This window comes from Hypanus sabinus, unplaced genomic scaffold, assembly GCF_030144855.1.
Source record: "Hypanus sabinus isolate sHypSab1 unplaced genomic scaffold, sHypSab1.hap1 scaffold_336, whole genome shotgun sequence".
NCBI classification, from domain to species: domain Eukaryota; kingdom Metazoa; phylum Chordata; class Chondrichthyes; order Myliobatiformes; family Dasyatidae; genus Hypanus; species Hypanus sabinus.
In genome coordinates, this window is record NW_026781240.1 from 1 (window position 1) to 261,160 (window position 261,160).

Sequence of the window (261,160 nt, forward strand, 5' to 3'; positions counted from 1 at the left end):
AGCCAAAAGATGGCTGATCTGTGGAATTTGTTGCCACAGAGGTTGGTTGAGGCTGTCATTTGGGTATATTTACGGCAGAGATTAACATATTCATGATTGCTGAGAAGCTTCAGGGTTACAGGAGGAAGGCAGGAATATGGTGTTGGAATAAATCTCAGTCATGGTTGAGTGGTGGAGCAGACTCGATGGATCGAATCCCCTAATTCTGTTCCTGCATCTTATATCTGACCATGACTGAATGATGACTCCTTCCTATCCCGTATCAGGTTCTGTGACATGTCAGGGACAGTTACCGATCTGTTCACTGAGATCATTATATTTGTCTTCAATGTTTAGGTTTCAGTGAAAAGAAGTGTTTTGTTCTCCCTTGTATTAAGTTCACCCCTCCTGTGAATGACCGGGTGCTGTGTCTCTCTGTGGCCGATCTGAGAAGAACCTTGTGCAGGGTCAACCCACGGAAGGCTGCTGGACCAGTCAACATTCCTGGTAGAGTGCTCAGAGGATGTGCAGACCAGCTGGCAGATGTTCTCACTGACATCTTCAACATTTCCCTGAGCAGCGCCACCATTCCAACGTGCTTCAAGGCCGACACCATCGTCCCTGTGCCGAAGAAGTCTTCAGTGTCCTGCCTAAATGACTACCGTCCTGTTGCACTTACATCCATCATCATGAAGTGCTTCGAGAGGCTCGTCATGAGGCATATCAAGACCCTGCTGCCCCTCTCACTGCAGTTTGCGTACCGTCCCAACCGCTCAACAGATGACGCCATTACCACCAACCTCCACCTGGCCCTAACCCACCTGGACAAAAAAAGACACATACGTTCGCATGCTGTTTATAGACTTTAGTTCAGCATTCAACACAATCATCCCTCAGAAACTGATTGGAAAGCTGAGCCTATTGGGCCCGAACACCTCCCTCTGCAACTGGATCCTAGACTTGCTGACTGGGAGACCAGAGTCAGTCCGGATCGGGAGGGCAATCCCCAGGGCTGTGTGCTCAGTCCACTGCTGTTCACTCTGCTGCAACACACAGCTCGAACCATATCATCGTTTGCGGATGACAGCACCGTGGTGGGTCTCATCAGCAAGAACGACGAGTCAGCATACGGAGAGGAGGTGCAGCGGCTAACGGACTGGTGCAGAGCCAACAACCTGTCTCTGAATGTGAACAAAACAAAAGAGATGGTTGTTGACTTCAGGAGGGCATGGAGTGACCACTCCCCACTGCCCCACTGAATATCGACGGCTCCTCGGTAGAGATCGTAAAGAGCGCCAAATTTCTTGGTGTTCACCTGACAGAGAATCTCACCTGGTCCCTCAACACCAGCTCTATAGCAAAGAAAGCCCAGCAGTGTTTCTGCTTTTTGCGAAGGCTGAGTAGAGTCCATCTCTCTCCCCCCCCCCCCCCCCCACATCCTCATCACATTCTACAGGGGTTGTATTGAGAGCATCCTGAGCAGCTGCGTCACTGTCTGGTTCGGAAATTGCACCATCTGGGATCGCAAGACCCTGCAGCGGATAGTGAGGTCAGCTGAGAAGATCATCAGGGTCTCTCTTCCCACCATCACGGACATTTACACTACACGCTGCATCCGCAAAGGAAGCAGCATTATGAAGGACACCATGCACCCGTCACACAATCTCTTCTCCCTCCTGCCATCTGGGAAAAGGCTCCGAAGCACTCGGGCTCTTTCGACCAGACTATGTAACAGTTTCTTCCCCCCAAGCTATCAGACTCCTCAGTACCCGAAGCCTGGACTGACACCTTGCCCTACTGTCCTGTTTATTATTTATTGTAATGCGAGTACTGTTTTTGTGCACTTTATGCTGTCCAGTGTAGGTCTGTAGTCTAGTGTAGCTTTCTCTGTGTTTTTTTTATTACGTAGTTCAGTCTAGTTTTTGTAATTAACACCATGGTCCTGAAAAACTTCGTCTCATTTTTACTATGTACTGTACCAGCAGTTATGGTCGAAATGACATAAAAAGTTGACTTGACTTGACTTGACATGGAGTGGATGTTTCCATTAGACGGAGAGTCTGTGATCTGACAGCACTGTCTTAGAATAAAGATGCTTCCCTTTAAAACTGAGATGAGAAAAATTTCTTCAGCCAAAAGATGGCTGATCTGTGGAATTTGTTGCCACAGAGGTTGGTTTGAGGCTGTCATTTGGGTATATTTATGGCAGAGATTACTATATTCATGATTGCTAAGTAGCTTCAGGGTTACAGGAGGAAGGCAGGAATATGGTGTTGGAATAAATCTCAGTCATGGTTGAGTGGTGGAGCAGACTCGATGGATCGAATCCCCTAATTCTGTTCCTGCATCTTATATCTGACCAAGACTGAACGATGACTCCTTCCTATCCCGTATCAGGTTCTGTGATGTGTCTGGGACAGTTACCGATCTGTTCACTGAGATCATTATATTTGTCTTCAATGTTTAGGTTTCAGTGAAAAGAAGTGTTTTGTTCTCCTTTGTATGGATAACGTGATTCATTATCTTCCATGTTAAAGTTAGACCTGCAGTGAGAGATTTATTGGAAGAAAAACCACGACTGAAGACGAGGGAACAGCAACAAGTGAACCAGCCCGAGGACTGAGAGCATAAACTGGAGAGGACCCATCTGACTCGGAGATTCCAGTGATTCAGTCAGGAGAAAGTTTGGTGAGTCTCATTTACTCAAACACTGGTCCATTAGACTTTACATACCTGTACAAAGGAAGGTAGGGAATAGTTGAGGTGAGACTGAATGTGCCCAGAACTGTCAGTTATATCTATCAGACCCAGTTGCAATCGCTCCAGGTCTGGTAATGTACTGTCAGTGTCCCAGCTCTTTAAAGTCACTCACATTCCCTCAGTGTTTGCTCATTTGAAGAACTTTCATCTTCTGAAGTAGCTTTTGGTCAGTTCTGAGTGTGGAGAGAGAAAGGGGGTTGTTCATATTTACTATCTTGCAAAAAGAAGTAATTGTTTACAATTACTTGCTGCAAACTCACTACCCATACCCTGTACATTCTCAACCAGATTATTGACATAGATGACAAGTAGCAATGGGTGTCACCCTGGGGAGCTCCAGGAGGCACGGGCCTTGACTCCAATAAACAGCCTCCCGTCATCACCATCTGCTTCCCACCATCGAGCTGTTCCCGGACGAGATCCTCCCTTGCTTACAACATAATCTGCCCTAGGACCCATCCTCCCGGGTCAGACTGTGTCTGATAACCCACATCTCCAACCTCCTTCCACCCCGCCAGTAGACCCACAACCTTTCCCACCATTTACTCCGCACCCACACACGTAAACAGATCCACATCACTGACATCCACTCTCACAGGTTGGGGGACCAGAACTATCTGAACCTATACTCCCGGCCCAGACTATGCAGCCGTCTGGCTCAGTCCTGGCCCTTTCCAACTGCACCGACCTTCGATTTACGTAAACCTGTGATCATCGCCACCCAACCAGAAGTACATAGAACAATGTTGTGCTGACCCTCAAACCCTGCCTCCCATATCACCCTCCACCTTAAATTCCTCCATATACCTGTCTAGTATTCTCTTAAATTTCACTAGTGTATCTGCATCCACCACTGACTCAGGCAGTGCATTCCACGCACCAACCACTCTCTGAGTGAAAAACCTTCCTCTAATATCCCCCTTGAAACTCCCACCCCTTACCTAAAAGCCACAACCTCTTTTATTGAGCTGTGGTGCCCCTCGGAAGCCTCTTACTGTCCAGTCTATCTATTCCTCTTAATATCTTGTATACCTCTATGATGTCTCCTTCTATCTTCCTCCTCTCCAGAGAGTAAAGCCCTAGCTCCCTTAATCTCTGATCATACTCCATACTCTCTAAACCAGGCAGCTTTGTCTGTGCATAGAATCTTGACTTCCAACGGACAGAGCACGTCTCTCCCTACGAGATTACACCCCCGACTGGTGGTGACTGTAAATGAAACCTCACACTGGTTATCCTGGAATTCCACCTGCAGTGGCTGGGTACGTGAATACGTACGTTCTGTGCCTTCGAACCCAGACAGAGTGATTGTAGCGTCTGATAGCTGGAATCCCTTTTCCGATACTATTTCCTGATCGAGAGTGGTTGTGGTTGCCCTCATATCAATCATAAACGGAACTGGATTTCCAGCAACTTGCAATATTACATTGGGCTCTTCCTGAGGGTTGGCACTCATGGTTGAAAGGATCTTCTTGTCAGTTTCTAAACGGGTTGTTGTCCCCACCTGCCCCTTGGCCAGTTTTTGCTCCCATTTCTGTTCCTCAGATATAGCCCGTTCGCGTCCTTCCCGCTGAGCATATTCACCTTTAATATTAGTTCCCTTCGGGGTTGATCGGGATTCGGAAGTTGGGTCCTAATGATATGTCAAAGCTCGTCGCATTCGATTTTGGTCATTCCCAGGCCAGTCCATATTATTTGTTTTAATCATGTTGGCTAACTTAGTTGGTAAGCATTGGAGCAGTAGGGCATTGAACAGGGGGGACAGATTCCCATCATTAAAGGCTTGGTCTCCTGCGAAGGTGCCGTAGCAGGCCACAAATCACTCTCAATAGTCTGGTCCAAATTCCCCAGGCTTAGGTTTGCATTCAGGTACATTAGTGATGTTTACAGGTTGCTGGAGAGCCCTTTCCAAGGCTTGAATGATCTGGTTGGTCTGTTCATTCTCATTATGGTTTCCCGCCTGTAACTCCTGATAGGTTTGGTATCTCAATTCTGCCTTCCATTTCTGCCCTTCATCAGCTGAGAGAATCATGCAGGAGAGACCGAATAAATCTTGCAGGGTTGTGTTGAACATTTGTGTAGTACTCTGGACATACTGAACAAACTGTGCTGGTTTTTCTTTTCTATCTGGGGCCTGATTTATGATCATGATCATTTCTTGAGGCTTCCAGGGTGCATACACAGGATTCACCATAAGACAAAGGAGCAGCAGTCGACGATTCAGTACATTGAGTCTGCTCCGCCATTTCAACATGAGCTGATCAATCTCCCCTTGAGTCCCATTCCCCCGCTGTCTCACCATAACCTTTGATGCCCTGACTACTCAGATTCCTATCAATCTCTGCCTTAAATACACCCAATGACTTGACCAGCACTGCTGCCCGTGGCAACAAATTCCATAGATTCACCACCCTCTGGCTAAAAATTTTTTTTTTGCATCTCCGTTCTGAATGGGCGCCCTGCAATCTTCAAGTCACGTCCTCTCGTACTAGACTCGCCCACCATGGGAAACAACTTTGCCACATCCACACTGTCCGTGCCTTTCAACATTCAAAATGTTTCTATGAGGTCCCCCCTCATTCTTCTAAACTCCAAGGAGTACAGTCCAAGAGCAGTCAAACGTTCCTCATATGTTAACCCGCTCATTCCCAGAATCATTCCAGTGAATCTTCTCTGAACACTCTCCAATGTCAGCACATCGTTTCAAAAATAAGGAGCCCAAAACTGCACACAGTATTCCAAGTGATGTCTTACCAGTGCCTTATAGAGCCTCAACATCACATCCCTGCTCTTATACTCTATTCCTCTAGAAATGAATGCCAATGTTGCATTTGCCTTCTTCACCACCGACTCAACCTGGAGGTTAACCTTAAGAGTATCCTGCACGAGGACTCCCAAGTCCCATTGCATTTCAGAACTTTGAATTCTCTCTCCATTTAAATAATAGTCTGCCCGTTTATTTCTTCTACCAAAGTGCATGACCATACACTTTCCGAGATTGTAATTCAATTGCCACTTCTTTGCCCATTCCCCCAATCTATTCAAGTCTCTCTGCAGACTCTCTGTTTCCTCAGCATGATGGGCCCCTCCACCTATCTTTGTATCATCAGCAAACTTAGCCACAAAGCCATCTATTCCATAATCCAAATCATGGATATACAACATAAAAAGAAACGGCCCCAACACGGACCCCTGTGGAATACCACTGGTAACCGGCAGCCAACCAGCATGGGATGCCTTTATAAAACAACACACACAAAATGCTGGTGGAGCCAAGCAGCATCTATAAGGAGAAGCACTGACGACGTTTCGAGCTGAGACCCTTCGTCAGGACTCAATGGGGATGCCTTTATTCCCACTCTCTGTTTCCCGCCAATCAACCAACGCTCTATCCACGTATGTAACTTTACTGTAATTCCATGGACTCTTATCTTGTTTAGCAGCCTCATGTGTGGCACCTTGTCAAAGGCCTTCTGAAAATCCAAATACACAACATCCACTGCATCTCCCTTGTCTAGCCTACTTGTGATTCCCTCAAAAAATTACACTAGGTTTGTAAGGCAGGATTTTCCTTTAAGGAAACCATGCTGAGTTCTGCCTATCTTGTCATATGCCTCCAGGTACTCCGTAACCTCATCCTTGGCAATCGACTCCAGCAACTTCCCAACCACCGATGTCAAGATAACAGGTCTATAATTTCCTTTTTGCTTCCTTGCCCCTTTCTTAAGTAGCAGTGTGACATTTGCAGTCTTCCAGTCCTCCGGAACCATGCCAGAGTCTATTGACTTTTGAAAGATCATTGCCAATGCCTCCGCAATCTCCACCGCTACCTCCATCAAAACACAAGGGTGCATTCCATCTGGTCCAGCAGATTTATCTACCCTTAGACTATTCAGCTTCCTGAGTACTTCCTCTGTCGTAATTGTGACTGTGCATATTTCTCTTCCCTGACATCCTTGAATGTCCGGTATATTTCTGATGTATTCCTCAGTGAAGACTGATGCATAATACTCGTTCAGTTCCTCTGCCATCTCCTTATCTCCCATTACAATTTGCCAACATCATTTTTTATCAGTCCTATATCTATTCACACCTGCCTTTTACTCTTTATATACTTGAGAAGGCTTTTAGTATCATCTTTGATATTATTTGCTAGCTTCCTTTCATTGTTCATTGTTTCCCTCTTAATGACCTGCTTAGTTTCCTTCTGTAAGCTTTTAAAAACTTCACAATCCCCTTTCTTCCCACTAATTTTTGCTTCCTTCTATGCCCTCTGCTTTACTTTAACTTTGGCTTTGACTTCTCTTGTCAGCCACGGTTGCATCCTTTTTCCATTCGAAAATTTCTTCTTCTTTGGAATATATCTGTCCTGCACCTTCCTCACTTCTCACATAACTCCAGCCACTGCTGCTCTGCCGTCCTTCCTGCTAGTGTCCCTTTCCAGTCAACCTTGGCCAGTTCCTCTCTCATGCCACTGTAATTTCCTTTACTCCACTGAAATACCGACACATCGGATTTCAGCTTCTCTTTCGCAAATTTCACAGGAACTCAGTCATGTTGTGATCACAGCCTCTCAAGGGTTCCTTCACTTCCATCTCTCTAATTACCTCTGTTTCATCACGCAATACCCAATCCAATACAGCTGATCCCCGAGTGGGCTCAACAATAAGCTGTTCTAAAAATCAGTCTCGGAGACATTCTACAAATTCTCTCTCTTGAGATCCAGTGCTGACCTGACTTTCCCAATCCTCTCGCATGTTAATATCCCCCAAAATTGGAATTCCTTGGAATGTAGAAGATTGAGGGGAGATTTGATGGAGGCATACCAAAATCATGAGGGTTATAGATGGGGTAAATGCAAGCTGGCTTTTTCCACTGAGATTGGGTGGGACTACAACCAGAGGCCATGGGTTAAGGGTGAAAGGTGAAATGTTAAGGGGAACATGAGGAGAAACTTCTTCCACTGACGGTCTTCCGGGTGTGGAATGAGCTGAAAACCCTGCTGGTCCATGCGAGGTCAGTTTCAACTTCTAAGAGAGTTGTATAGGTACCTGGATGGCAGGGGTACAGGAGCAGACAGTTTAAATAGTTCAACACAAACCAGATGGGCCAAAGGGCCTAATTCTGTGTTGTGCTTTTCTATGACAGTGACAAGAACCTGAAATAATATGATTATTCTTTTAATTCCTTTTAACAGCTGTGCGGACCAACCATTCATCTGGGCAGGAAACGTTTACATGGCTTCAAAACTGTGGCACTTTACATTGACAGTAGATAAAAGAAAATCCCAGCTGCACGTCAACAAAGGGTATTTGTGTGAGAGTGTTCAGTTACTTTGCGGACAGGCACTCTTGCAGCTCAGTGGGAACAGAATAATACCAATGGAGAGAGTCAAACTGAGCCAGGTCACAGATTGGTGACGGCAGAAATGCCCCATTCTTATAGAGACAGGAAGATCATCAGAGAGTTTGATGGTCATTCCAGATAGCTGCACTGTGCCCAGTTAGAAGATGATTTCTCTCTCCAACTTGGGTTGAACCTCACTGTAACAGTGTGATGCCAGATCACACCTTGACAACTCAAGTAATCTCGTCTGAAATATTGTCCTTCACCCATTGATGTACTATAAATCTTTTTCAGGTTAAAAACGACAAGGATATTATCTACGGGGAGGTCGAACACAGCACGCTGGTTTTTTGTCTATGTCCAGATATTTAAGAAGTGGAACAAGGGATTCACTCGATCATCATTCCTACTCAGACTGTGGGGAGTGATTCACTCGATCTTCATTCCTACTCAGACTGTGGGGAGTGATTCACTCGATCATCATTCCTACTCAGACTGTGGGGAGTGATTCACTCGATCATCATTCCTACTCAGACTGTGGAGAGTGATTCACTCCATCATCATTCCTACTCAGACTGTGGGGAGTGATTCACTCGATCATCATTCCTACTCAGACTATGGGGAGTGATTCACTTGATCATCATTCCTACTCAGACTGTGGGGAGTGATTCACTCGATCATCATTCCTACTCAGACTGTAGGGAGTGATTCACTCGATCATCATTCCTACTCAGACTGTGGGGAGTGATTCACTCAATCATTATTCCTATTCGGACTGTGGGGAGTGATTCATCGATCATCTGACTGACTGGCATGCTGTCAATTTACACGGAGGGAATCCATTTATCTGCTCAGATTGTGGGAATGGATTCAGTCGGTCATTTCAACTGAAGGTACATCAGCTGGATCACCATGGGCAAGGCCATTCACCTGTTCTGTGGGTGAGAATGGATTGAGACGGTCTTCCTGCCTGTTGGATACACCAATCACTGCACATTGAATTTGCGGGGAAGGATTCAGTCAGTCATCTGATCTAATGGCTCACCAGCGAGTTCACACTGGGGAGAGGCCGTTCACCTGCTCGGACTGTGGGAAGGGATTCACGTTGTCAGCTCACCTACTGAGACATCAGTCAGTTCACACTGGTGAGAGGCCGTTCTCCTGCTCTGACTGCAGGAAAACATTCACTTCGTCATCTGAACTTAAGGTACATCAACGAGCTCACACTGGGGAGAAGCCGTTCATCTGCTCAGACTGTGGGAAAGGATTCAGTTCATCATCTAACCTTAAAGTGCATCAGCGAGTTCACACTGGGGAGCAACCGTTCACCTGCTCAGACTGTGGGAAAGAATGCACTTCATCATTCCAACTTAAGATACATCAGCGAGTTCACACTGGGGAGAGGCCATTCACCTGCTCAGACTGTGGGAAAGGATTCACTTCGTCATCTAATCTAAAGCTACATCAGCGAGTTCACACTGGGGAGAGGCCGTTCACCTGCTCAGACTGTGGGAAGGGATTCGCGTTGTCATCTCACCTACTGAGACATCAGTTAGTACACACTGGTGAGAGGCCGTTCACCTGCTCAGAATGTGGGAAAAGATTCACTTCGTCATCTCAACTTAAGGTACATCAGCGAGTTCACACTGGTGAGAGGCCGTTCACCTGCTCAGACTGTGGGAAAGGATTCACTCAGTCATCCCACCTACAAGCACATCAGCAAGTTCACACTGGGGAGAGGTCGTTCACCTGCTTAGACTGTGGGAAGGCGTTCACACGGTTTGCTACCCTACAAGCACACCGGTCAGTTCACACTGGGGAGAAGGCATTCACCTGCTCAGACTGTGGGAAAGGATTCACTTCGTCATATAAACTTAAGGTACATCAGCGAGTTCACACTGGGGAGAGGCCATTCATCTGCTCAGACTGTGGAAAAGGATTCACTCAGTCATCCCACCTGCGAGCACACTACTCAGTTCACACCAGGGAGACTCCAGACACCTGCTCGGACTTTGGGAAGAGATTCTCTCAACCAAATCAACCAAATGTGCATCATTGAGTTCACACAGGAGAGACCATTCACTGGATGTGTGTCCCTCACTGTTGCTGAATGCAACTTCGAGAGTGACTGTCGGTGCTGAACTCTGCAATTATTGCTGCTGCTCACCACACCCAGTTCTGCACCCTGGTCACTGGGCATGGGAGGAGTTTCTTCTGCTGCATATTCACCTTTAATGGGACTGGAGTTTAATATTCTGGATATGTGCAAATAAATCAGTTCTATTTTAAACTCTGTCTTTGGTACTTAGTGAATTTATAACACACCTCGTGTACAGTAGAGAGTCAACTCAGGCCGCCTGGACCTTGCCAGAGTTTCAACTACACAACAGTCCTTTTAAATCCTCCCCTGTTCTTCCCCTCTTGCTCTCCCTGTGGGATGGGTTCCAAGCAGTCATCACTCTGTGGGTGAAGAGGTTTCCCTTGAATTCTCTGCAGACTGAAGAAGTCGAGCTGACTGCAGTTCTGTCTCAGGTGTCCTTTGTCCTTCTAATCTCTGGGCTCAGGAAGAATGACATTGGGAGTTAACCTCCTTATTTAGGGCTCATTTCCACATTATGGGTCATTTTCCCTGCTTTTAAAGTGTTGTTAGAGAACACCACTGTCCTCTAAAGACTGAAAGCAGAATGGGAAACCATCTGTTGGATGTTCAACGGAGCAGGGTCAGAAACCAGAGGCAGGTCTGCACAGGGCAGAGTGTGGGGCTCCGGGAAATGGTTGGGGTAAGAACGGATCATGAGAAGGGAATCAGCAGCAGGGAGTGGAAACGAATAACAGAGTAGGGACATGTCGAAGCTGATTGACAGAAAATAATTCGGTTGTCTGACTGATGACACAAGCAATACCTGTTGTGAGGTGCTCCATTGGTCGAGGGAAATGTGGGTGTTGGGAATGGTTATATCTATTGAGGGAATTAGTCCTGCTTGTTTATCCCGTAATATAATTTCTAGATGGTTATTATATAACCATATAACAATTACAGCACGGAAACAGGCCTTCTCAGTCCTTCTAGTCCATGCTGAAAGCTTACTCTCATCTAGTCCCACCAACCTGCACTCAGCCCATAACCCTCCATTCCTTTCCTGTCGATATACCTATACATTTTTTTTTAAATATCGAACCTGCTTCTACCACTTCTACTAGAAGCTCCTCCACACAACTACCACTCTCTGAGTAAAGAAGTTCCCACTCGTGTTACCCCTAAACTTTTTCCCCCTAACTCTCAACTCAAGTCCTCGTGTTTCAATCTCCCCTACTCTCAATGGAAAAAGCCTATCCACATCAAATCCATCTATCCCCATCTAAATTTTAAATACCTCTATTGAGTCCCCCCTCAACCTTCTATACTCCAAAGAATAAAGACCTAACTTGTTCAACCTTTTTCTGTAACTTAGGTGTTGAAACCCAGGTAACATTCTAGTAACTCTTTTCCGTACTCTCTCAATTATATTGAAATCTTTCCTATAATGCGATGAACAGAACTGCACACAATTCATATTTGGCCTGAACAATGCCTTGTATAATTTTAACATTACATCCCAACTCCTATACTCACTGCTCTGATTTGTAAAGGCCAGCATACCAAAAGCTTTCTTCACCACCCTATCCACATGAGATTCCACCTTCAGGGAACAATGCACCATTATTCCTTGATCACTCTGTTCTGTTGCATTCCTCAGTGCCCTACCATTTACCATATATATCCTATTTTGATTAGACCTACCAAAATGTAGCGCCTCACTCTTAACAACATTAACCTCCATCTGCCATCTTTTTGTCCACTCTTCTAACTGGCTTAAATCTCTCTACAAGCTTTGAAAACCTACTTCATTATCCACAACGCCACCCATCTTTGTATCATCTGCTTACTTACTAATCCAATTTACCACCCCATCATCCAGATCATTAATGTATATGACAAACAACACTGGACCCAGTACTGATCACTGAGGCACAACACTAGTCACTGGCCTCTAACCTGACAAACAGTTATCCACCAGTACTCTCTGGCATCTCCCATCCAGCCACTGTTGAATCCATTTTACTACTTCAATATTAATACCTAATGATTGAACCTTCCTAACTTCCTTCCGTGTGGAATCTTGTCAAAGGACTTACTGAAGTCCCTATAGACAACATCCACTGCTTTACCCTCGTCAACTTTCCTAGTAACCACTTCAAAAAGTTCAATGCGGCTTGTCAAACATGATCTTTCATGCACAAATCCATGTTGACTGTTCTTAATCAGACCCTGTCTAATCAGATAATTATATATCATATCTAAGAGTATTTTCCATTAATTTACCCACCACTGACATCAAACTTACAGGCCCATCATTGCTAGGTTTACTCTTAGAACCCTTTTTAAACAATGGAACAACATGAGCAATTCGCCAATCTTCCGGCACCATCTCCGGTTCTAATGACATTTGAAATATTTCCGTTAGAGCTCCTGCTATTTCTACACTAACTTCCCTCAAGGTTCTAGGGAATATCCTATCAGGAACCAGAGACTTGTCCACTTTTATATTCCTTAAAAGCTCCTGTACCTCCTCTTCTTTAATTATCAGAGTTTCCATAACTACCGTACTTGTTTCTCTTACCTTTCACAATTCAATAACCTTCTCCTTAGTGAATACCAATGAAAATCATTTTTCAAAATCTCCCCCATAGCTGTCAACGCTGATTCTCTAAGGGACCAATTCTATCCCTCACTATCGTTTTGCTATTAATATAACTGTAGAAACCCTCTGGATTCATTTTCACCTTACTTGCCAAAGCAGCCTCATATCCTCTTTTAGCTTTTCTAATTTCTTTCTTAAGATTCTTTTTACATTCTTTATATTCCTTGAGCACCTCATTTGCTCCATGCTGCCTATATTATAGATCTCTCTCTTTTTCCGAACCATGTTTACAATATCTCTTGAAAATCATGGCTCTCTCGAACTTCTAACCTTTCAACCTAATAGGAGCATAAAGATTCTGTACCCTTAAAATTTCACCTTTAAATGAACTCCATTTCTTTGTTATATCCTTCCCATAAACTAATTGTCCCAATCCACTCCTAAATCTTTTCGCATCTCATCAAAGTTAGCCTTTCTCCAATCAAAAATCTCAACCCTAGGTCCAGTCCTATCCTTCTCCATAAATATATTGAAACTAATGGTATTGTGATCACTGGACCCGAAGTGCTCCCCAACACATACCTCCGTCACCTGAGCTATCTCATTCCCAGCAGGAGATCCAACACTGCCACTTCTCTAGTTGGTACCTCCATGTATTGCTGCAAAAACCTATCCTGCACACATTTTACAAACTCGAAACCATCCATCCCTTTTACAGTATGGGCTTCCCTGTCTATGTGTGGAAAATTAAAATCAGCCACAATCACAACCTTGTGCTTACTACAAATATCTGCTATCTCCTTACAGATTTGCTCCTCCAATTCTCGCTCCCCATTATGTGGTCTATAATACACCCCTATAAGTGTTACTACACCTTTCCCATTCCTCAATTCCACCCAAGTAGTCTCCCTAGACGGGCCCTCTAATCCGTCCTGTCAAAACACCACTGTAATATTTTCTCGGACAAGCAATACAATGCCTCACCCTCTTGCCCCTCCGATTCTTTCACACCTTAAACAACGAAATCTAGGGATATTTAGTTGCCAATTACACCTGTCTTGCAACCATGTTTCACTAATAGCTACATCATATTTCCATGTCTCAATCCATGCTCTAAGCTAATCCACCTATCTGACAATGCTCGAGCATTAAAATAGATGCATTTAAGAAACTCTCCACCTCTTCCTCTCTGCTTATCCCTAACGGTGCACGCAACTTTATTATCTTTTTGTTTTCTTTCTCCCCTACATCTTCGGTCTGAACCCTCCTACATCAGGGAGGAAGTTCAAATCACCTCTGTGTTAAAAGTCTAACCATCACGGTGACTGAAGGCAGCTGCAGGTTCATGAGGGACTGTTACTGTCAGATTCTGCAGTTCTTGCGGCTGCTCATCGCACCCAGGACTGAACCCTGGTCACTGAGCATTGGAGGAGTCTGTTCTGCTGATGTCAGTCTTAAACTAGACTGGTGTTTAATATTGTGGATCTGTGAAAGTTAAAACAGTTTTGTATAAAATCCCGTGTTTCAGGTACTTACTGTCTCTACCACACTCACAATGTCAACTAGAAAGGCCACTCGGCCCATCTGGTTCCTGCCCATGTTTCTGTTCCATATCCGTATATCAAAATCTACCCCTGCCGTTCCCCTCTCACTCTCCCTGAGGTGACAGGTTGCAACTAGTCACCACTCCGTGGAATAGAAGATTTCCCTCGAATTTCATAGAATCACAGAAATCTATTTTCCTAAGCTCCATGTACCTATCCAAGAGTCCCTTAAGAGACCCTATTGTATCCGCCTCTACCACCGTCGCTGGCAGTGCATTCCACACACACACCACTCTTTGCTTAAAAAACATTGCTCTGATATCTCCTCTGTACCTACTTCCAAGCAGCTTAAACCTATTCCCCCTCGTGTTAGCCATTTTCCTACTGGGAAAAAGCCTCTGGCTATCCACAGGACCAATGCCTCTTATCATCTTATACACCTGAATGATTGTCTCCGGGGTGAATAAGACGATGAGCTCACTGTGGTTGTGACGTTCTCGACCGTCGCCCATCTCTCCCCCTCCCCGTTCCCCCTCCCCTCCCTCTCTCCCTCCCCCCTCCCCTCCCCCTCTCCCTCTCCCGCCCCCTCACCCTTTGTGTTTTACGTCAAAGAACTCAATCAGGCACTAAAAACGCACTCGCAGTAAACGAACCTGCAGTCTCGTAACACAATACACCTCTAAAGTCTGACAGCTGTCTAGCGAGTGAATCTTCGATGGTGCAGAGTCAGAAACCAAAGAGTTGCCAGATTGAGTCAGGCTTTGGGGCTGCAAAGAGAGTTGGGGTCTAGAGTTTACGAGGAGGAGGAATCAGACCAGCTGGATGTGGCTACAAAAGAAAGATTAGAAGCATTTGGAAACTGGTTGATCGAAAAAAAAAGGTGGTTAATTTCTGCAAAATACTGGTGGAAATCAACAGTCAGGCAGCAATTGTGAAGAGGAATAAAAAGACAACGTTTACACCGAGCCCTTTCAGCATGCCTAGCCTGTGTACTCCGCTGCTTAGTTGCTGCTTGAACTGCAGAGTTCCTCCAGCATTTTGTGTGTGTGCGTCTCTGTATTCCAAGCAACTGCAGAATCTCCTGTGTTTTATAACTGCATTTTACTTTGGCATTCGATAGGCATTGATATTGAGTATATTGCTTATGGGAGCCGCTTTCTGCGGTAAAACAGCTGCAGATTTTTCGATGCACACGAAAAAATAAGGTATGGACCTTGAACCGGTACCTGCACAAATCTTTAATGGCACCGTGATTACCCATAGGGCCATGAGTTTAAAATTTCGCCGTCGTTGAGGCACCGATGAAATGCGCAGGCGTCAGGCTGAGGACGTCCCCGAATATCACGCATGCGCACAGTACACTGAAGGCCTTGAAAACGTCGGATGGAGGTAAGAGTGATTCTCCGTGTTTTTCTCTGAAACACCGACTTCAGAACGATTCCTGTGAAATCCGGACATCACAGTCCGCAATCCCGGGACAGTCCTGCCCTCTTCCCTCTCTCTCAGCCTCACGATCCGTACACGGGCCCCGGGGAGCTTCCGGCCGCTGAGTGAATGGGAACCGATGGATCTCTCAGACAGAGCTGAGCTCCAGCTATCTAAATGCAAGGATCAGGAACTCGGAGAAAGGGAACAAAATCTTTTATATCACCAGTTGAGAAATTCGCCTTTGTTCTACCTCCGATCCCTGACAAGAGAAAATCTGCAGAGGCTGGAAATCCAACCAACACACACAAAATGCCGGAGGAACTCAGCATTAGTACTCTTTTCCGTAGATGCTGCCCGGCCTGCTGAGTTCCTCCAGCATTTTGTGTGTGTTGCTTGTTCCACCTCCTTTTGTTCTGGACTTTTCAACCCGTGACGACATGTTTTGTACCATTCTCTCTGGAAGATAATGATATCAAACACCTTTGCCCTGGGCAACAAGTAGCTTTCACCTCACAAATGTGCCAGACTCCAGTGAGACAGAGTACTGTCCTTCCCTTCATATTCATTGGGATTTCATTCACTGAGTTCACCACCGTCAGTCATTGGGGGAGACTTCAGGGGAAATATTTATGTACAATACAGAAACTGGTGATACCTGTGTGTATTGTGGTGATGCAAAAGTTGTTGGAGAGTTTACAAGAGGGAAGAATTGGAGTGATATTTGGAAATCTGACTTTTTAAAGCGTAATTTAGCAAGCAAACCACTTATGGACAAAGTGCAAAAGCACTGGAGAGAAAATCCTTCATTACCCGTTACAGGCCTGTGACATGGTGTGAGAGGGCAGATGAACTGGATCGAGCCTAGAGGAGATCACAGTTCTTACAGACAGTGATTTGCTGGCTGTTAAAATGAATACCTCTCTATATAAAATTCGCAGTGCACATGTCGTCACTGGGTAAAAGAATGCACAGTACAAGATTTCTGTGCACACTGGTGATTACAAATTAGAGGGGACATTGGTGTGGAGAACTCCAGTGTCCCAGACACCCTCACCTACAAGATGTGCACCCAGCTGCACTTTGAGGAGTTGGAGCTGAAAATGGATGAATTTTGGATCATCCAGCAGTTGGAGGGGGTGATAGATATGACATGAAGAGAGGTGAGTTACACCCAAGGTGCAGGAGACAGGAAACTAGGTGAGAGACATGAAGGGAAATGAAGTTAAATAGCCATCGCAGAGTACTCTTGTTGCCATCCCACACAACAGCCAGGTGGGCCGCTTTAGAAACTGTTGGGGATGGAGGGATTACCTGGCAGAGGAAAGTCAAACGGGTGATAGGGGATTCGTTAGTTAGGGGAACAGAACAGAGGGGATAAAAGGTCAGTTTTGATGGTGTCAAAAGGACCTGACAAGTGTGGTTTGGGATAGGCCGTTTTCTGGCAAAGGAGTACTTGGTAAGCGGGAGGCCTTCAGAAGAGACATTTTTGGGAGTGTAGAGTTCGTATGCTGAAAGGTAACTGGTGCAGGGAGCCTTGGTTTTCAAGAGATATTGAGGCCCCCGATATTTTGTTCCTCTAAATGCCTCAGACTGTTGGGTGCTACCAAGACTCATTAATGACAACAGTATCATAATTCCACCCCCGAGCTCATCGGACTTATTTTTAGTCGTCTTCTGTTGGTTTCTAAAAGCTTCCAATAGTTTTTGCTCTTTTGTTTGCCCTCTCTTTGGCTTTTATGTTGGCTTTGGCTTCTCATTTCAAAGCTTTACAAAGCTTCCACTTCTTTGGGATGTATCGATCACTCAGCTCCTGAATTGCTCCCAGAAACTCCAGCCATTGTTGCTCCGTTGTCACTCCTATCTTTCCCTTCCAAGCAAGTTTAGCCAGCTTCTCTGTCACAGAAACATGGAGAAGTTCAGTATGGAAACAGGCTATTTGCCCAATCCATTCAATGCCAAACAAACATTTAAACTGTCTAATGCAACTAACTGCAGCGGGACCATCGCCCACCATACCCCTACCATCCAGGCTCCCATCCAAACTTCTTTTAAATGGTGAAACTGAACTCATATTCACCACTTGTGCTGGCATCTCACTGCACGCTCTCACGACCATTTCAGTAAAGAGCTTTTCCAAATGTTCCTATTAAATTTTCACTTCCCCGCTTACCCATGACCTATGGTTGTCATCGCACCCATCCTCAGTGGAAAAAGCTGCTTACCTGTACCCTATCTATACTGTCATAACGTTGTCTATTCCCAACAAATCCTCAAAGAAATGTATAATATCTTTGTTTATGTTTAGAGCCTTTTTCAGATGTATAGGATGATGAGGGACACTGATCGTGTGGATAGCTAGAGGCTTTTTCCCCAGGGCTGAAATGGCTAACGTGAGGGGGTATAGTTTTAAGGTGCTTGAAAGTTGATACGGAGGGGATGTCAGGGGTAACTTTATTTACACTGAGAGTTGTGGGTGCATGGAACGGATTGCAGGCTACTTGTGTGAGATTGTTTCAGTTACTGTGGGGCCAGGCACCCATGCAGCTCAGTGGGAACAGGGAATAATACCAATGGAGAGAGTCAGACTGAGCCAGGTCACAGATTGGAGATGGCAGAAATGCCCCATTCTTATAGAGACAGGAAGAGCATCAGGGAATTGATGGTCATTCCAGATATCAGCACTGTGCCCAGTTAAAGGTGATTTCTCTCTCCAACTTGGGTTAAACTTCACTGAAACAGTGTGATGCCAGCTCACACCTTGACAACTCAAGGAATCTCATCTGAAATGTTGTCCTACACCCATTGATGGATTTTGTAAATCTTTTTACAGGTTAAAAATGACAAGGAATTTGCCTACGGGAATCTCGAACACAACACGCTAGTTTTGCTGTCTCTGTCCAGATATTTAAGAAGTGGAGCAAGAGATTCACTCGATCATCCTTCCTGCTCAGATTGTGAGAAGGGATTCACTCGATCATCTGACCAACTGGCACGCCCGTTAGTTTACATGGGGGGAGCCCATTCTCCTGCTCAGACAGTGGGAATGGATTCACTTGGTCATCTCAACTGAAGGTACATCAGCAAGTTCCCACTGGGCAAGGCCATTCACCTGTTCTGTGAGTGAGAAGGGATTCAATCGGTCTTCCCACCTGTGGACACACCAGTCAGTTCACACTGGGCAGAGGCTGGTCATCTGAGGAATCTGTGGAGAAGGATTGACTCGGTCATCTGTCCTAATGGCTCACCAGCGAGTTCACACCGGGGAGAGGCCGTTCACCTGCTCAGACTGTGGGAAAGGATTCACTTCCACATATAAGTTACTGAGACACCAGTCAGTTCACACTGGGGAGAGGCCATTCACCTGCTCAGACTGTGGGAAGGGATTCGCTCAGACATCTCAACTGAAGGAACATCAGCAAGTTCACACTGGGGAGAGGCCATTCACCTGCTTGGACTGTGGGAAGGGATTCGCTCAGTCATCTCAACTGAAGGAACATCAGCAAGTTCACACTGGGGAGAGGCCATTCACCTGCTTGGACTGCGGGATGGGATTCATTTCGTCATATAAGTTACTGAAACACCGGTCAGTTCACACCGGAGAGTGGCCGTTCACCTGCTCAGACTGCGGGAAGGGATTCACCGAGTTACCTCAACTTCAGGTACATCAGCGAGTTCACACTGGAGAGTGGCCAATCACCTGCTCGGACTGCGGGATAGGATTCGCTTCGTCATCCCATCTGAAGATACATCAGCGAGTTCACACTGGAGAGAGGCCGTTCACCTGCTCAGACTGTGGGAAGGGTTTCACTTCGTCATCCCATCTGAAGGTACATCAGCGAGTTCACACTGGAGAGAGGCCGTTCACCTGCTCAGACTGTGGGAAGGGATTCATTTCATCATCCCATCTGAAGGTACATCAGCGAGTTCACACTGGGGAGAGGCCATTCACCTGCTCGGACTGTGGGAAAGGATACTCTCAGTTATCTCAACTGAAGGCACACCAGGGAGTTCACACCGGAGAGTGGGCAATCACCTGCTCGGACTGCGGGAAGGGATTTGCTTCGTTATCCCATCTGAAGATACATCAGCGAGTTCATACCGGAAAGTGGCCAATCACCTGCTCAGACTGTGGGAAGGGATTCCCTTCATTATCCCAACTGAAGATACATCAGCGAGTTCACACCGGTGAGAGACCATTCACCTGCTCAGACTGTGGGAAGGGATTCACTCGATCATCCCATCTGCAGATACATCAGCGAGTTCACACTGGTGAGAGGCCGTTCACTTGCTCAGTCTGTGGGAAGGGTTTCACTTCGTCATCCCAACTGAAGGTACATCAGCAAGTTCACACTGGGGAGAGGCCGTTCAATTGCTCAGAGTGTGGGAAGGGATTCACTAAGTCATCCACCTTACTGGTACATCGGCGAGTTCACACTGGGGAGAAGCCGTTCACTTGCTCAGAATGTGGGAAGGGATTCACTCAGTCATCCATCCTAAAGGCACACCAGCGCCTTCACACTGGGTAGAGACCAATCTGCTTGGACTTTGGGAAGAAATTCTCTCAGCCAAAACAACCAGTGTGCATCATTGAGTTCACACTGGGGAGAGGCCGTTCACCTGCTGTGAATGTAGGAAGCGATTCACTCAGTCATCTAATGTTATGTAGGTTCCAGTTGTGCTGGCAGCTTAACAGAGGGGGTTATAGCCCCCAGTCTGGCCAAACTGAAGAATCTCATTTGGGTGGATACTGAGCAATGTGTCCCCTGTGTTATCTGCCCTTGGGGTTCATACTCTCTGTGGACTGTCTCTTTAAAGTGCAAAGAGAACCGAGACTGACCTTGGACACGCTGTTGGATTTCTGCAGAAGTGCTGGGTTGCTATGGTGACCAGCTAATGTTTATGTTCTGTGTGGTTAAGCAAGGTCAGAATGATCCTTTACCAACACAGAACAAGCAAGCGACTTCTTACAGAGAAGTCTATTATCCCCCCCCCCCCATCTTGTGAACTAAATTGAATCTACCACATCATCGTAAGACAATGTCGTTTACCACCTTGGTTTTGGATTTTATATACAGGTGACTCCCGTTTTTCGGATGTTCGCTTTACAACAGCTCACTGTTATGAAAGACCTTCGTTAGTACCTGTTTTTGCTAACCAAAGAGGATTTTCACTTTTATGATAAAGATGATGACTGCTTTATACGTGAGTTTACCCCGAGAAAGACTACCGTGACCGTGAAGCCTTGTGCGGCAGTTGTGTACGCATGCGTGCACGTGCCGATTTTTTTTCTCTCCAAATCAATTTCAGTTCACTATCTTCCCGATTTTCAGTGAAACTACACCGTACATACAATATTTCTACTTTATCATTCCTACTTTTACTATAGGTTAGTGTTATTTTAGGTTTTATGTGCTATTTGGTATGATTTGGTGGGTTTTCTTTGGGTCTGGGAACATCCAAAATCTTTTCCCATTTAGATTAATGGTAATTGCTTCTTCACTTCATGACATTTCGGCTTACAAACGGTTTCATAGGAACACTCTCGCTTTAGATACCGGGGGACACCTGTATTCACACCTATATATGCATAACATTGCTAACCCTTGGATTATCTGGTTTAAGTTCACTATTATTAGTAGTTACCAATAAAATTTTGTTTGTTAACTGCAAAACTAGACTCCAAGTGTGTTTAATTGTTGCTGGTAGTTTTATAGGTTTGCGTCTGTGTGACACCTGAAGTAACAAATTGTACATAATATGTGATTAAACTATTAAGATTTATAATTCTTACTTTGACCAGAGGGTTAGTAAAGAAAACAAAAAAAAAAGAAAAAGGGCCCAGTCTCTCCATTCATGTCTTCTCATCTCTCCCCAGCAAAAGGCCATGAAAATCTCTCTTCCAGACTCACAAGAAAGAACATTTCTCTCATTGGATAGTCCCACACTCCAAAACCCTGTTATCTCTAGTCGTAACCTAAACATTGCTGCTGCAGAGAAACCATTACCTCAGCAGTGAAACATTACAGAGAGGCTGTTACATCAGCAGTGAAACCTTACAGTGTGTTACACTTGTGACACAATACCAGGTTCAAATTGGGGAGATAGTTTCAATGAGCTGCATGCTGGATATTTGTCCTTCACCGTTGCTGAATGCAATTTCGAGAGCGACTATTGGTGCTGAACTCTGCAATTATTGCTGCTGCTCACCACACCCAGTTCTGCACCCTGGTCACTGGGCATGGGAGGTGTTTCTTCTGCTGCACATTCACCTTTAATGGGGCTGGAGTTTAATATTCTGCATCTGTGACAAATAAACCAGTTCTATTATAAACTCTGTCTTTGGTGCTTAGTGAATTTATAACACAACTGGTGTACTCAGGCCTGCTGAACCCGGCCAGTGAATCTGTTCCACATCAGTCCATTTAAATCCTCCCCTGTTGTTTCCCTTGAATTCTCTGCAGACTGAAGAAGTCGAGATGACTGCAGTTCTAATCTCTGGGCTGATGAAGAATGACATTGTTCGTTAACCTCCTTAATCACAACTTATTTCCACATTATGACTCATTTTCCCTGCTTCTAAAGGGTTGTTGAAAACACCACTGTCCTCTAAAGACTTAAATTGGAATGGGAAACCATAAGTAGGATGTTCAAAGGAGCAGGGTCAGAAACCAGAGGCTGGTCTGCACAGGGCAGAGTTTGGGACTCTGGACGATGGTTCTGGTAAGAACGTATGATGAGGAGAAAGGAATCAACAGTGGGGCATGGCAACGAATGACAGAGTAGCAACACTTGGACGTTAATTGGCAGACAAAATAATTTTGTTGTCTGACTGATGAACAATGCCTGTGGTGAGAGGCCCCATTGGTCGAGGCACATGTGTGTGTTGAGAATGGTTATACCTATTGAGGGAGTTATTCTTGCTTGTTTTTCCTGTAATATTATATCTGAATGGTTATTTGAGATGATCCTATCTCTAATAATGTATTGATTATCATATAAATTGTGAGATTATGTCCTTAACTGAATCAGGCTTGAATTTATGGTGCCTTAATGAAGTTACCGTGGTCATTCATCCATTTGTATTTTAAAGCAAGATTTTGGTGAATGACATTTGCCACTTGATTGTACCTGCATAAGTAATCAGACTGAGTTAAACTGCTGCAGGATCCTGGAATGTGTTGGATTGTGTCTGGTGTCTCTTGGCATTTTCTGCATTTAGTGTCTTGTTTGCTTGAATTCCATGTATTTCAGATTTTTTTTCTTTTTCTTAAACACCTTGTCCTGCATTTCTGCAAGGAACCCCGCTGATTCTGGGAAGGGATCTCCAACTCTCAGTCAGGTGCTCGATGCTTCCTTCACACCATCCAGTCTGCTCAGATCATTGGGATGTCTCCCATGGAGGGTCATACTCATTCCACTGGTTAATGTTTTCTTCCAGAGTGATGACTTATTGTTCTGAGTTGGCCTCTCATTAAAGCTTTCTGGTCTGTATTTCTTATCATGATTGCATATACACACATGGAGTGCTGAATATTTTTGATGAAAATATATATTTAGGTTTTATCTGACTGTTGTGTGATTTTGTGTGTTGTGTGTTATTCCTGTTCCTCCTTCTGTCCAAGGTAGTCGTTAATCTAAGTGGGACTTCGTGTAAATAGACTTTTCTAAAGTTGTCTACTCAGGTCTTATTTGTCTTTGTAAATTTTACTGATTGAAATGGGACCAAGATATTTTCATTAAAAAAGTCAATCTCGGTATTGATGCAAGTGTTTATTGCCTTTGTTGTATTTGTTACCTATTGAGCTCTGTTTGGCAGGTTTTTTTGAAGCCATGAACTAAATTTTGTCAAAGGTTTTCTGGATTTTACACTACTTTCTATTGTCTTTGCTTGTTGATATTCCAGATACGTGGGTAACGAGTCATAAAGAAGAGTCTTGGCCAGGAATGTTGATTCCCATCCACAGATGCTGCTTGACATGCTGAGCTCCTCCAGCACTTTATGTGTAGTTCTCTCCATTTCTAGCATCTGCAGGTCCTCTCGTTTCCCAGATACTTATATGTTTCTTGAAATATCGAGCTGGTAGTAGGGCTGTGTGGCTCTTTTGGTAAAATATTAAATAAACTCATCATAACGAGACATTCACCACCCTCGGAATGGAAACAATTCCCCTCATCTCAGTCCCGGGCAGCCCACCCCTGTTTCAGAGACTGGGATCCCTAGTTCAACCGGTAACGAAGTTGTGCATTTCAATGTTCACCTCTCCGTCCTCGATTCTCTAAATGAAAGGGTTATCACATTTGATCTTTCTTCATATGATGACCCCACCACTCCAGGGATCAGTCAGTTGAATCTTCATTGCACTCTCTATAACAAATATTCTCTAACCTCTTTGTTAATCCTCTATGGAATTTCCATATTCTTCAGCCCCGTGTTGCCCCAACCACTCACCACCCACCCCTGTCACTATTTCCGCCTTCCCACCTCCCCCTCACCTGGATCCACCTCTCACTTCCCGGCTCTTGCCCCATCCCCACCCCTCACCTCTTTTCTCTGACTATTTCCCGTCCACACTCAGTCCAGAGGGAGGATCTCGGCCCGAAATGTTGACGGTCCATTTCCCTCCACAGATGCTGCCCGACCCACTGAGCTCCTCCGGCAGTTTGTTCTTTGGTCTGTATAACCCGTGTTAGTATGGGGAGCGGGATTTTACACCATATTCCGGGTACAATCTCGACAAAGCCCAAATAATTGTCACTCTGCCCGGACCATTGGCCCCGCTTGCAGTGCAACAGTCTGCCGGTGTTTGCCTTCAATGTGGTGAATCCCTCTGCTCGGCACCATCGTGGGCTCAGACATTTCCACAGTTGAGCCCCTCCAGTCCCCGCTGGGACAAACATCCTGTCCGCCCCCTCTCTCACCATCTTCATCCCGTCAATAAAATCCTCCCTCCCCGGGGAACAGGCATCAAACCGACTGGCCGAGCGGACTCCTCCTACCTCTCAGCGATACATCAGACTCCGGCCGCAGGAGACGCTTCACAAACGCCCCAACTTCCCTCGGAGGGAAATGGAAATAAATCAGAAAGCGGACATTTACTTTGAGGTTTTCTCCGCTCTGAGGAGGCGTCGGCGCTTGAGCGGGAGACGAACTCGGCGGGGTAACGCCCACTCGGCTTGTCCGCCTCCGCCACTGGTTGTTACCTGTGATTGACATCGCTTCGCACCAATGAGAATAGCGCTGCTCCTGACTCCTCTGTTGACAGTGGTGGGGGAGGGGCTGGTCACGTGATTATTAGCCCAGCCTTTAAACCGATAAAGCTCGAGCACAGCAGCGCGTGGGTGACGTAAGACACCGCGCACGTGAGGGCAGATCCCGGTATGGGGAGTCCATGTGTGAAGTCAGGCGAGTGGGGTTGTCTGACGTCACCGTATTTAAACGAATCAAAATGTGCGTTTCTTATTATTTCGGTGGGACAACAACATTAATCACGGGTTTCATCACTGAATCCAGGGTTGTGGGATGTAAAGTCCCCTGTTATGTGTCCGGCTGTGCCTTGTTGTTGGTGGAGTGGGCAGCGTGGTGTTTGTCTCGATTCGGGTCACAACACCAGTTTTGCCAGCGGGATCCACATACAGTGTATTAGTCAACCGAAAACCCCCCGTCCCTGCAGTCTTTGTCTCCTGGTAAACTCAACACCCTGACAGTGTGGACCATAGATACCCCTTCATCTCAGAGTCAGGGGATCATTCATACAGCTGATCGCTGAGAAAAATTATATTTATTGGTCATTAAAGTTGGCCCAGATTCGTTTGGACGGATTTGATGTGGAGTTCGGGGTGTCACAGTGAAAGGGCCGGACGGCTGAACTCTCTCCGTTGTCCAAACATCCTTCCAGGTGAGGCGACACTTCACCTGTGAATCTTCCGGGGTCGTTCGTTGTGTCCGCTGCTCCCGGTGCGGCCGCCTCGACACTGGTGACACCGGCTCCTCCGCAGTTGTGCGGGGTAGGAGTGTTTTCTTTTTTATCGTGGGTCGATATTATTGTTCCCTTTTGTGCGGAGAGGTGGGTTTTGGGGTTTGATGATTGGGATCCCGTTCTTCTTGATCCGGGGGGGGGGGGTGGGATGGAAGTTTGATTTTTCTCTGTGAACGACTTTCATGCTCTCTCTTTGTTTCGTGGTTCTGTGGAGAAACAAAGCTCAGCGTTATTCATGGATACCTGCTTTAATAATAAACTAACCTTTGAACTATCCACTCCAAGCGGGACTTCCCGGTGTCCAAACATTTTCAATGCGATTTCCATTCTCATTGCTACCCGGCCTGCTGCGTTCGGCCAGCATTTTGTTTGTATTGCTTTGGATTTCCAGAATCTGCAGACTTTGTCGTTTTTTTACCTCTCCGTTGTCCGTCCCGCCTCCGAACACTGGTGGCGCTGTAGGATCTCCAGCCACTGGTGGCGCTGTGCGGGTCTCCGGCTGTCGGCGACGATGTGCAGACCTCCGGCAGCCGGTGGCGCTGTGGAGGAACGCTGCTGAACGCATGCGCGGTGCCGAGTTCTGTTGTTGGCGGTTCTCCGATTCGAGCAGGGGTGAGTAGGGAATGATCCCGGTGTTGTGTAACTCGGGGGCCGGTTGCATTGGGAAAGGTCTGGGCCCGAGCTCTGCCGGACGGCTGGAGGGGGCGTGCAGTGCCAATTTTTTAGGTGCTGGAGCAGTACGGGGGGGGGGGGGTTGGGGTTGGGGTTGGGGTGGGGGCGGTGATTGATAAGTTCGTGGCCTAAGTTAGAAGGCCTGAAGTTATACAGCGTTCGGTATCTGCACGTGTAGTTTAACTCTTTGAGTGATTATGCAGAAAGTTTGAAGTTAATAACTTTTGTGGTATTTCTGTTTGACATAATTGAATATTGCTAAGTTTTGTAAAATTGAATCTTTCCACCTTGGGCCACGAACTTATTAATCACCCTTAGTTTGTGACACCCAATTTGTGTACCTGCTCATTTCATGTACTGGGCAACTTCCTTGCCCCATTCGTGTAATGAGCAGGTACACAAATTGGGTGTGACATATATAGGGCTTCTTGTAACGTCAAGCAATAAACCAGATGAAAGGAATATATGAATTTCAGAGCTCCACAGAAATATAGTTATAGCTAAAACATTAACAAGATTTTAGCCTATCACTAGATTTCAGTGTATAACTGGTACAATTAAAAATAAAATTCTTAATTTAATAATATGACAAAGTATTACACGGTTGCACAACTGATTATCATAGAATATAATTATCAAGCAAGTAAAATAACTTTGTTTGCTTTGAAGACACAGGGTTTTAAGTGAGAAAAATGTACTTTAGGATTAGGGAGTAATCCACGGACCACCACAGATGTAGCCTTACTAATACGACTGAGTCAGAGCAGACGGCCGCAGCACTTAGCAGTGTTCCTCAGAGGTATAAAAATAACAAAAATAAAGCAATTCAGTTTTTATACTTTTAGCCCCTAAATTGGAACCAAGTAATCAAGTATGAAAAAAGAAACTCTGATGAACTATTGCTAAAGCCACGAATATTGCTGAATATTAGTCTCAAAAGCTGTAGGTTGTCAACTCTGCCTCGTACTGTTTCTCTCGCAGAAATGGTTGGACAGGAAGTGTACCTGTGAGTGTCGATACTCACAATATCCTCACATGACATGGTTAGACCGATACAGACACTGTTTAGTCTTTAAATATATAAAAAGTTAAACAAGCTTAAATCTTTATTATTATCACATCTATACGAATAGAAAAGATTGTATTTTGAAAGTCATAAATGTTAAGAGGGGAGGAGAGCAACCATTTGTGAGGTTTGGAAATATATTTTGTCTCATTCATTGCCTCACTAAATTATTCTTCTTCCTTTCAACACAAAGGGAAAAAGAGCCTCTTTCCAGTCAGCTACAGTTGGTGGAGCGAGGCCAAGGGGTTGATCTGCTATTAATGATAATTGAAATGACGTAAAACTAGCTTAAATCCCAGAAATGTCTTGTTTTCCATTTGGCTTGGAAAATAAAACTAAATTTATCCAGGTTTCGAAGAGGATTTTGGATGATTAGCTTGTGTTTTTGATCAAAGTCAGACCGAAGATAAGTGAGCAGTGAATTTTTCTTTCATTGTTTTTAACTTTTAAACTTGGGTTTCCATGTTCATTCCTTGCTGAATATAGCTCCTTCATGGTATCCAATGGTACCCATTGGAAAGAGCGGAAGAATGCTCACATTTGTGTACAGGGATTTCCCAGCTTCCTAGGCCAATGGGTCGAGCGAGGAGGAATTTCACAAATATCTAAATAAAAAGCAGTCACAGCTCCAGGATTTCACCAAAAACGATCAAATATCCTAATGTTATTAGTGGTATTTTTCCCCACCAGCCAACACTTTCCAACACCCGCTTCCGTAAAATTCCCTCTATTTAATATCCGGGGTTGTTAAATTCCGTACTTGCTTATTTTGACTTTTTTCCAGAGGTGTTGGAGCGGCTCTCCGGTGAGCTCTGGTAGCACTGCACCCCTGAATGTATGAGACAGTACAGTGTTAAATGCAAAACCCCGAACAATGTCGATGATCAGAGGGATCTTAGACTCCAAGTTCATCACTCCCTGAAAGAGATTGATCGGGTGGTTAAGAAGCAAATGCAATGGTTGTCTTTATTAGTTGAAGCACTGAGTTCAAAAGTCATGAAGTTGTGCTGCAGCTTTGTAAAACTTGTTAGCCCACATCTGGAGTGTTTCATACAGTTCTGGTCGCCCCCATTCTCGGAAGGATGTTGGGTCTTTGGAGAAGGCGCAGGAAAGTTTTACCAGGACACTGCCTGGATTAGAGGGCATGAGCTATAACGAGAGGCTGGGCAAACTTGTGTTGATTTCTCCAGAGCGGCGCAGGCTGGGGTGAGACTGGATGGACGTTTATAATATTACAAGAGGAATAGATAGAGTGGACAGAGGGTATGTTTTTCCTGAGGGTTGAAATGTCTCATACATTTAAGGTGAGAGGAGATATGAGGGGCAAGATTGTTTATTTCCACAGAATGCTGGGAAGCTGGAGTCTGTGCCTGGGATGTTAGACCCCCCCCCCCCAGTCACGTGATCCCATTTGCCCCTTCCATTTAACCACAGATGTAACGATCTCTTTGTGCATGTTCACAATCTCCAGATGGGCGGTCACTCGTCCTCCAACTTGCCCGAACTCGTCTCGCTTCCTGAGGCTCCTCACATTTGTCCTGGAGCTTTATGGCTGTTGTGTCTTCTCCCGGATTGGGGTGGGTGAGGAAGCAGAACGACCCAGGTTGTAGGGATCTTTGATTTCAGTGCCTGCTTTACCGAGGGACTGGGAAGTTTCGGGGGGGAGGATGGTTTCTGTGATGTGCTGCTCTGTATCCAAAGGTCTCTGCATTTCCTCGCAGTCATGGATGGAGCAGTTACCATGCAAAGCGTGAAGTGTCTGGATGGGAAACTTTCTATGGTGTGTTGATAAAAATCTGGTGAGGGTCAAAGTATATCTGGCAAAGTTCTTGTTATTTTTGCTAATTCTGTCATTTTAGAATCTTTTGTACAATAGTATGTACTATTCATTCAGTACCTATGTGTTGCTGGAGGACCATCAGTGATCGTCCTTGATCCCTTCTCCCACCTGGTTCCATCTGCTCATCTTGTTCAACCTCTGTCCAGTCTCCTCACAACCCCAACCCCACTTCAGTGATATACATCAACCATCTGGGTCATCCTCAGTCCGCCTTGTATCCCACCTCCTCAATGTTATATATCAACAAACTTTCTTCCAACCCTTGTCTTCATTGTGAAGTGTTCTTTTGTACCTTTGGCCTCGCTGATCATTTCCAGAATCAGTTATTGTTAGCTGGAATGCCGGAGGGTCATCAGGTCCCAGTTCTGTTGTGCATTGGTGTGGAGGTGCTAGTTTATGAACAGTGACGGGCTGACACACTGCAGCATTTTACTGGCAGCAAAGAGTACTGGGAGAGTTGGTGCTTGGGCTCTAATCCTGTGATTGGCATTCCAGGCAAATGGAACTGTTGTTGTGTTGGCTTGGACTTTGGTTAGTGCTTCTACAGAAGGGGCTGGATGGATGTCCTTCTTCGAGCAGCTGGACATTGGTTGTGGGGAAATCCCGGATTGCACTACCCAGTGTGAGATGTGGGGACAATGTGTGAGACTCTCAGGGTCGGTGAGTGGCAGATTAAGCTGTGTGACTCTGTGAGGTTGGGTCCTGGGATATCATAGTTTTTCATCCAGGTAAAATGGACCTGGGGATCGAGCTGCTTGGGCTTATGAGGTGTTGAGTGAGTATTTCTGGTCTTGGTTCAGATGTTTGTTTCTGGAGTTCCTTTGGAAGCAATAACTGCCAGTCTGAGGAGAGGATGATTCCCACTTCCATCCTCACAGGGAGAGGCTGTGAGTAAATGAGCTGTTCCGTGTTTACAACTGTAGATATAGACCCTGAGTTTGGTGTTCAAACTGTGTTTGGAAATTCCTCCCCCCCCCCCCCCCCTCACTGTCACACAGTGGAAATCAGGCAGCTGTGCTGGAGATCTACACTAAAAACTGAAAATATTTGAAGTCATTCTGATGAAATGTTATTAATTGAATTGTATTGTAAGCTATTCCTTACCTGCTGAGTGTTTCTGGTATTTATGACAGAAATTAATATATTCATGATTGCTAAGTCCCTTCAGGCTAACAGGAGGAAGACAGGAATATGGTGTTGGAATGAAAATCAGCCATGGCTGAATGGTGGGCAGACCATATGGATCGAATCACCTAATTCTCTTCCTGTGTCTTATGTCTTACCATGACTGAATGACGGCTCCTTCTTATCCCATGTTGTCTGTGTCATGTGAGGGACAATAAAAGATTGTTCACTGAGATCATTATATTTGCCTTCAATGTTTAAATTTCAGTGAGTTTTGTTCCTAGTAACATTAAGCAGAAATGTTTGGTCCTCCTTTTCATTGTGAACGTGCTTCATTATCTTTCACGTTAAAATTAGACCTGCAGTGAGAGATTTATTGGAAGAAAAACCACGATTGAAGTCGAGGGAACAGCAACAAGTGAACCAGCCCGAGGATTGAGAGCACCGACTGGAGAGAACCCATCTGACTTGGAGATTCCAGTGATTCAGTCAGGAGAAAGTTTGGTGAGTCTCATTTACTCAAACACTGGTCCTTTAGACATTACATACCTGTACAAAGGAAGGTAGGAAATAGTTGGGAGTGAGACAGAATGTGCCCAGAAGAACCAGTTATGCCTCTGTCAGACCCAGTTGTGAAGAAGCCCCCCCCCCCAATATTCCCTTTAAACGTTTCACCCTTCACCCTTAACCCATGCCTTCTGTTCTTTTTCTCCCCTAGCCTCAGTGGAAAAAGCCTGTTTGCTTTCACTCCATCTATACCCATCATAATTTTATATACCTCTATCAAGTCTCTGCTCATTCTTCTACTCTCCAAGGAATAAAGTCCAAAACTATTGATCCTTTCTCTGTAACTCATGTCCTCAAGTCCCGGCAACATCCTTGTAAACCTTCTCTGCACTCTTTCAACCTTATTAATATCCTTCCTGTAATTAAGTGACTAAAACTGCACACAATACTCCAAATTCACCCTCACCAATGCCTTACCATAACATTCCAACTCGTATACTCAAAACTTTGATTTATGAAGGCCAATGTACCAAAAGCTTTCTTTACTACCCTATCTACCCGTGACGCCACTTTTAGGGAATTTTGTATCTGTATTCAAAGATCCATCTTTTCTTCTGCACTCCTCAGTGCCCTACCATTTACCTTGTATGTTCTACCTTAGTTTTTCCTTCCAAAGTGCAATACCTCACACTTGCCTGTATTAAACTCCTTCTGCCATTTTTCAGCCCATTCTTCTAGCTGGTCCAGATCCCTCTGCAAGCTTTGAATACCTTCCTCACTGTCCACTACACCTCCAATTTTTGTATCATCAGCAAATTTGCTGATCCAATTTACCAAATTATTATCCAGATCATCGATATAGATGACAAATAACAATGGACCCAGCACTGATCCCTGTGGCACACCACTAGTCACAGGCCTCCACTCAGAGTAGCAATCCTCCACTACCACTCTCTGGCTTCTTCCATTGAGCCAATTTCTAATCCAGTTTACTACCTCTCCATGTATACCTAGCAACTGAATCTTCCTAAATAACCTCCCATGCAGGACCTTGTCAAAGGCCTTACTGAAGTCCATACAGACAACATCCACTGCCTTGCCTTCATCCATTTTCCTGTAACCTCCTTGAAACACTCTTGTTAATCATGCCCTACCATACGCAAAGCCATGTTGACTCACCCTAATAAGTCCCTGTCTATCTAAATACTTGTAGATCCTATCGCTTAGCACCCCTTCCAATAATTTACCCATGACCGACGTCAAAGTTACCCTATAATTTCCTGAATTACTTTTTGAGTCTTTTTTACCCAACAGAACAACATGAGCTATCCATGAATTCTCCAGCACCTCACCCGCAGATAACAACATTTAAATATACCTGCCAGGGCCCCTGCAATTTCAACACTAGTCTCCTTCAAAGTCCGAGGGAATACCCTGTCAGGTCCAAGAGATTTATCTGCTCTGACTTGCCTCTAGATAGCAAGCACCTCCTCTTCTTCTTTCTGTATAGGTTCCATGACCTTAATTCTTGTTTGCCTTACTTCCATTGACTTCATGCCAATTTCCTTAGTAAATACAGGAGCAAAAAAATACATTTAAGATCCCCCCAATTTCTTTTGGTTCCATTCATAGGTGACCACTCTGATCTTCAAGAGGACCAATTTTGCCAGTCTCCGTCGGTGCTGGAGGCCTGTTTCGTCAGGGTGTGGGCAAGGAGCCCTTGGCTCTTTGGCTTGAACCCAGGACAAACCCTGAAGGTGGTATGGGGAGCCACCAGTCCTGTCTGTCGCCAAAAGAAATTTGGAACTTTGGCCAGAAATGCAATGCCGTCTCTTCCTTTATCCTCTCCAATCACCATGACTGGGAATTTCTGTCCCTCGAGGGGTGCAAAATATTAGTTTTCCTCAGTTGAGCACCACGTAGGGTCATAACACAGAGTCACATGAGAGCTGGCCCCTGGCAGAAGGGGTTCAAATGTGGTGGAGTCCAGATAAAGTGCCCACCACTGGGTGGTCAGAGGAAGCTATCAGTTGTTCGCAGTAACAGCATGATATCCTTGTCCGTGCATAGAATCTCGATGTCCAACAGACAGAGCAAGTCTCTCCCTACGAGATTACACCCCCGTCTGGTGGTGACAGTAAATGAAACCTCACACTGCTTCCCCTGGAATTCCACCTGCTGTGGCTGGGTATGTGAATACGTACGTTCCGTGCCTTCGAAACCAGACAGTGATTGTAGCGTCTGATAGCTGGAATCCCTTTTCCGATACTATTTCCTGATCGAGACTGGTTGTGGTTGCCCCATATCAATCATAAACGGAATTGAAATTCCAGCACCTGTCAATATTACACTGGGCTCTTCCTGAGGGATGATACTCAGAGTAGGAGGCATCCTTGCTTGTCCATTTCTAAACGGGTTGTTGTCCCCATCTGTCCCTTGGTAGGTTTTTGATCCCATTTCTGATCCCCAGATGTAGCCTGCTTGCATCCTTCCTGCTGAACATGTTCATTTTAAATATTAGTTCCCTTCGGGGTTGATCGGGATTCAAAAGCCGGGTCCCAATAATATGTCAAAGCTCGTCGCATTCTATTTCAGTCATTGTCAGGCCAGTCCATATTATTTGTTTTAATCCTGTTGGCTAACTTTGTTGGTAAGCATTGGAGCAGTAGGGCATTGAACAGGGGGGACAGATTCCCATCATTAAATGTTTGGTCTCCTGTGAAAGTGCCGTAGCAGGCCACAAATCACTCCCAATAGTCTGGTCCTGATTTCCCCAGGGTTATGTTTGCATCCAGGTACTTTAGTGATGCTACAGGTTGCTGGACAGCCCTTTCCAATGCTTGAATGATCTGGTCTGTCTGTTCATTCTCATTATGGTTTTCCGCCTGTAACTCCTGATAGGTTTGGTATCTCAATTCTGCCTTCCATTTCCGCCCCTCATCAGCTGACAGAATCATGCAGCAGAGACCGAATAAATCTTACGGAGTCGCATTAAACATTTGTGTAGTACTGTGGACACACTGAGCAAACTGTGCTGGATTTTCTTTTCTATCTGGGGCCTGATTCATGATCATTATCGTTTCTTGAGGCTTCCAGGGTGCATACACAGGAATCACCATAAGACAAAGGAGCAGCAGTCGACCATTCAGCCCATCGAGTCTGCTCCTCCATTTCAACATGAGCTGATCCAATCTCCCCTTGAGTCCCATTCCCCCGCCTTCTCAGCATAACCTTTGATGCCCTGACTACTCAGATACCTATCAATCTCTGCCTTAAATACACCCAATGACTTGGCCTGCACTGCCGCTGGTGGCAACAAATTCCACAAATTCACCACCCTCTGGCTGAAAAAATGTTTTCGCATCTCCATTCTGCATGGGCGCCCTGCAATCCTCAGGTCATGTCCTCTCGTACTGGACTCCCCCACCATGGGAAACAACTTTGCCACATCCACTCTGTCCATGTCTTTCAACATTCAAAATATTTCTGTGATGTCCCCCCGCATTCTTCTAAACACCAATGAGTACAGTCCAAGAGTGGTCAAACGTTCCTCATATGTTAACCCTCTCATTCCTGGAATCATTCCAGTGGATCTTCTCTGAACCCTCTCCAATGTCAGCACATCCTTTCTTAAATAAGGAGCCCAAAACTGCACACAAGTGATGTCTTACCAGTGCCTTATAGAGCCTCAACATCACATCCCTGCTCCTATACTCTATATTCCTCTAGAAATGAATGCCAACATTGCATTCGCCATTTTCACCACCAACTCAGTCTGGAGGTTAACCTTAAGGGTATCCTTCACAAGGACTCCCAAGTGCCGTTGCATCTCAGAACTCTGAATTTTCTCCCCATTTAAATAATAGTCTGCCCGTTTATTTCTTCTACCAAAGTGCATGACCATACACTTTCAGACAATGTAATTCAATTGCCACTTCTTTGCCCATTCCCCCAATCTATCCAAGGCTCTCTGCAGATTCTCTGTTTCCTCAGTACTACGAGCCCCTCCACCTATCTTAGTATCATCAACAAACTTAGCCACAAAGCCATCTATTCCATAATCCAAATCGTTGATACACAACGTAAAAAGAAACAGCCCCAACATGGACCCCTGTGGAACACCACTGGTAACCGGCAGCCAACCAGCATGGGATGCCTTTATAAAACAACACACACAAAATGCTGGTGGAACACAGCAGGCCAAGCAGCATCTATAAGGAGAAGCACTGTCCACGTTTTGGGCCGAGACCCTTCGTCAGGACTCAATGGGAATGCCTTTATTTCCACATTCTGTTTCCCGCCAATCAACCAACGCTCTATCCACGTATGTAACTTTCCTGTAATTCCATGGACTCTTATCTTGTTTAGCAGCCTCGTGTGGCACCTTGTCAAAGGCCTTCTGAAAATCCAAATACACAACATCCACTGCATCTCCCCTGTCTAGCCTACTTGTGATTTCCTCAAAAAATTACACTAGGTTTGTCAGGCAGGATTTTCCTTTAAGGAAACCATGCTGAGTTCAGCCTATCTTGTCATATGCCTCTAGGTACTCCATAACCTCATCCTTGACAATCGACTCCAACAACTTCCGAACCACCGCTGTCAAGATAACAGGTCTATAATTTCCTTTTTCTCCCTCGCCCCTTTCTTAAGTAGCAGTGTGACATTTGCAGTCTTCCAGTCCTCCGGAACCATGCCACAGTCTATCGACTTTTGAAAGATCATTGCTAATGCCTCCGCAATCTCCACTGCTACCTCCTACAAAACACGAGGGTGCATTCCATCTGGTCCAGGAGATTTATCTACCCTTAGACTATTCAGCTTCCTGAGTACTTCCTCTGTCGTAATTGTGACTGTGCACATTTCTCTTCCCTGACACCCTTGAATGTCCGGTATATTTCTGATGTCTTCCTCAGTGAAGACTGATGCATAATACTCGTTCAGTTCCTCCGCCATCTCCTTATCTCCCATTACAATTTGCCAGCATCATTTTTTATCAGTCCTATATCTATTCACAAAGCCTTTTACTCTTTATATACTTGAGAAAGCTTTTAGTATCATCTTTGATATTATTTGCTCGCTTCCTTTTATAGTTCATCTTTTCCCTCGAAATGACCTTCTTAGTTTCCTTCTGTAAGCTTTTAAAAACTTCCCAATCCCCTGTCTTCCCACTAATTTTTGCTTCCTTCTATGCCCTCTGCTTTACTTTAACTTTGGCTTTGACTTCTCTTGACAGCCACGGTTGCATCCTTTTTCCATTCGAAAATTTCTTCTTCTTTGGAATATATCTGTCCTGCACCTTCCTCACTTCTCACATGAACTCCAGCCACTGCTGCTCTGCCGTCCTTCCTGCTAGTGTCCCTTTCCAGTCAACCTTGGCCAGTTCCTCTCTCATGCCACTGTAATTTCCTTTACTCCACTGAAATACCGACACATCGGATTTCAGCTTCTCTTTCGCAAATTTCACAGGAACTCAGTCATGTGATCACTGCCTCCTAAGGGTTCCTTCACTTCCATCTCTCTAATTACCTCTGTTTCATCACACAATACCCAATCCAGTACAGCTGATCCCCTAGTAGGCTCAACAACAAGCTGTTCTAAAAAGCCATCTCATAGACATTCTACGAATTCTCTCTCTTGAGATCCAGTGCTGACCTCACTTTCCCAATCCACTCGCAAGTTAATATCCCCCAAAATTGGAATTCCTTGGAATGTAGAAGATTGAGGGGAGATTTGACGGAGGCATACCAAAATCATGAGGGTTATAGATGGGGAAAATGCAAGCTGGCTTTTTCCACTGAGATTGGGTGGGACTACAACCAGAGGCCATGGGTTTAGGGTGAAAGGTGAAATGTTAAGGGGAACATGAGGGGAAACTTCTTCCACTGACGGTCATCGGGGTGTGAAATGAGCAGAAAACCCAGCTGGTCCATGCGAGCTCAGTTTCAACTTCTAAGAGGGTTGTATAGGCACCTGGAGGGCAGGGGTACAGGAACAGACAGTTTAAGTAATTCAACACAAACTAGATGGGCCAAAGGGCCTGATTCTGTGTTGTGCTTTTCTATGATTGTGACAAGAACCTGAAATAATATGATTATTCATTTAATAACTTTTAACAGCTGTGCGGACCAACTATTCATCTGGGCAGGAAACGTTTGCATGGCTTCAAAACTGTGGCACTTCACATTGACAATAGATAAAAGAAAATCCCAGCTGCACGTCAACAAAGGGTATTTGTGTGAGAGTGTTCAGTTACTTTGCGGACAGGCACTCTTGCAGCTCAGTGGGAACAGAGAATAATACCAATGGAGAGAGTCAAACTGAGCCAGGTCACAGATTGGTGACGGCAGAAATGCCCCATTCTTATATACACAGGAAGATCATCAGAGAGTTTGATGGTCATTCCAGATACCTGCACTGTGCCCAGCTGGAAGATGACTTCTCTCTCCAACTTGGGTTGAACCTCACTGTAACAGTGTGATGCCAGATCACACCTTGACACCTCAAGTAATCTCGTCTGACATATTGTCCTTCACCCATTGATGTACTATAAATCTTTTTCAGGTTAAAAACAACAAGGAAATTATCTACGGGGAGGTCAAACACAACACGCTGTTTTGTTGTCTATGTCCAGATATTTAAGAAGTGGAACAAGGGATTCACTCGATCATCATTCCTACTCAGGCTGTGGGGAGTGATTCACTCGATCATTATTCCTATTCAGACTGGGGGAGAGTTTCACTCGATCGTTATTCCTATTCAGGCTGTGGGGAGTGATTCACTCAATCATTATTCCTATTCAGACTGTGGGAGAGATTCATCGATCATCTGACCGACTGACATGCAGTCAATTTACACGGGGGGAATCCATTTATCTGCTCAGTCATCCACCCTAATGGCTCACCAGCGAGTTCACACCGGGGTGCGGCCGTTCACCTGCTCAGACTGTGGAAAGGGATTCACGTTGTCAGCTCACCTACTGAGTCATCAGTCAGTTCACACGGGTGAGAGGCCATTCACCTGCTCTGACTGTGGGAAAGGATTCACTTTGTCATCTAATCTTAAGCTACATCAGCGAGTTCACTCTGGGGAGAGGCCGTTCACCTGCTCAGACTGTGGGAAGGGATTGGCGTTGTCTTCCCACCTACTGAGACATCAGTTAGCACACACTGGTGAGAGGCTGTTCACCTGCTCAGAATGTGGGAAAAGATTCACTTTGTCATCTCAACTTAAGGTACATCAGCGTGTTCACACTGGGGAGAGGCCGTTCACCTGCTCAGACTGTGGGAAAGGATTCACTCAGTCATCCCACCTAGAAGCACATCAGCGAGTTCACACTGGGGAGAGGTCGTTCACCTGCTCAGAGTGTGGGAAGGGATTCGCGTTGTCATCTCACCTACTGAGACATCAGTTAGTACACACTGGTGAGAGGCCGTTCACCTGCTCAGACTGTGGGAAAAGATTCACTTTATCATCTCAACTTAAGGTACATCAGCGAGTTCACACTGGTGAGAGGCCGTTCACCTGCTCGGACTGTGGAAAAGGATTCACTCAGTCATCCCACCTAGAAGCACATCAGCGAGTTCAAACTGGAGAGAGGCCATTCACCTGCTTAGACTGTGGGAAGGCATTCACACAGTTTGCTACCCTACAAGCACACTGGTCAGTTCACACTGGGGAGAGGCCGTTCACCTGCTCAGACTGTGGGAAAGGATTCACTTCATCATATAAACTTAAGGTACATCAGCGAGTTCACACTGGGGAGAAGCCATTCTCCTGCTTAGACTGTGGGAAGGAGATTTGCGTTGTCATCTCACCTACTGAGACATCAGTTAGTACACACTGGTGAGAGGCCGTTCACCTGCTCAGACTGTGGGAAAGGATTCACTTCATCATATAAACTTAAGGTACATCAGCGAGTTCACATGGGGGAGAGGCCGTTCACCTGCTCGGACTGTGGGAAAAGATTCACTTCATCATCTCAACTGGAGATTCATCAGCAAGTTCACACTGGGGAGAGGCCGTTCACCTGCTCAGACTGTGGGAAAGGATTCACTCAGTCATCCCACCTGCGAGCACATCAGCGAGTTCACACTGGTGAGAAGCCATTCACCTGCTCAGACTGTGGGAAAGGATTCACTCAGTCATCCCACCTACAAGCACATCAGCGAGTTCACACTGGAGAGAGGCCGTTCACCTGCTCAGAATGTGGGAAAAGATTCACTTTGTCATCTCAACTTAAGGTACATCAGCGAGTTCACACGGGGGAGAGGCCATTCACCTGCTCAGACTATGGAAAAGGATTCACTCAGTCATCCCACCTGCGAGCACACTACTCAGTTCACACCGGGGAGACTCTGGACACCTGCTCGGACTTTGGGAAGAGATTCTCTCAGTCAAATCAACCAAATGTGCATCATTGAGTTCACACTGGAGAGACCGTTCACTGGATGTGTGTCCATCACCGTTGCTGAATGCAATTTCGAGACTGACTGTCGGTGCTGAACTCTGCAATCATTGCTGCTGCTCACCACACCCAGTTCTGCACCCTGGTCAATGGGCATGGGAGGAGTTTCTTCTGCTGCACATTCACCTTTAATGGGACTGGAGTTTAATATTCTGCATCTGTGACAAATAAATCAGTTCTATTTTAAACTCTGTCTCTGGTACTTAGTGAAATTATAACACACGAAGTGCACAGTAGAGAGTCAACTCAGGCCGCCTGGACTTTGCTGAGATTCAATTCCACGACAGTCCTTTTAAATCATCCCCTGTTATTCACCTCTCAGTCTCCCTGTGGTGATGGGTTCCACTCTGTGGGTGAAGAGGTTTCCCTTGAATTCTCTGTGGACTGAAGAAGTTGAGCTGACTGCAGTTCTGTCTGAGATGTTCTTCGCCCCTCAGATCTCTGGATGAGGAAGAATGACATTGGTAGTTAACCTCAATAATCACGACTCATTTCCATTTTATGGGTCATTTTTCCTACTAACAAAGGATAGTTGAAAACACAAGTGTCGTTTAAAGACTGGAATTAAAATCGGAAGCCATCAGTTGGATGTTCAAAGAATCATGGTCAGAAGCCAGAGGCAGGTCTGCACCGGGTAGAGTTTGTGGCTCTGGAAGATGGTTGGGGTAAGAACGTATTATGAGAAGGGAATCAGCAGCAGGAAGTGGAAACAAATAACAAAATAGGAACATTTTGAAGCTGATTGACAGAAAATAATTGGGTTGTCTGACTGATGACAGAAACAATACCTGTTGTGAGGTGCTCCATTGGTCGAGGGAGATGTGGGTGTTGGGAATGGTTATAACTATTGAGGGAGTTAGTCCTGCTTGTTCATCCTGTAACATAATTTCTGGATGGTTATTATATAACCATATAATAATTACAGCACGGAAACAGGCCATCTCGGCCCTTCTAGTCCGTGCTGAAAGCTTACTCTCACCTAATCCCACTGACCTGCACTCAGCCCATACCCTCCATTCCTTTCCCGTCCATATGCCTATCCATTTTTTAAAAAATATCGAACCTGCTTCTACCACTTCTACTGGAAGCTCTTCCACACAGCTACCACTCTCTGAGTAAAGAAGTTCCCACTTGTGTTACCTCTAAACTTTTGCCCCCTAACTCTCAAATCATGTCCTCTTGTTTGAATCTCCCCGACTCTCAATGGAAAAAGTCTATCCGCATCAACTTCATCTATCTCCGTCATATTTTTAAATACCTCTATCAAGTCCCCACTCAAACTTCTATGCTCCAAAGAATAAAGACCTAACTTGTTCAACTTTTCTCTGTAACTTAGGTGCTGCAACCCACGTATCATTCTGGTAAATTTTCTCTGTACTCTATTATATTGACACCTTTCCTATAATTCGGTGAACAGAACTGTACACAGTACTCTGAATTCGGCTTGAACAATGCCTTGTATATTTTTAACATTACATCCCAACTGCTATACTCAATGCTCTGATTTATAAAGGCCAGCATACCAAAATCTTTCTTCACAACCCTATCCACATGAGATTCCACCTTCAGGGGGACTATTCACCGTCATTCTATTATCTATGCCCCATAGATCACTCTGTTCTACTGCATTCTTCAATGTCTTACTGTTTACTATGTATGTCCTATTTTGATTAGACCTACGAAAATGTTGCACCTCACACATCAGCATTAACCTCCATCTGACATCTTTCTGTCCACTCTTCTAACTGGCTTAATTCTCTCTGCAAGCTTTAAAAACCTGCTTCATTATCCACAACGCCACCTATCTTAGTATCATCTGCATACTTTCTAATCCAATTTACCGCCCCATCATCCAGATCATTAATGTATATAACAAACAACATTAGACCCAGTACAGATCCCAGAGGCACACCACTAGTCACCGGCCTCTAACCGGACAAACAGTTATCCACCATTACTCTCCCATCCAGCCACTGATAAATCCATTTTACTACTTCAAAATTAATACCTAACGATTGAACCTTCCTAACTAACCTTCCATGTGGAATCATGTCAAAGGCCTTACTGAAGTCCATATAGACAACATCCACTGCTTTATCCTTGTCAACTTTCCTAGTAACCACTTCAAAAAGTTCAATATGTTTTATCAAACATGACCTTCCACGCACAAATCCATGTTGACTGTTCCTAAACAGACCCTGTCTAATCAGATAATTATATATACCATATCTAAGAATATTTTCCATTAATTTACCCACCACTGATGTCAAACTTACAGGCCCATCATTGCTAGGTTTACTCTGAGATACCTTTTTAAACAATAGAACAACAATACGCCAATTCTCTGGCACCATCCCCCTTTCAAATGACATTAGGAATATTTTTGTCAGAGTCCCTGCTATTTCTACACTAACTTCCCTCAAGGTTCTAGGAAATATCCTATCAGGACCGGAGACTTGTCCACTTTTATATTCTTTAAAAGCTTTAGTACTTCCTCTTCGTTAATCATCTTAGTTTCCATAACTACCCGACTTGTTTCCCTTACCTTACACAATTCAATATAATTCTCCTAAGTGAATACTGATGAAAATAAAATTTTCAAAACCTCCCCCACTCCTTTTGGCTACACACATAGCTGTCCACTCTGATTCTCTAAGGGACCAATTTTATCCCTCATTATCCTTTTGCTATTAACTTAACTGTAGAAACCCTCTGGATTCATTTTCACCTTACTTGCCAAAGCAGCCTCAGATCCTCATTTAGTTTTTCTAATTTATTTTTACATTTTTACATTCTTTATATTAGATTCTTTTTACATTCTTTATATTCCCCGAGCACCACAATTGCTCCATGCTGCCTATATTTATTATAGATCTCTCTCATTTTCCAAACCAAGTTTCCAATATCCCTTGAAAACCTTGGCCCTCTCGAACTTTTAACCTTTCCTTTCAACCTAATAGGAACATAAAGATTCTGTACCCTCAAAAATTCACCTTTAAATGACCTCCATTTCTCTATTATATCCTTCCCATTAACAAATTGTCCCAATCCACTCCTAAATCTTTTTGCATCTCCTGAAAGTTAGCCTTTCTCCAATCAAAAATCTCAACCCTGGTTCCAGTCCGATCCTTCTCCATAATTATTTTGGAACAAATGGTATTGTGATCACTGGACACTATGTGGTCCCCAACACATACCTCCGTCACCTGAGCTATCTCATTCCCAGCAGGAGATCCAACACTGCCACTTCGCTAGTTGGTATCTCTATGTATTGCTGCAAACAACTATCCTGCACACATTTTACAAACTCAAAACCATGCAGCCGTTTTACAGAATGGGCTTCCCAGTCTATGTGTGGAAAATTAAAATCTGCCACAATCACAACCTTGTGCTTACTACAAATAACTACTATCTCCTTACAAATTTGCTCATCCAATTCTCGCTCCCCATTAGGTGGTCTATAATACACCCCTTTAAGTGTTACTACACCTTTCCCATTCCTTAATTCCACCCAAATAGTCCCCCTGGACGAGCCCTCTAATCTATCCAGTGAAAACACCGCCCTGATATTTTCTTGGACAAGCAATGCAACGCCTTCCCCTCTTGCCCCTCTGATTCTATCACACCTGAAGCAACGTAATCTAGGAATATTTAGTTGCCAATCACACCCCTTCTGCAAACATGTTTCACTAATAGCTACAACATCATATTTCCAGGTATCAATCCTTGCTCTAACCTCATCCACCTTTCTTGCAATGCTCCTAGCATTAAAATAAATGCATTTAAGAAACTCTCCACCTCTTCCTCTCTGCTTATCCCTAACGGTGCACACAACTTTATTATCTTTTTGTTTTCCTTCTCCCCTACATCTTCGGACTGAACCCTCCTACATCAGGGAGGAAGTTCAAATCATATCTGTGTTAAATGTTTAACCATCACAGTAACTGAAGGCAGCTGCAGGTTCACGAGGGACTGTTACTGTCAAATTCTGCAGTTTTTGCGGCTGCTCATCGCACCCAGGACTGAACCCTGGTCACTGAGCATTGGAGGAGTCTGTTCTGCTGATGTTAGCCTTAAACTAAACTGGAGTTTAATATTGTGGATCTGTGAAAGATAAGTCAGTTTTGTATCAAATCCCATGTTTCAGGTACTTACTGTCTCCACTGCACTCACTATGGACGCTACAAAGTCCAGTCGGCCCATCTGGTTCCTGCCCATGTTTCTGTTCCATATCCGGATATCAAAATCTACCCCTGCTGTTCCCCTCTCACACTCCCTGAGGTGTCAGGTTGCAACTAGTCACCACTCCGTGGAATAGGAGATTTCCGTTGAATTTCACAGAATCATAGAAATCTATTTTGCTAAGCTCCATGTACCTATCTCAGAGTCTCTTAAAAGACCCTATTGTATCCGCCTCTACCACCATTGCTGACAGTGCATTCCACACACACACACACACACCACTGTTTGCTTAAAAAAAAACCTTAGCTCTGATATCTCCTCTGTACCTACTTCCAAGCAGTTTAAAACCTATTCCCCCTCGTGTTAGCCGTTTCAGCCTGGGAAAAATCCTCTGGCTATCCACACGACCAATGCCTCTCATCATCTTATACACCCGCATGATTTTCTCCAGTCTGAATAAGACGATGAGCTCACTGTGGTTTTGACATTCCCTCCCCCCTTTCCTCCCCATCTCTCCTCTCCCTCCCCCTCCCTCCTCTACCCCTTCCCCTCTCCCTCCCTCCCTCCCCCTATGTGTTTCGCGTCACTGACCCGCCTCACTCAGGCACTCAACGTGACACTCACAGTAAACGAACCTGCGGTCTCGTAACACAATGCACCTCTGAAGTCTGACAGCAGACTAGCGAGTGAATCTTCGATGGTGCAGAGTCAAAAACCAGAGAGTTGCCAGATTGAGTTAGGCTTTGGGGCTGCAAAGAGAGATGGGGTCTAGAGTTTACGAGGAGGAGGAATCAGACCAGCTGGATGTGGCTACAAAAGAAAGATTAGAAGCATTTGGAAACTGGTTGATCGAAAAAAAAGGTGGTTAATTTCTGCAAAATACTGGTGGAAATCAACAGACAGCAATTGTGAAGAGGAATAAAAAGACAACGTTTACACCGAGCCCTTTCAGCATGCCTAGCCTGCTTAGTTGCTGCTTGAACTGCAGAGTTCCTCCAGCATTTTGTGTGTGTGCGTCTCTGTATTCCAAGCAACTGCAGAATCTCCGGTGTTTTATAACTGCATTTTACTTTGGCATTAGATACGAGTTGATATTGAGTATATTGCTTATGGGAGCCGCTTTCTGCGTTAAAACAGCTGCAGATTTTTCGATACACACGAAAAAAATAAGGTATGGACCTTGAACCGGTAACTGCACAAATATTTAATGGCACCGTGATTACCCATAGGGCCATGAGTTAAAAATTTCGCCGTCGTTGAGGCACCGATGAAATGCGCAGGCGTCAGGTTGAGGACGTCCCCGAGTGTCACGCATGCGCACAGTACACTGAAGGCCTTGGAAATGTCGGATGGAGGTAAGAGTGATTCTCCGTGTTTTTCTCTGAAACACCAACTTCAGAACGATTCCTGTGAAATCCGGACATCACAGTCCGCAATCCCGGGACAGTCCTGTCCTCTTCCCTCTCTCTCAGCCCCACGATCCGTACACGGGCCCCGGGGAGCTCCCGGCTGATGAGGGAATGGGAACCGATGGATCTCTCAGACAGAGCTGAGCTCCAGCTATCTAAATGCAAGGATGAGGAACTCGGAGAAAGGGAACAAAATCTTTTACATCAGCAGTAGAGAAAATCACCTTTGTTCTACCTCCGATCACTGACAGGAGAAAATCTGCAGATGCTGGAAATCCAACCAACACTCACAAAATGCCGGAGGAACTCAGCATTAGTACTCTTTTCCGTAGATGCTGCCCGGCCTGCTGAGTTCCTCCAGCATTTTGTGTGTGTTGCTTGTTCCACCTCCTCTTGTTCTGGACTTTTCAACCCGTGACGACATGTTTTGTACCATTCTCTCTGGAAGATAATGATATCAAACACCTTTGCCCTGGGCAACAAGTAACTTTCACCTCACAAATGTGAAAGACTCCAATGAGACAGACTACTGCCCTTCCCTTCATATTCATTGGCATTGCCATCACTGAGTTCAACGCCATCTGTCACTTGGGGGAGATTTCAGGGGAAATATTTATGTACAATACAGAAACTGGTGATACCTGTGTGTATTGTGGTGATGCAAAAGTTGTTGGAGAGTTTACAAGAGGGAAGAATTGGAGTGATATTTGGAAATCTGACTTTTTAAAGTGTAATTTAGCAAGCAAACCACTTATGGACAAAGTGCAAAAGCACTGGAGAGAAAATCCTTCATTACCCGTTACAGGCCTGTGACATGGTGTGAGAGGGCAGATGAACTGGATCGAGCCTAGAGGAGATCACAGTTCTTACAGACAGTGATTTGCTGGCTGTTAAAATGAATACCTCTCTATATAAAATTCACAGTGCACATGTCGTCACTGGGTAAAAGAATGCACAGTACAAGATTTCTGTGCACACTGGTGATTACAAATTAGAGGGGACATTGGTGTGGAGAACTCCAGTGTCCCTGACACCCTCACCTACAAGATGTGCACCCAGCTGCACTTTGAGGAGTTAGAGCTGAAAATGGATGAATTTTGGATCATCCACCAGTTGGAGGGGGTGATAGATATGACATGAAGAGAGGTGAGTTACACCTAAGGTGCAGGACACAGGAAACTGGTTGAGAGACATGACGGGGAATGAAGTTAAATAGCCATCGCAGAGTACTCTTGTTGCCATCTCACACAACAGCCAGGTGGGCCGCTTTAGAAACTGTTGGGGAGGGAGGGATTACCTGGCAGAGGAAAGTCAAACGGGTGATAGGGGATTCGTTAGTTAGGAGAACAGAACAGAGGGGATGAAAGGTCAGTTTTGATGGTGTCAAAAGGACCTGACAAGTGTGGTTTGGGACAGGCCGTTTTCTGGCAAAGGAGTACTTGGTAAGTGGGAGGCCTTCAGAAGTGACATTTTTGAGAGTGTAGAGTTTGTATGCTGAAAGGTAACTGGTGCAGGGAACCTTGGTTTTCAAGAGATATTGAGGCCCCTGATATTTTGTTCCTCTAAATACCTCAGACTGTTGGGTGCTACCAAGACTCATTAATGACAACAGTATCATAATTCCACCCCCAAGCTCATCGGACTTATTTTTAGTCGTGTTCTGTTGGTTTCTAAAAGCTTCCAATAGTTTTTGCTCTTTTGAATGCCCTCTCTTTGGCTTTTAAGTTGGCTTTGGGTTCTCATTTCAGCCACAGTTGTGTCTTCCTGCCTTTACAATGCTTCCACTTCTTTGGGGTGTATCGATCACTCAGCTCCTGAATTGCTCCCAGAAACTCCAGCCATTGCTGCTCCGTTGTCTCTCCTACCTTTTCCCTTCCAAACAAGTTTGGCCAGCTTCTCTGTCACAGAAACATGGAGAAGTTCAGTACAGAAACAGGCTATTTGCCCAATCCAGTCAATGCCAAACAAACATTTAAACTGTCTAATGCAACTAACTGCACCGGGACCATCGCCCGCCATACCCCAACCGTCCAGGCTCCCATCCAAACTTCTTTTAAATGGTGAAACCGAGCTCATATTCACCACTTGTGCTGGCATCTCACTGCACGCTCTCACGACCATTTCAGTAAAGAGCTTTTCCAAATGTTCCCATTAAATTTTCACTTCCCCACTTACCCATGACCTATGGTTGTCATCGCACCCATCCTCAGTGGAAAAAGCTGCTTACCTGTACCCTATCTATACTGTCATAATGCTGTCTATTCTCAACAAATCCTCAAAGAAATGTATAATATCTTTGTTTATGTTTCGAGCCTTTTTCAGATGTATAGGATGATGAGGGACACTGATCGTGTGGATAGCCAGAGGTTTTTACCCCAGGGCTCAAATGGCTAACGTGAGGGGGTATAGTTTTAAGGTGCTTGAAAGTTGATATGGAGGGGATGTCAGGGGTAACTTTATTTACACAGAGAGTTGTGGGTGCATGGAATGGATTGCAGGCTATTTGCGTGAGAGTGTTTCAGTTACTGTGGGGCCAGGAACCCATGCAGCTCAGTGGGAACACAGAATAAAACCAATGGAGAGAGTCAAACTGAGCCAGGTCACAGATTGGAGATGGCAGAAATGCCCCATTCTTATAGAGACAGGAAGAGCATCGGAGAGTTTGATGGTCATTCCAGATACCAGCACTCTGCCCAGTCAGGAGGTGATTTCTTTCTCCAACTTGGGTTAAAATTCACTGTAACAGTGTGATGCCAGCTCACACCTTGACACTCAAGTAATCTCATTTGAAATGTCCTACACCAATTGATGGATTTTGTAAATCTTTTTACAGGTTAAAAATGGCAAGGAATTTGACTACGGGAATCTCGAACACAACACAGCAGTTTTGCTGTCTCTGTCCAGATATTTAAGAAGTGGAGCGAGGGATTCAATCGACCGTCCTTCCTACTCAGACTGTGGGGAGGGATTCACTCGATCATCTGACCAACTGGCATGACCGTTAGTTTACATGGAGGGGAGCCCATTCATCTTCTCAGACAGTGGGAATGAATTCACTCGGTCATCTCAACTGAAGGTACATCAGCGAGTTCACAATGGGAAGGCCATTCACCTGTCCTGTGAGTGAGAAGGGATTCAGTTGGTCTTCCCGCCTGTGGACACACCAGTCAGTTCACACTGGGCAGAGGCTGGTCAACTGCTGAACTTGTGGGAAAGGATTCACTCGGTCATCTGACCTAATGGCTCACCAGCGAGTTCACACTCGGGAGCGGCTGTTCACCTGCTCGGACTGTGGGAAACGATTCACTCAGTCATCTCAGTTACTGAGACACCAGTCAGTTCACACTGGGGACAGGCCATTCACCTGCTCAGACTGTGGGAAAGGATTCATTTCATCATATCAGTTACTGAGACACCAGTCAGTTCACACCGGAGTGTGGCTGTTCACCTGCTCAGACTGTGGGAAGCGATTCACTGAATTATCTCGACTGAAGATACATCAGCGAGTTCACTCCGGAGAGAGGCCATTCAACTGCTCAGACTGTGGGAAGGGATTCGCTCAGTCATCTCAACTGAAGGTACACCAAAGAATTCACACTGGGGAGAAGCCGTTCACCTGTTCGGACTGTGGCAAGGCATTCACTTCATCAGCTCACTTACTGAGACACCAGTCAGTTCACACTGGGGAGAGGCCATTCACCTGCTCAGACTGTGGGAAAGGATTCACTTCGTCATATAAGTTACTGAAACACCAGTCAGTTCACACTGGAGAGTGGCCATTCACCTGCTCAGACTGTGGGAAGGGATTCTCCGAATTACCTCAACTTAAGGTACATCAGCGAGTTCACACTGGAGAGAGGCCATTCACCTGCTCAGACTGTGGGAAGGGATTTGCTTCGTCATCCCATCTGAAGATACATCAGCGAGTTCACACTGGAGAGAGGCCGTTCACCTGCTCAGACTGTGGGAAAGGATTCACTCAGACATCTCAACTGAAGGCACACCAGGGAGTTCACACCGGAGAGTGGGCAATCACCTGCTCGGACTGTGGGAAGGGATTTACTTGCTCATCCCATCTGAAGGTACATCAGCGAGTTCACACTGGAGAGAAGCCATTCACCTGCTCAGACTGTGGGAAAGGATTCGGTCAGTCATCTCAACTGAAGGCACACCAGGGAGTTCACACCGGAGAGTGGCCAATCACCTGCTCAGACTGTGGGAAGGGATTCACTTCGTCATCCCATCTGAAGATACATCAGCGAGTTCACACTGGAGAGAAGCCGTTCACCTGCTCAGTCTGTGGGAAAGGATTCACTCAGTTATCTCAACTGAAGGCACACCAGGGAGTTCACAGCGGAGAGTGGCCAATCACCTGCTCAGACTGCGGGAAGGGATTCGCTTCGTCATCCCATCTGAAGATACATCAGCGAGTTCACACTGGTGAGAGGCCGTTCACCTGCTCAGACTGTGGGAAGGGATTCATTTCGTCATCCCATCTGAAGATACATCAGCGAGTTCACACTGGTGAGAGTCCCTTCACCTGCTCAGACTGTGGGAAGGGTTTCACTTCGTCATCCCATCTGAAGATACATCAGCGTGTTCACACTGGTGAGAGGCCGTTCACCTGCTCAGACTGTGGGAAAGGATTCACTCAATCATCCATCCTAAAGGCACACCAGCGACTTCACACTGGGTAGAGACTGATCTGCTCAGACTTTGGGAAAAGATTCTCTCAGCCAAATCAACAAGTGTGCATCACTGAGTTCACACTGGGGAGAGGCCATTCACCGGTTGTGAATGTAGGAAGTGATTCACTCAGTCATCTAATCTTATGTAGCTCTCAGTTCTGCTGGCAGCTTAACAGAGGGGGTTATAGCCTGCTCACCCCAGTCTGGCCAAACTGAAGAACTGGGTGGATACTGAGTGATGTGTCCCCTTTCTGTGAACTGTCTCTTTAAAATGCAAAGAGAACCGAGACTGACTTTGGACACGCTGTTGAATTTCTACAGAAGTGCTGGGTTGCTATGGTGACCAGCTAATGTTTATGTTCTGTGTGGTTAAGCAAGGTCAGAATGATCCTCTACCGACACAGAACAAGCAAGCGACTTCTTACAGAGAGAGGGGGCGGAGCTACGTGATGGACAGATGGTGTTCAGCACAACGGTATTTAAACACACGTAACTGCTTTTCTCGCAGGACACGCAGACGCTCAAAGGCTAGTGATGAAAGTTTCTGCTAGTTGGACATTCTTGTACCCACAAGGGTGGGATTTGAGGATCGATAAAGAAGAATCGATCTGTGGCTGTTAGTGCATGTAAGAGCGACCCTGTGGGATCTACCGGTGAGTCTAACCCTTGCCTGGGTTGGGAGACTTTCTCTTGAAGAAGGTGCTCTTGAGTTGGTCACGTCTGGCTAACTTGGAAGATTTGATGGGCATTGGAAAAGGTCGACAACACCTGTTTACTTGGATTACATCTCCCTCTCCCTCTCCCTCTCCTTCCCTCCCTCCCTCCCCCTCCAATCTTATGAACTAAATTGAATCTACCACATCATCGTAAGACTGGCGGTGCAGACTTGAGGGGCCGAATGGTCTACTTCTGCACCTATTTCCTATTGTCTATTGACTATATCGTTTACCACCTAGGTTTTGGATTTTATATACAGGTGGCTCCCGTTTTTCGGACGTTCGCTTTACAACAGCTCACTGTTATGAAAGACCTACGTTAGTACCTGTTTTTTCTAACCAAAGAGGATTTTCGCTTTTACAATAAAGATGATGCCTGCTTTATATGTGAGTTTACCCCGAGAAAGACTACCGTGACCGTGAAGCCTTGTGCGGCAGTTGTGTATGCATGCGTGCAAGTGCCGATTTTTTTTCTCTCCAAATCAATTTCAGTTCACTATCTTCTGGATTTTCAGTGAAACTACACCGTACATACAATATTTCTACTTTATATAGTGTGTATACTTATCATATCATTCCTACTTTTACTATAGGTTAGTGTTATTTTAGGTTTTATGTGCTATTTGGTATGATTTGGTGGGTTATTCTTTGGGCCTGGGAACATCCACAATCTTTTCCCATTTAAATTAATGGTGATTGCTTCTTCGCTTCATGACATTTCGGCTTACAAATGGTTTCATAGGAACGCTCTAGCTTTAGATACAGGGGAAACCTGTATTCACACCTGTATATGCATAACAGTGCTAACCCTTGGATTATCTGGTTTAAGTTCACTATTATTAGTAGTTACCACTAAAATAGTGTTTGTTCACTGCAAAACCCTACTCCCAAGTGTGTTCAATTGTTGCTGGTAGTTTTATAGGTTTGCGTCTGTGTGACACCTGAAGTAACAAATGGTACATAAGATGTGATTACACTATTAAGATTTATAATTCTTACTTTGAATAAAGGGTCAGTAAAGAAAACAAAAAAAAAATGAAAAAGGGCCCACTCTCTCCATTCACGTCTTCTCATCTCTCCCCAGCAAAAGACCATGAAAATCTCTCTTCCAGACTCACAAGAAAGAACATTTCTGTCATTGGATAGCTCTGCACTCCAACCCCTGTTATCTCTAGTCGTAACCTAAACATTGCTGCTGCAGAGAAACCATTACCTCAGCAGTGAAACATTACAGAGAGGCCATTACATCAGCAATGAATCCTTACAGTGTGTTACACTTGTGACACACTACCGGGTTCAAACTGGGGAGAAAGTTTCAATGAGCTGCATGCTGGATATTAGTCCATCACCGTTGCTGAATGCAATTTTGGGAGTGACTGTCGGTGCTGAACTCTGCAATTATTGCTGCTGCTCACCACACCCAGTTCTGCACCCTGGTCACTGGGCATGGGAGGAGTTTCTTCTGCTGCACATTCACCTTTAATGGAACTGCTGTTTAATATTCTGGATCTGAGACAAATAAACCAGTTCTATTTTAAACTCTGTCTTCCACCTACTAAATCTGCCTCAGCTATTCAATCGTTTCTCTCTAATTATGATATCTCTGATATATGGTGTTTCCTTCATCCTACTGAGAGAGATTATTCTTTTTTTTCACATGTTCACCATACCTTTACTAGAATTGACTACTCCTTACTCGACAATCAACTCATTCCATTTGTCTATTCTTGTGATTATCAGAGTATACTGATTTCTGACTAGGCCCCAATTACTCTGTCCTTAAATTTTCCTGGCCTTCCTCAGAGGAATAAACACTGGCGGTTTGATTAGACTTTACTATCGGATGATGATTTTCTAAAATTTATCAGGGATCAGATAACCTTTTATTTTAACACCAATACATCACCTGAAGTGTCATCCCAGATTGTCTGGGATGCCATGAAAGCATATCTGAGGGGTCAAATAATCTCCTATACAGCAATTCTTAATAGAAAGTCCTGTGCAGATCGATTAGACCTCATTAATCAGATTAAAGAGTTGAATCAACTCCATGCGCAAACTAAGAATCTTGAACTATACAAGAAACGTGTAGAACTTCAAACTAAATTTAATCTTCTGTCCACTCAATCTGTCGAACGCCAACTTCTTGAAAGTAAGAGTGGTTTTTATATTCATGGTGACAAATCTGGTAAATTTCTAGCCAATCAGCTGAGGCATTCCAAAGCCAAACAACATATTACAAAGATCCGGAAGGAGAATGGAGACCTTACATCGGATCACTTAGAAATCAATGACGCATTTAAAAAATTCTATTCTCGACTTTATTCCTCTGAATCATTAAATGACAATATCTCTATCGATCATTTTTTTAAATAATCTGAATATTCCTTCACTTTCATCTGATTTTAAAGCCAAACTCAATGCGCCTATATCATTAGAAGAAATATCTACTGCAATTTCTGCACTGTCTTCAGGGAAATCTCCTGGACCTGATGGGTTCCCTGTAGAATTTTATAACTCATTCTCTTCACTTCTCTCCCCTCAGTTACTTTCAGTATTATCTGACTCGTTTAACTACAGCAAATTGCCACCCTCTTTCAATGAGGCTTCTATTATTCTTTTATTTAAAAAGGGTAAAGACACAACAGAGTGTTCCTCGTATAGGCCGATTTCATTGCTTAATGTTGATGTTAAAATCTTGGCCAAAGTTTTGGCATAGATTAGAAACTGTTATTCCCTCTATTGTTTCTGATGATCAAACTGGTTTTATTAAAAACCGTCTTCCTTTTTTTTTAACATTCGGCGTTTATTTAACATTTTATATTCACCTCCAACTGGGATTCCTGAATGTGTTATTTCCCTTGATGCGGAGAAAGCATTTGATCGTATAGAGTGGAACTACCTTTTTGCAGTTTTAGAAAAAATTTGACTTCGGTCAAATTTTATCTCTTGGATCAAATTGCTGTATTTGTGTCCGACTGCCTCTGTTTTAACTAATTCTCAGAAATCCCAGTTATTTAACCTCAAACGTGGCACCCGTCAGGGATGGATGCCCTTTAAGTCCCTTTCTCTTTGATTTGGCTATAGAACCTTTGGCGATAGCTTTTCAAAATTGTCCTGAACTGACCGGGATTTGGAGAGGGGGTGTTGAGCATAAAGTTTCTCTTTATGCTGATGACTTATTACTTTTTCTTTCAAATCCGTCTACATCCTTACCTCCAATGTTTTCACTTCTTGACCAGTTTAGCCAGTTCTCTGGATATAAACTTAATTTACATAAGAGCGAACTTTCCCCAATTAATAAAGAAGCACAAGAATTAACATTTCGTGATCTCCCCTTTAAAGTAGTCCACAATCAATTTACTTATCTTGGGATTATATTCACAAGGAAGTTTAAAGATCTCTTTCATGAAAATTTTGCCAATCTTTCATATACTATTAAACAGAGTCTGTTACATTGGTCACCTCTATCTATGTCTTTGGTAGGTCGTATTAATGTTGTTAAAATGTATGTTCTCCCTAAACTTTTATATTTATTTCAATCAATCCCAATTTTTATTCCTAAATCCTTATTTGATTCCTTAGACTCTGTTATTTTGTCATATCTGTGGAAGAATAAGCGCTCTAGAATTAACAAAGTTTATCTCCAAAAGTCTAAAAAACAAGGTGGCATGGCTTTACCTAACTTTCGTTTATATTATTGGGCAGCCAATATATGTTGTGCTACCTTTTGGTCTTTTTTCCATGGCCAACCCGAGTGCCCTAATCGGGTGGCAATGGAGTTGAGCTCCACTAAAGAATTATCTATCTCTGCACTTCTCGGCACCGTACTCCCTAGTAGTTTGTCCAGATTAATAGTTAATCCTCTTGTCAGACACACTTTGCGTATATGGGCTCAGTATAGGAAACTTTATGGGTTCCATGGTATTTCCTTTTCTACCCCTATCTTACATAATCACCTTTTTTTTAACCTACTACATATGACTCAGCCTTCCATGATTGGTATAGGAAGGGCATTAGACATTTTGAAGATCTTTTTATTGATAATCGCTTTGCCTCTTTTCAAAAGCTCTCTGCTAAGTTTAATCTGCCTAATGCTCATTTTTTTTAGATATCTCCAAATTAGACACTTTATTACTCCTTTAATCCCTAACTTCCCTGAAATGCCTGAGAAAAATGTTATGGACTTATTTCTTTCTATTAATCCACTAGGTAAAGTTTTAATATCATTTATTCGTGATAAATTAGCAGCCCTACGACGTGCCCCTGTGGATAAACTTAAAATGGCATGGGAGGATGATTTAAATACCTCTTTATCCGATGAGACTTTGGACTCGAATCTCAAATCGGTTAACTCAACCTCCCTGTGTGCTCGCCATTGCCTTTTATAGTTTAAGATTGTTCATAGAGCCCATATGTCTAAATCCAAATGATCTCGGTTTTACTCTAACATCAGTCCGCTTTGTGATAAATGCAAAAGGGGCGAGGCCTCTCTCATTCATATGTACTGGCTTTGCCCTAGCTTGGAGAAATTTTGGAAAGATGTCTTCATAACGTTATCGTATATTCAGAATCACCACCTAGAACCTAACCCTTTAATTGCTTTGTTTGGTTTCGGGGGTGAGACAGATTTACGTCTGAGTTTGACTAAGTGTCGAATATTATCTTTTGCCTCTCTCCTGGTTAGGCGTTTCATCTTCCTTAGATGGAGAGATGTGGCCCTGCCCACACACGCTGAGTGTATTCACAGTTTGGGGGTTTGATTGTCCTGATTTATATTCTCTATATTGTGTTGTGGTTGGTCTGGATTTTTTTTTTTTTGTTGCGGGGCTTGGGGAGGACACTAATTTTACATGTCTTCAATTTGGCTGCTTTCTCAATTATCTTTCTTCGTATCATATTATTATTGTATATTTTTGCACTGTATCAATGTTCTTCATTTTGATCCGGGCTTTTTTTTATCTGTAGCTATGTAGAAAATGTATTAAAAAACTAATAAAAAATCTCTGTGTTTGGTACATCGTGAATTTATAACACAACTGGTGTACTCAGGCCTGCTGAACCCGGCCAGTGAATCTGTTCCACATCAGTCCATTTAAATCCTCCCCTGTTGTTTCCCTAAAATCTCTGCAGACTGAAGAAGTCGAGATGACTGCAGTTCTAATCTCAGGGCTGATTAAGAATGACATTGTTCGTTAACCTCCTTAATCACAACTTATTTCCACATTATGACTCATTTTCCCTGCTTTTAAAGGGTTGTTGGAAACACCACTGTCCTCTAAAGACTTAAATTGGAATGGGAACCCATAAGTTGGATGTTCAAAGGAGCAGGGTCAGAAACCAGAGGTGGGTCTGCACAGGGCAGAGTTTGGGACTCTGGGCGATGGATGGGCTAAGAACGTATGATAAGGAAAAAGGATTCAACAGTGGGACGTGGCAATGGATGACAGAGTAGCAACATGTGGAAGCTAATTGGCAGACGAAATAACTTGGTTATTTGACTGACGAAAAATGCCTGTGGTGAGGGGCCCCATTGGTCGAGGCACATGTGTGTGTTGAGAATGGTTATACCTATTGAGGGAGTTATTCCTGCTAGTTTATCCTGTAATATTATATCTGAATGGTTATTTGAGATGATCCTATCTGAAACAGTGTATTGATTATCATATAATTTGTGAGATTATGTCCTTAACTGAATCAGGCTTGAAGTCATTGTGCCTTAATGAAGTTACCGTGGTCATTCATCAGTTTGTGTTTTAAAGCAAGATTTTGGTGAATGATTTTTGCCACTTGATTTTACCTGCATAAGTAATCAGATTGAGTTCAACTACTGCAGGATCCTGGAATGTGTTGGATTGTGTCTGGTTTCTCTTGGCATTTTCTGCATTTAGTGTCTTGTTTGCTTGTATTGCATGTATTTCAGATTTTTTTCTTTGTCTTAAACACCTTGTACTGTATTTCCGCAAGGAACTCCTCTGTTTCTGGGAAGAGGTCTCCAACTCTCAGTCAGGTGCTCGGTGCTTCCTTGTCACCATCGAGTCTTCTCAGATCGTTGGGATATCTCCCGTGGAGGGTCATACTCATTCCATTGGTTCATGTTTTCTTCAAGACTGATGATTCATTTTTCTGAGTTGGCCTCTCATTTAAGTTTTCTGTTCTGTATTTCTTATCACGATTGCATATACACACATGGAGTGCTGAATCCAGTTCATTTTTGATAAAAATATATATACCAAGAAGTTTTATCTGACTGTTGTGTGATTTCTTTTTATTTCATGTGTGTTATTTCTCTTCCTCCTCCTGTCCAAGGTAGTGTTAATCTAAGTGGGTTTGAGTGTAAATGGTCTTTTCTAAAGCTTTCTTAAGTTCTTGTTTATCATTCAAAATTTTACTGATTGAAATGGGACCAAGATATTTTTATTTAAGAAAAATTCAATGTCGGTATTGATGAAAATCTTTATTACCTGTATTGAATTTGTTAATTATTGAGCTCTATTTGGTAGTTTTTTTCAAGCCTTGGTCTAAATTTTCTCAAAGGTTTTCCCTATTCCGCACCACTTTCTATTCTCTTTGCTTGTTGATATTCCAGATACGGGTGTATTAAGAGTCCCGGTGAAGGGTCTTGGCCTGAAATGTTGATTCTCATCCATAGATGCTGCCTGACATGCGGAGCTCCTCCAGCACTTTGAGTGTAGTTCTGTAGATTTCTAGCATCTGCAGGTCCTCTTGTTTCCCAGATACTTATCTTACTTGAAAGAACAAGCCAAGAACAAGCTAGTAGTGGGGTTGTGTGGCTCTGTTGGTGAAATATTAAATAAAATCATTAGAAAGAGGTATTAAAGGGTTGGAAGGTGTAGAATCTGTGGGTAGCATTAAGGAACAGCAAATGTTAAGAAAAACCCTGATGGGAATTGTGCAGAGACTTCCAAACAATAGTAAGAATGAGGTCCACAAATTACAATGGGGAATAGAAAATGTGTGCCATACGGGCGATGTTACCAGAGTCATGGGGGATTGTCATGCAGGTGATTAGGAAAATCAGGATGGTGTTGGTCTCAAGAGGAGGAATTCCTACGAAATGTTTTTTTAGAGCAGCTCGTGGTTGAGCCCGCTGGGGGATCAGATATACTGGATTATTGTAATGAACCGGAAATAATTAGGTCACTAAAGTCCAAAGAACCCTTAGGGGTAAGTGCTCTTAATATGATCAAATTCACCCCGACATTAGAGAAGGAGAAGCTAAAGTCATATGTGGAATACAGAGGATTAGAGAGGCATGAGATTAAAAACTGGTCAAAATTGATTTTAAAAGAACATGGGCAGGGACGAAAAGAGAGCAGCAACGGCTGGAATTTCTGGAAGCAATTTGGAAGGATATATACAGGATATATACAGTGGCATGCAAAAGTTTGGGCACCCCGGTCAAAATTTCTATTCCTGTGAACAGCTAAGCGAGTAAAAGATGACCTGATTACAAAAAGCATAAAGTTAAAGATGACACATTTCTTTAATATTTTAAGCAAGATTACATTTTTAGTTACATCTTTTACAATCTCAAAATAATAAAGAAGGAAAAAGGCCGGAAGCAAAAGCTTGTGTGCCCTGCATTGTCAGTACTGAGTAACACCCCCTTTGGCAAGTATCACAGCTTGTAAACATTTTCTGTAGCCAGCCAAGAGTCTTTCGGTTCTTGTTTGGGTAAATGTCTGGGTTCAGTCAGAAGTAGCAAAGTACTGACTGTGGAAATTACAACTCAGAATATTATTAGAGTCACAGAGAGCAGCAGCACAGAAACAGGCCGCTCGGCCCTTCTAGTCCATGCCGACCTGTTTTTGTTGTTACTGCCCAGTTTCAGCTACCTGCAGCAGAACCTCCATACACCTCCCATCCACGTCCTCACACAAATTCCTTTTTAGTGTCTAAATCAAACCCACTTCCACTGGCAGCTCATTCCACACTCTCACCAACCTCTGAGTGAAGAATTCCCCTTCAGATTCCCCAAAAATAATTCACTTTCACCCTGAACGTATGTCCAATGTCAGGGTGAGAGGGAGGACGGGGCAGAGAGGGAAGACGGTAAGGGGAGGGGGTGGTCAAATGCAGAGAGGAAAACAGAGCAGAGAGATTATACTGAATATCTTTCAGAAATAGTAATTGAACTTGCTGCAAACCTACTCTCCATATCCTGTACATTCTTAACCAAATTATTGATCTAGATGACAATAATGGTTGATGTTCAAAGTAAATGTTATTATCAGAGTACATATATGTCACCACGTACAACCCTGAGATTGTTTTTCCTACTGGAACGCTTAGCAAATCTATAGAATAGTAACAATGAAAGATCAAGTGGAGCATAGAATTCAACAAACTGCAAATGCAAATATAATTAAATCTGAATGAATAATGAGAGCAATGGGGTGTAACCCTAGGGAGCCTCACTAGGCCCGGGCCTCGAGTCCAATAAACAGCCTCCCGCCATCACTCTCTGCTTCCTACCATCAAGACAACTGTGCATCCAGTGAGCCAGCTCTCCCTGGATCCCATGTGGTCTGACTTTCCACAGGAACTTACCATGCTGAACCGTATGAAAGGCCTCACTGATGCCCATATCAGCCCCGATCCTGGGACAGAGGTGTCACCGATCAGAGGGCAAGGATTTAAGCAGAGGATGAAGAGGTTTAGAGGGATCTGAGGAGGAGATTTCTCACTCAGAGGGTAGCTGAAATCTGGAACTCACTGCCCGAGGTGGTGGTGGAGGCAGGTCCCTTCACAACATTTACGAAGTGGATGAGCATTGAAACTGCCGAGATACAGTCGGCTATGAACCAAGTGCTGATAAATGGCACCAGTGTAGACAGTGAGTGGATGGTCAGAACAGGTATGGCCAGCCAAAGGCCTGTTTCCGTGCTGTGTGATCCACCGCTCCGGACATGGTAAATTAACGATGGTGGCACCGCAAGGCATTGATTTCAAAACTCCACACCCCTCTCCAACCTGAAATAAACCAGACTGCACCCCTTTGTCACCACTGGGAGTATCTTTTTCTGTCAAGGTAACATCGAGATTGATCACTTCTGCTAAACAACTGGCAATTGATGAAGTTCCTGTGTCTTCTTCCATTAATGTTGCTGCCTTACAGCAAAACTAACCCTCTCACTGTGTCAGAATCAGTGATTAAATCCGGCCCCAAACACTGTGATTTCACCCCTGCACATTGTACCTTGAACCATCTCACTGTGGGTCTGATGGAGACACAACCCCTGTGATCACATCTCCCCTGCTTCTGGCAATTCAAATACCCTCAGAATGGTTTTCTGATTCAGTCTGAAGGTTATGGTACATTCAGCTCGTCGTCAGACCTGACAAACCATGTCTTCCCACAGCTGGTTCCACCTGTTGGTGTGTCCTCTTTCCTCCACCTCCAGGGAAGCTGCATCTCCACACAAACTCCTCACTTGAGACGACTGTCTGTACCCGTGACACAGGAAATCACATCACTGTCACTCTCCTGATACCGTGTCTGACCTGCTCACCTCCGGGTATCCTCCCTCAACAAGCTTCTTCCTCAGTCACCGTCTGTGAGATTATATAAAAACACAATTACTGTAAAACGATCGATCAGACAGCTCCTGTATCCCTCCACCGCGGACGACGGTTTGCTGATTAAAACTCTCTCTCCTCAGCCCCTTCGCTATTCCCTTTCCCTTTAGAAAACTCCAGATATGCCAGCTGATCCGAATCCACTGTGAGGACATTTATATCTCACAGGAGGATGTAGAAAACCGTGTTGTTCTCTGATACAGAGGTCACTGACAACCCACCGCCATCCCAATCTGCACCAACAGCCCATGACAGTGACAGCTCTTCCAGACACTGGGGCTTTGTAACAAACACAATGTTAACAGCAAGATTAAACAGCGATTCGTTTGAAGAGAGAATTGCTGCTTCCTGAAAGGACACGCGAGCGTCCGATACAACGGAGCAGATCCTCCCCTGTTTACAACTTTATTTGATCCGGGTCACGGAACGTTCGATCATCCCACTTTCTCACAACAGCAACCCCACCCACCCCCGTCCTCGACTATGCACCTTCCATGCACTCACCCCACGGCCAAGTCCACCCACAACCTCTACCCACACACACACACAGGCAGATCCCCTTCACCCCAATCCCCCTCCAAGCCCGGGAACCACAACTAACTGATCCCACAGCCCGGACTCGGGTGCAAAGCTAAAACCGGGGCTGCGGGATCGGGGGAGCCCGGAGCCTCCAGCCGTCCGGCAGAGCTCGTTCCCGACACTTTCCATAGAAACATGGAAAACCGACAGCACAATACAGGCCCTTCGGCCTACCAAGTTGAAATTCCACGCCAACCGGCCCCGATTTCCACAAACCCAAAATCAGACCCTTCTTCAGCACCAGCCGTGGTCGGAGGCGGGAGGGACAACGGAGAGTTAAATCACAAACACGACAAAGTCGTGATGCTGGAAATTCAGAGCAACACAAACAAAATGCTGGCGGAACTCAGCAGGCCGGGCAGCATCTATCAGAGAGAAAAATCACACACCCACCCCACCCCCCGCATAAAAAAACGGCATTGCGATCATCAACCCCCAGACCCACCCCTCCCGCACAAAAGGGAATATTATCATCGATCCCCCGCCCCCATAAAAAAAACCTACCCCGCACAACTGCGGAGGATGCGGTGTCACCAGTGTCGAGGCGGCCGCATCGGGAGCAGCGGACACAATGGGCGACCCCGGAAGATTCACAGGTGAAGTGTCGCCTCACCTGGAAGGATGTTTGGACAACGGAGAGAGTTCGGCCGTCCGGCCCTTTCACTGTGACACCCCGAACTCCACATCAAATCCGTCCAAACGAATCTGGGCGAACTTTAATGACCAATAAATATAATTCCTCTCAGCGATCAGCTGTCTGAGTGATTCCCTGACTCTGAGAGGAAGGGGTATCTATGGTCCACACTGTCAGGGTGTTGAGTTTACCAGGAGACAAAGACTGCAGGGACGAGAGGTTTTCTGTTGACTAATACACTGTGTGTAGACCCCGCTGACAATTCTGGTGTTGTGACCCGAATCGAGACAAACACCACGCTGCCCACTCCACCAACAACACGGCACAGCCGGACACTTAACAGGGGACTTTACATCCCACAACCCTGGATTCAGTGATGAAACCCGTCATTAATGTTGTTGTCCCACCGAAATCATAAGAAACGTCCATTAATGTGCTTTAAATACGAGCGCTCTTCCGCAGGTGACGTCGGACACACCCCACACGCGTCTGACGTCACACACGGGCTCCCCACAGCGGGATCTGCCCTCAGGTGCGCGGTGCCTTACGTCATCCCGCGGAGGGAGGGAGGGGGGGATTTTATTGAAAGGGTGAAGATGGTGTGAGAGGGGGCGGACAGGATGTTTGTCCCGGTGGGGACAGGAGGGGCTCATCTGTGGAAATGTCTGAGCCCAAGGGATTCACCACCTTGGGGGCAAACACCAGCCGACTGTTGCCCTGCAAGCGGGGCTGATGGTCAGGACAAAGTGACAATTATTTGTGCTTTGTTGAGATTGTACCTGGAATATGGTGTAACATCCCGCTCCCCATACTAACACGGGTTATACAGACCAAAGAACAAACTGCCGGAGGAACTCAGTGGGTCGGACAGCATCTGTGGAGGGAAATGGACCGTCAACATTTCGGGCCGAGACCCTCCCTCTGAAGTGAGAGTGGACGGGAAATAGTCAGAGAAAAGAGGTGAGGGGTGGGGATTGGGCAAGAGCTGGGGAGTGAAGGGGGATCCAGGTGAGGGGGGAGGTGGGAAGGTGGAAATAGTGACAGGGGTGGGAGGTGAGGGGTTGGGGCAACACGGGGCTGCAGAGGATGGAAATTAATTCCATAGAGGATTAACAAAGAGGTTAGAGAGTATTTGTTATAGAGAGGGCAATGAAGATTCACCAGACTGATCCCTGCAGTGGTGGGGTCATCATACGAAGAAAGATCAAATGTGATAACCCTTTCATTTAGAGAATCGAGGACTGAGAGGTGAACACATTGAATTGCACAACATCATTACCGGTTGAACCAGGGATCCCAGTCTCTGAAACAGGGATGGACTGTCCGGGACTGAGATGAGGGGAAATGTCTCCACTCCGAGGGTGGTGAATGTCTGTAAATCCTATTGAGAAATATACCTGACATAATCACAATATATACCTGAAATATAATCACTATGTAGTAGCTATTTACTATACAATGTAATCACTCTTGTGTACCGAATATTACTATGTATTATTTTACTAGACACATTTTGCTGTGTATTTTTTACTAGATACCTTGTATTCTCTTAGCTACATACTGTGGCAGTTAAAGAACACCTGTTTCGCATTAGCAACACTAATGAGCAGAAATGTACATATATCCAACAGCATGGCTTCTGAAGAGATAACAGGGAGGATGGTATGAGCAGGAAATGTGAGGGAGGTTAAGGGAGGCTGACTGAGAAACAACCGTGGCCAGGAATGAGGCACAAGATGTGAACTGGAAAGAAATACTGGTGGCGCACCGAGAGCTGGGCAAGAGCGTTTGATTAGTTCATGTATAGATGATATGCAACTAAAAATTGATTGGGTATGGTGATGAAACCGAAATGTAACTGAGATAAGAAATTACTATAAAGAATGCTGTACACCGGAGCTCGGCGGGCTTTCGGTGACAAGATCATTGACTGCCTCAGCCTTTGTTTTCAAATAAAGGTTTAAACTTCTCGAAGAATTGTCTGCGTCTCCTGTTCATATCATGTAACCACAACAATCCCCACCACAGAGAGCGGTGGAGACTCAGTGATCGTCCTCACGTACAAAAGAGGCCGGCAGATGTGTGGAGACCGAAGGGATCGAGGAAATGACGATCGGGCAGAAACATGTGGCTGAGATGGAAGAGCAGCCGCCATCTTGCTGACGGTTAGAGGGGCTGAGTGGCCACATCCTGCTGTTTCTCACTTGATGTTTCAGTGTTCCTGTCCAATGAAGCCAGAGGAATGTAAATAGAAATAAGTGTTTATGAACATAGACTGATTTAAATGAAACCCGCACATTTCCGGGGTGGTTCTGAATTGTGTGTCGGGACGGGATGGGAATCGAAATTATAACTCTGAGAACTCTATGACCTGGGGGTGGCTGAAAAGGGATCGGGGAAGATATGGAGGGAAAAACTAAATACTTGTCTAATGGAAATAATATAGGGAAATAATGAAATATTTTGGGAAATGCGGCGGTGGGTAGGGCAATATGTGAAGGGGGAAGAAACAGTCACCGAGTCACGTGATCCTGTTTCACCGCAGATCGGTGGCATCTGCGGGTTTGATTCCGATGCTCCGCCCAACGCCCGTGACGCAATGAGCACAATGCGCATGCTCACAGTCCCGGGAAAGGCAGTGTTGTTTTTACGTTCTTTGTGAAAGTTGGTTGGCGGTGTGTTCGGGATTGGGAGGGGGTTCTCGCCCCTTTGGACGGGGAGCCGGAGGCGGATTATTCTCTGTGGGGCAACACCAACAATTTTCCTTCGGTGAGTATTGAAGCCGGTTCCGAGCGGGGAGGTCTGACGGTGGATAGTGAGTTAACTTTCCAGAACTCAAGCAAGATAAAGCCTGCAGATGTTGGGAATGGGAGCAAAGCGCACAAAATGCTGGAGGAACTCAGCAGGCCGGGCAGCATCTAGGGGAAGAATACAGTCGGCATTAGCAGCCGAAACCCTTCGGCAGGACTGGAGAATAAAAGGTGGGGGTGGGGAGGGAGAGAGAAACACAAGGTGATCGGTGCAACCTGAAGGGGGAGGGGATGAACTTTCCGGAACTGGCGGCCTCGCCTCGCTTCCTTCACAGAATCTGCCGGGGTCGGTCCGGGTTGTGAGACCTTCACACCGAACCGTCTGAGATGAGCCGCCGCTCAGCCCCTGTTGTTCTGGTCCTGTTAGCAGGATGAAGTAAAACATGTTTCTATCTTGTTACTGACAGAGAATTGTATATTTGCTGTTCTCTGTGTTATCTGAATATACTTGCCTGTGATGCTGCTACAAGTCAGTGTTTCTCTGTACCTGTACCTTCCCGTACTTGTGCACTTGGCAATAGATTCAACAGGACCTGAGAAATCTCAGTGAGATTTGATTAATGATGATCATCTTGGCAGCTCGGTAGGTTGAAGGTATGAGACAGTACACTGTTAAATGCAAAACCCTACACAGTGTCGATGATCAGAGGGATCTTAGACTCCATGGCTCCCTGAAAGAGACTGCACAGATTGATCGGGTGGTTAAGAAGGCAAATGGCATGGTTGTCTTTATTAGTTGAAGCACTGAGTTCAAAAGTCGGGAAGTTGTGTTGCAGCTTTATAAAACTAGTTAGAGCACATCTGGAGTGTTTCATGCGGTTCTGGTCGCCACCATTCTCGGAAGGATGTCGGGGCTTTGGAGAGAGCGCAGAAGAGGTATACCAGGATATTGTCCGGATTAGAGGGCATGAGCTGTAACGGGAGGTTGGACAATCTCATGTTGTTTTCTCTGGATAGATGTTTATATGATTACCAGAGGATTAGAAACAGTGTCTCAGAAGGCAGCGTCCATTGTTAAGGAATTCCAGCATCCAGGGCTGCCCTTTTCTCAATGTTACCATCAGATAGCGAGGTACAGAAGCCTGAAGGCACACACTCAGTGATTCAGAAACAGTTTCTTCCCCTCTGCCATCTGATTGCCAAATGGACATTGAACCCTTGTACACAACCTATGCCTCTCATAATCTTATACATCTCTATCAGGTCACCTCTTATCCTCCATCACTCCAAGAAGAAATGGCCGAGTTCACTCCACCTATTCTCATAAGGCATGCTCCCCAATCCAGGCAACATCCTTGTAAACCTCCTCTGCACTCTTTCGAAGGTTTCCACATTCTTCCTGTAGTAAGGCGACCAGAATTGAGCACAGTTGTGTGTGACCAGGGTCCTGTATGGCTGCAACATTACCTCTTGCTTCTAAACGCATTCCCACGATTAATAAAGATCAATGCAATATACATCGCCTTAAACAGAGAGTCAACCTGCGTCGGAGCTTTGAGTGTCCTATGGACTCGGACCCCAAGATCCCGCGGATCCTCCACACTGCCATGAACCTTACCATTAATGCTATATTCTTCCATCACATTTGACCAAACAAAATGAACAACTTCAAACTTATCCGGGTTGAACTCCAATTGCGACCCCTCAGCCTGGTTTTGCATGCTTTCGGTGCCCGCTGTAAGCTCTAACACTTTCCACACTATCCACAACACCCCCAAGCTTTGTGCCATCAGCAAATTTACTAACATATCCCTTCACTTCCTCATCCAGTTCATTTTATAAAAATCACAATGAGCAATGTTCCCAGATATATGGATACTGTAATTGATTTAGTTATTTATTTTTAGGATTATTTTTCTTCTATATTGTGTATTGCATTGAACTGCTGCTGCAAAGTTAACAAATTTCATGATGCACGCCAGTGATAATAAAACTGAATCTGAGTGGACAGATGATATATTTTTCCTGGGGGTTGAAATGTCTAATACACTTAAGGTGAGAGGAGATGTAAGTGGCAAGTTTGGCTCTTTTCACAGAAGTGGTTGGCAGCTGGACTCTCTGTCTGGGGTAGGAGATCCCACCAGCCACATGATCCCGTTTGCCCCTCCCATTTAACCACAGATGTAACAATCCCTTCGCTCATGCTCACAGACTCCGGGTGGGCGGTGTTTTCCTTTCTGCTCCGTACTGAAGAGGAATGTCTGTGGGATCGGGGAAGGTGTCCTCGCCTCCTGGGTCGGGGAGCCAGAGGTCAGATCACAGTCTGTGGGCCAAAGATATTGCTGTCCCATCGGTGAGTGCTGCGACCGATCCCAAGTGGGGAGATCCAATGTGGGCCGTGAGCCTCGAACTGAGAGCCAATTACTCATTTATTTTCCGATTATCTGGGCTGGTCAAAAATGTGTCCCCTTCACTTAATCTGCATTGAACGATCCAAACCAGGAGCCCAGGCTGTCTATTTCTGCAGAGTTGAAATGGGTGACCCACAGACAGGTCACATACGGCTTTTTCTTGCAGAACTCTCCCACCCTCCAGTTTGTGATGCAAGATCACATGTTGTGTTGGGGAAATCTGATGTTGGCCACTGAGTCCCGTTAACTTTCCCCAAGTCGCCAAGCTTGCTGAGGCTCCTCACATTTGTCCGTGAGCTTTGTGGCTATTGTGAGAAAGGAGAATGTCCCAGGTTGTGTGGATCTTTGATTTCACTGCCTGCTTTACCGAGGGACTGGGAAGTCTAGGGGAAGAGTGGTTTCTGTGATGTGCTGATCTGGATCCAAAAGTCTCTGCAGATCCTCACAGTCAGAGGCAGAGTAGTTACCATAAAAAGCAGGAAGTGTCCGGATGGAAAGCTTGTTGATAAAACTACGGTGAGGATCAAAGTATATCTGGCAATGTTTTTACTGCTTGTTCTAACTTTGTCATTTTGGAATCCTTTATACAGTAGTATGTACCATTAATTCAGTATCTGCATATTGCTGGAGAACCATCAGTGATTGTCCTTGATCTCTTCTCCCATCTGGTTACATCTGCTCATTCCCTGCCCATCTTGTTCAACCTCTGTCCAGTCTCTCTGACCCCAGCTTCAGTGATATGCATCAACTATCTGGGTCAGCCTTGGTCCGCCCTGTATCACACCTTTTCAGTGATATATATCAGCAATCCTTCTAACCATAGTCTTCATTGTGAACTATTCTTTTACACCTTTGACCTCACTGAGTTATTTCCAAAATCACTTTTTGTTAGCTGGAATGCCAGAGGGTCATCAGGTCCCATTTCTGTTGTGCATTGGTGTGGAGGGTCTAGTTTTTGAACTGTGACTGGCTGACACACTTCATCGTATTACAGTCAGCAAAGAGTACTGGGAGAGTTGGTGCTTGGACCCTAGTCCTGTGATGGCTTTGACTTCAATTAGTGCTTCTACAGAAGGGGCTGGATGGTCATCCTTCTGCAATGAAGCAGAAATTTTGAGCAGCTGCACATTGGTTGTGGGGAAATCCCGGACTGCACTACCCAGTGTGAGAACTGTGAGGTTGGGTCCTGGGATATTACAGTTTTTGATCCAGGTAAAATGGAGCCGGGAATCGAGCTGCTTGGGCCAAATGAGATGTTGAGCGAGTACTTCTGTTGTAGGTTCAGATGTTTGTTTCTGGAGTTCCTTTGGAAGCATTGACTGCTAATCTGAGGAGTGGCTGTGAGTACATGGGCTGTTCTGTGTTTACAACAGGAAAAATAGACCTGCGAGTTTGGTGTTCAAACTGTGTTTAGAACTCCCCCCCCCCCCCCCCCCCCCCCCACCCCTGCCTCATCTGTTGGCCACTCGGTGTAAGTCAAGCAGAATCTCAAGTTGCTAGAGATCTGCACTAAAAACTGAAAACGTTTGAAGACATTCTGATGAAACGTTATTAACCTGAATTGTAAAGTTTGTACCTCTCCCCACAGCTGTTCCTTACCTGCTGAGCATTTCTGGTAATTCCAGCTTCTTTTTATTACATTAATCCTGGACTGGTTTATATTTTCCAATATGGACCTGATTTAACCTGGGAATGGAAATGGCTCGTTCTGTGCTGGTACAACAGTGAAGAAAGCACAACTTTCCCTATCAATTAACCTGGTACCAATTTGTCTGTTTTTCCTGGAAATGTGTTCAGTGCAATTGTTGCCAACAAGGTTCACATGAATGCTGAAAAGCCTGGTTACAGTGGACATGGAGAGGATGTTTCCATTAGACAGAGAGTCTGTGATATGAGAGCTTAATCTCAGAATAAAGATGCTTCCCTTTAAAACTGAGAAAAATGTTTTGTCCAACAGATGTCTGATCTGTGGAATTTGTTGCAGCAGAGGTTGGTTGAGGTATATTTATGACAGAGATTAATATATTCCAGATGGCTAAGTAGCTGCAGGGTTACAGGAAGAAGGCAGGAATATTGTGTTGGAATAAAAATTAACCATGGTTGAATGGTGGGGCAGACCAGATTGATTGAATCATCTGCTTCTGTTCCTGACTGAATGATTGCTCCTTATCCCATATCTTTTTGTGACGTGTAAGGGACAATAAAAGCTTGTTTGCTGAGATCATTATATCTGCATTCAACTTTTAACTTGCAGTGAGTTTTGTTCTTAGTAATATTAAGCAGAAATGTTTGGTTCTCCTTTTTATTGTTAATGTGCTTTATTATCCCTCTGGTTAAAGTTCGACCTGCGGTGAGAGGTCTATTGGAAGAAAGACCCCAACTGGAAGCAAACCACGGCTGAAGACGGGAACAGCAACAAGTGAACCAGTGCGAGGACTGAGAGCATCAACTGGAGAGAACGCTCCTGATTCAGAGTTTCCATTGATTCAGTCAGGAGAAAGTTTGGTGAGTCTCATTTAGTCAAACATTGAAGTCATGGTTCAGCATGGTACGATGAATGTGCTGAGCTGTGTATATCACAATGCAAGAAGCATCGTAGGAAAGCCCGATGAGCTCAGGAAAGGGAATTATGATATTGTAGACATTATTGGAACTTGTTTTCACCCAACAGTCTTAGGGATTTAGAGGAACAAATTTGTAGAGAGATTGCAGACCATGCCAAGAAAGAAAAGTTGATTCAGTAAGTGATTTTAACTTTTGATATACAGGCAGTCCCCGGGTTACATATGAGTTCCATTCCTGAGTCCGTCTTTAAGACAGATTTGTACATATGTCGGAACAAGTACATCCGGTATTATTTAGTGTCAGTTAGTCAAATGTTTGTCTTAGTATATAGTATATATTTTACTTTTCTATGTATATAAAACACTTATAAGTATGTATTCCAATAATTAAACTATTGTGTTGCTTAATAATAATTGTAGCTTTCATCAGGGCAGGGACTTTCACATGCTCCATTATTCTCACCTTATCCATTATCGTTTAAAATTGTTACGATAGTTGATCGACAGTAGCCTAAAGCTTTTCCAATGATGGATGGCATTTCACCTCTTTCCAAACGCTTTATTATTCGCACTTTATTTTCAAGTGTGATTGCTTCCTGTCAATGGAACAGAAACACTGCAGGCAGTGGGTGCCAACCTGCGCCTGCTCCAAAGCTCCACTGGGTCCTAAGAACTGCAGTACTAAATTCCACAGGTCCTAAACTGTACCGCACCGAGACAGGTTAAATGGGACAAGTGGGGGCTGTGCTGGGTTTGGGTATTTGATCCTCCATAATATTCTGTGTGGGAATTTAAACTGGAGGTGGCGGTGTTTTATTTACTAGGTCGAGTTGCGAGCTCGACATCAACCCTACATGGAGGATACAGGAGTCACTGGATCGACATCAACCCGGCACGGGAGCAGTCTGTCACTAAAACCAACTCGAGAACCTCCGTTCTCTAGCCCAGTGCTGAGCTGACTGCGCCACCAGCTGACAGGAATGGTGGGAGGGGTTTGTGGGGTCGGTAAATCTTACTAAGAAAAATTTAAGCCCAATACAAAGTTAAACACTCAACACAGTGTCAGTGGCAACGACTTAAAATGGCGGACTGCATTCTCCTTCCTCGGTTCGTAAGTACAAGTTGCTCGTAAGTCGGACATTTGTAACTCAGGGACTACCTGTATTGATTGGGACTCGAATAGTGTAAAAGGGGTAGATGGGGTAGAGTTTCTCAAATGTGCCCTTAATCAGTATGTAAAATTCCTAACGTAGAAGTGTGCAATAAGCTGTTAGGAAATGATCAGGGCTTGTGACAGAAATTAGTGATCATAATGCCATGAAATTCAAAATAAAGATAGAGAAAGAGAGGTCTGGACCACGGGTTGATATTCTAAATTGGAGAAAAGTCAATTTTGATGGTAACAGGAAGGATCTGACAAGTGTGGCTTGGGACAGTCTGTTTCCTGGCAAAGGTGTACTTGGTAAGTGGGAGGCATTGAGAAGTGAAATTTTGAGAGTGTAGAGTTTGTATGTGCCTAAAAACATAAAAGTTGAAACGTAACCAGTGCAGGGAACCTTGATTTTCAGGAAATATTGAGGCCCCGGATATTTTGTTCCTCTAAATGCCTCGGACTGTTGGGTGCTGCCAAGACTCATGAATGACTACAATATCATAATTCCACTTCCTGCGCTCATCTGACTTTTTTTTAGTTGTCTTCTGTTAGGTTCTAAAAGCTTCCAAATAATGTTTGCTCTTTTGTTTTCCCCTCTCTTTGGCTTTTATGTTGTTTTTGGCTTCTCATTTCAGCCACGGTTGTGTCCTCCTGCCTTTCCAATGCTTCCACTTCTTTGGGATGCATCGATGACTCAGCTTCCAAAATGCTCCCAGAAACTCCAGCCATTGCTGCTCCGTTGTCACTCCTACCTTTTCCCTTCCAAACAAGTTTGGCCAGCTTCTCTGACATAGAAACATGGAGAAGTTCAGTACAGAAATAGGCTATTTGGCCCATCTAGTCAATGCTGAAAAAAACATTTAAGCTGTGCAACTACCTGCACCAGGACCATCGCCCTCCATACCCCTACCATCCACACTCCCATCCAAACTTCTTTTAAATGGTGAAACCGAGCTCATATTCACCACTTGTGCTGACATCTCATTCCACCCTCTCACAACCATTTCAGTAAAGAGCTTTTCCAAATGTTCCCATTAAATTTTCACCTTCTCCACTTACCTATGACTTCTGGTTATCATTGTACCCAACCTCAGTGGAAAATCCTCCTTCCATTTACCCTATCTTTACCCTCATAATGTTGTATACTTCTGACAAATACTCAAAGCAATGTATAATTTAATTTTTTATGTTTCGAGCATTTTTAGGTGTATAAGCTGATGAGGGGTATTGATCATGTGGATATCCACAGGTTTATTCCCAGGGCTGAAATCACTAACACGAGGGGACATAGTTTTAAGGTGCTTGGAAATATATACCGAGGGGATGTCAGGGGTAAGTTTTTTTACACAGAGAGTGGTGGGTGCGTGGAATGCACTGCCGGCTATTTGTGTGAGAGTGTTTCAGTTACTGTGGGGGAGGAACCCATGCAGCTCAGTGGGAACAGGGAATAATACCAATCGAGAGAGTCAAACTGAGGCAGGTCACAGATTGGAGATGGCAGAGGTGACCCATTCTTATAGAGACAGGAAGAGCGTCAGAGAGTTTAATGGTCATTCCAGATACCAGCACTGTGCCCAGTTAGAAGGTGATTTCTCTCTCCAAATTGGGTTAAACTTCACTGTAACAGTGTGATGTCAGAACACACCTTGACAACTCAAGTGATCTCAGCTGAAATGTTGTTCTACACCAATTGATGGATTTTGTAAATCTTTTCGCAGGTTAAAAATGACAAGGAATTTGTCTATGGGAATGTCTAACACAACACACATGTTTTGCTGTCTCTTTTGATATTTAAGAAGTGGAGCAAGGGATTCACTCGATTATCCTTCCTGCTCAGACTGTGGCGAGGGATTTACTCGGTCATTTCAATTGAAGGTACATCAGCAAGTTCACACTGGGACAAGGCCATTCACCTGTTCTGTTTGTGAGAAAGGATTCAGTCGTCTTCCCACCTGTGGACACACTAGTCAGATCACACTGGGCAGAAGCTCTTCATCTGCTGAATTTGTGGGGAAAGATTCATTTTGTCATCTAACCTAATGGCTCACCAGCGAGTTCACACCAGAGAGCGGCCATTCACCTGCTCAGACTGTGGGAAGAGATTCACTCGGTCATCCCAACTGAAGGCACATCAGAGAGTTCACACTGGAGAGAGACCATTCACTTGCTCAGACTGTGGGAAGGGATTCACTCAGTCATCCGACCTACTCACACACCAGTCAGTTCACACTGGCGAAAGGCCATTCACCTGCTCAGACTGTGGGAAGGGATTCACTCAGTCGTCCGCCCTAATGGCACACCGACGAGTTCACACTGGGGAGCGGCCGTTCACCTGCTCGAACTGTGGGAAGAGATTCACTCGGTCATCCCAACTGAAGGTACATCAGCGAGTTCACACCGGGGAGAGGCCATTCACTTGCTCAGACTGTGGGAAGGGATTCACTCGGTCATCTAACCTAATGGCACACCAGCAAATTCACACCGGGGAGAGGCCGTTCACCTGTTCAGACTGTGGGAAGGGATTCACCTGCTCATCCCAACTGAAGGTGCATCAGCGAGTTCACACCGGGGAGAGGCCGTTCACCTGCTCAGAATGTGGGAAGAGATTCACTTGGTCATCCCAAATGAAGGTACATCAGAGAGTTCACACTGGAGAGAGGCCGTTCATCTGCTCGGACTGTGGGAAGGGATTCATTTGCTCATCCCAGCTGAAGGTACACCAGTCAGTTCACACTGGGGAGAGGCTGTACACTTGCTCAGTCTGTGGGAAGGGATTCACCCGGTCATCTCAGTTACTGAGACACCAGTCAGTTCACACTGGTGAGTGGCTGTTCACCTGCTCAGACTGTGGGAAGGGATTCACTGAATCATCTCAACTGAAGGTACATCAGAGAGTTCACACTGTAGAGAGGCCATTCACCTGCTCAGACTGTGGGAAGGGATTCACTCGTTCATCCGACCTACTGGCACACCAACGAGTTCACACCGGGGAGCGGCCATTCACCTGCTCAGACTGTGGGAAGGGATTCACTCGGTCATCTGACCTACTGGCACACCAGCGAATTCACACCGGGGAGCGGCCATTCACCTGCTCAGACTGTGGGAAGGGATTCACTCGGTCATCTAAGCTGAAGGTACATCAGCGAATTCACACTGGGTAGAGGCTGATCACCTGCTCAGACTTCGGGAAAAGATTTTCTCAGCCAAATCAACCAAGTGTGCATCATTGAGTTCTTACCGGGGAGTGTCTGTTCACCTGCTGTGAATGTGGTAAGCAATTAACTCAGTAATCAGACACAGACATACTTTATTGTTCCTGAGGGAAATTGGGTTTCGTGACAGTCGCACCAACCAAGAACAGGAAATATAGCAATATGAAACCATAAATAATTAAATAATACTAAGTAAAGTATGCTGTTACGTACCCAGTAACTGGGTTAACAGACCAGCAGAAATGGAAGGATATGTTGGTGTCTGGTGGTTCTTTAACTAAAGGTGTTTATTAGTAAAATAAACCAAAGAGTATCAATAATGCAAATATACATATAAAACAGGTTAGCAATAATAAACAAGCTCTATCAATATCTAGGGGTAAATGAATAGTCATAAGAGAATATAAAGTTCAGTTCAGTTCGTCCATGCTGAGGTAGCTGTTGCTGTGCTGCAATTGGAGAGAGAGAGAGGGGGGCAGAAAGCGACCAAGAGATTGGGCAGCTGCAGCAAGCAAACCTTCTGTTGTCTTCTTATTCCGTTGTACCATTGTGGTCATTCGGTTATGACCCCTCCGTTCTCAGCTAGACTGTTCTTCAGTGGTGGACTCATCACCCTGGCATGACTGGACACACACACAAGTCCCCACCAGCCCTGCCGTCACACTGTGAGCCTTTGTGACCGATCTTCTGATTCGGTCCTCTAAGCCCCCACCTTCCTGTGGGTGCACAACACTCGGTCAGTGTCCACTGGTGTGTTTGAAGAGTGTCTCCCCAGACCCGTCTTTTATCCCCACTGACGGGGTATCAGCCATCCATCAACTCAATATGTCTATGTCCATCAAACTAGGCCACTCCTGTTGTCTCTCCAGGAATGTTAACGAGCAAAGAAGTGTCCCTGCAGCAAAAGGTTTCGTTTACCTGTCCATCAGTGAAGCAGCCATAATACCTAAATCAGTCGTCTCTCTCTTATCTGTAGCAGATATATCTACCTCTGTTCTTCATCTCTCTCTCACTCTCATTAGCTGCATAGTCCTCAAAGGGGAGGGGGGGAAGGGTCAGCTCTGGACCCCATTTCCATCAGGTCTGTTCAGCACACATAACACCCCCACCCTTCAAAGAATCTTCACCGGGTTGAAAATTCACTAGTAAAGCACATTACAGAGTCTAATCTAATACAGAAGTGGTCTTTAACTACAAGGATAACACAGGTATACTTTCAAATTATCACCTGGATAAACAATCAGCAATTACATTGTCATTTCCCTTTACATTTTGTATTTTAATATCAAATTCTTGTAACAACAGACTCCAACTTAATAACCATCTATTTTTATTCTTCATGTTTGTCAAAAATACCAAGGGGTTGTGATCAGTATAAACTATCACTGGTTTCTATGCTGGTCAAATGTAGACCTCAAAATGCTGTAATGCCAGGGTAAGTGACAGTAATTCTTTTTCTACAGTGGAGTTAGTTCTTAGCTTAGGTGTATATCACAAAGAGTGAACCACTACATGTGTGATTATAATGTAGTACATTACAGAAGATTGTGCAAATAGTAATCTCTATTTTACTTCTAAACCTAACTTTCAGTCAACCTACTATGATATCATCTTTAACTTTCACAAGCTTCGTCCAGAAAAATAAAGCTTATCACCGATGTTTTCTAAACTAAGCCCATTTTCTGAACTTCCACACCACTCATTAATTTTAAGCAGGTCATTAATTTTATCTTCAGGATCTTTAATTTGATTAGTTTCCTTGATGACACTAGCAGATGGTCTCTCTGGGCCAAAACAACACTTTAAGTTCTGCCTCTCCAAATCACATACTTGAGCAACATCACCAAGTTGTTTATCCTTAAATTTCAAAACAAACATCTTGTTAACAAACCATTGTTTAGTTAACGGTCCCTTCCCTTTGCACAACAGTCCTGGAACCAAACCCGACTTTACATTTACTTTATTCAAAAGTTGAGTAACACTTTTTCGCTCAGTATCTCCAATAACATCCATCTCACCAGCTTTTATCTCATCACTGACTTTTAATACACATGACTGAGAATCCTCACTCTCTACTGGTGCCAAGGTTAACCCTTTCTTCACTGAACCAAGTGCATCTGACCCAAAAGGATTGCATTCCTTTTTAACCAAATCAGACATTTCAGACCTTTCCTGAGTCTCCACACAAGGTTCAGTAACCTGAACACAGGCCAATGGGACAACTGCCTCTTCTTGGCTTTCAATACCAGTCCCAGTTTCAAATTCCAAGTTCCCCTGATCCTCCCAGTTACTCTCTGGGCAACACCCATCTGGAGTAAACTCAACCTTGCAGGTTAAAACAACCTCGTCTGCTAACCCAGCGGACTCCCTCAAGATAGCGGCATCCTTATTATCTCAGAAAGCCTTCGCATTATTGAGAACACACTTAAATTCTTCAACTACAACCAGCTCTGTCAATCCAGATACATCATCCGTGTCCAACCCTGGACCTTCTAACTGCCACATCTGTTCCTCATCTTGGCTCTGTGCCTCCATAAATTCCTTGCTCACTCCAAAATGTCCACCCAGGGGTATCTTACGGGCCAATTTCAAGATTCTGTTCCTTGACAACACTGACTCTGCTTTGTCTCCCTTACTTTCCTTAGCCCCACTATTCCCGGTTTTACCATCCTCCAACCTCTCCTGGTACGGGGCTGGTGAAAACGTCTCTGCTAAATCAAGGTTGGACTCGGCTAAATCAGGGGTTGTCTTAACAGCTTTCCTCGACATTCTTCTGGTGACTGCACCTGCGGGATTAAATTCAGGAACTATGGGCGGGGGCTCAGTCCTGGCAGGCTTACTCGTGAGCTGAACTGCAGAGAACACATCCCCCCCGGCCAGGTCATTCCCGAGTAAGACATCTACATGGGGTATCGGGAGTGCAGCCCGTACCCCTGTCATGACTGGTCCAGATACCAGGTCACTCTTCAGAAATACTTTATGTAACGGTATGGCCTCAGTTCCTTTTCCAACCCCTTCTATCACGTTCACGTCACCAGTATCTGCCTCACTATTGAATTCCAATGCTCTGCTTAGGATTAAGGACTAAAAAGCCCCAGTGTCTCTCTAGATTCTTACTGGCACTGGGGGTGACCCCTCCCTCACAGGTACCAACCCGGTTGAAAGGGATTTCTCACATCCCTCCTGAACTCGGTTTAGCTCCTCTTTTAACAGCATTTCAACCGGCTTAACACAGCCCGTCGGCGCGGTCGCCTTTCCTTTCCCCGTCTCCTTCTTTGGAGCAAAGCACTTAGATGCTATGTGGACAGATTTCCCACTGTTATAACACACACCGCTAGGAGACCTGCCAGACGGCTTTTCCTCCTTGTCTTTTCCGGTAGACCCCGGCTTAGTCTCAGACTTAGCCGTTAGGCTTTCTCTACCACCCCTACTACTCCTGTGGTAGCACTTATTTGGGGAAAATTTCATTTGATGGGTTAAGGCATATTCATCTGCTAGCTTGGCAGATTCTGATATGGTCTTATTCTTCTTCTCGTTCAGGTATCTCCGGACATTATCCGGAACACAATCTTTTAATTCTTCAATCAGGATCATCTTTCGTAGGCAGTAGAAATACTCCTCAACCCCTTCTGCAGCGCACCAGCGGTCAAAGTACACACACTTGCCGTATGTAACCTCTGTGAACGTCTGATTCCACTGCTTCCTTAAGTCCCTGAACTCTTGTCTATAGGCTTCAGGTACCAGCTCATAGGCCGGAAGGATAGCCAGTTTTGCTTCCTCATAATCCTCTGCAGCCTCCACAGACAATGCTGCATATGCACGTTGAGCCTTCCTTTTAAGTACACTTTGTAACAACACCACCCACTTATCTCTCGGCCACTTCTGGATCACAGCCACTTTTTTCCCTACAGAAAAGTGTTCTAACAACTCTTCCTTGAATATCTGCATCATGAGATAATGTTCAGCCATCTTATGTTGTATCTCTGCCATCGTCGTCCCTTTCTTAACCTCCTTGAATTCCAAGGACTCCACCATTTCCCAAAACTCAGACTTTTTAGCCTTCTTTAAAGCCACTAAGTCTGGACTTAACAGAAACTCGTCAACATCCATTTCTGCTGCCTGTCTTTCTGGTTTCTCACACAACCAGATCAGATAAGGGAAATCTATCACGTTAGCTAAAGGTGTTTATTAGTAAAATAAGCAAAACAGTATCAATAATACAAATACACATATAAAACAAGTTAGCAACAATAAACATAGAAGTGTAGGAATAATAATCAATAATAAGAAACAAGCTCTATCAATGTCTAGGGGTAAGTAGAAACCAGCGCAGGACCAGCCTATTGGCTCAGGGTGTCTGAAACTCTGAGGGAGGAGTTGTAAAGTTTGATGGCCACAGGCAGGAATGACTTCCTATGACGCTCGGTGTTACATCTGTGTGGAATGAATCTCTGGCTGAATGTACTCCTATGCCTAACCAGTACTTTATGGAGTGGATGGGAGACATTGTCCAAGATGGCATGCAACCTGGACAGCATCCTCTTTTCAGACACCACCGTCAGAGAGTCCAGTTCCACCTCCACAACATCACTGGCCTTACGAATGAGTTTGTTGTTTCAGTTGGTGTCTGCTACCCTCAGCCTGCTGCCCCAGCACACAACAGCAAACATGATAGCACTGGGCACCACAGACTCATAGAACATCCTCAGCATCGTCCGGCAGATGTTAAAGGACCTCAGTCTCCTCAGGAAATAGAGACGGCTCTGACCCGTCTTGTAGACAGCCCCAGTGTTCTTTAATCTAACCACATGTAACTCTCGCTTTGGCCCTCAGCTTAATATGGGGGGTGATAGACCCGCAGCCCGGCCAAACTTAAGAAATCTCCTTTTGGTGGATGCTGTGTGTTGTGTCCCCTGTAGTAAATCAGTACCCTGAAATACAAAACAGTACACAATATGTGATTAAATGATTGAGCTTTATAATTATTACTTTGACTATAGGGTTAGTAAAGAAAACAAAAAAAAAGAAAAAGGGCCCAGTCTCTCCATTCACGTCTTCTCATCTCTCCCCAGCAAAAGAGCACAAAATCTCTCTTCCAAACTCACAAGAAAGAACATTTCTCTCATTGGATAGCCTCGCACTCCAAAACCCTGTCATCTCTGGTCATAACCTAAACATTGTTACACTTTTGACACACTACCGGTTTCACACTGGGGAGGAAGTTTCAATAAACTGCATGCTGGATATTTGTCTATCACCGTTGCTGAATGCAATTTTGAGAGTGACTGTTGGTGCTGAACTCTGCAATTATTGCTGCTGCTCACCACACCCAGTTCTGCACCCAGGTCACTGGGCATGGGAGGAGTTTCTTCTGCTGCACATTCACCTTTAATGGGACTGGAGTTTAATATTCTGGACCTGAGACAAATAAATCAGTTCTATTTTAAACTGTCTTGGTGAATTTACAACACACCTGGTGTACAGTAGAGTCAACTCAGGCCAGCTGTACCCAGTGATTCTGTTCCACAACAGTCCTTTTAAATCCTCCCGTTTTCACCCTCTCACCCTCCCTGTGGTGATGGGTTCCTAACAGTCACCACTCTGTGGGTGAAGAGGTTTCCCTTGAATTTTCTACTGACTGAAGAAGTCGAGCTGACTGCAGTTCTATCTGAGATGTTCTTCACCCCTCTAATCTCTGGATGAGGAAGAATGACATTGCGAGTTAAACTCCTAATCACGACTCATTTCCACATTATGGGTCACTTTCCCTGCTTCTAAAGTGTTGTTAGAGAACACCACTGTTCTCTAAAAACTGAAAGCAGAATGGGAAATGATTAGTTGAATGCTCAATGAAGCAGGGTCAGAAACCAGAGGTGAGTCTGCACAGGGCAGAGTTTGGGGGTCTGGATGATATTTGAGGTAAGAACATATGATGAGAAGGGAATCAGCAGCAGGATGAGGCAATGAATGACAGAGTAGCAACATTTGGAAGCTGATTGACAGAGAAAATAATTTGGTTGTCCGATGACACAAACAATACCTGGGGTGCGGTGCTCCACTGGTTGAGGAACACGTGTGTGTTGGGAATGGTTTTATCTGTTGGGGGAGTTGTTCTTGTTTGTTTATCCTGTAATATTATATCCGGATGGTTATTATGGATTGTCCTATCTGAAATAATGTATTGATTATCATCTAATTTGCAAGATTTTGACACTAAAACTGTATCGGGCTTGAATTTATGGTACCTTTATGAAGTGATGGAGGGCATTCATGAGTTTGTATTTTAAAGCAAGATTTTGATGAATGATATTTGCCATTTCTTTGTACCTTTCTAAGTAATCAGATTGAGTTAATCTGCTGCAGGATCCTGGAATGTGTTGGATTGTGTCTGATTTCTCTGGCATTTTCTGCACTAACTTCCTCGTTTGTTAATATTTCATGTATTTTTGATGTTTTCCCCCTTTGGTTTTTGGGGAGAGGTCTCCAACTCTCAGTCAGGTGCTCAAGGCTTCCTCGTCACCATCTAGTCTACTCAGATTGTTGGGATGTCTCGCATGGAGGGTCATACTCATTTCACTGGTTAAAGTTTTCTTCCGGAGTGATGATTTATTGTTCTGAGTTGGCCTATCATTTAAGTTTTCTGGTCTGTATTTCTTATCACGATTGCAAATACACACATGGAGTGCTGAATCCTGTTCATTTTTGATGAAAATATATACTTAAAAGTTTTATCTGTTTTTTCTTGTTTTTTTTATTGAAGTTCATCATCAAATAAACATTTCCAGAAGATGTATTTCAGACATTGTAAATATATATCATATAATCATATATGCCACAAATCCCCACATAGAATTTATCTGAGGTATACCCTTCTATAAGTGTGAAAGAAAAAACAAGCAAAAGGAAAAAAAAACTATGTACAAGTAGGGAGTGATCTTTTTTTATAACATACTCATTGATTTGTGAGAATAAAAGCAGGCCTATGAGGGATTACATAGTTAAACCATTTTTCCCAGTATGAATCAATTTGTTCCAGATTATGATTATCTTCTCCAACTTGTCCATTGTAATTTCCATCCATGCATAAAGTTGGGCTCTCCTGTGATAACCATTTCCTAGTAACAGTCTTTTTACCAGCCGCCTACAATATATTCATTAAATATTTGTCTTTTTTCAACCATTCTTGAGGTATATATCCAAAATATATGGTCTTACTCCCCAAGAGTATTTCACATTTAAAGATGCCGTGTAGGGCATTGTGTATCCCCCTCCAATAGCCTTTGGTAACAGGGCAGTCACAAAAAATATAATAATGATTTGCATTTCAATTTCCACAGTTTCTCCAGCAAACAGCGAGGTTACTATCATAATGGGATTTCTGAGAGGGTGTAATGAAATATCTTATCAAGTTTTTCCATCCGAACTCCCTCCATTTCTGAGAACTGGTACACTTCCATTGATACCTCCATATTATTGTCCATTCTTCCTCAGATATAATTATCCCTCCTTCCTTCTCCCATTTTGTTTTAATGTATGAAGTCAAATATGTTTTAAGATTTGACAAACTCTTATGCATGCTTGAAATAATTCTACTACCGTTATCTGAATTATATGCTTTTCTAAATAGCTCTATCATGCATGTGCTTGCCTTGGATACAATTTTAAGCATCCTATTAACATACTGTTGCATCTATAAATACTGATAAAAATCTTGTTTTTCTAAATGTTTCTCTTTCAGCATTTCAAAGCTGAACAGTGTTCCTTCTTTCATTATGTTGCAAAGAACTGTTATTCCTTTAGCTGTCCAGTCCTTAAATCTAGCATCCAATTTATTTGGTGTAAAATCCGAGTTATATGCACACCATTGAAGAATTGCAGTATCTCCCTCGAGATTATATTCTTTTATAGTAGTTTTTCCATATTAAGAGTCAATTTCACCCATGGATTATCAATATTATTTATGTACCTTTGCAAGTTATTATCAGCCAAAACTGCTTGTATGGGGATGGGAAGTACCCGCTCCTCAATGTTTTTCCATTGAGCGTCATACGATGGGTTGCTCCAGCATATCACAGCTCTCAACTGTGCTGCAAAATTATAACCTCGAAGAGAAGTTAGGCCGCATTCACCCTTTTCCTTTGCCAATTGCAAAGTTTTGAGATGAACTCTAGGCCTTTTACCTTGCCAAATATACCTTGGTAACATCTTGTTCCATTCATTGAATTGATTTTGATTAATCTCTATTGGTAGGGTCTGAAAGAGCTATAACAGTCTGGGCAGTGTATTCATTATAATAGACTCAATCCTTGAACTGAAACTAAAAGAAAGGAATCAGGTTCCATCTTGCTATATATTCCTTAATGTTCTTTTTATATAAAGGCTGATAATTACATTCTGATAATGTTGCCTAATCTTTTGGCATAATGATGCCCAAATATTTGAAAGACTCTGTTTGCCATGCCCAGGGTTATCTACTTTCAATTTCTCTTGCTGGGCTGTAGTAATATGAAAGTAATTGGGTTTTATCTATGTTGATAATGTATCCTGATAATTGACCATATTGTTCAAAGGATTGCATCAATCAGGTAAAGAGTATGTTGGTTGCCCTAGATAGATCAAAATGTCATCCACGTAACAAGCCAATTTATGCTCTGCCCCTTTACTAGTAATTGCCCACTTTGTCTCATGTATTGAGCTAATGGCTCCAGATATAATGCGAAGAGTAGTGCTGACCATGCACAACCCTGTCTTGTGCCCCTTTCTAGGGTAAGACTATTTGATTAAATATCCATTGATTTTAATCCAGCGGTAGGGTTGTCATATAGTGCCTGTATAGTTTTAATAATTGTTATGGAAACCAAATCTATGTAAAACTCTAAAGAAAATTCTAATTAACCGAATCAAATGCTTTTTCAGCGTCCACGCTTATCACTATTGCTTTGATTTTACTTTTTTGTATATATGATCCATAATGTGAAGTATTGTGCAAACACGAGGAAATCTGCAGATGCTGGAAATTCAAACAACACACACACAATGCTGGTGGAACACAGCAGGCCAGGCAGCATCTTTTGGGAGGAGCACTGTCAGCGTCTCTGGCCGAGACCATTCGTCAGAACTAACAGAAAGGAAAGATACTAAGAGATTTGAAAGTAGGTGGGGGAGGGGGAAATGCGAAATGATAGGAGAGGACCGGAGCGGGTGAAGTGAAGCTGAAAGCTGGAAAGGTGATTGGCAAAAGTGATACAGAGCTGGAGAAGGGAAAGGATCATGGGACAGGAGGCCGAGGGAGAAGAAAGGTGGAGGGGAGCACGAGAGGGAGATGGAGAACAAGTGGAGTGATGGGCAACTAAGCATGTCAGGGATGGGGTAAGAAGGGGAGGAGGGGCATTAATGGAAGTTAGAGAAGTCAATATTCATGCCTTTCTTTCTCCCTTATCACTATTGCTTTGATTTTTTTTTGTATATGAATTTGTATACAAGTTCCCTCTCTTCAGCAAGAGTCATTCCTTTGCCGCCTGGCTGGCAGTTTCCGCAGCCACAACCCCCGCATTTTAGCTCGCATTCTGTAACAATACTATCCCACTTCCGATTTCCACACTCCATTTCCATAGCGGTTTTCTAGAACACAGAAGATGACTTCTGCAGTTTTATAAGTTTTGAGGCGAAGGTCTCTTCTGACTTTGTCGTCAAGACTGTCCAGCAGTTGAATCTTTTTCACCTCTCTTGAACCGGTCGGCTCTCGCTGCCTCTGGAGTGCTTCCCAGTCCTTTCTCCACCTGTGAAAATCACGTGTGCTGCCAGTAAACTTGGGAAGGGCCGTCGGTTTCAGTCTGATGGCTGGCGTGGGAAAATTGGAGGAAAAGCCCAATGCCGTCAGTGTTAGTCTTTCAGCATCCTCCTTTCTCCTTGCCTGTATGAAGTGGGCCTTCTTGGAAACCAGCTTGGGGATTTGGAGTTCGAGCCCCTTTAGGCGACTCTGAAGGTGCTTCCGATCCCCTGGCCGGTTCCATCGTTCCCACCTTCTTCACTGTCTTTACCAGTCCTTGCAGATGGTTAAGCATGAAGCCATACGCCTCCTGGTGGCCATCGGGTTGTACAGCAGTGACGTCTTCACATTCATCCTCTGCTGCTTGTAGTACGGTGAGCAACTCAACATTTCCAAAGTTGGTCCAAAGAGTCTCCCGGATTCTGATTTCCTTCAGTTTCAACTCACACTCATTTGCCGTCTTTGCCAGGTCAGCTTTTTGCTGTTCAGTTAACACAGCTACTTTCTATGTGTTCAGCACCGCCTCCCGTTCTGCAGTGAGTCCGGCCTCCGCATCATCATTGGCTTTCATGACTTTCTCGGCTTCTATTGTGAGTTTATTGAAACTCACTCTGAGCTCCTCTTCAGACATGTCTTCATAGGTCCTGGTAATGCTGCTGGCCAAACAAGAAAACAATCTTTTTGATGTCATTCTCTCTAGCTTGAGCTGCTCAACTGATTTCCCAATAGTTTGATCAGCCATGTTTGATTCCATCTGCTGGCTGTTCACAGGTGAGAGTACAACTTTTTAGTGATGCTTTGATGTTGTTTTATCTGAACTTGATTTCCTTCCTTTTTCAGGACTCCAGGTTATTGCTCTTGCTGGTCCAGTTCAAAGCTCCCAGATTTCTGTTTCCTGGTCAAACAGTGCTGTTAAGCAGTATTTTCACTGTCAACCAGTTTTTCACTGTCAAGTCGGAGTTCTTGCTCCATGTGCAGCTTCCCCACTTGAAAGGGACTGAATACGCCTACCCGAAGGTTTTAACCGGATTCCACTCAATGACCTTTTCCTTTCTTTTTCCTTTTTTATTTTTATTTTCGCAAGTGTGGCAGTTGGTAATTATTAGTCAGTAGTCATAAATAATCAGCGGTAAGTCAGTCATTAGTCTAGTCAAGGATAGTCATAAGGCAGTGGTAGTAACATTAGGATTAGGTGAAAAACTGGCTGCCTGTTGGACTTCGGAGACGATTTTGGACCTGCACCTCCGTTTCTCTACTGGACCGTTATGGTTCCAAACTGGGTGAACTCTCTCGAAGGTTCACAAGCTCTTCTTAAGCCTCGCATCGTTTTCAAGAAGTGCCTGCGTGCGATGACCCGATGGCGGAGTTAACCCAAACGCAGTGACAGCAGTGCTCCTTTCCCTGAAACAGTCTCAACAATTATTTAAAGTTCGGCATCTTACCGCGGGTTGTGACGCTACTCCTGGCTGCCGATGTTATGCTGCTCTTGGACTGCCACTGTGACGCTGCGGGGTCCGCCCAAATGTTCTGGGCAGAAACCGCCCTCAGGCAGTAGGTTCCGTCCTCTCTGCCAGTGCAGTCTTGCTCTTCCTTAATACCTTCCTGAAACTCAAGTTTGACTTGACAATGATGCACATTTGGTGGAGGTGGCCGAGAGAATCTCTTCCCAAAGACTGAGCAGGTGAATGGCCTCTACCCATTGTGAACTCGCTGGTGTCTCAGTAGATTAGATGACTGAGTGAATCCTTTGCCACATTCTGAGCAGGTGAACGGCCTCTCCCCAGTGTGAACTCGCTGGTGATTTTGTAGATCAGATAATTGTGTGAATCCCTTCCCACACTTCGAGCAGGTGAATGGCTTCTCCCCAGTGTGAACTCGCAGATGTCTCTGTAGGGTGGATGAACTACTGAATCCCTTGCCACAGTCTGAGCAGGTGAATGGCCTCTCCCCAGTGTGAACGTGTTGGTGACTCTGTAGGTTGGATGACTGAGTGAATCCCTTCTCACAGTCTGAGCAGGTGAACAGCCACACCCCAGTGTGAACTCGCCAATGTACCTTCAGTTCAAATGACCGAGTGAATCCCTTCCCACAGTCTGAGCAGGTGAACGGCCTCTCCCCAGTATGAACTCGCTGATGTACCTTCAGTTGAGATGACGAAGTGAATCTTTTCCCACAGTCTGAGCAGGTGAATGGCTTCTCCCCAGTGTGAACTCGCTGGTGACTCTGTAGGTTGTATAACTGAGTAAATCTCTTCCCACAATCCGAGCAGGTGAATGGCTTCTTCCCAGTGTGAACTGACTGGTGTCTCAGTAGGTGAAATGATTGAGTAAATCCCTTCCCACAGTCTGAGCAGTTGAATGGCCTCTCTCCAGTGTGAACTCGCTGATGTACCTTCAGTACAGATAACTGACTGAATCCCTTCCCACAGTCTGGGCAGGTGAATGGCCTCTCTCTAGTGTGAACACGTTGGTGAACCAGTAGGTGAGATGATCGAGTGAATCCCTTCTCACAGTCTGAGCAGGTGAATGGCCTCTCTCCTGTGTGAACACGTTGGTGTGCCAGGAGGTGAGATGACTGAGTGAATCTCTTCCCACAGTCTGAGCAGGTGAATTGCCTCTCCTGATTGTGAACTGACTGGTGTCTCAGTAGGTGAAATGTCCGAGTGAATCCCTTCCCACAGTCCGAGCAGGTGAACGGTCGCTCCTCAGTGAGAACTCGCTGGTGAGCCATTAGATCAGATAACCGAGTGAATCCTTCCCCACAAATTCAGCAGATGACCAGCCTCTGCCCAGTGTGAACTGACTGGTGTGCCCACAGGTGGGGTGACCGACTGAATCCCTTCCCACAGTCTGAGCAGATGAACGGCCTCTCCCCTGTGTAAAATGACGGACGTGCCAGTTGGTCAGATGACCGAGTGAATCCCTCCGCACAGTCTGAACAGGAAGGATGGCTGATTGAATCCCTTGCTCCTTAAATATCTAGTCAGAGACAGCACAACTGGTGTGTTGTGTTTCAATTCCCATAGACAAATTCCTTGGCGATATTAATCTGTAAAAAGATTTAAAAATCCATCAGTGGGTGAAGGACAACATTTGAGATCACTTGAGTTGACAAGGTGTGATCCGACATCACACTGTTACAGTGAAGTTCAACAAAAGTTGGAGAGCAAAATCACCTAACTGGGCACAGTACTGGTATCTGGAACGACCCTCAAACTCTCTGATGGTCTATAAGAATGGGGCACTTATGCCATCTCCAATCTGTGACTTGGCTCTGTTTGACTCTGTCCATTTGAATTAGTCCCTCTTCCCACTGAGCTGAAAGGGTGTCTGGCCCCACGGTAACTAAACCCTCTCACACAAATAGCCTTTGTTGATGTGCAGCTGGGGTTTTCCTTTATGTAATGTTAATTTAAAATGCCACGTTTCAATGCCATAAAAAATATCTCCTGACCTGGCTGGTGGCATAGTGGCATCAGTGCCAGACTTCGGGACGAAAGGTCCTGAGTTCGAATCCAGCCGGCTCCCCTGCACGCTTTCCATCCGTGCTGGGTTACGAGCTGGTGATCTCTTTGGAAACTCACCCGGCAGAATTTTCCCCTCATGTGGCCCTTAACATTTCACCTTTCACCCTTAACCCATGGCCTCTGGTTGTAGTCTCACCCCATCTCAGTGGTAAAAGCCAGCTTGCTTTTACCCTATCCATAAACCTCTAAATTGTCGTATAACTCCATCAAATCTCCCCTCAATCTTCTACATTCCAAGGAATAATGTCCTGGCCTTTTCAATCTCTCCTTATAACCCAAGTCCTCCAGACCTGACAACATCCTTGTGAACTTTCTCTGAACTCTTTCAAAGTCTTGACATCTTTACTGTAGGTTGCTGACTAAAACTGCACTCAATACTCCAAATTAGGCCTCACCAATGTCTTGTACAAAGTCAACATAACATACCATTCAGTACTTCGGTTTATGAAGGACTATGTGCCAAAATCCTTCTTTCCGTCCCTATCGAACTGTGTCACCAGTTTTAGTGAAATATAGACCTGTATTCCCAGATCCCATTCCTCAACAACACTCCTCCATGTCCGATCAGTCACTGTGTAAGACCCACCCTGGTAGGTCCTACCAACATGCAACAGCTCGCACTTGTCTGCATTGAATTCCATTTTCCATTTCGCAAGCCATATTTCCACCTGGTCCAGTTCGCACTGCAAGCCATGATAGTCTTCTCACAGTCCGCTGAATCCCCAGACTCGGTTTCATCCAAAAATTTGCTGATCCCTAACCATCTTATTATCCAGATTACTGATACAGATGACAAACAACAACAGATCCAGCACTGATCCCTGTGGCTCACTACTAGTCACAGGCCTCCGGTCAGAGAGGCAACCAACTGCTATCACACTCTGGCTTCTCCCAAAGACAGTGTCTCATCCGATTTACTGTCTCATCTTGAATGCTGAATGACTGAACCTTCTTGACTAAACTCCCATCTGAGACTTTGTCAAGTGCCTTGCTAACGTCCATGTAGACAACATCCACTGCCTTGTCTTCACTTTCCTGATAACTTCCTCGAGAGACTCTATAAGACTGGTTAGACATGACCTACCATTCACAAAGCCATGCTGTCTATCCTTAATCAGTGCACACCTATCCAAATACTTATAAATCCGGTTCCTGCACATGTTCTCATAAATTTCCCACTACTGATCTCAAGCTCACAAATGTAACATTTTCTCGTTTCTCCTTAGAGCCCCTCTCAAACAGTGGAACAACATTGTCTGTCCTCCAATCCTCCAGTACCTCACCTGTCGCTAAGGATGATTTAAATATTTGTGCTTGGGCCCCGATAACTTCTGCACTTGTCTTCCGCAGGGTCCCTGTGAACAACTTGTCAGGCCCTGGGGATTGATCCACACTAATTTGCCTCAAGACAGCAAACCCATCCACCTCTGTAATCTGTACAGGATCCATGAAGTTGATGCTGCCTTGCCTCACCTGTGTCCATCTCCTGAGCAAATACAGATGCTAAACTACTATTTAAAGCCTCCCCCATCTATTTTGTCTCCCGTATAGATTACCATTCTGATCGTACAGAGAGGGCATGTTTCTGTTCTGAGCTTCTCCATGTTTCTGTGACAGAGAAGCTGGCCAAACCTGACTGGAAGGGGAATCTGGTAGGAGTGACGACGGAGCAGCAATGGCTGGAGTTTCTGGGAGCAACTCAGGAGGTGCATGGTAGATATATCCCAAAGAACTGGAAGCATTGGAAAGGCAGGAGGACACAACCGTGGCTGAAATGAGAAGCCAAAGCCAATATAAAAGCCAAAGAGAGGGCAAACAAAAGAGCAGAAACTATTGGGAAGCTTTTAGAAACCAAGAGAAGACAACTGAAAAAATTGTCGGATGAGCTCACGGTGTGGAATTATGATATTGCAGCACCCAACAGTCTGAAGCATTGAGAGGAACAAAATACCCAGGGCCTCGATATCTCTTGAAAACCAAGGTTCCCTGCACCAGTTATCTTTCAACTTTTACTTTTGCAGGCACCTACAAACTCTACATCATCAAAATTTCACTTCTGAAGAACTCCCACTCACCAACTAATTATGGTATTTATCATAAATTATCGAATTAGTAAAATTATAAATTAGAAAATTATCATAATTTGCCAGAAAACAGCTTGTCCCAATCCACACTTGGCAGATCTTTTCTGACGCCATCAAAATTGACCTCTCTCCAATTTAGAATCTCAACCCGTGGTCCAGACCTCGCTTTTTCCATATTTACTTTGAATTTCAAGGCATTATGATCACTAATTTCTGTCAACAGCCCCGGATCATTTCCTAATAGCTTATTGCACAAGTAATTGCACATGCAACTTCTACATTGGGAATTCTACATCCCGATTAAGGGCACATTTGACAAACTCTACCCCAACAGTCTTTTTATGGTATGGGAGTCTCAGTCAATAGATGGAAAATTAAAATCACTTAATATATCAAGCTTTGTTTCTTGGCATGGTCTGTGATCACTGGAGAAAGATTTGTTCCTCCATATCCCTCAGACTGTTGGCTGGAACCAAGTCCCAGCAATGGCTACAATATCATAATACATGGTCCATCCATACTGGTTGTGTGGTGAAAAAAACACAACAGTGCTTCTTTCACCTCAGAACATTGAAAAGTTTGAATTGGGGACCTAAATCCTAAGAACTTTTACAGGGTCACAACTGAGAGCATTGTGTCTGGCAGTGTCACTGCCTGGTATGGGGACTGTACTTCCCTCAATTGCACAACTCTGCAAAGAGTGGTGCGGACAGCCCAGCACATCTGTAGATGTGAACTTCCCACTATTCAGGGCTGTAAAGAGGACCTGAAGGGTCATTGGGGATCCCAGTCAGCCCAACCACCAACTGCTCCAGCTGCTACCATCTGGGAAATGGTACCGCAGTATAAAAGCCAGGACCAACAGGCTCTGGGACAGCTTCTTCCACCAAGTCATCAGACTTATTAATTCATGCAGATACAAATGTATTTCTCTGTTATGTTGACTGTCCTGTTGTACATACTGTTAATTATAAATTACTATAAATTGCACATTGCACATTTAGACAGAGACATAATGTAAATATTTCTACAGCTCATGTATATGAAGGATATAAGTATTAAAGTCAATTCAATTCGATTCACCCCCTCCATTATCTGTTCTGTCATTCTGGCTCCCTCCCTGCCTGCAACTTTAAATACCCCACTAGCACTTGCAAGCTTTACTACTAGGAGATTAGTCCCCTTCTAGTTCTGTTCCCCTAACTATCGAATCCCCTATCACACCTTTGACTTACCTCTGCCAGATAATCCCTCCCCCAACAGTTTCGAAAGTGGTCCACCTGTTGTTGTGGGGAATGGCCACAGGAGTATTCTACGATGGCTGTTTAACCTCATTCCCCTTTCTGACTCTCAATCAGTTTCCTGTGTCCTGCACCTCGATGAGGCACACCTCTCTTTCTGTCATTTCTATCAGCCCCTCCCACTCCCGGCTGATCCAGAATTCATCCATTTCAAGTTCCAGCTTCTTAATGTGCAGGGTTACAAGCTGTAGCTGGATGCACATCTTGTAGGTGAGGGTATCAGGGACACTGGAGGTCTCCCCACCTTCCCACCAGTATCTCCTCCAATTTGTAATCACCAGTGTTCACAAAAACCTTGTGCTGTGCAAATTTTTGCCCAGTGACAACAACACGTGCACCCTGAATTTTATATAGAGAGATATTCATTTCTACAGCTAGCAAGTCACTGTCAACAAGCACTTTGATCTCCTCTGGGTTTCACTGACTTCATCCTCACTCTCACACAGCCAATGCAACAGGCCTGTAGCAGTACTGAAGGATTTTCTCGCCAGTGCTTTTGCACACCATATATACATTGGTAGGCAAAAGTTTGGGCACCCCGGTCAAAATTTCTGTTATTCTGACTAGTTAACTGAGTGGAAGATGAACTGATCTCCAAAAGTCATAAAGTTAAAGATGAAACATTCTTTTCAACATATTAAGCAAGCTTAGTGTATTATTTTTGTTTTTACAATTTCAGAGTGGAAAAAAAGGAAAAGAGCACCATGCAAAAGTTTGGGAACCCCAAGAGATTTGAGCTGTCAGATAATTTTTACCGAGGTCTCAGACCTTAATTAGCTTGTTAGGGCTATGGATTGTTCACAATCTTCATCAGAAAAAGCCAGGTGTTGCAAATTTCAAAGCTTTATAAATACCCTGACTCCACAAAACTTGTCCCAACAATCAGCAGCCACGGACTCCTCTAAGCCCCTGCCTAGCACTCTGAAAATTAAAATACATGATGCAGAAGAAGACTATAAGAAGATAGCAAAGCATTTTCAGGTAGCCATTACCTCAGTTCATGATGTCGTTAAGTAATGGCAGTTAACAGGTGCAGTGGAGGTCAAGTTGAGGTCCAGAAGACCGAGAAATCCTTCTGCGAGAACTGCTTGTAGGATTGCTAGAAAGGGAAATCAAAACCCCTGTTTGACTGCAAAAGACCTTCAGTAATATTCAGCAGACTCTGAAGTGGTGGTGCTCTGTTCTATTGTGCAGGGACACCTGTACAAATATGACCTTCATGGAAGAGTCATCAGAAGAAAACCTTTCCTGTGCCCTTGCCACAAAATTCAGCGTCAGAAGTTTGCAAAAGAACATCTAAACAAGCGAAACGATGAAGGGTGTCGGCCTGAAACATCGACAGTGCTTTTCCCTATAGATGCTGGCTGGCCTGCTGCGTTCCACCAGCATTTTGTGTAAACAAGCCTTATGCATTTTGGAAACAAGTCCTGTGGACTGATGAATATAAAAAAAGAACTTTTTGGCCACAATGAGCAGAGGTATGTTTGGAGAAAAAAAAGGTGCAGAATATCATGAAAAGAACACCCCTCTAACTGTTAACCATGGGGATGGGTCGACCATGCTTTGGGTTTGTGTTGCAGCCAGTGGCACGGGGAACGCTTCACTGGTAGAGGGAAAAATTAATTCAATTCAATACCAGCAAGTTCTTGAAGCAAACATCACACCATCTGTAAAAAAGCTGAAGATGAAAAGAGGATGGCTTCTACAACAGGATAATGATCATAAACAGACCTCAAAATCCACAATGGACTCCCTCAGGAAGCGGAAGCTGAAGGTCTTGCCATGGCCATCACAGTCCCCCGACCTAAACATCAACGAAAATCTCTGGATAGACCGCAAAAGAGCAGTGCATGCAAGACGGCCCAAGAATCTCATAGAACTAGAAGCCTTTTGCAAGGAAGAATGGGCAAAAATCCCCAAACAAGAATTGAAGGACTCTTAGCTGGCTGCAGAAAGCCTTTAGAAGCTGTGTTACTTGCCAAAGGGGTTGTTACTAAATACTGACCATGCAGGCTGCCCAAACTTTTGCATATCACTGTATGCAATTTTCTTCCTGAATGGTGCTTCAAAAAGTTGGACTTCCAAATATCACTCTTCTTCCTACTTGCAAATTCTCCAGCAACTTTTGCATCACCACAATGCACACAGGTAACACCAGTTTCTGTATTGTACATAAATATTTCCCCTGAAACCTCCCTCAAGTGACGGACGGTGATGTACTCAGTGACGACAATGCCAATGAATATGAAGGGAAGGGCAGCAGTCTGTCTCACTGGAGTCTGCCACATTTGTGATGTGAAAGCTACTTGTTGCCCAGGGCAAAGGTGTTTGATATCGTTATGTGCCCAGAGAGAATTGGCAGAACATGTTCTCACGGGTAGAAAAGTCCAGAGCAAGAGCAGGCGGAGCAAGCAACACACAATAAATGCTGGAGGAACTCAGCAGGCCGGGCAGCATCTATGGGAAAGAGTACTAATGCTGAGTCCCGCCGGCATTTTGTGTCTGTTGCTTGGATTTAAAGCAGCTGCAGATTTTCTCCTGCTGCGGTTGGAGATAGAGCAAAGGTGATTTTCTTAACAGCTGATAGAAAGATTTTGTTCTCTTTTTCCGAGTTTCTAATCCTTGCATTCAGTTAGCTAGAGCTCAGCTCTGTCTGTAAGATCTATCTGCTCCCGTTCCCTGATTAGCCGGAAGCTCCCCGGGGCCCGTGTACGGATCGTGGGGCTGAGAGAGAGGAAAAAGACCTGCCTGTGCCGAGTTTACGGGCCACAGTTCTCACAGCAATTGTCACTCAATTAGAGTCAGAAAAGCCCTTAACTTGCCGCTCCGCCCGACATTTTTGTATACTGCACGCATGCGTAGTTATCGGAGACGGCAGCAACCCTGCGCCTGCGTATTTGATCGCTGCTTCAAACGACAGCGGAATTTTATTCGCGCGGCTTTATGGGTAACCATGGTGCTATTAAACATTTCTGCAAGCACAGGTTCCATGTCCATATCACAGGTTTTTTTTGTGTGTAGAAAACTCAGCAGCTTTCTTAATGCAGAAAGCGGCTCCCATAAACGATACACTAAATATCAACAGGCATTTTGTGTATCTAATGCCAAAGTGCAATCCTCTTACAAATGCAGATCTGAAACAAAAGTGATTCTGCAGTTGCTGGAAATACAAAGTCGCACGCACACAAAATGCTGAAGGAGCACTGCAGTTCAGGCAGCAACTAAGCAGAGGAGTACACAGTCTGGACATGCTGAAGGGGCTCGGAATAAATGCTGCCCATTTATTCCTCTCCACATTTGCTGATTACCTGCAATGTTTTGTAGAAATTAACCATTTTGTTTTTCAATTGACCAGTTTCCAAATGTTTCTCATCTTTCATTCATAGCCACATCTTGCTAGTCTGGTTCCTCTTCCTCCTCCTGCTCGTAACCTCCAGATCCCATCTCTTTCCGGAGCCCCAGAGCCCTGATTGGAGCTGGAAACTCTTTGGTTTCTGACTCTGCTCCATCGAAGATTCACTCGCCATTCTGCTGTCAGGCTTTAGTGGCGCATTGCAACAACCCGGTTGTCTGAGGCACAGTCCTCTGAAATTAGTGGAAATGACACAAAATTTGAAAAGAGCAGGGAAAAAGGAGTTTAACCATCTTAGTCCAGAGCCCTGGGGAAATACTCAGCGAGCTCATCGTGTTAATTAGCCTGGGGAAATTCATGCAGGTGTATCAGATGATGAGAGGTTTTGATCGTGTGAAAAGTCAGTGGGCTGCACTGCCAGCGATGGTGGTAGAGACGGGTACAATAGAGTCTTTTAAGAGAATCTTAGAGAGGTACATGGAGCTTAGGAAAATAGAGGGTTCTGTGGTAGGGTAATTCTAGGCATTTTCTAGAGTAGGTTACATGGTCAGAACAACATTGTGGGCCGAAGGGTCTGTAATTTGCTGCAGATTTCTCAGATTCTAAGAAATTCAAGGGAAATCTCTTCTCCCACAGAGTGGTGACAAGTTGCAACAGGGAGAGTGAGAGATAAGTTTTAAAATACTGATATGGAACAGAAAACTGGGCAGGGACCAGATAGACTGAGTGGCCTCTCTAGTCTACATTGTACTGAGATCACATTTTATTTACGCGGCTGCGACGAGAGACTTTCTGATTATTATGTCCATCCCGGCATTTGACGGTGGTAAACTCAGAGTCAGCAATGGTATTGTACCTCAGGAGTAGGTGATTAGGCTTTTTCGTTGGAGATGATAAACTGCCGGTAGTGTGTGTCTGGATGAGTGGGTCGTTTTCAGACTGGAAGGAGGTAGCGTTTGGAGTACCCCAGAGATCAGTCCCTGACCACAGTTGTTCACAGTTTAATGTCCTGGCGGAGGCAGCGAGATGTGAGATGCCCCAATCTGCTGGTGAGGCAGAAAGAGTGGAGTTGGGGGAGGGGAGGCTATTCACATGCAATTTCGTAGCTTTGCAATCAGTACAGAGTGCACTATGGGGCTGCAGTGGCGGGTTCCTTTGCTGGGATCCGTGCACAGTCACTGTGGACTGTGACAATTTTGTGAATAAAGCACCATTCTCCAATTTAGAATCCCAAGCTGGGGAACAAGCCTACCGATTGTATATTTAAGTTGTATAATAATAATCTGATAACCAGATAGTATAGCTCTCCACGACCTCTCTATCCAGTCCTTTCAATATTGGAATTCATTTGTAAATTTCCCCAGCGGGCCATCAATACTGTCATCCGATGCATTGACAGTGAACTCGCCGAAAGAAAAGTAAAATTTTCTCACTAGCAACCCTATGGCTTCTAAGCAAAAACGTTACTTTACCTGCTTGATAATTATATTTTATGATAATTAGTGAGCGCAACCATGCAATACTTCGTCATATTATTAAAGTAAGTATTAAATGGCACTGCACCACTGCTCCAGCCGTCCGGCAGAGCTCAGGCCCGGTCCTTTCTCAATGCAACCGGCCTCGATTTACACAATCTCGGGATCAGCCCATAATTATCGCCGCCCGAATGGGAGATGCAGAGGTCTGCACATCGCCGCCGGTGGCCGGAGGTCCATGCAGTGCAAACGGGTTGGCGGGTGGAGGGGGGGGGGATACTCGGATAGAATATAGGGACTGATCCTGGACCCTGAGGGTGGCCTCATCTTGGCACAAGAGGAGGCGATATTTCACACGTCGGAACGGGAATGGGAATGGGAATGGGAATTAACATGTTTGGACACCGGGAAGCCCCGCTCGGAGCGGATAGTTCAAAGGTTAATTTATTAGCAAAGCAGGTATCCTTAAACAACTCTGAATTTTTTACTTCTCCAGAGAGCCACGAAACAAATGTCGTTCACAGTGAAAAATGAAATTTCCACCCCAATCCCCGCATAAAAACTAACGGCATCCCGATCATCAAACCCCAAAACCCACCCCTCCCGTACAAAAGGGAACAATAACATCAACACCCCCGAAAATAAACACTCCTACCCGGCACAACTGCGGAGGAGCCGGTGTCACCAGTGTGGAGGCGGCCGCATCGGGAGCAGCGGACACAACAGGCGACCCCGGAAGATTCACAGGTGAAGTGTCGCCTCACCTGGAAGGATGTTTGGACAACGGAGAGAGTTCGGCCGTCCGGCCCTTTCACTGTGACACCCCGAACTCCACATCAAATCCGTCCAAACGAATTTGGGTGAACTTTAATGACCAATAAATATAATTCCTCTCAGCAATCAGCTGTCTGAATGATCCCCTGACTCTGAGAGGAAGGGATATCTTTGGCCCACACTGTCAGGATGTTGAGTTTACCAGGAGACAAAGACTGCAGGGACGAGAGGTTTTCTGTTGACTAATACACTGTGTGTGGACCCCGCTGGCAATTCTGGTGTTGTGACCCGAATCGAGACAAACACCACGCTGCCCACTCCACCAACAACACGGCACAGCCGGACACATAACAGGGGACTTTACATCCCACAACCCTGGATTCAGTGATGAAACCCGTCATTAATGTTGTTGTTGTCCCACTGAAAAGTCCGTCAATGTGCTTTTGAATGCGAGCGCTCTCCCACAGGTGACATCATACAGCTTCTCACCCCACGCGCCTGACGTCACACACGCGCTGCCGTGCTCGACCTTTATCGGTTTAACAGCTGGGCTAATGATCACGTGACCAGACAATTTCCTCCCCCCCCCCCCCCCCACCGCTGTCAACGCAGGATTCAGGATCTGTGCTATGCCAATTCGTGCGAAGCGATGTCAATCACTGATTATACCCAGTCGCGGAGGCGGACAAGCCGAGTGGGCGTTACCCCTCTGAGTCCGTCTCCCGCTCGAGCGCCGACCGCCTCCTCAGAGCGGAGAAAACCTCAAAGTAAATGTCCGCTCTCTGATTTATTTTCATTTCCCTCCGAGGGAAGTTGGGGCGTTTGTGAAGCGTCTCCTGCGGCCGGAGTCTGATGTATCGCCTCGAAGTAGGAGGAGACCGTTCGGCCCGTCGGTTTGATGCCAGTTCCACGGGGAGAGGGGGGATTTTATTGAAAGGATGAAAATGGTGAGGGAGGGGCGGACAGGATGTTTGTCCTAGTGGGGACAGGAGGGGCTAATCGGTAGAAATGTCTGAGCCCACGGTGGTGTCGAGCAGAGGGATTCACCACATTGGGGGCAAACACCAGCAGACTGTTGAACTGCAAGCGGGGCCGATGGTCCGGGCAAAGTGACAATTATTTGGGATTTGTTGAGATTGTACCTGGAATATGGTGTAAAATCCCGCTCCCCATACTAACACGGGTTATACAGACCGAAGAACAAACTGCCGGAGGAACTCAATGGGTCGGGCAGCATCTGTGGAGGGAAATGGACCGTCAACATTTCGGGCTGAGACCCTCCCTCTGGACTAAGTGTGGACGGGAAATAATCAGAGAGAAGAGGTGAGGGTTGGGGATGGGGCAAGAGCTGGGGAGAGAGAGGTGGATCCAGGTGAGGGGGGAGGTGGGAGGTGGTATTTGCTATAGAGAGTGCAATGAAAATTCACCTGACTGATCCCTAGAGTGGTGTGGTCATCATATGGAGAAATATCAAATGCGATAATCCGTTCATTTGGAGAATCAAGGACTGAGAACGCATTGAAATGCACAGCATCATTGCCGGTTGAACCAGGGATCCCAGTCTCTGAAACAGGAATGGACTATCCAGGACTGAAATGAGGGGAAATGTCTCCATTCCGACGGTGGTAAATGTCTGTAAAACCCCTCCACAGATGGCGGCAAATGTGTGGAGACCGAAGGGATGGAGGAAATGAGGACTGGGCAGAAACATGCGGCTGAGATGGGAGAGCAGACACCATCTTGCTGATGGTTAGAGGGGCTGAATGGCCTCCTGCTGTTTCTCACTTGATGTTTCAGTGTTCCTGTCCAGCAAGGCTCCGGAGGAATGTGAATAGAAATTAGTGTTTATAAACACAGAACTGATTTAAATGAAACGTAAAAGGGATCGGGGAAGATATGGTGTGAAATAATAATCATGTCTCTGGGGTAAATATGGAATAATGTGGGGAATGCAGTGGATGGGTCGGGCAGCGTGTGAGGGGCGAGGAGTAGAGTCACTGGTTCAGGTGGGAAACCCTCCACCCGTCACCTGATTCCGTTTCCCATTCATGTTTTTCTGCAGATCTGCAGCATCTGCGGGTCTCTGCTCTACGTGTCCGTGTAGCTTGACCTTTCACCCGTTCAGACAAGTCAGTGAGATCCGGATCTGTCACGTCCTCTCGTTGTGGGTGGACAATGTATTTTTTTTCTCTGCAATACTTTCTGCATGTTTCATTCCACTGTTTTGAGATGCTGAAGTGCAGCCGATGTTTCTGGGTGTCTGACCCACTTATGTGAGAATTTATATATTCTTCTTTAAAAATCACAATTGTTAAAAAAATATTGTTATGAATTAGGGTCCTACTACTACCGCAGCAACAACAAATTTCATGACACATGCCGGTGCTATTAAACCTGATTCTGATATTGATATGGGAGACCCACCACCGGTCACCTGATCCCAGTTACCGCAGATCGTAATGTGAGATTGAAGCCTTTTCCATATATTTGCATTCCACAGAAATGACAACAGGTCAGTTTCCTTCTGTGGTTCCAGAGCAGAAGCTCAGTCTGTCTAATATTTCCACACAATTAAAATGGGGAATTTGTTTATTATCATCATGTACTGAGCTGCAGTGAGAATCTTGCCTGACGTACCATCCACACAGATGGATACATTTCAAAAGTACATTGAGCTGATATAGGACAAAGCAATAATCACTGTAACAAAGCATTGTGGCTGCAGAGAAAGAGCAGTGCAGATAGACATATGGTGCAGGGTCACGTCGAGTTACATTGTGAGGACGAGTCTATTTTATTATTCATTTGGCTTATAACCACAGACAGGAAGCCATCCTTCAGCCTGGAGTTACGCACTTTAAGGCTTTTGTATCTCTTCCCCGATGGGGGAGCGGGTTTGCAGCAAGAATGTCCAGGTTGTGAGGTACTTTGAGTACATGGCCTGCTTTTCCGAGGGAGGGCAAGTGTAGGAAGAATCCATGGAGGGGAGGCTTGTTTCTCTGATGTTCTCTGCTCTCCAAAGTTCTCTGCAGTTCCTTGCAGTCATGGGCAGAGCAGTAGCCATACGAAGGCGTGAAGTATCGACAAGGAGCTCAGAGACCTCGGCCTTCACCCTGCCTTGTGTAGCTGGATCCTGGACTTCCTGTCAGATCGCCGGCAGGTGGTAAGAGTGGGCTCCATCTCCTCTGTCTCTCTGACCCTCAGCACACATACCCCACAGGGTTGTCTCTTTGACCCCCTCCTTTACTCTCTGTGCACCCATGACTTGTGTTGCCACCCACAGCTCCAATCTGCTATTTAAATTTGCTGTCAGCACTACATTGATTGGCCTAATCTGAAATACTGATAACAATCAATCAAATGCCTTCTGACAAGGCTCGGTCCAAACAAACTTTTCACCCTTCTTCAGGAGATTGGTCAGAGTTCTTACAGAACTTACGATAATATCCATCCATTCCCAGAAACCTTCTGAGAACCTTCTTAGCAGTCAGAATAGGAACTTGAGAAATTGTCTGGACTTTTGCCCGAACAGGAGCCTACTTGCTTTGACCTACAACATAGCCAAGACAGGTCACAGTGTCATGGCCAAATTCACTCTTAGCCAAGTTAACTGTAAGGTTGTCCTAGGAAAGCCTGTCAAATAGCTTTTCTACTGCAGAGATATGCTCTTCCCAAGTGCCACTCCCTGTAACTAACTCATCAATATAGGTATCTGTGTGTTCTAACCCTCGAATTACAAAATCAGTCATTCTCTGGGATGTTCCTGGAGCATGTTTCCTTCCAAAACGCAAAACATTGTATTCATACAACCCAGATGGTGTCACAAATGCAGAAATTTCTCTATGTCTCTCCGTCAATGGAACACACCAATACCCTGTCAACAGATCAATCTTTGTAAGAAATTAGCTTTTCCAGCCTTATCGATGCAATAATCCACTCTAGGGATAGGATAGGCATCTGTTTTTGTTACTGCATTTACCTTTCTATAATCAGTGCAAAATCTAACACTACCATCAGGTTTGTGCACAATAATGCAGGATGACTCCAATCTCATTTTGAAGGCCTGATAATACCATTCTCCAGCACATACTCAATTCCCTGGTCAGCCAAATCACACTTTTCTACGTTCATGCAATATTGGTGTTGTTTAATCAGTTTGCCTTGACCAACATCTACATCATGTACTGCGACCGTGGTTTGATTGGGAACATCGGGAAATAAATCTTTAAACTTCAGAATTAATTCCTTCAGCTGTTGTTGCTTTGGCTGCAGATGAGCCAACTCGTTATCAATGTTTTCTGGAAAAACCGAGTTCATTAGTCTAACTGGGACCATGTTTGGCTTGTGAAAAGTCTCAGACGAGTCAATTGTTTCATTCTCAAAATAAGGCTTTATCAATATTTATGTGTACCAGCTGTGTTAGTTTACTTCGGTCTTGTGTTGTAATAACATAATTCACATCATTAAATTGAGAGACTATTTCATACGGTCTATTGAATTTCACCTGAAATGGACTCATCAACATAAGGCAAGCACCTTATCCCCCACCCGATATTTTCTTTCGCAACCCTGCTTATCAAACTAACATTTCATTTTGTTTTGAGAAATCTTTAAGTTTTGTCTCGCTAGACTACAGGTTTGGTGTAGTTTATTTTTGAACTTCAAAACATAGTCTAACGAGTTAACATGTACATCCCCATCAATCCACTGTTCCTTTAACAAGGTCAAAGGGCACACTGCGACCAAATACAAGTTCAAAAGGAGTAAAGCCCAGCGATTCCTGTACTGACTCTATTTCTGTGGACAAAAGCAAATGTATTCCTTCATCCCAGTCTTTTCCATTTTCAACACAATATGTCTTAATCATTGTTTTGAGGGTAGAATGAAATCTACCTAAAGCCCCTTGTGATTCTGTATGGTATGCAGATGACGCAATTTGGTTTGCTCCCAGTTCAGAAACTACCTGCTGGAATAATCCAGATGTAAAATTACATCCTTGATCAGACTGGATATCTTTAGGCAAATTGAATAATGTGAAAATCTTGGTAAGAGCCTTCGCCACAGTTTTAGCTTTAATATTTCTGAGAGGTATTGCCTCTGGGAATCTGGATGCAGTATACATAATAGATAGCAGATACTGATGGCTAGCTTTAGTCTTTGGTAATGGGCCAACACAATCCACTATAACTTTGGAAAAGGGTTCACCGAATGCAGGTATAGGCCACTGGGGCGAGCTCATTAGGTTTACCCACAACTTGACAAGTGCCTTTTGGAAGCTGTTATTCAGGGTAAACATAACTTTATGAGTTAAAGCAAACTGATCTGCTAATCCAGCAGATTCCTTCATAGTGGCAGCATCATTTCCATCAAAATACGTTTTTATGTCATCAGGGACGCACCTTCTGAATTCTTCAATTAAAACCAACTCTTTCAAGCTGTTAAAATCATCATTCACATGTTCAGATGTGCACCAACGGTCAAAACACACAAATTTCTCATAAGCAAATTCCGTATGTCTGGTTCACAGATTTATTCAAATTTCTAAACTTTTGCCTGTCTGCTTCTGGGACCAACTCATAAGCTTTGAGCACAGCCTGTTTCACTATGTCATAATGTGTGGTGCGTGACCATGTGGTTAAGGTGGTGAACTAGAGATCTGAAAGTCATGAGTTCGAGCCTCAGCCGAGGCAGCGTGTGTGTCCTTGAGCAAAGCACTGAACCACAAACGGCTCCGGCACATTTATAGCCCAGTGGCGATGATTGGGTCAGCATAAATAAGTAAATAATAAGCTGCTTCAGCAACTGTCAAAGCAGAATAGGCTTGCTAGGCCTTTCCCTTAATTAGACTTTGTAAGAGAATCTTCTTTCTGCTTTTCTGCCTCTCCAGCCTGAAACAGCCTTTGCCTTTCCGGAGTCTCCATCTTCTATTTTTCTAACTTGTCCTGGAGCTCAAGTTCACTATGTTTACTTTCAGGAAACTCCAACTCCTCCACTTTAAACACACCTCAGATACATAATGTTCAGCTGTTACCCTCTGCATCTGTGCCCTCCTCATTGTCAATTTCACCTTAGCAAGTATTAACGTTTTAGCAATATGCAACAACTCAATCCTTCTGCTGTCCTCTAATGCCTGAGAGGTTCACACTTCCAGATATCTATCAACATCCATTGCTGCTGATTTTCCACACACAAGTAAATCAAAAGGGATTTCCTGAATGAAATCGATATTAAATCAATCCTTAAATTTGTTCATATCCCAGACGCAGGCCCCATTTTGTTACAAATCATAACGCTTTAGAAACGAACCAGCAGCAACAGACTACTCCCAGTGGCCACACATTTTAATTCCATATCCCATTCCCATTCTGATATGTCTATCCATGGCCTCCTCTACTGTCAAAATTAATCCAAACTAAGTTTGGAGTGATAACACCTTATATACTGGCTGGGTAGCCTCCAAACTGATGGGATGAACATTGACTTCTCTAGCTTCCGTTAATGCCCCTCTTCCTCTTCTTACCCCATCACTGACATATTTAATTGTTTGCCTGTTTTCCATGTCTCTCTGGTGCTTCCCCCCCCCCCCACCTTTCTTTCTCCTGAAGCCTCCTGTCCAATGATCCTTTCCCATCTCCAGCTCTGTATCTCTTTCGCCGATCACCTTTCCAGATAATAGCTTCATCCCACCACCTCCAGTCTTCTCCTATCATTTCGCATTTCACCCTCCCCCCACTACTTTCAAATCTCTTAGTATTTTTATTTTCAGTTAGTCCTGACGAAGGGTCTCAGCCTGAAACGTTGACATTTCTTCTCCTCATTGATACTGCCTGGCCTGCTGTGTTCCACCAGCATGTTGTGTGTGTTGTTTGAATTTCCAGCATCTGCAGATTTCCTCTTGAGTGTTATGTGTATAAATATAACTCCCAAACTATTGAGCTCGGGGGAAACAAGGCATGGAGTCTTGAGATGGGAAAGTATGAAAGTTCAGTTCAACCACAGAATAGGTGATGAGAGAGATATTTGTAATCCAGGATAAATGTTGAGAGAAGGCAATTATGTCGTATTCCACAGGTTCCATGGTGGTAAAACGAGACCAACAGTCACTGTAGATTTTATCTGTCATCCTTCCAAATCCACATACTAATTATCACCCGAAGTGACTTCTCATAATTGGTATTGTCTTAGTGAATTACCACACCACAGCCAGGCAATGGTTAACACTTAAGTGGTCTCCACAGGATACCCCAAATCAGATCCACTTCTATGGATCAAATGAGGTGACAACCACAATTTTGATGTACGGTGAATCAATAATTAGCCCACCCTTGTGGTCAAAGGAAAGTTCCAAACAGTCACCCTTGGCCACTAGTTCCCTGGTTTCGATTCTTCCATTTTCCTTCCTTCGTCTCCGTCTGACTCTGAGTGTCTGTGTCCTCGGTTAAAACTAAACAAGCTGCGAGCGATGTAAACAAGCTGCAAGTCAGACACATTTGCCTTCTTAATCTCTCTCTCTCTTAAAATGACAATCCACAGCAAAAAAACCTAGGAATTCATAACAATTGCCACTCGCCATTGTGAACTGACAGGTGTGCCAGTAGGTGGGATGACTGAGTGAATCCTTTCCCACATTCTCAGCAGGTGAATGGCCTCTCCCTAGTGTGAACTAGCTGGTGTCTCTGTAGGGTAGATGACTGAGTGAATCCCTTCCCACAGACTGAGCAGGTGAACGGCTTCTCCCCAGTGTGAACTCGCTGATGTACCAGTAGGGTAGATGATTCAGTGAATCCTTTCCCACAGACTGAGCAGGTGAATGGCTTCTCTCCAGTGTGAACTCGCTGGTGTCTCTGTAGGGTGGATGAGCGAGTGAATCTCTTCCCACATTCTGAACAGGTGAACGCTTTCTCCCCGGTGTGAACTTGCTGGTGACTCTGTAGGTGAGATAACTGAGTGAATCCCTTCCCACATTCTGAGCAGGTGAAAGGCCTCTCCCCAGTGTGAACTCGCTGGTGTCTCTGTAGGTTAGCTAACCGAGTGAATCCCTTCCCACAGACTGAGCAGATGAACGGCCTCTCCCCAGTGTGAAGTCGCTGATGACTCTGTAGGTGAGATGAATGAGTGAATCTCTTCCCACATTCTGAACAGGTGAACGGCTTCTCCCCAGTGTGAACTCGCTGATGACTCCGTAAATCAGATGACCAAGTGAATCCTTTCCCACAGACTGAGCAGATGAATGGCCTCTCCCCAGTGTGAACTCGCTGATGACTCTGTAGGGTGGAAGAGTCAGCGTATCTCTTCCCACATTCTGAGCAGGTAAACGGCCTCTCCCCAGTGTGAACTCGCTGATGTTTCTGTAGGCTGGATAAATTAGTGAATCTCTTCCCACAGACTGAGCAGGTGAATGGCTTCTCCCCAGTGTGAACTCGCTGATGTCTCTGTAGGCTGGATAAATTAGTGAATCTCTTCCCACAGACTGAGCAGGTGAAAGGCTTCTCCCCAGTGTGAACTTGCTGATGTACCAGTAAGGTAGATGACTGAGTGAATCCTTTCCCACAGACTGAGCAGGTGAATGGCTTCACCCCAGTGTGAACTTGCTGGTGTCTCTGTAGGGTGGATGAGTGAGTGAATCTCTTCCCACATTCTGAGCAGGTGAACGCTTTCTCCCTGGTGTGAACTTGCTGGTGACTCTGTAGGTGAGATAACTGAGTGAATCCCTTCCCACATTCTGAGCAGGAGAATGGCTTCTCCCCAGTGTGAACTCGCTGATGTACCAGTAGGGTAGATGACTGTGTAAATCCTTTCCCACACTCTGAGCAGGTGAATGGCTTCTCCCCAGTGTGAACCCGCTGGTGAGCCATTAGGTCAGATGACTGAGTGAATCCTTTCCCAGAAATTCAGCAGATGACCAGCCTCTGCCCAGTGTGAACTGACTGGTGTGTCCACAGGTAGGATGACCAACTGAACCCCTTCTCACACACAGAACAGGTGAATGGCCTTGTCCAGTGTGAATTTGCTGATGTACCTTCAATTGTGATGACAGAGGGAATCCATTCCCACTGTCTGAGCAGGTGAAAGGCCTTTCTCCTGTGTAAATTCCAGGTGTGTCAGTTGGTCAAATGACCGAGTGAATCCCTCCCCACAGTCTGAGCAGGAAGGGTGGTCAATTGGATCCCTTGCTCCACTTCTTAAATATCTAGACAGAGACAACAAAACTGGTGTGCCGTGTTTGAGCTTCCTGGAGACAAATTCCTTCTCACTTTTAACCTGTAAAAAGATTTTAAAAATCCATCAATGGGTGTAGGACAACATTTCAGATGAGATTACTGGAGTTGCCAAGGTTTCATCTGGTATCACACTGTTACAGTGAGGTTCAACAAAAGTTGGACAGAGAAATCATCTCCTGTCTGGGCAGAGTGCTGGCATCTGGAATGACCATCAATTCCCTGATGCTCTTCCTGTCTCTATAAGAATGGGGCATTTCTGCCGTCTCCTGGCTCAGCTTGACTCTCTCCATTGGTATTATTCCCTGTTCATGCTGAGCTGCATGGGTTCCTGGCCCCACAGTAACTGAAACACTCTCACACAATTAGTTTTTCTTGACTTGCAGCTGGGATCTTCTTTTGTGTATTATTAACTTAAAGTGTTACAGTTTTAACACCACATAAAAAACTCCTGCTGAAATGACTGGTTGGTTCACACAGCTGTCAAAAGGGGTTAGAGTGAACTTTTGTATTATTTCAGGTTCTTGTCACAATCATAGAAAATTTCAACATAGAAACAGGCCCTTTGGGCCATCTAGTTTGTGCTGAACTATTTAATCAGCCCACTCCCACACCTCTACCATCCAGGTACCAACACAAACCTCTTAAATGTTGAAGTCGAGCTCGCATGCACCACTTGTGCTGGCTGCTCATTCCACAGCCAGATGACATCTGTGTGAAGAAGTTTCCCCTCATGTTCCCCTTAACATTTCACCTTTCACCCTTAACCCATGGCCTCTGGTTGTTGTCCCACCCAATCTTCATGGAAAAAGCCTGTTTAAATTAACACTATGTGTGCCTCCATATCACAATCAAATCTCCCCTCAATCTTCTGCATTCCAAGGTATAAAGTCCTGATTTGTTCAATCTTTCCTTATAACCCAAATCCTCCAGACATGGCAACATCCTTGTGAATTTTCTCTGAAATCTCTGAACTTCTTTTACATCTTTCCTGTAGGTAGGTGACCAAAACTGCACACAATACTCCAAATTAGGCCTCACCAATATCTTCTAGAAGTCAACATAACATCCATCTATTGTTATCAGTACTTTGGTTCATGAAGGGCAATGGGCTGCAATCATTTTTTCCATCCCTATCTACCTGTGGTACCGCTCTCAGTGAATTAAGGACTTGTATTCCTAGGCCCCTTTCTTCCACAACACTCCTCCGTGCCTGACCAGTCACTGTGAAAGACCTCCCTTGGTAGGTCATACCAAAGTGCAACAACTCACACTGGTCTGCATTGAGTTTCATTTTCCATTTTTCAAACCATTTTCCCACCTGGTCCAGATCACACTGCAAGCCATGATAGTCTTCTCGCAGTCCGCTAAACCCCCAGTCTTGTTGTCATCCACAAATTTGCTGATCCAGTTAACCACACTATCATCCAGATTACTGATATAGATGACAAACAACAACAGATCCAGCACTGATCCCTGTGGCAACCACTAGTCACAGGCCTCCAGTCAGAGAGGCAACCATCTGGTATCACACTCTGGCTTCTCCCAAAGACAGTGTCTCATCCAATTTACTGTCTCATCTTGAATGCTGAGTGACTGAACCTTCCTGACAAACCTCCCATATGAGACTTTGTCAAGTGCCTTGCTAACGTCCATGTAGACAACATCCACTGCCTTGCCTTCATCCACTTCCCTGATAACTTCCTCGAGAGACTCTATAAGATTGGCGAGAGCCATGCTGTCTATCCTTTATCAGTCCACACCTATCCAAATACTTACAGTATATACCTGGTTCCTGCACCCACATGCCAATAAATTTCCCAGTTCTGATGTCAAGCTCACCAATGTATAAATTCCTAGTTCATTTTTACAGCCTTTCTTGAACAGCAGAACAACATTGTCTGTCCTCCAAACCTCCAGTACCTCACCTGTCACTAAGGATGATTTAAATATCTGTGCTAAGGCCCCGATAATTTCTGCACTTGTCCTCCGCAGGGTCCTAGTGAACAACTTGTCAGGCCCTGGGGATTGATCCACACTAATTTGCCTCAAACCCCTCCACCTCTGTAATCTGTACAGGGTCCATGAAGTTGATGCAGCTTTGCCTCACTTCTATAGACTCTGTGTCCATCTCCTGTGTAAATACGGATGCGAAAAAAAATCTTCCCAAATCTATGTTATCCCTTCATATGGATTACCATTCTGATCTTCCAGAGAATTATTTTTTTTTCCCTTGCAATCTTTTTGCTCTTAACATATCTGCAGATTCCCTTAGGAACCTCCTTCACCTTGTCTGCTGGGGCAAACTCATGCCTTCTTTTATTTTTTTCATAAGTGTTCACTTGAATTTCCTGTATTTCATAAGTACCCCATTTGTTCCTATCTGCCTGTACCTGGTATGCACTTCCTTTTTATTGATCTGGGAGAGGAAAGCCAAAGGGGTGATAGATCTGCATGGTGGGAGGTGGGGGTAAGGAGGGTTAAACTAAAGTTGCAGGGGGAATGGGAGCCTGAATAACAGAACAGAGAGTGGAGAGGTTGTGGAGACAGATGTTGTTCAGGCCTCAGACAAAGTCAGGAATGAAAAAGTTGAGCATGGTGCAGTGAATATGCTGAGCCCTGTATATTTCAATACAAGGAGCAGCGTAGGAAAGGTGGATGTGTTCAGGACATGGATCAACACCTGGAATCAACACTAGGATCTGGCAACTGTGGACCGGGACAGGCTGCTTTATGGCAAAGGTGTGTTTGGTAAATGGGAGGCCTTCAAAGCGAAATTTTGAAAGTAGTAAGCGGGTATGTCAGAATAAAAGGTAAAGGTAGAAACTGTAGGGAAACTCGGATTGCAAGAGATATTGAGACCCTGGTAAAGCACAAAATTGAATTACATAACAGGGATAGGCAGTCAGTTTCTTATGGAGTATAAGAAATGCAAGAGAACACATAAGAAATCAATCAGGATGGCTAAAAGATGGCATGAGGTTGCTGTCACAGAAAAGGTGAAGGATAATCCTCAGGGATTCTAGTGATAGATTAAGAGCAAAAGGATTGCAAGGCACAAAGTTGGTCCTCTGGAAGACCGGAATGGCAATCCACGTGTGGATCCAAAGCAGATGGGGGAGATCTTAAATATTTTTCCATCTCTATTTACTCAGGAGATGGACAAAGGGTCTTTGGGAGTGTGGAAACTCGGCATTAACCATTTCAACCCTGGGGAAAAAACACTCCTCTGGCCACTCACACGCTCAATACCCCTCATCATTTTATACACCAAAAAATGTCTCTAAATATAAACAAGGAAATTATACATTGTTCAATCTACTTTCCACGATTCAGTACATTTACACAGACAGGTGTGTAAAAAGGTCCCAACGAATATCAGGGACAAACAGGCCCAATTCACCATAACCACAAGCTGTTCCTGCTGCTATCATCCAGGAAACGGTACCACAGCAAAAGGACCAACAAGCCCCGGGACATCATCTTCCACCAGGCCATCAGACTGATTAATTCATGCTGATACAATTGCATTTCAATGTTGTATTGACTGTCCTATGTACAAACTATCTATTATAAATCACTATAAATTACACATTGCCCATTTAGATGGAGATGTAAGGTAAATATTTCTACTCCTCATGTTTATAAAGTATGTATCTAATAAAGTCAATTCAATTCACCCTCTCCATTATCTGTTCTGTCACTCTGGCTCCCATTCCCCCTACAACTTATTTTAACCACATTTTATTTAACCCCCTCCCCTGCTCACTACCACTAGCAAGCCTTACCACTAGGATATTCGTCCCCTCTTGTTCTGTTCCTCTAACTGACAAATCCCCTATCAGCCCTTTGACTTTCCTCTGCCAGGTAATTCCCCCCCCCCCAACAGTTTCTAAAGTGCTCTACCTGTTGTTGAGGGGGATGGCCACTAGAGTACTCTGTGATGCCTATTTAACCTCATTCCCCTTCCTGATTCTCACCCAGTTTCCTGTGTCCTGCACCTTGCGAGTAACTCACCTCTCTTCATGTCATATCTATCAACCCCTCCAACTGCTGGATGATCTGGAATTCACCCATTTCAAGTTGCAGCTCATTGAAGTGCTGGGTTACAAGCTGCACATCTTGTAGGTGAGGGCATCAGGGACACTGGAGGTCTCCCCTCTTCCCTCCAATACCCCTCTAATTTGTAGTAATCTCCCCTCTAATTTGTAATAACCAGTGTGCAGATATATCTTGCACTGTGCATTTTTTACCCAGTGACAAGACGTGCACAGTGAATTTTATATAGAGAGGTATTCATTTTAACATCTAGCAAATCACTGTCAATAGGAACTTTGATCTCCTCTGGGTTTGATCGAGTTCATCTGCACTCTCACACAACCTATGTAGCAGGCCTGGAACAGGAAATGGAGGATTTTCTCACCAAAGCTTTTGCACATTGTCCATATGTGGTTTCCTTGCTAAATTACACTTTAAAAAGTCAGATTTCCAAATATCACTCCACTTCTTCCCACTTGCAAATTCTCCAGCAACTTTTCCATCACCAAAATGCAAACAGGCATCACTAGTTTCTGTGTTCTACATATATATTCCCCCTGAACCCTCCCCCAATGACTGACGGTGGTGAACTCAGTGAATGAAATCCCAATGAATATGAAGGGAAGGGCAGTAGTCTGTCTCATTGGAGTCTGGCACATTTGTGATGTGAAAGCTACTTGTTGCCCAGGGCAAAGGTGCTTGATATCATTAAGTACCCAGAGAGAATGGTACAAAACATGTTTTCACCGGTAGAAAAGTCCAGAGCAAGAGGAGGTAGAGGAAGCAACACGCACAAAATACTGGAGGAGTTCAGCAGGCCAGGCAGCATCTACAGAAAAGAGTCCTAATGCCGATTTTCTCAATTGCTGATGTAAAAGATTTTGTTCCCTTTCTCCGAGTTCCTAATCCTTGCATTTAGATAGCTGGAGCTCAGCTCTGTCTGAGAGATCCATCGGTTCCCATTCCCTCATCAGCCGGAAGCTCCCCGGGGCCCGTGTACGGATCGTGGGGCTGAGAGAGAGGGAAGAGAACAGGACTGTCCCGGGATTGCTGGTCACGGTGTCCGAAATTCAGAGGAATTATCTCGAAATCGGTGTTTAAGATAAAAACACGGAGAATCACTCTTACCTGCAACCGACATTTTCAAAGGCTTCTGTGTACTGCGCGCATGCGTGAAACTCAGCCTGACGCCTGCGCATTTCATCAGCGCTTCAGCGCCGACGAAATTCTTAACGCATGGCCCTATGGGTAATCACGGTGCCATTAAAGATTTCTGCAAGCACCGGTTCAATGTCTATATCTCATTTTTTTTTATCTTGGGGATAGAAAAAATCTGCAGCTGTTTTAACGCAGAAAGCGGCTCCCATAACCAATATACTCAATATCAACGTGTATCTAATGCCAAAGTAAAATGCAGATATAAAACACAGTAGTTCCTGCAGTTGCTGGAAATACAGAGACGCACACACACAAAACAATTCAGAGAGCAACTAAGCAGCGGAGTACACAGGCTAGGCATGCGGAAGGGGCTCTGCCAAAACGTTTTCTATGTATTCCTCTCCAAAATTTCTGCCTGATCTGTTGATTTCCACCTGTGTTTTGCTGAAATTAACCACCTTTTTTTTCGATCAACCAGTTTCCAAATGCTTCTAATCTTTCACTTTTAACCACATCGTGCTGGTCTTATTCGTCCTCCTCCTCTGGACCCCATCTCTCTCTGCAGCCCCTGACTCAATCTGGCAAATCTTCGGTTTCTGACTCTACACCATCGAAGATTCACTCGCGAGTCTGCTGTCAGACTTTAGAGGTGCATTGTGTTACGAGACCGCAGGTTCGTTTACTGTGAGTGTCGCTTTAAGTGCCTGAGTGAGGCGGGGCTGTGACGTCAGACACAAGCTGCGGCAGCCTGAGGGAGCGGGAGCGGGAGAGGGAGACAAGCTGTTGCAACTTCAGCGTGTGACTGCTATAGGCTGCAACTCTTCCATGCCCAAAAGGTACGGTTGATCTGATCATCGGCACGCAGTACACAACGGATGTGTGACTGTCACTTCGTATCATCAATATGTGTGGATTTGCTGGAGTACCCGTGGTATCACTTTTGTTGGCCCTTACCTGGAATCGGGGTGTTCTGTGGTAACCACTTGAAGACGATATTCCTGTGACTGTCACCTGGTGATATTTCTAATCTTCGGCGACTGTTATTTCGTTTACCCAGCGTGGAATGTGTGTGGAATTCTTCATAATTGCCTTCTCTCTACATTTTCCTGTGGATTTACAAATCTCTCCTCTCACTCACTTATTCCGTGGATTACTGAACTTTTCCAATTTACCATCTGAAGACTTTAAGCATTGTTTCCCAAGCTTGATAGTTTGGGAGCTATATATACGCATAACACTGTTTATTTCATTTGATCTTTTATATTTGGAGTAGATACTGTTAGGTACCCCGTGACGGGTCAAAGAACCAGCAGAAATATAAAACACTGTGTCGTCTGGTATTGCAGTAAACTAATGCTATTTATTAGTAACTACAGCAATATAAATGCAGATATATCAAACAGGTTATCAATGATTTTATATATATATATGTGTGTGTGTGTGTGTGTGTGTGTGTGTGTGTGTGTGTGTGTGTGTGTGTGTGTGTGTGTGTGTGTGTGTGTGTGTGTGGAAATAGGAAAGCCAAGCTCCTTCACGCCTCGGGGTGAATGGATGCCGTCTTACGGTGATGAGTGAAGTTCGTTTCAGTTCGTGGGATTGAGTCGAGTAGTGATGGAGAGAGAGGGAGAGGTTTGAGTCTTCAGGTAAACTGATGCCGTCGATAGTCCCGTCGTCCTCCGAAATCCTTTGGATGTCACCGACTGTGACACTACAAACGGGACCGTTCTTCTGTGGTGGAGTTATTAACCCAGGCGACGGATGGACACACGAATAACTCCCCACCGGTCACAGCCTTTTCCTGATCGATCTTCCAAAACCCACCTTTTTCTGTGGACACAACAAAGCTCATTCAGAGTCCAAAACCATGTTTCTGGAGGTCTATCAGCGGACCTCCTACTTATCTCACCGTGCTGAGCCCCAGCTGTCCATCAAACAGTTCCTCCCTTCTCTCTCGGTAAGAACACAGAAGCTGACAGAGTCCTTATAAAAGTGGAAACAAGCTTGCAGAGAAACCATAACACCATCTCTCTCTCTCTCTCTCTCTCTCTCTCTCTCTCTCTCTCTCTCTCTCTCTCGCTCTCTCCCCCTCTCTTTCTCGCTCTCTCTCTCCCGCTCTCTCTCTCGCTCTCTCTCTCTCTCTCGCTCTCTCTCTTGCTCTCTCCCCCTCTCTTTCTCGCTCTCTCTCTCTCTCTCTCGCTCTCTCTCTCTCTCTCTCTCTCTCTCTCTCTCTCTCTCTCTCTCTCTCTCTCTCTCATGATTACAATACAACAACCATAACTACATCAGCACTCATGAACTGAACTGTATTTTGTACTTTTCCATGACAATTCATTTACCCCTAGACATCAATAGAGCTTGTTTATTATTGCTTATTATTATTCCTACACTTTTATGTTTATTACTGCTAACTTGTTTTATATGTATATTCGCATTATTGATATGGTTTTGCTTATTTTTATTAATAAACACCTTTAGTTTGGTACCACCAGACTCCACCGGATTCTTCTTTCTCTTCTGTTTAAACACCCAGTTACGGGGTACGTAACAAATTTCCTATCCCATAGAGAGGTGACTAGTTGCAACCTGTCATCTCAGGGAGAGCAAGAGGGGAACGGCAGGGATATATTTTCATATACTGATATGGAACAGAAACATGGGCAGGGTCAAGATGGGCCGAGTGGCCTCTCCAGTGAGACACGGAATTTGATACAGAGGTGATTTATATATCACAGCTCCACAATAGTAAACACCAGTCTAGTTTAAGGCTAACATCAGCAGAACAGACTCCTCCAATGCTCAGTGACCAGGGTTCAGCCCTGGGTGCGATGAGCAGCCGCAAGAACTGCAGAATCTGACAGTAACAGTCCCTCATGAACCTTCAGCTGCCTTCAGTCACCGTGTTGGTTAAACATTTCACACGGAGCTGATTTGAACTTCCTCCCTGATGTGAAGTTGTTGGTGTTGCAGCAGCTGGGATGATTGAGTAAAACACTTTGCTCACTCCGGACAGAAATGTGGCCTCTATTTATTGTGAACTCACCGGAGCATCACAAGGTGGGTTAACTGAACGAGTCTCTTCCCACACACGGAGCAGGTGAACGGCCGCTTCCCAGAGCGAAGCTGTGGATCTCGGTCTTCGGTCTTGACCCGAAACGTTGACTGCTCATTTACACGGATGCTGCCCGACCTGCTGAGTTCCTCCAGCGTCTTGTACGTGTTGCTTTGACCACAGCATCTGCAGTGTACTTTGTGTCCAAGCGCTGGTGAACTGACAGATAGAGCGGACTAAAGTGCTGTTCTGTTCGAGATTCCCATACACAAATCCTTTTAATTTTCTACACTGTTAAATGTTTACAGAGCACGTCAGTGGGTGAAGGACAACATTTCAACTGAAATAATTTTAGTCTCCATGGTGCCTTCTGATTAAAACACTGTCACATCTCAAAACAATTTAGAGGAACAAGATTTCATCTTCTAACCGGCCACATTTCCGGCATCAGGCACAACATCAAACTCTCTGCTTCCCTCTCTGTATCAAAATGGATCATTCCTCCCCTTCATCAGTCTGTGACTTGGCTCAGTTTGTCCGTCTCCTTCGCATTCTGAGCATGCGCCACACACCTACTGAGATCACATTGTATGTACACGGCTGTGACTAGAGACTTTCTGATTATTATGTCCCTCCCGGCATTTGACGGTGGTAAACTCAGAGTCAGCAATGGTATTGAACATCAGGAGTAGGTGATTAGGCTTTTCCGTTGGAGGTCGATAAACTGCCGGTAGTGTGTGTCTGGATGAGTGGGTCGTTTTCAGACTGGAAGGAGGTAGCGTTTGGAGTACCCCAGAGATCAGTCCCTGTCCACAGTTGTTCACAGTTTAACGTCCTGGCAGAGGCAGCGAGATGAGAGATGTCCCAGTCTACTGGTGACGCAGAAAGAGTGGAGTTGGGGGAGGGGAGGGTATTCACATGCAATTTCGTAGCTTTGCAATCAGTACATAGTGCACTGTGGGGCTGCAGTGGCGGGTTCCAATCTGCTAATTAGATTTGCTGACGGCACTACATTGATTGGCCTAATCCCAGATAATAACGAGGCAACCGACAGAGAAGAAGTCATCACCCCGACACAGTGGTGTCAAGAAAACAACCTCTCCCTCATTGTGACAAAAACAAAGGAACTGGTTGTGGATTACAGGAGGAATGCAGACAGGGACCAAATTCAACATTTGCAAGACTGTTGTTGATACAAAATACACATTTTAATATTGATCATGACATAATGTATTTTATATATCGATAATGACATAAAACATATTTATAGATTGTTACTGACAGAGCATCGTATAACTTGTGTTCCGTGTGTTATCTGAAAGTACTTGCCTGTGATGCTGCCACAAGTCAGTGTTTCTCTGTACCTGTACCTTCCCGTACTTGTGCACTTGGCAATAAATTCAACAGGACCTGAGAAATCTCAGTGAGATTTGATTAGTGATGATCATCTTGGCAGCTCGGTAGGTCGAATGTATGAGACAGTACACTGTTAAGTGCAAAACCCTGAACAGTGTCGATGATCAGAGGGATCTTGGACTCCAAGTTCATCGCTCCCTGAAAGAGACTGCACAGATTGACCGGGAGGTTAAGAGGGCAAAGGGCATGGTTGCCTTTATTAGTTGAATCACTGAGTTCAAAAATCGGGAAGTTGTGTTGCGGCTGTTACGAGCCTGCGGTCGGACTGTGACTGTTTCTTTAAGAGCGCCGGCGTGAGGAGGCGGGGCTATGACGTCAGTCACAGGCTGACAGCGCTGACTGTGGACTGAACAATAAGAGAGAGAGAGAGAGAGATCTGCAGACAGGCAGTCGGCCAGTCTAAAGAGAGTGAGAGAGAGACTGGAAAAGCTGATAGATTCAGTTAGTCGCAGCTGAGGCTTGGAACTCTCCTATGCCCACAAGAGTGGGTTGATCATCGGTACACGGAACCACAACGAACGTGTGTGGCTGTCAAATTCGTATAATCCATAGGAGTGGATTGTGGAATATATTGTGTTAACCCTTGCCTGGGTATGTTGTGTCGTAACCCCTGGAAGACGGTATTCCTGTGACAGGTCACTTTCGCTGATAACTCGTCTGTGGGCGGATTCAGCGGATAAGAAATTCGTCGACGGTTATTTTGAAGTAACGGCCTTTTCTCTACGTTTCACCCTGGATTACAAATATCTCTCTCCTATCATTTATTCCGTGGATTACTGAACTTTCCTACTTTACCATCTCAAGATTCTAAGCTTTGTTCCCTCAGACTCGATAGTCTGGGAGTTATATTTACACATATTATTTACATAACTTTATTTCGTTAAGTTACTATATTATGAGTAGATGCTAATAAACAGAGTGCTTTTAACATCAAAACCAGACTCCAGTGTGAACTCTATTGCTGCTGGTTCGTTTCTAAAACGTTACAGTTCGTAACACAGTTTTATAAAACTAGTTAGACCACATCTGGAGTGTTCCATACAGTTCTGGTCGCCCCCATTCTCGGAAGGATGTCGGGGCTTTGGTTAATTACGTGATATTTATCTTCTTATATTAAATCACAATTGTTAAAATCTATTGTTATGAATTAGGTTCTACTGCTACCGCAGAGACAACGAATTTCATGACATATGCCGGTGTTATTAAACCTGATTCTGATATTGATATGGGAGACCCACCACCGGTCACCTGATCCCAGTTACCGCAGATCGTAATGTGAGAGTGAAGCCTTTTCCATATATTTCCATTCCACAGAAATGACAACAATTTTCTGGATGGAATCCACTTACTTTTTCTTTAATAGGTCGTATTCATGCTGTGAAAATGAGGATTTACCTAGATTTTTATATATTTTCCAAAATATACCTATCTTTTTAACTAAAAGAAATTCGATCAAATTGATTCACTTATTTCTTCCTTTATTTGGAACAATAAGAGTCCAAGAATTAATAAGTATCATTTACAAAAATCTGAAAAAGATGGTGGGCTTGCACTTCCTAATTTAACAGTATTATTGGGATGTGAACATTAGACAATCATGTTTTCGTTTAAATTCCAAACTTAAATCTTTACCCGGTTATTAAACAATCCCTACGGATTTGGGTTCAGTTTCGTTTTTAAAAAAAATTAAAACAATTTAAGATGACTAGTTTTTTACATCGAAACTTCTCATTTATACCTTGAACAACTGACCCCCTTTTTCTCCCATGGAAAAATAAAGGGATCCATTCTTTTACAGATTTATTTTGTGATGGTCCATTATGATCTTTGAAGAGTTAATTAACAAATTTTCTCTCGCTCATACACATTTTTTGCAATATGTTCAGTTTAGACATTTTTACAACAATATTTACCTAAGATTCCTTGTTTCCAAGAATCTGATATGTTGGATACCATTTTGAAATTGAATCCCTTTGTGAAAGGTTCAATTGGCTGAATTTATAATTTATTTTTGTTACGAAACGAGAACCTATAACTCAAGATTAAACAAGATTGGGAGAGAGAACTTAATATGACCTTTGTTAATGAAGATTGGCTTCGAGTTTTGAAAAATGTAAATTCCTCTTCTGAATGTGCCAACCATTGTTTAATTCAATTTAAAACTGTTCACCGTTATTATTTAACAAAGGGGAGACGATCTAAAATATTTCCTAGTGTAGACAAATGCTGAGATAGATGTAAAACTGAAGTAGCTACTTTGTCACATATGTTCTGGTCATGTTCTTCATTAAAATCGTTTTGGAAATCTTTTTTTCTACAAGTTCTAAAGCTCTGAAAATTAATTTACAACCAAATAGATTGACTGTTCTATTTGGAATAGCTCCACATCATATTCAGGGTATTTCATCTTCAGATCAACATGTAATTGCATTTGTTACACTACTGACAAGAAGGGCTGTTTTATTAAAATGGAAAGATATTTCTTCCCCTACATTCATTGAATCGTTTTCTCAAGGAATGTTATGTCTTAGTTAGGAAAAAATAGTAGAACATTTGATCCTCGATTCGATTTAGAGAGAAGATGGGGCTCTTTTGCCAAATATTGTCATTTAATTTGAATTATGCTATATGGTTTCCGTCCGATTTTATTTTTTTTATATAAATGTGATATGACGGTTGATGATTCTTTTTAAAAATATTTAGATGATGGTCAAACGTTTTGCTCCGGAGGGTTCATTCCTAATGGATTTCCCCCCTTTTTTTTTGCGGTTACTGGGTTTTTCCCGAGTAAGATGGGATACTTTTTTTCTTTTATTTTTCTATATATATATATTTCCATTCTTATATTTTACGATCAGTTTTTTTCAGCTTTGTTAATTGTACGTTTTGACGTTTTGCATCATTTTATAGCTGTAGAAGATTATGCATCAATAAAAAAGATTCTAAAAATGAAAAATGAAATTGGCAAAACAATCACTAGACATATGGTGCAGAGTCACGTCGAGTTACATTGTGAGGCCGAGTCCATTTTTTCATTCATTTGGCTTATAACCACAGACAGGAAGCCACCCTTCAGCCTGGTGTTACGCGCTTTAAAGCTTTTGTATCTCTCCGCCAATGTGGGAGCGGGTTTGCAGCAAGAATGTCCAGGTTATGAGGTTCTTTGTGTACATGGCCTGTTTTTCCGAGGCAGGGGAAGTGTAGGAAGAGTCCATGGAGAGGAGGCTTGTTTCTCTGATGTTCTCTGCAGTTCCTTGCAGTCATAGGCAGAGCAGTAGCCATACAAAGCCGTGAAGTATCGACAAGAAGCTCAGAGACCTCGGCCTTCACCCTGCCTTGTGTAGCTGGATCCTGGACTTCCTGTCAGATCACCGGCAGGTGGTAAGAGTGGGCTCCATCTCCTCTGTCTCTCTGACCCTCAGCACACTTACCCCACACGGGTGTCTCTTTGCCCCCTCCTTTATTCTCTGTATTCTCATGACATGTCGCCACCCACAGCTCCAATCTGTTAATTAAATTTGCTGACTACACTACACTGACTGGCCTAAACTCAAATAATAACGAGGCAGCCTACAGAGAAGAAGTCATCACCCCGACACAGTGGTGTCAAGAAAACAACCTCTCCCTCATTGTGACAAAAACAAAGGAGCTGGTTGTGGATTACAGGAGGAATGGAGACAGGGACCAAATTCAATATCTCCAAGTCTGTTATTGAGACAAAATGCACATTTTAATATTGATCATGACACAAAGTATTTTATACATTGCTAATGACATAAATCATATTTACAGATTGTTACTGACAGAGAATCGTATAATTTGTGTTCCGTGTGTTAACAGAATGTGTCACGTTCTCCTTCGCGTGTCACGAACGCCGAATTTAACGTCGAGATAAACCACAGTTAATAAGAACCAGATCGCAGCAAGATTAACCATTTACTGTTCACTCTTCACATTAGCATATGGTGAAAACTGTTGATAAAACAATACAAGATTGATACAGTATTTGTTCCTTCCTTAATATCACATTTCAAGTGTAAATACTTGCAAAGGTGACTATAACTACATTACACTAAGGTGCAGTATACAGGGAGAGTTTACCTGCTCCATTGACTATTTTAATACACTTCCATGCAAACTATCCGCGACTCTTTAACTAACGAAAGCATAAACATTATCTACCGTCGTTACTTCTAACAGGATCGGCATTAACATCTTAGTTCAATATATCGATTATCTATTAACTTACAGCGTTGCTCTCACTGTGATTTCTCATGCCTGCAAAACAACTTCTGCTCGGGTCTGACTCGTGGTAAGCCCCCACCCTCGCGTTAATTTCAAACCGGTATTTTCCCACAAGACGCGGCGAAACCGGATGTGACGTCATCGCATGCCGATATATTTTACATGCAATGAATATACTTTGAACACTTCTAATTCTAACTAGAAAACACTATCGAATGAATTACTAAGCGGAAATATTATAAACTAAATAACTGTCGTAAAGACAGCACAGAATGTACTTGCCTGTGATGCCACAAGTTAGTGTTTCTCTGTCCCTGTACCTTCCCGTACTTGTGCAATTGGCAATAAAATCAACAGGACCTGAGAAATCTCAGTGAGATTTGATTAGTGACGATCATCTTGGCAGCTCGGTAGGTCGAATGTGGAGAGACAGTACACTGTTAAATGCAAATCCCTGAACAATGTCGATGATCAGAGGGTTTTTAGACTCGAAGTTCATCGCTCCCTGAAAGAGACTGCACAGATTGATCGGGTGGTTAAGAAGGCAAAAGACATGGTTGTCATTATTAGTTGAAACATTGAGTTCAAAGGTCGTACTGTGACTGTTTCTTTAAGAGCGCCGGCGTGAGGAGGCGGGGCTATGACGTCAGTCACAGGCTGACAGCGCTGACTGTGGACTGAACAAGAGAGAGAGAGAGAGAGAGAGAGAGAGAGACTGGAAAAGCTGATCGCTTCAGTTAGTCGCAGCTGAGGCTTGGAATTCTCCTATGCCCACAAGAGTGGGTTAATCATCTGTACACGGAACCACAACGAATGTCTGTGGCTGTCACTTCGTATAATCCATAGGAGTGGCTTTTGGAATATCTTGTGTTAATCCTTGCCTGGGTATGTTGTGTGGTAACCCCTGGAAGACGGTATTCCTCTGACAGGTCACTTTCGCTGATAACTCGTATGTGGACGGATTCAACGGATAAGAACTTCGTCGACGGTTATTTTGAAGTAACGGCCTTTTCTCTACGTTTCACCCTGGATTACAAATATCTCTCTCCCATCATTTATTCCGTGGATTACTGAACTTTCCTAATTTACCATCTCAAGACTCTAAGCTTTGTTCCCTTACGTTCGAGAGTCTGGTAATTATATTTATACATATATGCACTTAACACTGGTAACTTTCCTTTATTTCGTTGTTACTATATTTGTAAGTCGATACTACTAAAGACAATGGCTTTAACATCAAAACCAGACTCCAGTGTGAACTCTATTGCTGCTGGTTCGTTTCTAAAACGTTACAGCTCATAACACTTTTTTATAGAACTAGTTAGAGCACATCTGGAGTGTGTCATACAGTTCTGGTCGCCCCCATTCTCGGAAGGATGTCGGGGCTTTGGACAGGGCACAGAAGAGCTTTACCAGGACACTGCCTGGATTAGAGGGCATGAGCTATAACGAGAGGCTGGACAAACTTGTGTTGTTTTCTCCAGAGCGGCGCAGGCTGGGGTGAGAGTGGATGGACGTTCATAAGATCACGAGAGGAATAGATAGAGTGGACAGACGATATATTTTTCCTGGGGGTTGAAATGTCTAATACATTTAAGGTGAGAGGAGATGTGAGCGGCAAGTTTGCTTCTTTCCACAGACTAATGAGTAGCTGGAGTCTCTGCCTGGGGGGAGGGGGGGAGGTGTCACCAATCCTGACACGTGATCCCGTTTGCCCCTCCCATTTAACCGCAGATGGGCAACATCTGCGCGTCTGTTACCGAGGCCCCGCCTCCCGATGATGTAACAATCTCTTCGCGCATTTTCACAGTCTCCGGGTGGACGGTGTTATCCTCTCCGCTCAGAGCTGAAGTGGGTCGGCTGTGTGATCGGGAAAGACTTTCGTCTCTTCCGTCGGGATCACTGTTTGGGGGCCGAAGATATCACTTTCCCATCGGTAAGTACTGAGCCGGATCCCGAGCGGGGAGATCCGATGTTGGCCGTGAGCCCCGAACTGAGGGCCAGTTAATCATTTATTTTCCAGTTATCTGGGCTCGTCAGAAATGTGTCGACTCCACTTAATCTGCATTAAACGATCCAAACAGGAGCACAGGCTGTCTGTTTCTGCAGAATTTAAATAGAAGTCCCGCCGACAGGTCACGTGACGCTGTGTGTTGCAGATTCGCCCCGCCCTCCGCGTTGTCACACAAGATCACGTGGTGTGATTTTGGCCACTGAGTCCCATTAATTTCCCGAACACGTCTCGCTTCCAAAGGCTCCTCGCTTTTGTCCTGGAGCTTTATGGCTGTTGTGTCTTCTCCCGGACTGGGGTGGGTGAGAAAGGAGAACGTCCCAGGTTGTGGGAATCTTTTATTTCACTGCCTGCTTTACCGAGGACTGATCTGGATCCAAAAGACTGTGCAGTTCCTCTCAGTCACGGGCGGAGCAGTTACCATGCAAAGCGTGAAGTGTCCGGATGGGAAACTTCCTATGGTGTGTTGATAAAAAGTTGGTGAGGGTCAAAGTATATATGACAAAGTTCTAGTTGTATCTTCTAACTTTGTCATTTTTGAATCTTTCATACAGTAGTATGTATAATTAATTCAGTAGCTGTGGTGTGTTCTGACGTCTCCGGACCGGCTTTTCCGTGTTTACAACAGTAGAAATAGACCCGTGAGTCTGGTGTTCAAACTGTGTGAGCGGACCCCTCACTGTCACCAGTCTGTCACTCGGTGGAAATCAGGCAGAATCTCAAGTTGCACTAAAAACGAAATGTTTGAAGTCATTCTGACGAAACGTCATTAACCTGAATTGTAAAGTTTGTTCCCCTCCTCGCAGCTGTTCCTTACCTGCTGAGTGTTTCTGGTAATTCCACTTTCTTTTTATTACATTTAACCTGGAAATGGAAATGACTCGATCTGTGATAGTAGAACAGTAAAGAAAGCAGAACTTTTCCCTGTCAATTATCCTGGTACCAGTTTGTCTGTTATTGCTGGAAATGTGTTCAGTACAGTTGTTGCTAATGAGGTTCACATGAATAATCTCAGGAATGATCGGCTTTATGTGTGAGGAGCATTTGATGGTTCTGGACCTGTGCTGGATGGAGTTCAGAGGGACAGTGGGGTTTGTGGAGGCGAGCTTTGGTTATGTAAACCTACCGAATGCTGAACAGCCTGGATACAGTGGACATGGAGAGGATGTTTCCATTAGACGGAGAGTCTGTGATCTGACAGCACAATCTCAGAATAAAGATGCTTCCAGTTAAAATTCAGTTGCAAATTTTTTTTTGCCATTAGGTGTCCGAAGTGTGGAATTTGTTGCCACAGAGGTTGGTTGAGGCTGTGATTTGGGTATATTTATGACAGAGATTAATATATTCAAGATTGCTAAATAGCTTCAGGGTGACAGGAGGAAGGTAGGAATATAGTGTGGGAATAAAAATCAGCCGTGTTTGAGTGGTGGATCAGATTAGATGGATCAAATCACCTAATTCTGTTCCTTATGTCTTACCATGACTGAATGATGGCTCCTTCTTATCCCATATTCTTTTGTGTCATGTGAGGGACAATAAAAGATTGTTCACTGAGATCATTATATCTGCCTTCAACGTTTAAATTTCAGTGAGTTTTGTTCCTAGTAACATTAAGCAGAAATGTTTGGTCCTCCTTTGTATTGTTAATGTGCTTCATTATCTTTCATGTTAAAGTTAGACCTGCAGTGAGAGATTTATTGGAAGAAAACCCAGGACTGAAGATGAGGGAACAGCAACAAGTGAACCAGCCCAAGGATTGAGAGCATCGACTGGAGAGAACCCATCTGACTCGGAGATTCCAGTGATTCAGTCAGGAGAAAGTTTGGTGAGTCTCCTTTACTCAAACACTGGTCCTTTAGACATTACATACCTGCACAAGGGAAGGTAGGAGTGAGACTGTATGTGCTCTGAAGAACCATTTATGCCTCTGTCAGACCCGGTTGCAATTAGTCCAGGTCTGGTACTGTTCTTCCAGCAGCCCAGCCCTTTGAAACCAATCCCATTCTGTGGAAGTTGAATCTGGAGAGAGTCTCTCAGAGACTGTATTAGTACAAACTCTTTATTTCAAGTACCTGGGGCTTACTCAGTTAGTCACTCAAACAGGAACAGTCAATGACTGTTCCCACCCAATCCACTAACTGACTAACAATTCCCCTTCACCACAGATATATCCATCCAGATACTCCACACACTAGACAGGCTGGAACCAAAGTTATTTACTACGACAGGCTGGAGCCCCTAAAGACAAATGACAAAATAGTCATAATGGCTTACACACACAGAACAGACTGAAACTGTCCTATCTCTGCGCATGAACACACAAGGTGATGAGTGTCCTGAAAACCTAGCTAGCTACCCTCAAGAAGAAATATGGCTCAGCATGGCTTAGTACATCTGTTGATCATCAGCAGTTTCTTTCAGAAAAACAGGCTGTTATAGTTTAACGAAGTGTTAAACCATACTTCATTATTCCCTCCTTTTTGATCATTAAATGAGCAACAAAACAGTAATTTTTTACAGAGAAAGCAACCAAGTACAGCTTTGACTTCTCAGTGGGAAAAACAGCATACATCAGTAATTATAACAATGATACGTACAACTATTAGGACATAATGCAATATCATGCTCAACATATTACAAACAGGCCTTCGAAGATCACTTTTTCGACCCTTCCGTGAACCCGTGTAAATCCTGCCCTACTCTCTTGATGCTGTCAGTCTCCTTGGCAGTGTGCTGGGAGAGGGATGTAACGTTAGTAGACTCATCAGGGATATAGGTGCAGCATTCTGTGTCAATAATAGCACAAGTTCCCCCTTTCTCAGCGAGGATAAAATCTAAAGTCGTACGATTCTGTACGACTGTTTGCCAGATTGCAATCATTTCAGTGGGTATTTCTGTTACTTGGGCCTGTGTTTCTGTCACAGGGCCCCTGCAGTATTGAGGCCAGGTCCTCAAGTGCTGTAGTCAAATTGATTATCTCTTGTGAATTCCCGGCTACTCCATAGGAGAGAAAAACTATCATTAAAGATCGCTCAGTCTCAGTTATTCCTCTCCGCTGCTGGGCACCTGCAGTTATGGCCAGGAAGCATGTTTCCCAGTGTAGGAAGTTCTGTTTGGTGGGGGCCTGAGATACATCTGTCAAAACACTGTGTCTGTCCGGGCCCCTAGTTCTACCCATTTGGCATAAGTGTGACAGAGACAGGAAAATCTTAACTGGATGCTGGGGTGAGCCCTCTCAAAGACATAAACACAAACACCACTGTTACGCACCCGTAATGGTTTAAATGAACCAGCAGCTATAGACAACACCTGGAGTCCAGTTTTGATGTTAAAAGCACTGTCTTTATTAGTATCTACTTGTATAACAACTTAAGCAAAATAATCTGAAGTTAAAGGTGTTATGAGTACACATATGTGTAAATATAACTCCCAAACCACTGAGCTCAGGGAATACCAAGCTCAAAGTCTTGGGATGGTGAAGCATGAAAGTTCAGTTAAGCCATGGAATAAATGATAAGAGAGAGATTTTTAATCCAAGGTGAATGTCGAGAGAAGGCAACTACGCTGAATTCCACAAATTCCACGGTGGTAAAACAGGATAACAGTCGCTGTAGGTCTTATCCATCGTTGCTCTAAATCCACATACAAAATATCACCAAAATTAGCTTATCACAGGGATAAGTCTTCAAAGGGAATGACCACCCAAGCAAGGGTTAACACACAGGTAGATTCCGCAAGGTACTCCCAATCCAGATCCAACACACAAAGTATTACCGACAGTGATTTCCACAGAATATCCCTTCTCACAAGTGGTTACCACAGAACACACCCGAATTCTGCTAAGGGTTAACAAAAGTGGTAGCCACGAGATACTCCAACAAAATCCCCACTTGGATTATACGAATTATCACCAACAGTGATTTGTCACAGGAGTACCTCTTCAAGTGAATTACCACACCCAGGCAAGGGTTAGCACAAGTGGTCCACACAGGACACTCCCAAACCAACAGATCCACTCCAATGGATCAAACAAAGTGACAATCACACATTCGGTATACAATGGATGAATAATCCTTGCTTCAATGAAACAAACTGGGATGTGTAAACATGCTGTGTGGTCAAGTTCCAGCGTGCGTTCGTGTTCTCTCTCTCTCTCTCTCTCTCTCTCCCTCTCTCCCTCCCTCTCTCCCTCCCTCTCTCCCTCCCTCTCTCCCTCCCTCTCTCCCTCCCTCTCTCCCTCCCTCTCTCCCTCCCTCTCTCCCTCCCTCTCTCCCTCCCTCTCTCCCTCCCTCTCTCCCTCCCTCTCTCCCTCCCTCTCTCCCTCCCTCTCTCCCTCCCTCTCTCCCTCCCTCTCTCCCTCCCTCTCTCCCTCCCTCTCTCCCTCCCTCTCTCCCTCCCTCTCTCCCTCCCTCTCTCCCTCCCTTTCTCCCTCCCTCTCTCCCTCCCTCTCTCCCTCCCTCTCTCCCTCCCTCTCTCCCTCCCTCTCTCCCTCCCTCCCTCCCTCCCTCCCTCCCTCCCTCTCTCCCTCCCTCTCTCCCTCCCTCTCTCCCTCCCTCTCTCCCTCCCTCTCTCCCTCCCTCTCTCCCTCCCTCTCTCCCTCCCTCTCTCCCTCCCTCTCTCCCTCTCCCCCCTCTCTCCCTCTCCCCCCTCTCTCCCTCTCCCCCCTCTCTCCCTCTCCCCCCTCTCTCTCTCTCCCCCCTCTCTCTCTCTCCCCCCTCTCTCTCTCTCCCTGTCTTTCCCCCTCTCCCCAAGAAATCTGCCGGCTGACGTCACTCAGGCACTATCTCTTAAAATGACAATCCACGGCAAGAAACCTAGAGGTTCATCACTCTCCACTATCAACCAATACAATTTCCTTTAGTCCGAGAGAGTCCTTCTACTTAGTTCCTTCAGTAACATCTTTGCAGTCTCTTCAATGTATTGCCCCTTCAGTTTCACAGCCGTCGGAGTGGTCAGTAACACTTCATATGGTCCTCTCCACCGAGGTCCAACTTTCCCTCAGTCCCAGTTCCTGATCAGGATAAATTCCCAGGTTCTATGGTGGGATAGTCACTCCTCTCTGCAAGGTAGTTCTCTTCCTTGTAAGCTTGTCATACCTGTGAATGTAACGCTTGGAAAATTTTGGTTAGTTGGCATATTTATTTCTGCATCTCTTCCAATATCTAATTTTGCTGGTAGGCTTTCTGGGAACAATGGTGCACAAGGTATTGGTCCCCAGGATATCCTCATGGGCCATCCATAAATGTTTTAAACTGGTGACAACCCCGCTTTCCCCTATGGGGTAACCCTAGTGGAATAGGGCTAATGGTCGGACCTTCAACCAAGTGAGTCCAGCCTCCACCGTTAGTTTGGCCAATTTACTCTTCAGAGTGCCATTGGCTCTCTCCACTCTGCCAGCAGCCCGTGGGTGGTGTACACAGTGGAACTGTTGCTTGATCGCTAGTTCGTTACATACCCCTTCGTTTACTTTCACTACAAAGTGTGGGCCATTGGTAATTCAATAAAATCAAATTGTAGACAGAAAAACGTCCACCTGTTAAGGGACTCGTACCTGCTGTGCAGGGTGCAGGCTACCAACCATTCCCTCCTTTCCCAGGGGTGGTAAATCATGTATATAATCAGCCAATATTGGTAAAAACTGTGTAGGAACACAAACCTGTCCCGTTGGGGTAATCCAAAAAGCTAGGTCAGGGTCTTTCTGGCACCCCATCTGGGACCACAGTTTGCGCTCTTCCTCAGAGGCGTCCCCCTGAAAATTATGTACCTCCCACATGTCTGGCAAACCCGTTCTGCTTTAGTCATGGAGGGTTGCTTGACGGGGAACCCGAGGAAGCTACAACTACTGAGGATAGTGCCGCACTTTTCACTGTTTGATCTGCTAGAGCATTGTGTTTAGTGACACAGTCGGACATGCGTGTGTGGGCTGCACATTTCATAATAGCCAAAACTCGAGGTAGCTGTACAGCGGTGTGTAAGTTGTTTACAAAGGTGACATTACTAATGGGGTGGCCAGAGGAAGTCAGGAATCCCCATGTTCCCAGAGAGCCCCGTAGTCATGTACAATCCCAAATGCATAATGGGAGTCTGTGTAAACGTTCCCACTTTCGTCTGTTGCCCCAGCAACAGAGCACGAGTCAGAGCAAACAGCTCAGCCTTCTGCGCGGAGACAGCTGCTTCAAAAGAGGCCTGTTCAATTACTTCACTGTCCGTCACTATTGCATCGTTTCCCTGCTGGATCCACAAAAGAGCTTCCATCCTCATAAAATTGATTCGGGCTAGAGGGGGTATTGTGGAATGGATGGGAGAGTCTGTCCTTTCACTGTGATCCGGACGGGCTAGAGGGGATATTGTGGAATGGATGGGAGAGTCTGTCCTTTCACAGTGATCCAGACGGGCCAGAGTGGGTATTGTGGAATGGATGGGAGAGTCTGTCCTTTCACTGTGATCCGGATGGGCTAGAGGGGGTATTGTGGAATGGATGGGAGAGTCTGTCCTTCTTTCACAGTGATCTGGACAGGGGTTCAGTTGGTGTGACCGACTTCATGGCCTGAATTTGCTCAGAGATGGGGTATAGCATCTTGGGATCGGTCAATATTAAAAGTGTGTCTCACCAGATGTCCCGCCTTCACCTCAGACTCCTTCCAGTATCGGAGTTGGACCGCAGCCAAGTCTTGCCAGTCTCCCTCGGTGCTGGAGGCTTGTTTCAGCAAGGTGTAGGCAATGGACTCTAGGCTCTTTGGCTTGAACCCAGGGCAAACCCTAATGGTGGTATTGGGAACCACCAGTCCTGTCTGTCGCCAAAAGAAATCTGGAACTTTGGCCAGAAATGCAGTACGGTCTCTTCCTTTATCCTCTCCAATCACCGTGACTGGGAATTTCTGTCCCTCGGGGTGCATAATATTGGCTTTCCTCAGTTAAGCACCACGAAGGGTCATAACACAGAGTCACATGAGAGCTGGCCACTGGCAGAAGGGGTTCAAATGTACTGGAGTCCAGATAAAGTGCCCACCACTGGGTGGTCAGAGGAAGCTATCAGTTGTTCACAGTTCCAGCATGATATCCTTGTCCGAGCATAGAATCTCAACTTCCAAAGGACAGAACAAGTCTCTCCCTGCAAGATTAAACCCCCGTCTGGTGGTGACAGTAACTGAAACCTCACGCTGGTTCCCCTGGAATTCCACCTGCAGTGGCTGGGTTCGTGAATACGTACGTTCCGTGCCTCTGAACCCAGACAGAGTGATTGTAGCGTCTGATAGCTGGAATCCCTTTTCCGATACTGTTTCCTGTTTGAGAGTGGTTGTGGTTGCCCCATATCAATCATAAACGGAATTGAAATTCCAGCACCTGTCAATATTACACTGGGCTCTTCCTGAGGGGTGGTACTCACGGTAGGAAGCATCCTTGCTTGTCCATTTCTAAACGAGTTGTTGTCCCCACCTGTCCCTTGGTAGGTTTTTATTCCCATTTCTGATCCCCAGATGTAGCCCGTTTGCATCCTTCTTCCCGCTGAAAATATTCACCTTTAGAATTAGTTCCCTTCGGTGTTGATCGAGGTTCAAAAGTCAGGTCTCAGTAATATGTCAAAGCTCGTCATGTTTGATTTCGGTCATTGTCAAGCCAATCCATATTATTTGTTTTAATGATGTTGGCTAACTCAGTTGGTCAGCATTGGAGCAGTAGGGCATTGAACTGGGGGGACAGATTCCCATCATTAAAGGCTTGGTCTCCTACGAAGGTGCCGCAGCAGGCCACAAATCACTCCCAATAGTCTGGTCCAAATTCCCCAGGCTTAGGATTGCATTCAGGTACTTTAGTGATGTTGACAGGTTGCTGGAGAGCCCTTTCCAAGGCTTGAATGATCTGGTCTGTCCGTTCATTCTCAGTATGGTTTCCCGCCTGTAACTCCTGATAGGTTTGGTATCTCAATTCTGCCTTCCATTTCTGCCCTTTATCAGCTGAGAGAGTCATGCAACAGAGACTGAATAAATCTTGCGGAGTCGCATTAAACATTTGTGTAGTACTCTGGACACACTGAGCAAACTGTGCTGGTTTTTCTTTTCTATCTGGGGCCTGATTCATGATCATTATCATTTCTTGAGGCTTCCAGGGAGCACACACAGGAATCACTGAGGGCTGTCCCTCCTCCAAGTCCTAGGGGGAGCGTTTGCTAATGCTGTTCAGGAGGGTTTAAACTAATGTGGCAGGGGGGTGGGAACAAGTGCAGAGAGACAGAGGGGTGCAAAATGAGACGAGAAGCAAAAAGTTGTAAGGTGAAAAGTAAAAGTGGCAGGCAGGCAAGTCCAGGGCAAAAATCAAAAGGGCCACTTTTCAACATAAGTGTATAAGGGCTAAGAGTGTGGTAAAAACAAGCCTGAAGGCTTTGTGTGTCACTGCAAGGAGCATTTGTAACAAGGTGGATGAATTGAATGTGCAGATAGTTATTAATGTATATGATATAGTTGGGATCACAGAGACATGGCTCCAGGGTGACCAAGGATGGGAGCTCAACATCCAGGGATATTCAATATGCAGGAGCGACAGACAGGAAAGAAAAGGGGGTGAGGTAGTGTTGCTGGTTAGAGAGGAGATTAACGCAATAGAAAGGAAGGACATTAGCCTGGAGGATGTGGAATCGATATGGGTAGAGCTGCATAACACTAAAGGGCATAAAACGCAGGTGGGAGTAGTTTACAGGCCACCTAACAGTACTAGTGAGGTTGCGGATGGCATCAAACAGGAAATTAGAGATGCGTAAAATAAAGGAACAGCAGTTGTAATGGGTGGCTTTAATCTACATATAGATTGGGTGAACTGAATTGGTAAGGGTGTTAAGGAAGAGGATTTCTTGGAATGTGTGCGGAATGGTTTTCTGAACCAACATGTCGAGGAAACAACTAGAGAGCAGGCCATTCTAGATTGGGTATTGAGCAATGAGGAAGGGTTAGTTAGCAATTTTGTCATGCGAGGCCCCTTGGTAAGAGTGACCATAGTATGGTGGAATTCTTCATTAAGATGGAGAGTGACATAGTTAATTCAGAAACAAAGGTTCTGAACTTAAAGAAGGGTAACTTTGAAGGTATGAGACGTGAATTAGCAAAGATAGACTGGCAAATGATACTTAAAGGGTTGATTGTGGATATGCAACGGCAAGCATTTAAAGATTGCATGGATGAACTACAACAAGTGTTCATCCCAGTTTGGCAAAAGAACAAACCAGGGAAGGTAGTACACCCGTGGCTGACAAGGGAAATTAGGGATAGTAAAATAGCCAGAAAAAGTGGCATTCCTGAGAACTGGAAGAAATTCAGAGTCCAGCAGAGGAGGTCAAAGGGCCTAATTAGGAAAGGGAAAAAAGATTATAAAAGAAAGCTGGCAGAGAACATAAAAACTGACTGTAAATCTTTTATAGATATGTGAAAAGTAAAAGATTAGTTAAGACAAATGTAGGTCCCTTACAGTCAGAAACAAGGTGAATTGATCATGGGGAACAAGCACATGGCAGACCAAGTGAATAATTACTTTGGTTCTGTCTTCACTAAGGAGGACATAAATAATCTAATGGAATTAGTACAGGACCGAGATGGAGGAACTGAGGGAAATACATGTTAGTAGGGAAGTAGTGTTAGGTAAATTGAAGGGATTAAAGGCAGATAAATCCCCAGGGCAAGATGGTCTGCATCCCAGTGTGCTTAAGGAAGTAGCCCAAGAAATAGTGAATGCAGTAGTGATAATTTTTCAAAACTCCTTAGATTCTGGATTAGTTCCTGAGGATTGGAGGGTGGCTAATGTAACCCCACTTTTCAAAAAAGCAGGGAGAGAGAAATGGGGGAATTATAGACCGGTTCGCCTGACATCGGTTGTGGGGAAGTGCTAGAGTCGGTTATCAAAGATGTGATAATAGCACATTTGGAAAGAGGTGAAATCATCCGACAAAGTCAGCATGGATTTGTGAAAGGAAAATCATGTCTGATGAATCTTATAGAATTTTTTGAAGAGTAATTAGTAACTAGTAGAGTGGATAGGGGAGAACCAGTGGATGTGGTATATTGGGATTTCAAAAGGCTTTTGACAAGGTCCCACACAGGAGATTAATGTGCAAACTTAAGCACACGGTACTGGGGGTGTGGTATTGATGTGGATAGAGAATTGGTTGGCAAACAGGAAGAAAAGAGTGGGAATAAACAGGACCTTTTCAGATTGGCAGGCAGTCAGCAGTGGGGTACTGCAAGGCTCAGTGCTGGGACCCCAGTTGTTTACAATATATATTACTGATTTAGATGAGGGAATTAAATGCAAGATCTCCAAGATTGCGGATGACACGAAGCTGGGCGGCAGTGTTAGCTGTGAGGAGGATGCAGGGTGACTTGGATAGGTTAGATGAGTGGCCAAATTCAAGGCAGATGCAATTTAACGTGGATAAATGTGACATTATTCCCTTTGGCTACTCCTGCATCTATTTTTTATGTTTCTCTGTGTGGAATATTAAAATCTCCCACAATCACAACCTTGTGCTTACTGCAAGTATCTGCTATCTCCTTACAAATTTGCTCCTCCAATCTCACTCCCGATTAGGTGGTCTATGATACAACCCCACTACACCTTTCCCATTCCTCAATTCCACCGAAAAATGCTCCCTAGATGAGCCCTCTAATCTGTCCTGTCAAAGCACTGCTATAATATTTTCTCAGACAAGCAATGCAACACCTGCCCCTCCAATCCAATCACACCTGAAGCAATGAAATCCAGGAATATTTAGTTGCCCATCACACCACTCCTGCAATCATGTTTCTCTAATAAATACAACATCATATTTCCAGGTATCAATCCATGCTCTAAGCTCATCTACCTTTCTTACAATGCTCCTAGCATTAAAATAGATGCATTTAAGAAACTCTCCACCTCTTCCTCTCTGTTTATCCCTATCTGTGCGAACAACTTTATTATCTCTTTTTTTTCCTTCTCCCCTACATCTTCGGTCTGAGCGCTCCTACATCAGGGAGGAAGTTAAAATCAGCTCCGTGTTAAATGTTTAACCATCATGATGACTGAAGGCAGCTGCAGGTTCCATGAGGGACTGTTACTGTCAGAGTCTGCAGTTCTTGCGGTTGCTCATCACACCCAGGACTGACCCCTGGTCACTGAGCATTGGGGGAGTCTGTTCTGCTGATGTTAGCCTTAAACTAGACTGGTGTTTAATATTGTGGAGCTGTGAATGATAAATCAGTTCGGTATCAAATCCCGTGTCTCAGGTACTTACTGTCTCTACCACAATCACTATGTACACTAGAAAGGCCACTCGGCCCATCTAGTCCCTGCTCATGTTTCTGTTCCATATCAGTATATCAAAATCTACCCCTCCCGTTCCCCTCTCACTCTCCCTGAGATGACAGGTTGCAATTAATCACCACTCCGTGGGATAGGAGGTTTCCCATAAATTTCATCAAAACATAGAATTCGATAACACGTTACAGATACTTTGTCCCACATTGCTGTTCCTACCATTTATCTTACTCTAGAAACTGCTTAGAATTACCCTACCGCATAGCCACCTATTTTCCTAAGCCCCATGTGCCTATCTAAGGGTCTCTTAAAAGACCCAATTGTATCCGCTTCTACCACCGTTGCTGGCAGTGCATTCCGCACACACAGCATTCTTTGCTTAAAAAACTTGGCTCTGACATCTCCTCTGTATGTACTTCCAAGCAGGTTAAACCTATTCCCCCTCGTGTTAGCGGTTTCAGCCCTGGGAGAAAACCTCTGACTAGCCACACGACCAATGCCTTTCATCATCTTATACACCTGCATGAATTTCCTGCATGATTTTCTCCGGGCTGAAAAAGACGATGAGCTCACTGTGGTTTTGACTCCCCTCTCTCTCTCCCCCTCTCTCTCTCCCCCCTCTCTCTCTCCCCGCCCTCCTCCTCTCTCCCCCTCTCTCTCTCCCCCTCTCTCTCTCCCCTCTCTCTCTCCCCCCTCTCTCTCTCCCCCTCTCTCTCTCCCCTCTCTCTCTCCCCCTCTCTCTCCCCCTCTCTCTCTCCCCCCTCTCTCTCCCCCCTCTCTCTCCCCCTCTCTCCCCCCTCTCTCTCTCCCCCCTCTCTCTCCTCCCCTCTCTCTCCCCCCTCTCTCTCCCCCCCTCTCTCTCCCCCCCTCTCTCCCCCCCTCTCTCCCCCCCCTCTCTCCCCCCTCTCTCTCTCCCCCCCTCTCTCCCCCCCCCTCTCCCCCCCCTCTCTCCCCCCCCTCTCTCCCCCCCCTCTCTCCCCCCCCTCTCTCCCCCCCCTCTCTCCCCCCCTCTCTCCCCCCCCTCTCTCCCCCCCTCTCTCCCCCCCCTCTCTCCCCCCCTCTCTCCCCCCCCTCTCTCCCCCCCCTCTCTCCCCCCCCTCTCTCCCCCCCCTCTCTCCCCCCCCTCTCTCCCCCCCCTCTCTCCCCCCCTCTCTCTCCCCCCTCTCTCTCCCCCTCTCTCTCCCCCCTCTCTCTCCCCCCTCTCTCTCCCCCCTCTCTCTCCCCCCTCTCCCTCCCCCCTCTCTCTCCCCCCTCTCCTCCCCCCTCTCTCTCCCCCCTCTCCCTCCCCCCTCTCCCCCCCCTCTCTCCCCCCCTCTCTCCCCCCCTCTCTCCCCCCTCTTCCCCCCTCTCTCCCCCCCCCTCTCTCCCCCCCCTCTCTCCCCCCCTCTCTCCCCCCCTCTCTCCCCCCCCTCTCTCCCCCCCCCTCTCTCCCCCCCCTCTCTCCCCCCCCTCTCTCCCCCCCTCTCTCCCCCCCCTCCCCCCCTCTCTCCCCCCTCTCTCCCCCCCCTCCCTCTCCCCCTCCCCCCCTCTCTCTCTCTCCCCCTCCCCGGTCTCACAATTCAATGCACCTCTAAAGTTCTGACAGCAGACTATCGAGTGAAACTTCGATGGAGCAGAGTCAGAAACCGAAGAGTTGCCAGCCTGAGTCAGGGCTTTTGGGTTCCTGAGAGAGTTGGGGTCTAGAGTTTACGAGGAGAAGTAGGAAACAGACCAGCTGGATGTAGCTACAAAAGAAAGATTAGAAGCATTTGGAAACTGGTTGATCAAAAAAAAAAGGTGGTTAATTTCTGCAACATACTGGTGGAAATCAACAGTCAGGCAGCAATTGTGGAGAGGCATAAAAAGGCAACATTTACACGAGCCCTTTCAGCATGCCTAGGCTGTGGACTCCGCTGCTTAGTTGCTGCTTGAACTACAGAGTTCCTCTAGCATTTTGTGTGTGTGTGTCTCTGTATTCCCAGCAACTGCAGAATCTCCTATGTTTTATATCTGCATTTTACTTTGGCATTAGATACACGTTGATATTGAGTATATTGTTTATGGAGCCGCTTTCCTGCGTTAAAACAGCTGCAGATTTTTCTATACACATGAAAAAATTGAGTTATGGAAAGTGAACCGGTGCTTGCAGAAATCTTTAATAGCCCTGTGATTACCCATAAGGCCATGTGTTAAAAACTTTGCCGGTGCTGAAACGCCGATGAAATGTGCAGGCGTCAGGCTGAGGCCGTCCCCGAGTATCACGCATGCGTGCAGTACACCAGAAGGCCTTGAAAATTGGCGGGTATAGATAACAGCGATTTTCCGTGTTTTTATCTTAAACACCAACTTTGGGATAATTTCTGTGAATTTCGGACACCGTGACCCGCAGTCCCGGACAGTCCTGCTCCTCTCCCCTCTCTCTCAACCCCACGATCCATACACAGGCCCCGGGGAACTTCCGGCTGATGAGGGAATGGGAACCGATGGATCTCTCAGACAGAGCTGAGCTCCAGCTATCTAAATGCAAGGATTAGGAACACGGAGAAAGGGAACAAAATCTTTTACATCAGCAGTTGAGAAAATCACCTTTGTTCTACCTCCAATCACAAACAAGAGAAAATCTGCAGATGCTGGAATTCAAAGCAACACACACAAAATGCCGGCAGAACTCAGCATTAGTACTCTTTTCCGTAGATGCTGCCTGGCCTGCTGAGTTCCTCCAGCATTTTGTGTGTGTTGCTTGTTCTACCTCCTCTTGCTCTGGACTTTTCTACTGGTGAGAACCATTCTCTCTAGGTTCATTATGATCGCAAACACCTTTGGCTTGGGCAACAAGTGGTTTCACATCACAAATATGCCAGACTCCAATGAGACAGACTGCTGCCCTTCCCTTCATATTCATTGGCATTGCCATCCCTCAGTTCACCACTTTCAGTCATTTGGGGGAGGGTTCAGGGGAAATATTTATGTAGAGTCCAGAAACTGGTGATACCTGTGTGCATATGGTGGTGCTAAAGTTGCTGGAGAATTTGCAAGTGGGAAGAAGTGGAGTGATATTTGGAAATCTGACTTTTTAAAGTGTAATTTAGCAAGCAAACCACATATGGACAATATGTAAAAGCTTTGGTGAGAAAATCCTTTGTTACCCATTACAGGCCTGCTACATAGATTGTGTGAAAGTGCAGATGAACTGGATCGAACCCAGAGGAGTTCAAAGTTCCTATCGACTGTGATTTACCAACTGTGAAAATGAATACCTCTCTGTATAAAATTCACTGTGCACATCTTGTCACTGGGTAAAAAATGAACAGTACACGATTCATGTGCACACTGGTTACTACAAATTAGAGGGAATATTGGAGGGAAGGAGGGGAGACTTCCAGTGTCCCTGATGCCCTCACCTACAAGATGTGTATTCAGCTGCAGTTTGTAACCCTGCACTTTAAGGTGTTGGATCTTGAAATGGGTGAATTCCAGATCATCCAGCAGTAGGACGGGGTGAAAGATATGACATGAAGAGAGGTGAGTTCCACCCAAGGTGCAGGACACAGGAAACTGGGTGAGAATCGGGAAGGGGAATGAGATTAAATAGCCATCGTAGAGTACTCCAGTGCCATGCCTGCACAATAACAAGAGGAACTCTTTAGAAACTGTTGGGGGGAGGAAAGTCAAAGGGCTGATAAGTGGCTTTGTTAGGGGAACAGAGCAAGAGGCAATTAATATCTTAGTGGTAAGGCTTACTAGAGCTAGTGGGGGTTGGGGCTGATATGGTTAAAGTAAGTTGTAGGGGGAATGGGAGCCAGAATGACAGAACAGATAGTGGAGATGGTGAATTGAATTGACTTTATTATGTACATCCTTCATATAGATGAGTAGAAATATTTACATTACATTACTGTCTAAATGTGCAATGTGTAATTGAAATTGATTTATAATGTTTAGTTTGTATATAGGACAGTCAAGAAAGCAATTAATCAGTCTGATGGCCTGGTGGAAGATGATGTCCCGGAGCCTGTTGCTGTGGTACCGTTTCCTGGATGGTGGCAGCAAGAACAGTTTGTGGTTGTGGTGAATTTGGTTCCCAATATCCTTTGGGCCCTTTTTATAAAAAAAACCATACCCCTACCATCCAGGCTCCCATCCAAACTCCTTTTAAACGGTGAAACTGAGATCATATTCACCACTTGTGCTGGCATCTCATTCCACACTCTCACAACCATTTCAGTAAAGAGCTTTTCCACATGTTACCATTAAATATTCACCTTCCCCACTTACCCATGACCTCTAGTTGTAGTCCCACCGAACCTCCGTGGAACAAGCTGCTTGCATTTATTTACCCTATCTTCTCCCTCATCATATTGTATACGTCTGACAAATTCTCAAAGCAATGTATAATTTCCGTGTTCATGTTTAGAACTTTTTTAGGTGTATAAGATGATGAGGGGTATTGATCGTCTGGATAGCCAGAGGATTTTTCCCAGGGCTGAAGTGTCTAACACGAGGGAGCAGAGTTTTCAGGTGCTTGGAAATAGATACCGACGGGATGTTGGGGTAAGTTTTCTACACAGAGCCTGGTGGGTGCATGGAATACACTGCCGACTTCACTGTTTCAGTTACTGTGGGGCCAGGCAGCTCAGTGGGAACAAGGAATAATACCAATGGAGAGAGTCAAACTCAGCCAAGGTACAAATTGGAGATGGCAGAAATGCCTGATTCTTATAGAAACGGGAACAGCATCAGGGAATTGATGGTCATTCCAGATACCAGCACTGTGTCCAGTTACAAGATGATTTCTCTCACCAACTTGGGTTGAACCTCACTTTAACAGTGTGATGTCAGATCACACCTTGACAACTCAAGTGATCTCATCTGAAATGTTGTCCTACACACATTGATGGATTTTGTAAATCTTTTTACAGGTTAAAAATGACAAGGAATTTGTCTACGGGAATCCCGAACACAACACACCAGTTTTGCTGTCTCTGTCCAGATACTTAAGAAGAGGAGCAAGCGATTCACTCGATCATCCTTCCTGCTCAGACTGCGGAGAGGGATTCACTCGATCATCTGACCGACTGGCACGCCTGTAATTTCAAACATCTGCTCAGACAGTGGGAATGGATTCAGTCGGTCAACTCAACTGAAGGTACAGCAGCAAGTTCACACAGGGACGAGACCATTCACCTGTTCTGTGTGTGAGAAGGGATTCAGTCAGTCTTCCCACCTGCAGACACACCAGTCAGTTCACCCTGGGCAGAGGCTGGTCATCTGCTGAATTTGTGGGGAAGGATTCACTCGGTCATCTGACCTAATGGCTCACCAGCGAGTTCACACTGGAGAGAGGCCGTTCACCTGCTTGGACTGTGGGAAGGGGTTCACTTGGTCATGCCATCTGAAGCTACATCAGAGAGTTCACACTGGGGAGAGGCCATTTACCTGCTCAGTCTGTGGGAAGAGATTCACTCAGTCATCCAGCCTAATGGCTCACCAGCAAGTTCACACTGGAGAGTGGCCGTTCACCTGCTTGGACTGTGGGAAGGGGTTCACTCAGTCATGCCATCTGAAGGTACATCAGCGAATTCACACTGGGGAGAGGCCGTTCACCTGCTCAGACTGTGGGAAGGGATTCACTCAGTCATCTGAACTGAAGGTACATCAGCGAGTTCACTCTGGTGAGAGGCCATTCACCTGCTCAGACTGTGGGAAAGGATTCACTCAGTCATTTAAGCTCAAAATACATCAGCGAGTTCACACTGGAGAGAAGCCGTTCACCTGCTCAGACTGTGGGAAGGGATTCACTCAGTCTGCCCACCTACGATCACACATGTCAGTTCACACTGGGAAGAGGCCGTTTACCTGTTCATACTGTGGGGAGGGATTCATTTTGTCATCACAGCTGCTGGCACATCAGCGAGTTCACACTGGGGAGAGACCGTTCACCTGCTCAGACTGTGGGAAGGGATTCACACAGTCATACAGCCTACTGGTTCACCAGCGGCTTCACACCGGCGAGCGGCCGTTCACCTGTTCGGACTGTGGGAAGGGATTCACTTGCTTAGCTAAACTGAAGCTACATCAGAGAGTTCACACTGGAGAGAGGCCGTTCACCTGCTCAGACTGTGGGAAGGGATTCATTTGCTCATCTGAACTGAAGGTACATCGGAGAGTTCACACTGGGGAGCGGCCGTTCATCTGCTCAGAATGTGGGAAGGGATTCATTCAATCATCCACTCTGAAAGTACATCAGCGAGTTCACACCAGAGAGAGGCCATTCACCTGCTCAGAGTGTGGGAAGGGATTCATTCAATCATCCACTCTGAAAGTACATCAGCGAGTTCACACCAGAGAGAGGCCATTCACCTGCTCAGAGTGTGGGAAGGGATTCACTCAGTTAGGTAACCTACAAGCACACCAGCGAGTTCACACCGGGGAGAGGCCGTTCACCTGTTCAGACTGTGGGAAGGGATTCACTCAGTCATCCAGCCTACAAGCACACCGGTCAGTTCATACTGGGGAGAAGCTGTTCACCTGCTGAAGCCTGAATTATACCTCTGCATAGACGCTATGCCGTTGTGAGCATTTCTACTTGTGATTTTGTGTGTCTGCATCACTGCCAAAATGCTAGTTGGTGTTGGGGTTCTGTGCTACTGTGTTGAATTGACTTGTGTTGAGTTGCGAACAATGGCGACTGCTGACTACGTCTTGTTGGAGTTGGAGCTAATCAATGTTGCAGAAGTGTTACTTTTTTTGAAATTACTGCAACGCAGAAAAATGAGAAGTTTTTCCATTACCTTTTGCAGTCCATGATGTCCAAAGCAATGTTGGAAATTTCTTTGCACGATTTTGATGCCATTTTCAAGTCTTTATTGTCTGCCAATGAAGAGTCGTGCACATGTACATATTTTCTGACTACCTCACCTAACCTCTCCTTGATGTGGTCCACTGTCCAACTTCGAAGCAAGAGGAAATGCGCAGGAGGAAACTGGCAGCTGCCAAGTGGACCAATCACAGTTCTTGCCATCTGTGTTACCGCGACGTGTAGCTGCATTTTTGAGAAGGTGCGCGTTAGGCTACATTAGGCGAAGGACTCTCATGGAGGCGCTACATGGAGTAGGTTGCATTCTGGCTTTGCACTGTTCATTTTAAATTTCCTTACCACCCCTTTGACATCTTTATCAAAGTGTTTATAACACTTTTATCTGTTTGAATTTGAATTTGATTTGACTGAAATGGCTAACAGAGGAAGAAAGGCATTAGCCGAAGGCAAGGAAACCGGTGATGGAAATGGGAAGAAAGAAGATGTCTTTGAACAGCCTAAAAAGTTTCAACTTACTTTACAGGCTATCTCGAATCTTTTGGATGAAAAACTTGATGAAAGATTTACTACCTTGGAAGTATGGTTAAAGGAGAGCGAAGGTAGGATGGCAACACTTGAAAAGAAGAATGAAAAACAGCAGCGGCAATTTTCAGAGCTTATTAAACCGGGATCATAAATTGAATTCTTTGGAAAAGAAGTGAACTTTGACCACTCATACATTGGAGCAGAATAAAGTCAGGTTTACTGATTTGGAGAGTCAAAGCCACAGACTGAATTTGCGAATAATAGACTCAGTGAGGACGTTGAGAGCCGGGATCTTACTCAGTTTTTTTCTCAATTCTTCATCTCATTTTTCAATCTTTTTTTATTGGTTTCCAAATAAAGAATATACAAATTGGAAGAGGAGTTTAACAAGTAGATAATATAAAAAAATATATAAACAGCAGTAGTAAAAACAGAAAGTATATCATGTCAAAATCAAATGGATAAAATGCTTCCTTGGAATAATCCCAAAAATTGCTGTGTGGATTAGGTTGAACATCTGCATCTATAACTTTAGATAATATTCCAAACACATCCCTCCAAAAATTATTTAAACTTAACTCATGAACAAAACATATGAGTTAGAGTAGCCACTTCTGCATTACACCTGTCACAAATAGGGTTTATATTAGGAAAAATATGCGCCAATTTATCTTTGAACATATGGGCCCTGTGTACTATCTTAAAAATTCTTAATGGAGGTCTTTGGCTCGGAGATATTTCCTTCCCTTCCTGCACTCGACCGTGCACATCGGGTGCTGAAACCAAAACTGTCGAACGGGTTAAAACCACGTCATGTAATTCTTCGATGTCACAATGTGAATAATAAGGAGCTCTTCATTTGGATTGCTCGTCAGAAAGGAGTTACTGAGCATGAGAATCTTAAGTTTCATTTTGTTGAAGATTTTTGTCCTGAGGTATGCAAGAAATATTGCATTTTAAAATGGTGATGTCAGAATTATATCAGAGGAATCTTTGTTCAGCTTTGTTATATCCCTTTCACCTAAGGGTTGCTCTGCCTGATAAATCATTCAAATGCTTTAAATCCGTGAATGAAGCAAAACAATTTCTCGAAGATCTGAGCTTGAACGTAGATGTCTAATGTTTTGAAGATCAACATTTGAGCTTGGATGTCTCTGAAATTTACCATTCCTTTTTGTATGTGTGTATCTGGTTTATTAGTTAACAACCAGCTTCTAGATTTGGACACTTAAGAAATTTGCCCTTGGGTTGATTACATTCGTACTGTGTTTTGACATTCGGATACTTATTATGTTTCCATGTTAAAGTTACTTTATTTTTCCTTCATTGTTTTACTTTTTTATTTTTAATTGTTTGCTTTTGAAAATCATTAAGACTCTGATTTGCTGATTATTTCCTTTTTCTTGAAATATTATTAAGATTGTATTTTGTGTCATTTTTTAAGACCTTTTCTGGTCTGCAATTGGCTGTTTTTCTCTAAGATCTGCTTGACATTCCTCTCGTAATGTTTTGACAATGGGTGGTTTGTTTTTTATTTTTTATTTATTTCCTAAAAATGACAAAAATTTCACTGAATGTGCATCAGACAGACCTATATCTTTTTGAATGTTGAATCTAAAATCCTTTCTCAAATATTAGCAATTAGATTGGTGAAGATATTGCCACAAATTGTCGCCGAGCATCAGACAGGATTTATTAAAAATCATTATACACATTTTAATGTTTGGAGGTTAATGAACATTGTATACACTACTTTATCTAAGACTCCAGAATGTGTTATCTCCCTCGATGCCGAGAAGGCGTTTGATAAATTTGAATGGGAATATTTTAAAATTCTTGAGAGATTTAATTTTAGTCCAAAATTTATATCTTGGATCCAATTGATATAACATATACCTTTGGCTTCTGTTTCACTAATGATCAGAGACCCCCTTTCTTTAGGCTTTTCCAAGGTACTAGACAAGGCTGTCCTTTGAAATCCTTACTATCTGATATTAGCCTGGAGACCTTGGCAATTGCTATTCGTGATTCATCCAATGTATTTGGTGTTACTCATGGGAATGGGATGCGTAAAGTATCACTGTATGCAGATAACCTTTCGCTATATATTTCTAATCCAGAGACATCCATTCCTGCAGTAATAACACAACTTGCTCAGTTTAGTAGTAGTTCTGCTTTTAAACTGAATCTTAATAAAAGTATGCTGTCTCCATTAAAAATGCAAATCTCAATTTATAGACAAGTCACCATTTAGATTGCTTGCTGATTATTTTATTTATTTGGGTGTTAAAATTACTAAGAAGCACAATGATCTATTTAAAGTTAATGTTTACTCTTAATTGATCATGCTAAACAATTGTTTACTAAATGGTCCACATTATCCTTATCCTTGATTGGTTCCATTCATGCTATTAAGATGATTATTTTACCTAAATATCAGTACCTATTTCAGGTGGTATCAATTTTTATCTCTAACTTTTTTATATATTATTGATTCTAAAATTTCTGCATATATATGGCAGAATAGAGATCCCAGGTTATATTAGAAATATTTAAAGAAATCAAAAAAGGTATGTGGCTTGGTTTTGCCGTTTCCTAGATTTTATTATTGGGCAATTAATATTCGATATTTAATGTTTTGGACACAAGAGTTGGATGAACATTGAGCGGGAGTCTCGACAGGAGTTTTCATTGGCTTCTATTTTAGGGGCTGTGCTTCCCTTTGCACTTACCAAATTTAATAAGCAAATGGTAATTCCAATAATTAAGCATACAATAGGAATATGGTTTCAATGTTGGTAATTTTTTTGGACCAAATAAATATATACTGTCAAGTTCTATGACATCCATTTTTTTCTTTCAACCATTTAGAATTGATCAAGCTTTTCTTTGTTTTCATGATTTATTTATGGATGATCTTTTGTGGCTTTTGAACAGTTTTCTAATAAATATAATCTGCCTGGATCACACTTTTTCAGATATTTGCAGATTAGAAACCTTTGAACCTTCCGTTGCGATATCACATCAAATTGAAGTTATGGAAAAAAATAAGTTTAAATCCATATCAGAAGAGTTTAATATCATTTATTTGATTTAATTGTGAAAATACGCTTAGGTACTTCTGATAAAATTAAGAATGAGTGGGAAAGAGAACTTGGGATACCTTTACCTATACAAAAATGGGAGAAAATTCTTGAACTAGAAAATACCTCTTCAGTGTGTGTCAGACATGCCTTCATGCAATTTAAGGTGGTTCATCGGGCTCATATGTCCAAGGATAAGTTTGCTCATTTTTACTGACATATAAATCCTGTCTGTGATAGATGTAATTCCGGGGTAGCTTCCTTGACACATATGTTCTGGTCTTGTCCTCTTCTTAAAAAAAATTGGAAGGATATTTTGAGATATTATCTCAGTAGTTCTGCGTATTGATTTACAGCCACATCCTATTACCACAATTTTTGGAGGACCGGTCCGGTGGTAGACTCCAGTCATTTATCCTCGTCTGCTTGTCATCTAATTGTGTTTGTTACATTAATGGCCATCAGATCTACTTTACTTAAATGGAAAGATTCCAATCTCCCTACTACATTTGAATGGTTTTCCCAAACCAGAGTATGTCTAAACTTGGAAAAAATTAGGAGCGGTACTGTGGATCCTTCGGTTGAATCTGAAGAGACTTTGAGGCCATTTATTCAATAATTTCATATGATGCAAGTTGACCCTTTCTGAATCTTGTGTAATAAGTTTTTGTACTTGTATAGACGAGCGGAGTTAACGCCAAATAATTTCAGCCGTTGTAATATGACAGCCCAATTTTGTCTTTTTTTTAGTTTAGTGTTCTTTCTAGTTTACGTTTTTTTTCCTTATATAATATCTCTTTCATGGTTAGTTGCTATGAGATTGGGAGGCTAAACTATATTTGTCATTTGGAATCTGTGCTTTTACATGATAACCATTATTAATGTAATTCCGATCTCTTTGTATTATTAGATTATTGCTATGCTTATTAAATTTGAAACTTAATAAAACGATTGAAAAAGAAAAGGAAACTGGCTGCTACCAAGTGGACCAATCACAGTTTTTGTCTGCGTAGTTGCATTTTTAGGAATGTGCGCATTAGGCTACGGGATACGATAAAGCCGAGGGTGCAGCGTCGGGTACGCGGCTACCTCGACGGAGAAGAATAATTCAGGCTTCAATGTGTGGGAAGGGATTCACTCGGTCATCTCAACTACAGAGACACCAGTTCACATAGGGTAGAGACTGATCACCTGTGCAGACTTTAGAAGGAGAGTTCCACAGCCAAATCAACCAAAAGTGCATCATTGAGTTCACACTGTGGAGAGGTTGTTCATCTGCTGTGAATAAGGGAAGCTATTCACTCATTCATCTAACCTTACTCAACTTTCGCTTCAGCTGGCAATTTAATATAAGGGGTGATAGCCCTCCCCCCCCCCCCACCCCCAGCCCGGCCAAACTTAAGAAATCTCATTTGGGTGAATGCTGTGTGATGTGTCCCATGTTACAGATCAGTATCCTGAAGTTACAAACGATACACAATATGCAATTAAACGATTCAGCTCTATAATAGTTACTTTGACTATAGGGTTAGTAAAGAAAATGAAAAATAAAGAAAGTGCCCACTCTCTCCGTTCACGTCTTCTCATCTCTCCCCAGCAAAAAACCGTGAAAATCTCTCTTCCAGACTCACAAGAAAGAATATTTTTGTCATTGCATAGCCCCACACTCGAGAACCCTATTTCCTCTAGTCGTACCCTTAACATTGCTTCTACAGGGAAACCATTACCTCAGCAGCGAAACATTGCAGAGAGGCCGTTACTTTAGTAGTGAAACCTTCCAGCACGTTACACTTCCCACATACTGCCGGTTCACAATGGGGAGAAAGTTTCAATGAGCTGCATGCTGGATATTTGTCCATCACCATTGCTGAATGCAATTTTGAGAGTGACTTGGTGCTGAACTCTGCAAGTATTGCTGCTGCTCACCACACCCAGTTCTGCACCCGGGTCGCTGGGCATGGGAGGAGTTTATTCTGCTGCATAGTCACCTTTAATGGGACAAGACCTGTGACAAATAAATCAACTCTATATTAAACACTGTCTCCGGTACTTAGTGAATTTATAACACACCTAGTGTACAGCAGAGAGTCAACTCAGGCCGGCTTGAACTTGTCAGTTCCACAGCAGGTCTTTCAAATCCTCCCCTGTTGTTCACCTCTCACTGTCCCTGTGAATGAGGTCCAAACAGTCACCACTCTGTGGGTGAAGAGGTTTCCCTTGAATTCCCTGCAGACCGAAGAAGTCGAGCTGACTACAGTTCTGTTTGAGATGTTCTTCGCCCCTCAAATCTCTAGTATTCTAAAGCTAAGGTGACAAAACCGTGGCTTATACGAGAAAGCAAAGAAAACATAAAAACCAAAGAGAGGCCATAGACCAAAAATCACTAGTATGTTGGAGGATTGGGAAAATTTTAAAAGCCAACAGAATGCAACTAAATTAATTATGAAGGAAAAGATGGAACACTTAAGTGAGCTAGCCGGTAATATTAAAGAGGATACCAAATGTTTCTTCAGGTAATTCTAGTGTAAAAGAAAGGCGGAAATGGATATCGAACCGCTGAAAAATGATGATGGAGAGGTATTAATGGACTCGGGGTGCACGGTGATGGCAGATGAACTGAATAAGTATTGTACATCACTCTAATCTCTCGAAGACACCGACAGGAATACAGAAGTTCCAGATGTTAGTGGTCAGAATGTGTGAAGTTACGCTACTCGGGAGAAGGTTCTTGGAAACAGAGATGGTCTGAAGGTAAACAGGTCACCTATACAGTATAGTATACACCCCAGAGATCGGAAAGAGGTGGCTGAAGAGATGTGGAGGCATTAGCAATGATTTTTCGAGGGTCGTTAAGGAAATAAAATCCTAAGAATTTATTTTTTGCCTTCACTACTCCCCCTCTCGTAGTTTCACCTATCACCTACCACTTCTTCTACCCTTTTCACCCCCACACTTTTTCCTCTGACGTCTCATCTTTTTTGTTCCCAGTCCTGATGAAGGGTCTCGGCCCGAAACGTCGACTGTTTGCTATTTCCCATATGTGCTGCCTGGCCTCCCAGGTTCCTCCAGCATTTTGTGTATGTGTTGCTTGGATTCCCAGCATCCACAGAACGTTGCAGTTGATACTGATAACAGACAGATAGTTTAGAGCAAAGCTGCAGTCTGTAAAAGGTCTTCGATAGGTTTGGAGAACGGACAACGAATTCGTGGATGAAATGTACGGAAATGTACAGTGTATGCAAATGTACGGGCATGTACAATTGTGGAAGGAATAAATAAATAAATGGGAGAAAATTCAAAAATCAGAAGTGCATAAATACTTGGGAATCCTTGAGCAGGAGTCCTTAAAGGTTTGCTTGCAGATTGAATCGATGAAGGATGACAACTGTAATGTTAGCATATAAGAACAAGGATGTGACACTGTGGCTTTAAAACGCATTGGACAGATTGCACTTCGTGTATTGTGAACAGTTTACAACCTGCGAAAACAGATGTGCTCGTATTGGAGCGGGTCCAGAGAACGTTCACGGGAATGATTCCAGTAACGAATGAGGAGCGATAGATAGCTTTGACCCTGTACTCGCTGGTCTAGAAGACAGAGAGGAGATCTCATTAAAACCTATTAAATATTGAAAGGCCTCGACAGCGTGGCACTGAAGAAGATGCACCCGGTACTGTGTGAGTCTGGGACCAGAGGCCACGGCCTCAACGTATCGGGCATCCACTGACAGCAGAGATGAGGAGGATTTTCTTTAATCCAGGAGTGGTAAATCTTTAGAATTTATTGCCACGGACGGAGTAGAGGCCAAGTCATTGAGTGTATTTTAAATGGATTTTGAAAGATTATGGGGAGAAGGCAGGAGAATGGGGTTGAGAGATAATCAATTGGACACGAAGGAATGGCGGAGCAGACTCGATTGGCTGAGCAGGCCCTGTCTGATATCTCATGGCTCATGGTCTGAAGAAGAGGCCAGTGAGGTTGCATTAGGGATCGGATATTGTTAGGGTATCCACGCCTGGATTATTGTATTCAGTATTAGGAAAGAGGACGCTAAGCTAGAATGAGTGCAGAAAAGATTTACGAGAATGCTGCTGATACTTGAGGCACTGAGTTCTGGAGAGAGGCCGGACAGGTTGGGATTTCGCACCTTGAAGTGCAGGAGATTGAGGTGACCTTATGCAGGTGTTCCAAACTATGAGTGTAGAAATGGGGAATCTCTGTTTTGCTTTATCCCCTCTATCGAAGCTACCGGACCTCCTGACTTCCTCCAACATTTTGTGTCTGTGACTCTGCATCTCCAACATCTGCAGAATCTCATCGGGACAGAGTGCAGAAAGCAGAGACGACATCTGGTCTCTCTAATGTCGAGGAGGGCACACCCGCAAAACTGGAAACAGTAGCTGACCCAAACAAGCACGATGTTGAAAAGTTGCCTCAAATGGAAGGACTGTTTGGGACCCTGACCAGTGGTGAGGAGAGTGGTTAGGGGCATCTCTGGCACTTCATCTACTTGCAGTTGGCGTCCAGCCCCGACACCCCTTCTTATCGTGGTGATTTACCACAATAACAGGACCCCCTGATTTGTGGTGTTACGAACCCCGTAACTGGGTCGCTTACCAGCAAAGATAGAGAGCTCCGTTGAAGTCTGATGGTACTATTTTTAACAGTATTTATTAGAAAAAAAAACACAAAAATAACATCAATACAAACATACAGATAATATACGTCGTCAATACTGAATCTAAAATTGCGGGTATAATAATAATCAATAAGAAATAAGCTCTATCGTTGTCTCGGGGATAATGTATTGTCCGATGGAAATATAAAAGTCACTCAGTTCATTCAGGCTGCAGCCTTTGGTTGGAGTCAAGAGAGAGATTTTTAGAAACTTGCCAGCTTTTCCTTTTCATAAATTCGATCCTTCGAGAGTTCCCTTGGTGTAGCCAGTCGTTTAGCTAAGCCGTTCTTCCGTGGTAAGGTCCCAATCCCAGGCAAGGGAAAGGACGCACGCGAACCCCCCACCGGCTGTCGCTATTAAACGCTGTCACGGGATTTCTAGCGTTTCTCCTGGTGCGTCTGAAGGGGTTGTTCCCCAGAACCTCTTTTATCCCCACTCACGGGGTCTCAGATGTCGATCGGGTTGGGATGATGCAATCCCTCAACCAGACCACTCTGGTCATTCCCTGAGAGCTTCAATGAATAGTACAGTACTCAATACACAATTCCGTCTCCAAGAGACAATGGCCGTTATCCGTGGCTTTGTCTTGCTGAGGCCAGGACACATTCCAAACCGTGTGTATTCTGGACGTCTCTCTCTCATTTCCTGGGTCCCAGACCCGAATTAATAGCGATCTTGCGATTCTCAAAAATAGGGGGCTACTTTGTACCCTTCGGCCCCTCAGAGTTGTGGCACATTCGTAACAGTGGACTCCATTGTCACCAGGTGGCGCTCTGTCGTAATAACGCTGAGAGACAGAAATGTGAAGCTTCAGCCTGCTGAAATGCTTCTTCAAGATTCAGGGTTGTTTAATTCTATTTCCAGCAGACACATGTAAATGAGGTCGAAATAATTATTCCTCCTGTTCAAATGCAACACAGAAACACAACAGTAACAGCATATATCCACGGCTTATATACTGTGCACGGATTGATTGTATGTTCATAAAGTGACGCTCGGCATAGGATGCCTGCATATAAGATGACAGATAGGAAATGATAAAGCAGAGGTGTTTGGTGTTGCGGAAGTGTGGGTTAGTGGGTAGTGATATTTATCAGCTTTACTGCTTGGGAAAAGTAGCTGTCCCGGAGGCTGGTAGTCCTGGTGAGGTCGCTGCGTATCTACCCCCGATGGGAGTGAGACAAATAGTCCATGAGTGGGATGGGTGAAGGTAGATTGTGAAAATTGGATTGGTGCTTGATCTCAAGAGAGGGAATTTGGAAAATACCAATGAGATGCCTTTCAGAACAGCTTGGGATTGTGCAGCTGGCTGGTGGCGTAGTGGCATCAGTGGCGGGAGGTCCTGAGTTCGAATCCAGCCGGCACCCTTGCATGCTCTCCATCCGTGCTGGTTTAAGAGCTGGTGATCTCTTAAAAAATATCTCACCCGGCAGAAGGCAAATACAACAATGGGAAGCCATTGCTGTAACTAGCCTCACACACGATTTCCCAATACGTCAGAGGAAATCGCCCGCTAAATTGAAAATTCCGGATGTGACCTACCTTCCCTTTGCAATTGTGCCCACTGGGGAAAAGTTAATTTTGGAATGAACCAAATTTGATTGGGGAGCTTTTGGTAAAGGGAGCAGGTGAATACAATGATAATAACATGACTGAATTCACCCTTCACTTTGAGAGGGGAAAGGTAAAACAAGATGCATCATTATTAGTGGAGTGAGGGGAACTACAGAGGCACTGGAGAAGAGCTTACCAAAGTTGATTGGAAGGGTACACTGGCAGCGATGATGACAGAATAACAATGGCTGGAGTTGCTCCACTTGACACCCTCAGGGTTGAAGAGAAACACATCATATTCCAACTGCATAGCTCTAACCTGAAGGCATGAATATCGATTTCTCCTTCCAGTAAAAAAAAATCACAGCCCATTGCCTTTCCTTCTACTTACTCCCGAGTAACATAACTTTACACATTCTGACCACTGACATCTGGGACTTCCATACTCATGCCAGTGTCTTCCAAAGAGTACGATACTTAACCAGTTCATCAGCCATCACCTTTCACCCCCACCCCATTATTCCCTCTACAGCATCATTCTCCAGTGGCTTGATATCCATTTCAGTTTCTCTTTTACATTATATGTACCTGAAATTAAAAATGGTATCCTCTTTAATATTACTGGCTAGCTCACCTAAGTATTCCATCTTTTCCTTCTTAATGATATTAGTTGCATTCTGTTCATTTTTAAAACTTCCCAATTCTCTAACTGCCTGGTGATTTTTGTTCTGTGCCCTCTTTCGTCTTTATGTTGTCTTTGGTTTCTCTTAGCAGCTACGGTTTTGTCACCTTACCTTTAGAATACTACTTCCTCTTTGTGATGTGAATATCCCGTCACTTCCAGAAATTCCAGCCATTGCTGCTCTGTTTTCATCCCTGCCCGTGTTCTTTCCAAATCAATTTTGACCAAATTTTCTCTCAGGCCTCTCTAATTATCTTTTTATTCATATCTGACATTAGTTTCTCCTTCTCTAATGTCGGGGTGAATTTGATCATATTAAGATCACTTGTCCCAAAGGGTTCCTTGAACTCAAGTGACCTAATTATTTCCGGTTCTTTACATTACTCAATCCAGAATAGCTGATCCCCAAGTGGGCTCAATCACGAGCTGCTCTAAAAAGCATCTTGTAGGCAATCCAGGAATTCCTCCTCTTGAGACCAACACCATCCTGATTTTCCTAATCACCTGCATGACAATCCCCCATGAACATTGTAACATTGCCCTTTTGGCACTCATTTTCTATCTCTCATTGTAAATTGTGGACCACATGCTGTTTTGGTGTCACTATACAATTCCATTCAAGGATTTTTTTGTACATTTGCTGTTCCTTATTTCTACCCACAGATTTTACACTGCCCAACCCTATGGCCTCCTCTTATCTAATGATTTTATTTAATATTTTACCAACAGAGCCACACAACCCCACTACTGGCTTGTTATTTCACTAAACATATAAATATCTGGGAAACAGGATAACCTGCAGATGCAAGAAATCAAGAGAAATTCACACAAAGCGCTGGAGAAGTTCAGCAGGTCAGGCAGCATTTATGGATGGGAATCAACATTTCCGGCCATGACCCTTCTTTGGGACTCGTGATAACAACGTATCTGGAAAATCAACAAGCAAATACAACAGAAAGTAGTGCAATATTGGGAAAACCTTTGACAAAATTTATTTCAAGGCTTTAAAAAACTGTGGAACAGAGCTCTATGCTCAACAAATACAACAAAGGCAATAAACACTTCCATCAATACCGACATTGACTTTTTTTAATGAAAATATCTTAGTCCCATTTCACTCAGTAAAATTTACAAAGATAAGTAAGAACAGAAATGACAAGTTTAGAAAAGACTACTTACACTCAAACCCACCTAGATTAACACTTCCTTGGACAGAAGGAGGAAGAGGAATAACGCACATGAGAAAAAATAATCACATTAGACCATAAGACAAAGGAGCAGAGTCGGCCATTCAGCCCATCGAGTCTGCTACACAATTTCATCATGAGTGGATCCAATCTGCCCTTCAGTCCCATTCCCCCACCTTCTCACTATCACCTTGGATGCCCTGACTACTCAGATACCTATCAATCTCTGCATTAAACACACCCAATGACTTGGCCGCCACTGCTGCCCGAGGCAACAAATTCCACAGATCCATCACCCTCTGACAAAAAAAAAATTCTCTGATTCTCTGTTCTGAATGGGTGTCCTGCAAACCACAAGTCATGCCCTCTTGTACTAGACTCCGCCTGTCACTCTCGAAATTGCATTCAGCAATGGGGATGCATTCATCCTGCAGCTTATTGAAACTTTCTCCCCAATGTGAACCCGGTCGTGTGTTACAAGGTTAGATTATTGAATGAATCCCTTCCCATATTCACAACAGGTGAATGGCCCCTCCCCAGTGGAACATAATGATGCAGCTTTGGTGGAGACGGTTGAGAGAATCTCTCCCCAAAGTCTGAGCAGACGTGGTGTGAACTCACTGGTGTTCTAATAGATGAGATGATCATGTGAATGCCTTCCCACATTCACAGGTCGACGGCCTTTCCCCAGTGGATCTCACTGGTGTGCCAGCAGATCAGATGACTGAGTGAATCCCTTCTCACCATCTGAGAGGGTGAAATCCCTCTCTGCAGTGTGAACTGACTGGTGTGTCACTAGGTGGGATGATGTGGTGAATCCCTTCCCACAGTCTGAGCAGGTGAATGGCCTCTTCCCAGTGTGAACTCGCTGGTGTGTCTGTAGGTTGGATGACTGAGTGAATGTCTTTCCACAGACTGAGCAGGTGAATAGCTTCTCCCCAGTGTGAACTGACTGGTGTCTCCGTAGGTGAGATGCCTGAGTGAATCCCTTCCCACAGTCTGAGCAGGTGAACAGCCTCTCCCCAGTGTGAACTCGCTGGTGACTCTGTAGGTTGAATGATCGAGTGAATCCTTTCCCACAGTCTGGGCAGGTGAACAGCTTCTCCCCAGTGTGAACTTGCTGGTGTCTCTGTAGGTTAGATGACTGAGTGAATCTCTTCCCACAGACTGAACAGATGAAATCCCTCACTGCAGTGTGAACTGACTGGTGAGTCACCAGGTGAGATGATGTGGTGAATCTCTTCCCACAGTCTGAGCAGGTGAATGGCCGCTCCCCAGTGTGAACTAACTGGTGTGCTTGTAGGCTACCTAACTGTGTGAATCCCTTTCCACAGTCTGAGCAAATGAACGGCTTCTCCCCAGTGTGAACTCGCTGGTGTGTCTGTAGGTTGGATGACTGAGTAAATGTCTTCCCACAGAATGAGCAGGTGAATGGCTTCTCCCCAGTGTGAACTGACTGGTGTCTCTGTAGGTGAGATGCCTGACTGAATCCCTTCCCACAGACTGAGCAAGTGAACAGCCACTCCCCAGTGTGAACTCGCTGGTGACTCTGTAGGTTGAATGATCGAGTGAATCCTTTCCCACAGTCTGAGCAGGTGAACAGCTTCTCCCCAGTGTGAACTTGCTGGTGTCTCTGTAGGTTAGATGACCGAGTGAATGTCTTCCCACAGACTGAGCAGGTGAAATCTCTCACTGCAGTGTGAACTGACTGGTGAATCAGTAGGTGAGATGATGTGGTGAATCCCTTCCCACAGTATGAGCAGGTGAATGGCCTCTCCCCAGTGTGAACTCTCTGATGTACCTTCAGTTCAGATGACTGAGTGAATCCCTTCCCACAGTCCGAACAGGTAAACGGCCGCTCCCCGGGGAGACCTCGCTTGTGAGCCATTAGGACAGATGACCGAGTGAATCCTTACACCACAAATTCAGCAGAGGACCAGCCTCTGCCCAGTGTGAACTGACCGGAGTGTCCACACACAGCACAGGTGAATGGCCTTGCCAGTGTAAACTTGCTGATATACATTCAGTTGAAATGACCGACTGAATCCATTCCCACTGTCTGAGCAGGTGAATGGTTTCCCCCCTGATTAGAATGATGGACATGCCAGTCGTTCAGATGATCGAGTGAATCCCTCCCCACAGTCTGAGCAGAAAGGATGATCGAGTGAATCCCTCCCCACTGTCTGAGCAGGAAGGATGATCGAGTGAATCCCTTGATCCATTTCTTAAATATCTGGACTGAGACAGCAAAACTGTATTCCAGATTTCAGTAGACAAATTTCTTGTCATTTGTAACCTGTAAAAAGATTTTAAAAATCCATCAGTGGGTGTAGAACAGGCATGGGCAAACTGCGGACCGTTAAGCTTTTTAATCCGGCCTGCAGAACTTGATGAAATTATATTAATAACCTTGTTAACGTTTTTTTCCCCACAATTCTGGCGTTTTCCCAATAGATGACGCACTCTATATACATTTGTGGTGACCCATTTCCTGGCACATCCGAACCGGCTCACAATTAGCCAGCGTTCCGGCTAAGGGAGATAGCCTGCGGAGATTTGCGAGCACAGAGCTTTGGAGCCTCTGCGCCACGGGGAGCAGGTTGAGGGAGGCTTAAAAGTGAGGTTGGGGATTTCGAATGAAGTTTTTTTTCTTCGACTGCAGTTACCGACTCCGTGTCGTAATTTTAGCGCTGCATGTAGCACACCGCTACACATTGAGCTTTGTTGAGGTGCAGCGTATTACTCCACATTTGCGCTTTACTCTTTGTTCGGCTCGACCTATTTGTGTGAACAGGCGTTCAGCATCATGAACATCAACAAAGCCAGCCACAGATCCAAGTTAACTGACCAACACCTCAGATCCATCCTGAGAATTGCCACAACAAAACTAAATCCAGACTTTGATGCGCTGGCTGAAAAGGGAGACCAACAACACTGTTCCCACTGAAATTAAAAATAAGTTTCTTCATTGTGTCATGTAAAAAATGCATTTGAAAATATTTTTTTCAATAATCCTTACATGTTACATGTCATTTCTGTTAAGTGATGGACATGAGTAGTGCACAGGTGCACGTACGTTCTCAAAATAAAAAATGCGCTCCAGATCAAATAACGCGCTCCGCATACTGGCGCGCTGTCACTGTTCTGTCTTTGTGCTGGTCGTTGTTGAGTTTTGGCACAGGGGACAGTTGAATAAGAAGGAGCAGGACAAGTAGACCTGCATCTCCTACCGTTTTTGAAATAAAGACAGTCAGGAGGAGAGTGATGATGATAATATCTTGAAGGATAACAGAATTTTCAGTGCTTTAAAATAATAATTTACTATTAAAAAAGGCTGTATTTTATTCATTTAATTTTCAGTGTTTTAAAAGTCATTTCAATAAATAGCTAAATACCATGGGACTTCAAAGACAGATATTTTGTTGTAATGCATTTGTTCATTTTCAATTGAAATTAAAGCACATGTTTTCTACATATTCCATGATATTTTATTTTCTCTTATGAGGTGTATTACCAAAACACTCCATCCATCTGCTCCTGGTCCGGCCCCCCTGTCAAATTTTAGAACCCTTTGTGGCCCACAAGTCAAAAAGTTTGCCCACCCCTGGTGTAGAACAACATTTCTGATGAGATCACTTGAGTTGTGAAGGTGTGAACTGACATCACACTGTTACAGTGAGGTTCAACCCAAGTTGGATGGAGAATTCATCTTCTAACTGGGCACAGTGCTGGTATCTGGAATGAGCATTGAACGCTCTGATTTTCTTCCTGTCTCTATAAGAATGGGGCATTTTTGCCATCTCCAATCTGTGACCTGGCTCAGTTTGACTCTCTCCATTGGTATTATTCCCTGTTCCCACTGAGCTGCATGGGTGCCTGGCCCCACAGTAACTGAAACACTCTCACACAAATAGCCGGCAGTGCATTCCACACACCCACCACTCTCTGTGTAAAAAACTTACCTCTGACATCCCCTCGGTATCTATTTCCAAGCACCTTAAAACTATGTCCTCTCGTGTTAGCCATTTCAGACCTGGGGGAAAAAAAATACTCTGGCTATCCACACGATCAATGCCCCTCATCATCTTATACACCTGAAAATGGCTCGAAACATAAACAAGGAAAGAGTACACTGGTTTGAGGATTTCTTAGAAGTACACAACAGTATGAGGGTATAGATAGGATAAATGCAAGCAGCTTTTTCCACTGAGGTTGTGTGGGATGACAACCAGAGGTCATGGGTAAGTGGGGAAGGTGAAAATTTAATGGGAACATGTGGAAAAGCTCTTCACTGGTCATGACAGTGTGGAATGAGATGAATATAAGTAGTGAAAATCAGCTCAGTTTCACCAGTTAAAGGAAGTTTGGATGGGACCCTGGGTGGTAGGAGTATGGAGGGTGATGGTCCCGGTGCAGGTATTTGCATTAGACCGCTTAAATGTTTTTTGGCATTGTCTAGATGGGCCAAATATCCTGTTTCTGGACTGAACTTCTCCATGTTTCTGTGACAGAGATGCTGGCCAAACTTGTTTGGAAGGGAAAAGGAAGGAGTGACAATGGAGCAGCAATGGCTGGAGATTCTGGAGCAATTCGGGAGCTGAGTGATCGATACATCCCAAAGAAGTGGAAGCATTGGAAAGGCAGGAGGACATATCCGTGACTGAAATGAGAAGCCAAAGCCAACATAAAAGCCAAAGAGTGGGCAAACAAAAGTGCAAAGACTATTGGGGAGCTTTTAGAAACCAACAGCAGACAACTTTAAAAAAAAGCCACATGAGCTCAGGGTGTGGAGTCCTGATATTGTCATCATTAATGGGTCCGGGTAGCACCCAACAGTCTGAGGCATTTGGAGGAACAAAATATCCGGGGCCTCAATATCTCTTGAAAAGCAAGGTTCCCTGCACCTGTAACTTTTCAACTTTTATTTTGGCAGGCACATACAAACCCTACACCCTCAAAATTTTACTTCTGAAGGCCTTCCACTTCCAAGAACTGTGTTGCCAGGAATGAGCCTGTTCCAAACCACACTTGTCAGATGCTTCTGATACCATCAAAATTGACCTTTCTCCAATTTAGAATCTCAACCCATGGTCCAGACCCCTCTTTTTCCATATTTACTTTGAATTTCATGGCATTATGATCACAAATTCTGTCACCAGCCCTGGATCATTTCCTAACAGCTTATTGTACACTTCTATATCAGAAATTCCACATACTGATTAAGGGCACATTTGACAAACTTTACCCCATCTAGTCCTTTTACAGTATGGGAGTCCAGTCTATATATGTAAAGTTAGAATCACTTACTGAATCAACCTTTGTTTATTGGCATGGTCTGCAATCTCTCTACAATGTTGTTCCTCTAAATCCCTCAGATTGTTGGGAGCAACCAAATTCCAATAATGGCTCCAGTATCATAATTCCCTGTCCTGAGCTCATCTGGCTTTCCTATGATGCTTCTTGCATTGTGATAAACACAGCTCAGCACATTCATCACACCATGCTCAACCATTTGATTGCTGACTCTATCTGAGGTCTGAACAACATCTGACTGGTGTCAAGATAACAAACTCTCCCTCACTGTCACAAAAACAAAGGAGCTGATTGTGGATTACAGGAGGAATGGAGACAGGCTAACCCCTGTTGACATCAATCGATCTGGGTTTAAGAAGGTGAACAGCTTTAAATTTGTCAGCATAAACATCACCAAGGATCTCACATCGTCTGTACATACTGGCTGTGTTGTGAAAAGAGCACAGCAGCACCTCTTTCACCTCAGATGGTTGAAGAAGTTGGGGACGGGGACCCAAAATCCTAAGGACGTTCTACAGGGACACAATTGAGAGCATGCTGACTGGCTGCATCACTGCCTGGTATGGGAACTGTGCTTCCATTAATCGCAGGAAACTGCAGAGAGTGGTGCAGACACCCCAGCGCATCTGTAGATGTGAACTTTCCACTATTCAGGACATTTACAGGGACAAGTGTGTCAAAAGGCCCAAAGGATATTGGGGACCAAATTCACCACAACCACAAACTGTTCCTGCTGCTACCATCCAGGAAACAGTACCACAAAAAAAGCACCAACAGGCTCTGGGTCATCATCTTCCACCAGGCCATCAAACTGATTAATTCATGCTGATACAATTGCATTTCAATGTTATACTGACTGTCCTATGTACAAACTATCTATTTTAAGTTACTATTAATTACACATTGCACATTTTGGTGAAGATGTAATGTAAAGATTTCTACTCCTCATGTGCAGCAAGGATGTATCGAATAAAGTCAATTCAATTCAATTCACCCTCTCAACTATCTGTTCTGTCATTCTGGCTCCCATTTCCCCAGCAACTTATTTTAACCACATCACACTCTCCACCCACACTAGCACTAGCAAGCCTTACCACTAGGATTTCAGTCCCCTCCTGTTCTGTTCCCCTAACTAATGAATTCACTATCACCCCTTTGACTTTTCTCTGTCAGGTAATCTACCCTCCCCACCCCAACAGTTTCTAAAGTGTTCCATCTGTTGTTGTGTGGGATAACAACAAGAGTTCTCTGTGATGGCTATTTAACTTTATTCCACTTCCCTGTACAAATGCAAAAGGACATCCTTGCTCATGTACTCAATTCCCCTTGTAATAAAGGCCAACATTCCATTTGCCCTCTTCACTGCCTGTTGCACTTGCTCATTCACCTTCATTGACTGACGAACTAGGACTCCTAGGTCTCTTTGCATTTCTCCCTTACCTAACTCTACACCGTTCAGACAATACTCTGCCCTCTTGTTCCTGCTTCCAAACTGGATAACTTCACATTTATTCACATTGAATGACATCTGCCAAGTATCTGCCCACTCACACAGTCTATCCAAGTCTCCCTGTATTCTCCTAACGTCCTCTTCGCATGTCACACTGCCACCCAGTTTAGTATCATCAGCAAACTTGCTGATATAGTTTTCAATGCCCTCATCTAAATCGTTGACATAAATCGTAAAGAGCTGTGGTCCCAATAGAGAGCCCTGTGGTACCCCACTAGTCACCACCAGCCAGTCCGAGAAACACACATTCACTGCTACTCTTTGCTTTCCATCTGCCAACCAGTTTTCTATCCATGTTGGAACCCTGCCCCCAATGCCATGAGCTCTGATTTTACTCACCAATCTCCTATGTGGCACCTTATCGAATGCCTTCTGAAAATCTAGGTACACAACATCCACTGGCTTACCCTCGTCTAACATCCTTGTTGCACCCTCAAAAAACTCCAACAGATTAGTCAAGCATGATTTGCCCTTGGTAAATCCATGCTGGCTCAGCCTAATCCTATCACTGCCATCAAGATGTGCCACTATTTCGTCCTTAATAATGGAGACAAGCATCTTCCCCACGACTGACGTTAGGCTAACAGGGCGATAGTTCTCCGTTTTCTCCTTTCCTCCCTTCTTGAAAAGTTGGATAACATTAGCCATTCTCCAATCTTCAGGAACTGATCCTGAATCTAAGGAACATTGGAAAATGATTACCAATGCATCCACAATTTCCTGAGCCACCTCTTTTAGAACCCACAGATGCAGACCATCTGGACCCGGGGATTTATTAGCCTTCAGTCCTACCAGTCTACTCATCACAGTTTCTTTCCTAATATCAATCTGTCTCAATTCCTCTGATATCTTATGACCCTGGCCCATGCATACATCTGGGAGATTGCCTGTGTCCTCCCTGGTGAAGATAGATCTAAAGTATGCATTAAATTCTGTTGCTATTTCCCTGTTTCCCATAACAATTTCTCCCAATTCATTCTTCAATACACACAGGTAACACCAGTTTCTATATTGGACATAAATATTTCCCCTGAACCCTCCTGAGGAATTGAGGATATATAAAACAAAACCTATGTAACCTATGTAACCTCTGGCTAAAAGAATAATTGGGACTGAATAGGAATATTTGAACCAAAGTAAACACTGTCTTCAGTGGTTAGCTAAGCCAGGCTCATTGCCAGTTCTCTGTGGCTTGCAGAGAGACACACTGAGAGCTGATAACATTGTATACTGTACCGTTGTTAGTTGATACCATTATACATTCTACCCTCATTTGAGTAAGGGGCAGAGGACTCACTGATAAGGACAGGAATGAACATCTGTTTGTAATTAAGTCAGGGCTTTGCAAAGGGAATAAGGACTGGACAGTACATCCATCCATAATTAAAACATCAATATAACAAACTCTGTTATCTAAGTAATTAAGATTTGCACCAACACACTTGGTGGGCATACCAGTTCAAATAACATCTTGAAATAGTGATGCATGGCGTGTACTATGTATAAATATACGGCTGTAACCTAAGTCAGTCGACTTGTCAGATAGTGGCAGTGTTTACGTGCCTTCCCTTTGACAACTGGGGCTCAAAGTCCTGCAGGAGAATGTGCAATAAACTGTGGTGTCAATAAGAAGCTTGTCTATCGAGTTTTATTCAGATTCAGCTTTAACATTTGGCATCACGAACAGGATCTCTATCTACAGAGCACTGAGCAGATGGGCTGAGTAAGCAGCTGAACCACTCTGGGGACTGTGGGGACTGACCGGGAGCCCAATAGGTATTTTACATTTGTCGCTCACTGTTAGTTCCTTTGGATGTATGGTGCCTTGCCCAAGGCTGATCACATACCTTGACAGGATCGGGAAAAAAATCTGTCGGGAGACTAGTATAAGGTAGGCAAAATAAGTGGGCAGGAGGCAGTATTGGATAAAGTTTATTAAGTGGCCAGGAGACGGTACTGGGTGAACTTTACTAAGTGGGCAGGAAGCAGACATGTCAGGTAAATTCATCAATTGAGCAGGAGGTGCCTGCCGGGTAAATTTATCTGATTGTTAATTGAGCAGGAGGCTTTGTGCCTGATAGATTACTTAGAGATAATCGGTTAATTGCAGTCGATTGATACGAGTGTGCCAGGAGCAGCCCGACACAATTTTGTGTGAGAGTTTTCCAGACAAGGAAAAAGATTTTCAAATGTTTAGTGCAGCACTGAGTAAGAAATTGGGGAACAAAATGTGGCCTCGGACGGAGGGGGGTGGGGGAGCCTGGGTTATTACCTCATGAGAACAAGCAGTAAATCTGATATGGAAAAAGAACTGAGGAAAGAAGTGGAAATCGTTGAAAAGGGAATGAAAGGAAAAGGCAGATGTAAAATGGAACTTTGCCAGCTATGCCACTGATGGCCTACTGGCTTCAGAATTGGACTTTGAGGCGAGAGGTCTTGAGTTCGAATCCAGCCGACTCCCTTGCACACTTTCATCCGCGCTGGGTTAGAGCTGGTGATCTCTTAAACAAAACAACTCACCCAGCAGAAGGCAATGGCAAACTACTGCTGTAACTTGCCTTGTACATGATTTCCCAACACCGCACAGCGGCGTGGAAGGAAATCCTCGGCTAACTGGAAAAAGTTCCGGATGTGACATACGTTTAAAGTGGAACAGTATATTATCAGCAAGCTGGAGGAATAATGGAATGGGATAGAGGTATGTACTGCAGAAGGAATGCCAAAGGTTGGGAGCCGCTAAAAGCGGAGCGTGAATGGGTGGATGTGATTTGTGGCCTGCTACGGCAGTTTCACAGGAGTCCAAGCCTTTAAACTGGAGGGACAAATACCCATTATTAATGACTTACTGCTCCAATGCTTACCAACTAAGTTAGCCAACATTATTAATACAAATAATATGGATTGGCCTGACAATGACCGAAATCGAATGTGACGAGCTTCGACATATTTTTGGGACCTGACTTACGAATCCCGATCAACCCCGAAGGGAACTAATATTCTCCTGTTTGATTCTTACTAAGAGAGAGAGGGGGGCAGAACTATTTGACTATGCAGCATGTTTACACTTGTTCGCAGATTGTGTTTATATAGCTCACAGTTTGTTTTATTTAAGCAAGGATAGTCACGAACACTGTCAGCCGGAGAGAAAGAAAGAAGATGGAAAGTTCGAAACAAAGGGCCTAGTGGCCAAAGGCCACTGTTTGGACTCTCCTGTGCCCACAAGGTGGGTTGATTACTGATCCAGCGTGTACTGAATGTGTGATTGTCACTTTGTTTGATCCATAGGAGTGGATCTGTTGGTTTGGGAGTATCCTGTGAGGACCACTTGTGCTAACCCTTGCCTGGGTGTGGTAATTCACTTGAAGAGGTACCCTTGTGACCAATCACTGTTGGTGATAATTCGTATAATCCAAATGGGGATGTTGTTGGAGTATCTCGCGGCTACCACTTTTGTTAACCCTTAGCCGGATTCGGGTGTGTTATGTGGTAACCACTTGTGAGAAGGGATATTCTGTGGAAATCACTGTCGGTAATACTTTGTGTGTTGGATCTGGATTGGGAGTACCTTGTGGAATCTACCTGTGTGTCAACCCTTGCTTGTGTGGTAGTTCCTTCTGAAGACAGTACGCCTGTGATAAGCTGCTTCTGGTGATAATTTGTATGTAGATTTAGAACGACGACGGATAGAACCTACAGCGACTGTTAACCTGTCATTTATTCCATGGCTGAACTGAACTTTCATAGTTCAGCATCTCAAGACTTTAAGCTTGGTATTCCCTGAGCTCAAAGGTTTGGGAGTTATATTTACACGTATGTGTACTCATAACACTTTTTAACTTTTGATTATTTTGCTTAATTTGTTATATTATAAGTAGATACGAATAAAGAGAGTGGTTTTAACATCAAAACCAGACTCCAGGTGTGGTCTATAGCTGCTGGTTCATTTAAACCAATTGGGTACGTAACAGTGCTGCTCGTGTTTATGTCTTTAAGAGGGCTCACCCCAGCACCCGGGGGCCCCCATGTTAACACCTTTCTGTCTCTCTGTCACACCTATGCCAAGCAGGTAGAACCAGGGGCCTGCTGGGTTTGTGCTGAAATTCCTTGGTATGGTAAAAGTATGATTCAAATGTCAGTAATCCTGCTCAACTAGAGTGAGGAACTATCTGCCTGGGCTTTTTCAAATAACACCCGGGGAAGAGAGTGAGGAACTGTGGTCCACTCTGTGATGACCGTGGCTGTCAGTGTTTTGAGGGATGGTGTCTCAGGGCCCCACCAAACGGAACTTCCTACGCTGGGAAACATGAATCCTGGCCGTATCTGCAGGAGCCCAGCAGCCGAGAGGAATAACTGAGACTGAGCGATTTTTGATGATAGTTTTTCTCTCCTATAGCGTAGCCAGAAATTCATGAGGGATAATCAATTTGGCTATAAGAACTTCAGGAGCTGGCCACAAGGCTGCAGGGGCCCTGTGACAGAAACACAGGCCCAAGTAACAGAAACATCCATTGAAATGATTGCAATCTGGCAAACAGTCGTACAGAATCGTACGACTTTAGATTTTATCCCAGCTGAGAAAGGGGGAACCTGTGCTATTATTGACACAGAATGCTGCACCTGCATCCCTGATGAGTCTACTAACGTTACATCCCTCTACGAGCACACTGCAAAGGAGTGACAGCATCAAGAAAGTAGGGCAGGATTTACACGGGTTCACCAAAGGGTTGAAATGGTGATCTTCAAAGGCCTGTAAGGTAATATGTGGGGCAAAGTCCTAATCCTATGTCCTAAAAGTTGTACATATCATTGTTATAATTACTGATGTATGTTGTTTTTCCCCACTGAGAAGTCAAAGCTGTACTCAGTTGCTTTCTCTGTAAAAAAGTTACTGCTTTGTTGATCATGTAATGATCTAAAGAAGGGAATGATAAAGTATGTAAAAGGGTTAACACTTCGTTAAACTATAACAGCCTGTTTTTCTGAAAGAAACTGCTGATGATCAACAGATGTACTAAGCCATGCTGAGCCATATTTCTTTTTGAGGGTAGCGAGCTACGGTTTCAGGATGCTTATCTCCTTGTGCACTCATGTGTAGAGATAGGACAGCGTCAGTCTGTTCTGTGTGTGTGAGCCATTATGACTATTTTGTAATTTGTCTTTAGGGGCTGTCATAGTAAATAACTTTGGCTCCATCCGGTCTTGTGTGGGGGAGTATCTGGACAGATACATCTAATGTGTAAGGGGAATTGGTGGATAGGGTGGGAGCTTTCACAGTCTGTTCCTGTCTGAGTGACTAACTGAGTAAGCCCCGGGTGCTTGGAACAAAGAGTTTGTACTTTATCCGGATTCGACTTCCACTGAATGGGAGTGGTTTTAAAGGGCTGGGCTGCTGGAAGCACATTACCAGACCGGGACTGATTGCAACTGGGTCTGACAGAAGCATAACTGGTTCTTCTGGGGACATTCAGTCTCACTCCAGCTATTTCCTACCTTCCCTTGTACAGGTACGTAATGTCCAAAGGACGTGTTTATGAGTAAATGAGACTCACCAAACTTTCTCCTGACTGAATCACTGGGAAATCCGAGTCTCTTGATGCAAAGTTGTTCTCTCCAGTTGCTGTTCTCAGTCCTCGGGCCAATTCACTTGTTGCTGTTCCCTAGTCTTCAGCTGTGGTTTGCTTCCAGTGGGGGTTTTTCTTCAAATAAACTTCTCACCGCAGGTCTAACTTTAACCAGAGAGATAATGAAGTATGTTAACATTAAAAAGGAGAACCAAACATTTCTGCTCAATGTTACTAAGAACAAAACTCACTGAAATTTAAATGTTGAATGCAGATATAATGATCTCAGTGAACAATCTTTTATTGTCCCTCACACATCACAAAATGATATGGGATAAGAAGGAGCCATCATTCAGTCAGGAACAGAATTATGTGATTTGATCCATCTAGTCCGCCCTACCATTTACCATGGCTGATTTTTATTCCAACACCATGTTCCTGTCTTCCTCCCGTAATCCTGAGCTACTCACCAATCATGAATATATTAATTTGTGTCATAAATATACAAAATGGCAGCCTCAACCAACCTCTGCGGCTACAAATTCCACAGATCAGACATCTCTTAGCCAAAAAATTCTTCTCATCTCAGTTTTAAAAGGAAGCATCTTCATTCTGAGACAGTGCTGTCAGATCACAGACTCTGCGTCTAATGGAAACATCCTCTCCATGTCCACTGTATCCAGGCTTTTCAGCATTCGGAAGGTTTGCTTAACCATACATCCCCCCACCACCCCCACCGTCCCTCTGAACTCCATTGAGCACAGGTTCAGAACCATCAAATGCTCCTCATACATAACCGATTATTCCTGAGATTATTTTTGTAAACCATGTTAGCAGCAATTGTACTGAACACATTTCCAGGAATAAGAGATAAATTGATACCAGGATAATTTACAGGGTAAGTTGAGATTTCTTTATTTTTCTACTAGCACAGAATGTGCCATTTCCATTTCCAGGTTAATTTCAGGAAATATAAACCATTCCAAGGTAAATGTAATAAAAAGAAACTAGAATTATCAGAAATTCTCAGCAGGTAAGGAACAGCTTTGGGAGAGGAACAAACTTTACAATTCAGGGTAATAATGTTTTGTCAGAATGACTTCAAGCATTTTCAGTTTTTATTGCAGATCTCCAGCAACTTGGGATTCTGCCTGATTTCCACCGAGTGACAGACAGAAGACAGTGAGGGGGGGATTTCGAAGAACAGTTTGAACACCAAACTCAGGGTCTATCTCTACTGTTGTAAACACGGAACAGCCCATTTACTCACAGCCTCTCCCTGTGAGGATGGAATGGGAACATCCTCTCCTCAGACTGACAGTCATTGCTTCCAAAGGAACTCCAGAAACAAACATCTGAACCAAGACCAGAAATACTCACTCAACACCTCACAAGCCCAAGCAGCTCGATCCCTGGGTCCACTTTACCTGGATCAAAAACTGATATCCCAGGACCCAACATCACATGCTCACACAGCTTAATCTGCCACTCACCGACCCTGAGAGTCTCACACTTTGTTCCCACATCTCACACTGGGTAGTTTAATCCAGGATTTCCCCACAACCAATGTCCAGCTGCTCGAAGAAGGACATCCATCCAGCCCCTTCTGTAGAAGCACTAACCAAAGTCAAATCCAAAACACCGACAGTTCCATATGGCTGGAACACTGATCACAGGACTAGAGCCAAACAAAACCCTCCCAGTACTCTTTGCTGACTGTAATATGATGAAGTGTGTCAGGCAGTCACAGTTCACAAAATAGCACTCCCACACCAATGCACAACAGAACTGGTACCTGATGAACCTCTGGTTTTCCAGCTGACAAGAACTGATTCTGGAAATAACTCAGCGAGGCCGAAGGTGTAAAAGAATACCTCACAATGAAGCCAAGAATGATTGCCGATATATATCATTGAAGAGGTGTGATACAGGGTGGACCAAGGTTGACCCAGATGGTTGATGCATGTCACTGAAGTTGGTGGGAGAGAGACTGGACAGAGGTTGAACAAGATGGGCAGGGAATGAGCAGATAGAATGAGGTGGAGAAGAAATCAAGGACGATCAATTATGGTTCTCCAGCAATACACAGATACTAAATTAATAGTACACACTACTGTATAAAGGATCTTAAAATGACAAAGTTAGAACAAACAACAAGAACTTTGCCATATATACTTTGAACCCTCACCAAATTGTTATCAACACACCATAGAAAGTTTCCCATTCAGACACTTCATGCTTTTCATGGTAACTGCTCTGCCCGTGACTGCGAGGAACAGCAGAGACCTTTGGTCCAGATCAGCACTTCACAGAAACCATTCTCACACTAGACTTCCCAGTCCCTCAGGAAAGCAGGTAGTGAAATCAAAGATCCCCACAACCTGGTGCATTCTCCTTCCTCACCCACCAGCCAAAAAGCTCAAAGACAAATGCGAGGAGGCTCAGGAAGTGAGACAAGTTGGGGGAAGTTAACGGGACTCAGTGGCCAACATCAGATTCCCCAACACAACATGGAGGAAGCATCACCTCACATCCGGGGACTCTGACCGCACACCACATGATCTTGAGTCACAAACCAGAGGGCGGGGTAGATCTGTGTTAAACAGCCTCATGTGACCTGTTGGTGGGTCTCCCATTTCAACTCTGTGGAAATAAACTGCCTGGGCTCCTGGTTTGGATCGTTCAATGCAGATTAAGTGACATCTACATATTTTTGAAGAGCCCAGATAATAGGAAAATAAATGAGTAATTGGCCCTCAGTTCAGCACTCACGGCTAACATTGGATCTCCCCACTCGGGATCGGTCTCAATACTCACTGATGGGAAAACGATATCTTCGGCCCGCAGACTGTGATCTGATCCCTGGCTTCCTGACCCAGGAGGGGAGGACCTTTTCCCAATCCCGCAGACGATTCGCTTCAGCACTGAGCAGAAAGGAAAACACCACCCAACCGGAGACAGTGAGCATGCGCGAAGAGTTAGTTACATCTGTGGATAAATGTGAGGGGCAAACAGGATCACGTGACTGGTGGGGTCTCCCCCCCCCCCCCCCCCCCCCAGGCAGAGAGTCCAGCTACCCACCACTTCTGTGGAAAGAGACAAACTTGCCGCTCAGATTTCCTCTCACCTTAAATGTATTAGACATTTCAACCCCCAGGAAAAATATATTATCTGTCCACACAGATTCATAATCAGGTTTATTATCACTGGCGTGTGGTGTAAACTTTGTTAACTTTGCAGCAGCATTTCAATGCAAGACATAATATAGAAGAAAAAGAAAACACAAAATAAAATAATAAGAATTACAGTATATGTATATCTGGGACCATTGCTCATCGTGATTGTTATAAATGACTTGGATGAGGAAGTGAAGCGATGTGTTAGTAAATTTGCTGATGACACAAATGTTGGGGGTGTTGTGGATAGTGTGGAGGGCTGTCAGAGGTCACAGTAGGATACCGAAAGGATGCAAAACTGGGCTGAGAAGTTGCAAATGGATTTCAATCTGGATAAGTTTGATGTTGTTCAATTTATCAGGTCAAACATGATGGCAGAATATAGCATTAATGGTAAGCCTCTTCACAGTGTGGAGGATCAGCGGGATCTTGGGGTCTGAGTCCAGAGGACACTCAAACCTACTATGCAGGTTGACTCTGTGGTTAAGACGACAAACGGTGCATTGACCTTTATTAATCGTGGAATTGAGTTTAGGAGCCGAGAGGTTTTGTTGCAGCTATATAGGACCCTGGTCACACTCCACTGTGCTCACTACAGGAAGAATGTGGAAACCTTAGAAAGGGTGCAGCGGCACGTTACAAGGATGTTGCCTGGATTGGGGAGCATACCATATGAGAATAGGTTGAGTGAACTCGGCCTTTTCTCCTTGGAGCGACAGAGGATGAGAGGTGACCTGATAGAAGTTTATAAGTTTATGAGAGGCATTGATCATGTGGATAGTCAGAGGCTTTTTCCCAGCGCTGAACTGGTTACCACAAGAGGGCACAGGTTTAAGGTGCTGGGGAGTACGTACAGAGGAGATATCAGGGGTGAGTTTTTTTTTTGGTCAGAGATTGGTGGAGAGTGGTGTAATGGGCTGCCGGCAATGTTTATGGAGGTGGGCATAATAGGGTCTTTTCGGAGATTTTTGTATAGGTACCTGGCGGCACTGGAGAAAAACTAACTTAGAAAAATAGAGGGCAATGGGTAACTATAGTAATTTCTAAGGTAGGGACATGTCAGCACGACTTTGTGGGCCAAAGGGCCTGTACTGTTCTGTAGGTTTCAATTATTCTATGAATAAATTAAAAATCATGCAAAAAGCAGAAATATTATATATTTATATTGAGGTCGTGTTCAAGGGTTCAATGTCCATTTGGCTATCAGATGGCAGAGGGGAAGAAACTGTTCCTGTATCACTGAGTGTGTGCCTTCAGGCTTCTGTACCTCTCTCTCTCTCTGATGATAACTTTCAGAAAAGGGCAGCCCTGGGTGCTGGAGTTCGTTAATAATGGACGCTGCCTTTCTGAGACACTGCTTCTAATCCTCTGGTAATCTTATAAACGTCTATTCAGTCTCATCCCAGCCGGCACGTCTCCAGAGAAAACAACTCAAGTTTGTCCAACCTCTCGTTATAGCTCATGCCCTCTATTCCAGGCAGTGTCCTGGTAAACCTCTTCTGCGCCCTCTCCAAAGCCCCGACATGCTTCAGAGAACGAGAGCGACCACAACTGTATGAAACACTCCAGATGTGGCCTAATTAATCTTATAAAGCTGCAACACAACTTCCAGACTTTTGAACACAATGATAAAGAGAACCACACCATTTGCCTTCTTAATCTGTGCAGATCAATCTGTGCGGTCGCTTTCAGGGACTCCAAGATCCCTCTGATCATCAACACTATTCAGGGTTTTGCATTTATCAGTGTACTGTCTCTTTACATTCCACCGACCGAGCTGCGAAGATGATCATCACTAATCAAATCTCACTGAGATTTCTCAGGTCCTGTTGAATTTATTGCCAAGTGCACAAGTACGGGAAGGTACAGGTACAGAGAAACACTGACTTGTAGCAGCATCACAGGCAAGTCTATTCAGATAACACACGGGACACAAATTATACGATTCTCTGTCAGTAACAGTATAGAAATATGTTTACGTCATCCTGCTAATAGGACCCGAACAACAGGGGCTGAGCGGCGGCTCATCTCAGAGACCTTGTGAGACCTTCAAACCGAACCGACCCCGGCAGATTCTGTGAAGGAAGCGAGGCGAGGCCGCCAGTCCGGGAAAGTTCATCCCCTCCCCCTTCAGGTTTCATCGATCACCTTCTGTTTCTCTCTCCCTTCCCCACCCCCACCTTTTATTCTCCAATCCTGCCGAAGGGTTTCGGCCGGTTATGTCGACTGTACTCTTTTCTTAGATGCTGCCCGGCCTGCTGAGTTCCTCCAGCATTTTGTGCGCGTTGCTCGCATTTCCAGCAACTGCAGAATTTCTTTGTTTGAGTTCAGGAAAGTTAACTCACTACCCAACGTCAGAACTCCCCGATCGGAACCGGCTTCAATACTCACCGAAGGAAAATTGTTGGTGTTGCCCCGCAGAGAATAATCCGTCTCCGGCTCCCCGTCCAAGGGGCCGAGAACCCACTCCCCATCCCGATCTCACCACCGACCCGGTTTCACAAAGAACGAAAAAACAGCACTGCCAAGCCCGGGAATGTGAGCATGCGCAATGTGCTAATTGCGTCATCAGGCGGTGGGCGGGGCCTCGGAAACAAACCCGAAGATGCTTCCGATCTGCGGTAAAACGGGATCACGTGACGAGTGGAGGGTCTCTCAAGTCACCCGTTGACTGTTCCTCGCCCTTCACACCCTGCCCTTCCCACCGCCGCATTTCCCACATTATTTTATTATTTCGCTATATTATTTCCAAATTTAAACCAGATACGTATTTAGTTTTTCCCACCATATCTTCCCCGGTCCCGTTCCCTCCAGCCCTAGGTCACAGAGCGCTCAGAGTTAGAGTTTCGATTCCCATCCCAGTCAGAAACTGAACTCAGACCCAAACCGGAAATGTGCAGGTTTCATTTAAATCAGTCTATGTCAGTAAACACTAATTTCTATTCACATTCCTCCGGCCTCACTGAATCATTAAGTGAGAAACAGCAGCAGGAGGCCATTCAGCCCTTCTAACATCAACAAAATGGCGGCTGCTCTCCCTTCTTAGCCACAAACTTCTGCCCGATCCTCTTTTCCTCGATTCCCCTCGGTCTCCACACATCTGCTTTTCTCTGTTTTATGTGAGGACGATCACTGAGTCTTCACCACCCTCTGTGGTGGGGATTTACAAACATTCACCACCCTCAGAGTGGAGACATTTCCCCTCATCTCAGTCCCGTTCAGTCCATCCATGTTTCAGAGACTGGGATCCCTGGTTCAACCGGGAATGATGTTGTGCATTTCAGTGTGTTCACCTCTCAGTCCTCGCTTCTCTAAATGAAAGAGTTAATGCATTTGATCTTTCTTCATATGATGACCCCACCACTCCAGGGATTAGTCTGGTGCATCTTCATTGCACGCTTTATAACAAATACTCTCTAACCTCTTTGTTAATCCTCTGTGGAATTAATTTCCATCTTCTGCAGCACCGTGTTGGTCCAACCACTTACTTCCCACCCTTGTCACTATTTCCACCTTCCACCTCCCCCCTCACCTGGATCCACCTCTCACTCCCCAGCTCTTGCCCCATCCCCACCCCTCTCCTCTTTTCTCTGACTATTTCCCGTCTACTCTCAGTCCAGAGGGAGGGTCTCGGCCCGAAATGTTGACGGTCCATTTCCCTCCACAGATGCTGCCCGACCCACTGAGTTCCTCAGGCAGCGTCTTTGTATCCTGGTAAACTAACAGCCTGACAATGTGGACCATGGATACCCCTTCCTCTAAAAGTCATCGAATCACTCAGACGGCTAATCGCTGACAGGAATTATATTTGTTGGTCATTACATTCCAGCTGGATGGAGTTGATGGAGAGTTCGGCGTGTCCCCGTGAAACAGCCGAACGGCCGAGCTCTCTGCACTGTCCCTCCGGCTCCGGCCAGTGGTGGCGCTGTGGGGACCCCCGGCCAGTGTCTTGAGCAGAGGGAGACGCGCAGGCGCGCTGCCGACACTAAGCCTCGCAACTCCGAGCGGCGGTGGGCCGGGGCCGATGTCGGGTTTGTGTAAATCGGGGGCCGGTAGCAGTGAGAAAGGGCCTGGCCCAAGCTCTGCCGGGTGGCTGTGGGCTCCAGGCACTCCTCAGCCCCGGTTTTAACTTTGCGACCGAGCCCGGGCTGTGGGATCAATTCCTTGTGGTTCTCCAAGGGGTGAAGGGGATCTGTCCGTGTGTGTGGGTAGAGGTTATCAGTGGAGCGTGGGCGTGGGGTTGTAAGCGTGTTGGGTTCTGTTGCGAGAAAGTGGGATGATTGGACATTCCGTGATACAGGGAGGAGGGTACCGAGACAAACTAAGTTGTAAACAAGGGATGATCTGGTGAACTGGATCAGACAGCTTAGCTCGCGTGTCCTTTCAGGAAACAATTCTCTCTTCATATTAATGACTGTCTAAGCTTGCTGTTCACAAGATTATGAGTTACAAGATTGTGTGTTACAGAGCCCCAGAGTCCAGGACAGCTGTCTCCGTCATGGGCTGCGAGTGCAGATTGGGAAGGGGGAGGGTGTGTCAGTGACCCTTGCATCAGGGGACACGGGTTTCTACATCCTCCTGTGAGGTATAAATGTCCTTACATTCCTTAATTCGGATATGCTGGCATATCGGGAGTCTGAAAGGGAAAGGGAATCAGGAAGGGGCTCAGGACAGAGTTTTAACAGAAGAACATGTTCAGGGGTAAAGGGGTACAGGAGCTGTCTAATAGATCATTTTATTTATTTATTTTTTGTTTGTGTGAACTCACAGAAGGTGACTGAGGAAGAAGCTTGTTGACGGAGGATACCCAGAGGCGAGCAGGTCAGGCACAGAATCAGGAATTGAATTGAATTGACTTTGTTTCATACATTCATGAGGAGTATGTCTCCATCTAAATGTGCAAAGTGCAATCATAGTAATTTATAAGAGTTTATAATAATTAAAACAGACAATGTAATATAGAGTACATTCAAGTCAGCGTCAGTTCATCAGTCTGATGGCCTGGTGAAAGAAGCTGTCCCAGAGCCTGTTGGTCCTGGCTTTTATGCTGTTATGATGGTAGCAGCTGGAATAGAGTGACAGAGATGTTATTTCCTTTGTCACGGGTATAGACAGTCGTCTCAAGTGAGGAGTTTGTGTGGAGATGCAGCTTCCCTGGAGGTGGAGGAAAGAGGACACACCAACAGGTGGAACCAGCTGTGGGAAGACATGGTTTGTCAGGTCTGACAATGAGCTGAATGTACCGTAACCTTCAGACTGAATCAGAAAACCATTCTGAGGGTATTTGAAATGTCAGAAGCAGGGGAGATTTGATCACATATGCAGAGGGCAGGGTTTGTGTCTACAGAACCTCAGTGAGATGGATCAAGTGCAGGGTTGATAGCACAGTGTTTGGTGCGGGATTTAATCACTGATTGTGACACTGTGAGAGGGTTAGTTTTGCTGAAAGGCAGCAACATTAATGGAAGACACAGGAACTTCATCAATTGCCAGTTATTTAGCAGAAGTGACCAATCTCAATGCTACCTTGACAGAAACAGATTCTTCCAATGGTGACAAAGGGGTTCAGACTGGATTATTTTAGGTTGGAGAGGGGTGTGGAGTTTTGCAATCAATGCCTTGCGGTGCCACCATCGGTAATTTACCATGTCCGGAGTGGTGGATCAAACAGCACGGAAACAGGCCATTGCCGGCCATACCTATTCTGACCATCCACTCACTGTCTACCCTGGTCCCATTTATCAGCACTTGGTTCACAGCCGACTGTATCTCGGCAGTTTCAATGCTCATCCTCTTCGTAAATGTTGTGAAGGGACCTGCCTCCACCACCACCTCGGGCAGTGAGTTCCAGATTTCAGCTACCCTCTGAGTGAGAAATCTCCTCCTCAGATCCCTCTGAACCACTTCATCCTCTGCTTAAATCCATGCCCTCTGATCGGTGACATCTCTGTCCCAGGATCGTGGCCGATATGGGCATCAGTGAGTTCTTTCATACGGTTCAGCATGGTAAGTTGCTGTCGAAAGTCAGATCACACGGGGTCCAGGGAGAGCTGGTTAACTGGATGCACAGTTGTCTTGATGGTAGGAAGCAGAGAGTGATGGTGGGAGGCTGTTTATTGGACTCGAGGCCCGAGCCCAGTGAGGTTCCCCAGGGTTACACCCCATTGCTCTCATTATTCATTGATATTTAATTATATTTGGATTTGCATAGTTGGTTGAATTCTGTGCTCTACTTGATCTTTCATCGATCATGTTACTATTCTAAAGATTTGCTAAGTATTCTTGTAGGAAAAGATATCTCAGGGTTTTATGTGGTATCTGACTATATAAAAGTTATGTACTCTGATAATAAAATTTACTTTGAACATCAACCATTGCTACTTGTCATCTGGATCAGTAATCTGGTTAAGAATATATAGGATATGGAGAGTAGCTTTGCAGCAAGTTAAAACGATTAATTTTTCTCAAAAAATATTAAGTATAAACACTCCGCTCTGTTTCCCTCTCCACATTCAACCACCCCTCCCTTTACTGTCTTCCCTCTCTGCCCCGTCCACTCTCCCATCCTGACATTTCACATAAGTTCCGTGTGAAAGTGAATTATTTTCAGGGAATCTGAAGGGGAATTCTTCACTTTGGTGAAGAGGTTGGTGAGAGTGTGGAATGAGCTGCCAGTGGAAGTGGAGGATGTGGGTTTGATTTAGACACTAAAGAGGGATTTGGGTGAGGACGTGGGTGGGAGGTGTATGGAGGCTCTGATGCAGGTAGCTGGAAATGGGCAGTAACAACAAAAACAGGTCAGCATTGACTAGAAGGGCTGATAGGCCTGTTTCATTGCTGCTTGGCTCTGTGATTCTAATAATTTTGTGGTTTGTAATTTCCACAGTTAGTACATTGCTACTAATGTCTGAACCCAGAAATTTGCCCAAACAAGAATTGAAAGACTCTTAGCTGGCTACAAAAAGTGTCTGCAAGCTGTGATACTTGCCAAAGGGGGTGCTACTGAAAATGTAGGGCGCCCAAACATTTGCTTCTGGCCCTTTTCCTTTTTTTGTTATTTTGAAACTGTAATAGATTGAAATAAAAATGTAATCTTGCTTAAATATTAAAGAAATGTGTCATCTCTAACTTTACGCCTTTTGGAAATCAGGTCGTCTTTTACTCGCTGATCTATTCACACTAGCAGAACTTTTGACAGGGGGTCAAAAGCAAGGAAAATCATTGGGAAAATCAGATCGCTACTGGAAGAGTGGATTGGGAAAATCAGTTCTGCACTGGATCTCAAGAAAGAGAATTTCTAGAATGTCTACGAGATGGCTTTTTAGAACAGCTTGTTGTTGAGCCCACTAGGGGATCGGCTGTACTGGATTGGGTATTGTGTGATGAAACAGAGGTAATTAGAGAGATGGAAGTGAAGGAACCCTTAGTGATGACAACATGATTGAGTACACTGTGAAATTTGAGAAAGAGAAGCCAAAATCAGATGTGTCAGTATTTCAGTGGAGTAAAGGAAATTACAGTAGCATGAGAGAGGAACTGGCCAAGGTTGACTGGAAAGGGACACTAGCAGGGAGGACGGCAGAGCAGCAACGGCTGGAGTTTATGCGAGAAGTGAGTAAAGTGCAAGACAGATATATTCCAAAGAAAACTAAGTTTTCGAATGGATAAAGGATGTAACCGTGGCTGACAAGAGAAGTCAAAGCCAAAGTAAAAGCAAAGCATAGGGCATACAAGGAAGCAAAACTTAGTGTGAAGACAGAGGATTGGGAAGTTTTTTTAAAAACTTACGAAAGAAAAGTATGGTCATTAATAGAGAAAAGAAGAACTATGAAAGAAAGATAGCAAATAATATCAAAAAGGATACTAAAATCTTTTTCAAGTATATAAGGAGTAAAAACAGGTGAGGTAGATATAGGACCGAAAGAAAATGATGTTGGAGAAATTGTAAATGGAGATAAGGATATGGCGGAGGAACTGAACTGACTCCATGTGTGTATATGCAATTATGATAAGAAATACAGACCTTAAAACTTAAATGACAAGCTGGCTCAGAAAAATAAATCATCACTCTGGAAGCAAACATTAACCAGTGAAATGTGTATGACCCTCCATGGGAGACATCCCAATGAGCTGAGCAGACGAGATGGTGACAAGGAAGCATCGAGCACCTGACTGAGAGTTGGAGACTTCTTCCCAGAAACAGAGGAGTTCCTTGCGGAAATACAGGACGAGGTGGGTAACAAAAGTAAAACAAATCGAAACTTCATGAAATACAAACAAACAAGGCAGTAAGTGCAGAAAAGGCCAAGAGAAACCAGACACAGTCCAACACTTTCTAGGATCCTGCATGAGTTTAACTCAATCTGATTACTTACGCTGGTACAATCAAGTGGAAAATATCATTCACCAAAATCTTGCTTTAAAATACAAACTCATGAATGCCCTCCATCACCTCATGAAAACACCATAAATTTAAGCCTGATCCAGTTTTAGAGCCAAAATCTTGCAAATTATATGATCATCAATACATTATTTCAGATAGGTCAATCCATCTGGTTATAATATTACAGGATAAACAAGCAGGAACAACTCCCCCAATAGATAAAACCATTCCTAACACTCATGTTCCTCAACCAGTGGAACACCTCACCACAGGTAGTGTTTGTGTCGTCAGTCAGATAACCTAATTACTTTCTCTGTCAATCTGCTTCCAAATGTCATTCGTTGACATGCCCTGTTGCTGAATCCCCTCTCCTCATCGTACGTTCTTACCCCGAACATCGTCCAGGGCCCCAAACTCTGCTCTGTGCAGACCTGCCTCTGGTTTCTGACCCAGCTTCGTTGAAAATCCAATTGATGACTTCCCACTCTGCTTTCAGTCTTTAGAGGACAGTGGTGTTCGCTAACAACATTTTAGAAGTGGGGAAAGTGACCCATAATGTGGACATGAGTCGTGATTAAGGAGGTTAACTCCCAATGTCATTCTTCCTCAGCCCAGAGATTAGAGGGGCAAAGAACATCTCAGACAGATGCGCAGTCAGCTCGACTTCTTCAGTCTGCAGGAAATTCAAGGGAAACATATTCACCCACAGAGTGATGACTATTTGGACCTCATCCCAGGGAGAGTGAGAGGTGAACATCAGGGGAGGATTTGAAAGATCTGTTGTGGAACAGAATCACTGGCAGGGTTCAGCCGGCCTGAGTTGACTCTCTACTGTACTCTAGGTGTGTTATAAATTCACTAAGTAACAGAGACAGTGCTTAAGATAGAACTGATTCATTTGTCACAGATCTAGTCCCATTAAAGGTGAATATGCAGCAGAAGAAACTCCTCCCATGCCCAGTGACCAGGGTGCAGAACTGGGTGTGGTGAGCAGCAGCAATAATTGCAGAGTTCAACACTTACAATCACTCTCAAAATAGCATTCAGCAATGGTGATGGACAAATATCCAGCATGAAGCTTATTGAAACTTTCTCCCCTGTGTGAATCCGGTAGTGTGTTGTAAGTGTAACACACTGTAAGGTTTCACTGCTAATGTAATGACCTCTCTGTAATGTTTCACTGCTGAGGTAGTGGTTTCTCTGCAGCAGCAATGTTTAGGATACAAATAGAGATAACAGGGTTTTGGAGTGCTGCGCTATCCAATGACAGAAATGTTCTTTCTTGTGAGTCTGAATGAGAGAATTTCATGGGCTTTTGCTGTGGAGAGATGAGAAGCCACAAATGGGGAGAGTGGGCCCTTTTTTTTACTTTACTAACCCTATAGTCAAAGTAAGAATTATGAATCACATCTTGTGTACTGTTTGTTATTTTGGGGTATTGATTTGTAACAGGGGACGCGGCGCAGCATCCACACACATTTGGCCGAGCTAGGGGGCTATCACCCCCTATATTAAGCTGCTAGCCGGAGTGAGAGTTACATAAGGTTAGATGACTGAGTGAATACATTCCCACATTAACAGGAGGTTAACGGCCTCTCTCCAGTGTGAACTGACTGGTGTGTCAGTAGGCGAGATGACCGAGTGAATCCCTTCCCACAGTCTGAGCAGGTGAATGGCCTCTCACCTGTGTGAATTCGCTCATGTACCTTCAATTGAGATGATTGAGTGAATCCCTTCCCACAGAATATGCAGGTGAACGGCCTCTCCCCAGTGTGAACTGACTGGTGTGCTTGTAGGCCAGCTAACTGTGTGAATCCCTTCCCACAGTCTGAGCAGGTGAATGGCCTCTCCCCAGTGTGTACTCGCTGATGTACCTTCAATTGAGATGACCGAGTGAATCCCTTCCCACAGTCTGAGCAGTTGAATGGCCTCTCCCCAGTGTGAACTAAATGGTGTGCTTGTAGAGTAGCTAACTGTGTGAATCCCTTCCCACAGTCTGAGCAAGTGAACGGCCTCTCCCCAGTGTGAACTCGCTGATGGACCTTCAGTTGAGATGACGAAGTGAATCCCTTCCCACAGTCCAAGCAGGTGAATGGCCTCTCCCCAGTGAGAACTCGCTGATGTACCTTCAGTTGAGATGACCGAGTGAATCCCTTCCCACAGTCTGAGCAGGTGAATGGCCACTCTCCAGTGTGAACTGACTGGTGTGTCAGTAGGCAAGATGATAGAGTGAATCCCTTCCCACAGACTGAGCAGGTGAATGGCCTCTCGCCAGTGTGAACTGAATGGTGTGCTTGCAGGCTAGATAACTGTGTGAATCCCTTACCACAGTCTGAGCAGTTGAACGGCCTCTCGCCAGTGTGAACTGACTGGTGTGCTTGCAGGCCAGATAACTGTGTGAATCCCTTCCCACAGTCTGAGCAGGTGAACGGCCTCTCCCCAGAGTGAACTCGCTGATGTACCTTCAGTTGAGATGACAAAGTGAATCCCTTCCCACAGTTTGAGCAGATGAATGGCCTCTCTCCAGAGTGAACTGACTGATGTACCTTCAGTTGAGATGACCGAATGAACCCCTTCCCACATTCTAAGCAGTTGAACGGCCACTCTCCAGTGTGAACTGACTGGTGTGCTTGCAGGTTAGCTAACTGTGTGAATCCCTTCCCACAGTCTGAGCAGGTGAATGGCCTCTCCCCAGTGTGAACTCGCTGATGTACTTTCAGTTTAGATGATGAATTGAATCCCTTCCCACAGTCTGAGCAAGTGAACGGCCTCTCCCCAGTGTGAACTCGCTGGTGTGCTTGTAGGTTAGCTAACTGTGTGAATCCCTTCCCACAGTCTGAGCAGTTGAACGGCCTCTCCCCAGTGTGAACAGACTGGTGTGCTTGTAGGCCAGCTAATTGTGTGAATCCCTTCCCACAGTCTGAGCAGGTGAATGGCCTCTCTCCAGTGTGAATTCGCTGATGTATCTTCAGTTGGGATGAGTAGGTGAATCCCTTCCCACAGTCTGAGCAGGTGAGCGGCCTCTCCTCAGTGTGAACTCGCTGGTGAGCCATGAAGTCAGATGACCGAGTGAATCCTTCCCCACAAATTCAGCAGATGACCAGCCTCTGCCCAGTGTGAACTGACTGGTGTGTCCACAGGTGGGAAGACGACTGAATCCCTTCTCACTCACAGAACAGGTGAATGGCCTTGTCCAGTGTGAACTTGCTGATGTACATTCAGTTGAGAAGACCCACTGAATCCATTCTCACAGTCTGAGCAAATGAACGGCCTCTCCCCGTGTAAAATTTCCGCTTTGCCAGTCGGTCAGATGACCAAGTGAATCCCTCCCCACAGCCTGAGCAGGAAGGATGATCGAGTGAATCCCTTGCTCCACTTCTTAAATATCTGGACAGAGACAGCAAAATTGGCATGTTGTGTTCGAAATTCCCGTAGATAAATTCCTTGTTTTTAGCCTGTAAAAAGATTTACAAAATCCATCAATGTGTGTGGGGCAACTTTTCATATGAGATCACTTGAGTTGTCACGGTGTGATCTGGCAACACACTCTTACAGTGAAGGTCAACCCAAGTTGGAGAGAGAAATCATCTTCTAACTGGGCACAGTGCTGGTATCTGGAATGACCATCAAACTCTCTGATGCTCTTCCTGTCTCTTTAAGAATGGGGCATCTCTCCCATCTCCAATCTGTGACCTGGCTCAGTTTGACTCTCGCCATTGGTATTGCTCCCTGTTCCTGCTGAGCAGCACGGGCTCCTGGCCCCACTGTAACTGAAATACTCTCACACAAATAGCCTGCAGTGTGTTCCACGCACCCACCACTCTCTGGGTAAAAATCTTACCCCTGACATCCTCTCGGTATCTATTTCTAAGCACCATAAAACTATGCCCCTTCGTGTTAGCCATTTCAGCCCTGGGAATAAACCTCTGCCTATCCACATGATCAATGCCCTTCATCATCCTATACACGTAAAAAAGGCTCTAAACATAAACAAGGACATTATACATAGCTTTGGGAAATTGTCAGAAGTATACACGATTATGAGGGTATAGATAGGGTAAATGCAAGCAGCTTTTTCCACTGAGGTTGGGTGGGATGGCAACCAGAGGTCATGGGTAAGTGGGGAAGGTGAAAATTTAATGGGAACATATGGAAAAGCTCTTTACTGAAATGGTCGTGAGTGTGCAATGACATGTCAGCACGTGGTGAATACGAGCTCGGTTTCACCATTTCAAAGAGGTTTTGATGGAAGCCTGGATGGTAGGTGTATGGAGGGTGATGGTTTCGGTGCAGTTAGTTGCAATAGACAGCTTAAATGTTTTTTTGGCATTGACTAGATGGGCTAAATGGCCTGTTTCCATTTTGAACGTCTCCATTATTCTATGACAGAGAAGCTGGACAAACTTGTTTGGAAGGGAAAAGGTTGGTGTGACAACTGAGCAGCAATGGCTGGAGTTTCTGGGAGCAATTCGGCAGCTGAGTGATCGACATATCCCAAAGAAGTGAAAGCATTGGAAACCAGGAGGACACAACCATAGTTGAATTGAGAAGCTAAAGCCAACATAAAAGCCAAAGAGAGGGCAAACAAAAGAGCAAAATCTATTGGGAAGCTAGAAACCAACAGAAGACAATGAAAATGTTCAGATGAGCTCAGGGCATGGATGATGATTAATGAGTCTTGGTAGCACCCAAAGTCTGAGGCATTTAAAGGAACAAAATATCCGGGGCTTCAATATAGCCAGAAAGCCAAGATTCCCTGCACCAGTTACGTTTCAACTGTTACATTGTTAGGCACATACAAACACCATATCCTCAAAATTGCACTTCTGAAGGCCTCCCACTTACAAAGTACTCCTTTGTCAGTAAACAGCTTGTCCCAATCCACACTTGTCAGATCCTTTCTGATACCATCAAAATTGACCTTTATCCAATAAAGAATCTCAACCCATGGTCCAGACCTCTCTTTTTTCATCTTTATTTTGAATTTCATGGCATTATGATCACTAACTTCTGTCACCAGCCCTGATCATTGCTGAACAGCTTATTGCACACTTCTACATCAGGAATTTTACGTACCAATTAAGGGCACATTTGACAAACTCTACCCCATCTAATCCTTTTACAGTATGTGAGTCCCAGTCAATATATGGAAAGTTAAAATCGCTTACAATCTCAACCTTTGTTTCTTGGCATGGTCCGTGATCGCTCTGCAAATTTGTTCCTCTAAATCCCTCCACCTGTTGGGTGAAACCAAGTCCCTATAATGGCTACAATATCATAATTCCCTGTCCTGAGCTCATCTGGCTTTCCTACAATGCTTCTTGCATTGTGATATACACAGCTCAGCACATTCATCGCACCATACTCAACCATTTGATTGCTGACTCTGTCTGAGGTCTGAACAATATCTGACTGGTATCAAGAAAACAAACTCTCCCTCATTATCACAAAAACAAAGGAGCTGATTGTGGAGGACAGGAGTAGTGGAGACACAGATAAGGGCATCACCCTGGGACTAGAGACCAACCGACAGCTTCTCCAGTTTCTGAATCCCCAGTGGTGGGCACTTAATCTGGACTCCACCGCGTTTGAACCCCTTCCTTCAGCGGCTGACCCTCATGTGACTCTGTGCTATGACCCTATGGGGTGCTCATTGAGGAAAGCCAATATTATGCACCCCTCGAGCGAGAGAAGTTCCCAGTCATGGTGATTGGACAGGATTAAGGAAAAGAGGGCAGCACTTTACTGGCCGAAGTTCCGGATTTCCTTTTGTGACAGACAGGACTGGTGGCTCCCCGTACCATCGTTAGGGTTTGCCCTGGGTTCAAGTCAAAGAGCCCAGAGTTCCTTGCCTTCACCCTGAGGAAACAAGCCTCCAGCAGCGAGGGAGACTGGCAAGACTTGGCCGTGGGCCAACTCCGATACTGGAAGGACTTTGAGGTGAAGACAGGACATCTGGTAAGACTCTCTTTTAATATTGACTGAACCCAAGACATTGCACACAATCTCTGCTCAATTTCAGACAAAATGAAGTTGACTGCACCAACTGCCCCCCATACAGATCACCATGAAAGGAGGACAGACTCTCCCATCCATTCCGCAATACCCCCTCTAGCCTGAGGAAACTTTTTATGAGGATGGAAGCTCTTTTGTGGATCCAGCAGGGAAACGATGCAATAGTGACGGACAGTGAAGTAATTGAACAGGCCTCTTTTGAAGCAGCTGTCTCTGCCCAGAAGGCTGAGCTGTTTGCTCTGACTCGTGCCTGTATCCCAGCAACAGACTAAAGTGGGAACGTTTACACAGACTCCCGTTATGCATTTGGGATTGTACATGACTACGGGGCTCTCTGGGAACATGGGGATTCCTGTCTTCCTCTGGCCACCCCCATTAGTAATGCCACCTTTGTAAACAACTTACACACCGCTCTACAGCTACCTCGAGCTTTGGCTGTTATTAAATGAGCGGCCCACACCTGCATGTCTGACTAGGTCACTAAATGCAATGCTTTAGCGGAAGAGACAGCGAAAAGTGCGGCACAATCCTAGTAGTTGTAGTCTCCTCGGGTTCCCATCAGGCAACCCTCTGTGACTTAAGCAGAACACGTTGCCAGACATGCGGGAGGTACATTCTTTTCATGGGGACATCTCTGAGGAGGAGCGCAAATTGTGGTCCCAGATGGGGTGCCAGAAAGAACCAACCTAGCTTTTTGGATTACTCCAAAGGGACAGGTTTGTGTTCCTATACAGTTTTTACCAATATTGGTCGATCATATACATGATTTGACACACCTGGGAAAGGAGGAAATGGTTGGAAACCTGTACCCTGCACATCGGGTATGACACCCTTGCCAGGTGGATCTTTTTCATGTCTACAAGTGGATTTTATTGAATTGCCTAGAGTACATTGCTATAGATACTGCTTAGTTATTATAGATGTGTTTAGTAGATGCATTGAAGCTATTCCAATTACCAATAATACTGCTATGTCTGTTGTGAAGATATTATTATGGGAAATAATTCCCAAGTAAGGCCTGCCAGAGATGCTCTCTCACAATGGCCCACACTTTGTGGTGAAATTAAACAAAGGGGTACTAAACGAACTAGCTATCAAGCAACAATTCCACTGTGTACACCACACACAGGCTGCTGGCATAGTGGAAAGAGCCAATAGCACTCTGAAGAGTAAAGTGGCCAGACTAACAGTGGAGACTGGACTCACTTGTTTGAAGGTACGACCATTAGCCTGATTCCACATGAGGGTTACCCCACTGGGGAAAACAGGGTTATCACCAGCTGAAATCATTCATGGACGGCCCATGAAGACACCCTGGGGACTAAGACTTTGTGTGCCATTGTTCCCAGAAGTCTACCAGCAAAATTGGATATGCATACCCGAAGGGAAGAGATTGGGAAATATGTATGCCTACTAACCAAACCTTTCCAAGAATTACATTCACAGGTACAACAGGCTTACAAGGAAGAGAACTACCCCACAGAGAGAATGACTATCCCACCACAAAACATGGGAATTTTGTCCTAATCAAGAACTGGGATTGAGGAAAACTCTGACCTCAGTGGAGAGGACCATATCAGGTGTTACTGACCACTCCCACGGCTGTGAAACCGAAGGGGCAATCTCGATGGACACATTGAATGGACTGAAAATGTGTTACAGAAGGAACTGAGTAGAAGGGCTCTCTCGGACTGAAGGAAAATGTATTCGTTGATAGTGGTCTTTGTGTTTTGCCTTATTGCTCAAACAATATTTGTGGCCCCATGTCACCACCTTTCTGTCTCTCTGTCAGACCTCTGCCAAACAGGTAGAACTAGGGGCCTGCTGGGTTTGTGCTGAAATTCCACAGCATGGTAAAACTGAGGTTCCAATGTCAGTAATCCTGCTCAATCAGAGTGAGGAACTCTAAGCCTGGGATTTCTCAAATAACACCCGGGGAAGTGAGGTGAGGAACTGCGGTCCAGTCAGAGATGACAGTGGCTGTCAGTGTTTTGAGGGATGGTATCTCAAGTTCCCATCAAATGGAACTTCCTACATTGGGAAACATGAGTCCTGGTCTTAGTTGCAGCTGCCCAGCAGCAGAGAGAAATAACAGATTGAGTGCTTTTGGATGATCGCTTTTCTCACCTATGGAGTAGCCAGGAATTCACGAGAGACAATCAATTTACCTACAGCTCTTGAGGAGCTGGCCACAACACTGCAGGGGCCCTGACAGAAACACAGTCCCAAGTAACAGAAATATCTACTGAAATGATTGCAATCTGGCAAACAGTCCTACAAAATTGTAAGGCTTTAGACTTTATCCCAGCTGAGAAAGGGGGAACCTGTGCTATTATTGACACAGAATGCTGCACCTATATCCCTGATGAATCTACTAACATTACATCCCTCTCCAAGCACACTGCCAAGGTGATTGATAGCATCTAGATAGAAAGTAGGGCATGATTTACATCGGTTCACTGAAGGATCGAAGTGGTGGTCTTTGAAGGTCTGTTCATTAATACATGGAGCAGGATATTGTATTATGACCTAATAGTTGTCCATATCATTGTTATAAATACTGTTGTACACTGTTTTTTCCCACTGATAAGTCAATGTTGTACTCATTTGCTTTCGCTGCAAAAAAAAATCACTGCTTTGTTGATCATGTAATGATCAAAAGGAGGGAATGATAAAATGTGTAAAAGGGTTAACACTTTGTTAAAAAAATAGCAACCTGTTTTTCTGAAAGAAACTGCTGATAATCAACAGATGTGCTAAGCCATGCTGAGCCATATTTCTTCTTGCAGGTAGCTAGCTAGGGTTTCAGGATGATTATCTCCTTGCACATTCACATCTAGAGATAGGACAGCTTCAGTCTGTTTTGTGTGTGTAAGCCATTATGACTGTTTTGTACTCTGTCTTTAGGGGCTCCAGCTTGTCATGTAGTAAATAACTTTGGCTCCAACATGTCTTGTGTGGAGGGTATCTGGATGGATATATCTGTGGTGTAAGGGGTATTGTTAGTCAGTTAGTGGATTGGGCGGGAACAGTCATCGACTGTGCCTGTTTGAGCGACTAACTGAGTAAGCCCGATGCTTCAAATAGAGTTTGTACTTATACAGTCTCTCAGTGACTTGATCCAGATTCGACTTCCACAGAATGGGAGTAGTTTCAAAGGGCTGGGCTGCTGGAAGCACATCACCAGACCTGGAGTGATTGCAAACGGGTCTGACAGAGGCATAATTGGTACTTCTGGGCATGTTCAGTCTCACTCCAGCTATTTCCAACCTTCCACTGTACAGGTATGTAATGTCTAAAGAACAGTGTTTCAGTAAATGAGACTCACCAAACTTTCTCCTGACTGAACCACTGTCCCACACACGCCACAAAACGATATGGGATAAGAAGGAGCCATCATTCAATCATGGTAAGACATAAGACACAGGAACAGAATTAGATGATTCGATCCATCTGGTCTGCCCACCATTCAACCATGGTTGATTTTTATTTCAACACCATATTCTTGCCTTCCTCCTGTAACCCTGTAGCTACTTAACAATCTTTAGTGTATTAATCTCCCTCATAAATATACCCGAACGGCAGCCTCAACCAAACTGTGCGGCAACAGATTCCACACTTCAGACACCTTTTGGCCGAAAGATTTTTCTCAGCTGAATTTTAACAGGAGGCATTTTTATTCTGAGACGGTGCTGTCAGATTACAGACTCTCCGTCTAATGGAAAGATCCTCTCCATGTACACTGTATCCAGGCTTTTTAGCATTCGGAATGTTTACTTAATCATACATCGCCCTCACAACCCCCCACCGTCCCTCTGAACTCCATCGAGCACAGGTCCGGAGACATCAAATGCTCCTCATAAATGAAGCCGATCGTTCCTGATATTATTCATGTTAACCTTGTTATCAACACTCCACTTGATCCTCCGTCACAAAGCGGAGGGCGGGGCGGATCTGCGGCACGCAGCCTCACGTGACCTGTTGGTTGGTCTTCCATTTCAACTCTGCGGAAATAGACAGCCTGGGCTCCTGGTTTGGATCGTTCAATGCAGATTAAATGAAGTCGACACATTTTTGCCGAGCCCATATAACTGGAAAATAGATGAGTAACTGGCCCTCAGTTCGGGGCTGACGGACAACATCGGACCTCCCTGCTCGGGATCGGTCTCAATACTCACCAATAGGAAAGTGATATCTTCAGCCCGGAGACAGTAATCCAGAGCCCCGGCTCCCCGATATACGAGACGAGAAGCCTTTCTCGATCCCGCAGACTTCAGCACCGAGCGTTAAGGAATACACCGCACACCCGGAGACAGTGAGCATGCGCGAAGTGTGGTACGTCATCAGGAGGGCGGGGCCTCAGAAACGGCTGCGCGATGTTGCCCACCTACGGTTTAATTGGGGGGGGGGGTAAACTGCATCACGTGACCGGTTTTGGTCTCCCACCCCAGAGATCCAGTTACCCGCTACTCTGTGGAAAGAAGCAAACTTGCCGCTCACATCTACTCTCACCTTAAATGTGTTAGACATTTCAACCCCCAGGAGAAATATATCGTCTGTCCACTCTGTCTATTCCTCTCGTAATCTTATAAACGTCCATCCAGTCTCATCCAAGCCTGCGCCGCTCTGGAGAAAACAACACAAGTTTGTCCAACCAGGTCGGGCTGCATCCGTCGAAACGAGCCGTCAACGTTTCGGGCCGAGACCCTTCGTCAGTCCTGAATTCCTCCAGCGTGTGTGTACGTGTTGATTTGACCACAGCATCAGCAGTGTACTTTGTGTTCGTCCAATCTCTCGTTATAGCTAATCCAGGCAGTGTCCTGGTAAAACTCTTCCCCGTCCTCTCCAAAGCCCCGACATCCTTCCGAGAATGGGGGCGACCAGAACTATATGAAACACTCTAGATGTGGTCTAACTAGTTTCATAAAGCTGTGTTACGAACTGTGACGTTTTAGAAACGAACCAGCAGCAACAGATTTCACACTGGAGTCTGCTTTTGATGGTTAAAACACTCTGTTTATTAGTATTTACTTACAACATAGTAACTTAACGAAAGTTAGCAGTGTTAAGTGGATATATGTGTAAATATAATTCCCCAGACTATCGAGCCTGAGGAAACAAAGCTTAGAGTCTTGAGATGGTAAAGAAGGAAAGTTCAGAAATCCACGGAATAAATGATGGGAGAGAGATATTTGTGATCCGGAGTGAAATGTAGAGAAAAGGCGGTTACTTCAAAATAACCGTCGACGAAGTTCTTATCCGTTGAATCCGTCCACATACGAGTTATCAGCGAAAGTGACCTGTCACAGGAATACCGCGTTCCCGGGGTTACCACACAACACACCCAGGCAAGGGTTAACACAAGATATTCCACTATGGATTATACGAAGTGACAGCCACACACATTCGTTGTGGTTCCGTGAACCGATGATCAACCCACTCTTGTGGGCATAGGAGAGTTCCAAGCCTCAGCTGCAACTAACTGAAGCAATCAGCTTTTCCAGTCTCTCTCTCTCTTTAGACTGGCCGACTGCCTGTCTGCAGATCTCTGTCTCTCTCTCTCTCTTACTATTCAGTCCACAATCAGCGCTGTCAGCCTGTGACTGACGTCATAGTCCCGCCTCCTCACGCCGGCGCTCTTAAAGAAACAGTCACAGTACGACCGCAGGCTCGTAACAGCCGCAACACAACTTCCCGACTTTTGAACTCAATGCTTCAACAAATAAAGAAAACCATGCCATTTGCCATCTTAACCACCTGATCAATCTGTGCAGTCTCTTTCAGGGAGCGATGAACTTGGAGTCTAAGATCCCCCTGATCATCACCACTGTTCAGGGTTTTGCATTTAACAGTGTACTGTCGCATACATTCGACCTACCGAGCTGCCAAGATGATCATCACTAATCAAATCTCACTGAGATTTCTCAGGTCCTGTTGAATTTATTGCCAAGTGCACAAGTACGGGAAGGTAGAGGTACAGAGAAACACTGACTTGTGGCAGCATCACAGGCAAGTACTTTCAGATAACACACGGAACACAAATGATATGATTCTCTGTCAGTAACAATCCATAAACATATTTTATGTCATCAACAATATATAAAATACATTGCGTCATGATCACTATTAAAATGTGCATTTTGTGTCAATAACAGACTTGGAAATGTTGAATACGGTCCCTGTCTCCATTCCTCCTGTAATCCACAACCAGTTCCTGTGTTTTTGTCACAATGAGGGAGAGGTTGTTTTCTTGACACCACTGTGTCGGGGTGATGACTTCTTCTCTGCAGGCTGGCTCGTTATTGTTTGCGATTCGGCCGATCAATGGAGTGTCGTCAGCAAATTTAATTAGCAGATTGGAACCCGCCACTGCAGCCCCACAGTGCACTATGTACTGATTGCAAAGCTACGAAATTGCATGTGAATAGCCTCCCCTCCCCCAACTCCACGCTTTCTGCGTCACCAGTAGACTGGGACATCTCACATCTCGCTGCCTCCGCCAGGACATTAAACTGTGAACAACTGTGGTCAGGGACTGATCTCTGGGGTACTCCAAACGCGACCTCCTTCCAGTCTGAAAACGACCCGCTCATCCAGACACACACTACCGGCAGTTTATCAATCTCCAACGAAAAAGCCTAATCACCTACTCCTGAGGGTCAATACCATTGCTGACTCTGAGCTTACCACCGTCAAATGCCGGGAGGGACATAATAATCAGAAAGTCTCTAGTCACAGCCGTGTGAATAAAATGTGATCTCAGTGGGTGTGTGGCGCATGCTCAGAATGCGAAGGAGACAGACAAACTGAGCCAAGTCACAGACTGATGAAGGGGAGGAATGATCCATTTTGATACAAAGAGGGAGGCAGAGAGTTTGATATTGTGCCTGATGCCGGAACTGTGGCCAGTTAGAAGATGAAGTCTTGTCCCCCCAAATTGTTTTGAGTTGTGACAGTGTTTTTCTCAGAAGGCACCATGGAAACTAAATAATCTGAGTGGAAATGTTGTCCTTCACCCACTGACGTGGTTTGTAAAACTTTTAACAGTGTAGAAAATACAAAGGATTTGTGTATGCGAATCACAAACACAACAGCACGTTAGTTCCGCTGTATCTGTCAGTTCAACAGCGCTTGAATGCCGCCTGTTCTTGAATGTGGAGGCGGAGATGCTGGAGAAGACAGCGCCCCATTCGCTACAAGGAGAGCCTGAACACGTGTCCATATCCATGATCTGATTGGATACATCGCCATGACGTCATAGCACTGTGACGTCATTTACTGGCTCTCATTTTGGAAGGGATTCAGTCGGCCATCGCAGATACACCAACAGCTTCGCACTGGGAAGCGGCCGTTCACCTGCTCCGTGTGTGTGAAGAGACTCATTCAGTTAACCCACCTTGTGATGCTCCGGTGAGTTCACAATAAATAGAGGCCACATTTCTGTCCGGAGTGAGCAAAGAGTTTTACTCAATCATCCCAGCTGCAGCAACACCAGCAACTTCACATCAGGGAGGAAGTTCAAATCAGCTCCGTGTTAAATGTTTAACCATCACGGTGACTGAAGGCAGCTGCAGGTTCATGAGGGACTGTTACTGTCAGATTCTGCAGTTATTGCGGCTGCTCATCGCACCCAGGACTGAACCCTGGTCACTGAGCATTGGAGGAGTCCGTTCTGCTGATGTTAGCCTTAAACTAGACTGGTGTTTAATATTGTGGATCTGTGAAAGATAAATCAGTTCTGTATCAAATCTCGTGTCTCGCTTGAGAGGCCACTCAGCCCAGCTGGTCCCTGCCCATGTTTCTGTTCCATATCAGTATATGAAAATCTATCCCTGCCGTTCCCCTCTCACCCTCCCTGAGATGACAGGTTGCAACTAGTCACCACTCCGTGGGATAGGAGATTTCCCTTGAATGTCATAGAATCACAGAAATCTACAACATATTATCGATACTTTGTCCCACAATGTTGTACCGACCATGTAACTTACTCTAGAAATTGCTTAGAATTACCCTACCGCATAGTCATCTATTTTCCTAAGCTCCATGTACCTATCCAAGAGTCTCTTAACAGACCCTTTGTATCCGCCTCTACTACCGTCACTGGCGGTGCATTCCACACACACGCCACTCTTTGTTTAAAAAACTTAGCTCTGTCATGTCCTCTGTACCTACTTCCAAGCAGCTTAAACCTATTCGCCCTCGTGTTAGCCGTTTCTGCCCTGGGAAAAAGCCTCTGGCTATCCGCGGTACCAATGCCTCTCATCATCTTATACACCTGCATGAATTTCCTGCATGATTTTCTCCGGGCTGAACAAGACGACGATGTGGTTGTGACGTTGTTCAGGGCTCCGGACGAAGTTGGTTAAACTCCTTCTTCCCTGCTCTTTTCAATGTTTTGGGCCATTTTCACCAATTTTAAAGGACTATGCCTCAGTCAGCTGGGTTGTTGCAATTGTTACATACCAGCAGCAATAGATCACTAACGGAGTCTGGTTTCGATGTTAAAACAATTATCTTTATTAGTATTGTGACGGGGTCCTGAATTACCCCTATGAACTGTGATTTTGAAAAGAGAGAGGGTGTTGTTCAATACCGAACACCTTGTTGAAGAGAGGGAGGGAGAGAGAGAGAGAGAGCGAGAGAGAGAGAGAGAGAGAGAGAGAGAGAGAGAGAGAGAGAGAGAGAGAGAGAGAGAGAGAGAGAGTGTGAGAGAGCGAGATTGAGAGAGAGAGAGAGAGAGAGAGAGAGAGAGAGAGAGAGAGAGAGACTGCTCGGAGATGGTGTGATGGTTTCTCTGCAAGCTTGTTTACAGTTTTACCAGGACACTGTCAGCTTCTGTGTTCTTACAGAGAGAGAAGGGAGGAACTGTTTGATGGACAGCTGGGGCTCAGCACGGTGAGATAAGTAGGAGGTCCGCTGATAGACCTCCAGACACATGGTTTTGGACACTGAATGAGCTTTGTTGTATCCACAGAAAAAGGTGGGCTTTGGAAGATCGATCAGGAGCATCGATCAGTGGCTCTCGCAGTGTGAAAAGGGTGTAACCGGTGGGGAGTTATTCGTGTGTCCATCCCTCCCCTGGGTTAATAACTCCACCACAGAAGAACGGTCCCGTTTGTAGTGTCACAGTCGGTGACATCCAAAGGATTTCGGAGGACGACGGGACTATCGACGGCGTCAGCTTACCTGAAGACACAAAACTCTCCCTCTCTCTCTCTCCATCACTACTCGACTCAATCCCACGAACTGAAACGAACTTCACTCATCACCGTAAGACGGCATCCATTCACCCCGAGGCGTGAAGAAGCTTGGCTTTCCTATTTCCACACACACACACGCGCACACACACACACACACTCACACTCACACACACACACACACACACACACACACACACACACACACACACACACACACACACACACACACACAATCATTGCTAACCTGGTTGATATATCTGCATTTATATTGTTGTATCGCGTAGTTACTAATAAATAGCATTAGTTTACAGTAATACCAGACTCCACGGTGTTTTCTATTTCTGCTGGTTCTTTGACCCGTCACGGGGTGCGTAACAGTATCTACTTCAAATATAAAAGATTAAATGAAATAAACAGAAGTTAACGGTGTTCTGCGTATATATAGCTCCCAAACTATCAAGCTTGAGAAACAATGCTTAAAGTCTTCAGATGGTAAAGTGGAAAAGTTCAGTAATCCACGGAATAGGTGAGTGAGAGGAGAGTGTGCTGTCTTTACGACAGTTATTTAGTTTATAATATTTTCGCTTAGTAATTCATTCGATAGTGTTTTCTAGTTAGAATTAGAAGTGTTCAAAGTATATTCATTGAATGTAAAATATATCGGCATACGATGACGTCACATCCGGTTTCGCCGAGTCTTGTGGGGAAGTACCGGTTTGGAATTAACGCGAGGGTGGGGGCTCACCACGAGGCACACTTGAGCAGAAGTTGTTTTGCAGGCATGAGAAATCACAGTGAGAGCAACGCTGTAAGTTAATAGATAATCGATATATTGAACTAAGATGTTAATGCCGATCCTGTTAGAAGTAACGACGGTCGATAATGTTTATGCTTTCGTTTGTTAAAGAGTTGCGGATAGTTTGCATGGAAGTGTATTTAAAGTAGTCAATGGAGCAGGTAAACTCTGCCTGTATACTGCACCTTAGTGTAATGTAGTTAGAGTCACCTTTGCAAGTATTTACAATTGAAATGTGATATTAAGGAAGGAACAAATACTGTATCAATCTTGTATTGTTTTAGCAACAGTTTTCACCATATGTTAATGTGAAGAGTGAACAGTAAATGGTTATTCTTACTGCGATCTGGTCTCATTGACTGGTTTATCTCGACGTTGAATTCGGCGTTATTAGTACACGCGAAGGAGAACGTTACAGAGAGATTTATAAATCCACACGAAAATGTAGAGAGAAGGCCATTACGAAGAATTCCACACACATTCCACGCTGGGTAAACGAAATAACAGTCGCCGAAGATTAGAAATATCACCAGGTGACAGTGACAGGAATATCGTCTTCAAGTGGTTACCACAGAACACCCCGATTCCGGGTAAGGGACAACAAAAGTAATACCACAGGATACTCCAGCAAATCCACACATATGGACTATACGAAGTGACAGTCACACATCCGTGGTGCACTGCGTGCCGATGATCAGATCAACACAACCTTTTGGGCATGGAAGAGTTGCAGCCTATAGCAGGCACACGCTGAAGTTCCAACAGCTTGTCTCCCTCTCCTGCTCCCGCTCCCTCAGGCTGCCGCAGCTTGTGTCTGACGTCATAGCCCTCCTCACTCAGGCACTTAAAGCGACACTCACAATAAACGAACCTGCGGTCTCGGAACACAATGCACCTCTAAAGTCTGACAGCAGGCAAGCGAGTGAATCTTCGACGGTGCAGAGTCAGAAGCAAAAGAGTTGCCAGCCTGAATCAGGGGCTCCAGGGAGAAATGGGGTCCAGAGGAGGAGGACGAATAAGACCAGCAGGATGTGGTTAAAAGTGAAAGATTAGAAGCATTTGGAAACTGGTTGATCGAAAAAAAAGGGGGTTAATTTCTACAAAACACAGGTGGAAATCAACAGATCAGGCAGAAATTTTGGAGAGGAATAAATAGAAAACGTTTAGGCAGAGCCCCTTCCGCATGCCTAGCCTGTGTACTCCGCTGCTGAGTTGATCTCTGAATTGTTTTGTGTGTGTGCGTCTCTGTATTTCCAGCAACTGCAGAATCTCCTGTGTTTTATATCTGCATTTTACTTTGGCATTAGATACACGTTGATATTGAGTATATTGCTTATGGGAGCCGCTTTCTGCGTTAAAACAGCTGCAGATTTTTTCTATACCCGATAAAAAAAATGAGATATGGACATTGAACCAGTGCTTGCAGAAATCTTTAATGGCACCGTGATTACCCATAGGGCCATGAGTTAAGAATTTCGTCGGCGCTGAAGCGCCGATGAAATGCGCAGGCGTCAGGCAGAGGCCGTCCCTGAGTTTCACGCATGCGCGCAGTACGCAGAAGCCTTTGAAAATGTCGGCTGCAGGTAAGAGTGATTCTCCGAGTTTTTATCTTAAACACGGATTTTGGGATAATTCCTCTGAATTTCGGACACCGTGACCAGCAACCCCGGGACAGTCATGCCCTCTTCCCTCTCTCTCAGCCCCACGATCCGTACACGGGCCCCGGGGAGCTTCCGGTTGATGAGTGAATGGGAACCGATGGATTCTCAGACAGAGCTGAGCTCCAGCTATCTAAACGCAAGGATTAGGTACTCGGAGAAAGGGAACAAAATCTTTTACATCACCAGTTGAGAAAATCGGCATTAGTACTCTTTTCCATAGATGCTGCCTGGCCTGCTGAACTCCTCCAGTATTTTGTGTGTGTTGCTTCCTCTACCTCCTCTTGCTCTGGACTATTCTACCGGTGAGAATATATTTTGTCCCATTCTCTCTGGGTACGTAATGACATCAAACACCTTTGCCCTGGGCAACAAGTAGCTTTCACATCACAAATGTGCCACTCCAGTGAGACAGACTACTGCCCTTCCCTTCATATACAATGGGATTTCATTCACTGAGTGCACCACTGTCAGTCATTGCGGGAGGATTCAGGGAGAATATTTATGTCGAATACAGAAACTAGTAATGCCTGTTTGCATTTTGGTGATGCAAAAGTTGCTAGAGAATTTGCAAGTGGGAAGAAGTAGAGTGATATTTGGAAATCTGACTTTTTAAAGTGTAATTTAGCAAGGAAACCACATATGGACAATGTGCAAAAGCTTTGGTGAGAAAATCCTCCATTTCCTGTTACATAGGCCTGCTACATAGGTTGTGTGAGAGTGCAGATGAACTCGATCAAACCCAAAGGAGATCAAAGTTCCTATTGACAGTGATTTGCTAGCTGTGAAAATGAATACCTCTCTATAAAAAATTCACTGTGCACACCTTGTCACTGGGTAAAAAATGCACAGTAAAAGATTTATGTGCACACTGGTTATTACAAATCAGAGGGGAGGTTATTACAAATTAGAGGGGTATTGGAGGAAAGGAGGGGAGACCTCCAGTGTCCCTGATGCCCTCACCTACAAGATGTACAGCTTGTAACCCTGCACTTCAATGAGCTGCAATTTGAAATGGGTGAATTCCAGATCGTCCATCAGTTGGAGGGGTTGATAGATATGACACGAAAAGAGGTGAGTTACTCTCAAGGTGCCGGACACAGGAAACTGAGTAAGAATCAGGAAGGGGAATGAGGTTAAATAGGCATCGCAGAGTACTCTTGTGGCCATCCCCCACAACAACAGGTGGACCACTTTAGAAACTGTTGGGGGGGGGGGGAATTACCTGGCAGAGGAAAGTCAAAAGGCTGATAGGGGATTTGTTAGTTAGAGGAACAGAACAAGAGGGGATGAATATCCTAGTGGTAAGGCTTGCTAGTGGTAGTGAGCAGGGGAGGGAGTGATGTGGTTAAAATAATTTGTAGGGGGAAGGGGAGCCAGAATGACAGAACAGATAGTGGAGAGGGTGAATTGAATTGACTTTATTAAATACATACTTCATAAACATGAGGAGTAGAAAGATTTACCTTACATCTCCATCTGAATGTGCAATCTATATATATAGATAGTTTGCACATAGGACAGTCAATATAACATCGAAATGCAATTGTATCAGCATGAATTAATCAGTCTGATGGCCTGGTGGAAGATGATGTCCCGGAGACTGTTGCTGCTTTTGCTGTGGTACAGTTTCCTGGATGGTAGCAGCAGGAACAGTTTGTGGTTGTGGTGAATTGGGCCTGTTTGTCCCCGATATTCTTTGTGCCCTTTTTACACACCTGTCTGTGTAAATGTACTGAATCGTTGAAAGTAGATTGTGCCATGTATAATTTCCTTGTTTATATTTAGAGACATTTTTAGGTGTATAAACTGATGAGGGGTATTGAGCGTGTGGGTGACCAGAGGTTTTTTACCCAGGGTTGAAATGGCTAACACGAAGGGACATAGTTTTAAGGTGCTTAGAAATAGATCTGATGGGATGTCAGGGGTAAGATTTTTACACAGAGAGTGGTGCGTGCGTGGAATGCACTGTCAGCAGCGGTGGTCCAGGCAGATACAATGGGGTCTTTTAACAGCCTCTTAGACAGGTACATGGAGCATAGAAAAACAGCGGGCTGTGTGCGAGGGAAATTCTAGGCAGTTACTAGAGTAGGTCACATGCTCGACACAACATTTGAGGCTGAATGGCCTGGAATATGCTGTAGATTTCTCTCTTCTATTTTGAACAGTGAAATATCTTCCGCTTTAAACTGTACAGGATCCACGATTTAAATGCCGCTTTTCCACACTCCCATAGACCCTTTGTCCATCTCCTGAGTAAACAGAGATGGAAAAATATTTAAGATCTCCCCCATCTGCTTTGTTTCCACTCATGGATTGGCATTCCGGTCTTCCAGAGGACCAACTTTGTGCCTTGCAATCCTTTTGCTCTTAATCTATCACTAGAAATCCCTAGAGTTTCTGTCTTTACCTTTTATTCTGACACACACATACCCACTTTGTACTTTCAAAATTTCGCTTTGAAGGCTTCCCATTTACCAAACACACCTTTGCCATAAAGCAGCCTGTCCCAGTGCACAGTTGCCAGATCCTATATCTTAATTCCTGGTCCATGCCCTGAACACATCCACCTTTCCTACGCTGCTCCTGGTATTGAAATATACAGGGCTCAGCATATTCACTGCACCATGCTCAACGTTTTCATTCCTGACTTTGTCGGAGGACTGAACAACATCTGTCTCCACAACCTCTCCACTATCTGTTCTGTTATTCAGGCTCCCATTCCCCCTGCCCCACCTCCCACCATGCAGATCTATCACCCCTTTGGCTTTCCTCTCCCAGATCAATAAAAAGGAGGTGCATACCAGGTACAGGCAGATAGGAACAAATGGGGTACTTATGAAATACAGGAAATTCAAGTGAACACTTATGAAAGAAATAAAAGAAGGCATGAGGTTGCCCCAGCAGACAAGGTGAAGGAGAATCCTCAGGGATTCTGCAGATATGTTAAGAGTAAAAAGATTGCAAGGGAAAAAATGAATCCTCTGCAAGATCAGAATGGTAATCCATATGAGGAGACGAAATAGATGGGGAGATTATTTCTATTATTATTATTATTATTATTATTATTATTATAAAGGTCAAGTCAAGTCAAATTTTATTGTCATTTTGACCATGACTGCTGGTACAGTGCACAGTAAAAATGAGACAACGTTTTTCAGGACCATGGTTTACATGACACAGAACAAAAAACTAAACTGAACGACGTAATAAAAAAACACAGAGAAAGCTACACTAGACTACAGACCTACACTGGACTGCACAAATTGCACAAAACAGTACCGGCATTACAATAAGTAATAAGCAGGACAGTAGGGCAAGGTGTCAGTCCAGGCTTCGGGTATTGAGGAGTCTGATAGCTTGGGGGAAAAAACAGTTACATAGTCTGGTCGTGAGAGCCCAAATGCTTTGGAGCCTTTTCCCAGACGGCAGGAGGGAGAAGAGTTTGTATGAGAGGTGTGTGGGGTCCTTCATAATGCTGTTTCCTTTTCAGATGCAGCGTGTAGTGTAAATGTCCATGATGGCGGGAAGAGAGACCCCAATGATCTTCTCAGCTGACCTCACTATCCGCTGCAGGATCTTGCGATCCGAGATGGTGCAGTTTCCGAACTAGCCAGTTATACAGCTGCTCCGGATGCTCTCAATACAACCCCTGTAGAATGTGATGAGGATGGTTGCGGGGGGGGGGGAGGCGGGGGGAGATGGACTTTCCTGAGCCAACGCAAAAAGTAGAGATGCTGCTGGGCTTTCTTTGCTATGGAGCTGGTGTTGATGGACCAGGTGAGATTCTCCGTCAGGTGAACACCAAGAAATTTGGTGCTCTTTATGATTTATCTGTATCTACTCAGGAGATGGACACAGAGTCTGTAGAAGTGAGGCAAAGCAGCATCAACTTCAGGGACCCTGTACAGATTACAGAGGTGGAGGCTTTTGCTGTGTTCAGGCAAATTAGTGTGGATTAATCCCCAGGGCCTGACGGGGCTTGGACCCTGAGGAGGAGAAGTACAGAAATTTTCGGGGCCCAAGCACAGATATTTAAATCAACCTTAGTGAAGGACTGGAGGACAGCCAGTGTTGTTCCGCTGTGTAAGAAAGGCTCAAAAAATAAACTAGGGAATTATATGTTTGTGAGGTTGACATCAGTAGTGGGAAAGTTATTGGATCATATGAGCAGGAACCGGATATATAATTATTTGGATAGATGTGGACTGATTAAGGAGAGACAGCATGGCTTTGTGCATGGTAGGTCATGTCTAACCAATCTTATAGAGTCTCTCGAGGAAGTTATCAGGGAAGTGGATGAAGACAAGGCAGTGGATGTTGTGTACATGGACTTTAGCAAAGCACTTGACAAAGTCTCATATGGGAGGTTGGTCAAGAAGGTTCAGTCACTCAGCATTCTAGATGAGACAGTAGATTGGATGAGACACTGTCTTTGGGAGAAGCCAGAGTTTGGTAGCAGATGGTTGCCTCTCTGACTGGAACCTGTGACAAGTGGTGGCCACAGGGATCAATGCTGGATCTGTTGTTGTTTGTCATCTATATCAGTAGTCTGGATGATAACGTGGTTAGCTGGATCAGCAAATTTTTGGATGACATCAAAATTGGGGTGTAATGAACAGCGAGGAGGACTGTCATAGCTTGCAGTACGATCTGGATCAGCTAGAAAAATGGGTTAAGAAATGCAAAATGGAATTTAATGGAGACAAGTGCGGGGTGTTGCATTTTGGTAGGAACTAGGTCTTAAATAGTGACTGGTCGGGCACAGAGGAGTGCTGTAGTAGAAAGGAATCTGGGAATACAGGTCAGTAATTCACTGAAAGTGGTGTCACAGTTCGATAGGGACAGAAAGAAAGATTTTGACATATTGGCCTTCTTGAACCAACGTATCAATAGACAATAGATGCAGAAGTAGACCATTCGGCCCCTCGAGTCTGCACCGCCATTCTGAGATCATGGCTGATCATTCACTATCAGTACCCAGTCCCTGCCTTGTCCCCATATCCCTTGATTCCCCTATCCATCAGATATCTATCTAGCTCCTTCTTGAAAGCATCCAGAGAATTGGCCTCCACCGTCTTCCGAGGCAGTGCATTCCACACCTCCACAACTCTCTGGGAGAAGAAGCTCTTCCTCAACTCTGTTTTAAATAACTGACCTCTTATTCTCAATCCATGCCCTCTGGTACTGGACTCTCCCAACATCTGGAACATATTTCCTGCCTCAATCCTATCAAATCCTTTAATTATCTGAAACGTTTCAATCGGATCCCCTCTCAATCTCCTCAATTCCAGTGTGTACAAGCCCAATCTCTCCAACCCCTCTGCGTACACAGCCCTGCCATCCCAGGAATCAACGCAGCACTTCCTCAATTGCCAGAATGTCCTTCCTTAAACCTGGAGACCAAAACTGTACACAATATTCCAGGTGTGGTCTCACCAGGGCCATGTACAAATGCAAAAGGACATTCTTGCTCTTGTACTCAGTTCCCCTTGTAATAAAGGCCAACATTCCATTTGCCCTCTTCACTGCCTGTTGCACTTGCTCATTCACCTTCATTGACTGATGAACTAGGACTCCTAGGTCTCTTTGCATTTCTCCCTTACCTAACTCGACACCGTTCAGACAATACTCTGCCCTCTTGTTCCTGCTTCCAAAGTGGATAACTTCACATTTATTCACATTGAATGACATCTGCCAAGTATCTGCCCACTCACCCAGCCTATCCAAGTCTCCCTGTGTTCTCCTAACGTCCTCTTTGCATGTCACACTGCCACCCAGTTTAGTATCGTCAGCAAACTTGCTGATATAGTTTTCAATGCCCTCATCTAAATCGTTGACATAAATCATAAAGAGCTGTGGTCCCAATACAGAGCCCTGTGGTACCCCACTAGTCACCTCCAGCCAGTCCGAGAAACACCCATTCACTGCTACCCTTTGCTTTCTATCTGCCAACCAGTTTTCTATCCATGTTGAAACCATGCCCCCAATGCCATGAGCTCTGATTTTACTCACCAATCTCTGATGTGGCACCTTATCGAATGCCTTCGGAAAATCTAGGTATACAACATCCACTGGCTTACCCTCGTCTAACATCCTTGTTACACCCTCAAAAAACTCCAACAGATTAGTCAAGCATGATTTGCCCTTGGTAAATCCATGCTGGCTCGGCCTAAACCTATTATTCCAGATACCAGCACTGTGCCCAGTTAGAAGGTGATTTCTCTGTCCAACTTGGGTTGAAGTTCACTGTGACAGTGTGATGTCAGATCACACCTTGGAAGCTCAGGTGATCTGATCTCAAATGTTGTCCTTCAACCACTGATGGATGTTTAAATCTTTTTACAGGTTGAAAACCACAAGGAATTTGTCTACGGGAATTCAATCAACCATCCTTCCTGCTCAGACTGTGGGGAGGGATTCACTCGGTCATCTGACCAACTGGCACATCTGTCATTTTACACAGGGGAGAGGCCGTTCACCTTGTCCGACGTCGGGAATGGATTCAATCGGTCATCTGACCTAATGGCTCACCAGCGAGTTCACACCAGGGAGCGGCCATTCACCTGCTCAGTCTGTGGGAAAGGATTCACTCTGTCATCCACGCTACTGGTACATCAGCGAGTTCACACTGGGGAGAAGCTGTTCACCTGCTCAGACTGTGGGAAGGGATTCACACTGTCATCCCGCCTACTGGTACATCAGCAAGTTCACACTGGGGAGAAGCCGTTCACCTGCTCAGTCTGTGAGAAGGGATTCACTCAGTCATCCACCCTACAGAGACACCAGCGAGTTCACACCAGGGAGAAGCCATTCACCTGCTCAGAATGTGGGAAAGGGTTCACTCAGTCATCTGAACTACTGGCACATCAGTCTGTTCACACTGGGGAGAGGCCGTTTACCTGCTCAGACTGTGGGAAGGGATTCACTCAGTTATCCAACCTACAGAGTCACCAACGAGTTCACACTGGGGAGAAGCCGTTCATCTGCTCAAACTGTGGGAAGGGATTCACTCAGTCAGCCACACTACAAAGACACCAGTCAGTTCACACTGGGGAAAGGCCATACACCTGCTCAATCTGTTGGAAGGGATTCACTCAGTCATCTGATATGCTGGCACACCAACGATTTCACACTGGGGAGAGGCCGTTCACTTGCACAAACTGTGGGAAGAGATTCACTCAGTCATCCACCCTACAGAGACACCAGTCAGTTCACACTGGGGAGAGGCCGTTCACCTGCGCATACTGTGGAAAGGGATTCACACGGTCATCCACCCTATTGGCACACCGGTCAGTACACACTGGGGAGTGGCCATTCACCTGCAGTGAATGTGGGAAGGGATTCACTCAGTCATCCAAACTACTAACACATCAGTCAGTTCACACTGGGGAGAGGCCGTTCACCTGCGGTGAATGTGGGAAGGGATTCACTCAGTTATCTCATCTACTGAGACACCAGCGAGTTCACACTGGGTAGAGGCCGTTCACCTGCTCAGACTTTGAGAAGAGATTCTCTCAGCTATCTCCACCAAATGTGTGTCATTCAGTTCACACAGGGGAGTGACTGTTCAGCTGCTGTGAATTTGGGGAAAGATTCACTCAGTAATCAAACCTTGTGATACACCACAGGTTTCACACAGGGGAGAAAGTTTCAATGAGCTGCATGCTGGATATTTGTCCATCGCCGTTGCTGAATGCAATTTCGGGACTGACTGTTGGTGCTGAACTCTGCAATTATTGCTGCTGCTCACCACTCCCAGTTCTGCACGTTGGTCACTGGGCATGGGAGGAGTTTCTTCTGCTGCACATTCACCTTTAATGGGACTGGAGTTTAATACTCTGAATCTGAGTCAAGTAAATCAGTTCTATTTTAAACTCTGTCTCTGGTACTTAGAGAATTTATAACACACCTTGTGTACAGTGGAAAGTCAACTCGGGCCAGCTGGACCCTGCCAGTGATTCTGTTCCAGGTCAGTCCTTTTAAATGCTCCCCTGTTGTTCACCTGTCACTCTCCCTGTGGGATGTGTTCCAAATAGTCACTACTCTGTGGGTGAAGAGGTTTCCCTTGAATTCTCTGCAGATTGAAGAAGTCGAGCTGACTGCAGTTCTGTCTGAGAAGTTCTTCACTCAGTTACCCTCCTTAACCACGACTCATTTCCACATGATGGGTCATTTCCCCAGCTTCTGAAGGGTTGTTGAAAGCACCACTGCCCTCTAAAGACTGAAAGCAGAATGGGAAAGCATTTGTTGGATGTTCAACGGATCAGGGTCAGAAACCAGAGGCAGGTCGGCACAGGAGCAGAGTTTGGGGCTCTGGACGATGGTCGGGGTAAGAAAGTACGATGAGGAAAAGGGAATGAGCAGCGGGGCGTGGCAACGAATGACAGAGTAGCAACATTTGGAAGCTGATTGATGGAGAAAATCTTTTGTTCGTCTGACTGATGACACAAACAATGCCTGTGGTGAGGTGCTCCACTGGTTGAGGAACATGTATGTTGGGAACGGTTTTTTCTATTGAGGGAGTTGTTCCTGCTTGTTTATCCGGTAATATTATTAATGGCCTTCTAGGTTCCTCCAGCAGTTTGTGTATGTGTTGCTTGGACTTCCAGCAGCCACAGATTCTCTCCTGTTTTTGATAAGAGCAAAAGCCGGGTCATATAATATAGCAAGAAAACAGTGGAAAGTGAGAGGATTGGAAAGTAATTACATAACCAACAGGAGACAACTAAAAAAGAAAAAACACTGGAGAGAAAAGATGAAAAATTAAGGTAAGTGAGCCAATAATATCAGGTATCAAAAGTTGTTCACATACATAAAGAGTAAAGGAGAGGCAAGAGTTGATATTGTACCGCTGGAAGATGATGCTGGTGAGTTAGTAATAGAGTAAAGAAGTAGCGGCTGAATGTAATAATTATTTTGTGTCAATATTCACTGTGTAAGACACCTGCAGTACAAGACAATAAGACATAGGAGCAGAATTAGGCCATTCAGCCCCATCAAGCCTGCTCTGCCGTTCTATCATGGCTGATCCCGGTTCTCACTCAACCCCGCGCACCTGCCTCCTCGGCATATCCTGCAATGCCCTGACTGATCAACAAAATATTAGCGTCTGCCTAAGATGTACCCACTGACTTGGCCCCCACCGCCGTCTGTGTCAGAGAATTCCACAGATTCACTGCCCTCTGACTAAATAAAATCCTCCTTAACTACTCTGAAAAGTTGCTCCTCAGTTTGCAGGCTGTGCCCTCTGTTATGGCTACCCCCACCATGCGGAGTCCTCTCCTCATCCACACTATTTAAACCTCTCCACATTCGGTAGGATTCAGTGAGATTTTACACCCCCCCCCCCCCCCCCCCACCACATTTATTAAACATTGGTCAGTGCAGGAGTACGAGCCCAAGGCTGGAAAACGCTTCTCATATCTTAACCCCTTTATTACCGGAATCGTCTTCTTGAACACCCTCTGAATTCTCTCCAATGACAACACACCTTTTCTGAGATATGCATCCCAAATACACTAAGTGCGGCCTAAGTAGTGTCTTATAAAATATTAGCATTATCTCCTTGCTGATAGATTCTACTTCACTTTAAATAAATGCCAGCATTGCATTTGCCTTCTTTACCACAGACTCAGCCTGTAAATTAACCTTCTGGGAGTCTTGCCCAAGGATTCATATTTCCTTCTGTGCTTCTGTTGTTTGAACCTTCTCCCCAATCAGATAATAGTTCACTATTGTTCCTTTTGCCAAAATGCTTTATTGGACATTTTCCAGTATTGTATTCCATTTGCCACGTTTTTGCCCGTTGTTGAAATTTGTCTGTGTCCTGCTGCCATTGCATTGCTTCCTCAGCACTACCAACACCTCCAGCTACCTTTGTATCATCCACAAACCTTGCCTCAAAGCCATCAGTTCCATTATGCAACTCACTGACAAACAATGTGAAAAGTAGTGGACCAAATACTGACCCCTGTAGACCACAAGTCACTGCCGGACAACCAGAAAAGGCCCCTTTTATTCCCACTCGCTGCCTCTTGGCTGTCAGCCATTCCCCTATCCATGCCAGTATTACTTCTGACTTTTATCCTGTCGAGCAGTCTCATGTGTGACACCTTATCGGAAGCTTTCTGAAAATCCAAGTAAATGATATCCACTGCCTCTCGTTTGTCCATCCTGCTTATGACTTCCTCGAAGAACTCTAACAGATTTATCAGGCAAGATTTCCCTGTACCGAACCTATGCTGGCTTTGATTTATTTTTAGTCTCCTAGTACCCCAAAACCTCATCTGTTATATTAAACTCAAATGCTTTCCCAGGCACTAAGGTTAGGCTAACTGGACTATAATTTGTTTTGTTTTTAGTTGCCCGTTGTTGGATTTTAAAAGAAACCCCATCTTCTAACTTCCTACTCACTTTTGCTAACTTATACACACTTTCCTTGGCTTTTATACAGTCCTTAACTTCCTTTGTCAGCCGCGGTAGTCCAGCCCCACTGTTTGAGAAATACGTCTGCCGGACATATCTATCCTGTACGTTATGGACTATTCTCAGAGATGTCAGCCACCTGGGGAATCACCTCTCTCATGCCTCTGTAATTCCCTTTATTCCATTGCCATACTCCTTATGTGACCTGTGCTTCTCCCTCACAAGTTGCAGTGGGAATTCAATCAAATTATGATCACTGCCTTCTAATGATTCCTTTACATTATCCTCCCTAATAAGATCTGGGTTAATTCACAACACCAAAACTAAGATAGCAGTTCCCTGAGTAGGCTCAACCATCAGCTGCTCTAAAAAGCCATTTCGTGAGCATTCCCTCTCTTGTGATCAGACACAAAGGCCTGAAGGTAGATAAGACTGCTGGACCAGAAGGTGTGCACCCCAGGGTTCAGAAAGAGGTAGCTGAAGAGACCATGAAGGCATTAGAGTCATAGAACATTACAACACAGGCAAACCCCTTTCGGCCAATCTAGTCCATGCCAAAACATTAATCTGCTGAGTTCCAACATCTTCCTCCTGGACCATAGCCCTCCATATCCTTCTCATCCATGGACGTAAGCAAACTTCTCTTAAAGAATGAAATCGTCCCTGTCACTTGCTCTGGCAGCTCGGTGTACACTCTCCCCGCCTCTGAATGAAGAAGTTTCCCCTTAGTTTTCTCTTCAAGTGATGAGTAATTATCTATCACAAATCTCTAGATGTTGGAATGGTTCTGGCGGACTAGAAAGTTGCAAATGTCACACCACTCTTTAAGAAGAGAGAGAGGCAGAAGAAAGGACAACAAAGGTTTTGCCTCCTGAAAAACTTTAGGTGTATCTTATGAATTTTGGACTACTGATCATGAAAATCACCATGAAATTTCCCTGTGATGCACCAATTTTTGAAATCACTCGTATTATTTCAATTCATAATTCAGGTCAATTAAAATGTTGCCTGCAATGTAAGCTGGAAAGTTTCCTATCTTGTTCAGGCATGCTTGGGCATGCGTACGCGGCGCGGCTGCTGCATGGCAGGACAGGTTTTAGTAATAATTATTGGGTTCAGGACTGTAAGGATGGAATTTGCTATCACCAGGCACAAACATTTCTGTGAAGGATTTTGATATTTCAGACGGATGCTTCCCAGAGTAAGCATTTTTGTTGGTCCACAAATCAAACAGATCATCACTGATAGGCAATTTGAAGAAGTTCTAGTGGGACCAGAAAAAATGACAAGGAAGGCATTCAAGGAAGCTGCTGATATTTTTCTCGGCATCAGCAGAGCACCAAACTTCATGCAGCTGGTTGAAACCATGCATAGACAACCATAAAATGCAACATGTCACTAAAGATTCATTTTCTGCATTCACATTTGGACTTCTTCCCTGCAAATCTTGGTGCTGTTAGTGACGAGCATGGTGAAAGGTTTCAGCAGGACATTGTGGTCATGGAGAAAACATACCAGGGCAACTGAATCCAGCAATGCAGCAAATTAGTGTTGGACACTTAAGCGAGAAGCCTCAGACACTGAGTACAATTGAAAATCATTAACAAAATATTTATATCTTGGTTGCACTATTGCAAAGCATCAGCACCATGATGCAATTAAAGACAATATGTTCAATAAAAGTTAATTTGTCATTTTTCTAAATTCCTGCGTGATACAAGTAGTCTTAAATTACATTTGTGTTAATCTTCAAGCAGTTCATCATAAACAAAAAAAATTCTGAGGAAGCAACACTTTTGGAAAAAAAAGAATTGTTGTCCAGTGAAATTATAAGACAGTTAGTCTGATCTCAGTGGTCAGGAATATGTTCGGGTGTATTAAGGGTGAGTGTTTTGGGTACTGTAATTGGGGAGGCATGATGAAGTTGGACAAAGTCAGCAGAATTCCTTTGCAGGGAATCGTGTATAACAAATCACTTGGAATATTTTGAGGAAATAACAGGCAAGATAGATAAAGCAGAGGCAGTGGATGTTGTTTGCTTGGATTTTCAGATGAGCTTTAACAAGGAAGGCCGATTGAGAAAGTAAGGAAGCAATGGATCAAGAACTGGCTTGCCGCAGAGGACAAAGAGTAGTTGTAGTCGTGTCATATTCTGCAAGGAGGTCTGTGACTAGTGGTCTATTACTAGTGGACTAGTGGATGACTCCCATCCACTCCATAAGGTACTGGTTTGGCACAGAAGTACATTTGACCAGAGACTCATTCCACTGAGATGAAACACTGAGCGTCAAAGGAAGTCATTCCTACTTGTGACCATCAAACTTTACAACTCCTTCCTCGGAGTGTCGGACACCCTGAGCCAATAGGCTGGCCCTGGACTTATTTCCACTTGGAATAATTTACTTATTATTGTTTAATTATGGTTTTATATTGCCACATTTCTACACTATTCTTGGTTGGTGTGACTGTAACAAAACCCAATTTCCCTCGGTAACAATAAAGTATATCTGTCTGTCTGTCTGTCTGGTGTGCCTCCGGGATCTGTTCTGGGACCTCTACTCTTCATGATTTTTATGAATGACCTGGATGAGGAAGTGGAGGGATGGGATAGTAAGTTTGCTGATGACACAAAGGTTGGGGGTGTTGTTGATAGTGTGAAGGGCTGTCAGGGGTTACAGCAGGTCATTGATAAGATGCAAAACTGGACTGAGAAGTGGCAAACGGAGTTCAACACTGATAAGTGTGAGGTGATTCATTTTGTTAGGTCAAATATGATGGCAGAATATAGTATTAATGGTAAGACTCTTGGCAGTGTGGAGGATCAGAGGGATCTTGGGGTCCGAGTCCATAGGACACTCAATGATGTTATGCAGGTTGACTGTGTGGTTAAAAAGGCATAAGGTGCATTGGCTTTCATCAACCGTACGATTGAGTTTAAGAGCCGAGAGGTAATGTTGCAGCTATATAGGACCCTGGTTAGAGTCCACTTGGAGTACTGTGCTCATTTCTGGTTGCCTCAATACAGGAAAGATGTGGAAACCATTGAAAGGGTGCAGAGGAGATTTACAAGGATGTTGCCTGGATTGGGGAACGTGCCTTATGAGAATAGGTTGAGTGAATTCGGCCTTTTCTCTTTGGAACGATGGAGGACGAGAGGTGACCTGATAGAGGTGTATAAGGTGATGAGAGGAATTGATCGTGTGGATAGTCAGAGGCTTTTTCCCAGCGCTGAAATGGCTAACATGAGAGGGAAAGTTGTTTTTACACAGAGAGTGGTGAGTGTGTGGAATGGGCAGCCGGGGGAGGCGTTGGAGGCGGAACCGATAGCGTGTTTTCAGAGACTCCTGGACAGGTACATGGAGCTTAGAAAACTAGAGGGCTATGGGTAACCCTAGGTAATTTCTAAGTTAAGGGCATGTTCGGCACAGCATTGTGGGCTGAAGTGCCTGAATTGTGCTGTCCGGTTTCTATGAACATGCATTTTGTGTCAATAACTCATTTGGAAATGTTGTATTTGGTCTCTTAGCCAAATAGTGGACACAGTTTGTGAACAACTGGGTTCCAAGTATTGGTCCCTACAACACCCACTGGGACATCTTACAGGCCCAGGAAGGGTCTTTAAACAGCCCGACTACCGGAACAGACGAAGGCCACTCGGCCCCTCCAAACCGTCCTGTCATTCAATAAGTCCTTGGACTGGTCCATTCGCCCCCCTCTTTGCTCGGACCATTGTCCCCACCTATGGGTCAACAGACTGCCGGTTTGACCCCCAATGTGGTGAATCCCTCTGTTCGCCACCATTCCATCTTTCCAATAAAATGCTCCCCCTTCCTTCCCCTACTGGGTTCATTCCCTCCGTCCCCGGGGAGTCAGCAACAAGCCGATTCGCCAAGTGTTCTCCTCCTACCTCTCGGCGATACATCAGACTCGGCCGCAGGGGACGCTTCAGAAGCGCCCCCAACTTCCCTCGGAGGGAAGCGGAAAGAAATCAAAAAGCGGGACATTTACTTTGAGGTTTATCCCGCCGAGGAAGCGGGGGAGACGATCTCTCAGCTGTTCCGCCTGTACTATTGGGTGTAACGAGTAATTGACATCGCTTCGCACCAATGGAGATAACACAGCGCCTGAATCCTCTGTTCCTCTCGGGGCCATAATCATAACTGTTGCTCGACAGATCCCACTGAATAAAGTTGAAATTTCAAAGTTTAAGTCGGAAAAGGGAGAGATTAATGGCGGACAGAAATCGATTGTGTCTTACATGTCCGTGAGCGGGAGGCGGAGTCCTGTGTGAAATGTTTAACCATCACGGTGACTGAAGGCAGCTGCAGGTTCATGAGGGACTGTTACTGTCAGATTCTGCAGTTCTTGCGGCTGCTCATCGCACCCAGGACTGAACCCTGGTCACTGAGCATTGGAGGAGTCTGTTCTGCTGATGTTAGCCTTAAACTAGACTGGTGTTTAATATTGTGGATCTGTGACAGATAAATCAATTTGTATCAACTCCCGTGTCTCAGGTACTCACGATGCAAACTAGGGAGGCCACTCGGCCCATCTGGTCCCTGCCCATATTTCTGTTCCATATGAGTACATCAAAATCTACCCGGGCCGTTCCTCTCTCATCTCCCTGACATGACAGGTTGCCAACCATGTAACCTACTCTAGAAAATCTTAGAATTACCCTACTGCATAGCCACCTATTTTCCTAAGCTCCATGTACCTATCTAAGAGTCTCTTAAAAGACTCTATTGTATCCGCTTCTACCACCATCGCTGGCAATGCATTCCACACACACACACCACTCTTTGCTTTAAAACCTTAGCTCTGACATCTCCTCTGTACCTACTTCCAAGCAGCTTAAACCTATTCCCCCTCGTGTTAGCCGTTTCTGCCCTGGGAAAAAGCCTCTGACTATCCACACGACCAATGCCTCTCATCATCTTATACACCTGCATGAATTTCCTGCATGATTTTCTCCGGGCTGAACAAGACGATGAGCTCACTGTGGTTGTGACGTTGTTCAGGGCTCCGGACGAAGCTCGGGAAACAATGCTTAAAGTCTTCAGATGTTAAAGTAGAACAGTTCAGTAATCCACGGAATAAGTGAGTGGGAGAAGAGAGTTGTAAATTCACACGAAAATGTAGAGAGAAGGCAATTACGAAGAATTCCACGCACATTCCACGCTGGGTAAACGAAATAACAGTCGCCGAAGATCTTATCCGTCGATTAGTTCCGAAATCCACTTAGAAATATCACCAGGTGACAGTCACAGGAATATCGTCTTCAAGTGGTTACCACAGAACACCCCGATTCCAGGTAAGGGACAACAAAAGTGATACCACAGGATACTCCAGCAAAACCACACATAAGGATTATACGAAGTGACACTCAAACATCTGTTGTGCACTGCGTGCTGATGATCAACCCAATCTTTTGTGCATGGAAGAGCTCCAACAGTTTGTCCCTCTCTCTCTCTCTCACTCTTTCTCAGTCTGAAGCAGTCTGTGTCTCAGTCCCGCCTCATTCAGGCACTTCAAGCGACTCCCACAGTAAGCAAACCTGCGGTCTTGCAAAACAATGCGCCTCTAAAGTCTGACAGCAGACTAGCGAGTGAATCTTCGATGGAGCAGAGTCAGAAACCAAAGAGTTGCCAGCCTGAGTCAGGGCTTTGGGGCTCCAGAGAGAGAATGGGTCCCGAGTTTACGAGGAGGAGGAGGAATCAGACCAACAGGATATGGCTACAAAAGAAAGATCAGAAACATTTGGAAACTGGTTGTCCGGAAAAAAGGGGATTAATATCTGCAAAATACTAGTGGAAATCAACAGATGAGGCAGAAAATGTGAAGAGGAATAAATAGACAAGGTTTAGGCCGAGCCCCTTCAGCATGTCTGGACTGTGTACTCCTCTGCTTAGTTGCTGCCTGAACTGCAGAGTTCCTCCAGCATTTTGTGTGTGTGCGTCTCTGTATTTCCAATAACTGCAGAATCTCCTGTGTCTTATAACTGCATTTTACTTTGGCATTAGATACATGTTGATATAGAATATGGTGTTTATGGGAGCCGCTTTCTGCGTTAAAACAGCTGCTGATTTTAATACACACAGGAAAAAAAAATGAGGTATGGACAATGAACCGGTGCTTGCAGAAATGTTTAATGGCAACGTAATTACCCATAATGCAGTGCGTTAAAAATTTGGCCGGTCCTGAAGCACAGATGAAATGCGCAGGCGTCAGGCTGATGACGTCCCCGAGTATCACGCATGCGCACAGGACCCTGAAGGCCTTAAAAATGTCGGCTGCAGGTAAGAGTTTCTCCGTGTTTTTGTCTTAAAAACCGACCGGGACATTTCCGGTGAAATCCGGACACCGTTACCCGCAATCCCGGGACAGTCCTGCCCTCTTTCCTCTCTCTCAGCCCCACGATCCGTAAACGGGCCCCGGGGAGCTTCCGGCTGATGAGGGAATGGGAACCGATGGATCTCTCAGACAGAGCTGAGCTATCTAAATGCAAGGATGAGGAACTCGGAGAAAGGGAACAAAATCTTTTGCATCAGCAGTAGAGAAAATCACCTTTGTTCTACCTCCAATCACAAAGAAGAGGAAATCTGCAGATGCTGGAAATCCAAGCAACATACGCAAAATGCCGGCAGAACTCAGCATTAGTACTCCTTTCCATAGATGCTGCCTGGCCTGCTGAGTTTCTTCAGCATTTTGTGTGTGTTGCTTGTTCCACCTCATTTTGTTCTGGACTTTTCTACCCGTGACGACATGTTTTGTACCATTCTCTCTGGGAAGATAATGATATCAAAAACCTTTGCCCTGGGCAACAAGTAACTTTCACATCAGAAATATGCCAGACTCCAATGAGACAGACTACTGCCCTTCCCTTCATATTCATTGGCATTGCCATCACCGAGTTCATCACCGTCTGTCATCTGGAGAGGGCTCAGGGGAAATATTTATGTACAACACAGAAACTGGTGTTACCTGTGTGTACTGTGGTGATGCAAAAGTTGCTGGAGAATTTGCAAATGGGGAGAAGTGGAGTGAAATCTGGAAATCTGACTTTTTAAAGCGTCATTTAGCAAGCAAGTCACATATGGACAGTGTGCAAAAGCTCTGGCGAGAAAATCCTTCATAACCCACTATAGGCCTGCTACATAGGTTGTGTGAGAGAGCAGATGAACTCGATCAAACCCAGAGGAGATCAACGTTTATATCGACATTGATTTGCTAGCTGTGAAAATGAATACCTCTCTATATAAAATTCACTGTGCACATGTTGTCACTGGGTAATAGAATGCACAGTACATGATTTATGTGCACACTTGTCATTACAAATTAGAGGGGACATTGGTGGGAAGGTGGTGAGACCTCCAGTGTCCCTGATGCCCTCACCTGCAAGATGTGCCTCCAGCTGCAGCTTGTAACCCTGCACTTTAAGGAGTTGGGACTGGAAATGGATGAATTCCAGATCATCCAGGAGTTGGAGGGGGTGATAGATATGACAGGAAGAGAGGTGAGTTACTCCCAAGGTGCAGGACACAGGAAACTGGGTGAGAATCAGGAAGGGGAATGAGGTTAAATAGCATCACAAAGTACTCTAGTGGCCATCCCCCACAACAACAGGTGGATCACTTTAGAAAGTATTACGGGGGGATTACCTGGCAGAGGAAAGTCAAAGGAGTGATAGGGGAATCATTAGTTAGGGGAACAGAACAGGAAGGGGACTAATATCCTAGTGGTACGGCTGCGAGAGCAAGTCTGGTGGAGGGGGGTGCTGATGTGGTTAAAATGAATTGTAGGGGGAATGGGAGCCAGAATGACAGGACTGATAGTGGAGAGGGTGAATTGAATTGACTTTCTTACATACATCCTTCATGTACATGAAGAGTAGAAGTCTTTGTGTTACATCTCTATCTAAATGTGCGGTGTAATTTATAGTAATTTATAATAAATAGTTTGTGCATAGAACAGTCAGTATAACATAGATATGCAATTGTATTAGCATGAATTAATCAGTCTGATAGCCTGGTAGAAGATGATGTCCCGGAGCCTGTTGGTCTTTTTGCTGTGGTACCGTTTCCTGGATGGTAGCAGCAGGAACAGTTCGTGGTTGTGGTGAATTGGGTCCCCAATATCTTTTGGGCCCTTTTTCCGCACCTGTCTCTGTAAATGTCCTGAATAGTGGGAAGTTCACATCTACCGATGAACTGGGCTGTCTGCACCACTCTCTGCAGGTTCCTGAGATTAGGGGAAGTACAGTTCCCATACCAGGCAGTGATGCAGCCAGTCAGGATGCTCTGTAGAAAGTCCTTAGGATTTCGGGCCCCATCCCCAACTTCTTCAACCATCTGAGGTGAAAGAGGTGCTGCTGTGCTCTTTTCACAACACAGCCGGTATGTACAGACAATCTGAGATGCCTGGTGATGTTTATGCTGAGGAACTTAACGCTGTTCACCCTCTCAACCCCAGATCCAATGATGTCAAGAGGGGTTAGAGTGTCTCCATTCCTCCTGTCATCCACAACCGGCTCCTTTGTTTTTGTGACAATGAGGGGGAGTTTGTTTTCTTGACACCAGTCAGATGTTGTTCAGACCTCAGACAGAGTCAGCAATCAAATGGTTGAGCATGGTGCGATGAATGTGCTGAGCTGTGTATATCACAATGCAAGAAGCATCGGAGGAAAGCCAGATGAGCTCAGGAAAGGGAATTATGATATTGTGGCCGTTATTGGAGCTTGTTTACAAACAACAGTCTGAGGGATTTAGAGATATTTGTAGAGAGATTGCAGACCATGCCAAGAAAAAAAGGTTGTTCCAGTAAGTGATTTTAACTTTCCATGTATTGACTGGGACTCCCATACTGTAAAAGGATTAGATGGGGTAAAGTTTGACAAATGTGCCCTTAATCAGTACGTAGAATTCCTGATGTAGAAGTGTGCAATAAGCTGTTAGGAAATGATCCAGGGTGTTGACAAAATTTGTGATCATAATGCCATGAGATTCAAAGTAAATATGGAAAAAGAGAGGTCTGGACCACGGGTTGAGATTCTAAATTGTAGAAAGGTCAATTTTGATGGTATCAGAAAGGATCTGACAAGTGTGGTTTGGGACAGGTTGTTTCCTGGCAAAGGAGTACCTCTAAGTGAGAGGCCTTCAGATGTGAATTTTTGAGGATGTAGAGTTTGTATGTGCCTGCCAAAATGAAAGTTGAAAGGTAACTGGACCAGGGAACCATGCTTTTGAAGAGAAATTGAAGCCTCGTATATTTTGTTCCTCTAAATGCCTCAGATTTTTAGGTGCTACCGAGACCTATTAATGACAACAAATCATGATTCCACACACTGAGCTCATCTGACGTTTTTTGTTGTCTTCTTTTGGTTTCTCAAAGCTTCCGAATAGTTTTTGTTCTTTGTTTGCCTGCTCTTTTAGACATTTCTGTTGGCTTTGGCTTCTCATTTTAGCCACAGTTGTGTCCTCCTGTCTTTCTATTGCTTCCAATACTGTGGAATCACTCAGGTCCCGAATTGCTCCAGAAACTCCAGCCACTGCTGCTCAATTGTCACTCCTACCCTTTACCTTCCAAGCAAGTTTGGCCAGCTTCTCTGCCATAGAAACACAGAGAAGTTCAGTGAAGAAACAGGCTCTTAGGCCCAGCTAGTCAATGCCAAAAAAGCATTTAAACTTGCAGTGCGATCTGGACCAGCTGGCAAAATGGTTTGAGAAATGGAAAATGGAATTTAATGCAGACAAGTGTGAGTTGTTGCACTTTGGTATGAACTTTATTCCTTGGAATGTAGAAGATTGAGGGGAGATTTGATTGTGATAGAGGGGCAGAGATAGTGTAAATGCAAGTTGGCTTTCTCCACTGAGATTGGGTGGGACTACAACCAGAGGCCTTGGGTTAAGGGTGAAAGTTAAAATGTTAAGGGTAACATGAGGGGAAACTTTTTCACACAGATAGTCATCTGGGTGCAGAATGAGCAGCCAGCACAAGTGGTGCATGCGAGCTCGATTTCAACATTTAAGAGGTTTGTATAGGTACCTGGATGGTAGGGGTATGGGAGAGGGCAGATTAAATAGTTCAACACAGACTAGATGGCCCAAAGTGCCTGTTTCTGTGTTGCAATTTTCTATTACTGTGACAATAATACAAAAATTCAGTCTACGTCCTTCTAACAGCTGTGCGGACCAACCATTCATATCAGCAGGAATTTTTTTATATGGCATTAAAACTGTGGCACTTGAAGTTAATAATACATAAAAGAAAATCCTAGATGCAAATCCAGAACAACTATTTACGTGAGACTGTTTCAGTTACTGTGGGGCCAGGCACCCATGCTGCTCGGCAGGAACAGGGAATAATACCAATGGAGAGAGTCAAACTGAGCCAAAGCTCAAATTGGAGACGGTAGAAATGCCCCATTCTTATAGAGACAGGAAGAGCATCAGGGAATTGATGGTCATTCCAGATACCAGCACTCTGCCCAGTCAGGAGATGATTTCTTTGTCCAACTTGGGTTGAACCTCACTGTAACAGTGTGATACCAGATCAGACCTTGGCAACTCAAGTAATCTCATCGGAAATGTTGTCCTAAACCCATTGATGGATTTTGTAAATCTTTTTACAGGTTAAAAACGGGAAGGAATTCGTCTCCAGGAAGCTCAAACATGGCACGACTATTTTGTTGTCTCTGTCTGGATAGTTAAGAAGTGGAACATGGGATCCTATCGACCATCCTTCCTGCTCAGACTGTGGGGAGGGATTCACTCGGTCATCTGACCAACTGGCAACCCGTCATTTTACACAGGAGAAAGGCCTTTCACCTGATCAGACAGTGGGAATGGATTCACTCGTTTATTACAATTGAAGGTACATCAGCAAGTTCACACTGGGCAAGGCCATTCACCTGTTCTGTCTGTGAGAAAGGATTCAGTTGGTCTTCCCACCTGTGGACACACCAGTCAGTTCACACCACACCGGGCGGAGGCTGGTCATCTGTTGAATTTCTGGGAAAGGATTCACTCAGTCATCTGACCTAATGGCTCACCAGCAAGTTCGCACAATTGAGCAGCCGATCATCTGCTCAGTCTGTGGGAAGAGATTCACTCAGTTATCCAGCCTACAGAGACATCAGCGAGTTCACACTGGGGAGAAGCCGTTCATCTGCTCAGAATGCGGGAAGGGATTCACTCAGTCATCCCAACTACAGTGTCATCAGCGAGTTCACACTGGGGAGAAGCCGTTCACCTGCTCAGTCTGTGGGAAGGGATTCACTGATCCATCCAACCTGCAGAGTCATCAGCGAGTTCACACTGGGGAGAAGCTGTTCACCTGTTCAGAATGTGGGAAGAGATTTACTCAGTCATCTCAACTACATAGTCATCAGCGAGTTCACACTGGGGAGAGGCCGTTCATTTGCTCAGTCTGTGGGAAGAGATTCACTCATTCATCCACCCTACAGAGACACCAGCGAGTTCACACTGGGGAGAAGCCGTTCATCTGCTCAGAATGTGGGAAGGAATTTACTCAGTCATCCCAACTACACAGTCATCAGCGAGTTCACACTGGGGAGAAGCCTTTCACCTGCTCAGTCTGTGGGAAGGGATTCACTGATCCATCCAACCTACAGAATCATCAGCGAGTTCACACTGGGGAGAAGCCGTTCAGCTGTTCAGAATGTGGGAAGGGATTTACTCAGTCATCCCAACTACAGAGTCATCAGCGAGTTCACACTGGGGAGAGGCCGTTCACCTGCTCAGTCTGTGGGAAGAGATTCACTCAGTCATCCAACCTACAGAGTCACCAGCGAGTTCACACCGGGCAGAAGCCGTTCACCTGCTCAGTCTGTGGGAAGAGATTCTCTGAGTTATCCCAAGTACAGAGTCATCTGCGAGTTCACACTGGGGAGAGGCCATTCACCTGCTCAGACTGTGGGAGCAGATTCACTCAGTTATCCAACCTACAGAGACATCATCGAGTTCACACCGGGGAGAAGCCGTTCATCTGTTCAGAATGTGGGAAGGGATTCACACAGTCATCCCAACTACAGAGTCATCAGCGAGTACACACTGGGGAGAAGCCATTCACCTGCTCAGTCTGTGGGAAGGGATTCACTGATCCATCCAACCTACAGAGTCATCAGCGAGTTCACACTGGGGAGAAGCCGTTCGCCTGTTTAGAATGTGGGAAGAGATTTACTCAGTCATCCCAACTACAGAGACATCAGCGTGTTCACACTGGGGAGAGGCCGTTCAGCTGCTCAGTCTGTGGGAAGAGATTCACTCTGTCATGCAACCTACAGAGACATCAGCGAGTTCACACTGGGGAGAAGCTATTCACCTGCTCAGTCTGTGGGAATGGATTCACTCACTCATCCAACCTACAGAGTCATCAGCGAGTTCACACTGGGGAGAAGCCGTTCACCTGTTCAGAATGTGGGAAGGGATTTACTCAGTCATCCCAACTACAGAGTCATCAGCGAGTTCACACTGGGGAGAAGCCTTTCACCTGCTCAGTCTGTGGGAAGAGATTCACTCATTCATCCACACTGCAGAGGCACCAGCGAGTTCACACTGGGGAGTAGCCATTCGTCTGCTCAGAATGTGGGAAGGGATTCACTCATTCATCCCAACTACACAGTCATGAGCAAGTTCACATTGGGGAGAAGCGATTCCCCTGCTCAGTCTATGGGAATGGATTCACTCTGTCATCCCAACTACAGAGACACCAGCGAACTCACACTGGGGAGAAGCTATTCACCTGCTCAGTCTGTGGGAAGAGATTCACTCAGTCATCCCACCTACAGAGTCATCAGCGAGTTCACACTGAGATGAAGCCGTTCACTTGCTCAGAATGTGGGAAGAGATTCACTCAATCTTCCACCATGCTGAGACACCAGCGTGTTCACACCACTGAGAAGCCGTTCCTCTGCTCAGAATGTGGGAAGAGATACATTCGCTCTTCCACCCTACAGAGACATCCGCGAGTTCACACTGGGTAGATGCAGTTTACCTGTTGAGAATGTGGGAAGGGATTCACTCACTCATCCCAACTACTGGCACACCAGTCAATTCACAATGGGGAGTGGCCGTTGTTATGAATCCCTTTGTTTCATTTGCTGTGGACTGTTATTTTGAGAGAGACAGAGTGATTAAGAAGGTGAATAAGTCTGACTTGCAGCTTGTTTACATCACTCGCAGCTTGTTGAGCTTTAACTCTGGACACAGACTCTCAGAGTCAGACGTAGACGAAGGAGGAAAAATGGAAGGATCGGAACAAGGGAACTAGTGGCCAAGGGTCACTGTTTGGATTTTTCCTATGCCCAGAAGGGTGGGTTAATTATCGATTCAGCTTACATCAAATGTGTGGTTGTTACCTTGTTTGAGCTATAGGAGTGGATCTGATTTGGGATATCCTGTGAAGACCACTGATGTGTTAACCCTTGCCTGGGCATGGTGTGGTAATTCATTTGAAGACGATACCCCTTGTGACAAGTCACGTTGGGTGATAATTAGTATGTGGATTTGGAAGGATGACAGATAAAATCTACAGTGACTGTTCTCTCGTTTTACCACCATGGAACCTGTGGAATTCGACATAATTGCCTTCTCTCAACATTTACCCTGGATTACAAATATCTCTCTCATCACCTATTCTGTGGATGAACTGAACTTTCATAATTTACCATCTCAAGACTCCAAGCCTTGTTTCTCCCGAGCTCAATAGTTTGGGAGTTTTATTTACACACATATATATACATAATACTATTAACTTCTGTTTATCTTGTTTAAGTTACTATTGTTACGAAGGATGAACAGCTCTGATGGGCAGAAGGGTGCAGGGTTGCCCATGTCCCCCTCCCCTGGGAGAATTACAAACCGTTACTGTTGCCAGGCAGCTAATGACAGAGAAAGAGATGGAACAAAAACTTACTGGGACTGGATAAGGTAGAGATAACACAGGGAGGAAGAGACTTGTTGTTCCACTATATTATGACTCCTGTAAGACTTATGGCTCCGGAGAGGGCTGTTTACTTGGTACTATTCTGTTCATTAAAATTCCTCAGTGGACAGCCAGAGTGGGCTGGTTTGATATGCTGAGCCATTCAAAACTGATTGACACCTGAGACCCCATGAGTAGGGATAAAACTGAGGTCTGGGGAGACACCCCTCAGACGCACCAAGAAACACACTAGTGAGCACTGCTTAAGTGTTGGAACCCACGAGAAAGTGTGGGGCATCGGAGACCTAACAAAGGATCGGTCAATTTTAACTCACAGTGTTTATAGCGAGGCCGGTGGGGGCTTGTGTGTGTGTCCACCCTTATCTGGGTGACGAGTCCACCATAGAAGAACGGTCTAGCTAAAGGACAGAGTGGTCATACCTGAATGGCCAACACATCAATGGATCAAGATCGTAAAGGAAGGTTTGACTGGCTGTCACTGTTTGCTCGCTCTCTCTCTCTCTCTCTCCCCAACAATTACAACACATCGACCAACAACTACCTCAGCTTGTATGAACTGAACTGAAATTTATATTCACATATGACAATTCATTATCCCCTAGACATCAAGAGAGCTTGTTTATTATTGATTATTATTATACCCACACTTTTAGGTTTAGTATTGCTAACGTGTAATATCTGTATATTTTACTAATAAACACTGTTTTGATAATAGTACCAGACTGCAATGGATACTTCTATCTTTGCTGATAAGACACCCAGTTATGGGGTACATAACAAATTGGGGCCTCGTCTCGAGATTTGATACCAAATTGGGGGGGGGGGGGGCAGTGAATCGGGCTGTAAGTAACCAGACGGGAAACCAGCAAACGGGGGTGGGTAACCAGACGGGAAACCAGCAAAGATGGATATAGATGAATTTATAGAAAACCCCACTCTGAAGGCGCTAGAGAGTGCCAAAAAGACAGACTTGGTGAATATTGCAAAAGGTTTAAATCTATCAGAGTTGAAGCCGTCAATGAAAAAGTGGGAGATATAGAGGGCCATAGCCCAGTATTATATATCCTAGGATGTGTTCACGCTGGGGGTATTGGAACTTATCCCTGAAAAGAAACCAGTTGTTGGGGTGGTTCTGTTAGAGTTGGAAAAATTAAGGTTGGACGCGGAACAGAAGAAAAGAGAGAATGAGCTCCAGCTAAAGGAGTTAGAGGTGCAAAGGGAGCGGGAAAGAGCTGCCTAGGCAGCACAAAGGGAGAAGGAAAAGGCTGAAAGGGAGATGGAGGAAAGGGAAAAGGAGAGAGACAGGCAGCATGCGCTGGACATGGAGAGGTTAAAGCAACAGGGAAAAGACCGAGGGAAAGGCTCAAGAGAGGAGAAGTTTAATGTTAGTAGAGAGTTTAGGTTAGTACTTCCGTTCGAGGAGACAGATGTTGATAGGTACATCTTGCATTTGGAAAAGGTGGCAGTGAATCAGAAGTGGCCCAGGGATCAGTGGGTGGCGTTGTTACAAAGTGCATTAAAAAGTAAGGCTCAACGGGCATATGTGGCATTGTCCATGGACGAGTCTGAGGATTATGAGGAAGTAACGGAGGCTATCCTTCGGGCCTATGAGTTGGCACGTGAAGCGTATAGGCAAAGTTCAGAGATTTAAATAAACTGTGGAATCAGACGTATGCAGAGTTTGCCTATGAAAAGGGTGTGCTCTTGGATCGTTGGTGTGCTGCAGAAAAGGTGGAGGAGGATTTCCATCGTTTCAGTGGGTTAATTCTGATTGAGGAATTTAAAGGTTGTGTTTCGCATAATATCAGGATGTATCTGAACAAGAAGCCAAATAATTCAATATCAGAATTTGCCAGTTTTGCAGATGAATATGCCCTAACCCACAAGACAAAGTTTTCCTCAAATAAGAGTTACCAGAAAGGCAGTAGGGACGGTAAAGAAAGTCCACTGGCTAAGGTAGAGAATAAGCGGGGAGCTAGTGGTAAAGTTAAGGAGGAGGACAAGCAGACTGGGAGGAAAGTTCCTGGCTTGAATGTTATAATTGTGGAAAGGTTGGTCATATTGCATCTAAGTGCTTTGCTCCGAAGAAGGAGGCAGGAAAAGGGAAAACGGTAGTCCCTACAGGGTGTGTCGATCAGCAAAGGTAGATAGAGTACGAGAGGGGCGTGAGAAATTTATTTCAGAAGAGAGACCTCAATTCCAATGAGAATCTGGAGAGATACTGGGGCTGATCAGTCATTGATCCTAAGTAAAATGCTAGATTTTGGTCCTGAGACTGCAGAGCTAGTTTTAAGAGGTATAGGAAAAGGGACAGAAGCTGTGCCTTTGCATGGGATCATTTTAAAATGTGACTTGGTATCTGGACCAGTCGAAGTAGGGGTGCGGTCAGAATTACCGAGAGACGGCGTGGACGTCCTTCTTGGTAATGATTTAGCAGGTAGTGACGTGTGTTCAGCAGTGAAGCTGACAAGCAAGCCTGTGAGTGCTGAGGACCCGGCCCTGGATTCTAAGATCTATCCCGCATGCGCAATCACTCGCAGCATGTCGAGAAAGGCGGCTGAGAAAGAGGACAGTTTAAATGAGTCCAGTGTTGATTTGGCTGAGACGTTTTAACCGACCCTGTAACAAGAGGGGTTAGGGGATAATAAAGCGGAGAATAGGGAGGTGAAAGAGAATAAAGGAGAGGAGGTAGACCTACCCTTAGCAAGAAAAGAACTTATAAAAGAGCAAGGACGTGACGAGGAGCTTGTGGCATTGAGAGAATCAGTTCTTTCTGAGACAGAACTGGATAAAGAACCAGAGGGCTACTACCTGAAGGACGGAGTGTTGATAAGGAAGAGGAGGCCGACCACGGGCCAGTCAATGATGACTGGGCCGTAGAACCAGGTGGTAGTAACGAAGGTGTATCGGGATGAAATTTTGAAATTAGCTCACGTGACCTCTAGGTGGACATTTGGGAGTAAGGAAGACAGTGGATAGGGTTATGAAAGAATTCTATTGGCCAGAAATGAGGAAAGATATAGCTGATTATTGCAAAAGGTGCCATACGTGTCAGGTGGCAGGAAACCCGAACCAGGTTATCCCTAAGGCACCTCTCAGACCGATACCCGCTTTTGAGGAGCCTTTCTCCCGAATCATTGTGGATTTTGTGGGACCTTTGCCTAGAATAGCGAGTGGGCGGCAGTACGTCATGACCATGATGATTGCCGCTACACGATTTCCAGAGGCTGTGCCTCTGAGGAATGTTAGGACCCCTGCGGTGATGAAGGCCCTCATTAAATTATTTACCACAGTGGGGCTACCTAAGGAAATACAATCGGATCAGGAGAGTACATTTACATCCAGAACATTTCAGCAAATGATGACACAGATGGGAGTTAAACACATTTTAGCTTCTGCATACCATCCGGAATCTCAAGGACCGTTGCAAATATTCCACGCTACACTAAAGATGTTCGAGACTGGGATGATGCATTACCACTTCTGTTATTTGCAGTGAGGGACACGATTCAGGAATCTCAGGGGTTCAGTCCGTTTGAGCTCGTTTTTGGTCACAGGCCCAGAGGACTTTTGACCCTACTTAAAGAGAAGTGGTCTAGCCCGAACGTTCAAATCAGTGCGATTCACTATGTTTTAAAATTCCGGGAAAGACTCCATAAAGTATGCGCCTTGGCAAAGGAAAATTTAAAAGACTCCCAGACCAGAATGAAACAATGGTATGACAAATGTACCCGAGAGCAAGAATTTCACGTGGGCGATAAGGTCTTGGTCCTATTCCCTGTAGTTACCACCCCCTACAGGCGAGGTTTCAAGGACCATACAAAGTAGTTAAGAAAATAGACTCGCTGAACTATGTGATTGAAACCCCTGATAGGCGCAGGCCGAACCAGTTGGTTCATGTAAACATGCTGAAAGGTTATCATGAAACGACCCCCGCGGAGGTCGGTGCAGTCACGAAAACTGATGAGGTAGAGAGGAGTGTTGAGGAGGACCCAGAGCGTTTTGAAAAGATAAGTATAATACCCACCAGACTAGAGAACTCAGTTATTCCAGCCAACCTTGCTGATAAAGTCAATCACTTAGAGCCTGAACAAAGAGAGCAGTTAACACAGCTCATTAAACGGCATACAGATTTATGTCCAGATGTTCCAAGGAGGTGTAAAGGAACAGAGCATGATGTCATTGTTACCTCGACCCAGCCGATTAAACAATCCCCTTATCGGATGAATTTGGAAAAGAACAAGCTAGTAGAAAAAGAAATTGAGCATATGCTAGACGCTGGTATAATTCGTGAATCCTTTTCTGCGTGGGCCTCTCCGCGTGGTAGTACCGAAATCGGACGGTACCATAAGATTCTGTACCGATTACAGAAAGGTGAATGCTGTCACGCAGACAGATGCTTACCCTATCCCTAGGGTGGACGATTGCATTGATAAAATGGGGAAAGCGAGGTACATCACTAAGATTGACTTGTTAAAGGGATACTGGTGCTTTCCTTTAACGGACAGGGCTTGAGAAATTTCAGCCTTTGTCACCCCATCCGGGTTTTACGAGTACAACGTCTTGCCGTTCGGAATGAAAAATGCACCAGGGACATTCCAGAGGATGATTGACATGGTGATAAAAGGGTTAACAAACACCAAGGCTGATATTGACGATGTGGTAGTTTGGAATGGTGATAAAAGGGTTAACAAACACCAAGGCTGATATTGACGATGTGGTAGTTTGGAATGACACCTGGAATGAGCACATTGAGGCTGTAGAAAACCTGTTCAAAAGAATGTCTGCAGCCCAACGTACAGTGAACTTTGCAAAGAGTGAATTTGGGCATTCCACAATCACCTACTTGGGTATGTGGTAGGGCAGTGGCAGTTGGCTCCTTTGCAGGCAAAGGTACAGGCTATTTCTGAGGTTCCTGTACCAACAAATAAGAGAGCCTTAAGAAGATTTTTGGGCATGCTGGGGTACTATCGAAAATTTTGTAAGAACTCTGCTGATATCGCCCTCCCGCTTACAAAACTCCTACAGAAGGAAGAAAAATTTGAGTGGAACAATTCTTGTCAGGATGCTTTTGACAAGTTAAAAACCATACTGTGCCATCACCCTGTGTTAAAGGCACCTGACTCGTTAGAACCTTTCTCCCTGGCGACTGATGCAAGTGATGAGGCTGCAGGGGCAGTCCTATTGCAGAAAGCAGGGGATGGGGTGGAACACCCGGTAGCGTATCTCTCTCGGAAGTTCAATGCGCACCAGAGTAATTACTCTACCGTAGAAAAAGAATTGTTGGCACTTGTTTTGGCAATACAACATTTTGAAGTGTACATTTGTTCACCACAAAGACCTTTAATTGTTTATACAGATCACAACCCTCTGGTATTGCTGGCTAACATGAAAAATAAAAACAGGAGATTATTAAATTGGAGTCTGATGCTACAAGAGTTTGATATTCAGATACAACATATTAAAGGAAGCGACAATGTAATCGCTGACTGTTTATCCAGATGCTAAGTGAAGGTATATCTGTATTGCTTTATAGTTAAGAACACTTCTGTTTTTTTTTTTGCTAAACTCTGTAATCCTGTAAAACGCTGTACTAGTTAATGTTCCCCTTTGGTGAAAATTCCTACAAGGATGGGGGTGTTACGAAGGATGAACAGCTCTGATGGGCAGAAGGGTGCAGGGTTGCCCATGTCCCCCTCCCTTGGGAGAATTCCAAACCGTTACTGTTGCCAGGCTGCTAATGAGAGAGAAAGAGATGGAACAAAAACATACTGGGACTGGAACATTTGCTTCAGATAAGGGAGAGATAACACAGGGAGGAAGAGACTTGTTGTTCCACCATATTATGACTCCTGTAAGACTTATGGCTCCGGAGAGGGCTGTTTACTTGGTACTATTCTGTTCATTAAAATTCCTCAGTGGACAGCCAGAGTGGGCTGGTTTGATGGGCTAAGCCATTCAAAACGGATTGACACCTGAGACCCCGTGAGTAGGGATAAAGTGAGGTCTGGGGAGACACCCCTCAGACGCACCAAAATACACACTAGTGAGCACTGCGTGAGTGTTGGAACCCACGAGAAAGTGTGGGGCTTCGGAGACCGAACGAAGGGTCGGTGAATTTTAACTCACAGTGTTTATAGCGAGGCCGGTGGGGGCTTGCCTGGCTGACGAGTCCACCATAGAAGAACGGTCTAGCTAAAGGCGAGAGGGGTCATACCTGAATGGCCACAACAACACATCGACGGATCAAGATCGTAAACTAAGGTTTGACTGGCTGTCACTGTTTGATCTCTCTCTCTCTCTCTCTCTCTCTCTCTCTCTCTCCCTCTCTCTCTCTCTCTCTCTCTCTCTCTCTCTCTCTCTCTCTCTCTCTCTCTCTCTCTCTCCTCCCTCCCTCCCTCCCTCCCTCCCTCCCTCCCTCCCTCCCTCTCTCCCTCCCTCCCTCCCTCCCTCTCTCCCTCTCTCTCCCTCCCTCTCTCTCCCTCTCTCTCCCTCTCTCTCCCTCTCTCTCCCTCTCTCTCCCTCTCTCTCCCTCTCTCTCCCTCCCTCTCTCTCCCTCCCTCCCCGCTCTGGACGGCTCCCCCCTCTCTCTTAATAGCAGCAGAATTCATGGGGTCTATTTTGGACCCCGTTACAAAGTAAGGTTACCCCTAACACCCCGAATAAGAGCTTCCAAAAGAGTAGCAGGGATCACCAGGGTAAACCAGAAATTAAAGCTGGGACTAGATTCAAGAGTAAGGATGAAGGGAAACAGTTGAAGGAGAAATATTCTGATCTTACTTGTTACTATTGCCAGAAAGATGGTCATCAGATGGCTATTTGTTCCATCCTGAAGAGGATAAACGAAAAGGAGGCAGTCCCAAATGCCGGTGTTCAATATGTTGAAGCACCTATAAACCCATAGTGTTTGGCACATTCTGTTGAGGCTCAGATAAGGTCTAAGAGGTCTAACCGAGTTAAGAATAGATTCGATCATTTTATGTCAGATGGGTTTGTATTAGTAAAGGAGGAGTCAACCCTGGTACCAGTGAAAATTCTTAGAGTTACTGGGGCTTCTCCGTCACTTATATCAGACAGCGTTCCTAAGTTTGGTGCTGAGACTAACACTGGAGAGATAAATCTTATTAAAGGCATTAGGGGCGGCATGGTTTCTGTGCCGTTGTACAAGGTAACTTTACAGTCAGGGTTGGTTTCGGGACCTGTTAAGATCGGATTATGCTCCAGTTTACCGGTGGAAGATGTTACTTTGCTGTTAGGGAATGACCTGGCAGATAGTAAAGTTGTTCCTGCAGTGCTATTGACAACTAACCAACCACTGAAGACCCACAGATGGATTTTAACATTTATCCTTCCTGCCCAGTAACACGAAGTATGGCTAAAAAGTCTGCCGACGCAGACGGTTCTGTGCAGCGTGATTCTGATACCCATGATAGCCAACATCGGGATTCCGGTTACGATGACTTGTCAGGATCTTTACTGCCTTCATTGTTTCAACAGGATTCAGGTAGTAAGTCTGATGAGAAAGATTTATCCCTGTCTAAGAAGGAGTTTATAGCAGAAGGGAACCGCGACCCTGAGATTGAAGCTTTAAAAGAAACAGCTCTCTCAGATGATGAGACTAAGAAAGTGCCGGGAGGGTATTGTCTCAAGGATGGAGTGTTAATGAGGAAGTGGAAGCCACCAGCTATAGAAGTGAGTGAGGAATGGGCAATTGTTCACCAAGTTGTACTTCCTAAAGTTTATAGGACTGAAATTTTAACTTTGGCACACTTTGGAGTGAATAAAACTGTAAACAGGATTATATAAAAAATTTACTGGCCTAATCTGAGGAAAGATGTTGTGACCTTTTGCAGAACCTGTCGCACTTGTCAAGTTCTGGGTAAACCGATTCAGGTCACGCCAGTGGCCCCACTGCGGTCTGTACCTGCATTTGATGAACCCTTTTCAAAATTTATAGTGGATTGTGTTGGCCCATTGCCAAAGGCTAAAGCTGGCCATCAGTATTTGCTAACTATTATGTGTATTGCATCCAGATTCCTAGAGGCAATGCCTCTCAGAAATATTGAAGCTAAAACTGTGACGAAGGATTCACTGGACTTCAGCCCATTTGAACTGGTATTTGGTCATAGAGTGAAGGGACCTTTGAACTTGTTAAAGGAACAGCGGATTGATGGAGATATACATATTAACTTGTTAGGCTATGTTTTGAAGTTCAAAAATATATTACACCAATCCTGTAGAGAAAGATTTCTCAAGACAAAATGAAGTGTTGGTTTGATAAACAGGGCTCACGAAAGAAAATACCAGGTGGGAGATAAGGTGCTTACCTGATGTTGACGAATCCACTTCAAGTGAAATTCAATAGACCGTATGAAATAGTTTCTCAAATTAATGATGTGAATTATGTTATTAAAACCCCCGACCAACGTAACATAACACAGGTGGTACACATAAATATAACAAAGCCTTAATTTGACAAGCTGGCACCATCTGTGAGTGTTGTTGTTAAAACATATGAATCTGGCAACCCTGAGAATGAAGCATTTGACTCGTCTGAGACTTTTCACAAGCCAAACATGGTCCCAGTTTGGTTAATGAACTCGGTTGTTCCAGAAAACATTGCTAACAGGTTGTCTCATCTGCAGCCAAAGCAACAACAACAGCTGAAGGAATTAATTCCGATGTTTAAAGATTTATTTCCGGGTGTTCCCAAGCAAGCCACGGTTGCAGTACATGATGTAGATATTGGTCAAGCCAAACCTATTAAACAACACCCATATCGCATGAACGTAGAAAAGTGTAAATTGGCGGAGTAAGAAATTGTATATATGTTGGAAAATGGTATTATTAATCCTTCAGCATCAGATTCGAGTCACCCTGCGTTATTGTGCCCAAACCTAATGGTAGTGTTGGAGTTTGCACTGATGATAGGAAGGTAAATGCAGTAACAAAAACAACGATAAGGTGGGAATAGCTAATTTCTTACAAAGATTGATCTGTTAAAAGGGTATTGGTGTGTTCCATTGACGGACAGAGGTAGAGAAATTTCTGCATTTGTGACACCATCTGGTTTGTGTGAATACAATATTTTAATACAAAAATATTCCAGAAACATTCCAGAGAATGATTGATTTTGTAATTCGAGGGTTAGAACTCACAGATACCTATATTGATGACTTAGTCACAGGGAGTGACACTTGGGAAGAGCATATCTCTTAGAATCTACATTTAATAGTGATATAGGGCGATAAGATGTACATAAAGTAGGATCTTTATCTTTTTTAAGAATTAGAGAGATATTAGCTTCATAAAAAGATTGAGGTAATCTCTTCTGAGCAAACGCATCATTAAAAATTTCACATAACCAAGGAGAGAGCAAAGAAGAAAAAGTTTTAAAAAATTCTACTATATAACCATCAGGACCAGGAGCTTTCCCTGAATTCATTGAAATTTTAGCTATTAGATTAGAAAAAGTACTATCACAGATTATTTCAGAAGATCAAACTGGTTTTATGAGGAATCGGTATTCCTTTTTTAATGTTAGAAAATTGATTAATATAATTCATACTTCACCACCCACAATCCCAGAATGTGTTATTTCATTAGATGCTGAAAAAGCTTTTGATAGAGTTGAATGGATATATTTATTTAATACATTGAGAAATTTTAATTTTAGTCCTAACTTTATATCATGGATTAAATTAATATATCATAAACCTGTTGCTTCTGTTCTTACAAATAACTATAGATCCTCTTTTTTTCAATTATCTCGTGGTACGAGACAAGGCTGTCCCTTAAGTCCTTTATTATGTAATATTGCATTAGAACCTTTAGCTATTGCTATTCGTGAATCTCCTAATATTTTTGGTATTACCCGTAATGAGAAGTTATACAAATTATCAATTTATGCTGATGATTTGCTGTTATATATTTCTGACCCTGATAGGTCTATTCCCGCTATTTTATCCTTGTTGGTTCAATTTGGTATTTTTTCTGGTTATAAACTAAATTTATATAAGAGTGAATTATTTCCTTTAAATGCACAAACTTTATTGAGTGATAGGATACCATTTAAAGTTGTTACTGATAACTTTACCTATTTAGGTATAAAAATTACCAAGAAATATAAAGATTTATTTAGACTGAATTTTTTACCTATGCTTCATCAAATTCATCAAGATGGTCTCCTTTGTTTTTATCATTAATTGGTCGGATTAATGGTATTAAAATGATGATTTTACCGAAATTTTTATACTTATTTCAAGCCCTACCAGTTTTTATTCCTAAATCTTTTTTTGATAACATTGATTCAAAAATTTCCTCATTTGTGTGGCAAAATAAAAACCCTAGGTTAAGTAAAAAGCAATTACAATAATCAAAAAAAGATGGTGGTTTAGCTTTACCCAATTTTAGATTTTATTATTGGGCAAATAATATTCGTAATTTATTGTATTGGAAACTAGATTTGGATTCACCGCTGTGCCCACAGTGGGTAAATTTGGAATGTAATGAGGTAAAGGGATATTCTCTATTCTCTGTTCTTGGTTCTTGTCTTCCTGCGGATTTAGTTAAATTTAATAAACAAATATCTAATCCTGTTATTAAACATACATTACGAATTTGGTTTCAATTTCGTAAGTCTTTTACTTTGAAAAACTTTGTTCTTGATAGCCCTATCTTACTTAATTTCTTTTTCAAACCCTCTTGGACAGATCAAGCTTTTAACATATGGAAAAGGAAAGGTATAAAATGTTTTCGTGATCTCTTTTTTGAAGATACTTTGATGTCATTTGATCAACTTTCCAACAAATTTGAATTACCTAAATCTAATTTTTTCAGATATTTACAAATTAGAAATTTCTTACATAAAGTTTTACCATCTTTTCCTAATTCGACTTTGGTGGACATTACAGATTTGATTTTTACCTTAAATCCTTGTCAGAAGGGATTAGTAGCTTTTATTTATAATATGATTATGAAGATACAACCAGAAATATCAGTTAGAATTAAACAAGAATGGGAAAAAGAACTTCGATATAATATATCAACAGATAAATGGGAAAAAATTTTTGACTCATCAATTAAATTTGAAGAAACTTGGAGACCGTTTATTCGACATTTCCATATGAATTAATTTGGCCTTTTCCAGACCTTCTTTCTGCTTATTCATGTTCAGGTATGGAGTTCCGGAGTTCTTTGACACTATCATATACTTGTAAACTGTTATTATTGCCCATGTTAGTTTAGTTTAGTGTTTTATTTTTCTTAATATATACTTTTTTCACATATTTTCAATTTTTTTTCTTTTTTAATGGTTATTTTTGTTTTCTTTTCATATAATCATATGGACTTGATTGATTAAGGTATTTTCTTCTGTTGATGTTTAGTAGGATATTGTTATCTTATTATCAATGTGATTTCAAGTCTATTGTATTCATAATTTACTTATTATTATGTTATGTTTTTTGTGTATATATGAAAATCAATAAAAAGATTGAAAAAGAAAGAAAGAGCATATCTCTGCAATAGAAAAGCTATTTGACAGGCTTTCCTAGGCCAGCCTTACAGTTAACTTGGCTAAAAGTGAATTTGGCCATGACACTGTCTTGGCTATGTTGTAGGTCAAAACAAGTTGGCTCCTGTTCGGGCAAAAGTTCAGGCAATTTCTCAGGTTCCTATTCTGACTGCTAAGAAGGCTCTGAGAAGGTTTCTGGGAATGGATGGATGTTACCGTAAGTTCTGTAAGAACTTTGCTGCTATCGCTCTTCCTCTGACTAATCTCCTGAAGATGGGTGAAAAGTTTGTTTGGACCGAGCCTTGTCAGAAGGCATTTGATTTAAAGTTATTATTTGAGATTAGGCCAATCAATGTACTGTTGTCAGCAAATTTAATTATCAGATTGGAGCTGTGGGTGGCAACACAAGTCATGGGTACACAGAAAGTAAAGGAGGGGGTCAAAGAGACAACCCTGTGGGGTATGTGTGCTGAGGGTCAGAGAGACAGAGGAGATGTAGCCCATTCTTACCACCTGCCGGCGATCTGACAGGAAGTCCAGGATCCAGCTACACAAGGCAGGGTGAAGGCCGAGGTCTCTGAGCTTCTTGTCGATACCTCACTCCTTCGTCTGGCTACTGCTCTGCCCATGACTGCAAGGAACTGCAGAGAACATCAGAGAAACAAGCCTCCACTCCGTGGACTCTTCCTACATTCCCCTCCCTCGGAAAAGCAGACCATGTATTCAAAGACCCTCACAACCTGGATATTCTTGCTGCAAACCCGCTCCCCCAACGGGGAAGAGGTACAAAAGCCTTAAAGCGCGAACCACCCGGCTCAAGGACGGCTTCCTGTCTGTGGTTATAAGCCAAATGAACGATGAAATGGACTCGGCATCACAATGTAACTCGACGTGACCCTGCGCCATATGGCTATCTGCACTACACTTTCTCTGCAGCCTAATATTTTGTTACAGTTATTGTTTCGCCATTTTCATTTTTTTCAAAATTTTAGAATCTTTTTTATTGGTATAGAATCTTCTACAGCTATAAAATGATACAAAACTTCAATAGATTAATATGTATGCAATTAATAAAGCTGAAAAAACTGATCGTAAAATATAAAATGGGAAATTATATATGTACGTGGAACAAAAGGAACCTCATCTAACTAGGAAAAAAAAACACTAACTACATAAGAAACATACATTTGGCCATCATCTAAGTATGAAAATAAGAAACATCAACCGTCATTTCGTATTTATATAAACAAATGGAAGGAAACCATATAGAGTAATTCAAATTAAACGATAATATTTTACAAAAGAACCCCATCTTCTCTCAAAATCGAATCGAGGATCAATAATTCTACTTCTATGTTTTTCCAAACTAAGACAAAACATTCCTTGAGAAAACCATTCAATTAATGTAGGGGAAGAAATATCTTTGTATTTTAATAAAATAGCCCTTCTTGTCAGTAGTGTAACAAATGCAATTACAAATACCCTGAATATGATGCGGAACTATTCCAAATAGAACAGTCAATCTATTAGGTTGTAAATTAATTTTCAGAGCTTTAGAAAATGTAGAAAATAAAGATTTCCAAAACGATTTTAATGAAGAACATGACAAGAACATATGTGACAAAGCAGTTACTTCATTTTACATCTATCACAGCATTTGTCTATACAAGGAAATAATTTAGATAGTCTCTCCTTTGTTAAATAATAACCGTGAACAATTTTAAATTGAATTAAACGATGGTGGGCACATACAGAAGAAGAATTTACGTTTTTCAAAACTCGAAGCCAATCTTCATTATCAAAGGCCATATTAAGTTCTCTCTCCCAATCTTGTTTAATCTTTAGTGATAGGTTCTCTTTATGTAACAAAAATAAATTATAAATTCTGCTCATGGAACCTTTCCCTAAGGGATTCAATTTCAACATGGTATCCAACAAATCAGATTCTTGTAAATATGGAAACTTAGGTAAATATTGCTGCTAAAAATGCCCAAACTGAACATATTGTTGAAAATGTGTATGAGCGAGAGAAAATTTGTTAAAAAGCTCTTCAAAGGATATCAATCGACAATTACAAAATAAATCTGTAAAAGAATGGATCCCTTTATTTTTATAAATGGCATCAGTTGTTGAAGGTTTAAATGAAAAGTTTCGATATACAAAACTAGACAACTTAAATTGTTCAAAATTTTAAAAACACAAAATTGAACAGAAATCCGTAGGGATTGTTTAATAACCGGGTAAAGATTTAAATCTGGAATTTTAGAGAGCTGTATATGTAATGGAGCTCGTAAAATTGAAGTTAAATAAAATTGTTTAACAGCTTTTAATTCCAAATCAACCCATAATGATTTTTGGTTCTTACCAAGCCAATAGAACCAAAAACATAATTGTCTAATATTCACAGCCCAATTAAATTCATAGTCTTAAAATAGGAAGTGCAAGTCCACCATCTTTTTTAGCTTTGTGTAAATGATACTTATTGTTCCAAATAAAGGAAGAAATAAGAGAGTCAATTTGATCGAATATTTTTAGTTAAAAAGATATGTATATTTTCGAAAATATATAAAAATCTAGCTAAAATCATCACCTTCACAGCATGAATACGACCTATTAAAGAAAAAGTAGGTGGATTCCATCTAGAAAATAGTTGCTTTATGGAGTCCATTAAAGGAACTACATTCGTTTTATAAAGATCTTTATAATTTTTAGTAATTATAATAGCGAGATATCTAAATGTATTAACAATTCTAAAAGGAATATCATCATATCTACTAACATGGACATTTAATGAAAACAATTCGCTTTTATTCAAGTAAAGTTTATATCCTGAAAATGTACCAAAATCTTTAAGTGCTTCCAAAAGATTAGGAATTGATTCCTCAAGACTTGAAATAAAAACCAAAAGATCATCTACATAAAGAGAGATCTTATGTATGGTTCCATTCATAGAGATACCACGAATATTTTTAGCTTCACGTAGTGTTATAGCTAAAGGCTCCAATACAGGAATAACTAAAAAAGGGCTTAATGGACATCCCTGTCTTGTTCCACGAGAAAGTGAGAAACACCTTCTACCAGGGGATACCACACAACATACCCAGGCAAGGGTTAACACAAGATATTCCAAAACCCACTCCTATGGATTATACGACAGCCACACACATTCGTTGTGGTTCCGTTGTGATCAACCCACTCTTGTGGGCATAGGAGAGTTGCAAGCCTCAGCTGCGACGAACTGAAGCGATGAGCTTTTCCAGTCTCTCTCTCTCTCTCTCTCTCTCTCTCTCTCTCTCTCTCTCTCTCTCTCTCTCTCTCTCTCTCTCTCTCTCTCTCTCTCTCTCTCTCTCTCTCTCTCTCTCTCTCTCTCCCTCTCCCTCTCCCTCTCCCTCTCTCCCTCTCCCTCCCTCCCTCCCCCCCACCCCCCGGCCTGGCTGCAGATCGCTCTCTCTCTTATGGTTCAGTCCACAGTGAGCGCTGTCAGCCTGTGACTGACGTCATAGTCCCGCCTCCTCACGCCGGCGCTCTTAAAGAAACAGTCACAGTACGACCGCAGGCTCATAACAGCCGCAACACAACTTCCCGACTTCTGAACTCAATGCTTCAACTAATAAGGACAACCATGTCATTTGCCTTCTTAACCGCCCGATCAATCTGTGCAGTCTCTTTCAGGGAGCGATGAACTTGGAGTCTAAGATCCCTCTGATCATCGACACTGTTCAGGGTTTTGCATTTAACAGTGGACTGTCGGATACATTCGACCTACCGAGCTGCCAAGATGATCATCACTAATCAAATCTCACTGAGATTTCTCAGATCCTGTTGAATTTATTGCCAAGTGCACAAGTACGGGAAGGTACAGGTACAGAGAAACACTGACTTGTGGCAGCATCACAGGCAAGTACATTCAGGTAACACACGGAGCATAAATTATCCGATTCTCTGTCAGTAACAATCTATAAATATGTTTTCTGTCATTAACGATACATAATATACATTGTGTCATGATCAACATTAAAATGTGCATTTTGTGTCAATACCAGACTTGGAAATGTTGAATTTGGTCCCTGTCTCCATTCCTCCTGTAATCCACAACCAGCTCCTTTGTTTTTGTCACAATGAGGGAGAGGTTGTTTTCTTGACACCACTGTGTCCCGGTGATGATTTCTTTTTTGTAGGCTGCCTCGTTATTGTTTGAAATTAGGGCAATCAATGTGGTGTCGTCAGCGAATTTAATTAGCAGATTGGAACTGTGGGTGGCGACACGTCATGGGAATACAGAGAGTAAAGGATGGGGCAAAGAGACATCCTGTGGGGTATGTGTGCTGAGGTTCAGAGAGACAGAGGTGGGGGAGCCCACTCTTACCACCTGCCGGCGATCTGACAGGAAGTCCAGGATCCAGCTGCACAAGGCCGAGGTCTATGAGCTTCTTGTCGATACTTCACGCCTTCGTATGGCTACTGCTCTGCCCATGACTGCAAGGAACTGCAGAGAACATCAGAGAAACATGCCTCCCCTCCATGGACTCTTCCTACACTTCCCCTGCCTGGGAAAAGCAGGCCACATACTCAAAGATCCTCACAACCTGGACATTCTAGCTGCAAACTCGCTCCCCCATCGGGGAAGAGATACAAAAGCCTTAAAGCGCCAACCACCCGGCTCTGTGTCAATAAGCCAAATGAATGATAAAATGGACTCGGCCTCACAATGTAACTCGACGTGACCCTGCACCATATGTCTATCTGCACGGCACTTTCTCTGCAGACGGAATGCTTTGTTACAGTGATTGTTCTGTCGTATATCAGCTCAATGTACTGTTGTAACGTCTCGATCTGTGTGGGTGGTACGTCAGGCAAGATATTCACTGTATCTCGGGACATGATAAGAATAAACAAATTGCCCATTTTAATTGTGTGGAAATATTACACGGACTGAGCGTCTGCTCTGGAACCTCAGAAGGAAACTGAACAGTTGTCATTTCTGTGGAATGCAAATAAATGGAAAGGGCTTTAATCTCACATTACGATCTGCGGTAACTGGGATAAGTGACTGGTGGTGGGTCTCCCATATCAGAATCAGGTTTAACAGCACCGGCATATGTCATGAAATTCATTGTCCCTGCGGCAGCAGTAGAACCTAATTCATAACCATAGATTTTAACAATTGTGGTTTAAAATAAGAGTATACATATTAAATAGTTAAATTATATAAATAGTGCAAAAATATATATTTTTTAAAAGTGTAATGAACTATTTTAATTGTGTGAAACAATTTGACTGACCTGGTTGTTGCTTTGGAAATTGTGGAGTGAAGCTTAACTAAACTTTACACATTTACGAGAAGCTGAGAGAAATAGAAAAGGCTAAATTCTCATATGAATGGGTCATATACCCAGAAATATTGGCTGCACTTTGGCAGGTCGAAACAGTGGAATAGACCATAAGACCATAAAATATTGATGCAGAAGTAGACCATTCGGCCCATCGAGTCTGCTCCGCCATTCAGTCATGGGCTGATCCAATTCTTCCAGTCATCCCCACTTCCCTGCCTTCACCCCATACCCTTTGATGCGCTGGCTAATCAAGAACCTACCTATCCCTGCCTTAAATGCACCCAGTGACTTGGCCTCCACAGCCGCTCATAGCAACAAGTTCCACCGATTTACCACCCACTGACTAAAGTAATTTCTCCCATCTCTGTTCGAAATGGACGTCCTTCAATTCTGAAGTCATGCCCTCTTGTCCTAGTATCCCCTATCATGGGAAATTAACTTTAACATATCTAATCTGTTCAGGCCTTTTAACATTCAGAATGTTTCTATGAGATCCCCATTATTCTCCTGAACTCGAGGGAATACAGCCCAAGAGCGGTCGGACGTTCCTCTTATGGTAACCCTTTCATTCCTGGAATCATTCTCGTGAATCTTCTCTGAACCCTCTCCAACGTCAGTATATCATTTCTAAAATAATTATCACAAAACTGAACACAATAGTCTGTGTGACCTCAGGAGTGCCATATCGAGCGTCACCATGGCATCCCTGCTCTTTTTATTCTATACCTCTAGAAATTAAAGCCAACATTGCATTTGCCTTCTTCACCACAGACCCATCCTGGAAGTTAACCTTTAGGGTATCCCGCACAAGGACTCCCAAGTCCAATTGCATCTCTGCATTTTGAATTATCTCTCCATCTAAACAATAGTCTGCCCTCTTCTTTCTTCCCCCAAACCATACACTTTACAACTTTGTATTTCATTTGCCACTTCTTTGCCCATTCCCCAAACCTGAAGCCCTACCCCCTACTCAAGTCTCTCACCCACATATGAATACGCCTGATCATGCTATTCTTTCATCGATAGCACGTGGCGCAGGCAGCAATCCCGAGATTACTACCCCAGAGTCGAATATTGAAAGGACTGGATAGAGAGGTCGTGGAGGGCTATAGTATTTGGTTATCACAATGCCATAAATACAAATTAGATATAGAATTGATAGGCCTGCTCCTTGACTTGAGATTCCAAATTGGAGAATGCCGCTTTATTCACAAAATCCTCATAGCCCACAATGATATACAGTGATTCCAGCAATGGAACCCACCACTGCAGCCCCACAGTGCACTGTACTGACTGCAAATCTACGAATTTGCATGTGAATAGGCTCCCCTCCCCCAACTCCACTCTTTCTGCGTCACCAGCAGACTGGGACATCTCACATCTCGCTGCCTCCGCCAGGACATTAAACTGTGAACAACTGTGGTCAGGGACTGATCTCTGGGGTACTCCAAACGCTACCTCCTTCCAGTCTGAAAACGACCAGTCACACACTACCGGCAGTTTATCGATCTCCAGCGAAAAAGCCTAATCACCTACTCCGGATGTTCAATACCATTGCTGACTCTGAGTTTACCACCGTCAAATGCCGGGAGGGACATAATAATCAGAAAGTCTCTGGTCACAGCCGTGTAAATACAATGTGATCTCAGTGGGTGTGTGGCGCATGCTCAGAATGCGAAGGAGACAGACAAACTGAGCCACGTCACAGACTGATGAAGGGGAGGAATGATCCATTTTGACACAGAGAGGGAAGCAGAGAGTTTGATGTTCTGCCTGATGCCGGAACTGTGGCCAGTTAGAAGGTGAAATCTTGTTCATCCAAATTGTTTAGAGTTGTGACAGTGCTTTTTTTTATATCAGAAGGCACCATGGAGACTAAAATTATCTGAGTTGAAATTTTGTCCTTCGCCCACTGATATGCTTTGTAAACTTTTAACAGTGTAGAAAAGTCAAAGGATTTGTGTATAGGAATCACAAACACAACAGCTCGTTAGTTCCGCTGTATCTGTCAGTTCACCAGCGCTTGAATGCCGCCGATCCTTGAATGTGGAGACGGAGATGCGGGAGAAGACAGCGCCCCACTCGCGACAAGGAGAGCCCGAACACGTGACCATGTCCGTGATCTGATCGGATACATCGCCATGACGTTATAGTAGTATGACGTAATTCACTGGCTCTTATTTTGGAAGGGATTCAGTCGGCCATCGCAGATACACCAACACCTTCGCTCTGGGAAGCGGCCGTTCACCTGCTCCGTGTGTGTTAAGAGACTCATTCAGTTAACCCACCTTGTGATGCTCCGGTGAGTTCACAATAAATAGAGGCCACATTTCTCTCCGGAGTGAGCAAAGAGTTTTACTCAATCATCCCAGATGCCGCAACACCAGCAACTTCACATCAGGGAGGAAGTTCAAATCAGCTCCGTGTTAAATGTTTAACCATCACGGTGACTGAAGGCAGCTGCGGGTTCATGAGGGACTGATACTGTCATATTCTGCAGTTTTTGCGGTTGATCATCGCACCCAGGACTGAATCCCGGTAACTGAGCATTGGAGGAGTCTGTTCTGCTGATGTTAGCCTTAAACTAGACTTATGTTTAATATTGTGGAGCTGTGAAAGATAAATCAGTTCTGTATCAGATCCCGTGTCTCAGGTATTCACAATATATACTAGAGAGGCAACTCGGCCGATCTGGTCGCTGCCCATTTTTCTGTTCCATTTCAGTACATCTACCCCTGCCGTTCCCCTCTCGCTTTCCCGGAGATTACAGGTTGTAACTAATCACCACTCTGTGGGATAGGAGATTTCTCTTGAATTTCATGGAAATATATAAATCCACAACACATTACAGACGCTGTTGTGCCAGCCATGTATCTTACTGTAGAAAGTGCTTAGAATTACCCTACCGCATAGCCAGCTATTTTCCTAAGATCCATGTACCTATCTAAGAGTCTCTTAAAAGCCCCTATTGTATCCGAATCTACCACCGTCGCTGTTATGGGATACACGTTGATATTGAGTATATTGTTTCTGGAAACCACTTTCTGCGTTAAAATAGCTGCAGATTTTTCTATACATACAAGAAAAAAAATGAGGTGTGCACATTGAACCGCTGCTTGCAGAAATTTTTAATGGCACCCTCACTACCCATAAGGGCCTGCGCGAAAAAAAATTGACCCGCATTGAAACACTGATGAAATGCGCAGCCGTCAGCGCTGTGACGTCTCCAAGTTTCAAGCATGCGCGCAGTACACAGAAGGCCTTGGAAATATCAGAGCAGGTAAGAGCGATCCTCTGACTTTTTGTCTTAAACACCGATTTCGGGTAATTCCTGAGAAATCCCAACACCATGACCTGCAATCCTGGGAGCTTCCGGCTGATGAGGGAATGGGAACCGATGGATCTCTCAGACAGAGCTGAGCTCCAGCCATCTAAATGCAAGGATTAGGAACCCGGAGAAAGGGAACAAAATCTTTTACATCCGCAGTTGAGAAAATCACCTTTGTTCTGCCTCCAATCACAAGAGGAAAAACTGCAGATGCTGGAAATCCAAGCAACACACACGCAATGTCGGCGGAATTCAGCATTAGTACTCTTTTCCATAGATGCTGCCTGGCCTGCTGAGTTCCTTCAGCATTTTGTATGTGTTGCTTTCTCTACCTCCTCTTGTTCTCGACTTTTCTACCGGTGAGAGCATGTTTTGTCCCATTCTCTCTGGGTACATAATGATATCAAACACTTTTGGCCTGGGCAACAAGTAACTTTCACATCACAAATGTGCCAGACTCCAGTGAGACAAACTACTGCCCTTCCCTTCATATACATTGGCATTGCCATCACTGAGTTCACCACCATCAGTCACCTGGGGGAGGGTTCAGGGGAAATATTTATGTAGAATACAGAAACTGGTGATACCTGTTTGCATTGTGGTGATACAAAAGTTGCTGGAGAATTTGTAAGTGGGAAGAAGTGGAGTGATATTTGGAAATCTGACTTTTTAAAGCGTAATTTAGCAAGCAAACCACATATGGACAACATGCAAAAGCTTTGGTGAGAAAATCCTTCATTATCCATTACAGGCCTGCTACATAGATTGTGTGAGAGTGCAGATGAACTGGATCAAACCCAGAGGAGATCAAAGTTCCTATTGACAGTGATTTGCTAGCTGTGAAAATGAATACCTCTCTATATAAAATTCACTGTGCACATCTTGTCACTGGGTAAAAAATGCACAGTACAAGATTTATCTGCACACTGGATATTACAAATTATAGGGGATATTGGAGGGAAGGAGGGGAGACCTCCAGTGTCCCTGATGCCCTCACCTACTAGGTGTGCTTCCAGCTGCAGCTTGTAACCCTGCACTTTAATGTGTTGGATCTTGAAATGGGTGAATTCCAGATCATCCAGCAGTTGGAAGGGGGTGATAGATATGACATGAAGAGAAGTGAATTACACCCAAGGTGCAGGACATAGGAAACTGGTTGAGAGTCAGGAAGGGGAATGAGGTTAAATAGCCATCAAGAGTACTCTAGTGACCACTGGGGTGGAGTTTCAAGATGGCGACGTAAACATCTGCCTTTTAGGCGCTCTTCACTTTTCTAACTATAATCACCCTTTAATCAAATCTTTTCGAATTTAATCAAATGAGTTGATATTTTCGATTGACTTTATTTTCTTTTAAAACTATATTTGATCTAACTTTGCCGAACTTAAAATGGCTACAAGTAAGAAATCGTCTAAGGAGCCTTTATCTATTGATGCAATTTCTAATCTTCTGGACACTAAACTTGCAAGTTTGGATAGCAAGCTGGAAAGTAAAATGGCAAGTTTGGAAAGTAAAATGGCAAGTTTGGAAAACACGTTTACCACGAAAATGTCTGAACTTGAAGGAGCTGTTAAATCGCTTGATACTAAGTTTCAGTCACAGGCAGCGGATATTCAGCGGCATGAAGATAAGTTGGAGACCCTTGAAAAATTAATTGTTGAAAAAGCATGTACACTTGAGGAGTTGGATAAGAAGGTACAATCGACTCTTAAAGTTGTAAATCAGCATAAGTTTAAAATTTCTGATCTTGAAAATCGATCTCGCAGACAGAATTTGCGTATTATCGGGTTTTCCGAAAAAGTTGAGTCCGGTGATTTAACTGAATTTTTCTCTAATTTACTATGGGAAATTTTCGGTGAAGGTTTGGAAACTAAACCTGTTATTGACCTTGCTCACAGAATTGCGAGGTTTTCAGCTGCGACTGATAAACCACGAGCAGTGATTGTTCGCCTTCATTATCCTCGTGAGAAAAAGCTTTTAATTCGATTAGCTCGTAAAAAAGGTATGACTTCCTACAAAAACTTTCAATTTCGAATTGTTGAGGATTATTCTTATGAGGTTATGAGAGCCAGAATCGCTTTTAAACCAGTGATGGCAGAGATTCACTCGATTGGACTTAAGACAAGCTTTAATGTATCCAGCGAAGCTTAGAATTGTGCTGGACGACAACAGTCAACGATTTTTCAACACTCCGGAAGAAGCGAAGAAATTTGTTGAAGAATTTCGATCTTCTACTGCAACTTGAACTATGTGTTATGTGGAAGATTTTTCGGAGAGAGGATATCTTTCTATTTTAAGTTTTAACCTATGAAGATGGGTTATAACTTTTTATTTTTTGATCTATGGGTCCGGTTTTTTTTTACTAGCATCATTGTTTATAGATGTTCTTTTTAATTTTGATAATATCCTTTTTTTTTCTTTCTGTTTTGGTTATATACGTTTATATTTTGCAATAATGATTTACCTTTTTTTTAAGATGTCGTTTCTTTTTCCCGTAAGATTCTGTTTTTTACAAGCATTTATCTGTTTGCCTGTACTCAGATATGGGACGAATGTTTTGGATTTTTGGGTTTTTTTATATATATATTGTACTGTTTATTATATCCCTTTTTTTAAATGTTATTTTGTCTTTTAACAGATTGCTGAACTCACATTTGTATTTAGTAATATGGCTTTTTCAAAATGGCGTTTCTTCTTCCCATAAGTCTTTGCTTTTGAAACGTCATCTTGTATTTGAATATGGGATTTTTTTTAAAGGTATATTACACTTTTAAATTTTGACGTTTATACTTTTTTTATTAATGATTGTTGTATTATATTAGTTTTCTTTTATTCTGATTGATATATATATATATATATATATATTTGCAACTCTATATCTTAATTTGGGTGTTATGTAGTTTTCTTTTAATCTTTTTTATATAGCTGCCATCTTGAAATGGGGGTAATATTAGTATTAGATTATGCGCCTGCCGCTTGGCTTTTTTTCGAAGGGTGGGGGGAGGGGGTAGGGATCTTTTTTCACGCTTTTGCTTTTTATTTTTTTTGCATTTAGTTTATGGGCCAACTTTAAACTACTAATATTGTTGAGGTGTCATGTTCTCCGGTTGCTCCTGAATCAATTTTCCTCCTTCCTGAATTGTGGGTTATGTGTCTTTCTAACCTTTTATGATACACACAATTAATATTGGTATGATGGATAGATCTGTTAACTTTATCTCCTGGAATACTAATGGTTTAAATCATCCGATTAAACGTAAAAAAATATTTAAAGTATTCCATAGACTGAATGCTAATATTATCTTTGCACAGGAGACCCATATCAGGAGGGAGGATAATCAACGTTTTTTTAGGTTCTGAATGGTCAACAATTTCATTCGAATTGTACCGCTAAAATTAGGGGTGTGTCTATTTTTATAGATCCCTCAATATCGTTTACACATCATGAAATTATCTCTGACCCACAGGGTAGATTTTTGTTGATAACTGGCTTACTCTTCCATCGGAAAGTTGTTCTAGTTAATATTTATGCTCCAAACTTTGACTGCCCTGAATTTTTTAAACGTTTATTTACCTCTCTTCCTAATCTAAATGAATATATGTTGATAATGGGTGGAGATTTTAATTGTTGTTTGAATCCTTCGATGGATAGATCTAAATCGATTCGTACTCTTCCGAATAGATCAGCCCTACTTATTAATTCATTTATGGTTGACTCGGGAATTACAGAAATATGGCGGTTTTTGAACCCTAAAGATAAAGAATTTTCATTTTTTTCACATGTATATCATAGCTATTCTAGAATTGACTATTTTCTTATTGATCATCGGTTATTAACGGATGTTATTGATTGTAAATATGATTCTATTACTATTTCGGATCATGCACCTTTGAAGTTATCTATTAAGATTTCGGACTATTCCAATAATACCAGATCTTGGAGGCTTAACGCTACTTTGCTTCAAGACCCAGAATTTATTACTTATATAAAACAGCAAATTGACTTGTTCTTCTCTACAAACTGTACTGAAGAAATCGACAGAGGAATACTTTGGGACTCTTTTAAGGCTTTTATTCGTGGTCAAATTATCTCATATTCTGCTGGTAAAAGAAAACAAAGATATTTAGATATTGCTTTATTGGTGGATAAAATCAAGGAAATTGATAAGATTTATTCCGTGACTCCTACCAAAGAACTTTATAAGAAGAGAGTTGAGCTTCAAATGGAACATAGTTTACTATTATCTTCTTCAATTGAAAATCAATTAATTAGGACCAGGGCTCAATTTTATATTCATAGTGACCGTACTGGTAAACTGTTAGCTAATCAATTAAAGGCTATCTCGACTAAGCGACAAATTATTAAAATTCGCAAATCAGACGGTAATTTAACTACTGATCATAAAGAAATTAATAATACCTTTCAAGATTTTTATAAATCTTTATATCATTCAGAATTTGATGGTGACCAGTCCATGATAGATAATTTTTTTAACAATTTGAATATTCCTAAACTGACTGATGAAGACCATAGCCTGTTAGATGCTCCTATTTCTATGGTGGAAATAGGAGAGGCTATCTCATCAATGAATTCAGGGAAAGCTCCTGGTCCTGATGGTTATATAGTAGAATTTTTTAAAACTTTTTCTTCTTTGCTTTCTCCTTGGTTATGTGAAATTTTTAATGATGCGTTTGCTAAGAAGAGATTACCTCAATCTTTTTATGAAGCTAATATTTCTCTAATTCTTAAAAAAGATAAAGATCCTACTTTATGTACATCTTATCGCCCTACATCACTATTAAATGTAGATTCTAAGATTCTTACAAAAATTTTAGCTATTAGATTAGAAGAAGTACTATCTCAGATTATTTCAGAAGATCAAACTGGTTTTATGAGGAATCGGTATTCCTTTTTTAATGTTAGAAAATTGATTAATATAATTCATACTTCACCACCCACAATCCCAGAATGTGTTATTTCATTAGATGCTGAAAAAGCTTTTGATAGAGTTGAATGGATATATTTATTTAATACATTGAGAAATTTTAATTTTAGTCCTAACTTTATATCATGGATTAAATTAATATATCATAAACCTGTTGCTTCTGTTTTTACAAATAACTACAGATCCTCTTTTTTTCAATTATCTCGTGGTACGAGACAAGGCTGTCCCTTAAGTCCTTTATTATTTAATATTGCATTAGAACCTTTAGCTATTGCTATTCGTGAATCTCCTAATATTTTTGGTATTACCCGTAATGAGAAGTTATACAAATTATCTCTTTATGCTGATGATTTGCTGTTATATATTTCTGACCCTGATAGGTCTGTTCCTGCTATTTTATCCTTGTTGGTTCAATTTGGTACTTTTTCTGGTTATAAACTAAATTTAGATAAGAGTGAATTATTTCCTTTAAATGCACAAACTTTATTGAGTGATAGGATACCATTTAAAGTTGTTACTGATAACTTTACCTATCTAGGTATAAAAATTACCAAGAAATATAAAGATTTATTTAGACTGAATTTTTTACCTATGCTTCATCAAATTCATCAACTTACTACAAGATGGTCTCCTTTGTTTTTATCATTAATTGGTCGGATTAATGCTATTAAAATGATGATTTTACCGAAATTTTTATACTTATTTCAAGCCCTACCAGTTTTTATTCCTAAATCTTTTTTTGATAACATTGATTCAAAAATTTCCTCATTTGTGTGGCAAAATAAAAACCCTAGGTTAAGTAAAAAGCAATTACAAAAATCAAAAAAAGCTGGTGGTTTAGCTTTACCCAATTTTAGATTTTATTATTGGGCAAATAATATTCGTAATTTATTGTATTGGAAACTAGATTTGGATTCACCACTGTGCCCACAGTGGGTAAATTTGGAATGTAATGAGGTAAAGGGATATTCTCTATTCTCTGTTCTTGGTTCTTGTCTTCCTGCGGATTTAGTTAAATTTAATAAACAAATATTTAATCCTGTTATTAAACATACATTACGAATTTGGTTTCAATTTCGTAAGTTTTTTATTTTGAAAAACTTTGTTCTTGATAGCCCTATCTTATTTAATTTTTTTTTCATACTCTCCTGGACAGATCAAGCTTTTAACATATGGAAAAGGAAAGGTATAAAATGTTTTCGTGATCTCTTTTTTGAAGATACTTTGATGTCTTTTGATCAACTTTCCAACAAATTTGAATGACCTAAATCTAATTTTTTTCAGATATTTACAAATTAGAAATTTCTTACATAAAGTTTTACCATCTTTTTCTAATTTAACTTTGGTGGACATTACAGATTTGATTTTTACCTTAAATCCTTGTCAGAAGGGATTAGTAGCTTTTATTTATAATATGATTATGAAGATACAACCAGAAATATCAGTTAGAATTAAACAAGAATGGGAAAAAGAAGTTCAATATAACATATCAACAGATAAATGGGAAAAAATTTTGCAAATGGTTAATTCTTCTTCTATATGTGCTAAACATGCTTTAATACAATTTAAAATTGTACATAGAGCTCATATGTCTAAAGATAAACTTGCTCGATTCTATTCTCATATTAACCCTCAATGTGACAGATGTCATTCAGAAGTGGCCTCATTGACCCATATGTTCTGGTCATGTCCCACTTTACATAATTATTGGAAGGACATATTTACTACTATTTCCTCAATTTGGAATATAGATTTACAACCTCATTTTATTACTGCAATTTTTGGCATACCAAATGAAGATGGTAATCAGTTTTCCCCTTCAATCAGACGAATGATTGCTTTTGTAACATTAATGGCCGGAAGGTCTATATTACAAAATTGGAAAGAAGTAAATCCTCCTACCACATTTCAATGGCTTTCTCAAACTATTTCTTATCTGAGTTTGGAAAAAATTAGAAGCACTATTTTTGACTCATCAATTAAATTTGAAGAAACTTGGAGACCGTTTATTCGACATTTTCATATGAATTAATTTGGCCTTTTCCAGACCTTCTTTCTGCTTATTCATGTTCAGGTATGGAGTTCCGGAGTTCTTTGACACTATCATATACTTGTAAACTGTTATTATTGCCCATGTTAGTTTAGTTTTTTAATATATATTTTTTCACATATTTTTAATATTTTCTTTTCTTTTTTAATGGTTATTTTTGTTTTTTTTCATATAATCATGTGGACTTGATTGATTAAGGTATTTTCTTCTGTTGATGTTTAGTAGGATATTGTTATCTTATTATCAATGTGATTTCAAGTCTATTGCATTCATAATTTACTCATTATTATGTTATGTTTTTTGTGTATATATGAAGATCAATAAAAAAGATTGAAAAAGAAAGAAAGAGAGTACTCTAGTGACCATGCCCTACAACAACGGGTGGAACACTTTAGAAACTGTTGGGGGGAGGAAATTCAAAGGGCTGATAAATGGATTTGTTAGTTAGGGGAACAGAACAAGTGGCGACTAATATCTTAGTGGTAAGGCTTACTAGAGGTAGTGGCGGGTGCTGATATGGTTAAAGTAAGTTGTAGGGGGAATGGGAGCTAAAATGACAGAACAGATAGTGGAGATGGTGAATTGAATTGACTTTATTATGTACATCCTTCATATAGATGTGCAGAAATATTTACGTTATGTTACTATCTAAATATGCAATGTGTAATTTAAATTGATTTATAATAATTAGTTTATATATAGGACAGTCAAGAAAACATAGAAATCAATTAATCAGTCTGATGGCCTGGTGGAAGATGATGTCCCAGAGCTTGTTGTTCCTTTTGCTGGTTTACCATTTCCTGGATGGTAGCAGCAGCAGGAACAGTTTGTGGTTGTGGTGAATTTGGTCCCCGATATTCTTTGGGCTGTTTTTACACACCTCCATACCCCTACTATCCAGGCTCCCATCCAAACTTCTTTTAAATGGTGAAACTGTGCTCATATTCACCACTTGTGCTGACATCTCATTCCACACTCTCACAATCATTTCAGTAAACAGCTTTTCCAAATGTTTCCATTAAATTTTCACCCTCCCCACTGACCCATGACCTCTGGTTGTCATCCCACCCAACCTCAGTGGAAAAAGCTGCTTGCATTTACCCTATCTATACTCTCTTGATATTCTGTACTTCTAACAAATCCTCAAAGCAATGTATAATTTCCTTGTTTATGTTTAGAGCCTTTTCTAGGTGTACAGGATGATGAGGGGCATTGATCGCGTGCACAGCCAGAGGTTTGTTTTCCCAGGGCTGAAATCTCTAACACGAGGGAGCAGAGTTTTATGGTGCTTGGAAATAGATACCGAGGGGAAGTCAGGGGTAAGTTTTTTACACAGAGAGTTGTAGGTGCATGGAATGCACTGCCAGATATTTGTATGAGATTGTTTCAGTTACTGTGGGGCCAGGATCCCATGCAGCTCAGTGGGAACAGGGAATAATACCAATGGAGAGTCAAACTGAGCCAGGTTGCAGATTGGAGATGGCAGAAATGCCCCATTCTTACAGAGACAGGAAGAACACCAGAGAGTTTGATGGTCATTCCAAATACCAGCACTGTGCACAGTTAGAAGATGATTTCTCTGTCCTATTTGGGTTAAACCTCACTGTAGCTGTGTGATGTCAGATCACACCTTGGCAACTCAAGTGATCTCATCTGAAATGTTGTCTTAAACCCATTGATGGATTTTGTAAATCTTTTTCAGGTTAAAAATGGCAAGGAATTTGTCTACGGGAATCTCGAACACAAAACACCAGTTTTGCTGTCTCTGTCCAGATACATAAGAAGTGGAGCAAGGGATTCACTCGATCATCCTTCCTGCTCAGACTGTGGGGAGGGATTCACTCGGTCATCTGAACGACTGGCACACCGGTCATTTTAAACAGGTGAGGAACCCATTCATCTGCTCAGACAGTGGGAATGGATACAGTTGGTCATTTCATCTGAAGGGACATCACCAAGTTCACACTGGGACAAGGCCATTCACCTATTCTGTGTGTGAGAAGGGATTCAGTCGGTCATCCCACCTGTGGACACACCAGTCAGTTCACACTGGGCAGAGGCTGGTCCTTTGGTGAATTTGGGGAAGGATTCACTCGGTCATCTGACCTAATGGTTCACTAGCAAATTCACTCCGGGGAGCGGCCGTTCACCTGCTCAGACTGTCGGAAGGGATTCACTTGGTCATCCACCCAAATGGCTCACCAACGAGTTCACACTGGGCAGTGGCGGTTCACCTGCTCAGACTGTGGGAAGGGATTCACTTGGTCATACCAACTGAAGGTGCATCAGAGAGTTCACACTGGAGAGAGAACATTCACCTGCTCAGACTGTGGGAAGGGATTCATTCGGTGATCTGAACTGAAGGTACATCAGAGAGTTCACACTGGGGAGAAGCCGCTCTCCTGCTCAGACTGTGGGAAGGGATTCACTCAGTCATCTGAACTGAAGGCACATGAGAGAATTCACACTGGAGAGAGGCCATTCACCTGCTCAGACTGTGGGAAGGGATTCACTCGGTCATCCACCCTAATGGTACACCAACGAGTTCACAACGGGCAGCCGCCATTCACCTGCTCGGACTGTGGGAAGGGATTCATTTGGTCATGCCAACTGAAGGTACATCAACGAGTTCACACTGGGGAGAGGCCGTTCACCTGCTCGGACTGTGGGAAGAGATTCACTTGCTCATCTGAACTGAAGGTGCATCAGCGAGTTCACACTGGGGAGCGGCCATTCACCTGCTTAGAGTGTGGGAAGGGATTCACTCAGTCTGCCCACCTACGAGCACACAGGTCAGTTCACACTGGGGAGAGGCTGTTTACCTGTTTGTACTGTGGGGAGGGATTCATTTTGTCAACTCAGCTACTGAGACACCAGTCAGTTCATAGTGGGGAGAGGCCATTCACCTGCTCAGACTGTGGGAAGGGATTCACTCAGTCATACACCCTAATGGCTCACCAGCGAGTTCACACCGGGGAGCGGCCGTTCACCTGTTTGGACTGTGGGAAGGGATTCACTTGCTCATCTAAACTGAAGCTACATCAGAGAGTTCACACTGGAGAGAGGCCATTCACCTGCTTAGGCTGTGGGAAGGGATTCATCACATCATCTGAACTGAAGGTACATCGGAGAGTTCACACCAGAGAGAGGCCATTCACCTGCTCAGACTGTGGGAAGGGATTCACTGGGTCATCCCAACTACAAGCACACCAGTCAATTCACACTGGGGAGAGGCCATTCACCTGCTCAGTCTGCGGGAAGGGATTCAGTCAGTCATCTAATCTGAAGGTACACCTGCGAGTTCACACTGGGAAGAAGCCATTCACCGTCTGAAGCCTGAATTTTACCTCTGCATAGACGCTACTTGTGTGTTCTTGTGCCTGTGTCACTCTGCCAAAACGCTAGTTGGCGTTGGGGTTCTATGCTACTGTGTTGCATTGACTCGTGCTGAGTTGGGAACGATGGTGACTGCTGACTACATCTTGTTGGAGTTCGAGCTAATCGATGTTGAACAAGAGTTACTTTTATTGAAATTACTGCAGCGCAGGAAAGAGAGAAGTTTTTCCATTACTTTGTGCAGTCCACAATGTCCAAACCGATGTTTGTGAAAATTTCTTTGCACGAATTTGATGCCATTTTCAAGTGTTTATTCTCTGCCGTTGAAGAGTCATGCAAATGTACATATTTTCTGACTACATCACTTATCCTTTCCTCGACTTGGTCCACTTTCCAACTTCGAAGCAACTGGAAATTCATAGGAGGAAACTGGCTGCTGCCAAGTGAACCATTCACAGTTCTTGCGGTCTGTGTCACCACGACGCATAGCTACATTTTTGGGAATGTGCACGTTAGGCTACATTAGGTAAAAGACTTTCTTGGAGGCGCTACATGGAGTGGTTAGCTTTCGGGCCTTGCTCCACTCATTTTAAATTGTCTTACCACCCCTTTAATATCTTTATCAAAGTGTTTATAACAGTTTTATATGTTTGAATTTGGATTTTAATCGACTGAAATGGCTTATAGAGGAAGAAAGGCATTAGCTGAAGGCGAGGAAACTGGCAATGGAAATGGGAAGAAAGAAGATGTCTTTGAACCGCCTAAAGAGTTTCAACTTACTTTACAGGCTATCTCGAATCTTTTGGATGAAAAACTGGATAAAAGGTTTACTACTTTGGAAGTATGGTTCAAGGAGAGCTAAGGTGGATTGGCAACACTTGAAAAGAAGAATGAAAAACAGCAGTGACAAATTTCAGTGCCTTATAAGCTGGAAAACAGAGAGATCACAAATTGAATTCTTTGGAAAAGAAACGAACTTCGATCACTCATACATTGGAGCAGAATAAAGTCAGGTTTACTGATTTGGAGAGTCGAAGCCACAGACTGAATTTGCGAATAATAGACTCAGTGAGGACATTGAGAGCAGGGATCTTACTCATTTTTTTCTCAATTCTGAATGGAGGTCTTTGGCTCAGAGGTTTTTCTTCTCTTCCTGCGCTCGACCGCACACATCGGGCGCTGAAACCAAAACCGTCGAAAGGGTTAAAACCGCGTCATGTAATTCTACGATGTCACAATGTGAATACTAAGGAGCTCTTCATTCCGATTGCTCATCAGAAAGGAGTTACTGAGCATCAGCATCTTTAGTTTCATTTTGCTGAAGATTGTTGTCCTGAGGTTATGCAAGAAAGATCGCGTTTTAAAATGGTGATGTCAGAATTATATCAGAGGATTCTTCATCTGGCTTTGTTATATCCCTTTCACCTAAGGGTTGTTCTGCCTCATAGATCATTTAAATGGTTACAATCCATGGATGAAGCAAAACAATTTCTCGAAGATCTAAGCTTGAATGCAGATGTTTAATATTTTGAAGATCAATATTTGTGTTTGGATGTCTATAAAATTTACCATTCCTTTATGTCTGTGTATATCTGGTTTATTTGTTAACAACCAAATTTATTAGTTAATAAATTTGGACACTTTAGAACTTCGCCCTTGGGTTGATTACAGTCGTACTGTGTTCTGATGTACGGATATTTATTATGTTTCCATGTTAAAGTTCCTTTCTTTTACATTCATTGTTTTAGTTTTTTTATTTTTAATTGTTTGCTTTTGAAAATTAATAAGACTCTGATTTGCTGAATTTTTTTTTCTTGAAGTATTATTAAGATTGTATTTTGTGTCATTTTTAAAGACGTCATTTAAAACGGTCTGCAATAGGCTGTTTTCTTTGAAATGTGTTTGACATTCCTCATAATTTTTTGACTATGGATGGTTTGTTTATATTTTTGTAATTTGGAGATTTTTCCTCATGGGAGATGGGGGTAGTGAGGTTCTTAGATAGTTCTCTGGCTCTCTATTGGCCAGGTTTTTGGTCTTTGTGGGTGGGGGAATAGGGCTATTAGTCTAGTATTTTTCTTTTGGGCTGAATTGAATCTACAAAAATGTCTCTGTTGTCATATCTTCTGGTTCCTCTTTAAACTTTCCCTCTTCCTGATTCGTTTCCTATGCAATATGGTTAACACTTTACATACTACACTGTTTATTTAAGGACAATGGATATCATTAATTATTTTGGAATTATTAATTTTGTTTCATGGAATACAAATGGTTTGAATCATCCAATTAAATGCAAGAAGATTTTTAGAGTTTTTCATAGACTGAATGCTCAGATTATGTTTGTGCAGGAGGCTCGTGTGAGGAAGAATGATAATCAGTACTTCTTTAGGTTTTGAAAAGGCCAACAGTTTCACTCATTGACTAAGGTGAAAGGTGTTTCTTTTTTCTAGACTCCTGAAACTCATTTCTTCACTATGATACAATTTCAGACCCATATTGTAGATCTCTATTAGACACTGGTTAACTTTATAAAGATAAATTAGTTTTGGTTAATAGTTATGCACTGAATACTGACTATCCTGAATTCTTTAAGCACGTTTTTGTATTTTTTCTCAATTTAAATGAATATATGGTAATATTGGGTGGAGATTTTAATTGTTGTCTGAATCCTATGATGAATGGTGGTTCAACTCTATGTTACTTCATGGCATAAGTTTTGTTAATTTCATTAAAGAACAGATTGCCTTTTTTCTTTTCTACTAACTCAATGGAAGAAATTTTCAGTGGGATATTATGCAATACCTTTAAATCATATATCTGAGGGCAAATTATCTCATACTCTGCTGGTTTGAAAAAACAAATTCTTAATGAAATATGTACATTGGTTAATAATATTAAAGAAATTGATAGAAAATATTCTTTTGCTCCCATTTTAAATCTTTATAAAGAGAGAATTGAACTTCAGATGCAACATCGTTTGTTATTAGCATCCCCGATTGAAGATCAGTTACTTAAAACTAAGAGTCGATTTTATAAATATGGTAATAGATCAGGAAAATTATTGGGTGACCAATTAAAAGTGATTTGGCAAAACTTCAGATTAATAGGGTTTGCAAACGGGAAGGTATTTTGACGGTTGACCATGGTGAAGTTAACAAATCTTTTCAAGAATTTTATAACAATTAGAATTTCCTGATGATTCTACCATATTGCATGAATTTTAAAAGAAATTAAGTATTCTGAAATAATCAGTTAATGAACGTTTAGTATTAGTCACACCCATTACTGAAGGGGAAGTAAGCAATTTAGTCAATGAATTCTGGTAAAGCACCTGGTCTGGATGGTATACTGCTGAATTTTTCAAATCTTTTTCTGATTTACTTTCTCCTGGTTAGGTAAAAATTTTAAAGATGCTTCATTTATAGGTAAATTACCACAATCCTTTTATGAAGCATCTATTTCTTTAATTCCTAAAAATGATAAAGATCTCACTGAATGTGCATCATACAGACCTCGATCTTTGTTGAATGTGGAATCTAAAATTCTTTCTAAAATATTAGCAATTAGATTGAAGAAGGTATTGCCAAAAAATTGTCTCTGAGGATCAGACAGGATTTATTAAAAATCATTATTCACATTTTAATGTTTGGAGATTAATGAACATTGTATACACTATTTTATCTAAGACTCCAAAATGTTATCTTGCTCGAAAACGAGAAGGCGTTTTATACACTTGAATGGGAATTTTTTTTACTATATTTGATAAATCTAATTTTAGCCCAAAATTTATATTTTGGATCCAATTGATATATCATATACTTTTGGCGTCTGTTTCACTAATAATCAGAGATCCCCTTTCTTCAGGCTTTTCCAAGGTACTAGACAAAGCTGACCTTTGAGACTCTTACTATCAGCCCTTGGCATCCCTATTCATGATTCACCCAACTTATTTGGTGGTACGCATGGGAATGGGACGCATAAAGTATCGCAATATGCAGATGAACTGTCACTATATATTTCTAATCCAGAGAAATCCATTCCTGCAGTAATAACACGACTTCCTCAGTTTAGTAGTTTTCCTGCCTATAAACTGATTCTGAATAAAAGTGTGCTTAATCCATTAAATATGCAATTCACAATGAGTAGACAGTCATCATTTAGATTGGTTGCTGATTATTTATTTGGGTGTTAAAATTACTAAGAATCGCAACAATTTATTTAAAGTTAATGTTTACCCTTAATTGATCATGTTAAACAATTGTTTACTAAATGGTCCCCATTGTCCTTATCCTTGATTGGTTACATTAATGCTATTGAGATGATTTTTTTTACCTAAATTTCTGTATCTATTTTATGCAATATCATTTTTTATCCCTAAATCTTTCTTTTTGATATTATTGATTCTAAAATTTCTTCATATATACGGCAGAATAGAAATTCCTGCTTAAGGAAGAAATATTTACAGCAGTCAAAACAGGAAGGCGGATCCTAGATTTTATTATTGGGCAATTAATATTCGATATTTAACGTTTTGGACACAAGAGATGGTTGAAACTTAGTGTCCAGGATGGATGAACCTCGAGCGTGAGTCTGTACAGGAGTTTTCATTGGCTTCTATTTTAGAGGCTTTGCTCCCCTTTGCACTTACTAAATTGAATAAACAAATGGTAAATCCAATAATTAAACGTAAAATAGGAATATGGTTTCAATTTTGTAAAGTTTTTGGACAATAAAAATATACTCTCAAGTTCTATTATATCTTTTTTTTTCTTTCAACCGTTTAAATTGATCAAGCTTTTCTTTTACGGAAAACAAAGGGAAAATTATGTTTTCGTGACTTATTTATGGCTGATTGTTTTATGTCTTTTGAACAGTTTTCTAATAAATATGATTTCCCTAGATCACACTTTTTCTGATATTTACAGATTAGAAACTTTTTGAATGTTATTTTACTTTCTGTTCCGATATCACATCAAATTGAAGTTACGGGGAAAAAAAGTTCAAATCCATATCAAAAGAGTTTATTATCATTTATTTATGATTTAATTATGAAAATACTCTTAGATACTTCTGATAAAATTAAGAATGGGTCGGAAAGAGAACTTTGGATACATTTACCTGTACAGAAATGTGAGAAAATTCTTCAATTAGAAAATACCTCTTCAGTGTGTGTCAGACATGCCTTCATGCAATTTAAGATGGTTCAAAGGGCACATGTGTCCAAGGATAAGTTAGCTCATTTTTACTGCCATTAAATCCTGTCTGTGATCAATGTAATTCCGAGGTAGCTTCATTGAAACGTATGTTCTGCTCTTGTCCTCTTCTAAAAATAATATTGGAAAGATATATTTGATATTATCTCAGTAGTTCTGCGTATTGATTTACAGCCACATCCTGTTATTGCAATATTTGGACTACCAGTGATAGATTCTAGTCAACTATCCTCATCAGCTTGTCGTCTAATTGCATTTGTTACATTAATAGCCAGAAGACCCATTTTACTTGAAGGATTCCAATCCCCCAACTACCTTGTAAAGGTTTTCCCAAGATGTAGCATGTCTAACCTTGGAGAAAAAAAAATACGAGTGGTACCGTGGATCCTTCGGTTAAATTTGAAGAGACTCGGAGAGCATTTATTCAATAATTTCATATGATGTAAGTTGACCCTTTCCGAATCTTGTGTAATAAGGTTTTGTTCATGTATAGAGGAGCGGAGTTAATGACAAATAATAATTTCAGCCATTGTGATTTGACAGCCCAACCTTTCTCTATTTCTTTTTATTTAGATTAGTTTTTTTTTCTAGTTTAGGGTGTTTTCCCTGTATAGAATATTTTTTTCATGGTTAGTTGCTGTGAGATTGGGAGGTTAAATTATATTTGTCATTTGGAATTGGTGTTTTTACATGTTAACCGTTATTAATGTAATTCCGACCTCTTTATATTATTAATATTATTGCTATGCTTATTAAATTTGAAACTTAATAAAAAGATTGAAAAGGAAAAGAGAATTGCCTGCTACCAGGTGGTCCACTCACAGTTCTTGTCGTCGGCGTCGCTGCGACGCGTAGTTACAGTTTTAGGAATGTGCACGTTAGGCTACGGCATACTGTACAGCCGAGGGTGTAGCGTCGGGTACGCGGCTACGTAGAGCCTACGACGTAGCCTCGACGGAGAAGAATAATTCAGGCTTCAATGTGTGGGAAGGGATTCACTCGGCCATCTCAACTACAGAGACACCAGCGAGTTCACGCTCGGGACTGATCACCTGCGCAGACTTTAGGAGGAGATTTTCACAGCCAAATCAACCAAAAGTGCATCAGTGAGTTCACACTGTGGAGAGGTTGTTCATCTGCTGTGAATGAGGGAAGCGATTCACTCAGTCATCTAACCTTACGTAACTTTCGCTTCAGCTGGCAGTTTAATATACGGGGTGATAGTCCCCCCCCCCCCCAGCCCGTCCAAACTTAAGAAATCTCATTTGGGTGAATGTTGTGTGATGTGTCCCATGTTACAGATCAGTACCCTGAAATTACAAACGATACACAATATGCAATTAAACGATTCAGCTCTATATTTCTTACTTTGACTATAGAGTTAGTAAAGAAAATGAATAAAAAAGGAAAAAGGGCCCGTTCTCTCCATTCACGTCTTCTCATTTCTCCCCAGCAAAAAACCGTGAAAATATCTCTTCCAGACTCACAAGAAAGAATATTTCTGTCATTGCATAGCCCCTCACTCGAGAAGCCTATTTCCTCCAGTCCTAACATAAACATTGCTGCTACAGAGAAACCATTACCTCAGCAGCGAAACATTACAGAGAGACCGTTACTTTAGCAGTGAAACCTTACTGCGTGTTACACTTACCACACACTACCGTTTCACACTGGGAGAACGTTTCACTGAGCTGCATGCTGGATATTTGTCCATCACCGTTGCTGAATGCAATGTCGAGAGTGACTGTCGGTGCTGAACTCTGCAATTATTGGTACTGCTCACCACACCCAGTTCTGTACCCTGGTCACTGGGCATGAGAGGGGTTTCTTCTGCCGCATATTCTCCTTTAATGGGACTAGATCTGTGACAAATGAATCATTTCTATATTAAATGCTGTCTCCGGTACTTAGTGAATTTATAACACACCTAGTGTACAGCAGAGAGTGAACTCAGGCCGGCTGGACCCTGCCAGTGATTCTGTTCCACAGCAGATCTTTCAAATCCTCCCCTGTTATTCACCTCTCACTGTCCATGTGAATGAGGTCCAAATAGTCACCACTCTGTGGGTGAAGAGGTTCCCCTTGAATTCTCTGCAGACCGAAGAAGTCGAGCTGACTACAGTTCTGTTTGAGATGTTCTTCGCCCTCAAATCTCTAGTATTCTAAAGCTAAGGTGACAAAACCGTGGCTTATACGAGTAACCAAAGAAAACATAAAAACCAAAGAGAGGCTATAGAGCAAAAATCACTAGTATGTTGAAGGATTGGGAAGATTTTAAAAGCCAACAGAATGCAACTAAAATAATTAAGAAGGAAAAAATGGAACACTTAAGTGAGCTAGCCGGTAATATTAAAGAGGATACCAAATGTTTCTTCAGGTAATTCTAGTGTAAAAGAAAGGCGGAAATGGATATCGAACCACTGTAAAATGATGATGGAGAGGTATTAATGGACTCGGGGTGCACGGTGATGGCAGATGAACTGAATAAGTATTGTACATCACTCTTATCTCTCGAAGACACCGACAGGAATACGGAAGTTCCAGATGTTAGTGGTCAGAATGTGTGAAGTTACATTACTCGGGAGAAGGTTCTTGGAAACAGAGATGGGCTGAAGGTAAACAGGTCACCTATACAGTATAGTATACACCCCAGAGATCGGAAAGAGGTGGCTGAAGAGATGTGGAGGCATTAGCAATGATTTTTCGAGGATCGTTAAGGAAATAAAATCCTAAGAAGTTATTTTTTCCTTCACTACTCCCCCTCTCGCAGTTTCACCTATCACCGACCACTTCTTCTACCCTTTTCACCCCCACACTTTTTCCTCTGACGTCTCATCTTTTTTGTTCCCAGTCCTGATGAAGGGTCTCTGCCCGAAACGTCGACTGTTTACTATTTCCCATTTATGCTGCCTGGCCTCCTAGGTTCCTCCAGCATTTTGTGTATGTGTTGCTTAGATTTCCAGCATCCACAGAACTATCCACAGATAGTTTAGAGCAAAGCTGCAGTCTGTAAAAGGTCTTCGATAGGTTTGGAGGACGGACAACGAAGTCGTGGATGAAATGTACGGAAATGTACAGTGTATGCAAATGTACGGTCATGTACAATTGTGGAAGGAATAAGGGCGTAGAGAAAAAAAATAAATGGGAGAAAATTCAAAAATCAGAAGTGCATAAGTACTTGGGAATCCTTGAGCAGGAGTCCTTAAAGGTTTGCTTGCAGATTGATGAAGGATGACAACTGTAATGTTAGCATATAAGAACAAGAATGTGACACTGTGGCTTTAAAACGCATTGGTCAGATTGCTCTTCGTGTATTGTGAACAGTTTACAACCTGCGAAAACAGATGTGCTCGTATTGGAGCGGGTCCAGAGAACGTTCACGGGAATGATTCCAGTAACGAATGAGGAGCGATAGATAGCTATGACCCTGTACTCGCTGGTCTAGAAGACAGAGAGGGGATCTCATTAAAACCTATTAAATATTGACAGGCCTCGACAGCGTGGCTCTGAAGAAGATGGACCCTGTACTGTGTGATTCTGGGACCACAGGTCACAACCTCAACGTATCGGGCATCCACTGACAGCAGAGATGAGGAGGATTTTCTTTAATCCGGGAGTGGTAAATCTTTAGAATTCATTGCCACGGACGGAGTAGAGGCCAAGTCATTGAGTGTATTTTAAATGGATGTTGAAAGATTATGGGGAGAAGGCAGGAGAATGGAGTTGAGAGATAATCAATTGGACACGAAGGAATGGCGGAGCAGACTCGATTGGCTGAGCAGCCCCTGTATGATATCTCATGGCTCATGGTCTGAAGAAGAGGCCAGTGAGGTTGCATTAGGGTTCGGATATTGTTAGGGTATCCACGCCTGGATTATTGTATTCAGTTATAGGAAAGAGGACGCTAAGCTAGAATGAGTGCAGAAAAGATTTACGAGAATGCTTCTGATACTTGAGGCACTGAGTTCCGGAGAGAGGTTGGACAGGTTGGGACTTCGCACCTTGAAGTGCAGGAGATTGAGGTGACCTTATGCAGGTGTTCCAAACTATGAGTGTAGAAATGGGGAATGTACGCAGTTGAGTGAACTCGGCCTTTGCTCCTTGGAGCGACTGAGGAGGAGAGGTGATCTGATAGACGTGTATAAGATGATGAGAGGTATTGATCGTGTGGACAGTCAGAGGCTTTTTCCCAGGGCTGAAATGGTTGCTACAAGAGGACACACGTTTAAGTTGCTGGGGAATAGGTATAAAGGAGATGTCAAGGGTAAGTTTTTTACACAGAGAGTGGTGAGTGCGTGGAATGGGCTGCCGGCAACGACGGTGGAGGCGGCTACAATAGGGTCTTTTAAGAAACTACTGGATAGGTACATGGAGCTTAGTGAAATAGAGGGCTATGGGTAAGCCCAGTAATTTCTAATGTCGGGACATGTTCCTCACAACTTGGTGGGCTGAAGGACCTGTATTGTGCTGTACGTTTTCTGTTTACTTTTCTTTTACCCCATTTTTGTGGAATCAACAACCAGAGGGCACCGGTTTAAGGTGAGAAAGGGTTGATTTAATAGTGATCCCGGGGGACAATTATTAATCCACTCTCCCTTCCGGTTCATTGTTTAACTAACACGATGAGTGCACTGTCAGGTTGGAGGAGAAACAACTCATATTACATCCGGGTAGTTTACAACCTGATGGCATGAACATCGATGTCTTTAACAACTACCTCCACTTTTTCTTTTCATCAGCCCACACGCCCGTCTCCTCCATTCTGTCTCCCCACTTCTCTCTTCTCCACTGCGGATGGGCTCCCTCTGGTTCCTCTTTTACTTCCTTTTGTCCCATGGTCCGCTGTCTTATCGTATCAGATTCCTTCTTTTCAGCCCTTAGCATTTTCCACCTACCACCTCACAGCGTCTCACTTCATCTCCCTCCTCCCCCACCCACTCACCTTATCAGGCTTCACCTATCACCTACCAGCTTGGACACTTTCCACTCCCCGCACCGTCTTGTTCCGGCTTCTCCGCACTTCCAGTCCCGATGAAGGGTCTCGGCAGGAAATTTCTGTTTTGCTTTATTCCGTCTATCGAAGCTACCGGACCTCCTGACTTCCTCCAACATTTTGTGTATGTTACTCTGCATCTCCAACATCTGCAGAATCTCATCGGGACAGAGTGCAGAATGCAGAGACGACATCTGGTCTCTCTAATGTCGAGGAGGCCACACCCGCAAAACTGGAAACAGTAGATGACCCCAACAAGCACGATGTTGAAAATTTGCCTCATATGGAAGGACTGTTTAGGACCCTGACTAGTGGTGAGGAGAGTGGTTAGGGGCATCTCTGGCACTTCATCTACTTGCAGTTGGCGTCCAGCCGCGACACCCCTTCTTATCGTGGTGCTTTACCACAATAACAGGATCCCTGATTTGTGGTGTTACGAACGGGTCACTTACCAGCAGATAGAGAGCTCCGTTGAAGTCTGATGGTTGAAGCCTTTGGTTGGAGTCAAGAGAGAGATTTTTAGAAACTTGCCAGCTTTTCATTTTTATGATTTTGATCCTTCGAGAGTTCCGTTGGTGTAGCCGGTCCTTTAGCTAAGCCGTTCTTCGGAAGTAAGGTCCCAATCCCAGGCAAGGGAAAGGAGGCACGCGAACCCCCCACCGGCTGTCGCTATAAAAGACCGTCACGGGATTTCTAGCGTTTCTCCTGGTGTGTCTAAAGGGGTTGTTCCCCAGACCCTCTTTTATCCTTACTCACCGGGTCTCAGATGTCAATCAGGTTGGGATGATGCAATCCCTCAGCCAGCCCACTCTGGTCATTCCCTGAGGGCTTCAATGAATAGTACAGTACTCAATACACAATTCCTTCTCCAAGAGACAGTGGCCGTTATCCGTTGCTTTGTCTTGCGGAGGCCAGGACACATTCCAAACCGTATATATTCTGGACGTCTCTCTCTCATTTCCTGGGTCCCAGACCCGAATTAATAGCGATCTTGCGATTCTCAAAAATGAGGGGGCCACTTTGTACCCTTCGGCCCCTCAGAGGTGTGGCACATTCGTAACAGTGGACTCCATTGTCACCAGGTGGCGCTCTGTCGTAATGACACTGAGAGACAGAAATGTGAAGCTTCAGCCTGCTGAAATGTTTCTTCAAGATTTAGGGTTTTTAATTCTATTTCCAGCAGACACATGTAAATGAGGTCGAAATAATTATTCCTCCCGTTCCAATGCAACACAGAAACGCAACAGTAACAACATATAGCCACGGCTTATATACTGTGCACGGATTGATTGTATGTTCATAAAGTGACGCTCGGCATAGGATGCCTGCATTTAAGATGACAGACAGGAAATGATAAAGCAGAGGTGTTTGGTGTTGTGGAAGGGTGTGTTAGTGGGTAGAGATATTTATCAGCTTTACTGCTTGGGAAAAGTAGCTGTCCCAGAGGCTGGTAGTCCTGGTGAGGACGCTGAGTATCTACCCCCGATGGGAGTGAGACAAATAGTCCATGAGTGGGATGGGTGAAGGTAGATTGTGAAAATTAGATTGGTGCTTGATCTCAAGAGAGAGAATTTGGAAAATACCAATGAGATGCCTTTTAGAACAGATTGGAATTGTGCAGCCGGCTGGTGGCGTAGTGGCATCAGTGGCGGGAGGTCCTGAGTTCGAGTCCAGCAGGCACCCTTGCATGCTCTCCATCCGTGCTGGTTTAAGAGCTGGTGATCTCTTAAAAAAATCTCACCCGGCAGAAGGCAAATACAACAATGGGAAGCCATTGATGCAACTAGCCCTGCACATGATTTCCCAATACGTCAGAGGAAATCGCCCGCTAAATTGAAAATACCGGATCTGACCTTCCTTCCCTTTGCAATTGTGCCCACTGGGGAAAAGTTAATTCTGGAATGAACCAAATTTGATTGGGGAGCTTTTGGTAAAGGGAGCATGTGGATACAATGATAATAACATAACTGAATTCACCCTTCACTTTGAGAGGGGAAAGGTAAAACAAGATGCATCATTATTAGTGGAGTGAGGGGAACTACAGAGGCACTGGAGAAGAGCTTACCAAAGTTGATTTGAAGGGTACACTGGCAGGGATGATGGCAGAATAGCAATGGCTGGAGTTGCTCCACTTGACACCCTCAGGGTTGAAGTGAAACACATCATATTCCAACTGCAAAGCTCCAACCTGAAGGCATGAATATCAATTTCTCCTTCCAGTAAAAACAAATCACAGCCCATTGCCTTTCCTTCTACTTACTCCCGAGTAACGTAACTTTACACATTCTGACCACTGACATCTGGGACTTCCATACTCCTGCCAGTGTCTTCCAAAGAGTATGATACTTATTCAGTTCATCAGCCATCACCTTTCACCCTCACCCCATTATTCCCTCTCCAGCATCATTCTCCAGTGATTTGATATCCATTTCTGTCTCTCTTTTACATTATATGTACCTGAAATTAAAAATGGTATCCTCTTTAATATTACTGGCTAGCTCACCTAAGTATTCCATCTTTTCCTTCTTAATGATTTTAGTTGCATTCTGTTCATTTTTAAAACTTCCCAATTCACTAACCTGCCTAGTGATTTTTGTTCTGTGCCCTCTTTGGTCTTTATGTTGTCTTTGGTTTCTCTTAGCAGCTACGGTTTTGTCACCTTACCTTTAGAATACTACTTCCTCTTTGTGATGAGTATATCCCGTCACTTCCAGAAATTCCAGCCATTGCTGCTCTGTTTTCATCCCTGCCCGTGTTCTTTCCAAATCAATTTTGACCAATTTTTCTCTCAGGCCTCTCTAATTATTTTTTTATTCATATCTGACATTGGTTTCTCCTTCTAATGTCGGGGTGAATTTGATCATATTAAGATCACTTGTCCCAAAGGGTTCCTTGAAATTAAGTGACCTAATTAATTCCGGTTTGTTACATCACCCAATCCTGAATAGCTGATCCCCAAGTGGGCTCAACCACGAGCTGCTCTAAAAAAGCATCTTGTAGGCAATCTAGGAATTCCTCCTCTTGAGACCAACACCATCCTGATTTTCCTAATCACCTGCATGACAATCCCCCATGAGTATTGTACCATTGCCCTTTTGGCACTCATTTTCTATCTCTCATTGTAAATTGTGGACCACATGCTGTTTTGGGGCGACTATACAATTCCATTCAAGGATATTTTTGTACATTTGCTGTTCCTTATTTCTACCCACAGATTTTACACTGCCCAACCCTATGGCCTCCTCTTATCTAAAGATTTTATTTAATATTTTACCAACAGAGCCACACAACCCCACTACTGGCTTGTTATTTCACTAAACATATAAATATCTGGGAAACTGGAGAACCTGCAGATGCAAGAAATCAAGAGAAATTCACACAAAGTGCTGGAGAAGTTCAGCAGGTCAGGCAGCATTTATGGATGGGAATCAACATTTCCGGCCATGACCCTTCTTTGGGACTCGTGATAACAACGTATCTGGAAAATCAACAAGCAAAAACAACAGAATGTAGTGCAATATTGGAAAAACCTTTGACAAAATTTATTTCAAGGCTTTAAAAAACTGTGGAACAGAGCTCTATACTCAACAAATACAACAGAGGCAATAAACACTTCCATCAATACCAGCATTGACTTTTTTTAATGAAAATATCTTAGTCCCATTTCAATCAGTAAAATTTACAAAGATAAGTAAGAACAGAAATGACAAGTTTAGAAAAGACCACTTACACTCAAACCCACCTAGATTAACACTTCCTTGGACAGAAGGAGGAAGAGGAATAACGCACATGAGAAAAAATAAGCACATAAGACCATAAGACAAAGGAGCAGAGTTGGCCATTCGGCCCATCGAGTCTGCTACACAATTTCATCATGAGTGGATCCAATCTGCCCTTCAGTCCCATTCCCCCACCTTTTCACCATAACCTTGGATGCCCTGACTA

At 43.9% G+C, this 261,160-nt stretch overlaps 11 protein-coding genes and 1 pseudogene across 26 annotated transcripts; 9 read left to right on the forward strand and 3 right to left on the reverse strand.

The window, feature by feature from the left end:
- The first annotated feature begins 2,483 nt into the window (after positions 1 to 2,483).
- On the forward strand, positions 2,484 to 10,361 carry LOC132388491 (gastrula zinc finger protein xLCGF3.1-like). 2 transcript variants are annotated; one of them, XM_059960837.1, is made up of 4 exons: positions 2,484 to 2,667; positions 6,360 to 6,427; positions 7,937 to 8,047; positions 8,380 to 10,361. In XM_059960837.1, the coding sequence occupies exon 4, from the start codon at positions 9,122 to 9,124 to the stop codon at positions 10,142 to 10,144; it is 1,023 nt and encodes a 340-aa protein (XP_059816820.1). In that variant the 5' UTR covers positions 2,484 to 2,667; positions 6,360 to 6,427; positions 7,937 to 8,047; positions 8,380 to 9,121; the 3' UTR covers positions 10,145 to 10,361. The 2 variants fall into 2 exon arrangements, with proteins under 2 accessions (XP_059816820.1, XP_059816822.1); XM_059960839.1 differs by lacking the exons at positions 6,360 to 6,427; positions 7,937 to 8,047 and having other exon boundaries at positions 2,652 to 2,667.
- A 4,760-nt stretch (positions 10,362 to 15,121) lies between these two features.
- Positions 15,122 to 157,604, forward strand: LOC132388497 (zinc finger protein 229-like). Of its 9 annotated transcripts, none has more exons than XR_009510248.1 (3): positions 120,503 to 120,635; positions 122,385 to 122,535; positions 155,008 to 157,604. XR_009510248.1 is itself a non-coding variant. In XM_059960851.1 (3 exons), the coding sequence occupies exon 3, from the start codon at positions 137,281 to 137,283 to the stop codon at positions 138,502 to 138,504; it is 1,224 nt and encodes a 407-aa protein (XP_059816834.1). In that variant the 5' UTR covers positions 120,503 to 120,635; positions 122,385 to 122,535; positions 135,125 to 137,280; the 3' UTR covers positions 138,505 to 138,858. The 9 variants fall into 9 exon arrangements, 7 of the variants coding, with proteins under 7 accessions (XP_059816840.1, XP_059816835.1, XP_059816834.1 ...); XR_009510247.1 differs by lacking the exon at positions 155,008 to 157,604 and adding an exon at positions 133,567 to 133,841; XM_059960851.1 differs by lacking the exon at positions 155,008 to 157,604 and adding an exon at positions 135,125 to 138,858.
- On the forward strand, positions 15,637 to 23,302 carry LOC132388496 (zinc finger protein 229-like). Of its 2 annotated transcripts, XM_059960850.1 has the most exons (3): positions 15,637 to 15,700; positions 18,570 to 20,070; positions 23,036 to 23,302. In XM_059960850.1, exons 2-3 carry the CDS (start codon positions 18,976 to 18,978, stop codon positions 23,045 to 23,047), a joined length of 1,107 nt encoding a protein of 368 aa, XP_059816833.1. In that variant the 5' UTR covers positions 15,637 to 15,700; positions 18,570 to 18,975; the 3' UTR covers positions 23,048 to 23,302. The 2 variants fall into 2 exon arrangements, with proteins under 2 accessions (XP_059816833.1, XP_059816832.1); XM_059960849.1 differs by lacking the exon at positions 23,036 to 23,302 and having other exon boundaries at positions 18,570 to 20,822.
- Positions 37,768 to 39,543, forward strand: LOC132388493 (gastrula zinc finger protein XlCGF57.1-like; annotated as a pseudogene).
- LOC132388490 (zinc finger protein 585A-like) lies at positions 48,107 to 49,639 on the forward strand (the record flags this gene model as incomplete). Its single annotated transcript, XM_059960836.1, has 1 exon — positions 48,107 to 49,639. A coding segment is annotated over exon 1 (1,416 nt), but the record flags the coding sequence as incomplete, so codon positions are not given.
- LOC132388500 (zinc finger protein 239-like) lies at positions 63,828 to 90,634 on the forward strand. 2 transcript variants are annotated; one of them, XM_059960863.1, is made up of 4 exons: positions 63,828 to 63,973; positions 68,705 to 68,870; positions 71,801 to 73,352; positions 88,207 to 90,634. In XM_059960863.1, exon 3 carries the CDS (start codon positions 72,122 to 72,124, stop codon positions 73,241 to 73,243), a length of 1,122 nt encoding a protein of 373 aa, XP_059816846.1. In that variant the 5' UTR covers positions 63,828 to 63,973; positions 68,705 to 68,870; positions 71,801 to 72,121; the 3' UTR covers positions 73,244 to 73,352; positions 88,207 to 90,634. The 2 variants fall into 2 exon arrangements, with proteins under 2 accessions (XP_059816846.1, XP_059816847.1); XM_059960864.1 differs by lacking the exon at positions 68,705 to 68,870.
- Positions 82,696 to 105,236, reverse strand: LOC132388504 (zinc finger protein 850-like). Its single transcript, XM_059960871.1, has 2 exons — positions 103,304 to 105,236; positions 82,696 to 85,677 (listed from the first exon to the last, which is right to left on the reverse strand). The coding sequence occupies exons 1-2, from the start codon at positions 104,428 to 104,430 to the stop codon at positions 84,756 to 84,758; spliced, it is 2,049 nt and encodes a 682-aa protein (XP_059816854.1). The 5' UTR covers positions 104,431 to 105,236; the 3' UTR covers positions 82,696 to 84,755.
- Positions 150,279 to 168,607, reverse strand: LOC132388499 (zinc finger protein 235-like). Of its 4 annotated transcripts, XM_059960860.1 has the most exons (5): positions 168,448 to 168,605; positions 165,698 to 165,868; positions 162,869 to 163,045; positions 154,459 to 154,529; positions 150,279 to 152,792 (listed from the first exon to the last, which is right to left on the reverse strand). In XM_059960860.1, exon 5 carries the CDS (start codon positions 152,382 to 152,384, stop codon positions 151,194 to 151,196), a length of 1,191 nt encoding a protein of 396 aa, XP_059816843.1. In that variant the 5' UTR covers positions 152,385 to 152,792; positions 154,459 to 154,529; positions 162,869 to 163,045; positions 165,698 to 165,868; positions 168,448 to 168,605; the 3' UTR covers positions 150,279 to 151,193. The 4 variants fall into 4 exon arrangements, with proteins under 4 accessions (XP_059816843.1, XP_059816841.1, XP_059816845.1 ...); XM_059960858.1 differs by lacking the exon at positions 165,698 to 165,868 and having other exon boundaries at positions 168,448 to 168,607; XM_059960862.1 differs by lacking the exon at positions 165,698 to 165,868 and having other exon boundaries at positions 162,869 to 163,041.
- A 2,332-nt stretch (positions 168,608 to 170,939) lies between these two features.
- On the reverse strand, positions 170,940 to 184,783 carry LOC132388506 (zinc finger protein 226-like). The gene is made up of 2 exons (XM_059960876.1): positions 184,633 to 184,783; positions 170,940 to 177,894 (listed from the first exon to the last, which is right to left on the reverse strand). The coding sequence occupies exon 2, from the start codon at positions 177,490 to 177,492 to the stop codon at positions 176,014 to 176,016; it is 1,479 nt and encodes a 492-aa protein (XP_059816859.1). The 5' UTR covers positions 177,493 to 177,894; positions 184,633 to 184,783; the 3' UTR covers positions 170,940 to 176,013.
- A 7,224-nt stretch (positions 184,784 to 192,007) lies between these two features.
- LOC132388489 (oocyte zinc finger protein XlCOF6-like) lies at positions 192,008 to 201,425 on the forward strand. Of its 2 annotated transcripts, none has more exons than XM_059960834.1 (2): positions 192,008 to 192,033; positions 198,457 to 201,425. In XM_059960834.1, the coding sequence occupies exon 2, from the start codon at positions 198,634 to 198,636 to the stop codon at positions 199,585 to 199,587; it is 954 nt and encodes a 317-aa protein (XP_059816817.1). In that variant the 5' UTR covers positions 192,008 to 192,033; positions 198,457 to 198,633; the 3' UTR covers positions 199,588 to 201,425. The 2 variants fall into 2 exon arrangements, with proteins under 2 accessions (XP_059816817.1, XP_059816818.1); XM_059960835.1 differs by lacking the exon at positions 192,008 to 192,033 and adding an exon at positions 192,279 to 192,413.
- Positions 201,426 to 208,745: 7,320 nt separating this feature from the next.
- LOC132388494 (zinc finger protein 420-like) lies at positions 208,746 to 217,205 on the forward strand. Its single transcript, XM_059960841.1, has 2 exons — positions 208,746 to 208,835; positions 213,167 to 217,205. The coding sequence occupies exon 2, from the start codon at positions 213,578 to 213,580 to the stop codon at positions 215,120 to 215,122; it is 1,545 nt and encodes a 514-aa protein (XP_059816824.1). The 5' UTR covers positions 208,746 to 208,835; positions 213,167 to 213,577; the 3' UTR covers positions 215,123 to 217,205.
- Positions 217,206 to 236,590: 19,385 nt separating this feature from the next.
- LOC132388503 (zinc finger protein 214-like) lies at positions 236,591 to 252,949 on the forward strand. The gene is made up of 2 exons (XM_059960870.1): positions 236,591 to 236,629; positions 245,376 to 252,949. The coding sequence occupies exon 2, from the start codon at positions 246,203 to 246,205 to the stop codon at positions 247,004 to 247,006; it is 804 nt and encodes a 267-aa protein (XP_059816853.1). The 5' UTR covers positions 236,591 to 236,629; positions 245,376 to 246,202; the 3' UTR covers positions 247,007 to 252,949.
- Positions 252,950 to 261,160: the final 8,211 nt, after the last annotated feature.

Bases quoted from the DNA above. Each gene is read 5' to 3' on its own strand.
- LOC132388500 (XM_059960863.1), top strand. From the start codon at position 72,122: ATGGCTCACCAGCGAGTTCACACCAGAGAGCGGCCATTCACCTGCTCA.
- LOC132388499 (XM_059960861.1), bottom strand. From the start codon at position 152,384: ATGGCTCACAAGCGAGGTCTCCCCGGGGAGCGGCCGTTTACCTGTTCG.
- LOC132388497 (XM_059960857.1), top strand. From the start codon at position 137,281: ATGGCTCACCAGCGAGTTCACACTGGAGAGAGGCCGTTCACCTGCTTG.
- LOC132388504 (XM_059960871.1), bottom strand. From the start codon at position 104,430: ATGGCTCACCAGCGGGTTCACACTGGGGAGAAGCCATTCACCTGCTCA. The intron at 85,678-103,303 runs GTTCACCTGCTC...CAATCAGGAGAG, and splicing joins GTTCACACTGGGGAGAAGCC to GCAATTCACCTGCTCAGACT.
- LOC132388489 (XM_059960834.1), top strand. From the start codon at position 198,634: ATGGCTCACCAGCGAGTTCACACCAGGGAGCGGCCATTCACCTGCTCA.
- LOC132388503 (XM_059960870.1), top strand. From the start codon at position 246,203: ATGGTACACCAACGAGTTCACAACGGGCAGCCGCCATTCACCTGCTCG.
- LOC132388496 (XM_059960849.1), top strand. From the start codon at position 18,976: ATGGCTCACCAGCGAGTTCACACCGGGGAGAGGCCGTTCACCTGCTCA.
- LOC132388506 (XM_059960876.1), bottom strand. From the start codon at position 177,492: ATGGCTCACCAGCGAGTTCACACTGAGGAGAGGCCGCTCACCTGCTCA.
- LOC132388494 (XM_059960841.1), top strand. From the start codon at position 213,578: ATGGCTCACCAGCAAGTTCGCACAATTGAGCAGCCGATCATCTGCTCA.
- LOC132388491 (XM_059960837.1), top strand. From the start codon at position 9,122: ATGGCTCACCAGCGAGTTCACACTGGGGAGAGGCCGTTCACCTGCTCG.